The sequence below is a fragment of the Odocoileus virginianus genome, chromosome 5 (genome assembly GCF_023699985.2).
Source record: "Odocoileus virginianus isolate 20LAN1187 ecotype Illinois chromosome 5, Ovbor_1.2, whole genome shotgun sequence".
NCBI lineage: Eukaryota > Metazoa > Chordata > Mammalia > Artiodactyla > Cervidae > Odocoileus > Odocoileus virginianus.
The window spans coordinates 41313004-41601361 of record NC_069678.1 but is presented as its reverse complement, the minus strand read 5'-3'; the positions used below and the strand labels follow the sequence as shown (position 1 = coordinate 41601361).

The following is a 288358-nucleotide window of genomic DNA, read 5'->3' as shown; positions in this document are numbered from 1 at the left end:
GGGAGGCCTTCCTATGCCCTGGTGCTTTGACTCTAAACTCAAGCCATAATTTGAAATGCTAGAGAAAAGCCAATGAAATTTGAAGCAAAATATGTGGTTTAAAGCTATCTATCTGGCTTTGCTAAAAAAAAAAGAAAAAAGAAAAAAGTAGACTTTGAAAAACAAGTGAAAAGCTAAAATGTATTTTTGGAGGAAGAGGTGTTTAATCTCAGCCCTATTACTTTAAGACTGTCAATTAAAAATACCCCAACTATGTGATAAGTGAGTGATGGTAGCTCAGATGGTAAAGAATCTGCCGCAATGCAGGAGACCAGGTTTGATCCTAGGGTGGTGAAGATCCCCTGGAGATGGGAATGGCAACCCACTCCAGTATTCATGCCTGGAGAATTCCATGGAGAGACCATGGCATTGCAGAGAGTCAGACACGGTTGAGCAACTTTTATTCATTCATGTGCTAAATAAGCTACCAAATTATTGAATTATGCATCAATCTTCCTAAAACATTCATGCACTGACTTTCCCTTTACATTTATCTAATCCATCTGAAAGATGTTTCTGGTGTATTGAGCAAATGCTGGGCTTCTGGTTAGTGAACTAGTTTCATTAATTTTCCAAGTATTTGTATTCTGAATGCCTTCTAGGGCTAAGACATTCTTTGACTCAAATATACACCAATCAATCTATTGACTCCAGTGCAGTGAGCAAGGGCCTGGAGCCAGACTGCCTGCCTTTCCCAGCTTTCCCACCTTGAGCAAATCACTTAACCTTTCTGTATGTCAGTTCTCTCCCCTGAAAAGTAGGGCTAGCAATAGCACTTACCTTCTCAAATTAGATGAGTTACTAATACATGGAAAACACTGGGAACAATACCTGGCACATAATAAATACTCAGTAAATGTTGGCTATTTGTTTAGTACTGAGCATGGGGAAAAACAACATACAGGTCCAGATACAGGGATAAATAGGAAAAGGTGAATAAAGGAGAGAATAATTGAACGGCTTCTTGGAGGGAAAGAGGGGGGTTTGCTAAGTAGATAGAGAAGGGCCAGGCCAAGCAGATGGTACAAGTGAAGGTACAGAATGATGAAGAGGGTGTCTGGGGGACTGTAAATGATTTAGTAGAGCTGGATTAAGAGAATGAGGGGAAAGAACCCTCAGTATTTGCTGACCAAATCCATGTGATGGGAAGTGACAGATTTATGGGTTGATGGTGATGCCATTAACCAAAAATGAATTATAGGAGGTGGTGTGGGTTTTGACTCAATGTGTTGCATTTTGGACGTACAGTATATGAGGGGCCTTTGAGACCCAAGCAGAAGTGTACAATTGCATGCATGAAACTGTTCAGGAAACCATTAGAGTGTTACTCATTTTGGGTAGCCATGAACTTGGCTGACATTGTCAAGAACCAGTGTAAAGAAGAGAAAAATGTAGGGTACACTGGTATCTGAGGGCAGCTGGAAGAAAGGGAGCCAGAGAGAAGAAATAAAGAGAACCAGGACAACATGAGCCCTTAGGAGAAATCAGAGGAGTAAAAAGAGTTTCACATCAATTAGGATGCTTTTGACTGAAAATGACACAAAACTTAAACTGGTTTAAATTCTCAAGATTTTTTGGCTCATACGACCAAAAACACAAGCCTCAAGAGGATCACCCCTAAAATTTGCTGTGTGATGCAGGGAGCTCAACCACGGTGCGCTGTGACAACCTAGAGGGGTGGGATGGGGTGGGAGGAGGGAGGAAGGTTCAGGAGGGAGGGGACATAGGTATACCTATGGCTGATTCCTGTTGATGTACGGCAGAAACCAACACTATACTGTAAAGCAATTATCCTCCCATTAAAAATAAATTTAAAAAAGAAAGGGTGCAGTTTCATCAAAAAAACTAAAAAGAGGATCACCCTTAAGCTTGAGTGAGGAATTCCTCTTCTTACCATCAACACTTTGAAGTTATATTAATATATTGAGTGCCTACTATGTACTGGTACAGTTCTAGTTAATGAACAAAACAGACAAAATTCCTCCTCTGCACATACAAATGCTTCTTGGTATCTCTTTTCTTTTTCTCTCATTAAAATTAAAATACAATGCCTTAAATTGGGAAAATTGTGTGGAGGGAGATGAAGAGAGAAAACTTTAGAATATAATGCAAAGTTCAAAACACTTGCTGGGAACGTAACACCCTATTGTAGGAGTGTCTGAACTTCTATATTAAGTGATAATGGAGGGGTGAATGCAGTTCACTATGGATATAAAACTCTAAAATCCAAAATATCACAAATGATACATTTTAAAGCCCAGTGTGGATTTAAATTAGTCAAAGCTTTTAACTTATCATAGTTGCTGAGTTAATTCAAGTACCTATGAAAATAATTACATTTTTCAAACATCTCAGTGGATCTTTGTTTCTAACTAAATTGTATGGCAACATGTTTTATATGTAGGTCATATCTAAACCTGCATTGCTACATTTACATTTAAATTAAAAGTATATAGTTTGCAATAAAAGGAAAACTCGGTCTTTATATCCAACTAAGTACTATAAGTTTCTCAAATTTCTCCAATGCCTTAGTTCACTCAGACACTTGTCACTATTTGAACTACAGCAACCAGCCTTTCTGACTTGACTTGCATCCTACGTATCTGTCCTCTCCATGGTCGAGAGGAGATTTCATCCAAAATGAAGATGAGTCCTTTATTCTTATAATGCCTTGAACCATAGTTACTCCATAAATTTTGCATGAAATGGGATGCAGTTCTTGCCTCAGCTCTGAAGCTAACTTCCGGTGCATTTATGGGTATATTGCTTTATCTTACTGAGCCTTTCATTCTCTAATTTGGAATTTATAAAACCTACTCCATTAGGTTTTTGGCAAATAAAATACTACTATATGATTGAATGCAAAAGTAGGAAGTCAAGAAACACCTGGAGTAACAGGGAAATTTGGCCTTGGAGTACGGAATGAAGCAGGGCAAAGGCTAATAGAGTTTTGCCAAGAGAACGCACTGCTCATAGCAAACACCCTCTTCCAACAACACAAGAGAAGACTCTACACATGGACATCACCAGATGGTCAACACCGAAATCAGACTGATTATATTTTTTGCAGCCAAAGATGGAGAAGCTCTATACAGTCAGCAAAAACAAGACCAGGAGCTGACCTTGGCTCAGATCATGAACTCCTTATTGCCAAATTCAGACTTAAACTGAAGGAAGTAGGGAAAACTACTAGACCATTCAGGTATGACCTAAATCAAATCCCTTATGACTATACAGTGGAAGTGAGAAATAGATGTAAGGGACTAGATCTGATAGTGAGCCTGATGAACTATGGACAGAGGTTCGTGACATTGTACAGGAGACAGGGATCAAGACCATCCCCGAGGAAAAGAAATGCAAAAAGGCAAAATGGTTGTCTGAGGAGGCCTTACAAATAGCTGTGAAAAGAAGAGAAGCAAAAAGCAAAGGAGAAAAGGAAAGATATTCCCATTTGAATGCAGAGTTCCAAAGAATAGGCAGGAGAGATAAGAAAGCCTTCCTCAGCAATCAATGCAAAGAAATAGAGGAAAACAACAGAAAGGGAAAGACTAGAGATCTCTTCAAGAAAATTAGAGATATCAAGGGAAAATTTCAGGTAAAGATGGGCTCAATAAAGGACAGAAATGGCATGGACCTAACAGAAGCAGAAGATATTAAGAAGAGGTGGCAAGAATACACAGAAAAACTGTACAAAAAAGATCTTCACAAGCCAGATAATCACAATGGTGTGATCACTCACCTAGAGCCAGACATCCTGGAATGTGAAGTCAAGTGGGCCTTAGGAAGCATCACCAGGAACAAAGCTAGTGGATGTGATGGAATTCCAGTTGAGCTATTCCAAATCCTGAAAGATGATGCTATGAAAATGCTGCACTCAATATGCCAGCAAATTTGGAAAACTCAGCAGTGGCCACAGGACTGGAAAAGGTCAGTTTTCATTCCAATCCCTAAGAAAGGCAATCCCCAAAAATGCTCAAACTACCGCACAATTGCACTCATCTCACATGCTAGTAAAGTAACGCTCAAAATTCTCCAAGCCAGGCTTCAGCAATATGTGAACCGTGAACTTCCAGATGTTCAAGCTGGTTTTAGAAAGGGCAGAGGAATCAAAGATCAAATTGCCAACATCTGCTGGATCACTGAAAAAGCAAGAGAGTTCCAGAAAAACATCTATTTCTGCTTTATTGACTATGCTAAAGCCTTTGACTGTGTGGATCACAATAAACTGGAAAATTCTGAAAGAGATGGGAATACCAGACCACCTGACCTGCCTCTTGAGAAACCTGTATGCAGGTCAGGAAGCAACAGAACTGGGCATGGAACAGCAGACTGGTTCCAAATAGGGAAAGGAGTAGGTCAAGGCTGTATATTGTCACCCTGATTATTTAACTTATATGCAGAGTATATCACGAGAAATACTGGTCTGGAAGAAGCACAAGCTGGAATCAAGATTGCTGGAAGAAATATCAATAACCTCAGATATGCAGATGACACCACCCTTATGGCAGAGAGTGAAGAGGAACTAAAAAGCCTCTTGATGAAAGTGAAAGAGGAGAGTGAAAAAGTTGGCTTAAAGCTTAACGTTCAGAAAGCTAAGATAAAGCAGCTGGTCCCATCACTTCATGGGAAATAGATGGGGAAACAGTGGAAACAGTGGCTGACTTTATTTTTGGGGGCTCCAAAATCACTGCAGATGGTGACTGCAGCCATGAAATTAAAAGACGCTTACTCCTTAGAAGGAAAGCTATGGCCAACCTAGACAGCATATTAAAAAGCAGAGACAATACTTTGCCAAGAAAGGTACGTCTAGTCAAGGCTATGGTTTTTCCAGTGGTCATGTATGGATGTGAGAGTTAGACTGTGAAGAAAGCTGAGCTCCGAAAAATTGATGCTTTTGAACTGTGGTGTTGGAGAAGACTCTTGAGAGTCCCTTGGACTGCAAGGAGATCCAACCAGTCCATCCTAAAGATCAGTCCTGGGTGTTCATTGGAAGGACTGATGCTGAAGCTGAAACTCCCAATACTTTGGCCACCTTATTCGAAGAGTTGACTCATTGGAAAAGACCCTGATGCTGGGAGGGATTGAAGGCAGGAGGAGAAGGGGACGACAGAGGATGAGATGGCTGGATGGCATCACCGACTTGATGGGCATGAGTTTGGGTAGACTCCGGGAGCTGGTGATGGACAGGGAGGCTGGCGTGCTGCGATTCATGGGGTCGCAAAGAGTCGGACACGACTGAGCGACTCAACTGAACTGAACTGATATGATTGAACTTTGTGAATTCGAAAGCACTACATAGCATTAAGGGTTAAGATTAGAAGTATGAAATATGTTAGTATTTCAATGGCTAAAAAGTTAGTATTTTAATGGCTAAAAAGGATTATTTTCCTCAGTAATCTTTGATTCCAGTTAGAATGTTTTTCATAAAACTCTATAAAATTATTTATACTTTGAATTTTAAAATATGGCCCACAAAAGCTTAGTTCTTTTCTCAAAATTCCTTCTTTGCCCAAAAGAAGTCCATGCCTGATGTAACTTAACTTATTCATCTTAAAGATGAGGAAACAATCCAGAAACATCAAGTGACTTTATTTCTAAAATGGAAGCAACTTGAATAAAGGATTTTCCTGATCTTCGTGGATTTTTAGATCCTTCTCCACTGGGTGTTCACTACCTGAAGTAAACAGCTTCTTGTCTACATTACCCACATGGACTCTTAAACATATTCCCAGGGCATTTCTGAAGGGGAAAAAAAAGGAAAAAAAAAATCTACTCTCTGGTGTGGTGCTAGATTTCGAGAGGGAAGTGAAAAGTCAATTTTCCAACCGTGGATTTTTTCTAGAGGTGAAGCAATCCATAAGCAAGTTCCTTTCTCCTTCAGTTACTTGGCCGTATTTTGAAAAGAAACCTGAGATACCATAAATTGCTGAGTCAGATTGCTCTAAAATATCAATATTTAGCCCCCTTCTTCCTAACTTCTTCCCCATTCCTAAAACTGGTTTGTCTTTATGGTTGATATTCCATTATATATACGTACTACTTCTTTATCCATTCATCTGTAAGAACATCTAGGTTGCTTCCATGTCCTGGCTATTATAAATAGTGCTGTGATGAACACTGAGGTTCATGTGTCATTTTGAATTATGGTTTTCTCAGGATATATGCCCAGTAGTGGGATTGCTAGGTCATATGGTAGTTTAATTCCTAGCTTTTTTAAAAAAGAAATCTCCATAATATATACATTACCATGTGTAAAATAGCTAATGGGAAGCTGCTGAATAACACAAGGAGCTCAGCCTGGTGCTCTATGATGCCCTAGAGGGTGAGATGGGGGGTGGTGGGAGGGAGGCGATATATGCATACTTAGAGCTGATTCATGTTGCACACAGCTGATTCATGTAGGGCAGAAACCAACACAACGTTGCAAAGCAATTATCCTCCAATTAAAAAAATACTAAAAAAACCTTTTTATTAAAAAAACAAAAACTGGTTTGACCTGTACTCACATAGGTGCACCCTCGTGGCTCAAATGGTAAAGAATCAGCCTGCACTGCAGGCTGGGTCAGGAAGATGCCCTGGAGAAGGGAATGGCTACCTGCCCCAGTATTCTTGCCTGGAGAATCCCATGGACAGAGGAGCCTGGTAGGCTCCAGTCCACGGGGTCCCAAACGGTCGGACTCGACAGAGCAACTAACACTTTCATGTTTTTCACTTTCACATAGGTGCACATCTGCCATTAGTTGCTTAATAATCTCACAAGTGTGGTAACTACTTGTCCTGTAGATAAAATATTAGAACACTCACCTCCTCCAAGAAAAAGTTGTGTTTCTCACCTCCCCCATTCTGCTACCTTCTGGAAAGGAAGCTCAAAGAACCACTAGGGACTGATCTAGTGATCCTTTGTTCTCCATCAAAAACTGACTGAAGGAAGTTAGGAGTTGAAACAATAAACGATAAAAAGAGGTTAAAAAGATTTTCAGAAAAAAAAAAAGATTTTCAGACACTGGCTTGGTGGGCATTTTTCTGTAGTTTGTGTTCATGTTTTTTAATTGTTTTATTTCAATACTTTCTGAGATATCTGTTCCATTAATACATGAATTCTGACTATAGATTTTTCCAGACTTGGGAATCACAACCTTGTAATTCCCATTTGTCATATGGGACTCATGTTTTACCAGTTGATGCCACTCTCTGGTATGTGTTACCATTGCCCCTCCTAATTATTCACGCAGAAAGACTTCAACTTTAAGCAAAAGGTTTCATGCTGTATCAATTACTTCAACTTTGGAATTCAGATAGTTATAAACCAGGAGAATAAGCAGCCATAGAATTAGATTTTTAAGATACTCTGGAAGCTATCACACTCATGTCCCTTCCTAAGTTCACAAAACACTATGACCAGCATCCTTTTAACAACTTTTACAAACTTTAATCTACTTGATCTATGCTCTCAACAAATTTTATGGTTTTTTGAATGTTGGGTTTTCAGTATGGGGGAAAATATTCAGATTGGGGATTTTAAAAAACTCTTAAAGTCCTATAACTCCTATCTCTTAAAGGCATAAGAATCATGGAAAGACTGATGGAGTACACAACTTTTCATGTTTCAAAACGTTATAAACAACTGCACTGTATTTTGGACTGTGTAAGTCAAATCTAAGATTATCATCTCCCTAAATACCCCTTGTTGATTTTATTATCATATGCAAAGTATTAAAATAGGAGCTGCATAAAGAAAACACATAGAAGTAGGGTTACCAGATAAAATAGAAGATGCTGTTATATTTGAATTTCAGATAAACAAATTTTTAGTATAATTATGTCCCAAATATCGCATATACTAGAACATCATTTGTTATTTAAAATTCAAATTCAACTGGTCCTATAATTTCATTTGCTACATCTAGCAACTTGTAGAAGATCCTTATCTCTGGCAAGCTTACTATTTAAGAGGCAAATTAACAAAAGATCATAAGATGTATGTGATAAGTGCAGTAATATAATCAGGAGAGATCTCCCCTGATTACCACAGAAGAGTACCTGGAAAATATGGCAACTGCAGTTCCTAAAAGATGACTAAATGCAGATTGCCAGATATGTGGTTTAGTGTGATTTTCAGAGTTCAAGTGTCCTGAGTTAAATCCCAAATCCACTGTTCACTAGCTATGTAACCTTGGATAAATTAATCTCTATTATAAAATGAGGCTACTAATACCTGCTTTATTAGGCTGCAGATCAGAGATAATACATGCACAAAGCACCTAGAACATGGGAGGCACTTCCAAAATGGAAATATCCACTATCAGAAGGTCACATGGCAAGAAGGGTACTTGTCACAGATATTCAAATGTTAATACTATGCAGTAAATTTATTTCCATGATCTATTTACACTGTACAAACACTGTTGAAAAGCACCCTACAAGTTCACAGTACATTACAATATATTTACTTTAAAAATATACTCCTTTATAAAAGGTTCATAGAACATTGGCATGTCAACTTGGGATGAAACTCAAAGCATGTCACCAATTCTGCGGTAGCAAGAATGCTTCCAAGCATTGTCAATTACACAATCACAAGTCACCATTTCAGTTTTAAATACATATTTTTAAATAAAAAATGAATTCTACAGTGGAAAGTTCCGGCAGGAATACTCATTAGTTAATTAACATATATTTCCATGGAGATGTTTCATAATAATTTACAGTATCAACTTAATTTGCCAAAAAGACCCATTTCAACAAGTTTTGCAGTCCAAAGATTCTTGTCATTCTTGTCTATTTTTTCTTCTTTGTTGGTTCTCCCACTTCTATTTTGCGCTTTTTAGAAGTATGCTCATCTTTTTCATCATCTTTAAATAGGAAAGGGAGAGTTTCAATCAGTAACTTTAAAAAAATATTAAGCATTAAAATTTCATTGACTCTATACCAAAAATCATCATCCTCAACTAATGTTTCTTTCAGTTTTCCAATAAAAAAACTTGAAGGCAGCTGACAATAAGAAAATCAAATTTGTTCTGATAAAGCTATTCTCAAATATTCTACAGTATATACATGGTGACTATTTAAATACATAATCTACATGTTAAGAATGGGATATTTTCTGTTCTTTTTTACAAAAGAAGATGTCAATTTAACCATGACATTATTTAAGTGACTATCTGGTAGTTTTTCCCTTCTAATCTGCCTTCTCTCCCCCACAAACAACTCCCCTCCCTATTTCATCTCCCCATCCCCACCCCCACACTTACTTTTTGAAGTTAAAAAAGCACTCACAGGTAGATGTTTCACTGAAACTGTATTTTCAATTTTGTCCTATGTAGGTAGTTCTACTTTCTCCCCCATTCCCAGGAGGGTCAGAATATTCCAATGGCAAGACAAAAACAGGCTTCTTCCCCCCCTTCATATTATGGAGAATTGGGAGAGGGGAGGGGAGAAGAACCTCATATTAAAACCATGTCCTTTACACTTTTCGAAATGTTATTAGTATCTGTAGTCACAGAAAATTTTTAACTAATAAATAAAAATATTGTAAAATCTCGAACAGTGGGCCCTTTTATTCAATTAAAACAATCCAGCTACACATTTCAACAAAATACAGGGTAGCACAGAGCAGCTGTTAATTCCCATCCCTGAACAAACGTGTGGCATTATTTTAAGAACTCCACACAGATGGAATAAATTACACGTAGGAGATGTTATGATTTATAAAGTACAAATTTAAGCACATCACTGAATTCTTTGTACTTTACTTCTCAATCAAGAGATACTCAAAGTTCAATAACTACCCATGTGGTAGCCTATAAAAAATGTTTTGATGCTGAAAGGGGACTTGATATTAAAAAATCTGGGAAGCCAACTGATATAGAACACAGACTTTTTTTTTCAACTTCCCTTTTATTATTAACAGTCAAGAGAACAATGCCAATGTCATTGTTATTACTCAACACTTCACATTTACAAAATGACTTCAGTCATTTTTACATGTTATTTTTTGATATTCTTCTGATAGTGACTGAGGAGTTCTGTCACTACTCTTTTTTTTAAATTGGATTATAATCGACACTAACATTAGTTTCAGGTGTACAACATAGTGATTTGATATTTTTATATATTATGAAATGATCACCACAATAAGTCTAGTTTAATCACCTGTCACTGTACAGAGTTATGACAATATTATTGACTATATTCCCTATGCTGTACATTATACCGCTGTGCTTTACTTTATAGCTGGAAGCCTGTACCTCTTAATCCCACTCACATATTTCACCTGTCCCCTTAACTCCTTCCCTCTGGCAACTACCAGTTTGTTCTCTTTATCAAGGAGTCTGCTTCTGTTTTGTTTGTTCATTTGTTTTTCGGATCACAAATTCATTATGGGAAAAATAAACTTACGACTTTAAGCCGGGACTTTTCCTGGTGGTCCAGTGGTTAAGAATCTGCCTTGCAGTACAGGGATGTGGATCAGGAAACTAAGATCCCACCTGCCTTTGAGCAGCTAAGCCCTCGCATGGCAACTACTGGGCCCACGCGCCACAACTAGAGTCCGAGTGCCACAACAAAAGATTCTGCATGAGGCAACTAAGACCAACTCAGCCAAACATAAATAAATTAAAACACACAAAAAACAAACCCTAAGCCTTCAATTCCCTTCTGATAACTACCATATTCAGAATATTTCCTTTGTTGATATGGACAATAATTAGTATCAAAGCAGGCAATGCATCTTCAAAACCAGCCAAAGTCTTTGTTTTTTAATTGGATTTTCATTATCACCATTGGATTTTCATTATCACCATGACTGACTTTTGAGATTCTTTTCATTCGTAATATAAAAATTGAAATTACTGTTAAAACTCTACTAGAAAATGCACTGCTAACATATACTAAAAAGGCGATCCTGAGACAGTTCTGCTTTTAGTCTGTCACTTACTACAAGTGCACTTACTGAATAACAAGGAAAACAAACTGAGGCTAGAAAAATAACTTCCCCCCAGTCGCTGAACAGACAATGCCATCTAGTGATCTAACAAGGCACTGCCTTAGTAAAAAAAGAAGAAAAAAACTTAGTGTCTCATCAACTTCACTGAGTTTCTTACCTTGTGCTATATACTACAGATAGCACTAGTAAGGAAGCAGTTGTTTTACATGGAAGTCACGTCACTTGAAGCAAACAAGTTTAAATTATTAACAGAAACTAACTTTATATATTCTTTAAGCAAGTGCTGGTAAGTAGTAAGGCTCTATAATGAGTTCTGAATTTTTCCCAGCTTCTTCTATTTAGAAGGAGATAACTGGAAAAAGAGGCCAAAGGGCAGAAAATGAGAAGAAAAGTAAAATCAAAGTTATCTGATAATCTAGCAAATGAGATAATTTAAGAGTGTGGAACATCTAATACAAGATATTTTATGAATTTCAAAAAAAGCTAAAAAAAAATAAGATGGGAAGTAGACTTGTTAACATGGTACAGGAGGCTGACATGGCAAAAATCACTTCTAAGAAGGAAGGTATTTATTATAAAAAAAGGACAGTTATACTCAACAACCAACATTAAAGTCAGAACTGAGATTTCAGTATTATCTTTCAATCTCATAACCCAGCTGTAAGCTGGCTGAGCACTGGAAGCCTTTTGTTTTTTGACACTGCCAACATCCACTTCCTAGTAGAGGGCCATCGTATGATCAAAAGGTCAGAAATTATCATGGGACTAGCAGCATTATCTGACACATATTTTCTTCTGAATTTAAAAGGCAAACTGGAAAAAAAGATTATTCTTTCTACTTGTTAGTCCTGGTATATAAGCCTAGGCTTTTCCACACAGGAACAAAGATAGAAGAGCACCAGCCTATTGACACCTGGATTGAACATCAACTCTAATGGCCTCACTGCCAATTCTTCCCACAGGACAGCTACTCCTCAAGCACCCTGGCTTGGAAAACATCAAGAGACTAAACCCCAGTTTAATAAGGCATCATTTCCATTTAAAAATCTGATTCCTATTCTGTCTCTTCCTACTTGTGTGAAGCTAGGCAAATTCTTTAAGGTGCAACTGTCTTCTTGTCTACAAACAGTAATAACAAATGTGCTAACTCTGTACTAGGTTGCTAAGAGTAATAAACTAGAAAACTTATGTAAAAGTATTATTTTAGAGCTTGGCATTGTCTAGTTTTGTGACCTTGGACAAGTCACATAAGCTCTCGTTATGACATTTCCCTAATGGTTTCACAAGGAGTTGTAAGGATTAAAGGTAATTTATGCAAAAGTGCTTTTTATTAACTATATAAAACTTATAAAATATGAGGCATTTAAAATTTCCACTTCATTTGGCATCTCCAAAAAGATGCCATTTACTGAAAATATGCCTTCACTAGTGATTTCTAATTCACACCAGAAGTCACGAAAGAAATGGAAAAGTCAGGTAGAATCAAAACTGGAGAGTAATATCCTTTATAGTGAAAAAAAAAAAAGGAAAATGAAAGAGAGTATACACTTCAGAGTGTATACTGCATTTAACTGTCCCATCTCTTTAGGGTCCTTTAGTCAAAAATGTTTCTTTAATCTTTCTTTGACTTTCATGATCTTGATACTTTTGAAGACTCAGCTCATTACTTTGTGGAATATCCTTCAATTTGGATATGTTTGTGCTTGACAGGAATATCACCAACGTGATGTTGTGTTCGAGTGACACTCAGTTTTGATTTGTCCTATTACTTACGATGTTCCGTTTCATCACTTGATTAAAATCGTGTCTTCCAGGCTTCTTTCTCTACAATGAAGTAACTCCAAAATGAAGTTACTATTTTTTTCCATTTGGAATTAACAAGTATTAATTTTGTGAGAAGATACTTTAGATCTGAATAAATATCCTATTCCTTAAAAAACGCAAACAAACAAAAACTGGAGAAAGACTGTCTACCAGTTTGTTACCCTTTCTCTCACAAGAAAATTCTCTACAGCTGTAAAAGGAGCTAAGTAGCACTTGTATTATGGGAAGATCAGAAATTTGTTTAAGAGTGTGATTAGCACACTCTTCTATAAAAATGGCAGTCAAAACTATTTAGTCCAATAATCCATTAAATACTTAAAATGTAATACAAATAGTAATAAAAACATAAATAACCCCTGGATCCTGGTATTTAAGAAACTCATTTTTATAAAGGAGACAGACTTAAGAACAAACAGCACATAAAAAGTGGTAAGCGCCATCCATGGAATCCCAGGTGGGTCAGTGGGTAAAGAATCCACCTACCAATGCAGGAGACACAGGAGACTCAGGTTGGTTCCCTGGGCGGGGAAGATTCCCTGGAGAAGGGAATGGCAACTCACTCCAGGATTCCTGCCTGAGAAATCCCATGGACAGAGGAGCCTGGCAGGCTACAGTCCATGAGGTTACAAAGAGTTGGACACGAAAAAGAGTCGAAAAGTAATGACGGAGTGACTGAGCATGCACATGCATGTGACACAGGGTACAGAGGAACAGATATTTAACCACAGACTAAGGTGAAACATATATGGAACCATTAAAGGTATGGGACCATTAAATAGCTTGGTCTATTCAGTGCTGAATTTTAAGATCTTAGGAGATGGCAACCCGCTCTAGTAATTTTACCTGGAAAATGCCATAGACAGAGGGGCCTGGCAGGCTACAGTGCATGGGGCTGCAAAGAGTCGGACACAAGTGAGCACATAAAGTACTACAAGGGGGCCATGTGAAATGAGGGCAGAGGAAAAGGTAGTCTATCATAGAGGGCTGACTCTGCTGCTGGTGAAGGGTTTTAAGCAAGAGAGGCCAGAAAGTGGAGTGGGTAAAAGTATGGAAGCAGAGATTACTGTGATTACTTATGACTCCTTTTTCCTATTCTAACTACCTAACACTTAAAATCCAAGCAAGAGATGGAATTACAATATTATGAACTATGGCAAGACAACTAAGTCATTATCTTACTACTATTTTTAATCATTATGTATTAATGGTAAGAAATTCATTTTGTGACACTAATTTTAGCTCTAAAGCACAACTGCTTTAATATAAAGTAAAACCTTCACCTCTTCACAACTGTGATCACAACAAAGAGTTTATGAAGTAACTCATGTTGCTCTAATAGGCATCATAAATCACACATAATACTGGTTGAGATATCAAAGATTTCACTTTAAATCTTGAATATTTTATGACCTTTCTCAAAAACAGAGCAAAAGATATCCAAAGACCATCATAATCAGTTTAACTCAATAGATTTAAGTTTCATTCATTAAATATCTCGTTATTTTGAAACTCATCACAGGGATCAAAAGGTTTACCACTGGAGTCTGACTTTCCTTACCTGATTCCACTGTCTCCTCCCCTTCTGGCAGAAGCCTAGCTTTCTTAGCATTCTGTGGGGCATCATCACCATTGTCCTCATATATGTTAGACCATTTTATTGCCATATCCAGCTCTGGAGGGGGAGGTTTCTTCTCTGTAGAGTAGGTCTCCGGAGGTGGTACATAGTTTGACTTCCATATTTTGAATTCCTTTGGAGGCTGTTAAGCAAACACATTAAGAAGCACTGTGACGAACCGAGGTTTCTATAATCGATGTGGGCACATGCACCTCCCTGCCGTTCGCTTACTGTTCAGGCTGACTTTTTTTTTTAAGGTTTAAAGACACATTTTTCAATCAAAATCACAATACTGTTAAGAGAAAAGCCAAAGGGTTCCCTGTACGAATAAAGCTAATAACTTTTAGTTACCAAAGAAGAATCCAGTCTCAGATACTACGCCAAGGCTGACCCCTTCAGGAGGCTGCAGCAGACACTGTCTTGGAGGCAGCACCGCAGGCACTTCGGCGTCAAAGGGAAGGGGTCTCGGGGAGAAGCTGCAGCAGGGGGCGGGGGAGTCACCACCGTTAGTCCTCGCCGCGCGGGGTCAGGGCACCGAGTGTGGAGGTTTGGGTCTCCTCACAAGGGGGCGGGGGCTGCGGGTCCAGTATGACACCCACCAGGCTGGGGGAAAGGGGCCCGGGCTCCCCAGGGCTGGAGGTGGGAGAGGGTGGTGCGGCATCCCGCAGGGCGTGACTGCGTGTGAGGGGCGGACAGCTGGTCCCCAAGATGGGGCTCAGGAGGAAGGGGGCGGAGGCTGGGACCAAGATCGAGAAACGGGGTCGGGGACCTCACCTCCTCTGGAGCTTTGACGACGTGCCTCTCCCAGTCTATCTGTTTGTTGAGCGGATTGTAAAGAAAGGCCGGGCGAGTCACGCTCCGGAACAGCTCGTCTGGTCCAGGCAGCCGCTTCTCCGCCTTGTTCCCATAGCCGCCGGCCGACTTCGCTGGATCTTGGGCCTTACGACTTGTCTCCTCCGGCTCGCTGTTATCCTCCTCGTCCGAGGAGCCTGAGCTGCTGCTCCCGTAAGCCGCGAAATAGCTCAGAGGATCCTTCTCCTCCGCTGCCATGACTGCTGCACCAGTGCGCCCAGGGCTCCGCCGGAAACCGGAAGTCACTCCAGTGCCCGCCCCGCAGTTGACCCCGCCCCAAGTCTCGCTGATGGGCCCGAGGTCTGCGCCCCCTGGCGGTTGCGTCGCGCTTTTGCGCCCAGGTTGGGGGACTGAAGCGGAAGGTTGGCCGCGCACGTCCCTAAACCCGGAATTCTAATGCTCATTACTGAGAGGCCTTGAAAAGAGACAGATCCTGAAACGGTAGTCGCAACCAAACTTTCAGATATAGTAAGAGTTTGTTAAAGGCAGAGAAGAGCTGAAAAAATTTCTTTTCACTGCTCCTTAAAGCCTTTGCCCATTGAGACCGGGATTTTTTGCCTGTTTGCGCAGCATCTCTTCAAAATAAAATGACTCGTCCCCTCTGTCGTCTTGGAAGACCTCTGTGGGTAAGTGGTCAAGCGGAATTCTCTCCTGCTTCACCTCATTCCAGAGCACTCTGAACAGCCTTCTTTGTTGGAACTTCTCTTGTATTGCATCACACCACTCTGAAGGATCCTCCAAACTCTATGGCTTCTTATTGTCAGCCTCCTTCGGTGATGGCTTTGCTCCGTATGGCCCCTAAGTGTTGATGGTGTTATAGCCACACTCTCCGGGAAACAAACTCACTCAGAAGGACAGTGCAGATAGTGGAGTGCAGTTTATTACACTGGCGGGCCCAAGGCAGAGTCTCCTCTTAGCCAAGGACCCCGATCAGCATTTGTGAAAATCTTTTATACCCCATGTGTACGTGTCCAAACCCACCACCCCAATTTCCTTGAGACTTACATAAACAAAGGAAGGGTAAATACAACTACAATAACCCCATCATTCACGTGTTATGTGTTCAAACAGTTAATAATCAATAAGCCTGCAGTTACATTCCAAACAGTTAACAATCAATAAGCCTGTGGTCATGTTCCAACCAGTTAATAAGCGATAAGCCTGTGATTACATCCTGATAGATACGGAAAAAAATTTATGACCTGTCCCGAGATAGGGGTGATTATGGTGTTTCCCCTGAGGCAATGAGTAACCTGGATGTGATCTTCTAGATTCCCCTGCCCAGAGGGGGTCTTATCCTTCCATTGTCCTTCCCATAGGCACTAAGCACAGAGTTCAGAGTCCACTGGAGAGGTGGCCGCGCACGACCAGCACGGACGGCCTGAGATGGAGTCCAGGCCTTATTAATTCCTTCTTCAGTGGCTCCCAACATACTATACCGTCCAGGCCTTATTAATTCCTTCTTCAGTGGCTCCCAACATACTATACCTTCGTTCAGCAACACTTCCTAACCAGGTATTACAGAGTTGCAAGTCAGCCAACCCTTCCCAGAGTGTTAACCTCCTTAATGCTTGTGACTTCAACAGCCAGCTCTCAAAATCCAGTCTCTGCAAGGCAAGCTCTGAACTACACCTCTGCTTGGCTCTTAAACTTTCCCTATGGCCAGGTCTCAAACACCCACTTAATCAGTAAATTGTTTTTCCATATTACTTGCTTCTACATTTGTGTCCCTCCCTTTTAGCAAATAACATAACCACCTGCTTAGACACCAGGGAAACTCGAACTCTTTGACTTTTGGGGAACTCAAAAGAATGATACACACATGAAGGCAATAAAGTTGGTATCAGTGTAAAGTTGGTATCAGTGGTATGCATTCACAGACCGCACCTAAGGATGCCTATGTCAGACATGATTTAGCAATTAAACAACAATGGTTTATTGTAGGCAAAGAATGCAGATTAAAATTAACTAAGGGAAGAGATGTAGGGGACAGAATGGGGAGCCTTCCACATGCAGAGCTTCTGGTTGTCTTCTCCCAGGGGAGGTGTAGACAGTGCTCACTTCTGCAGCAGTGTGTGACAGCCTGCATGGGGCCATCAGGGGAGCCTCACCAGAGCCTTAGTCTCCAGAGGATTTATTGGGGATTGGTCATCCGGTCATAGCCCCCAGCCCCTCCAGAAAAGTGAAAAGTGAAAGTCGCTCAGTCGTGTCTGACTTTTTGTGACCCCATGGACTGTACAGTCCATGAATTCTCTAGGCCAGAATACTGGAGTGGGTAGCCTTTCCCTTCTCCAGGGGATCTTCCCAACCCAGGGATCAAACCCAGGTCTCCTGCATTGCAGGCAGATTCTTTACCAGCTGAGCCACAAGGGAAGCCCAAGAATACTTGAGTGGGTTGCCATGCCCTTCTTCAGGGCATCTTCCCAACCCAGGGATCGAACCCAAATCTCCCACATTGCAGGCGGATTCTTTACCAGCTAAATCACCAGGGAAACCCAAGGATACTGGAGTGGGTAGCCTATCCCTTCTCCAGGGGATCTTCCTGTAGTGTAAGGGAGTTAGAGACGGTGACGTTCAGAAAAAGAAGGAGACCGGCACTTTACAGGGACAGATCACCTTTAATGAGGGGAGAAGGGGCAGCAGTCAGATTAGTGAGCTGCAGCACTAACCCAAGAAAAGAGTAAGTATATAGAGGCATATATGTGGAAATCTACTGTCTTAAGGGGGGCCTGTTCTTCTCCAAGGTTGTTCGGAGTAGTTATCTCTTAAACGGCTGGGGCAGGGGATTCTGGAGATTAGCCAGCGGCTGGACTGGCTAGGAGCTGGGTGTAATCAACCTTAAGGTCCATTTTTTTTCTTCGGGTGAGAGAGTTCTTTATTTTGCATAGGATGGTGGGGAAGGCCCGGAGGGGAGTTTTAACTCCAGGCTATTTTGAGCCCTGTAACTTTCCTTCACTTCCCAACCCAGGAATCGAACTGGGGTTCCCTGCATTGCAGGCGGATTCTTTATCAGCTAAGCTACCTGGGAAGCCTATACTAGTCTCTAATACACCTTTTATTGGTTCCAAATAGGAAAAGGAGTAAGTCAAGGCTATATATTGTCACCCTGCTTATTTAACTTATATGCAGAGTACATCATGAGAAACGCTGGGCTGGAAGAAGCACAAGCTAGAATCAAGATTGCCAAGAGAAATATCAATAACCTCAGATATCCAGATGGCACCACCCTTATGGCAGAAAGTGAACATGAACTAAAAAGCCTCTTGATGAAAGTGAAAGAGGAGAGTGGAAAAGTTGGCTTAAAGCTCAACGTTCAGAAAACTAAGATCATGGCATCTGGTCCCATCACTTCATGGCAAATAGGTGGGGAAACAGTGGAAACAGTGTCAGACTTTATTTTGAGGGGCTCCAAAATCACTGCAGATGGTGATTGCAGACATGAAATTAAAAGACACTCCTTGGAAGTAAAGTTATGACCAATCTAGATAGCATATTAAAAAGCAGAGCCATTACTTTTCCAACAAAGGTCCGTCTGGTCAAGGCTATGGTTTTTCCAGTGGTCATGTATGGATGTGAGAGTTGGACTGTGAGGAAAGCTGAGCACTGAAAAATGGATGCTCTTGAACTGTGGTGTTGGAGAAGACTCTTGAAAGTCCCTTGGACTGCAAGGAGATCCACCCAGTCCATCTTAAAGATCAGCCCTGGGTGTTCATTGAAAGGACTGATGTTGAAGCTGAAACTCCAATACTTTGGCCACCTCATGTGAAGAGTTGACTGATTGGAAAAGACCCTGATTCTGGGAGGGATTGGGGGCAGGAGGAGAAGGGGACAACAGAGGATGAGATGGCTGGATGGCATCACCGTCTCAATGGACATGAGTTTGGGTAAACTCCAGGAGTTGGTGATGGACAGGGAGGCCTGGCGGGCTGCAATTCATGGGGTCGCAAAGAGTCGGACACGACTGAGCAACTGAACTGAAAAAGAAGAAAATTCAAACTTCTCACAATGGTTTATAAATCTTACTTTTCAATCCAGGCTCCTGAATTCCCTAGTCATCCCTCTTATGTTCCTGCCTGTATTGTCCTCACTAGCTTATTCTTGCCTCAGGACTTCTGCACTCGATGTTCAGTCCAGTTCAGTTGCTCAGTCATATCCAACTCTTGGCGACCCCATGAACTGCAGTACACCACGCCTCCCTGTCCATCACCAATTCCCAGAGTTTACCTAAACTCATGTCCATTGAGTCAGTGATGCCATCCAACCATCTCATCCTCTGTCATCCCCTTCTGCTCCTGCCCTCAATCTCTCCCAGCATCAGGGTCTTTTCAAATGAGTCAGCTCTTCATACCAGGTGGCCAAAGTATTGGAGTTTCAACTTCAGCATCAATCCTTCCAATGAACACCCAGGACTGATCTCCTTTAGGATGGACTGGGTGGATCTCCTTGCAGTCCAAGGGACTCTCAAGAGTCTTCTCCAACACCACAGTTCAAAAGCATCAATTCTTCAGCACTAAGCTTTCTTTTTAGTCCAACTCTCACATCCATACATGACTACTGGAAAAGCCATAGACTTGATCTTTGTTGACAAAGTAATGTCTCTGGTTTTTAATATGCTGTCTAGGTTGGTCATAACTTTCCTTCCAAGGAGTAAGCATCTTTTAATTTCATGGCTGCAGTCACCATCTGCAGTGATTTTGGAGCCCAGAAAAATAAAGTCAGCCACTGTTTCCCCATCTATTTGCCATGAAGTGATGGGACCAGATGCCATGATCTTAGCTTTCTGAATATTGAGCTTTAAGTCAACTTTTCCACTCTCCTCTTTCACTTTTATCAAGAGGTTCTTTAGTTCTTCTTCACTTTCTGCCATAAGGGTGGTGTCACCTGCACATCTGCAGTTATTGATATTTCTCCTGGCAATCTTGATTCCAGCTTGTGCTTCTTTCAGCCCAGTGTTTCTCATGATGTACTCTGCATACAAGTTAAATAAGCAGGGTGACAGCCTTGATGTATTCCTTTTCCAATTTGGAACCAGTCTGCTGTTCCATGTCAAGTTCTAACTGTTGCTTCCTGACCTGCATACAGGTTTCTCAAGAGGCAGGTCAGGTGGTCTGGTATTCCCATCTCTTTCAGCATTTTCCACAGTTTATTGTGGTCCAGTTTGCCTAAACTTGTCCCTAGAACTTCATACAGCTGTCCCCTTCCTTCTCATGATTTAGGCTCAGCTCAAATGTTGCCTGCTTTGAGAGGGGTTCCCTCATGCTGTTATACTCTCGTCCAAGTTACTTTTTAGCTCATACATGCCCCATTTTGTATCTGTGGCAGCTAGAATTATCTGGGTTTCCTTATTTATTTTCTATGTCCTCCAACTAGAATATGAGTTCTTTATGAGAACACAGACATGGTCTGTTTTGTTTATTGCTGTTATGTGCAGCACTTAGAATAATAGGTACCAATAAATACTGAATTAATGAGTGAAAAAATAGTGTCCACTCTTACCTGCCATCTGAGAAATGTTAACAAGAGAACTACAGCAAAAACTTAACAAACAAAATTATGCAAAGCTATTCCAATGAAAACATAGCAAATAAAAATAGAAAAAAAAAATTTTTTTAAAAGAGCATGGAGTTATAGAAAGAACACTGACGTTTAAGTCAAACAGGCCTAGATTTCAATTCTAGAGATTGTTTCTCTGTTCAAAACAAAGTAACAATAAAACCTTCCTTGCAGTGTTGGTATTAGCAGTAACACACATGTGGAAACACCATCCCCAGTATTTGGCTCCCAGTAAGACTGTGGTTTCCAAACATTGTTGCACATTGGAAAATTTTGACACATTTCTGATGACTGTCTTTCACAATCCAAACATTTTGACATTCCCATTTAATTGGTAATGGGGTGTAGCTGGGCACTGGGATCTTTAAAAGCTCTTTAGGTGATTCTAAAATGGGCAGCAAAGTTTGAAAACCACCACAGGACAACTGTCTGATAATTAAGTAGAATGTCAACTTCGGAGTAAGGACTTCAGGAGCAGCGCTAAAATTACTCACAAATTGTGCTTATATTTAACTCTCCTTTCAGAAAAGCCTCCTAAGAGTACATTTAACAATTAAAGATCGATTTGCTCCTTCGTTAGCTACTTTTTTCCCCAAGTCAATAATCATTGTATAAACTGTTGATCGTACTACTACATGATTCATCAAACAATATTTTATGCAATTGTTAAGTACATATATTTTAAAACATTTTTAATATTTAAAGGAAAGCTATGAGAAACCTAGAGAATGTATTAAAAAGTAGAGACATCGCTTACAAAGGTCCATATAGTCAAAGCAGGGGTTTTTCCAGTAGTCATGTACAGATGTGAGACTTGGACCATAAAGAAAGCTAAGCACCAAAGAACTGATGTTTTCAAATTGTGGTGCTGGAGAAGACTCTTTTTAAGAGTCCCTTGGACGGCAGGGAGATCAAACCAGTCAAAGCTGAAGGAAATCAACCCTGAATATTCACTGGAAGGACTGATGCTAAAGCTGAAGCTCCAGTACTTTGGCCACCTGATGTGAAGAGCCAATTCACTGGAAAAATTCCTGATGCTGGAAAAGATTGAAGGCAAAAGGAGAAGGGGGCAGCAGAGGATGAGATGGTTAGATATCATCACTGACTCAGTGGGCATTAATGTGAGGAAACTCTAAGAGGTAGTGAAGGACAGAGGAGCCTGGTGTGGGTCTCAAACAGTCAGACATGACTTAGGGACTGAACATAACAATATAGCAAACAGGGGACAGGGGCGGGTGTATGGGAACTCTACTTTCTGCTCAAGTTTTGCATAAACCTAGGACTGCTCTAGAAAATAAATTCTCAAATTTTAAAACAATTTAAAAAAGTGAACTCAAAGGTGTTTTTTATATTACGTGATAATGTATCTGTGAATTTTTTCACTGCTGCATTAATCAACCCAATAACCAGTTGCACTCATGTTAGACTATCATTCAAATTTACACATTTTTGGCAACGGCTGGTTTTCAGTGTTTAAAGGAAAAAAACTGACTTCATAGGATTCAGAAAACCCAAAAGCCTAACCTTGAAAACCCTTGAAAAACCTTAATTTTATTGCCTACATAGTCAACAGTTTGAAATAAAAGTATTAATATAAATATAGGTGCTACAGCATATCTAAATTAAGATCTTTGATTCCAAGTAAATCTTAAACTTAAAAAAAAAAGTATCTGCATATCAAATTTTATTTTAATAAATGAAAAGCCTGCTTCTGCTTTTTAAAAAGATTTATTCAAACATAATGTCACTATTTTTTTTTTCCAACTGCCAATATCTTATTATGCTATCCTGGAGGTGAAACATGCTTCTCCAAAATCCTTGGAAAATGTTTATACTATAAAAATCACCCAGTCTTTAAAAAAATTTACAAGCCAGTATGCCAGTCTTCTTCGTGATTCATAATTTCATCAGTCTATCCAGAAATGAAATTCATCTCACAACTTGAAGTAATATTTCCTATAAAAATTGGTACATATAAAAATAGTTCTAGGTATTTCCTACTGAAAAAATTGAAACTTCCAAAACACAGCACTACAACTTAAAAATGTTTATTTTCAATAGCATATTTCCATCTCTGCTTTTTGCAAGTAATGGAAATATATAGGAGACAGGTATCTGAAAATGGATAATTATAATTTAATGAAAACAATGAAAGAAGATTTATAAATTTGTAAAATAAGTCATACTTTGTCATAGAACAATGATCTGCTTGTTCCAAATGGTATTAAAAATAGAATGTAATACACACACACAAAAACCATCTTGTCCTAATTATTTCAGTTGTACAGTGGTCCTCATTAAAAGGGAACAAAAAAATACAGAAAAAAGTTTTTAAAAATCTCATCAAATTATATGTAATAACTGAAGTTTATGCAAAGATTTTTCTTTAGGAATAAAAATGATAAAGCAAAGAATGTCACAATTTTAAGGAAGTAGTATTTATTAGTAAAATTAGTAAGACATGTATTTTGGCAAACTGATACCTTAGCTGGCTCAAACTCCATTAGATATCCATCTAAATCAAAAGGGGACTTTGTAAGTGTCTGGAAGCCAAGTGGGGAAAAGACTTTTTTTCTGTCTACTGGCAGTTTTCCCAGTAGTGATAGGTTTTATTATCGCATGGGAACAGCTTAATTCTGAAAATTTACTGGTGAATTGTTGGAAAGGACTATTAGACTGTGAAACTTATTAGCACAAACTCACAAGGAAGAAACATTATTCACAGTCTAACATTGTATTCTCAAATAGAGAAATGTTGCCTATTAAAGTTAGTCTTAACACATGATGAGAGTGAAAACACTAAATCTCAAAACTTTTGAAATTTGAAAATACTGAAAAGTACATGATCAACACTGAATATGATCAACACTTACTTTAACTCTCTAAAAATACGCTTTTATTCTAGAAAATTCTATTTACAAAGTATGTTTATGTTGCATTTTATAAAACATGTATCAATATTACTAAGTCATGGTAGCAATTTTATGATTCATATCCTTTCCAATATTTTTTGTCATCATTAAAAAAAATTAAAAGGCAGTAAACTGTCATTGCCGCAAAACAGCACGTGATCGTAAGGGAAGAAACATCTCACTAGAGTTTCCTTCTTCTTCTAACTGCAGCTCTGGAGGCAAAGGAGGAGCGCCAGGGTCCCCAGGTCTTGGAAGTGTAGTTGAAGAGAAGGTGGGATTTTCAGTTCTGCCTACTTCTAGAACAGGCAAATTCAGAGAAGAATCGGTAGAAAAAAAGGGGGCTGTGCTGGATTCTCCTTCTGGGTGATACATGATGGTGGATGCTCTCAGTTTCTCAGAGAAATTACTCTCATCCGAATTTGATCTAGAGAGGTTATTTGTGGCTCCATCAGGAAAAGGCTCACAGCTGCTACATTTCAGTCCTACAATACAATTATTCAGATATAAATAAGAAGTAACTAGGAAATGTGAATCCACACCCATCTTGGAACTTTTTAAAGATTATACAAATTTAAACAGCAGTTTATAAACTGTCATAATCCATTTCACATTTTATCTGCTCCTGACAATCATGAAGTATACTGCTATTTACTTTTTTGAGACAAGTGAATAATCTCAAGGAAGATAAATGACATGCTAAAATTCACATTTAATTTCTGTACTTATACTTAACCATTGAAGGACCTGAAAAAGTAGCTCCTAAAATTATTCATAGAATAAGAAATAGCTTTTACAACTAAAAAATATTTTTAAGCATTCTAGTATACACACACACACAAACCATTACCCAATGAAAACAAAATTAAAACTGGATACATCCTAAAATTCTATGTTAAGTACTTTCAATTTCTGAATCATGGAGAATTAGAAGTGGAAGGGATTCTGGAGGGCATCTGGGATAGCCTCTCACTGTGAGAGACACTATGAGAAGACTGAGGCCCAGAACACTGAAGTCATGCCCAACATTCCAGGATTACTTCATGCTAAGGTGACACCTGGAACCCAAGTCTCCTCTTCACACTACACAAAAAATGTTCTGATTCTTAACCTACCATTTTACTTAAATAGCAGTGGTTGTTCTGAACAAAAAATTCTGTCATATCCAAAGGATATAGTCAACAATGAGCCTCATGGTGGAAATAAATACAAATGCATTTATCTTTCTGTTAGGCTTAGCAAATATTCAACCCAACTGTGTACAGGCACAGAGAAGTTCCTGAGCTGACAGATTTTGTATAACACCTGCAAAGTCTGTAAAGCACATCTGTATGTCATTTTTTTTCCACTTGTTTTTCAACTTCACAATACAGTCAGCATTTCTGTCCCATGGACAAGAAACTATTTTCTTAAATATGTTTCAAGGGGAAACTTCACATGTGTTCCAGCCTTAGACTTATAGACTGAGTTCTGTAAGGTAAAGTCCTAAATTACTCATTTCTGTTTCCCGAGTGCTTAAAAGAGCTGGAATAGAGCTGTTATCACATTCACATTTATCTTAAGTGCTATGTAGAGACAGACAGGGAAAAAAATGGGGGGCTGGGGGGAGAGGGGAATTTAAATTGTGCAGACAATTCTATATAGCATTCCAATCAGTGAGTGTGTGCTCCATGGTGAGGGTGAAACAGAAGGGGTAAATTTGCTCCTCCCTTAATCAATACATTTCATGCCTCTCTCATCTCACCAGACTGAGTGTGATTCTAGTGTTTAAAGTCACGTATGATTTATACAACATGATTCTTATAAACATAGGCCAACTATTTTATTGTGTGATCAACTGGTAGAAGAAAAACCACCAGAATTTATCAAAGGTAAAGTACTTTACCTATATACTGTTATTTGTGATCTGCATTTTCAGGGGTTACTTTTTAACAGATCAATCTTGCATTCTACTAACTTTAGAAACAAACTCCTGTGTTTCTATGAAATACTGCGATTTCATTATGGTTGTTTTCTATAAATATAATGTTGCTGCTGCTAAGTCTCTTGAGTCATGTCCAACTCTGTGCGACCCCATAGCCGGGAGCCCATCAGGCTCCCCCATCCCTGGGATTCTCCGGGCAAGAACACTGGAGTGGGTTGCCATTGCATTCTCTGAAATGTAGTGTCGCTGCTGCTGCTAAGTCATTTCACTCGTGTCTGACTCTGTGCGACCCCATAGACGGCAGCCCACCAGGCTCCCGTCCCTGGAATTCCCCAGGCAAGAATACTGGAGTGGGTTGCCATTTCCTTCTCCAATGCATGAAAGTGAAAAGTGAAAGTGAAGTCGCTCAGTCGTGTCTGACTCTTAGCAACCCCATGGACTATAGCCTACCAGGCTCCTCCGTCCATGGGATTTCCCACGCAAGAGTACTGGAGTGGGGTGCCATTGCCTTCTCCGGAAATGTAGTGTTACTGAACAGAAATACAGAACACTGAGTGATACTTCACTTTTGCAATGTAATGAAATCAAATAAGGCAAAAAAATGCAAATCAAATGTAATGCTGAAGCTTGAACTTTTTAAATAAAAGCAAAAATGGTCATTTCTGGGCTTTCTGTTCTGTATTCTATTTTACAAAAGCATTGTTACATTTAAATAACTCTTGGATACCTAAGGTATCTTACCTTTGAGATGCTCTAGTTTTATATTCCTAAGTTTCAGCACTTCATCTGTAATCTTCTGTATTAGGAAGTTCTGTGTTTTTTCTCGTCGAATAGATTCGACTAGGGTATCCAGTCCTTTGGGGTTTTCTTGTAAGTAGTCTAACAGTTTTCCAGCCCTTTTTCTACTTGACGTTCGGCAAGAAATTTCTTCAGTGTCTTCTCTACTGAGTATTTTTTTTGCTCGTAGATGATCAAAATGTCTCTCAGCTATGATTTTTTCACACAGGTATACACGCAAATTTTCTAAAGCCTGAAAGAAATAAAATATGGCTTAATGTAACACAGGTGACTGATGGTAAGTTAGGAATCTGACTGGTAAGAGAAAACATCCTGAAATCAGGAACCTCAGCCCTACTTAAGGCATGCTATTAAGATGAGTGAGCAGGGTTTCCCTGGTGGCTCAGTGGTAAAGAATCTGCCTGCTAATGCAGAAGACACAGGTTCGATCCCTGGTCCAGGAAGATTCCACAAGCTGTGGAGCAACTAAGTCCGTGCATCACAACCCTTGAGCCTGTGCTCCAGAGCCTGGGAGTCACAACTACTGAGCCCATGTGCTGCAACTACTGAAGTCCACGTGCTCCAGGGCCTGTGCTCCCCAACAAGAGAAGCCACCACAATGAGAAGTCTGTGCACCACAACTAGAGAGGAGCCCCCACTTGGGGCAACATGAGAAAAGCCTGTGCAATAATGAAGACCCAGCACAAAAATAAATACATAAAAAATTATATGCATTTAAAAAAAAAGATGAAGGAGCAAGGAGATAGAAGTAGGTCTCCGACCAGATATTCCTCACTGCTTCCGTCCTGCTCTGATCTTTTTCACAACTATAGGCCAAGATCAAACTACTGTGAGGAGGGGGCCAGTCTCTTCTAGGGAGCTTGGGTCTGTGGAAATAAAGAGAGGTATGCTGAGGGCCGTCAGAGGTAAAGATGAGAGCAGTGGTTACTGGGCATTTTAGTTTCCATTTAGTAAGGAATCTATGATTGGTCAGGACCAGAGACGATAACTTAGGCAGAGGTCTCATGGTTTATAACTTTCTCGTTATTAATTTTGCATCTTTCTAGAGTAAAACCCCAAAAGAGAGACGGAGAAAGAAAAAGAAAGAGCCTAAACTAAAGGGGACCATGATGTGTCTGTCTTTGCAGTCAGCTGGCAAGATGATAATCTAACTCAGTCTTGGGAGGTAGAAAGGTATGGGGGGAAAGAAACATAAAGGAACAGTGGATGTTGAAAAAAAAAAACTAAACAAAGAAAAAGAAATCATATAAACAGGCCTACACCTGACAAGGGCTTCCCAGGTGGTGCTTGTAGTAAAGAACCCGCCTGCCTAAGAGACAGGGGTTTGATCCCTGGGTTTGGGAAGATCTCCTGGAGGAGGGCATGGCAACTCACTCCAGTCTTCTTGCCTGGAGAATCCCATGGACAGAGGAGCCTGGAGGGCTACAGTCCATAGGGTCTCAAAGAGTCAGAGAAGACTAAAGCAACGTAGCACACACACACACCTGACAAGTTCCTAGTGAGGCTTAATTAGCCAAAAATTGATGTGGGTCTCCATAAATGGCATTAATAATTTGATGTGAGCAGCTGTATTACATAGCTCCTTTATTTACTAGATATGTGATCTGGGGTAAATTCACTCCTTTGGGCCTCAGTTTCCTCATCTGAGTGTAATGAGATATGTAAAACTTAACATATGTAAAGTACTTGGAAAAGTGCTTGGTACATATAAGTGATAAGGAAATGTTAGTGATGATGCCAATGATGACTAATTTGATTCACACTGACAAAGATGAACTAAAGGTAATGGAAAATCTTCAAAATATTCCAGTATATGGTAGCAGAAAAGTAGCTTAGGTGAAGGGGTTCCTAGAGTTCTCAGTCCACTAAATTCCCTCATTTATTTATTCACACAAGACACATTTCGCATATCTAAATGCCTAATATGCCAACTGCTGACAGTGGATATTGCAAAGATGAAGAAGACTTAAATTCTGCATGCAAAGGGCATATAGTCCAATTGAAGAATACATTATTAACTGAAGTTAGTAATTGTGAGATAATGGAATATGACCCATTAAAAAAAAAGATATAGGTCAAGTAGTGGGGAAGCATAGAAGAGGCAACTTACTCTGCCTCTAGGACCTGGGAAATTTACAGAGGCCACACCTGAGAGAGAGGCATGAAGGGCATGTAGTAGGGGAAATTACATTTCCCTATAGCCAAAACCTCATCAAAGGCTTATAAATAAGAAGCCATAAGAAAAGTTTTACAGAGGGCTGGGGGAAGCAAAAATTGGGGTCAAAGGGGACTAGTTAGACGACTGCTGCCATATCTTACATATATTATGCTGAGTGCATGAATTTCAGCTGACAGGATGAGGAGAGAGAAAAATAGATTTAAAAGATGAACTTCTTGGAAAACCTCATGTGTTTCATTTCTACCATATGTTGTTGATCCCTAAATTTTGCAATGTGATCGAGACTTTCTCCCTAGAGATCCCAATGGTACTTGAAATTCAACATGTCCAAAACCAAATTTATCTTCTCCTATCCTTTTCCTCTGACATTGTAAACTCACTTGGGAGTACCACCATCTATTCAACAAGCTATAAACCTTCAACCCACCCTTGACTTTTCCATTTCCACCCACCTGATACATTCGATCACCCACCCACCAAATCTTGCTGATATTTATCTTCCTCAGCACCTACATTCAAATCATCACCAAGTCCTATCACTACTATTTAAAAAAATGTCTGGAATTCTCTTGTTCTATCCATCTCCACTACCTGTACCCTGATCCAAATCACCATCATCTCTCACCTCTATAAAGTCCAAGAATCTCCTCACTAGTTGCCCTCTTCTCACTTTTGCTCACCCCAGTCCATACATTAGGCAGAGGAAATTCTTCAATAGGTCTCTATTACACTTGGGAAGAAAATCCCACTTTACTAGCATCTATAAGACCCTTTATGATCTGGCCCTAGCCTACCATTCTAACTTCACCTCAAGGCACTCAACAGCTTGCCTGCATTAGATCCTTTGCAAATTCTGTCTAGAATGTTCTTCCCCAGTTCTGTCATATCCTTCAGGAATCCGTTTAAATATAACCTTCCCTGAACATCCTATCTCAAGTAATTTCTCCTCTTATCTTGTTATTGTCTCAACACCTGTTCATCTCCTTCACAGTACTTATCATAATTTGAAATTATACATTTGTTTTCAACCCTAAGAACTCACATGTTAAAAGCAGGCAAGAACCAGGTACATTTTGTTCAACTCTGTATATCCTACACTTAACAGAATGCCAAGTAGATAATGTTTTGGATGAATGTAAAATTCATTGTTATTTTGTGATTCGCAATTATCATTTTACATGTCTCCTCCTGCCCCAAGAAGTTGAGCTGTTCTCAAACTAGAATTTTATCTTTGTTTTTAATTTTTAAACTGTTATAATCAATGGCAGTATCAGCCTCACAGTAGTGTGTAGTCTATATTTATGAAACTGAACTAAATTAAAAGATGAGAGAAACAACTAGATGAAGTACACAGGGGGAAGCGATATAGTAAAGCAGTAGTAGCCTGAAAAAAAAAAAAAAAAAGAAAGAAATGGGAGTTGCCATGTGGATAAGCCCTCTATATCTGCAGATTCTGTACCCTCAGATTCAACCAAGAATAGATCAAAAATATTTGGGGGAAAAAAAATTTTCCAGAAGTTTCAAAAAGCAAAACTTGAATTTGTTGTGTGGGTCAACTGTTTACATAGCATTTACATTGTACTAAGTATTAAAAGTAATCTAAAGATGATTCAGAGTATATGGGCAGATGTGTGTACGTTACATGCAAATATACCATTTTATAAAAGGGACTTGAGTATCCATGAATTTGGTATCAGCAGTCAATCCCCCATAGATACAGAAGGAGAACTGTACACTAATCACCAAGACAGAGAATACAGTAGAAACAGCAAGTGGCTTTGGGGGAGGGATGATAAAAATTCAATTTTAGACAAAGTGAGAAGTCTGAAGGATATAAAAGTGGATTTCCAGTAGACATTTGGAAATAAGCACTTAGAGATGAGAAAGAAGGAAGTCCAAATATGTGAATGATAATTTCAAAACTTCTAAGTTCACAAACCATTTTGAAAATATCATGAACAAAATTTCTAAGAAAAAAATGTGCACAAAGTGTTTTTCATAGATGTCCTGAAACCTGTTCATGATTCCCTAAGGTTATGAATTTCAGATATAGCTGTAAATTGAAGTCATGGAGACGGAAAGTATCAATGAACAGATGGGAAAAAATAAAGGCCTGGAAGCCTCCCTTCACATCTGTACAGGTTTTATATTATGTACATGTTTTGTATCTTTTCACTTGAACCTCTCACTACCTGGCTTATCAACTACAAAATGGGAAAGACAATCATCTGCCTTAGAGGTTGTTGGGAACATTGTCAACTGTGTGACACAGCGTCTGGAACACAGCAGGCCTAGCTCTTGAAGTTCATGTTTTTACTCGCACAAATCTTGAATAACACAACACTCATTTGTTCTTTAGTAGTTATCAATATCCCAGTCTTAACTAGAATATAAAGCAGGGGTGACTTTTTGTTGTTGTTGTTATCTTCCTAGGCCTAAGAACAATACTTTCCATAAAATAAGTGCTCCACAACTATCTATTGAAGGAGGAAACTAAGGCACACATCCCAGTCATAACCAGTTTCCTTCTGCTAATTCATTATCAGAATTGCTCACAGTAATTCTGTTATTACTCACTGTAATTATGAGTACAGCATAATAAATCTTACAGGTGAGGGGAAAGCAAACAAACATTTAAAACGCTGTTCTGTCTAGTTCACAAAGATGATTCTGTGCAAGTAGTGCAGTGGTAAAGCCAGAACACAGTTCATGTTCATGTTATTTTTAATTTTAATATAAAGTATTTTGATGGTTCTCAGAGAAGTCTCATGTGGCAAAACAAGTTACTAAAAGCAAAGGAAAAGAGAAACAGGTCAGACCTAAATAAAGTCATTCTCTATGAATAAACACCAAGATCTGTGCACTTCACCATCCAAGCAGAAGAGCATCATTTAGCTACTGACTATTTCCAACGTTCACCTGTACATTAATTCTCCACTTCTTGTATTCTCCCCCCACCCCCACCCCGCCCCTTCAATTTAAATACGTGGGTGTTTCCTTAGTAGGGGAATTCCAGGTAGTGCTTTCAGCTGTAGAGCTTCCCCCAACCCCTTTTGCAAAAGTTTCACGTATTTGCTCCGCTGCTTGGGATGCTTTATCTGGTCCAGCTTTTGCTCCAGGTCGAGCCAGCAGCCAAGGCAGTCTGACTCAAGGATGAACTTGAGTCGTCGATCCCTAGCAACGCAGCTCCAAGGCGCACCTGGGGTGAAATCACCAGGGGATGAGTGAAGAGTGGGCAAGAAGCTGACTGTTAAGAAACGCTCCACTGAACAAGGTTTCAGAAACCCAAGCCCTGCTTCTATTAATTTAAAAAGCGGATTAACAGGTCAGCGGGGGGCAGGTCACTTCCACCAAGTTTCCTCGCATGCAGGGCTCGTCGCTGTCCTGCGGTTCTCGGACGTTCCGCTTCTCCGACCCCAGACTCCTCCTCCAATTCCGACTCGGACTAGGACGCTGGGTTTCCGCTTCCCTCGGCCGCAGAACTGCAGCCCGCCCCCGCCCACCCCTAGCCCGCGACGGCGCCTGGACAAGGTTGTGCTACTCACGTCCTTCTTCACTTCAGTCAGGTCCTCCTCGGTGAGGGACGGCGCGGTGGGCTCCATGGCGGAGGCGGGAGATGGCGCTTCTTCCGGGTCCAGGAGCTCCGGCTGCGCCGCCCCGCCCAGGCTGCGGGCTTCGGCCTTCGAATGAAGGGGAAGAAGGGAGGCGGAGAGGGTCGGGAGGGAGAGGGCTGCCCCTTCGAGGGCCGATGGACCAGCAAGTCAAACTGTGGCGCTTCCGGCAGAGCCGAGGGCGCAGTAGACCTACTTGTCCACAAGCGGAGCTCAGAGCCCCGGCTCCTTCTCTCTCCGGGAGGCCCAGGAGCAGGCACCACCCCTCGGGGGGCCACCGGGAGAGCCCGCCCAGTCTCTACAGCAGCCAATCAGAGCCATCCTGCGGGACGCCCTAGTCCCCGCCCCCTGCCGGAGCCTTTCAGGAGCGGCTCCGCCCACAGCCTCCTGAGCGTCAGCGTGTGGCAGCCGGGTGGCCTCCCCGAAGGGAATCGTTTCCGTGGGTGGGGTGCGTAGCTGCTCTGCCTGCCTGCGGTCGCCGCCTGCGCAGACAGTTCACAGGTGGGGTCGGGTCTCTGCTTGTCTGTACTTTGGGGTTCCTCCCCTTTTCCCAGACCCTACCCAACGATTTTCTGTTGCTGCTTGCTCACTCGTTTTAAAACTATTTGGTCAGACACTGACATGCTTGCGTACACATACACGAGACGCATGTACACAGCCTATCAACAGTATTAAATTTATGAAAGAGAAAAGCCGCCTACAGTCCCAACACTTTAACACTTAATTTAACGTCTGCGCTCTTGTTGGTGACTTTATTATCAACTTGTTTCCTCATTTATTCATCCGTATAATGAAGATTTGTCTACTTCATACCTCTCAGAGGGCCTCTCTGAAAATTAAATGACGTGGTATCTGTAAGGTTCTTAAAGGTACGGGGCACACAGCACGCACCCAATTTATCATTATCTTACAGTACTAACACATTTATTGAGTCCTTACTAGTATGTTCTAGGTATCTTATTCTGTAACCATTCTGCCGTTATACTGGGGAGCCTGATGAACAAATCACTATTCTCAGAATGGTATTCCAGCTACTGACAGAGGTGTATACCCAGTAAAAATCTGGGTGGATGAAAAGCTCAAAACAGAGTCCTGTGCCCAAGACGGTGGTTTGGACAACATGCTAAGTAAACTAGAAATAAAGTAGATGGTACTTGAAGCTAGAGGGTAGGTAAAAAGGATGAGGACCAAAAACAAACTTTGAACTCCAACAATTAAGGGAAGAGAAAGCAAAGGAATCAGAAAAGAACAACGTTGTCAAAGCCACACCAAGCTGTATTTGATCACAACACAGGGGTTCTATTTTTAACATTAACATTATGTCATATGTCTTTTTCCATATTGATACATAGTATTTTTTCTGATTGCTTAATCTTCCATCTGCTTGATATAATCCAATTTACTAAACCATTTGTTCTTTCATTTCTCATTTACTGAATATCAACTATGTGCCAAAGACTGCTCTAGGTGCTGGGGAAACAGCTGTGAATGACATAGATAACAATTCCCAACTCCTGGAGTTTAAATTCTAGTGTGTGTGTGTGTGTGTGTGTGTGTGTGTGTGTGTGTGTGTGTGTGTTTGGGGCAAGGCAGACAGATATTTGAAAAACACTGTGTAAATTATTTATTATGTTCAGTCCAGTTCAGTTGCTCAGTCATGTCCTTTTTGTGACCCCATGAATCACAGCACGCCAGGCCTCCCTGTCCATCACCAACTCCTGGAGTTTACTCAAACTCATGTCCATCGAGTTGGTGATGCCATCCAGCCATCTCATCCTCTGTTGTCCCCTTCTCCTCCTGCCCCCAATCCCTCCCAGCATCAGGGTCTTTTCCAATGAGTCAACTCTTCCCATGAGGTGGCCAAAGTATTGGAGTTTCGGCTTCAGCATCAGTCCTTCCAATGAACACCCAGGACTGATCTTTAGGATGGACTGGTTGGATTTCCTTGCAGTCCAAGGGACTTTCAAGAGTCTTCTCCAACGCCACAGTTCAAAAGCATCAATTCTTCGGCACTCAGCTTTCTTCACAGTCCAACTCTCACATCCATACATGACCACTGGAAAAACCATAGCCTTGACTAGAAGGACCTTTGCTGGCAAAGTAATGTCTCTGCTTTTTAATATGCTATCTAGGTTGGTCATAACTTTCCTTCCAAGGAGTAAGCGTCTTTTAATTTCATGGCTGCGATCACCATCTGCAGTGATTTTGGAGCCCCCAAAAATAAAGTCAGCCACTGTTTCCACTGTTTCCCCATTTATTTGCCATAAAGTGATGGGACCAGATGCCATGATCTTAGTTTTCTGAATGTTGAGCTTTAAGCCAACTTTTCCACTCTCCTCTTTCACTTTCATCAAGAGGCTTTTTAGTTCCCCTTCACTTTCTGCCATAAGGGTGGTGTCATCTGCATATCTGAGGTTATTGATATTTCTTCCAGCAATCTTGATTCCAGCTTGTGCTTCTTCCAGCCCAGCGTTTCTCATGATGTACTCTGCATATAAGTTAAATAAGCAGGGTGACAATATATAGCCTTGACGTACTCCTTTTCCTATTTGGAACCAGTCTGTTGTATGTCCAGTTCTAAAGCTGCTTCCTGACCTGCATATAGGTTCTTCAACAGACAGGTGAGGTGGTCTGGTATTCCCATCTCTTTCAGAATTTTCCACAGTTTATTGTGATCCACACAGTCAAAGGCTTTGGCATAGTCAATAAATCAGAAATAGATGTTTTTCTGGAACTCTCTTGCTTTTTCAGTGATCCAGTGGATGTTGGCAATTTGATCTTTGGTTCCTCTGCCTTTTCTAAGACCAGCTTGAACATCTGGAAGTTCACGGTTCACATGTTGCTGAAGCCTGGCTTGGAGAATTTTGAACATTACTTTACTACTGTGTGAGATGAGTGCAATTGTGCATTGGTTTGAGCATTCTTTGGGATTGCCTTTCTTTGGGATTGGATTGAAAACTGACCTTTCCCAGTCCTGTAGCCACTGCTGAGTTTTCCAAATTTGCTGGCATATTGAGTGCAGCACTTTTACAGCATCATCTTTTAGAATTTGAAATAGCTCAACTGGAATTCCATCACCTCCACTAGCTTTGTTCATAGTGATGCTTCCTAAGGCCCACTTGACTTCACATTCCAGGATGTCTGGCTCTAGGTGAGTGACCACACCATCGTGATTATCTGAGTCATGAAGATCTTTTTTGTACAGTTCTTCTGTGTATCCTTGCCACCTTGTCTTAGTATCTTCTGCTTCTGTTAGGTCCATACCATTTCTGTCCTTTATTGAGCCCATCTTTGCATGAAATGTTCCCTTGGTATCTCTAATTTTCTTGAAGAGATCTCTAGTCTTTCCCATTTTGTCGTTTTCCTCTATTTTTTTGCAGTGATCTGCTGAGGAAGGCTTTCTTATCTCTTCTTGTTATTCTTTGGAACTCTGCATTCGAATGGGTATATCTTTCCTTTTCTCCTTTGTTTTTTGCTTCTCTTCTTTTCACAGCTATTTGTAAGGCCTCCTTAGACAATCATTTTGCTTTTTGCATTTCTTTTCCATGGGGATGGTCTTGATCCCTGTCTCCTGTACAATGTCACAAACCTCAGTCCATAGTTCATCAGGCACTCTGTCTCTCAGATCTAGTCCCTTGAATCTATTTCTCACTTCCACTGTATAATCATAAGGAATTTGATTTAGGTCATACCTGAATGGTCTAGTGGTTTTCCCTACTTTCTTCAGTTTAAGTCTAGAAGATAATAAATACTTAGAGAAAATGTAAGACAGGGCAATAGGATGAGGGTGTCTGGAGTAGTATAATTTTAAATCGGCTGGTTAATGAAGACCTTATTGAGAAACGGAGATTGGAATTACTCCTTCAAGGAATTGAGGGAATGAGCCATGTAGACATATGGAAAAAGAATACAATGAGAAGAGGAAACAGCCGATGAAGAGGATCCAGTGTGACTGGAAGGGGATAAGGTCCTTGTGTACCACTGTAAAAGTTTACTTTGACTTTGCTCTGAGTCATATGGGCATGCTCTGAGTCAGACGGGAAGCCACTGGAGGGTTCTGCACAGAGGAGTGACATGATCCGATTTATGATTTGAAAAAGGAACACTTTCACTGTTGCCTTGAGGGGCAGGAAGATGGGAGAGGGGAGACCAGATAGGGAGCTATCACCGTCATCTGGCCCGGAAGGTGGTGGCTCTGAATGGGGTTGGTAACAGTGAAGGTGGTGAGAACATTTTGAAGTGGGGAAGTGATTTCATTTCCTTTTCAAAGAATCACTCTGGTGGCTGAGTAGAGAATAAATTATACATATATAGGGTGGAAGCAGAAAGATCAGTGGAAGCTACCAGAATGATCCCAGCAACGATGAGAGTGGTGTCACCAGGCTGGGAGCAGTGGTGAGCTCTTCCCCATGGTGACCTCAAGTGAGTGAAGTTTCTTAGTCATGTCCAACTCTTTGCGACCTCATGGACTGTAGCCTACCAGCCTATTCTGTCCATGGGATTTTCCAGGCAAGAGTACTGGAGTGGGTTGCTATTTCCTTCTTCAGGGGATCTTCCCGACTCAGGGATCGAACCTGGGTCTCCCACATTGTAGGCAGGCACTTTTACCATCTGAGCCGCCAGGGAATTCCTAATATGTGAACAATACGTGAATTGTGAACTTCCAGATGTTCAAGCTGGTTTTAGAAAAGGCAGAGGAATCAAAGATCAAATTGCCAGCATCCGCTGGATCATCAAAAAAGCAAGAGAGTTCCAGAAAAACATCTATTTCTGCTTTATTGACTATGCCAAAGCCTTTGACTGTGTGGATCACAGTAAACTGTGGAAAATTCTGAAAGAGATGGGAATACCAGGCCACCTGACCCTCCTCTTGAGAAATCTGTATGTAGGTCCTCAAGTTATTCCTAATTTTTCATGATTATAACAAATTTGTCCCTAAATTTTTATCCACATATTCCCCAGATCTTTTTTCTTTTGAATTATTCTTTTGCATAAGTTCTTAGGAGCAGGAGTACAGAGCCTAGTGAAATGACTATTTTCCGTCTTTTCATGCATATTTCCACAGGTTCTCTCCAAGGGATTGGTCCATCTGTGTATGGCAGTAAACCATAACTGCCTTGCTGATGAAAGAGGGGACTCAGAAGCTATCAAAGCAAAGGGATTTGAACAAGGCCAATTTGTTACATGCATTTTGATAGGGTATTATCATTATGAGGTTGCTGTTCTTTTAAGATTTATTTATTTATTTAGGATTTTTGGCTGTAGACTTTTTTTTTTTTTTTGACTGTGTCTTTGTTGCTGCACACGGGCTTTCTCTAGATGTGGTGAGCAGTGGCTACTCTCTAGTTGTGGTCCTCAGGCTTCTTATTGCAGTGGCTTCTCTTGTGGAGCATGGGCTTCAGTACTTGTGGCAAAGAGGCTTAGTTGCCCTGTGGTATGTGGAATCTTCCAGGACCAGGGATTGAACTCACATCCTCTGCCTTGACAAGTGGATTCTAAACCACTGAACCACCAGGGAAATTTGAAGTTCCTGTTCTATTGTTCTTTTTTAAACCAAATACTTCAAACATATCAAATTATAAAAAATAGCATTACAAACACCCTACATTCATTACCAAGATTTGATAAGTAGTGATATTTTGTGGCATTTGCTTCCTTTATGGTTTTTTATTGCCAAATATTGGTGGCAGACTAATATTTGGTTAGTTGCTGATTCTTGAGCCTTCTTTATGACCCTTACTATGCATCTGACTCTTGCCTTGTTGTTGGCTACCATTTCACTTCTGACACCTCCAGACTTCTTCCTTATTTATTCCCTTTTTCATTTATTCAACTAAAACATTGTCAGAATGGAAGTTATAAAATGAGGATAAGGGGTTGGGTGGGAGTGAATGAGGAAGCCAAAAGGTTGATATTTTGTTTTTAAGGCCATATTGCAATGTTCCCAAGTCACATAGTCTATGTCAGAGCAGCCACATCTGAGTGTCATGTGCCTGGTCACAGAGCTAGTTCACATCAGGCCTTGCAATTCCCATGCCTGTTTGCCTTCAAGTGCATCGTCCTTCTTTCATAAGCAAATTACTTCCCCTTTCTGTGCTATATTACAGGAAGAGACATAATGAGGATAGGGCACAGATTCAAGAAAATCACCCCATCCATTCTCAACTTTGCAATACTTCTGCCTCTTCCCCACTCCCTCCATCCCCACCTTGACGTCTAGACTCACCATCTGCCTAGTTCTATGAAATACAAGGCATCTGATAAATGGACTATGAAGGATACAGTTTGGGCATGACAAACATGTGACAGTATATCAGAGTGGTTAAAAAGGAAGATGTTTGGCATCTGGCGGACTTAGGGCACTAGTTTCTTAGGGCTGCCTTGATACATGGGGTATAAAACAAAAGAAATGTCTTCTCTGGCAGCTAGAGGTTAGAAATCCAAAACTGGCAGGGCCACCACAGCTCCCTCTGAAGGCCCTAGGGAAGATGAACTTTGTATGTCTCCTAGTATCTGGAGGCTGCTCTGCCAATCCTTGGCATGACTTCAGTCTCTGCCTCCATCTTGACATGGCCTTCCCTGTTTTCTCCCTATGTCTGTTTCCAAATGTCCTTTTTCTAAAGGACACTAATCATTGGGTTTAGGGCCCACTCTAATCCAGGATGAAATTATCTTAACTTGGTTACATCTGGAAAGACACTTTTCAAATAAGGTCACATTCAGAGATTCCAGTGAACACTGGAAGAGATGCCATTCAAATCTGTACAGCTGAATTCTAAATTTGCCAGTTATTAGCTGTGTGACCTGGGAACAATCAATAAGCATTCCATAAACATAGCTGTTATAAGAATGCAGGGGGAGAGAAGAGGAAAACCATTTCTCACTGAAAAGACAACATGAAAGAGGTGCATTTAAACTGGGCCGGTGAAGCTTTAACTGCTGTTTAATGATTTATTCCAACACTTCTTGCCAGATACCAGGTGCCGTGAATTCTATTTCACGGTGACTTGAATTCTATTTCAAGTAATCTGTATTATAAATTTCCTGGAAATCATTGGAGGAGAAAAGTGGCCACTTCTGAGCTAGACACCGCTGATCTGAATGGCAAGGAGATATGTGGAAGAGTTTAGATGTCTTAGCTTAGGGACTTTGGGAAGATTCCAGGTGGTCCTGCCCCCAGGGGTGGCTTGCAGCCTAGGAAAGAAGGACCAGGAGGGTATGGAGCGGGGAGCATGGGCCTGAGCAGGTCCTCTGAAGACAGTTACAAGTGCATCCCAAGACTGAGATATTGTCAGGGCTGATGAGGAAATCAGAGAAAAGGGATCATTCGCTCTGCCTTCCCTCTAGAAGACGTGTTGGTTTAGAGGATAAGGACAGGCGTTTGGTACTAGAGGCCTGCATGTTTATGGGATAGGCTGCCTTGGATCTAGTTGAGGGGAGGCAATGTCCCATATACCAGCAGGGAAATTTTGAAAAAGGGCTAGGTCTCCTAGGAATACAACCGCCTGGGAAGAAACAATTACTAGCAATTTATTTCATACCCACTCTGAGCCAAGCACACCACTTCTGTTGTTACAGTTTTTTTTTTAATTACTTATTTTTTTATTGAAGGATAATTGCTTTACAGAATTTTGTTGTTTTCTGTCAAACCTCAACATAAATCAGCCGTAGTTATATACATACCCCTCCCTTTTGAACCTCCCTCCCACCTCCTTCCCCATCCCACCCCTCTAGGTTGATACAGAGCCCCTATTTGAGTTTGCTGAGCCACACAGCAAATGCCCATTGGCTATCTATTTTACATATGGCTGCTGTTACAATTTAATCTCTATGACAGTCCTTCCAGGTAGGCTTTATTACCCTCAATTTATAGGTGAGGACTCTGAAGCTTAGAAAATATGTTTTGCCCAAGGCCATTCCTCTAACAAGTAGCAGAATCAGGATTACAACTCAGCTCTATCTGATAAGAAGGCCACTGTTCTCAATTACTAGCTATCAGTTCAGTTCAGTTCAGTTGCTCAGTCATGTCCAACTCTTTGCAACCCCATGGATTGTAGCCTGCCAGGCCTCCCTATCCATCACCAACTCCCGAAGTCTACCCAAACTCATGTCCTTTGAGTCAGTGATGCCATCCAACCATCTCATCTTCTGTCATCCCCTTTTCCTGCTGCCTTCAATCTTTCCCAGCATCAGGGTCTTTTCAAATGAGTCAGCTCTTCATATCAGGTGGCCAAAGTATTGGAGTTTCAGCTTCAACATCAGTTCTTCCAATGAATATTCAGGACTGATTTCCTTTAGGATGGACTGGTTGGATGTCCTTGCCGTCCAAGAGACTCTCAAGAGTCTTCTCCAATACCACACTTCAAAAGCATCAGTTCTGTGGTGCTCAGCTTTCTTTATAATTTAACTCTCACATCCACACATAACTACTCAAAAAACCATAGCCTTGACTAGACAGAACTTTGTTGGCAAAGTTATGTCTCTACTTTTTAATATGCTCTCTAGGTTGATCATAACTTTCCTTCCAAGGAATAAGTGTCTTTTAATTTCATGACTGCAGTCACCATCTGCAGTGATTTTGTAGCCCTCCAAAATAGTCTCTCACTGTTTCCACTGTTTCCCCATCTATTTGCCATGAAGTGATGGGACCAGATACCATGATCTTAGTTTTCTGAATGTTGAGCTTAAAGCCAACTTTTTCACTCTCCTCTTTCACTTTCATCAAGAGGCTTTTTAGTTCCCCTTCACTTTCTGCCATAAGGGTGGTGTCATCTGCGTATCTGAGGTTATTGATATTTCTCCCGGCAATCTTGATTCCAGCCTGTGCTTCCTCCAGCCCAACATTTCTCATGATGCACTCTGCATATAAGTTAAATAAGCAGGGTGACAATATATAGCCTTGACGTAATGCTTTTCCTATTTGGAACCAGTCTGTTGTTCCATGCCCAGTTCTGTTGCTTCCTGACCTGCATACAGGTTTCTCAAGAGGCAGGTCAGGTGGTCTGGTATTCCCATCTCTTTCAGAATTTTCCACAGTTTATTGTGATCCACACAGTCAATGGCTTTGGCATAGTCAATAAAGCAGAAATAGATGTTTTTCTGGAACTCTCTTGCTTTTTCGATGGTCCAACGGATGTTGGCAATTTGATCTCTGCTTCCTCTGCCTTTTCTAAAACCAGCTCGAACATCTGGAAGTTCACGGTTTGTGTACTGTTGAAGCCTGGCGTGGAGAATTTTGAGCATTACTTTACTAGCATATGAGATGAGTGCAATAGTGTGGTAGTTTGAGCATTCTTTGGCATTGCCTTTCTTTCGGATTGGAATGAAAACTGACCTTTTCCAGTCCTGTGGCCCTACTGAGTTTTCCAAATTTGCTGGCATATTGAGTGTAGCACTTTCCCAGCATCATCTTTTAGAATTTGAAATAGCTCAACTGGAATTCCATCACCTCCACTAGCTTTGTTCATAGTGATGCTTCCTAAGGCCCACTTGACTTCACATTCCAGGATGTGTGGCTCTAGGTGAGTGATCAAACCATTGTTGATCTGGATCGTGAAGATCTTTTTTGTGCAGTTCTTATTAGCTATAGACTGAGCTTGAATATAGTGATTCTGTGGAGCTGTAAGATACACAAACGTTTCCTGGGGCAAAAGGAGAACATTCAGGTCTGTTCTCTGTGTCTGATGTAGGAAAAAGAAAAGCCAGCAAACTTATCATGGGATTTTAAGCTCCCTAAATGCAAAGAACACCCAGAGATTGGCTGGAAGAAAGCTCTCAGGTTCTTGATGGACCCTGAACTGCAGCCTTACAGGAGCATCCTGCCACTGTGAAGGCCAAGGAATGCACCCAGTGCTCCAGGTCTGCTGCTGCTAAGTCGCTTCAGTCTTGTCCAACTCTGTGCGGCCCCATAGACGGCAGCCCACCAGGCTCCGCCATCCCTGGGATTCTCCAGCCAAGAACACAGGAGTGGGTTGCCACTTCCTTCTCCAATGCATGAAAGTGAAAGTAAAGTCGCTCAGTCATGTCTGACTCTTTGCGACCCCATGGACTACAGCCTTCCAGGCTCCTCCATCCACCTCCGTCCACGGGATTTTCCAGGCAAGAGTACTGGAGTGGGTTGCCATTGCCTTCTCCAGTTCCAGGTCTAGGGATGTAATTGATGGAGCAGGATTCTGAAAGGCAGCATTAATATAACTAAGGATGGCCAAAGCTCAGGAATGCAGCAAGAGGACTTCACAGTCTGTGGTGAGTTTCTGCAAACGTACAGTCCTTTGGTGAATGTAGAGATGGTAACTGAACAGCTTCACATGAGTTCAGAGCTTCATAGTTGTGTCAGTTGGTACCTCAAGGTATAGAAGGAAACTTGAGCATGAGAATTCCTGGTCCTACTGAAGATGCATGAGGCATTGTGCACATGGCAGCATGCTGGAGACCAGGCATGGGTCAGTAATACGAGTTGCAGAAGGAGGAAGAAGGTGGTACTTGCAAACTGTTGGTTGGATTCAAATGCAGGCATAATTCTGGGAAGGAACGTTAAAGGAGTAGCTGATGTGTGTCTAGAGTGAAGGTTGGGGTGACCGTTGAGAGGTAGCATGGCCTCCCTCAAAATCAGTCAGTTCCTCCTGAGCCATGGTTAGAATCAATGGTTTTTGGTCGGGGATCATGTGGGAGCTAAAGAATCATGTGGGAGCTAACGTCCCACTGCAGACCAGTTTTAAAGCCTGAGTAGTGGGATGGCTTTTTCCCCGCTTCTAACAGTTTCACTGTATATAACTCACATACTACATAATTCACCTAATGTATAAAATTCAGAGCTTTTTAGTATAGTCACAGAATTGTGTTACCATCACTCAATCAATTTTAGACTATTTCTTCACTCTTAAAAAGAAGTCTGTGATCTTTAGCCTTCATTCCTACTCCTCCCATCTTTCCTAGCCCTAGGCATCTATTCATTGATTTTCTGTCTCTATAGATTTGCCTATTCTGGACATTTAATATAAATGGAATGATATAATATATGACCTTTTATGTCTGGCTTCTTTCACTTTGCATAATGTTTTCAAGGTTCATCTATGTTGTAGCAGGAATTGGTGGTTTGTTCCTTTCTATGGCTGGATAAATATTCTACTGTATGAATATGCCATATTTTATTCATGCATTCATAAATTGGTGAACATTTGGATTATTTCTACTTTTTGGCAACTGTGAATAACACTATTATTTTGAACATTTGTGTACAAGGTGTTGTGTGAATGTATGCTTTAATTTCTCCTGGGTATAGATCTAGGAGTGAAATTGCTGGGTTAGATGATAACACTGTGTTTTACTTTTTGGAGGAGCAGTGGCAGCTTTGAAAATTTCCTAGTTGATTGTAATGAGACCATTAGACTCACAGGTGGGATGAGAACCAGTGATGCTGACAGAATGGTGAATCACAGAGCACAGGCTGACAGTTTCAGGGAGACACTTGCAGCTTTAGGGAGACATTTCATAATTCCTGAGGATCTTGTAGAACACTGGTGTTGGTTCATAAGTGGCTTCCGAGCTCTACCCAAAATGTTAGTGATTGCTGTTGACATTCAGGGATGTATGTCTTAGCACCCTGTTCTCAGCTCTGTTCAATTCTACATTTATACTAATGACTTCAGGGGATGAATATCTGGAGAAAGAGTTTTCAAACTTTTTTCTAACTGTACAACCCTTTCTTCCAATGAAATCCTCTGTAGAAACTTAAGAGAGAAAAAAAAAAACCAACAGGTAAAAGAGGAGCTCTTCTTGGGACCACCAGGTGTGATTGTTAGGGTGCAGTCTAGTGACCTTGTAGAAGCCTTCACTCTCACCAGCTCACCCAGGGCTTTGCAGAACATCATTTGAACACCAGTGATTCAGAAGGTAGTTTTTCCTTAAATGTGGGTAACCCAAAACTGAGATCATAAAATACTTTTAATAACAAATCCAGGATCAAGATGAACTCTTACAGAGATCAATATAAAGGGTAAACAAAACTAAAACTAAACTTCTCTGAAGTGGGTTGTATTGGGAAGTAAAAAGTTTTATTTCCTGCAAGATATTCAAACATATCCCAGACAACTTTTTCTACGAGGGGATTAAAAACCAGAAGGTGAGGAGGTTGGCCTAAGTGATTTTCTCAGTGCTCCCAACTCTAAACTTCTAGAAGACTGTGTTCATCCTGGCAGAGTTACTCATACCAGGTCTCTGCTAGGCAGGGGAAGGGGCTTGGCCTGCAGGATTAAAAGTTGTTGTTTTTCTCTTTTATCTTTCTCCTAATTTTCCTAATCTGGCTCCATTGGGGTTTTGCTTTGAAAAGAGCTGACTGTGATAGCAGGGCATATTAGATCTACTGTTTTTATTGTATAATAATATTTGATCTATTATTATTCAGTTAGCTTGTAACTTCAATAAAGCCAGCACATTAGTTACTTTTTCAATGCTGCTCCTGGAACGATGACTGGCCCATAGTAAGTGCTATGGATTGAATGTGTCTCCTCCAAAATCCATATGTTGAAATCCCAACACTCAGTGTGATGGTATTAGGTGGGGCCTTTGGGAGGTGATTAGGTCATGAGGGTGGAGCCCTATGAATGGGATGAGAGCTCTTATAAAACAGACTGCAGAGAGCTCTCTTGCTTTTTCAGCCAGGGGAAGATATAATGAAGAGTCAGCTGTCTGCCACCTGGAAGGGGACTGTCTCCATAGATCTAGACCATGCCAGCACCCTTAGAGATCACAGACTTACAGCTGTGGAACCATGAGAAATAAAGCTCTGTTGTTTACAAGCCACCCGGTCTATGGCAACTTGTTGTATCAGCCCAAATGGACTAAGACACTAAGTGTACAATAAACTCATGTTGAATGACTGATGAAACAAAAAGCTATTCAACAGGTATAAAGGTTTGGTTATGCAAAATGAATATGTTCTAGGGATCTGCTGTAGAATATTGTGCCGATGGCTAACACTACTGTATTTTACGCTAAAACATTTATTAAGAGGGTAGATTTCATGTTAAGCATTCTTATCACAGTAAAGTAAAAAACAATATTCTTAACGTCTTTATATCAGCATACTTTTTCCTTTACACCCCTCAGTTCTGCACCCTCCCCTCAGCACCACCCTCCCTTCAGTAGCACTCCAGGATGCAGCTCAAGGAGACATCAGTGCTCTGTAACTCTCCTTGGCCTTAGCACCACCCACTTGCCTCAACCTAGCCCTTTCCCTCCTCCATCCTGACCTCCATCCTTGTACTTTTTGGCTGACACCTCATTCTCTGAGTTTCAGCCTTACTTTCCTTTTGCTTGCATCATTTCTTTACCACTTACTTTTTAAGTTCAGGCAAGTTTCCTAATTGCCCTGTCCCCCAAGTTGCTCATCCACTCAGGAAAAAAAAAAGCTTAAATATGTGAAGGGAAGAGAAATAAAGATGAAATGTTGGGAATTACTACCATAAAAAGAATAAGAAATAGCGACATCTGATCTTAGATTGGTTGAATGCACATAAAGTGCTAAGTTTTTTACGTACACCACACAGGCAGTAAATATTAGCATCCTCATTCTATTATTCTGGGCACGTGCTATCATTATTAGCTCATCCTTCGGGTCTGATGCGTGTTGGCACCTCCTTCTTGATGATGATCTTGCATCCCCTGGGCCACAGGCAACTTCTCCCCTCCACTGTGCTGCCCTGAGGAAACTCAGGCCCAGGGCCACCACCTTAGGTGCTGGTTCCCTCTGAGCTGCACCCACATATTATTGGCCTATGTTTTGAGCAGAAACACACCTCGCTATTGCTAAAGACTAGTCACTGACTCTGTGTTTCTTATCAGGGGCATTGCCAGGCATGTCAAACTGCTGAATTGAGGATTCAACATCACAGCAGTGCTGTGCCTTAAACTCAAAAATTCCCAGACCCACCACTTGTCTGTCAAATTCTGTTTAGCTCTGTCAGCCACCTGAAATTTCTTAGAGTTGCTGCTGTTTATTTCAACTCTGAGTGGTTCCTACAGTAGTGAAAAGCATGTCAAACCTTTCAAAATAGGAAGAACATTTTGCTCTTCTTTCAAGAGAGAAAAAGTGATTCCATTGTATGTTTTCTAAGTATGATTCTGTTCATTCTGACAAATGAACCTGCATCTCTCAGTGTATATATTATCAGGGTAATATAATGCTTTGGTAAGCATATGATCAAGTTCAGCTCTACTTTAGGAAAAAGACAGTGACAGTTGTATTTTAGGGAGTGACCCCTTGGGCAGCAGGGATTCCCAGGTAGCGCTAGTAGTAAAGAATCCACCTGCAATGCAGGGGATACAGGGTCAGGAGGCTCCTGATCCCTGAGTCGGGAGGCTCCCCTGGAGAAGGAAATGGCAACCTGCTCCAGTATTCTTGCCTGGGAAATCCCATGGACTGAGGAGCCTGGCGGGTTACAGTCCATAGGGTTGCAAAAGAGTCAGACGCTGCTGAGGGGCTGAGCATGCAGGCACCCTCGGGCCTCCGTCTGGGGAGTGGGATAGAGAAGTCTTAGACGGAAGCTTGAGAGAAGAGAAGCTTGAAGGCTGAGGCCCTGAGCTCATGAGGAGGGGTAGGTTTGAGACCGACCCTTGGTGGACCTTCTCAGACCCAGATGTGGAGCAGCACCCCAACTCTATTTTCCATAAGAATCCCGATTGTACTTGGCAGCTTGTGATACTTAGGAATTTACTGACTGTGGTTACGTTAGGTGAAAATCACACACCACCACACAGTCTCCAGCCTCCAAACCCCAAGTCCTTTTCTTCTTTTCTTGCTGCTCTGAAAGGGCAGTTTGGTCTCCACTGTTCTAACATACTCTGTCATTTACTGAGGTGAATGATTTATGATTTATGACATCTCCTCTGTTCTAATGTGAGCTCCAAAGGGCAGAGGTCTTTGTTTTATTTCCTGATGTATTCAAGGTGCTTATAATAGTGTTTGGTTTATAGTAGATACCGAGTAAATAATAGTTGAACTGGAATGAACAAAGAACAAAGAAAAGGCTGTTCAATATATTAAATGCTGCGGAAATTTCAGGTAGAAGTTTTCAGAGGAAAGCCCTGGTTTTAGAACAGAAGGTTACTGGGACCCGAGAGTAATTTCAGTAGAATGTGTTGTGGAAGCTAAGATGAAATGTTGCCATTTTGTCCATAGATTCACTTTTTAGAAAAAAGTGCTTTGGGGAGGTAAGAAACTAAGGCCGTGAGGTTAGTCTTCTGGCATGATATTTTGTTCATTTATTATGTTTGGCTCAAAAGTTAAAATATATTGGCCTATATTTGGTGAGGATGATTTGAGAGAAAAATACACCTGGAAATATACAGCTAGTTTCTCAAAGGACTGTTTCATGTGGCTTGAGAGAATTGGAGACCAAGTACAAACAAGCAGAAAGGAACGTTTCATTTTCATTTGATAAATAAACAACAAAAAGTCTTGTTAATCTAAGTGGACATTTTAGGTTCAGATTTCTTCTAAGGATATTTTAGTGCTCGCTGACATAAATTTCTCTCTGATCTTTGCTCCACCTCCTGACAGAGCTGTGTTATGTGCCGTGTTGTTTGACAACATTTTAAGTCATGCTCTGATTCCTAGAAGGAAGCACCTCTTCTAGGGGACTTTATGAACACTGTCAGAGTTGATCTGCAGCTTAGCAGGCCATTGTTTTTCTTAGTTGCTCTCAGAGGCATAGATGGAGGATTCTGTGGAGTCATCCTGACTGAGATGGCTGGTGGAGACTTAATTCATATGCCACTCATCTGTCATGACTTTACCACCAATGCCTACACAAATTTAAATTTCTTTTTAAATATAGATTTATGGTATCTGTACCTCCGCCCTTGGTTTGGTGGTAGAAACTGTCTTCTGGCCAGTCCGAAGGTTCCCGGAGTCATCTTGTTGGAAAGTAGGTAGGGCCCTCGTGTTCCTCTGCCCTTGCCCCCTGATCCCCCGGCCACACTGCTTCTGGTGGTCCTGGGAAATTGCTGCCCCAGTGGGCACAGCTATCTCCACGGGTGCTGCTCCTGCCATCACCACTCTGGCCTCAGGGGAGGGGACACTCTCCTGTCCTTTGATATTCAGGCTCAAAAATGAACAGCCCCTTCCCTGAGGTTGTCACAGCATAGAACACACCTTGCTGGAACTTTCAGTATGGGTGTACTCCATGCAAAAATAACAGGAGGAAAGGTAAAAACTGAGAATAACTTAAGAAATATGAGATGTGGCTACCCTTAGAGCTTGCAGGCTGAGAGCCACCGTGTCTTAGTTTACGCTCCCCAGAAGCTGAGTCAGAGGCACACCTCTGAGTGTAAATAGTTCACTTGGCAGATGATTTGTGCGTAGGAAGTGTTGGTGAAAGTAGAGAAGTCATTCGGGGGAGGGAAGGAAGTCTAGATCGGGGTATCAGTAAGAAGGTTGCTTCTGTGGGCAGCGGGGGCGCCATGCCTGCGGGACCTTTGAAAGACAGCATGGAACTGCCTGGTCAACGCTGTGGTCACTAGGTGCACGAAACTGCTGAGCATCTGAAATGTGGCTAATCACGATGGAGATCGACTCTGAATGTAAACACCATTGAGTTTCTCACACTTAGCACGCAAAAAATGTAAAACATCTCATTGATGACTTTTATACTGATCACACTTGGACATGGTAAATTTTAGATATATGATTTCAACAAAATATATTATTAGAATTAATTTCACCTGTTTCATTTTACTTTGAAAAGTGTAACTACTAGGAAATGTAGAATTCCACCTGTCATTTGCATTATATTTGAATTGAACAGTACTGGTGCAGGTCATGCCTCAGAATTCTCTGACTTGAAAATTGAAGAAACTGAGTATATTTATCTGCTTGCTCCAATTCATCACTGGCTGAATACTGCCCTGGAGAGTGTGTGTATGTGGGGTGGGGGGGAATTAATTCCCTGGGACTTTTGCTGCCATCTGCAGAGCAGTGTCCTTCTGAGCTGGACAGAGTCCCAGGGAGGTAGTCAGTAAAAAGCAGTGGGTGCCAAGACATTTGGGAGGGCACCAACTGTGCCTGGCACACTCTCTCCTTCCTATATCCCAAAGCAAAGCCCATCTTAACCAATGAATTCTATCTCCCCAAACAGGAGGGCTCCACTCATTTTCATCCTCAGAGGCCAGAGCTGACTTACTCCAGGGAAAAGAAGAAAGTATTGGTCACTTTTTCCCCTTCACTCAGCTCTAGGTCAGCTCATCCAAGAAATGATTGACAGGGGAGCTGTCATTGTTGGCAGCAAGGTCTAGTATTAAGGTCTTCCAAAGACAAAGAATGCATGGCCTAATATCAGAACATTTCTCAAGATCTGGGTTCCTCAGCCAACTCTGCAGCAAGACATCTATAGGTAAGCCTCAAATGTGCTGGACAAAGCTACTTTTCCTGCTTTGTCCTCCATGGAAGGTCCACATGTCTGTCCTGCAGCCTTCAAGAAGCATGGGAACAAGAACACACAACTCGACAATAACAAGTTTCATATTCTAGAACAACGCCTGATTCATTCAGAGTGGGATAATATTTTAAAGAATTATTTCTGTGTTCTCACACCTGTTTCCCAATTGTCACAACCTTCCCAATTCTGGGCTGTCTGATTTTCTTCACTTGCACCTTGAGGATCTTTCTCCTAGCCCAGAAAACTAGATATGTCATCCACTGCTTTAGGAAGGTTGTCATTCTTAAACCAGAGAATGCATGCATGTGTGCTCGGTTATGCCCAACTCGTTGTGACCCTAAGGACTGTAGCTCGCCAGGCTCCTCTGTCCGTGAGGTTCTCCAAGCAAGAATACTGGAGTGGGTTGCCATGCCCTAAACCAGAGAATAAAGGAGGCAAATTTGTGGTGTTTAAGTTCAGAAGTCACTGGTGCAGGTATAAGAAAGAGCCAGATGAGTAGCTGCATAATTACAAAGAGGGGTCTATCCCCCCAGACTAAAGATTGCACAGACTGGGGGATGGGGAGAGAAGAACTCAAGGAGAGAGAGAGAGAAAGTGCTACCTGTGCTCCACTGACATGGCCCATGGCCCATGGCCCATCAGCTCACATCCTAAGGACCTAGATCAGATGTCCTGTTTATCTGGGTTGCAGTCACAGTGGTGATTAATTAGATCCAAAGACAGGTACCTGTGCTCCAAGATTTTGTTCAGCTCTCTGCCCCACCCATACCATGTGGGAAGCTCCTTTCCAGCAGCCTAGGACACTTAAAAGCCCTGAGATCAAAGTCTTTGTCACCTAGAGGTCTTCCTGGAGTGGTACCTGGGCAAGTGGTACCATGGGACCAGGTAGAAATGGCCCCAAACCTCTCAGCAAGCCAGGACAATGGTAGACACACACCTGCACTACATTTATTAGAGTAGGAATATTTATCCAAAGGAAACATCATCTTAGGAACTATGTCTCTGTCCACAGTTATGGCAACTACTTACATTAATGTGCAGAGCAACTTCTCTTCTTGAAGTCACCGTGTTATTGACTGCACCCCCCCTCCCCAGGGTATTGAACAGGCTTCCCACAACAGAGGAGGCGTTTGCTCAAAGGTCAATCAATTGAAAAATACGAGGCGTTCAAAAAAACCCAAGGTGTGATCTCACCTGGTGTCATCTTTTATCATATACACCTGGTCTAAAGAGCCAGAAAAGTTTCTGGATGAGTCAGAAGTAATCAGTGAGAAAAGCAGAAAGTTGTGTAAGCTGCCTTACTCACGGAAAGGTGTGTCTTGGGTACATCCAGGATACACTGTCTTCTTTGGTTGAGGTGATTGGATTCAGTGGGTACATTCCAGGAATTGTTTTCTCAGGCTTCAAGATCGATCGAAAAAGAGGTAAGTAGAAATTTGCCCGAAGGACTTTTGCAGCATCTGGCTTCTTTAGGCCAATTTAGGGCAGTAAACTTTTGTCAATGACTCTTGATTACTGCTTTAGATCCACTAACATTAGAAACAAGTATTTAATGCCCTAGTGACCCAGCGAATATTTCCAGGAGCCGCCTCTTCTATTTTATGCTTCCGGGGCTAGGTGATTGTGGGCTAATGATGGAGAAGACAAATGGAAAGTATCTGGACAATTGAAAGGAAATGACAGTAAACTGCTTTGCAGATATTGTTGGAGCCTGGACTGTGTCATTTGTTGCCTAAGGTAAATGTCTCTTAGGGCTGTGGTCCCCAAACTTTCTGGCACTGGGGACTACTTTCGTGGGACACAGTTTTTCCATGGACCAGAGAGGAGAGTGGTTTCATGATAATTGAAGCACATTACATTTATTGTGCACTTTATTTCTAATATTATTACATCTTCACCTCCAATCATCAGGTATTAGATCCTGGAGGTTGGGGTTCACATCTTAGGGTGATCGCCAACCACAAACCCCCTCCTCTGAGCCCTGAACCAACTGCCACCTCCGTACACTGTGACCCCTTCACCCTTAGCTGACTGGAAGGGGTTTGCACACTTGGCTCAAGTGGTACCCCTCAGACTCTTGGTCGTGCAAACTGGGAAATGGGCCCGAGAGCCTCCTGGGCAGCAGCATTTGGCGCCTGTGCCCAGGCTGCGGTGAGAGAGGAAAAGGAAGCAGATGTGCAGAGTGAAGAGGAAAGGATGACAGTTCAGAGAGCAGAGCAGCATCACTGCAGCCCTGGGGCCCTCCCCGGCCAGGTCTGGCTTCAGGCCTCATTATGCCGCCGACTCATGGACACCATGATGTATCTAAAGTGATCCTCCCTTGGGAGGGGAGCTTGGGGGAGAGAGGATACATGTATGTGTATGGTTGAGTCGCTCTGCTCTGCTCCTGAAATTATCACAACATTGTTAAATGGCTATATTCCAGTATAAAAGAAAAAGCTTTAAAAGATACATCAAAAGGATCAGACAACATAAAAAAATAAAACAATAAAATAAAATAACCCCCACCTCTGCTTAAATGCTTGTGAAATCCATTTTCGAGTTCCCCCATCGGAAGCGCAGCCTGTCCGTTGCTGAGCACAGGCAGTGTGGCTGGAACAGTCTCAGGAGCCACAGTACTCACAGCAGTCTTCTGGATGAGACATTGCTCGCTTCCCTCACCTGTCTTTCCCACCCAAGATGCCTTCTGGCCCCTGAACTCTATGATGGAGTGCGAGGGGCAGGTCAGCAAAGGGCAGGAGAAGAGCATCCCTTTTCTCTGCGGAGGTTCCCACCACTCCACACTTTAAAGTTTATCAAACAGGGAAACAGCTCAGGGAAGACACTCCCTTCCTTCCTGTCTCTCCTCTGTTTATTCATTCCACGGGAAGCGTTTTAGGCACTTACTCACGCCAGGCATTATATAAGAAACTAAGGCTGTAGTGCCTCCTGGAGCCTGCGTTATAGTGCAGAGGGGCAGGCAATAAATAAACATGCAGCTAAATGATTTCAGAGCACGGAGAGCCATGAAGTAGATAACATAGAGTGACTGTGCCCACGTGATGGCTCCTTTAAGAAGGATGTCAGGGCAGAGCACTCTGAGCGGGGCATGTAGATGGACCTGGGAATGACAGGCAGGGAAGGAGCTGGCCACAAGGGTTGTGTGCGAACAGCTTTCTAGATGAGTTCAGCATATTCGAGGGGACAGGGCCCCCTCGGTCCTTTCCTGACCTCCCACAATCCTTTCCTTTCTTTTCCTTTGCTTTCCCTTCCCTCAAATATTAACTGAGCTCCCACTAGGAGAGAGGAGTTAGCTGGAACAGATCAAAAGACTAGGACAGAATATTTGCCCTGGGGAAATCCACAGGACAGGTAATGAGAAAGAGAAGCAAGTCATTAAAGCTCTGCTGGTATGTATACTGTAGAAGGAAGTACAGCGTGTTATTGGGAAGATATTGGAAGTGCCGAGGAGGCTGCAAATACCAGCCAGGAGGTTCTCTTAAACATTTGCTCAACAGCTGGCTCCTTCAAGGAGGAGGTTGAGCTTCTGAAGGATCAGAAAGTTCAGTTTCTTTCCAATGTAATGCTCTTTATCTTGGATGCCTTTGAAACAAAGTGGGAAGCTTATTGGAAAAGTCCAGCAAAGTACATGTACCAAACAATAACAGGGAAACCCAGTAGAAGGTTGGAATTGATCCAAGTTGCTGGAAAAACAGGAAAGGTGACTTTTATTTGTAGGACTAGGATGCTGACATTAACACACGCACACACACAATGCTCAGAGAACTGAAGGCAAAGTGATGAATTGGCAGCTGTCCCTAAAAATGTGTAATCCAAGAACAAAAACTTTACAGAACAAGGGAGAAATCTTAACATCACGCAGGGTCAGGGCGAACTCTCTGGTACTTATGTAACTGATGAAAGGTTTAAAGAAAGCTGTGTATTTACTTAATGGTATGACTCATTTAAATGGAACAAACTTAAAATAACACACACACACAATGACTGGATTTTCCATTTATTGTTGTTGTGGGTCCATGTGACACTTAACGACGTTGAAGTCCAAAAATATGGAAACCGCCAACAGAACATGTCTATGTAAGGATAAAAGAGGAACAGGCCGTATCATGTAAAGCAGTTTAAGAGGAAATGTGCACTCCAGCCACTGTGTCCTGCGTGCCCTCAGACGACAGCTGGGGTGAGTAGGTGTAGGGTGTAAGATAAACGGAAGAAGTGACTGCAGTGGTGGGAGGTGTGAATGCCAGACTGTAACTTGGGTTTGCGGTAAACACCAGAAAGAGCGTGGAATGGAGGAGTTTTAATCACTACATCAGGTTAGAGTTGATCACAGGGGAACCAGATGTCCCTCTTGAAGGATACTGTCATTTTATAAACATTTGCACCAAGATGACTTTGAAGGAAAAGAATAGTCCTTAGTCAGGACTGGTCTATGGCAACATTTCTTTTACTTGGTGAATTTGGGAAGGAACACTGGGAGTTTGGCTCAGTGCCTGACTTTTTACTCTCAGGAGCAGGCTCATCAGCTGGGAGCATGTGTTTCCTTTCACTCAGCATCCCCAGGGCAGGCTCTGCCCCTGCATCAGGAGGCTTGCTCTGGCCCAGCACTGCCTTGAAATGGTGGCTCCTAAGGCTGTTTCCATTGGTCCATAGATACAATTGAGACCATAGATAGAGGAAAGCTTGGCATGCTGCAGTCCGTGGGATGGCAAAGAATCAGACATGACTTAGTGACTGAACAACAATAGCAACGAATGAGCTCAGGCTTTCCAGGTGGCGTGAGTGGTAAAGAACCCGCCTGCCAATGCAGGACACGTAAGAGACGGTGCTTCCCTCCCTGGGTTGGGAAGATGCCCTGGAGGAGGGCCCATCAACTCACTCCTGGAGAGCTCTTGCCTGGAGAATACCATGGGCAGAGGAACCTGGCGGGCTATAGTCCATGGGGTCGCAAAGAGTTGGACATGACTGAAATGACTTAGCACGCTTGCACAAATGAGCTCTTCCAGTCTCACCTTTCTCAGTAATAAATGTGATATTTGGATATCTAACTAAATACTTGGTATTTTCTCTTATTTCTCAATACAATCAGAACTCAAGCTGGGAAACAAAGCATCATTACCGAGAGACTCTTACAGGGTCCTGAGGGGAAATACCTCAAAGAGCAGCCAGAGTTCTTGAATTTGAGATCACTCAGAGGGCCTCACACCTGCCAATCTAGAGAGGCAAGTATTACACATTCAGACAAAGGAAACACACTGTGATTTCTAAGGTGACCCTCAGATTAAAAGTCACAAGAATAGACACTCCGAGTGCCAGGGGTGAACTTGTAATGGAGCCACTTCTCACATGGGCAAGTCTACGTAACAAGCTTCAGGGTGAGCATTCTCTCTCCGAGAATCATGTTTCTATCTCAGCCATGCCAGGAGGTCTGCTAGGTTTTAAAAATTCCGCTAATTCCGTTATGGACCAGAAATCAGAACAACAACCAAAACAACAAAAAGCCCCTCAAAACCAAAAATGGGCTTCCCAGGCAGCTCAGTGGTAAAGAATCTGCCTGCCAAGCAGGAGAAGTGAGTTCGATCCCTGGGTCAGGAAGATCCCCTGGAGAAGGAAATGGCAACACTCCAGTACTCTTGCCTAGATAATGCCATGAACAGAGGAGCCTGGTGGGCTACAGTCCATGAGGTTGCAAAAGAGTCAGACATAAGTTAGTGACTAAACAACAAGAAAACTAAAAAAACCTACTCCAAATGAATAAAACAGCACTTCAACAAATGGTATGTGACACATATAGGGTAGTTACTATACGAAAACAGAACAATAAAATCTGAGTTCTACTGAGCACTTCTAAACACATCTACTGTGATCTACTTAAACATCTCATAGTATTACTGTGACTTCCAACTTCATGAAAGGATAAAAGGAGGAATGGGAAGGAATAGAGGGGCCCAGAGAGTGGGAAGCAGGCATCCAGATTGACTGGGCCATTTGAGAGAGATGCTGAGGGCGACCAAGTGCAGCTGTGCTAGGCTGTACAGTCACACATGATGACCTCAGAGCTATCTGCCATCTTAGAAACATCATAGAAGTGTGGGATTATGGTGTTTTATATCTCTAACCACATCAGATTCCAAATATAACTTACTCTACAGAGTGAGGCATCGATTCTCCTTCTCAGCAAGTTGCATTGCCTGGGTCTCATGTACGGGGCCCTGAAGTCCTGCTGTGCCAGCATGGAGGCCTTTCCTCTTAGCTGCACCTGCTCACCACAGCTAGATGTTTTCCACGTAGGTCCACACGGGGCTCTCTGGGGCCAGCCCGGAGAGGGTGGAAACCTTCCATTAACTGAGCGTCTCTAGAGTCCCACAATGCACAGAATATGAACATGCATATCATTCTCTGCAATCCTCTTCATGACCTCAGTGGTAGGTGTCTGCTGTCCTCATCCTATAAGTGAAATCTTTAAACCTCAAAGATTCCCCTACCCAATTCAGTGCTGGCATCCGATGGCATCTGAGCTCTCCATGAGGAACTGGACAAGCATAAAGATTAATGAAAGCAGTTGGCAAATGGAAAAGAGAATTTGTGCTGAAGACAAGGATGAAATAGGTACAGAGAAAGGTGCAGACACACGGAGGAGGCTGTTATACTTTGATGTTCCAGGAACAAAATTATGTGAATACGCGCCAACAATGGAATGAGTTTGCAGCAATTCAGTGAAGAGCCTGCCTGAGAAGAAAGCTGGCCAAGAGGGAAAAAATGAAAAAGTCTGTCTGAGAAAAGGCTGTTGATAGGGGTGCATCACCCGGATTGGGGAACAAGGTCAGTGACCACCCAGGAACTGAGCATGGGATAAGTCTGCTCTTGACGTCATGGTTTGGAAGGGACCAGTTTTCACAGAATGCAGATGAAATTATAGAACTATGGGAAGGAGGTATTTTTAGGAGGCTGACTAACTGAGATAACTAAATAGCTTTTAAAAAATGACTTTTATTTTTTTATTTGGGAAATAAAAAATATATAGAATTAGAAAAGTATGATGGAACCCTATGTGCCCATTGCCTGCTTCAATAATGATAACATTTGCCATTCTGGTGCCATCTATCCTGCCAGACTTTTTTTCTTCAATATTTTAAATGCATTCTTGCCATCATATTACTTTACATGTAAATACTTCTGAATGAATTTCTATGAGGAAAAAATGCTTTTAATATAATCATAATGCCATTATCACATCTAACAAGAAAATAATTTCTTATTGTCATTCAGTAGTCAGCCTATGTTAAATTTTAATGAATTGTCTTAAAACTCTCCTTTTATAATTGATTTGTTTGAATAAAATCCAAACAAGATTCACATGTTGCATTTCATGGTCATGTATCATTGTGGAACTTTCCTCCTATATCCATTGATTACTTTTTGAGCACCACTAAAATCAGTAATGCCAAGGCAATCTGAGGTCAGGGTGCTTAACCTACTCAAGTTAACCATAATACTGCACTAGGAAATCAGGCACATAAAGAGGCTAAGGATTGTAATCAATTTAGAATGATAGATATTAAAAGAAATAAGTCTAAGTATTTCACCCAAACTACTTAACTACAAATAAAGACAGGAGTGTTGCAATAGAGAAACTCAGCAAACAGCAACTTAACCAAGGATCACTACAAACCTCTCCAGTGATAAGACATATCAACATCGGTGGTGCTGGTTTAGTCACTAAGTTGTGTTTGACTCTAGAGACCTCATGGACTGTAGCCCACCAGGCTCCTCTGTCCATGGAATTTTCCAGGCAAGAATTTTGGAGTGGGTTGCCATCTCCTTCTCCAGGGAATCTTCCTGACCCAGGGATCAAACCTGAGTCTCCTGCATTGGCAGGTGAATTTTCTTCCGCTGGGCCACCAGGGAAACCCATATCAGATATCAGCATTATTGACCTCTTGATATGATGAGAAGACAGTATCCATTTTGTGGTATTTTGCTAAAAGCACATTACATGATTCCAGTCATGAGAAAACTTTTGACAAACTCAATTTTGCAAAATAACTAAAAGTGTCAAGTTCACCAAAGACTGAGAAATTTCCTCCTGCAGATTGCAAGAGATGAGACCTGACTAAACTAAATACAATATAGGATCCTGGATTCCTGGAACAGAAAGAGAACATTGATGGGAAAAATGATGAAATTTAAATAAGGTCTGTAGTTTAGTTAATGAGATTGTACCAAAGTTAACTTTCTATTCTTGATAATTATATTGTGTTCATGTAAGATGTGAACATTAGGGAAGTGGGGTAAGGGATATAAAAAAATTTTTGTGCCCTTTTGGCAACTTTTCTTCAAGTTTAAAACTAGTTCAAAATGAAAAGTTAAAAAAAGAAGTTTGATGCATCTATTTTTTTTTGGCTTGAGGAAAATTTATGTAAATACTATTTTTTAGAAACTTAAATATGAGAGTTTCAAAAGTAGCATATTATGTCATAAATATATATCACTCTAAAAGTAATGTTGAAAGCATAAAGCATTTCTCTGTGGAATAAGCAATATTTAATAAAAATAAGAAACATTTGCAAAGTATCTTGATTGCTAAGTGTTTATATCAGCTACACTGTTTCACTAAAAAATGAACATAGATATTTCAGTGGAGAGGAAAAGTAATGTATGCTTTTTCTTCAACATATCTTAAGAATTTGATATTTCAAAGATAGAAATCATTTTAAGAGGTTAAAAATAAGACCTACAAAGTTGAACGATAGAGTATATTTTTAAGACATTTATAGCCATAGTTTCTTTTCACTAGCTCTGCAATTGATCTTAGTTTTGCAATTGTGGGCTTACAGTCTTACAACACAGAGAACAGAAACCATGGACAGAAGCATGTTTTTTCAACCATGGAGTCTTAGGGAATTGCATACCCACTAATGTCTGACCTAAATCAAATCCCTTATGACTATACAGTAGAAGTAAGAAATAGATTTAAGGGACTAGATCTGATAGACAGAGTGCCTGATGAACTATGGACAGAGGTTCATGACATTGTACAGGAGACAGGAATCAAGACCACCCGCAAGAAAAAGAAATGCAAAAAAGCAAAATGGCTGTCTGAGGCTGCCTTACAAATAGCTGTGAAGAGAAGCAAAAAGCAAAGGAGAAAAGGAAAGATATTCCCATTTGAATGCAAAGTTCCAAAGAATAGCAAGGAGAGATAAGAAAGCCTTCCTCAGTGATCAGTACAAAGAAATAGAGGAAAACAATAGAATGGGAAAGACTAGAGATCTCTTCAAGAAAATTAGAGATACCAAGGGAACATTTCATGCAAAGATGGGCTCAATAAAGGACAGAAATGGTAGGGACCTAACAGAAGCAGAAGATATTAAGAAGAGGTGGCAAGAATACACAGAAGAACTGTACAAAAAAGATCTTCAAGCCCAGATAATCATGATGGTGTGATCACTCACATTCACTTAGAGCCAGACATCCTGGAATGTGAAGTCAAATGGGCCTTAGGAAGCATCACTACGAATACCCCCATCGCTAGTGGAGGTGATGGAATTCCAGTTGAGCTATTTCACATCCTGAAAGATGATGCTGTGAAAATGCTGCACTCAATATGCCAGCAAATTTGGAAAACTCAGCAGTGGTCACAGGACTGGGAAAGGTCAGTTTTCATTCCAATCCCTAAGAAAGGCAATCCCAAAGAATGCTCAAACTACACAATGAATGCACAATTGCACTCATCTCACATGCTAGTAAAGTAACGCTCAAAATTCTCCAAGCCAGGCTTCAGCAATACGTGAACAGTGAACTTCCAGATGTTCAAGCTGGTTTTAGAAAAGGCAGAGGAACCAGAGATCAAATTGCCAACATCCACTGGATCACTGAAAAAGTGAGAGTTCCAGAAAAACATCTATTTCTGCTTTATTGACTATGCTAAAGCCTTCGACTGTGTGCATCACAATAAACTGGAAAATTCTGAAAGAGATGGGAATACCAGACCACTTGACCTGCCTCTTGAGAAACCTGTATGCAGGTCAGGAAGCAACAGAACTGGGCATGGAACAACAGACTGGTTCCAAATAGGAAAAGGATTATGTCAAGGCTGTATATTGTCACCCTGCTTATTTAACTTATATGCAGAGTGCATCATGAGGAACGCTGGGCTGGAGGAAGCACAAGCTGGAATCAAGATTGCTGGGAGAAATAGCAATAACCTCAGATATACAGATGACATCACCCTTATGGCAGAAAGTGAAGAACTAAAGAGCCTCTTGATGAAAGTGAAAGAGGAGAGTGAAAAAGTTGGCTTTAAGCTTAACATTCAGAAAACTAAGATAATGGCATCTGGTCCCATCATTTCATGGGAAATAGATGGGGAAACAGTGGAAATAGTGGCTAAATTTATTTTTCTGGGCTCCAAAATCACTGCAGATGGTGATTGCAGCCATGAAATTAAAAGACGCTTACTCCTTGGAAGGAAAGTTATGACCAACCTAGACAGCATATCAAAAAACAGAGACATTACTTTGCCAACAAAGGTCCATCTAGTCAAGGCTATGATTTTTCCAGTGGTCATGTATGGATGTGAGAGTTGGACCATAAAGAAAGCTGAGCACCAAAGAATCGATGTTTTTGAAGTGTGGTGTTGGAGAAGTCTCTTGAGAGTCCCTTGGACTGCAAGGAGATCCAACCAGTCCATGCTAAAGGAGATCATTCCTGGGTGTTCTTTGGAAGGACTGATGTTAAAGCTGAAACTCCAATACTTTGGCCACCTGATGCAAAGAACTGACTCATTTGAAAAGACCCTGATGCTGGGAAAGATTGAAGGCAGGAGGAGAAGGGGACGACAGAGGATGAGATGGTTGGATGGGATCACTGACTCAATGGACATGGGTTTGGGTGAACTCTGGGAATTGGTGATGGGCAGGGAGGCCTGGCAGGCTGTGGTTCATGGGGTCACAAAAATTGGACATGACTGAGCAACTGAACTGAACTGAACTGAATGCTAAGAACTTGAGATCTACTTCATAAAAATAAATAATATTGCGAGTGTTTACTACATGCCAAGTATTAAGAAGGATGGTTTCATTTATTCAAAAAATGTAATCCTTCCGAAACCCAATGAGAGTTACAATTTTTACCCCCATGTTACATGTGAAGAAACAAAGATATAGTGTGATGGATGTTAACCTGCCCAAGGTTGAGCAACTAGAAAAATGGCTGAATAGGATGAAACTTAGAAAGCTACACCTTTAGGGACTTGCCTGGCAGTCCAGTGGTTAAGACTCTGTGCTTCTAATGTAGGGGGCATGAGTTTGATCTCTGGTCATGGAACTGGGATCCTATAAGCCATGTGGCATGGCCAGAGAGGGGGAAAAGTGATAAAGCTATGCCTTTAACCACTGCTCTGAACAGTCACCCATATCAAACCAGACTATAACCGATTTTCTCTTTCAAAGTTAGAGGACCATAAAATAACCTGCCCAAAGTTATCAGATTAAGTGACACTTTCTTTTTAATGTACATGTTGGTTTCCGCAACTATGAAATCAATGATAAGTGGTCAGCAGTTCCTCCAGAGGGAAGTCAGTGTTTTGTTTAAATGGTCCAGTGTGTCCTTGCTCAATGCTGGCTCTCCTGATATGTAGGCAGCATGATCACTTTCTCTGGACATCATGTACTTTCCTGATATCACAGTGCTCGTGGTCACCATCACCAGCACACAGGCTTCCTGATAAAAAGCTTTCTGACCCAGTTCTCTAACAGTGTTCTATGTATTCTGCTTCTCCTCCTACCCATTCTATGCCTCCCTCCCCAGCCCCCAGGCCCAGGGCTGGTACCTTGCAGTCTTCCTCCTTTCAAGCTAGCCAGGGTACTCCCCACTTCCAACCTGGTCAAGGTCAGGAGGTTCTGGGAGAGATGAGCATCACCCTTCAAATGTCAGTGGGCGGTGTGAGCACCCCTGTCTGGGCTGCGACAAGAAAAACCAGCAATCTGATTTGTGTATCCGCCTCCTAGCCGCAGTGTGTGCAGGTGTCCCAGCTAGAAAGACTCTGCAGTGCATTATGGTGCAGTGATGGGAGCCCTACCACTCTGAGCAGATGAGAAGAAGGGGAATGGAGGTGTGAAAGGCAAGGCTGGCTTATGGACAGAACAGTTCTGGCAATGCCGTTCTTCTCTTGCACAGTAGTTTTGCTGATTCTCTGCTTCTATCCTCAAGTCTCTCATAAGCAGGGTGGCTGTGCTCCCCACAGTCTGCCCTCTGAGCTGGAGGCAAACAGGGGCTGAGGTCATGAGAAGAGTGTGGGGCAGTACATAAGTTTATTGAGGGCACAGACCGTGTTGACATCTATAATCTCTATAACACCCACACTAAGTTGAGTGCTTGGCATGTGTGTGTGTGTGTGTGCGTGAAAGTTGCTTCAGTTGTGTCTGACTCTTTGTGATGCTATGGACTGTAGCCTGGCAGGCTCCTCTGTCCATGATAGATCATCTCAGCCCAGGAATCGAATCAGGGTCTTCTGCATTGCAGGCAAATTCTTTACTGTCTGAGCTGCAAGGGAAGCCTGGCCTATAGTGAGCTTCAGAACAATTTTGCTGAATGAGTGAATAGTGAAGGAAGACAATTTTATTTAGTGTTGTTTCTTTAGCAATATTTTTCAGTTCAGTTCTTTGGGAGACCCAGTGTCAGTCTCCCGAAATCCTCCAACTTCCTATCTCCTAAAGTTTGGGAAGTAGCCCAGGGATGCCCAAAGAGGGGCATTCTGTAAAGAGACTTTGAGGTACTTTGATTTTCAGAGGGGCAGCCAATGAGGAAATTGGCAGAGCACAAATAACTTGCCTTTCCCTTGTGGTGCCCAAATTTTGGTATTTGCTGCCAGAACTGTTCCTAGTTTGGAGAGTTCAAATCTATCAGTCTTACTATTCATTCAATAATATTCAAGTCAATATTTATTGAACTCCTCCCACATGCCAGGCAAAGGACCAGGGTTACAGTGTGAGCTAAGCCAGGTCCTGTTTCCCCAGGAATGAGCTATGGTCTGGATCATAGCTACTCTATGACCTTTGGCAAACATCATCTGTGTCAGCTTCAACTTGGTTCTAGATGTCTCTCTTTCAGCTCTGTGTGGATTCAGCTTGCACAAATAAAATATGTAAATAAATGGGAACACATTTCAGGCCTGGTACTCAGGAGAGAAAGCAACTGAAATGCATACTTGAGGGAGGGTTCAAGTACAAGCTAGAAGCCTCGCCCATCAGAAGCCAAGATTTTATCTTCCTCCTCCCCTCCCCTCCCCACTCTCTAGCATCATTGTAACCATTATGACCTTCATTTATTGAGTACCATCAGTGCCACATATTCTACACACATCATCTCTTTTCTGTGTTTACTCCAAGAGATAGGCTTCATTATCTCTATCTTACAGCTTCAGAAACTGAGGCTCAGAGGGATAAGGATGGTTGTTAAAAGGGTTAAATGAGATAATTCACATAAAAACATCTAGCTGAGTGCCTGGAAAACAGGAAATACTCAATAACTATATTAGTTTTCATTGTTTTCACAGAGGAGGAAGCAGGCTTATAGAAGACAAGTGATTTGCCAGTGTTGACTCCAGAATTTACATATTGGAGGCGCTTAGGGTGGTGATCTGGTTTGGCTGTTGGGTAGACTGTTCTGGTTGAAGTTGTGCTTGCACCAAAAGTATACTGGGTTCACTTAGCTTGTTAATAACAAAGAAAACACAAAATTTCAAGTAAGGCTCTATTCTTATTTTGCATAAGATCAAGAATATTTCCACTTTGTTTTTTTTAACAATGATGATTATGATCATCGTTTGGAACAGCTTGAGGTCTGAGAGAATCATGGATGGCTAAATCCTTTCTAAGTTATCTTTTGGCTCCACCACTGTGGTGCTGGTAAAGACTCTTGAGAGTCCTTTGGAATGCAAGGAGATCAAACCAGTCAATCCTAAAGGAAATCAACCCTGAATATTCATTAGAAGGACTGATGCTGAAGCTGAAGCTCCAAAACTTTGGCCATCTGATATGAAGAGCTGACTTATTGGAAAAGACCCTGATGCTGGGGAAGATTTAGGGCGGGAGGAGAAGGGGACGACAGAGGAGGAGATGGTTGGCGAGCATCACCGACTCAATGGACATGAGTTTGAGCAAGCTCCGGGAGACAGTGAAGGACAGGGAAGACTGCTGTGCTGCAGTCAGTGGGGTCACAAAGAGTTGGACACGACTGAGCGACTGAAAAACAACTGTAATGGCCCAAGCTAGTCTGGAAGCAGTTCCGATTCTAGGGCCCACGTCTCCACCGTTACCCTGTACCCTCTGTAAGTTGGCAAAAGATGTGACTTATGGAGGGTTTGATTTTCCCTGAACTGGGCCTCCTGCCAGAGGAGTTGGGGACTGCTGAGCTCGTGGGACTCTCTTCTGGGACCACCACCCCTGCTTTTCACCAGTAAAGCGGAAAGGTAGATTTCCCTTCCTCTCATTTTCTGAATAGCAGAGACTTCTAGCACTTAAGATGAACCTGGACTGGGTCTTTTCACCCTTCTCCAAATTGTTTTGGAAGCCTGTCTCACAGCATTACAGCAAATCTCCCTCCAGCTCAGCAGGCTTGCTGGCTGTGACAGTCTCCATTTAATCAGAGTTTTCATTCCTCACTGAAAATGCCTAAGGTGCTGTCTTGGGCTCCTCACAGACAGCAGTAATTGTAGAGACTTCCTGACTTTACTTCCGAGGCGGTCCAATAGGATTTTGAGAGTTTCTTGGTAACCACGATGATAACACAGTGATAACAAGCAAGGCTGGAATTTTACAAGCAAAGGCTTCTCAGCTCTGAAGAGAATGTCAAAGATACCAGTTTGTAAAGACTTGTTTCAGATTCTGACCAGAGGTTAAGAGTGGTGTTTGGTCAGCTCCAGCTGAAAAGCAAAGTCAGTCCTGCAGCTCAGGAGATGGACGGCTGGCTCCATTCTTTCATGGCTTGATGGATCCATTCCTGCCTGGGTCACCACACATCTACTGAGCTCCTACTATGTGTCAAGGGGCTTCCCAGGTGGCTTAGTGGTAAAGAATCTACCTGCCAATGCAGGAGATGCAGCTTTGATCCCTGGGTTGGGAAGAGCCCCTGGAGGAAGAAATGGCAAACTGCTCTAGTACTCTTGCCTGAGAAATCCCATGGACAGAAAACTGGTGGGCTACAGTCCACGGGGTCACAAAAGTTGGACACAACTGAACAATTGAGCACGCTCATCCTATGTGTCAAACACCATACTAAGTACCGGAAATGTGACGACCTGCACGGCCTCTGCCTCAGGGATCACTGTCCTCTTAGAAGACACAGCTGCGTAATCAGACAAATATTATGTTTTCGTTATATTGGACCCAAATCTGTGAGTTTGTCTATTTTTATATTTTCAAACATCCTGAGGACTGACTGTGTTGGAGGCTGGGTGTATGAGGTTGAGAAAGGCTGTTTCAGCCTTCAGTATCTACTAAGGTAAGAATAGCCTGGGCACAAACAACCAAAAAGCAGAGAGCTGCCTGACCAGAGTTGTGGCCAAGAGACATGGTTGGTTTCAGGTGCCAACTTGACTAGGCCACAGGGTACCCAGATAATCGGTTGAACATTATTTCTGGGTATGTCTGTGGGAGGATTTCTGGATGAGGTTCCCATTTGAATTGGTGGAAGAGTTAGTGGTTTGCCCTCCCCAACGTGGATGGGCCTCATCCAGTCTGCTGAGGGTCTGCATAGAGTAAAAGGCCGTGTAAGAAAGAATTCTCTCCTCTGCCTGTTGTCTCTGAGCTGGGACATTGGTTTTTTCCTCCCTTCAGACTTGGCCACCATCAGTTCTCCTGGTTCTGACGCCCTTGGACAGACTGGAATGGCACCATTGACTTCTCTGAGCCTCTAGCTTGTCAACTGCAGATCACGGACTTCTCAGCCTCCATCACTGTATGAGACAATTCCTTATAGTAAATCTACCTATCTAGTATGCATCTGTCTGTATATCTATTTTCTATCTAGTATCTCTCTATCTATCTAGATAGCTATCTTCTCTCTATCCATAGCAATAATGCGAGTACAGCCATTGAAACATCTGTTGCATTGAACCAAAATGCCCTTGTGGGTTTTCCACACTTTTGAAGGCTGAGGCAATGAGGGCTGAGTCAGACTGCACATGGGCCTGGACCAACTTCCTTCCTGCCCTCCCTTCCATGTCTCTGCTGCCATCCTATCCCCTTCTCTCCTCTCCTTGTCTCTTCTCTCTTTGATTCTCCTGCTGTTCTCAATTTCTTGTCGTCCCCACCTACTATTGGATCTCATTATCTTAAGGTTTTTTCCTTTCTCTTAAAACACCTGTTACCAGGTAGGTGTCGGATGGACATATTTCACATGCAGATGTGAATAATTAGTAAGAAGTAAAGTATTGCCACCTCCACCTCTACCCCCGAGTTGATGATTTTATTTTTCAGCAAAGGAACAGATCATTAGCTGAAGAGCTGGTGCTCCATGTCAGGAAATGTGGAAATGCAGACAGAGTCGTGGGTCAAGGGATGGTAGGAAGCTGGGGTGGGAGCAGTTAGTTTCCTGGTCGGGATGGCTCAGACCCTCCCAGATTCCTGTGTGTAAGGACCTCAAACACCTCAGGAAGGGACTCTGACTCCATTTCTGATTTCAGCCAATGTCGGAGAGTCCAGGCCACCGAATCTGCCCAGGCCAGGTCCACGGCCAGGTCCTAAGAAGGCTCAGCTTCCCAGGGGTCACGGGTTTGATGGAGGCTGCCAGGTCAGAAGCCCCACATTCTCAGCCTGACTTGCTGTATTCCAGGGGGTCGCAAAGAATCCGACACGATTTAGTGACTAAACAACCGCCAAAAGGCCTCATGAGAAAATTCAAATGACCACCTGAGGGCGCTGTGACTCCACAATTTTCCTGCAAAAACTACTGTCCACAAACAGGGATGTCCTCTGTTTTTGAGACTCAGGAGATGCCTCTGGGAAAGAGGATGACACACACTTAGGGGTCTACATTAATATGAAAAGGCAGAGGTAAGAACTTTCTACGTTATGAAAATGCCTAATATGTGATCACTTTGAAATGTTAATAGGGCACCTGTTTTCATTGATCAGTGAAGAATAGTGTTGAAGAGCTAGGACTGGGCTGATTGTGTGAGTTCCAGAGCCACACCCACTAGCCCAGTGATTGATTCGCTCTGGGCTTCAGTTTTCTCATCTGCCTCTTCAGGTACTTGTTTAGCGAAAGTTTAGGGGAAGAAGAACATAACGCTTCTTGGCACTGTGCCAGGTACACACAACTTTAGAAAAAGAGGGAAGCCATTCTCATTAAACACTAGTTAAAAGTTTTTTAAAAAGATAACATGAGGGCATCAGCTGCTTGCTAGACAAATAGGATGGTCTGGGGTCCAAGCCTGTACAGTTGGATTTTAAAAAGGAATGAGTATTTAGACAGCAAGATGGGACAGGCCAGGTGAAGCAAAACAAATGCCACCAGAAAGGGGAACTTGATCTTGCCCTCTTTTTCTCATAAAAATGCTGTGTTGGTACAATGCTCATAAACTCACCTGGCCAAGAACTGGCTTCTTTCAGTGTTACTTTCAAACTTGCCACTTTGAGCAAATTTCATCTCATCTCCTTTTGCTTATTCAGACTGCTGTTTATTCCAGCTCAAAGAGCACAGTGGTGGCCAAAATGTAATGTGGGATTTGGGAACTTGTGAGGAGAGGAAGGGATTTGGGAACTTGTGAGGAGAGGAAGGCTCGCCAGTTAGCCAAACTATTATACAACCTATGTGGACTCCTGGGTTGACTAACGAGGACCTTGGTATGTGCGGTAATTACACACACTTGAGTTTTGTGAAAACATATAAAAGAAACATTATTTCCTCTTTTAAAAAGGCTGTGATGGTAAGAAGCATTTCATAAGCAATCATTATGTGGCACTCTTTCAAGCATTGGGCTCTGTCAATGAATTTTAACCACGAAAGAAAAGGAAATCTAATTGGGGGCAAAGGTAGTTTTCAGGAATGGCAGCTTATGAGTTTTGTACCGACAGGTGCTAGTGAAAAGCTGATTAATCCCATTCAAGAATATAATAGGCTACATTTGTACAGCACTGCATAGGATACCAAGTACTTTTATATAAATTCTCTCATTCGATAATCCCAACCACCCTGTGAGATACAAAGATGACAGTATTATTACTGTCATTAAAAGAACAGCTTTATTGAGATTTAATTCATATACAAGCAATCCAGCCATTTAAATTGTACAATTCAGTGGTTTTAAGCATTTTCACAGATATACACAGCCATCACCACAAATGATTTTAGAACATTTTCATTATGTCAAAAAGAAACCTCCTGTCTTTTAGTATCAGTCCCTCTTCTTCTCCCTCTCTGCCTCCCCCATCTTCCCAGCCCTAAGCAACCACTAATCTACTTTCTATGTCTAAAGATTTGCTATTCTGGAATTTCATATACATTAAATCATACTACATGGTCTTTTGTGACTGACTTCTTTCACTTAGCGTGTTTTCAAGGTTCATTCATGTTGCAGCATGTATCTGTGCTCCTTTCTCTTTTGTGGCGGAATAATATTCTGTTGTGTGGAGATGACACATTTTATTTATCCATTTGTCAATTGGAATACATTTGGGTTGTTGCTACCCTTTGGTTACTTTGAATAACCCTGCTATAACCATTCATGTACAAGTTTTTGTATGGACATATGCTTTCATTTCTCTTGGGTATATATTCCTAGGAGTGGAATTACTGGTTCAAATGGTAGTTCAATGTTTAAGCCCTGAAAAACTGCCAGATTGTTTTCCAAAGTGTCTGCATTTTATACTCCCATCAGCAATGTATGAAGGTTCTGATTCTCCACATCCTTGTTAATACTTGTGATTATATGACTTCTTGCTTCTTGCCATTCTAATGGGTGTGAAGTGGTTATCTCATTGTGGTTGGATTTGCACATCCCTGATGATAAATGATGTCAAACATTTTTTTTTAATGTGTTTATCAGCCGTTTGTATACCTTCTCTGGAAATATGTCTTTTTAGATCCTTTGCTTATTTTAAAATTGGGTTATTTGTATTTTTTATCATTAAATAGTAAGAGTTCTTTAGATAGTCTAGATAAAGTACCTCATCAGATATATGATATATTGTCTCTCATTTGATTAGTTGACTTTTAATTTCTTGATAGTGTCCTTTGAAATGCAAGTTTTCAATTTTGATAAATCTAGTTTTTTCTTTTGTTGCTTGTGTTTTTGGTGTCATGTCTAAGAATCCGTTGTCAAAGCCAAGGTCATGAAAATTTACTCCCATGTTTTCATCCAAAAGTTATATATTTTTGTTCTTAGGTATAAGAATTTATATTTTGAATTAATTTTCATGTATGGTATAAGGGAAGGGTCTAACTTTATTTTTGTCTGTGTGGATATATAGTTGTTTCAGGAGTATTTGTTGAGATGTCTATCCCCCCCACTGAATAATTTCAACCTTCTTGTTAAAAAAGTTGAGCATAGACACATGGGTTTATTTCTTGACTCTCAGTTCTATCCCATTGATCTATGTGTCTGTCTTTATTCTAGTACCACATTGTTTTGATTACTCTTAGTTTTGAACTTTGAAGGAGGTCTGAGTCCTACAAATTTATTTTTCTTTTTCAGTATTGTTTTCTTCAGTTGTTTGGGGTTCCTTGAAATCCCATATGAATTTTAGAATCAGCTTGCCAACTTCTACAATGAAGTCAGTTAGGATTCTGACAGATATTTCATTGAATCTGTAGATAAGGGGTTGACATCTTAACAATATTGTGAGTGAGTGACAGTTGTTCAGTCATGTCCAACTCTGCGACCCCATGGACTGTAGCCCCCCAAGCTCCTCTGTCCATGGAATTCTCCAGGCAAGAATACTGGAGTGGGTTGTCATTCCTTTCTGTAGGGGATCTTCCCGACCCAGGAATCAAACTCTGGTCTCCGATATTGCAGGCCTATTCTTTACCACTTGAGCCACCAAGGAAGCCCTTAACAATATTAAGTAGTCTAACAAATAAACATGAGAGGTTTTTCCATTTACTTAGCTCTTCTTTGATTTCTTTTAACAATGTTTTTTAATTTTTGGAGTATAAGGTCTTATACTTATTCCTAAGTAATTTATTCTTTCTGATGCTATTATAAATGTAATTATTTTTCTTAGCTTTATTTTTGGATTGTTTATCACATGTATATAAATGCAACTGACTTTTAAAATATTGATCTTGTATCCTACACACCTTGATGAACTTCTGTATTACTTCTAACCATTTTTTAGTGGGTCCCTTAGGATTTTCTGTGTATAAAATCACATCATCATGTCAATCTCTCCGAAGAGAGAGGGTTTTCCTTCTTCCTTTCCAATCTGGATGCCTACAGTTTAGCCTACACCTCCAAGGAATCTACCAATTGCTTTTCACTACAACCGCCACTGTTTTTTAACACATCTTTGGACAACTTCTTCATACTGTGTTGCAAAAGAAGTCTGTTCTTTGATGAGACCTTGGAACTCTGTTCTCCAGCATGCTTCTTTTCCTGGACGAAGTCTCTGAGGCAACGTTCTGCAGCTGGAGTGGAGACAATGGTATGCTCCTCTGAGTGACCTCTTTGCTTTAGTTGCTGTGTGCTAGGTGGAGGGGGCAAGCAGCCTAGAGTCTTTTTGACTTGCCTCTCCTTTCTGGCACCCCGACTCTGGAAGTGGAGGCAAGGGTGTTTAAGGCCCCAGTGTTCTCGCTGGTGCAAGGCTCAGGGTAGAGCCTCTGTCTCATGAGTGGGGCTAGAAGAAAGAGAGGAGCCCTCACCTTCTGGCCACACTCGTCTAGAAATCAGTGTCCACAACAGGTAGTTGAGGGCAAGATGAGCAATGCTAATCTTTCACCTTTCTGGGTGCTGCAGCTCCCGGGGGCCCTGTGTTCTTGGTTCCCAGTCTGGAGTGGAGGACTATCCCACTGAGCTGGGATGGGAGAAGGAGGAGGTGCAGATTCAAATACCACGGAGTGTCCTTGATCTTGCCAAGTTTCATAGATTTTCTTGACTAAAAGTCTTCATTTGATGTATACACTTATGACCATTTCCAGAGACTTTAAATATTTCTTTAAAAACTTTTTTTTTTCTTTTCCAGTTTTGGAAGGGAGCCAGCCATCTATATCTATCCTGATGCTGTCATACTGGAAGTGGAATCCTTATTACTATTATTTAATAGATGAGGACAGTGTTCACAGATAGTGAGACTGGGGAAGTGAGGGTTAGAGGGGAAAGGAGAGTCACTGAGGATCTGAACAGTACAAACACCTAATCATAGACTTCCAGGGTGATGAAGGACGCTGGATGCTACACATCAGATTTAACTGGACAGAGCAGTCCCTGCAACCTCTCTTGGATGTGGTACTTTAGTTTCTACTTGAACACCCCCCCAAGAATGGGGAACTCACTACTATTAGTTTAGACTGAATATTATCCCCGTGAGCAACATAACCATGTAAAATCAAAACAGCTTGTGCCTAGCAAGGCTGACTATATGTAGAAACAAAAGGGGGAAATGCAGAAAATAGGTTCTTTGGAATTCTAAGCAACTTTATGTCACCAGCGGGTCATGGGCACACAGTGAAAAGGCAACTAGCTGTTTCTGGACACCAGGTGCCCAAGCAACTGCACTAATTTTAGAACTGACATCGTGCTTACTAAAGAGGTCCAGGACTCATGGGTCTGGAATGCGCCGTTCCCTCACCCTCAGGCTGTGCAGACTCCTGTTCTACCGTTGACTCTGCTCCAACCATTTTCTGATACTGAGAGAGAGAACCACAGAACTGTCATGTGCCTGAGGAATTTGCTAAGAAATAGGATTTAAATGCCAACCTTGAGGGACACAGATGGTGATGACTATTCTCTGAAGGGCCGAGAGCTCATTTTCATCATGGCATTGTGCTGATCATCTTTTACTCTCCCCGGATCCTTTCTCTACCCTCCTCTGCCAGTTCTGTGCTGGCCCCTGCAAGGGGTATCACCTTGGACCCCCACTAGCTATCTTGCCATTGTGTCTAGTTAATGGGGAGCACCAGCAGGTCGGAAAGTGAGAAAGGAGAAACCTGGTCTCTGACCGAACTGTGGCCCTTCATCCTCTCTTTGGGATCCAGCGGCGTGATTTCCTGTCCTCGTCCTGCTGGGTTTAGGGGTGCTGCTCACAGCTAGTTTCTGGGCATCTCACCCACACTCCCTTATTTGTATGTTGAACATTCACATCTTTGAAACAGACCTTTGTTAAAATCTCTTCACTTGATACAAATGGGGGTGAATTCTATTTCCTATCAGATAGATCCCTTGTTACCACCTTTGTTGCTGTTCGTTGTTCAGTCACTAAGTCCCATCTAACTCCTTGCAAGCCCATGGATTGCAGCACGCCAGGCTTCCCTGTCCTTCACCATCTCCCGGAGATGTGCCCAACATGTGCTCAAACTCATGTTCATTGAGTCAATGATGCCATCCAACCATCTCATCCTCTGTCATTCCTTGCCATGGCAATAATGTTCCATCTGTCTCCCTTAATTATTATGAAGCCTAGAAAGAAAGCAAGTCCCCGTATTGCTGTCCTAACATTAACTCTAGGGGAATCTCATATGCTCATCTGAGTCCCATGTAAACAAAATAGATGACTTTGTTCATATCCTGTCCTGGAATTTTAAGCCTCTGTTGGATCCTTGGCCATGACTCTGTTTATTCCAAAGCTCTTTCCAGAGGTAGAAGAGCTAACATTTTTACACAGCTCAACTGTTGCTTGGAATCAGAACTTGTTTGGTTCCTGAACTTTTCCTGCAGTGGTGTGAAATATGCAAAGTTTGAAATATGCACTCTTGTACCTTGATGGGAGAGTGGGAAATTTCAACACATAGCACATGGTTTCTTGTTTAATTTTGAGCAGTTGTCCTCTGAGCTCTGGCCCAAAGCCCTGTCTAATCAATAGGCATCCTTGTCTGTGGGCAGGAACTTAAAAAAAAAATTATTAAAAAAAAGTTTAAGCATAGGAAAAGCAAACCACCTTCAGAAGTCTGTGTTAATTCACCCAAACTCTTTCTTTGTATTCATAGCCAAATGACTAAACTTTCTATTTATAAATAGAGGGGGCTTCCCAAGACCTAGGGACCCATCTCTGCTTGTAGGCATTCATGTCACAAGCCAGCCCAGGCTATATTTTACCAAGTGGTTAAGGGGCAAACTGGTTTGAATCTTTTATTTATTTATAGTGACTAACATAGTTGGCACTTACACGTTCTCCCAAAAGCCTGATAACCCCCCTTATCTTGTGCTCTAAGTGGTTCAGCTTTCAATGAGTTAGAAACGAGTGTTTGGAGGGAGAAGGGAGATGAGGACCATTCCGATTTGCCAAAAGTTCCCTAAGGCAGGTGTATCTTTGGAGCAGCCTTGTCGGGGACCAAGGAAACCTGCAAATTCACCACAGAAGCCATCAGGCCAGCTTACAGGCATCAGTGATGAAAATTCTGAGTTATTTCTGGAGTAGGTGATTGATGTGTCAAATAGAAGATGACATTTTGATGGGCTCCAGACTTGTTGTGATAGGAGTTAATGAGGATAATGATGATGATAATGATATTTACATTGTACCTTTCTTCCAAGGAGCCCTCTAGTCCTTTTATCTCATTCGCCTTGAAAATATCCCCTTGAAGTTGGGAGAGGAAGGTGTTATTAATCTGTTTTTCAGGAGAGAAAATAGAAAGTTAATTGCCCAGCTCTCATTTTGGTGATGAGAAGAGGTATTTCAATGATGAATTATATTTGGGGAGATTAAGTTTAGAAGAACACCAGACTCAGTTCCCGTTCACTGTATACAATGCTACCATATCATATTCCATTTGTACAACTCCTTGTCCCCAAAGTCTTCAGCGGACACTCCCAGACTGCTGAAGTGAGTGAAAGTGAAAATCGTTCAGTCGTGTCTGACTCTTTGTGACCCCCTGGACTATACAGTCCATGGATTTCTCCAGGCCAGAATACTGGAGTGGGTAGCCGTTTCCTTCTCCAGGGGCTCTTCCCAACCCATGAATCGAATCCATCTTTCTCACATTGCAGGCAGATTCTTTACCAGCTGAGCCACAAGAGAAGCCCAAGAATACAGGAGTGGGTAGACTATCCCTTCTCCAGCGGATCTTCCTGACCCAGGAATCAAACTGGGGTTTCCTGCATTGCAGGTGGATTCTTTACCAACCGAGCTATCAGGGAAGTCCAAATTCTGCCCAATATCCAAAGCCCTTGACATTCCAACATCCATTGTCTCACTGTGCTCTTGTATTTGTTGTCTCATGTTTCAGCCAAACAAATCCGTTTGCTGGGCTCTACCTGTGCTCTGAGAAGCCCATTCTCCTTTCATGTTTACTATGCTTTCTGTAACTTGTTTACTGTCTGTCTTCCTACTTGGATGTAAATTCTAGGAAAGCAGGGGTAGTTACCACTGTATCCCCAGGGCCGAGCAGAGTTACTGGGCACACAGTAGGTGCCTCTGAAGTGCACACCGTGCTCTCCTACCTCCCAGCCTTTGCCCTTGCTATTTCCCAGGCCTGCATCCTGGCTTACTGAAGCCAGAGCTGACTTTTCAAGGCCAGATTAAGCCCTCCGTCTGTTCTCCCCTACTCAGGAACCACCGTGGCACCATGCTTTTTGGTGGTCCCCTTCCCTTCTGTTGCGTCACCATCTTCTGGGTACGTGCGTGGTCTTCCTTTCCTGCCCCTCTCAGACTGTCAGCTCTTGAAAGACAGAAGCTGCACCCAGGAGCCTGGCATAGTGTGTGCGCATGCGTGTTCAGTCGCTTAGTCATGTCCAACTCTGCGACCCCATGGACTGTAGCCCACCAGGCTCCTCTGTCCATAGGATTCTCCAGGCAGGAACACTGGAGTGGGTTGGCAGAGTGTGGGCACTTGCTAAACAAGTGCTCACGTGTTTGCTGTTGTTGTTGTCCATTCACTAAGTTGTGTGTGACTCTTTGCCACCCCATGGACTGCAGCATGCCAGGCCACCCTGTCCCTCAGTCTCTCCCAGAGTTTTCCTATGAACATGTCCTTTGAATCGGTGATGTCATCCAACTGTCTCATCCTCTGCCACCCTCTTCTTTTTTGGCTCATGTGTCTAAAATGATTGTTGATCAGAATTCTTCATCCAGCAAATTTTCATTTTCAGAATCTGAAGCTTGTCATGAGAGGGGATTTTTATCTTCATTCTTCTGGAAGCTTGGGAGGAAGACCAGTCAGGGAAGCTCTGCTAATTCTTGCCTTAAAAAGTGCCTCCCTGGGACTTCCCTGGTGGTCCAGTGGTTAGGTCTCTGAGCTTTCAATGCGGGGGGCATGGGTTTGACCCTTGGTTGGGGGACTAAGATCCCATGTACAGCACAGTACAGCCCCAAATTAAAAGAAAATAATAATAAAAAACTGTCTTCCTTTCTCCTCTGAGAGTAGCCCAGAATCCTGGCACTTGGGTGGAGGGTTCCATTTCCTGTGGGGGCCCAGAGCAGTTTTTCAGGGGGTGGCAGTTGGCAGTTTTTAGCTTCATCACCCATATTAATACTCACCTAAATAATGGAGAACTAACCAATGCATCATCAACTGAGAGATGTGACTAAATCAATGAACTCTCCAAGGAATTTTAGTATTGGTCTGTGCTTCCGGTGGGCTTTTGCATTCACCCTTCGGTTACAGTAAGAGGACTACAGATTTGAGCTCACCCTGCGTGTGTGTGAAAGCTTGTATGCAGAACATTTTTGATAGCCTGAAGACCCCAGCTACTAGGAATGTGGGTATGATGAACATCTGTTATATAACATTCCATATAAATTAGAAAGAGCTGCTGTACAACCATATCATGAAATATTCAGGGCTGTTAAAATTGCTGATATAGATCTATATTTATTGACACGGAGAGGTGGCCACCATATATTGCCAAGTGAAGGAAGCAGGTTATGAAACAGTGTAATTATGTAAAATTATCCCATATTTATATCTGTATCTGTGAGGATATTCTCCAAAAATTTTTAAAAAATATTTATGTATTTGGCTGTGCCAGTTCTTAGCTGCAGCATGCAGGATCTTCATTGTGGCATGCAGGCTCTTAGTTAGAGCATATGGGATCTAGTTCCCTGACCAGGGTTTGAACCTGAGCACCCTGCTTTGGAACTTGAGTCTTAGTCCCTGGACCACTAGGGAAGTCCTTTTCCAAAATGTTAATAGTAGCTATCTGTAGATGATAAAATTTGGGGTATTTTTTCCTATGTTTTATGTTTTTTGGGGGGGATGGTGTGATTTTTATTTTTGCGACGAGCAGTTATTATCTTTACAATCAAAAAAGAGAACAATGAAGCTACTTTCAGTTTGCAAAAAATTGTTGGAAATAAAAAGCCTCATTAAAAATCCTTCAAATTTCCTTAAAAAAAAATGCTTACTGTAAAATAAACAAAACAAAAAACCAAGCTCTTATATGAGCATAGGAAAAAAACTGTTTAACTGTCCCCATAACTGAGCCATATTATAATGTGCTGACGACAGTTAGGAGTAAAAGAAACCAGGGAAGCTGTTTCGAGGAGGAACACGTGTGAAACAAGGTCTCCTGACCAGGCATGGATAATATGCATACTTTTTAAGCACCAGAAGGATGAAGTATCCCTCAATTATCATTTTAATCCAAGCTTTGGATGGCAGCTGATTTACAGATATAGTATGTCTAATCCCATGTCTTATAGGAAAAAAACAAAACAAAACCTTCCCATCTCTGATAGCAAGGAAATGGTGATTTCATTCACCATAGAAGTTTCTGTTGCAAAAAAGAGACACAGGCTGTCAAGCACAGTACAACTCACACTTTATTCCATCGTGATTGGTATACTTGTAGGATCAGGACAGCAAGAGACTAAAATCAGTGCAGAACTTCTCTGGACTAAAGGGCCGTGAAAGGCATTACTGGTTTTGGCACACATAGTGGATAATCATACATGGCCTGCAACAGGATGGTCAGTAAGATAAAATGCACAATAAATCTAACACCATGTGGAAATCATTTCTGAGTTCTGTAGGATGTTAAGGAGTAAATAATTACAAAGATTAACATGCAACTCTAAATAAGTCACATTGTTCATCTGCAGACTATTTCCCCCCTTCAGGATGAAGAGATAGCCTTAGGAATCTGTTCACAGTAGCTTGAAAGAGCAATCAATACACAGGAGAGAGATCTGCCTGCTGATTTCTATAGCAATCTGTCACAGTTGAGAAATAATGCCGCATCATGTACTTTCTCTATATTGTCCTTAGTAAGTTGAATCTTATTGATCACGAGATTCTGACTCAACTGTTATTTACTTACATACAATTTCTAATGTCCTTATAATGTCAAAAAGCAGTTTTTATTAGTTTATCCTTGTAAATCACACGGGACAAAAGAGGAACCTATATAATGGGCTAGTGGGTTATATTTCCTCTTCAAAGATAATATTATGCCGATGAGTACACCAAAGAAAGAATATTAGTATTCTGCAAGTATATTAGGTTTTCACATCATCATATCACAGAGAGGGTCCAAAGAAGCCAGTCTTGTAGGTGACTGAACAGTGCAGAATAAGATTCTGTAGAAGAGGCACATAAATTCTAAGTGATTTCTTAAGACAAAGAGAAGGAAAGATGGAAAGACACAAAGAAAAAGAAAAGTGAAAACAACCCTCTGTTAGAACCAACTGTTCAAAAGAAAAATTGATCCACTTTCAATTTACTAAACATAATAGAGAACAGTTCTTTAATTTGGAATGATAGAAATAGAGATATTGAGAATCATAAGCCAGTTAGCTTTACTAGTAAGCCTGAAGTGGTTCATTGCATTCGTTTTCCCGTGGTTGTTTTTGAGATGTTGATCTCTCCCAGGGAGGATTTCTGTTTTTGCCAGCATAGGGCCAGATTTAACCCAAAAGGGCAGCTATAACTGCTGAGGACAATTTTTATTTATTAACTTGAACATGTGGGTGACATTAATTCTCTCTGTGGCAAAAACATATTGTCCACCCATGATGAGACAGTTGGAAATATGACAGTGATCAAGATATGTTTTAGTCATAGGATGCATGAAATTAGATATTTGTACATGATATGAATATTAAAGTTAAGCATAAAGAAAAAAGAAGGAGGAGAAGGAATTTCTTCAAAGTCTGACATAAAATCATCAAGTAAAAAAAAATAGTGGTTAAGGATGTCTTGTAGGCTCAGAAGTTTCTTACTTCCATTCGCTCAGGAGGAGATAGAATAAATGAAGGTATTCTCTGTTGGTCACCAAACATAAGGAATGTCTGATTACAAACCTGTAGGTGAGCAGAGCAAGGCTTGAAGTAGCATTTCTTAAACTCACTGAATCTTAAGAAGCCATAGGCAATCTAGGAAAGGTGGAGATGATTGGGCAGTTTGATAACATGCCTGGATCAGTCACCATTCCTTGGAAAGTACCATTTCCCCGGGTTGCTAAAAGGCTGATTCTTTCAGGTTTAAGTAAAAGACAACTATCTCTCCCTTTGCTGCAGCATTGTTCTTTGTTAAGAGATTTGTATCAGTTTAAGCTTGTGTAACAGGAAGGCCAGTCAGGAAATAAATTTTAATTGAATTCCACAGTAAATGTTCATGGATATTTCAAAGTAGAACTGTCTGTTGTCTATGGTTGGTTTCAAGCACCAAGTCTATCACTTCCTGAACATGCTCCAATTGGCTTGCACTAGCCCATCCATAATCATTTTTAGATGTAATGTCTCTCTTGAAAGGAATAACTCAGTAGATCAGGAAAAGTGTAGGGGTAGAAGGGTGGAAACAGGGTGAGTTACAACCGGGGGAAATGAAAGTGAGTTAAATGAAAAAAATTCAGTCTATTCCTCAAGGTCTGGAAATGGCCAGTAATAAAGCAAAAATTCATGGAATGTGGAATGTGACTTAAAGACTTCCTGAAGTGTTGTACCCATGGACTGTTTCCAAGCTTCTTGATCTGCAGCCCCCTAGCAACCATCTGATGCTAAATTCACCTTCCTAGGTGTGGTGCCCCACTTCTGGAATTTAGATCTCTGGGGCAAACTCCATCGGGGATTGCCTCTGTGTAGTTAAGTCTCCCCTCAACAGCTGCTCTGATTTTGGTCGCAGTTCTGCTAAGGTGCCTCTTGGACCCTTTTGGGGGTGAGTGGTGTGATGGCAGAAGATGCAACAGTGAGGCAGAGAAGACTAGTGAGAGACAGAGTCCACTTGCAGGAAGGTGTGCAGAAGGCGAGACCCCGGATTCTACCCCAGGCCAAGGTGACGGTGACAGAAGTAGGAAAAGAGGAAAAAAGAGGGAAAAGGAGAGGATCCCTGGACCAGGGAATTTCACAGGAGCCAGAGATGATTATTGACATACAGAAAGAAAACCCAGTTTATCTGACTGATCAAGAAGACATTCTTCAGCATATATTGGCAACTAAATGATTTTCACACAGATAATACAAACACTAAAACAAGTGTTTCCTTACTAGTATTATTCACATTTCAATGGTTCATTAGCTCTATATTTTCTAGATTGCTTAACTCGTTGAGCAAACCCACAGTTTTAGGTACCACTGTGAGGGAGGGGGTGGGGGAGGTGCAGAAGGAAGGAATGAAACAGAATTGTAAACCAGGGTTAGTGGCGCGGCGGCACAGGAGATTGTCAACCAAAACGACAGGAGTGGGTACAGTTACCGCCTTAGGAGGGCAGTACTGCCCACGCAAGGGAGGGACTGCGACTCAGGAGTCTACTTTCTTGTTAATGAAAACCGAGGAGCAGGTCAGCAGCCCGTCCACCTTTTCAAGTTCAGAATTGCTCACGGGGATCAGCATATGGTCCTTCAGCTTTTCATAAACCTGCAGGAGGAATCAAGGAAAAGTAGAGAAGGTTCAGCTTCTGCCTCTGTTTTCCCTGCCCCCCCGCCCCCACCCCCTCCGCCTGGGACAGATCATTCATTTAGCTTGTGAGTTTAGGCTTTCCATACAGGGAACCCCAAGGTATGCATGACATTGAGACCACACCCATGCCCACAGCGAAACCCATAAAGCGAGCAGCACTGGTTAACCACTAGCTCTCTGCTCTAACCTCAAAGCCAAAGATGTGTCAGAAATGTGGTTGTTACTAGAAAGGCCTTTATTCTGCCCTTGTCAGTGCTGGATTAAGTGATATATGAGGCTGTGGCCTTGATTTCAGTCTGAGTATGACTCTCTCTCCACACTTTAAAACCCTCTCAACTATAATGTTTCTTTCCTTAACAAGCCAACTAGAAACACTTGCCAAGATATGATTTAAGTGAAGGGTTTCAGGTCAAAGTGCTTTTAAATGATAGGTGTGAATTTTAGAGCATCTTTTGACATGAATAGAAAGAAAGCATGTGTCAAGCCTTCAAATAAACAGTAAACAGATTTTTCTCTGATGATAAATCAAATCAAAGTTAAAAAAAAAATCACTTGAAAATATACTGTCTAAAACCAATCCACCATGCTTCTGTAGAGTGTACGTGTTTCCTTAAAATTCGGTACCGTGGTTAATTAAGAGTGCTGGAATTAGAGCTGCGCTCCAGCCCCAATTCTGTCAACTCATGGTTTCAAGTGTGATTTCAGTTAATTAGCATCCCCATGGGATTATTTCTCTGTAAGACTGGAATAATATTAGTGCCTGCATGGGCTGCTGTAATGGATGAATAAGACAATGCATACATCACGCCAGGCACAGTGCCTGGCACAGAGAAAGCCCTCTATAAACATGAATAGTGTTACTGTTTTTGGTGATAGGCCCAGGGCTGAATTCAGAAGCAGTTAATGATAATTCCACGATCACATGGTTGATGTGGCTGAAGAGGTAGGTTTGAACAATCCAGAGCTCCATTTCCCCAAGTAAGTTCAGTGACCAGGGTGCTTACTGATACTGCAGATTCCAGGGTGGGAGCCCAGGAACCTGTATTTTTAACAACTTTGATGTACATTAAGGTATGAGATCCAGTATTCATCTGAGAGCTGGTTAAGACACAGTCTGGGGGGGGGGTGGTCAGAGGTCCTCTATTTTCCTCAGATTCACACTTTTGGCCACGAAAAAAAAAATCTGTTTATCCTCCTCCCCTTCTCCCTTTTTAATCTGCTGAGGGAAGATCCTGATTATGAGAATCAGTCTAGTAATTACATAGTGCCGAATTTTTAAAAGGTAGCAAAACTGTTTTATAAACAGTTTATAAAAACCTAAGATACATGCATATAAAAAAGAAAGATCAATGGCTATTAAGGTTCTTCTGTAATGCTTTGTATAGATATCTTGTTCCTTTGGGCAGAGATGATGCTGAAATGCCTAAAACGGATATGAACCCTTGAAGGATCTATGGATGAGCACCCTTGGATCTGTGTGGTGTGATTAAATTGAAATTACTAAAGTATACAGGTAAGACTGGCAGAGTGCTCAGAAAGGCTGGGAAAACCAGTCTTTCTCTCAGACCAGGAAAGAATTCCATACTGAGGAGGCAATTCCCTGTTTAGAACACAAATGAAGAGATACTTGTAGGGCTGGTTCTGAGTGTGCAATATTTTATATTTCTTCCTGCTCTCTCCTTTCTAGACTTTGCTGCCTAGGATGGTAGCCCCTGCTTTTCTGCAGCCCTGACAACGAGCAGTCTTCTCTTGGGTCATTCCTACTTCTCTGCCTTAAGGAATAAATGACCCTCTGATGAGCGGTAGCTTAGATTTGTCAGAAATAATAACACAGTTGACCTGTGTAGGTCTCTATGCTTGATGGGCATGTGAGTGTCAGGAAGTACATTTAATCAGAGCTGGAGCACAGACTCGGGAGATCCAATACTCATTTGAAGGCTCTGAATACCAGGCATGATCATCTCAATTACTCTGCATGCATTACTGACCAATGACACTAATGAGAAGAGCGAGCTAAATAAACTTTCCTTTGGCCCTAAATTATGTTATCCTTTTGGCTTTCCTAATGATGTGTATAGGGGGAAAGGAAGCCCCTGTTATTTATCACTCGATCATCAAAAAAATCCTTAGGCAGGAAGGCTTCGAGGAGGTCTCCCCAGCTACTGTGGCAGGAAGGACGTTTTATTACCTTTGCACTTTCTGGGTACTCTTCTGGGGTTCGGTGCAGCAAGACGTGGCCTTTGCTGGGGATATTCAGGTACAGGCAGTTTGCGGCTGTGTCATCAGGCACCGTGAGTTTGTCGTAGCGATGATCACTCATCTGTTGCATGATCTATAGAAAGATACAAAGCGGGCCTAAGCAGACTGTCTCCCACATCGGCCAACAGGCGGGCAATGTGGCAGGATAAAAACTTGCAACCTACACCTAAGCATTCTCCTTTGTGTTGAAGTTCGTCCATTACCTCCTGTCACTTAAAACCAGAAAAGGAAAACCAGATGTAACTATGGTTCTCTGGAAGAATTGTAAGGGTTCTTTTAAAAGTGTTTTTAAGGGTTCTAAAATGATTATTTTTTTCTAGTTTTTGTTCATAGATCTATCAGAAAGACACAGAGACAAAAGGCCGCACTGGGGTTTTGATGATACCCTTGGCTGAGTTAGCAGGACTGCCTGGTCTATAGGGCAAAGGACTATAGCAACAATCAGAATGGTCAATTAATTGATTTAGCAATAACTGCACACATACACGCACAAACATGATTTCTTCTTCTAGGTGCATTTATTAATAAACTGAATTCACTTGTCTGTTAGCAGGTGCTGTCCTAAATAAAATGAGCATAAAAATCCCCTGGGGGAGGTGAATGTTAAAATCATATTCCAAGGTCCCACCCCTAGGGATTCTGGTTTGACAGATTTGAGATGAGGAACAGAAATTTGTATTCTGAGGTCCTTCCGGGTAATTCTGAGGGAGATGGTCCCTGGACCACACTTGGAGAAAAACCGACTTAGTAAGTCTATTAATCAAGTGAAGGGTTTATTAGTACCCTAGTATGCTGCTGCTGCTGCTTCTAAGTCGCTTCAGTCGTGTCCGACTCTGTGCGACCCCATAGACAGCAGCCCACCAGGCTCCCCCGTCCCTGGGATTCTCCAGGCAAGAATACTGGAGTGGGTTGCCATTTCCTTCTCGAAGGCATGAAAGTGAAAAGTGAAAAGTGAAAGTGAAGTTGCTCAGTCATGTCCGACTCTTAGCAACGCCATGGACTGCAGCCCATCAGGCTCCTCCGTCCGTGGGATTTCCCAGGCAAGAGTATGGGAGTGGGGTGCCATTGCCTTCTCCGAGTACCCTAGTATAAAACAACTTAAAAATAAGACAGATGAATTCTACAAAGAATTAAAAATATTGGTATCTCATCTTTAGCCCCTCAACAAATTAAAACAAAAATGCAAATAACAACCTCCCCCACCCCCTACTCCCACCCCATAACATCAAAAATGAAAACAAGTATTATTTTGGGCTTACTCTTGTATCTTCTTTTCATTCTTTATCATTTTCTGTATGTCTGAAAGAATCTGCCAAAATGTCATGCCATGAAGGTACAACAAGATCTTTTCATTGTCTGGTTCTAACCTACATTTCCAGCTAGGTCTTTTACCCCTCGATATCTGTGTGGAAATGGGCCTCATGTTACTGCCGCCCAGAGTTAAGTCTCTTGCACATTAAGTCACAGAGCCACTGGACAGTAAGATTTATGTTGGGAAAGAGCAGAAGAGACAGGATGTGAAGAGTATAGATGGTAAGGTCTTCATGACTCACCATCAGGTAAACCATTCTCTTTTCCTAGTGGGAGCTATGTCAAGGGCAGACAGAAACCAGAAGTAATGTGGAATATCCTTCATAGAGAAGGAAACATCGGGAGTGGGGATGAGCTTAAGCACTGTATCAAAGACTCAAAGATGCGAAGATAAACAGGAAAATATCCAGTTTTTGAAGAGGTCACAGCCTACTGGAGGAGACTGTCAGACAAATAGACAATTGTATTACAGTAAGAACAAGCAGGGCACCATGCTAACAATTTTATGTGTATTATTGAATCCCCAAATTCCTATTTTCCAGATCAAGAAAATGAACTGAGAGAGGTCAAAAAACTTGACCAAGCTCATGCAGGTAGATTTAAATCTAGATTTGTGCAACTCAAAACTTAATTTATTAATCATCTCACTTTGCTCTTTTTCTTAACCTCCAGAGCTGCAGCAAAATCTTTGTCCTACAAAGTACCATGTTGTTTATTTTTCACTTATTTGCTACTTTTAATGTATGATAAAAACTGACCATGGTACCATTAATCATGGCACTATTTATTCTCTTTTCATGTGCAATCCTACTATGGCATGGTACAGTTTGGACTTGACTGGACATCTCTCTTGTGCTTTTTAATTTAAATTGTTCCCTGAGGGGATAGACCCATAGGATGAATCACCCACCAGTAGGGTGGGCTCTTCTTTAACACCTAGACTGAGAAACCTTAGACCTATTCAATACATATGGGCTTCCAAGGTGGCTCAGTGGTAGAGAATCTGCCTGCCAATGCAGGAGATGAAAGAGAATCAGGTTCAATCCCTGAGTTGGGAAGATCCCCTGAAGGAGGAAATGGCAACCCACTTCAGTATTCTTGCCTGGAAAATCTTATGGACAGAGGATCCTGGCAGGTTACAATCCATGGGGTTGCAAAGAGTCAGACATGACTGAGAACAGCATAGCAGCAGCAGCCATTCAATATATGGACAATTAAGAACTAGTCTAAGCAAATTATCAATATATTCAACTTAGCTCTCTTTTAGACATGGATATGCTGCAAAATAATATGAAAAGGCATGTTTAAGAGAAAAAAATCCAAACCCAAGTAACTCTCTTCTCTTAGGAATTGCTATTTAATTATATCTTATGCAGACTTTCTTTTGGTTGCTTTCAAAACACAGTAATAGTAGCTTCCCTTTATCATTGTGTGGGAAGGGACACATTAAGACCATGAACTCGAGTAAGACCCGGGTTTGAGTCTCAGTTCTTTCCTTTGTGAGCTATAGAAATTCAAGCTCTTTTTTTTTTCACTTCTTCGTTTCCTCATCTATTGTTGTTCAGTTGCTCAGTTGTGTCTGACTCTTTGAGACCACATGTACTGCAGACTCCTCATCTATAAAACTGGGATGATAATGGTCTTTCACACATTTATTATGAAAGATAAATGAAGATAATGAACATAATTAGGCACTGTATTAATCCCTTAATTAGCTACTAGTATTTTACCGCAGCATGATCAGACAAACGGGGTTCATGTGTCCAGCCTGCAGTCCCATCTACTGTTCTAGCAAACTTTGCCTTGAACCTCACACTTAAGATAGTCTGTTTTGAGGTAAAGAAAGCTCCTATGGCTCTTAGTACAAGATGAGCTGAAAGAGAAAGAAGCATAGCAAGTTCATACCTCACAGGCCTGACTATAACTTCAATGGTCCCATGAGCAGCCTGGCAAATTCCCCACCTTTCAGTCTGACTCATGCTTGTCCGGGGGTGACTATGAAGCAGAAACATGGAATGCTGTGCATTCCAGAGGAAGTGTTATCAAGGATGTTATCAGTGCTGACTTCTTGTTTAACCATGAAGGGACAAACCAGAATCTCCAAGGCTATGCCTACCTCAGAAAGTTCCCAGTTTCTCTGGAATAACGGAGACTGAACACTTCATTTCCTGCTGTGCTTTGCTTAGCCGGCCTTCAGCTCGCATCATGCTCCCTCCTATGCACCCCCTTCGCCCCCCCAAGCTTCTAGTTTGAACAATACCACCCCACTTCCTATGTGCTTGATTTGTTGTTCTTCAGTTAACGGTGTTTATGTGAAATTCTAATAGCTGTTTTTCCTGACTCTTTAATGTTTCTCTCCCTTCCGGGTCTTATATGTATGATTTATAACTTCTGGTGGGGACATTCCTAAAATTACTGACATAAGGGTCAGGACCCAACCTAACATTGTTTGAGGATAGTTTCACTTTTTTTCCACCACTATGAGGAAAGGAATTATAATATTCTTAGTGGGTAAATACTTTAATGCTGGGAATACATAAAGTAATTCACTGATAAATTCTATTGAGAGATACTCTTAAAATAAATGTCTAAATGAAACCAACAAGGCCACCTTAGGAGAAGCTTTGCAATTAATTTATCAAGGCCCCATGGTTATCATTTTAAGACAGGTTTAAAAATATGCCAAAAGAAATGACATTTAATAATAGAACAGACCCCGTTTGGAGCAGTGAGTAGTCCTGCTTAACTATGGAAGAAAAATTACAAAAGCTCTGTCAAGCGTAGTCTTTCTAAATTAAAAGGATTTAGGAAATGGTAACTATAGATAATAAACAAAAAATTACATTTTTTCCATGAAAAAGCTAAAGGCACTTATTCTAAACACAAAGGATTTCCATCTTTTGGGACAAAGAACAGGTTTTTCTTTTCCTGTTAGTCATTATTGTCTTTTTTCTTATGTGCTGTTATTGTCTGAATAAGACAGCTTGCGTTTATTTATAGCTGGGTTCAGGAGATGTATGTATATACAGAACGCAGGGCGCTTGCCATCCAGAGGGGAATGCACAGAAAAAGATCCAGGAGATTGTGAGTCTATCTCGCATCTTTCCCCTGTTGTGCTGGAATGGCACTGTGAGGATATAAGAAGGTGCTTGTAGCCCTCCTGGCAGGGCATCACCTCAATGATGGAGCCACCATGAGGCGGAGAAACAGGCTTTGTGGATGCTCGGCAGCCTTTGTTAAAAGATGAGCATCATTTCAAATATCCCGAGAATGTGGCTGTTGGGCTGTTTAGTTCTATGTCCCAACATTTTTTCCTAAAAAGGGGTGGAGGAGGTGTATTGCTCCAAAGCTGTGTGTAAAGTGTACTTTTAACCCCAGGGACTGTACTTCCTGCTTCTCACTGTCCTGGGAGCCAGAATGAAAAGGAGAAAGCCCCTAAACCGACAAGGTCCCCAGAGGCCCCGGATTCCGGGTAACACACAGGATTTCCACAGGGCTTCGGGAGAAGATCTGAAGGCTAAATCGCTGTTCTGAACTTCTTTTCTGACTTTTGCCATTTTCCAAAGGAGTTATTCCACTCACTATGTGTGCTGTGCTGTGCCTAGTTGCTCAGTCGTGTCTGACTCTTTGCTACCCCATGGACTGTAGCCCGCCAAGTTCTTCTGTCCATGGGATTCTCCAGGCAAGAATACTGGAGTGGGTTGCCATGACCTCCTCCAGGGGATCTTCCCAACCCAGGAATCAAACCCAGGTCTCCTGCATTGCAGGCAGATGCTTTACCAGCTGAGCCACCAGGGAAGCCCAGGAATACTGGAGTGGGTAGCATATCACTTTTCCAGGGGAACTTCCCGACCCAGGAATCGCAACCGGGTCTCCTGCACCACAGGTGTAGTTTTTACCAACTGAACTACTCAGGACAGGATACAACTGGCGTTCTGTCCAATTCCACTGTCTTCCTGGAGCTCCCCCTTCAGGCCTGGCACGATGGCAGTGGAAGGTTGGGAACCTAGACAAGATGCCAAGTTAACCTGGGCATGGATTAGGCCTTCAGAAGATGATAATCTATAATTTAAGCTAGGTCAAGGGTAAACTAGCTGTAAAATGAAAGTCAGCGTCACTTCTGACACAGGCATCTCCTTAACTAAGAAGGCACGCAGCCCTGGGAGGAAATGGCTCTGAGAATCATCTTGGCCACGTCCTGGTGGTCTGTTACACAGCTGCTCATCCAAAGGAACCCACATTGCTCCCCAGAGGGGAGCTGTCACAAAACAGAGTGGGAAACGTCTGGCTTCCAGCCCAAGATAATTTGCATGGCTAGTTGCATTAACAACCAGGCATTTCCGGCAGTTCCCAACATTTCTGGGAATTTTCTCATCCAAAGGGTCTGGAAGGCAATTTCATTCTCTCACTTGTTACTTACTCATGGTTTCTTTGTACTACATCACTTATTTTGAAAAACTTCCCAGGCTATGTTGTTTCACAGAACAATGTAGGACGCATTGGTCAAATACCAAGGCAAAGTTGTATAGAAGGTGATTAAAGATGTTTAGGAAACAAAGCACATTTTTGGCTGGCTCATACCGGATCTTCCTATGAAGCATACATATGTATTCATCTTAACATATCAAAGTGGAACCAACTCAATAAAACAACTCATTATAGATTCTATTGAGATATACAGTATATGATGTCAAGCACACTTTTCATTGCTCCTGGACATCTAAAATCATTCATACATTTATTTATCTACCCATCAATCAAGAGTTTATTGAGAATTTGACAATATACCAGGCATCAAGTCCTGGCAGTGCTTTTAAGGCTCAGTCAAATAGCTATGAATGACATTCTAGAATTGATATCATGCTTTCATTTTTTAATAGTGTTTCCATGGATCAGCTCAAAATGAACACAACCCGAGTGAGGCTGCCTTTTAAACAACCTCTCTGAATTGATGGGTTGTATAGATCCTAAGAATGAAGTTGCATGGTTCTTTCTAGTTAAATCTGGGCAAACTTTCAATGCCAAATATTTCCTTCCAAGCTAGCTGACATTTCCTCCATAAATTATCTCATGTTTGGAGCTGCTGCTTTTACTCAGATCATATGGGCCACATGAAAATGTGGAGGAAAGATTTCTTCTGTTATTCAAACTACAACCACAAGTCACAAAAACTATTTCCGGAAGGAATCCTCAAACACAATGATTTCTGTGGAAGGCTGGGACCCGCACCCCCGCCCCTCCCAACTCTATAAGACCACTCTGAGCTCTGTGGAGGGCTGAGGAACAGAGTAGGGGCAGAAGGAACAAGTATCAATTCTCTGGGTGAGTTACAGCCCTGATTTAAATTTTTGACTCAAGGAATGGAGAGGAAAAAAATCAGACCAAAGCACCCCTCCCCAAATGCAAAGTCTAGCATTCTTCCCTCCCTTCTTCCCCCGTCATGCTTCTCTATGACTAGCTGTGTAGCAGATGCAAATCCCCCACAGTCTTATCCTTATGTCTTGAATAAGTACAGTAGACAGCTGCCTACTTGACTACTGAGGTCATGCTCTGGCTTTGCTTCTCCAGATACCTACACCCTAAATTCAGCTCCTAAAATCTCATCATCAAAAATTAACTTCCCTGGGTATTGGGAACTGGAAGATCTTTCAGTTTCCCTTGGGTCATTCGATAACAAGAAAGAATTGAAGTGTTTATTGAGCTATCTTCTAATTATTGATGGTTCATCTGTTTTCACTCCTTTCTTCAACAATTCATTTTACAGATAAGAAAGCCAAGGTTCAGACAAATTCAGTAATTTGTCCAAGGTCACACATGCAGACAGAAATCCAGGATCCAGGTCCAGGTGAGTCAGCCTCCAAATGCCCACCATTTTGTGGTCACATCAATCTGCCACCTTTGCAAATAGCCCTTGAAAGATTAGACTCAGAGCTCACTAATTGAGTCTGTGGGCTAATTTTTCCTGTAGATACAGTTTATTTGACATGCACATATTTTTAAAAGTTTGCATTAAGTGCATTTTGGACAGAGAAGCTCTGACCCCTGAAGTTGTCTGAGTTTGCTATTAGACTACAAAGGTTGGTTTCCTCAGAGATAGCTACTCTATTTTTTAAGTAGATGAAGGAAGAGAAAAGCCTTCAGGAATAGAAAAGGACAGTGGGTGAAGAGGCATTATCACGTCTAGAGCAGCAGAGGGGCAAGCTCAAGGGTGAGAGATGAGAAACGGCCAAACATGCACACTTTGTAATGATGCCCATGTCCAGCTCTGCTGACTCGGACCCCACCACTGGTGGATTAAGGCTTAGTCTATGTATGAGCACATGATTCCTTGGTTATCTCATCAGGTACCCATTTAAACTTTTTTTTTGCAATAACTGTGATTGTTTTGCTTTGAGACAATCAAAATCCTAGACCTGGTGTGCTTGGCCACTTGTGAAACAGTCGCTTGGGGGTTAGAGGAGAGCACACGAAAGAGCATTCGTTTTTGTTTCTTTTCTGGAACAGTGTGAAGAAAATCACCATCGGGACTTCTAATTGCTCTACAAAACTGTACTCATAGCCTGAGTACAGGCTAAAGAAAAAAGTCTTTAGCATGTGTTCAGTGCCCTGAGATCTTCAGCTCCAGGCGGTAGTATGCTGGTAAATGCGGGGAAAAATATATGCCTGATATACCCATAGAAGTTTATTATAAATTTTACTGTATTATCAAGGATGGGTAGCATATAATCTATAAATAATAATAAAGACTTCAGCGCTCCTGACTGTAATTTTCATATTGCCAATTGATTCTCACAGAATGCTTCTGTTGATTTCTGTGGTTTTTGCATTTGAGGCCAAACCAACAGTTGCAACTGACAAATCAGCAATTAGTCAGTTCCCAAATGGCTGCTGGGTGATATTTTGTTAACAATAGTAAGATAGATGAAACCATGTTTGGCAATGATGAAAGTGACTTCATTGGTAAAGTGCAGAGTAGCTTTTGAATACTGGAAGAATATTTCCTCATTTTCCCTCAATGTAAAGGTTACACACATGATACATTTTTAAGTTTAATCTGCATCATTAAAATTTTTCCCATCAGAATTTGGGATGGACATGTACACACTACTATATTTAAAATGGATAACCAACAAGGACCTACTGTAGCACAGGGAAATCTGCTCAGTGTTATGTGGCAGCCTGGGTGGGAGGGGGGTTTAGGGGTGAAAGGATACATGTGTATGTATGGCTGAGTCCCTTCCCTGTTCTCTTGAAACTATCACATTGTTAATTGGCTACACCCCAATACTGGAGAAGGAAACAGCAGCCTGCTCCAGTATTCTTGCTTGGGAATTCCATGGGCAGAGGAACCTGGAGGGCTATAGGCCGTGGGGTCACAAAGAGTTGGACTTGACTTAGTGACTGAGCACACATACCCCAATACAAAATTAAAAGTTTAAAAAATTTCTCCATCACTTTCTTATGTCTAGAAAATCAGTAAAATCTTAAATGAAGCCCTGTTTTGTAGCTTTGCTGATTTCTGTGGTGCAAACATTCTCACCGAAGCCAATTTCAAGTTACCACTGTGATATTATTGAATATGGCATTGGGAAGGGATGTGCATGGGCACTGTTACATGACACTACCATATACACAAACAGATGGAAACATAAGGGCATGGCTAATGGTAAAATGTAGTAATATCATTAGGAAGTTACTACCTTTTTTAAAACAAAATTTACTTAGTTATAAGTTTATACAATTTGATTTTTAATAATAGATGTGTTTAATAAGCACCTGTCAAAATTCCCCCAAATGTAACAGTTGGCCTGGGTAAGCTGGCTGTAGCAAACCACTGCCCTATACAGGGGGTTTCATGGTTTTATAAGACTTGGTTCTTGAATTTCAGCATAAGGTGACTTTTCATAGAAAGTTACTTTAAGTCACCCTCCACTTTCTTTGTTAGTACCACGGATAACTTTAGTTTTAAAATTTGGCTCATGTAGCTCTTGTTTTCTCATGGCAGACAATATTTGAGGATTAGCTTTCAATGAGCTTTTGAAATACACTAATGGTATAAGGTATCATGAATACTTAAAAGGAAGGATAGCCAATTGGATTTGCTAAACAGGAGCCTAAACTCAATGAAGCTTTCAAACATACAAGAGAAGATGACTGATTGGAAACTTAAAGTCTAATTGTCCTACGTGTAAAGAGGAAATGAGAATTCACAGTTTACATTATTAAACTTGGCTCCAATTTAAATTATTGTTCCCCTTTTATACCATCTTTCCCTTTCATTTCCAGTTAGGTTATTTTGCTATACTCCTTCCATCTTTGTAAGCTACTTAAGAAATGAGGTGATGTATGATTACATAATTTCAAACAGTTCTTCTAAAGACATGTTTTTAAATTATAAATTAAAATACAAGTTATAAAAATACATAACACAAGTTTTTTGTATGAGTCAAATATGAAAAAAGTTCTATTGGACTTAATGCAACTGTACACATTTGTCAAAGCCCATTGAACTGTACATTTAAAGCTTGTGAATTTTATTGTATGGAAATTATGTTTCACAAAAGCTGAATTTAAAAAGTCGAAGCCCTCTTTCTCCCTCTCTAATCCATTGTTGGCTTTTCTCTTCTCCCTTTCCTTATGGGAAATTACTATTAAGTTTGACGTAGGTCCTTCAGACTATTTTTTAACACATGTACATACTCAAAACAGAACCTGTTTATTTCCCACTGAATTTGTCAGTGAAGGAGCCTGAACATCTGTTTCTAGGGGCCCCAAAGTCCACTTCTCTCAAAGGCCGGTAACAAAAACCTCTTCAGATTTCCTACTTGTGAAGGCAATTTCTGTGATTGTCTTACAGTTACTAATTTTTGCCCATAAATAGTTCTAACGTCTGTATATAATGTTACACAAAAATTGAATAAAATTGGGATTGTATGCATGCGTGCGCGCTAGGTCGCTGCAGTCGTGTCCAACTTTTTTGTGACCCCATGGACTGTAGCCACCGGGCTCCTCTGTCCGTGGGATTTCCCAGGTGAACGTACCCGAGTGGGTTGCCATGCCCTCCTCCAGGAGGTCTTCCCCACCCAGGTATTGAACCTATGTCTCCTGCTTTGGCAGAGGGGTTCTTTACCACTAGTGCCTCCTGGGAAGCCCACTGGGATTGCATATAGCTATTTAATTCCCTACTTCTGAAGGACTCTCTTGTTGTCATGAGCTAGTTGATCTTCAGGAGTCACTGCAGTTGCTAAATGCATCAGGAATAAAAGCCCCTCAACTATGAAATGCTCAGAAATGGAAATTTCTGTGAAACAAGGTTCACAGATCTCACTCCTGTTTTAGGATGGGTTTGTTTAACCTCAGCACTGTCGACATTTTGGGCTGGATAATTATTTGTTTTGGGGGCTGTCCTGTGTATTATAGGAGGTTGAGCATCCTTGGCCTCTACACACTATGTATCAGTAGCATCCACCCTCTTTACCCCCCACATAGTAACAAAAATATCTCCAGATACTGTTGGATGTTTCCTTGAGGGGAAGGGAGGACAAAATTGCCTCTGGTTGAAAACCACTGTTTTAAGAAGAAAGCTATCGAATCTATTAACATTTTAAAAGAAGAGCAGATACTTATGGGAGATAGAAGGAAAAATAACCAGAAAAAGAGAAATCAAACTTCCAAAGAAGTATACCATTTGCTCTTCTATTCTTCCTCTGAATTAATAGGATCCCTGAAAATAAATGGATTGGTATTGAAGAAAACAGCTGTCATCCACACATATCTTATACAAGAAACTCAAATCCTGTAAATGACAACCAAACCATGGCAGATGAAGAAAGCAGCCACCCCACGTCACCTACTTATGTGGGGTGTTTCCTGGACTCTGTTTTACATTTTCGAAATGGGGAGGAGAAACTGTGGTTTCCTCCTGGATTTGGCCTTTGCTAGTGTCAGACAGTGAATGTTGAGAAGGTACTTTGAACACTTCATCAAGCCCACTTCTCTTTTATGGAGTTTAAGAGAGATAAGAAATTAAGTGACTTACCTAAAATCACACAAAGATAGTGAACTGAACTGCAAAGCTAGGACTATACCCTAGTTCTCATGACTCAGTCCAGGCCTTTTCTAGTGATCTTGGTTTGGTGGAGAGAATTTAAGTGGGACAAAGAGGAACAATATCAACCCCTCCCCAGCCTCCTCCTCCACTCCCAAGTTAAGGAGTCTCTCTTCCCTTTCAAGATCTAAAGTAGATTGTCCAGTACAACCTAATTGCATTCCGTGATTTGTGGAATGTCCTAGGCCAGCAGTTCTTGACTTGGGCCACACATTAGAATCATCTGGGGAACTTTAAAAAAATGTGTAGGTTTCTGGGCCCCAATCATAGAGATTCTTTTTTGATTTGGTCTAGAGTAGGGAAAAATGTCACTGTTTCTTTTTAAATGCTCCCTCCTGATGACTATAATATACAGACAGGATTGAGAACCAGTAGTCTGTGCACTCTCTATAACTTTGACCAATTTGGGGAGAGGGGTTGAGAAGGGAAAGGAGGTAGCTGATATTCACATGTTACCTCTGGCCCCACTGAATTAGATCCCTTTAGAAACATAATTGTTTTACAGGCGCTGTCCCTCTTTTAAACGATGTCAACATAAGCTGGGACCCCAGTCTCTCTTTGACTGCCTGGAAAAAAAAGCCCTATTCACCTACAGTAATAGATTGTTCTCAAGTTTGGCAGATTGGAGTACTGCAGTAACAGAGACACTTAAAATAGAATATGAAATGCCAGTGTTCTTCAAAGATTCGACAACTCTGCTTTGTAGTTCAGATCTCTCCTCATTCCCTTTTCTCTGCTCTTTCCCTATCTCCACATTCCTGTTGCTTCTCACAAAGGACGTTTTTGCTTTCTCTTTTGCTGTATTGTCTCCTGCTGATCCCAAGTCTTCAAGGGTCTCACCTTTTACCCCAAAGGCCTTATTGTATTTTCCTAGACAAAGGCAGTTCTCTAAGAATGCAGGGTTTAGCTCTTCTAAGGGCCTGTGGACATTGCGGTTGCTTCCCACACATCCGTTCTCTGCTTTCTTAGTAGTTACCTGAGTTTTCACTTGTATATCCACACCTCCCTGTGAAGCCCACATTATCTGGGGGAAGCTAATTCCACCTCTGACTGCAGGATTGAGACTCTAGGCCAAAGGTTCCTCTATCCGTTCCTCTCTTCCTCTCTTGGTACCCATAAGTGTCCCAGTAATATGTTCATGGGGCCCTCAGGCCAAGAAAAAAGAGTGAAACTCAAACCAAAACAAAAAAATAAACTCTAGCAAATCTAATGCTTTTATTTATTAAGTAGTTAGGTCCAAACAACTTAATAGTAGAAAGGTGTGTGATGTCTGACAGGTATATCTGTATTCTTTTTAAAAATTTTATGTTTCTGCCATTGTACCCCTGTGAATTTGTCTGTGGTGCTCCATTGTGCCTGGATGCAGTCAGGAAACTGTAGCTCCAGAGAAATTCACCCCCGGTTCTATTAGTGGTTCAGGGATGAACAGATGACCAATTTGAGCCAATAAGAATGGACAAGATCAGAAAGAAACTTCCTTACTTTTCTGAGAGAGCTGATGTTCCTCTCCCTGAATGGGGGTGAGGAGGCAAGTAGCCAGGAGCTACTGGCAACCACTGTGCTCCCCTGAAGAGGAGCTAGCTTTATAGTGAAGCTCATCTGTAGAAGGGAAGACAGAGTCTGGTTCTTTGTCAGCACCACTGAGCAGACCCATCAAATCTACTCTTAAGTCTACATTACTTCAGAACTACAGGGACCACAATTCTCCTTCACGGTTTTAGCCAGTTTGACCTGAGTTTTCTGTTCACGGCTAGTGAAGACAAGCAGCTTTTATCATTGAGAACTAAATTTGGCTATGACAGAAAGTACCTGCCCCCTCTAAACAACTTTTAAAAGTTTCTTTCTCTGTCATGTGAAAGGAGTTTTGAGGTTGTAGTGCAGTGTATGGACTTGACAGTCATCACAGGCTGAGGTTCTTCTAGCTTTTTGCTCTGTTATGTAGCCCTTGTCCTTATGGTATGAAGTAGATGTTTGTGCTCCAGCCATCACATCTTTTTTCAAGGTTCAGGGTAGGGAGAAGGCACAACTCCTCTCTTTCAAATCCAGGTTTCCTGGATCTCATACCCAGCACCACTAATCTCATATCATTGGACAATACTTAGTCTCATTGTTATACCTAGGACAAAGAAAGCCGAGAGCTGTGAACTTTGTTCCAGGTGGCAATATGTTCATTTAAAACTCAAGGTTCAATTAATAAGAAGGAAGAGTGGCATAGAAGTTGGAGAAGGCAACTAGCTGACTATCATCAATTGGTTCAGAGGGCAATACATTTTTGCATCTCTACTGTATGTATTTTGACCTCTGCCCCTTTAGGCAATCGACATACTGCTTGGATTGAATTGAGTTAAGGCAACCAAATCATCATAGGAGAGTGGATGAAGCTTCCAGAGAGGCACAGACACATCACTGGCTCTCTGTGCAGGGCCTGGCATGGGGTAGGCGCTCAACACATTTGTTAAATGTTGAACAAATGGATGAATAATCTTTCAGCATTTCAGAAACTCTTAAAATCTTCCTAAAATCTCCTGATGCAATTTCCTGTAAGACACACTCACTCAGAGCTCAACCTTCTGGAAGCAAAGAAGAGCTTCCAAAAGTCAGTGCTTGTGCTGCATCCTTCTGTGCAATTGATACTTGTCACTGGAACTCTGGCTTTAATCAGTGTGGGTGCTGTCTCCAGGGGCACCTTTTCAAATTCTTCCTAACAAGCTCAGGGATGGGAGCACACAATACTTCTCACCCAAGTTTCCTTCCTCTTTCCACTATTCTTACTTGAAGAATTTAGTATCCTGTTTCTCAAGCCACAGGACTTCAGACCTTCAGACTTTTATGTTCAAGTCTAAGAGCCTTATGTGGCCAAAGAGAATTAGAGTAATAAGCACTTATTGCAGATATGTTGTATTTTAATATGCAAACATTATTGACAGAGAGAAAGGAACTAGATGGAACACATGATATTGTTTATTCTGTAAGCATTTCCCCTACAAAGCCACAGTATTTTAAAGAAATTAGTTTTTCATACGTATTTGTACTTCAATAATCGAGTGAAGCTCTGCATGTTTTTTTTTTTTGGTTCTTAAAATGGAAACATAAACTTTATGTTTTGAAATTTGCTACCACGATTTTTAAAAACTTTTTAAAAATCTACTTTATTTATTTCAATTGGAAGCTAATTACAATATTGTGGTGGTTTTTGCCATACATTGACATGAGTCAGTCATGGGTGCACGTGTTCCCCCATCCTGAACCCCTTCCCACTTCTCTCCCCACTCCATCCCTCTGAGTTGTCATGGAGGACTAGCTTTGAGTGCCCTGCTTCATGCATTGAACTTGCACTGGTCATCTATTTTACATATGGTAATACGTGTTTCAATGCTGTTCTCTCAAATCACTCCACCTTTGCCTTCACATAGTCCAAAAGTCTGTTCTTTACATCTGTGTCTTTTTTAATGTCTTGCAAATAGGGTCATCAGTACCATTTCTAAGTTCCATATATATGTGTTAACATTAGGTATTGGTGTTTCTCTTTCTGACTTACTTCACTCTATATAATAGGCTCCAGTTTCATCCGCCTCATTAGAACTGATTCAAATGCACTCATTTTTATAGCTGAGTAATATTCCACTGTGTGTATGTACCATAACTTCCTTATCCATTCGTCTGCTATTGGATATCTAGGTTGCTTTCATGTCCTAGCTACTGTAAACAGTGCTGCAATGAACATTGGGGTACATGTGTCTTTTTCAATTCTGGTTTCCTCAGTGTGTATGCCCAGCAGTGGGATTGCTGGGTCATATAGTAATTCTATTTCCAGTTTTAAAGGAATCTCCACACTGTTCTCGATAGTGGCTGTACTAGTTTCTGCATAGTTTTTTTTTTTTTTTATCACATGAGTGTTACTTCTCTGAAGTGCTATGTGAGTTGTTTTATTTTATAAGATACTATTCTGAATGATATTTAGGGGGCATTTTCTGTCCAACAACACAGTGATTTACTTTTGGCGTGAATCGTCTCCCCCTGCCCTCAATTGCTGATATAGGATGTCTGGTGAACTCCAGACAGAGGATTGCTTCTCACAGTGCGGTCTACAGATTACCTGCATCCAAGTCATGCAGGGGTTCCTAGGCTCCAGGCCAGCGTTGCTGCTGAATTTCTTGTGGTCAACCCCAGAAATGTGATGTGCATGTCATTATTTTAACTGGAGGATAATTGCTTTACAATTTGTGTTGGTTTCTGCTGTACATCAGTGTGAATCAGCTGTAAGTAAATATAGATTCCCTCCCTCTTGAACCCCCCCAACCCTACCCGTCTAGGTTGTCACAGAGCCCCCAGCTGAGACCCCTGTGTTATACTGAAGTTTCCCACCAGCTATCTATTGAACACACGCTAGTGTGGATATGTCCATGCTACTCTCGCAGTTCGTCCCACCCTCTCCTTCCTCCGCTGAGTCTACAAGTCTCTTCTCTATGTCTGTGTCTCTATTTCTGCCCTGCAAATAGGTTCAACAGAACCATTTATCTGGATTCTATATATATGTGTTAGCTTTTTCTATTGGCCACACCATGCAGGATCTTAGTTCCCCAACCAGGGATCAAACTCAGGCCCACAGCAATGAAGGCCCAAGTGATAATACTAGACTGCCAGGGAGTTCCTGTGATACACATTTCAAATGTGCATTCTGTGTGATTCTTGGGTATGTTAACGTGGAAAGGTCATTAACTTAGGCTTTTCAAATTAAATTAAAGTGAACATCACACTTAAATGTATTATTACCACTATTGATATTACAACTACTGGTAGCTAATCTATATTAAACTCTTATCACTTTCCAGGGTGTAGATTTTTTGTTTTTGAAACTCTGTATCCAGAATCACCTCTGGATATGTGGTTACACCTTTGAATTTGGTCCCCTTCCAGAAAAAGATAAAAGGGAATGGCTTTGTTGTAAGCTACCTCCAAAGTTTTTACATCTGAAGGCAGATAGTATTTGAGAAATACTGGGTCTCCCAGTGACCATAAATGAAAAACAAATTAAAATAGGAGAAATAGTACACGATTATTAAGGATAGAGTACTACTGGAGTGGTTTCATTATTCAGTAGGTCCTTGTTGGTTATCTGTTTTACATATAGTAGTGTGCATATTTTAATCCCAAACTCCTAATTTATCCCTCTCCCCCAGAATATTTACTTTTAATTTGCTTCTCTTGCATGTCACTGTTTCTAAGGATGGGCTAAATCCCAGTATTGAATCCATCTGTGTGCATGTTTTCTCTAGAAGTTGGAGAATGATTTAGGGTTAAAATGTCATTTCTAATTTAGTGCCTAGGTTTAACCATATGCTTTATTAACCTTCAGCCAAGCAATAGGACACTCATCAACACCTTAAGGCATTTAATACACGTGATGTTCATGGAGGAACAGTAACCCAAAACTCAACCATCCTCCCTCCAGCTCAACTGACACATTTCCTAATCTGTTCCACATCAAGGGTACTGGTGTTGGCTTGGTGAGAGTGTCACATAGGCCATTCTGCGATGTACAATTTCAGCCCATGAGGCACAAATTGTTCTGGGTAATTTGTGTGTGTGTGTGTGTGTGTGGTCTTTTGCCAACTCAATTCAGCCAAGAAACAAGGAGACCCTGCTGGGGTCTCATTGTGAGACAGAGGGCACACAAATGTTAAAGTGGTTTTTTTCCACGAGCTTTGAGAGTGAGTAGATAAAGATAATAAAAAATAAATGGAAAAGGGTAAAGGACAGAGACTCTAAATTCAGATGAGCCACTGACTGCTGCCAATGGAAACTGAAATGGGAGCCAGCCCCGTTAGTGTCTTACGAGCTTAGACGTCGGCCATCTACCAGAGCTGCCGTCAGCTGGATGTGTCTGAGTACAGCTCAGCTCTCAAAATGTGAATCGAGGTCAGAGGAATCCAGCAACACGTTCTGTCCACCAATTTTCTATGATTTGTTCCTGTGTTGATGGAGAGAACTGAATTCATCATGCCAGGGAGAATTTGAACTCTTCTGAAAGTTCCATCAAAGGCATCCCATTTGGTAGTCTTTTCTGATGTGATTTCATTGATCATTGTCCCCTAGGGCCTGGTATAGTGCCTGGTACAGAACAGGAGTTCTATAAGTATCTGTCCAAGTGCTGACCTGGGCCTTTTTCCTCCCCTGCCCTTTCAACTCCATCAGTTATGATGTTCTGCTACTTCTGTAAATAGAACTCACCCCCTGCAGGGTCCTCTCTGTGGTCATGGCCGCTTCTCCAGTCCAGACCCTCCTTTCCTTTATTTCTGGACCGTGTGATGCTTCCTAACTAGTTTTATTACTCCTGATCTTCCTGTTAAATCATTCTAGGCATAACATCAGACAGATCTCTCTGAAATACCACCTTTTACACCTTTGCTAAAAAATCGAGTGGCTTCCCACAGCCTGCAGATAAGAAGACTCTAATTCCTTTGCTTCTGGACTAGCCCCAACTTATTTCTTAGACCTCAATTCTCTTCCTATCCCTGCACATCATCTGTTGATTATAAAATAGACACTCCCCCGTTGTCCGTCTATAGCAAACACTCATCCTCTGCCTGTCCGTCTCTGTCTTGCTGTTTGCTCAGGTCTACTCAGACTTTGGCTCCCTCCTCCTGTGACCACTCTATATCCTTGGAACTCCCACTACCTCTACTAGGACCCTGCACCGTTTAGGAGGCATTTGCCTCATCTTACACGGACACTGTCCTGTTTCTCCAGTCCAGCTGGAGAGGCCTTGAGGGCATCCTCCTCCACGTTCCCTGTGTGTGAGACTATCTTTCATACAGTTGCTGCTCAATAAATTGCTGTCTGATGCTCAAGAACCCCTAACTTCAAACTCAACTGTAATCTCTTTTTAGAGGCTTCCCAGGGGACTGAAGCGACGCAGCAGCAGCAGCAGCAGGGGGCACTAGTGGCAAAGAACCCGCCTACCAATGCAGGAGACAAGAGACATGGGTGTGATCCCTGGGCTGAAAGATACCCTGGAGGAGGGCTTGGCAACCCCCTGCAGTATTCTTACCTCCAGAATCCCATGGACAGAGGAGCCTGGCAGGCTATAGCCCATAGGGTTGCACAGAGTTGGACATGACTGAAGCGACTTAGCACACATGCAAGCTTTTTTCAATTGCCTTTTCTTCCATCTGCCTTTTGAAAAGTCTTTTTGCAGAAGAGACAACAATAAAGGCTTTGGAAACCTTACCTTTTTTTTTTTTCTATCATATCTTTATGTATGAATTACGAAATGATGATGTTTGTTAGATATCCAGTTTAATAGCTACATAGTCAGTTGACGCCTCCTCAAAGAGAGATGGAACTAGGATGGAGTCTTCTGCAGTTTTCTATCCTCAAGCCGGCATCAACACGTTCAGCTAAGCATAAGTCTTCTATCACTTACAGCCACTGAAAGGACGATGTCACAATGGTCAAGAGTCTATAGTGAACGCACTTGGGAACTATCTATATCACTGAGTGCTTTCTAATGAAATGCTTGTTACTTTTTGCCAAGCTTGAGACATAGTCCTTCATCTTGACTGCCTGTCATGAAATTTCCAGCGTGGAGGAATGAAGCTCTCATTCCTTGGAGAGGCTGGTTGAACTTTGTTTTTTCAGGATGAGATTGCCTACTGGAGACGGGGTCACACGGGGAGAGCTAGAAGCAGAGCCAGAAGGACAACCTGTGAATGTGGCCTCTAAGTTCTCTGCTTTGCCCTCAAATCCACTGTGGCCCTTTAGACAACTGTGCTTCTTCAGTGGAATCAACATATGATTTTGTTTGTAAAGTAAGTTTTTTTCTCTAATATCAGTAATAATATGAAGTTTAGCCTTTTTTTCTCTTTGGCATAAATCTCTGTACATAAAGATAAGGTACTATTGTTAGATTTTTCTTTGTGTGTGTGTGTGTGTGTATGTGTGTGTTGGGGAGGGGTTTGGGAATCATGAGTCAAATGCAAATTTTCTATTCTCAGAAAATGATAACATTTGTGATTTTTGATAACTCAGAATATTTTAATAAAGAAGTTTAACATGTCAAATAGATTGAATGATGGCATTCAAGTTATTACCTAATTAGGTATTATATTAATATTTTAAGTTGTACAATGTTGAACTCTTGGCATGGAAAGAGTAAGGAGTTTCTGACTTTTAATGGTTTTTGATTTGGATACTTTCTCTAACTTTTAACGCTACATGGAGGATGTTCTTTTGTACCTCTATCATAAAGATAGTGATTGGCTTCTTCAGGTGCATATTATTCAGGATCGTTAAGTTAGGTGCTTTTGTAAGTTGTAGAAATTCTTGAAGGCAGTGGCTTTCAACTTAGTCTGTGTACCAGAATCACCTGTGGAACTTTTGAAAATACAGATGCCTGGTAGAGGACAGACTTGTGGTTGCCAAGAGGGAGGGGGGCTGCGTGGGGAAGTTTGAGAGTTGGGGATTAGCAGATGCAAACTATTACATAGTGAATGGATGAACAGTAAGGTACTACTGTATGGCATAGGGAACTATGTTCAATATCCTGTGATAAACCATAATGGAAGAGAATACGAAAAGAAATGTATTTATACATACATACATATATATATATATATATAACTGGATCATTTTGCCGTATAGCACCAACTAGCACAACACTGTAAATCAACTATACCTCAATAATAAATTTTAAAAAAATGCAGAGGGCCAGACTGAATCCCAGACCTAGAACGTCAGAATTTTCTGAGATAGGGCTAGGACAGTGTGTTTTCAGAAAGTTTTAAACCACACTTTTTATCAGGAACCACTAATTCAAGGTCACTCAGAGGCTTTTTCTTTCATGAGCAGGGGTCTTGGATTGAAAGAACTCTTAAAAGGCCATTTGCTCAACCTCCAAACAAGATGCTTGAGTTCCCCCAACGACATCCCATAGAGTTTCAGTACTTTTTGATGTCCATTATATAATGGATAGAATGAACAGCCTTTTAAATATTATTTCTTCCTTTTTTTCCTCTTTGACATTTTCTTGAAAGCTCAAGAGAAAAAAACACATCATTGTTCCCTTTCTCCTACTTGGCCAATTTTGCTTTCTTCCTGCCTCGCTTGGGACTAGTGCTGATATACAGCAAGGTTGTTTGGTCTCCGAGCTTCAGATTATTTATTGCCCTCTCATGCCAAAGCATTTTATTTGGCCACCCCAGCCTTGTTGGCACACAGCTCTGGGAATACTGTCAGATAAGCCAACTGCTGCCAGGAAAAGCAGCATAAACAGTTGTTACAAACTCAGAGTCTATTTGGTTTTGTGTTTTAATTTCTTAATTCAGGCACGGTTGATTATTTTTTAAAAGACCATTTTCTTGTGAATCTGGTGAATACAATTGGAACAGAAAACCTGACAATGAGACTAAATTAAACCTAAGAGGGATGGTCAATTTGTCCTTCACAGTAGAGATACAAAGTGGGAAATCTTGTAGCTATAGACTTTAATTCCCTGTAACAGCAACTGAAAATGCAAAGTCTTTATTTTTCCATTTCAATCATGCTGTTGATACTGGTTAGCTCTCCTTCTGTCTTTTGGTTTTTGCTATTGCTGTTCCAGTTGTCATTAAAGGAAATTCCAGGCGATTAAAAAAACATACAAAATCCAAAAACATTAAGGACTTTTTCCATTTTCATTTTTTAAATGACCACCTATAAAATAACATGGACATTTTTGGACATAAAATCAATGCTGAAGCTGAGTCAAACGAGAGGAAATACTGAGTGACCTCTATTATATAGTTAGTCATGCAAAAGAAAAACACAATGTATCCTATGCAATTTAAATTAGCTCAGAGCAGGCAGCCCCTGTCCTCATTCAAGGAATCTTACAAATGCAATTTGTTATTTCAGGAAACATAAAAAACTTAAAGACATTTCCGTCCCGATGCATTATGATCTTTTTAATTTAAAATTACAAGTCTACTGGAATTCCATGTACTATATTTCAGCTCCATTTATATGACAAAGGCACAAAAAATGGAGTGGTGATCTCATAATTCTTTTCTTACCACATCCTTTTAGTATTTCTATTAAAAATCTTAAACAGTAATTCATTGTGATACAAAAGAATAAAATTAGTAATGAAAGAAAGGTCACTAAACAAAACTGCAGATGCCTAAAGGAGAAAAAATACCTGGTCTCCTGTGCGGGGTTAAGTTAGGAAGATGCCTCTTGCCTCCTGGCCAGCTTATGGCACACCCCTCAACATGTCAGTACCACAAGTCCCTGGAGCTCTGCCTTTGGGGAGGGCAGAAGCTTCCTCATCCGATTGTTTTGGCTAAGTGTCACTCTTTCCCACCTCCTTTCCCTCTCTTCTTCACTCCCTCTTTGTCTTTCCTTCCTTCCTGTCTCTTTGTCTTTCCTTCCTTCCTGTCTCTTACTCCCAGTTGGCTGGAAGACTAAATGCTACCAAGAAGATTGGGTTAAAAATTATTACTGAGAGCCCCTCCTGATGGTGAGAATTACAATCTGTCCTCCTGTGACAGAGAGCATGTAATTAATCCAGGTTCCTGGAAAGCAAGTCGATTTTGGCATGGATATAGAAAAAGAACGGGTGAGATGTAGTGCAATCTACTCTTTATTATGTTTTTCTTCCTTCCCAGCTTTACTGACATATAAAGGACTATATATATATATATATATATATATATTAAGGTTTACAGAGACTGGCAGGCGAGGGGAAATGGCAAGATATTAGTCAAGGGGTATATAAAGTTTGCCTTTTTTTTCCTTATTAAAAGATATCACATGGAAGGTAAAGCAAGGATTTGAGACTTAGACTCAGCTACTGAAGAATTATTTCTGTAAGTTAGTCACAGCCCACTTCCAACAATATATGCATTTTTACTAATCTTTAAAAATTAAAGTATAACGTACAAGACGGCCCTGCACACCATGACTCCCTCCCTCCTGAATTAACTACTATCCTGACTGCTAATAGCATAGAGTGGTTTGATCTCTGGGCTTCCCTGGTGGCTCAGAAGGTAAAGAATCTGCCTGTAATGTTGGAGATTTGATTCCCTGGGTTGGAAAGATCCCCTGGAGAAGGGAATGGCTACCCACTCCAGTCTTATCTCTTGTTTAACTTTAAATGAATGAGATAAGAGAATATGTGTTATCTGGAGGTTGGCTTCTGTTGCTCAAATTACGTTTGTGACTCGAAGCTCCAGCTGTGTAGCAACTGGAGCTCTCATCATCTTTGAGAAGACAAACATTCCTCCTGGAAGAGTACTAGTGGATCTACTTCCTGAACATAAATTAATTACTCTTATATTATTTTCTTTTATAGCTGGAGGAGCAGGATGAAGGTAGTGATTGCCCAGGGGCACGAAGGGAATGATGAAAAGTGTAGGAGAAAAAGTGTAGCAAGGGCAGATTGCGCTAAAGGCTAATTTTGCTTAGATAATAGTGTTTCTAGGGTAAGACCTGGTATCTAATATCTTTAGTAATGTCAAATCAACCTAATTGCCAGTACTTTGGCCACATGAATGGTAAAATATGGTAATGATAGGTCCTCCTTTCTTTCTTTCCTATATTAGATAAACTATATTAAAAGTGTTTTAAATATACCCTGCATTAAATACATTCTGAGCTTTTTAGCAGAGAGTTGCTAAAGTCATCTCAGATGGATTATTTCATTTAAATAGACAATGCATACACTATTAAATCTCCTACAGCCTAGACAGGTATGATGACTATCTCCATAAGAACCCACTTCATTAACCAAGAAGGGACTGCAACCCATTACAAAGTGTTTCAAATTCAGTAAGACTACCCGGAAGCCCTTGGGCTCTCAGCTCTGCATGAATATGCAAGAAGTAGTTTTAAAGACTCTGAAGGAAGCAAGTACTCAGAGAGCAGTGACAGATGTGGGAAGCAATCAGGTTTTGAGTGTGTAGCACAGAAAGGCACAATTCACTCCTGTTTAAATGCTACGCCCTTCAAAGTGATGCCCGAGTGGCCAGGGGCTTCTCTATGGAGACAAGACTGAGACATCAAGATTTACACAGGAAAAACAGACATCTGGGACCAAACTCACATCTCCCCTGATACAGATCAGATACTGATAACCAGCAATAAATGGAAGAGGGGAATAGTTGGAGAGAGAGGAGAAAGAGGGAGCTTAGCTAGAACCAAGCCATGGCAAAATAATTAGAAAAGGCTTTCCAATAAAAAGAATGGTTCTGGAGAGGGCTGGGCAAGTGGGGCCAGCAGAAGTTGGGTCCAGGAAATCTGATTCTGAAACCATGAGATCCTATTCAAAATGCCTTATTTCATCTGTTCTCAGTATTTTCACTTGTGAAGTGGAAAAAAAAACACAACTTCATTGCTTGTAAATGACGTATTTGTCTCTGTCCATTTGTCTTCCTGCCTGTCTATATCAGGATTTATATGTTCAAATCAGCAGTAGGACTTACCCACTATCAATTTTATTCATTGATTTAATACAGGTGCCCAAACTGTTCTCAAATAACCAGTTCAGTTCACTAAATCTGAATTTCACCAGCCCACTTATTTCTGACCCTCATGGAGATCTCATTAATTTTCAGTTTACTTTGCACTCCTACTTTGGCTACCAGGGAAGAGGACTTTTTGATGCTAGGAACATGGCAGGTGGGCATTGGCCAACTCCACAGGCCCATGGTTTATGAAGCACATTTTCTGATGGAAAATTCAGTCTCCAAAGAATGTCTTTCTAGTCAGAATTATTTATAGTTTCTGACATAGAAGTCAAGTATAGAGTGAACATCATTATTAACACTGACTCAAATGAACTCTAAAGGAAGGAGGACTAAAAAACCCTCACGGGATGCTCTTAAAAGGTGGTCTTAGAGGACTTGACAATGGAAAAGAAATGATTTTAATGGGGAAATGTGAGTCAGTGGCCAAAGCATAGAATGGAACTTGAGGCTTGGCTTTCTTTATCCAGGTCATCAGTTGCCATTTTTTGACCACAGGGCCTTCCCCCTCCATTTAATTTTTTGTAAAAGGAGGGATGATCCAACAGCTTTGCAGCAATACAGCCTCTTCTTCATGGAGATAAACTCATTCTTTTGCTCACTTTTATGTCTCTACCTCTATAGACATCATCTGCCCCATCCAGCTGTGTCCCCTGGAACCCACAAGAAAACTATTAGTTGGGCTAGTTTGGTTATATCTCATGAATATATTGTGCTTAGTCTTTGCTTATTTCCTGTCCCCACCTGGAACTCTCTCTCACTGAATCCCACTCTGACAAACCTTTCAAGACCCACATCAAGCCACATTTTCTTCATAAAGTTTTCTCTGAATATCTAGACCTCAAGGAGTTTCTTCCTCTCTTCTGAATAACAATTAAGGCTATTTCATATAACTGAGTGCTAGTTAACAATATTGTGTTATCTCTTAGTTTATTACATGTTAGTTTCTCCAAACTAAGTTAGGGACCAATTTGCATTATAGACCTACTGAGTTAGATACCAATTTATTTGAGTTACGGACCTAGTTTACCCAGAATGGGAGATGAGACTACTTTTTCTTGTTTCTCTACTCAGAGGAGGTTCTTTCTGCTAGTTTACACAAAGGCACAGCATGGACAACTTCAGCCTTCTCCTTCCCTTGTAATCAATTTCAGACACGTGTAGGCCAACCCAGCTGCCGTGGGAAGACATCATAGTTAGTCCCTGAGGAGAGAAATAATCTTCCTAGATCTTCTGAATGACATCATTATCAAATATTTTCTTTCAAGGCATCATTTCTTTTTTTATATGCAGAAAGTTGACACAGGCCTCCAGATGAAACAGAACAAAAGACATTCTCTAAAGGAAACATAGAACAAGCCACTAAATTCACAATCCGAAGTAGATTATTCAACAACAATTGTTAAAGGTCCTAGAAATATAATCAGAGACACAGTCTGGGAAAGGGAAGAAAGAAAGGCCAAGTGAGCTGACTGAAAGAAGTTGCAGGTAATACAAAGCAGAAAGTCAGCAATTGGGAGGCAGAGGTTGCTTCCCATACAAACCATACCAAGCCCAGCCCTGAAGTAGAAGAGTCAAGACCAGATAGGGCAAACAAATAAACTGTGTACCTTGGAGCACACAGATTTCCTCTCTTTGCCTAAGAGAAATTTCTGTCTTGGTCCTTTACTTTCATTTTTTTGCCGATCTGTGCTGCATGAAGTATCTTAGTTTTCTGCATGTGTGAGTGCTAAATTTCTTCAACCATGTTCTTCGCAACCCCATGGAATGTAGTCTGCCAGGCTCCTCAGTCCATGGGATTATCCCAGCAAGAATACTGGAATGGGTTGCCATTTCCATCTAAAGTGGATCTTCCTTGACCCAGGGGTTGAATCCTCATCTCCCGTGGCTCCTGCATTGGGAGGCAGATTCTTTTACCACTGAGTCACCTGGGAAGCCCATCTTAGTTTCCTGAACAGGAATCAAACTTGTGCCCTCTGCACTGGGAACACAGAGTCTTAACCACTAGACAGTCAGGGAAATCCCTGTTTTGGTCCTTTAATAAGTCACATATCATGCAGGACCACTTGAGAGGAAGGGGCAAAAAGTAGTCCCAGCCCACCTTTTAGTATTAGCTTTGCGATCTGGGATGAGCCACTTAATCTAGTTCTTAACTGCAAAATGGAGATAAAGTCACTTCCCTCATTCATTTATTCATTGTGCGCCAGATACTTATTTAGGGACCACCTTGGGCCAAGCATAAAGGGGCACATGGTGACCAAAACGGACAAGGTCTTTGCCCTTATGAAGTGTCCAGATCATCTCCCAGGGTTATTAGCTACAGAGAAGGAAGGTGCCTTTGAACTGTAAAGCACTGTAACGATAGAAAGTCTTTACTATCAATGACGTCTACTCTCCATCTAGCTGTGTGACCCAGAGCAAGTGGTAATTTTTCTGGACTTTCCGATTCCTATCTGTGAAATGAGAAAAATGACTTTCCTAAAATGTAAGTACTCCACTGCAAATGCAGAAGTTAAAATTTTTAGGTACTTCTGAATCATGGGGTTATAAAAGATTATTATGAAATAGTTCAGAAGAACAAAAGGATAAGAATAATGTAACGACTCTGTGTATACCAATTACCTGAGTTAAGAGATAAAACATTATAAAGAGCTCTGCTGGTGGAATGCCCTCCTTTTCCTCAGAAGAAATAACTGTGATGAGTTATTTCTTTCCAGGAAACCTGGTGTGTGAGGAAGAAGGTTTCATTAGTAAAGAATTCTTCTGATAGGTGTATTTTCCAGGAAAAGTACTTACTAAGTACTTGCTTGGAGAAGGACATGGCAATCCACTCTAGTATTCTTGCCCGGAAATTCCCATGGACAGAGGTGCCTGGTGGGCTACAGCTTAGAGTCAGACAGCAAAGAGTCAGACATGACTTAGCAACTAAACAAGTACTTACTTACTCAGAGTAACAGTATGTACTAAGTGCTCCTTGTTCCTAATAAATGTGAGGTCAGGACAGTGTAAATCAGAGAAAGCTCAAGCACCAGCCTGTTCTCGCCCTGCTACCCTTGGTTGCTGTCTGTCCAGTAGACAGTATTAGAAGAACCATGTGGAAGGCAGTGCCTATTGCATTTCAAAAGAGCAAAGTTTTACATTTACCTTGAGGGCCTTCTGTGCAGATTCACTGGATCCAATAGCGATTAGGTTTGGCCCAGCCATGCTGCAGAAACTCTTCAAGTGCAAAGCATCCACCACGGGGACCGTGGAGACTGCATAGTCCTATGCATATGAGAGAAAGTAGTTTGTCACAGCAGAATAACTCTAAAACCCGTTCAAACCTGCTCAAAACATTCTAGCTCCCCAGGAGGCTGCTGGGGTCCCTGAACATCTGGAAGGAAAACTGGGGCCCATAGGTTTGGGTATTGCCAGTTAAATGAAGACTGCTTCTAAGAAGGAAGTGCAGAGCCTCCTACCTGACCTGTGACTGCCTTAACAGCTTCGCTGGCTGACCTGCAGAGGGGCTACTCTAGAGGGATGTGTCTGAATATCCTGTGCAAACGAGAGCCTCACATCGTCCTGGGGAACAGCTTCTTGGGGATTACATCTCTTCCTTAGCAGTCTGGTGAGCCAATCTGCTCAAAATCAATAGAGTAAATGGAACTTAGGAGGATGTATGTGCAAGGCCCAGCACACAGTAGGTGGCCAAGTGTGGGTGATCTTTAATTCTGATCTGAAAAATTCCATATTTCATTTTAGAGACAACTGGGACCCCAGATATATTTTTTTAAGTCATCAATTGCACCAGGAATATCCGCCAAGTGGTTGTATGATTGATCATACCCTGGGAGAAAGCAGAAAGTCCATGATAACTTTATCTGTTGCCACTGTGGGAGACCCATGAAGCCTATTTATTAAGTCCTAGCTTCTAAAACTTCTAGAAAACATAAAAATATTAGGAGCTATTTTGCAAAGCCCATGACACAAAAATATCATTATTCATGACATATTGATTCAATAGGTCTATGACTATTTATTAGGTAGTTACTCTGTACTGGGCATAAATTATCCTTTACCTACCTTAAAAGTATCAGCCAAGATTTCCGCACCTCGTTGATTTGTCCTTTTGGAAAGACCCACAAAAAATTCTCTGCCTATAATAAATGTCATGGAACACAGTGAGTGGGTAGCATCAGTGATGGCATGCTATTTTTCTATCTATAAATAAAGACTTTAAAGCATCACACAGTTCTTTCCTACCGTAGAGATAGCTCCACTTGTACTCTGACTCCTGCTCTCTTTACATAAGTGATTTCAAACTATTGCCATTAGAAATAAACTTTCAAATTGATAGAGGCAGAAAGTATCAATAGAATGGTGGTTGTCATGGGCTGATGTTGGGGAGGGGACTGAGCAGGAGCTAGAGAGTAAGTGTTTAATGGGTATGATGTTTCATTCTGGGAAGGCAAAACAGTGCTGGAGATGAGTGATGGTGATGGTTGCAAAACATGAATGCAGTTAACTGAACTGTACATTTTAAAATAGTTAAACAGCAAATTTTATGCTATGTATATTTTACCACAATAAGATAATATGGTTTTTATTTAGAAAATAACATAATTAAACATATTAATAACCTGTAATCAGAAATTAAGTAATAGCAATAAGTTAGCAGAACTTCCTTTTTTCCCCCCAAAAGAACTATACTATACAGTCTTGATGAGTCAGATACCTTTTTATTTTTTTGTTTTAAAAACATAGTGTTGATGTAAGGGGCTGACGAAACCATCTCAGTAAAATGAGTTTAGTGCTGACTGGTCTTCAGCTCTAAGAGCTGTCTTTAAAGCAACACACCTATTTATTTCAAATTAACCCCCAAATACATCTATCTACAAAGCATTGAAGTTTCAGAGAAAGAAACTTTCTAGTTATTTGGCTTTTCTGAAATTCTACAATTTTTTTCTCAGAAAGCAAAGCATTAAGTAAAAATGCTCTTCTAGTTATAGGCAACGGAGAAGGCAATGGCACCCCAGTCCAGTACTCTTGCCTGGAAAATCCCATGGACAAGGAGCCTGGTGGGCTGCGGTCCACGGGGTCGCTAAGAGTCAGACAGGACTGAAGCGACTTAGCAGCAGCAGCAGCAGTTATAGGCAAAAAACCAACGATAGTAGAAAGAGTTAGGCAATACATAAATGTAGGGGTTCTTATCCTTCCTTAATTCTTTGGAAAGGAATTCTACATGAAATATGGAAAATATCTTCCAAGAGAAATCAGTATATATTTTGCCCGAGAACAAATGTAAACAGTAGTCATGTACACTTGTAGCCATGTAGAAAGAATTGCTTGATAGACTTCACACCTGTTACAACTTTAATATTCATGGTGTCCTTATAACAGGGGTAAAAGGCATAGGTCAAATGATGTTACGATAAATTCCAATGGCTTATGCTGTTGGCAGACACAAGAATCGTTGGTGGCAAACTGACAGTGTTTTGGGTAATGGCCTGATTGTGCTGTCACTTAAGAAAACTCACTACAGACAAATCAAAACTTAAGTAAGGGAAAGGCCCTTTACTTGACAAAAAGTATTAATCTCTTTATTAAAATAGTCAGTTGAAATAAAGAAGACAAATTTCCTTAATTCTCTTATGATAAATGTAGATTTATAAATTAGATTTACACACAATTTAAAAAACAAAACAAAACACTTAGGGACTTTCCTGGCAATTCAGTGGTTAAGACTCCATGCTCCCAATGCAGGGAACATGGGTTTGATCGCTGGTTGGGGAACTAAGATCCTGATGCTGCATGACACAGCCAAAAAACAAACAAACAAACAAAAGTTACTTAAAAGAAGAAGTGAAGCAACTTAAAGTTTTTTAAAAAATTACTTCATTACACCAATTTAAACACACTATATGCAAATATAAACACTTTACACACTTTTTCCATTTAAAAGTACAAAGAAAAGCAAACTGCTTACGTCTTTAAAAAGTAAGCCAGACTTCTGTTTCTAGCAGGATGGCAGGCTACACCCCTTAAATGGCCTTTCTGATAAAAACAACTAAAGTTCTGGAATCAAAATAGTAAAAAGTATTTGGGTGGTTATATGTCTCATGTCATTTTCTTCTATAACCACTCACCCTCTTTTTCTTTTCCTTCCTCACCTTATTCTTTCATAGAAGAAATCAGGTCATTTATCCTACTGACTTTCCTACATTTTGGATTTGGTTGATTGTTTCCTTGTGTGTGTGTGTGTGCATGTGCAAAGTTGCTTCAGCCTTGTCCCTCTCTTTGGACCCCATGGACTATAGCCCACCAGGCTCCTCTGTCTATGGGATTCTCCAGGCAAGAATACTGGAGTGGGTTGCCATGCCCTCCTCCAGGGGATCTTCCCAACCCAGGGATTGAACCAACCTCTTTGCATCTCCTGCATGGCAGGCAGATTCTTTACTGTCTGAACCACCAGGGAAGCCCCTCCTTGCATACTAACATTAAATTGTTCCTTTATCCTTTGTATTGTTGGCAAATTGATAGTCTATGTAGATACTTGATTAGATTCTTGCTCAATTTTTTTTTTTTTTTTTGGATAGAACTACTTCAGTGGTGGGGCTATCTGTTCAGTTGCTCAGCTGTGTCCAACTCTTTGTGAGTCCATGGACTGCAGCACACCAGGCTTCCCTGTCCATCACTAACTCCCAGAGCTTGCTCAAACTCATGTCTATCGAGTCGGTGATGCCATCCAATCATCTCATCCTCTGTCGTCCCCTCCTGCTCCTGCCCTCAATCTTTCCCTGCATCAGGGTCTTTTCCAATGAGACAGTTATTTGCATTAGGTGGCCAAAGTATTGGAGTTTCAGCTTCAGCATCAGTCCCTCCAATGAATATTCAGGACTGATCCCTCGTTGGAAAACTAAGTTCCCACAAGCATCAAGGCAGGGGGAAAAAACAGATGAAGGAAAGAAACAACAATAACAACAGCAACACCTTTACGTGAAAGCTTGATGGGGAGCTTTATGGTGGAGTAATCGGGCTGATACTACATGAACACTTATGACTCTAGTATCACTGAAAATGGGACAGTCAGGATATGATGTGCTTTAGGATTGTGCTAAAGGATGTGCTTTCCTTTAGGATGGACTGGTTTGATCTCCTTGCAGTTCAAGGGGCTCTCAAGAGTCTTCTCCAACACCACAGTTCAAAAGCATCAGAGGTGGGGGTACACATCTATTGTACCACATCCCGAAGCACATCATATCCTGACTGTCTCATTTTCAGTGATACTAGAGTCGTAAGAGTGTTCACGTAGTATCAGCCCGATTCCTCCATCATGAAGCTCCCATCAAGCTGTCACGTAAAGGTGTTGTTGTTGTTGTTTCACTCTTTTATCTGTTTTTTCCCCTGTCTTGACGCTTGTGGGAACTTAGTTTTCTGACCAGGGATCAAATCCATACCCTCTGCATTGGGAGCTTGGAGTCCTAACCACTGGACCACCGGAAAAGTCCCTCATATAAGTTTTACATGCTTTGATGATCACTGCACAGGTCCTTTGTTTTATTAAGGATCTACATTTACTGGGTGGAATTCAAAAAAACTTTTCTCAATCAAGTATTGGTCTATTTGAAGCAGAGTTCACAAAGAAAAGATGGGCTATATGCTTTATATTTGTTAGTTATCACAGTAATGAATTGTTATCCCAGCAACTTATAATAATGATCAATATGTTTTTTTAAAAAAAGTCATTATCCACTAATAAGCCAAAGAATAAATCATAATGGAAATGGGAAAACATTTTGAGTTAATAACACAAATATTCATATCAAAACACAAAGGATTCAGCTAAAGCACTACTTAGAAGGTAGTACCTAAATGCTTACATTAAGAAGAGGAAAGTTTCAAAATAAAGACACAAGATTTCACTTTACAATGAAAGGAAAAAAGAACAATAAAAACAAAGAAATTTGAAAGAAGGAAATAAAAGATAAAAGGAAACATACAAGAGAGGGTTCAAAAAGCCAAAAGTTAGTTCTTCCAAAAGGTTAATGAAATTGACAGATCTCTGGCAAGAAAATGAAGGTCCAAATATGAATGAAAGGAGACATAGCTGTAATTGTTGCAGAACTTAAAACAGATATTAAGAAAATATGAATAACTTTATACCCAACATTTAAAAAACTTAGATGAAATAAATAAAATCTCAGAAAACAGAACTCAGCAAAATTGGCTCAGAAAAAAAATCTCAGTAGTCACATAATTATTACAAAAACAAAATCAGTTGAAAATCTTCCCACAAAGAAATCACAAGGCCCACAGGGCCTGAATAGGTAAATTCTACCAAAGTTCAAGTAATGCACAATTAAAGTTTTACTGATTGTAGAGGATAGAAACACAGGAAAATATTCTCGAATACATTTTATATGAGGTTAACATAATTTCAACCAAAGCCAGACAAGGATAACAAGAAAGAAAAGTAGTAGGCCACAGAAACAAATCTTAAACAATGATCAGGAAACTAAATACAGTGAAGTGAAATGAAAGTTGCTCAGTCATGTGACTCTTTGTGACCCCACGGACTATACAGTCTATGGAATTCTCCAGGCAAGAATACTGGAGTGAGTAGCCTTTCCCTTTTCCAGGGGATCTTCCCGACCCAGGAACTGAACTGGGGTCTCCTGCATTGCAGGTGGATTCTTTGTTAACTGAGCTAATAGAGGAGCCCTAAAAAAGTTAAACACAACACTGTAATAAAAAGAGGATATATCTTGATTAAGTTTGATTTCATCCCAGGGATATAAACTTTGATCATTGATATCAGGAAATCAGTTGATATAATTAACCACATAAATAGATAAAAGAAGAAAATCATATAATCATTGAAGTAGGATGACAGTTTATCACCTGAAATTCTATTTCTAGCTCTTTACTTTAAAGAAATTTATATATGTACTCAGGAGATACAACAAGACTGTACATAGCAGCATTGAGGAGAGTAGAGAAAAACTGAAAAGTACTCAAATATATATCAGCAGTAAAATGAATAAATACACCATGGTGCATTTTTACTATGAAATTCCACGCAGCTGTGAAAATGAACTCCAGCTACATGGATCAAGTTAGATCAAAGGCAGAAAAACCACATAAGAGTTCATATAATATCACCTTAATTATATAAAGTCATAAGGAAAGCAAAACTAAACAATATATAATTTAGGAGTGCACATATTGAGGCAAAATTAAACAAAGACAAGGCAGTGATTAACACAAAATTCAGGACAGGGTACACCTCAAGCTGGCAGGAAAGTTTGGGACTGGGGCTTCTATGGTGCTGGCAATGTCTTGTTTCATAAGCCAGGTGTTAGGTACTCAGGTGTTCACTATATCATTGGTCCTTAAACAGGACATAAACATTTTATAAGTTTTCTTCATATGCCCCATATTTCACAAAAATAATTAAATGAAAGTAGAGGTAAGTTGATGTTGTCTAAGAGAAAAAGGATTGAAACACTTTCTACTGGTAGCTGCTTGCCTGACTGACAGATTTCCCAGTGGAACTAGAGTTGGAAGTTGCTTTCCTTCTGTCCATTTCCTGATCAATTATTAACGAAGCTCTGAGTCACAGAAGGAAGGGGACACAGAGCACATGGGAAGTGCTCCAGATTTTGTCTCTTAATCAGCTCTGCACAATCGAAAAACTGAGTGGTGATGGTTCTACAATGTTGTGAATGTAATTAATGCCACTTGAATTATACACTGAAAAATGGTCAGAATAGCACATTTTAGGTTAAATATATTTTACTACAATTTTAAGGAAGCAAAAAAGTTGAGAGGTAGGAATAGAAGGTAGGACCACACATTAGGTATGAATGAGAGGCCAAGCAGATAAAGATCTTAATATTACAACACTATCTCTGTTTTCAATAACATAACTTTTAAGATATTAAGCACTGAATATTATCAAAACAAAGCTTACAGATAGTGTCCAAGGCAAGCCTCATTGCTCAGGACTTAATTAGAAGTTGTGGGAAAAACAACAGGCTTGAGATGCTTTGACAAGTGGAAGAGGCTCCTAAGCCTTGTTGTAACAATGAGAAGATTTTAGGGAATCTGTTCAGCTCAGCTGTTGAGGTAACTAAATGGCTGTGAACACAGCTTGTTTTAAATCATTCTTCAAATAGTATCTGTACCTGCTTACAACAAGTTATTTATTCTATGGCTATGTTCTGGTAAAAAAGAGTTTTATTGTAACGAAGTGTGATTTACACATCTAGCTTATCACAAAAGCCCGTTTTCTAAGAGAAATGGGCTGTTGTTCTGAGCTGCTAAAAAGAATGAAAAGTGCCATCAATGGGAGACACAAAGAATATTCTAAGTGGAACTTACTAGGCAGATTCAAAGAATGCCTGAGTCGGCTTGGATGCAACTGGAGCTGAGAATGCAGCGTAGGCCTCTCTGACCCCTTGCTCTGTGTTCTTAGAGCTCAATGAGTATGCCCAACAAACCCCGGAGACAGGGCCATTGCCTCTGACAGTGGTAGCACAGGTCGTGCAGGCCACAACTTCTGGGGAGGGCTCTTCACAAACCTGTGAGAAAAATGCACCCCCTGAGGCTCAGTGACAGGGGCCCCACCCGCAGGTATGCGACACCAAGCAGGGAACTGCGCAAGGCTTCTGGTGAAACTCCTCCTCCTCCAGGAACATTAACTACATCAAAATGTAAGTTATAGGAAACATTATTGTTATATTAAAATGAAAATGACTATAGTGTTTTCTATACACATGGGACTTGATATAAAATCCACATCAGCTAAAATTTTAGACTTCCAAGAATCTCCAGGCTTCCAGGGGGCCACATGGGACCACATCCCCAGATCTCTGGGGACCAGCTTCTGCTGTTAGGGCTACATCTGTGAAACAGATATTTATTCTTTGAAAAGTAGGGGAAAACAAACTCTCATTATCAATGAAAAATTATTATTGATGTCTTGTTGATCAATATAGCTAGCATGACTCTGGGGACTCAGATTTTAGCACATGACTTTTACAAAAACAATAATAATATGATCATAAAGAGCATAAATGCTAAAATTACCATTTCTGTAGTAGCTATGTTATACCCATTATAAAAGCTGATTCCAGTTAGATCAATAATAATATCAGCTATTTATATTTTGTTGAGTTCTGCTATTATTCATCTGGCATTAAGTCAAGCCAGTTTACACTGAAAATTATTTAAGTTTATCTTGCCATCTGGCAAGAAAATTATTTTTAAATGACAGACCTTGAATTAAGAATCTTTCAAATACAGACTGGATATACTGTCACACAATGCAAAACTATGCAACTCTTAAGCTAAAGTTATGGAAGAACATGGTAGATACAACCTATAAAATGATTTATATACACTGATAACATGTAAAATAAGCAACTATGTGCATACAAAAGTACTAAAGGTACTTTAATATTCAATAAAAAAGTATTCAATAACCTAGATATTGAAATGATTATCTTTGAATGAAAGGTCATTTCTTGTTTTCTTTCTTTTGTGCTTCTCTGTATTTTCCAAATTACTTTTACTTTGGTTATTAATAAAAACATATAATTAAGCAAGGGGATATAGAAAAGGTATTAGAAATATTTTTAAATAAGAAAAAGTAAATACAACTCTACCTGTGAATAAGACATCTCCACCATCTAAAGTTGCATTTTCATCTTTCATCTCTACTATGTTGAGCTGAAGTTTTTCTAGTGCTTCTTTCATCATGTCAACCTGTTGAAAATAAAATGATTCAGATTAATATTCTTACCATTTTCTAATAAGAAAACCAGTCATCTAAAACTTCAGATCACTGAATTATGCTCCCACATGCACACAAAGACATACACACAAGCATATTCTCATGAATATATAAAGTGAAAGTGAAGTTGCTCAGTCGTGTCAGACTCTTTGCGACCCCATGGACTGTAGCCTACCAGGCTCCTCCATCCATGGAATTTTCCAGGCAGAGTACTGGAGTGGGTTGCCATTTTCTTCTCCAGGGATCTCCCTGACCCAGGGATCAAACCCGGGTCTCCCACATTGCAGCCAGACACCTTAGCAGCTGAGCCACCAGGGAAGCTCTTGAGTATGTAAGTGTTGTATATGTTGAACCAGCCATGATCATTTGCAAGAGAAGAAATTATCTGTTAGAAACTGTCTATTTCGTCCCCTTCTAGTCTCAAATCAAGTCAATATTAGGATCTCTCTCTTTTTTGTCTACTGGAATTGATTGCTTAGAGGACATTGTTGTAAGTGTGACTACTTAGGGTACAGGAGTTGAAAAATGTGGGAGACAGAATACTTAACCCAGCTACACTTGCCAGAAAAGTACAAGATTTAATTTTAAATCTTAAGTCAGTCAGGAAGAATTGCACACACAGAATAATATGTGGAAGGAATATCAATGACAATAACAAATAACTTGAAATCTCAGCCCACTGGACTGTTACTGTTTTCTATTCAAATATTTGCTAAAATATCAGAACATCTAAGGCTTCTCTGTAAATCTGAACTGTTATTTAAATTTTAACCTAGGTCTCTATAGGTGATTAATAAATACAATAATTGTAATCAAACCAAAGAATATCAGAAAATGAATTTCAGAGACTTCCTATGACTTCAGGGATCAGTCTAAAGCACAGAGATATTCCGGGCTGGACTAGGGAGCACTTATAGTAAGGTTTACTTTAATACAAGAGTAAAATATAAGGCATAACAAATGCCCTTTGAAGCTCACAATTTAAGTCCTTCCAACAGTTCAACAAAACAATTTAAATATTTTGAAGTCTGTCTAACTTTTAACATGGTAAAGACATACATTAAGAAGACATGAATAGGGACCAAGGGGAAAACAGGACATCACGTGACACTGGGAAAAGCAAAAGTTCTCCCAAAATACAGCATGCCCAGTACACGTCGTGAATCGTCAATGAAGAGTTTAGGACACATAAATACAGCAGAGTAACTTCTAAAGTAATAAAAACATGGACATACTTTAACAGAAAGCCTGACATTCATGCAGTCAGAAAAAAATTAAAGAAAATACAAAATAAAATAAATATATCACTCATCTTTGTCCTGGAACTCATGTAAAAATTCCACAAACTATAGAGTGACTCAGAACAATAAAAAATTATTTCCATGGATGAAATGGTCTTCGTGTAACAAATATATCTAGTGATTTCTTTTAACACCAGGCTTTCCTATGTAACAGGAAGTAGAATCATTGCTATAGCATAAGAAAGAAGCAAACTAATATTTACCATGACTTGTTGGGCTACAGTGAACCCAGGAAAACACACAACTGTTTTCTTCCGGCATCTGCCTCTGTGTCCATGGAAAATTCACTGAGTTTGAAGAAATCATGAGAATTGAGCTACTGTTACCTCTGGTTTCTATTACGAATGCCACTGCTTCCCTTATAAGCTGACCTTTCAAAGACTACTAGGAATTCAGCAATAACAAGTATTTTTGATCTGAAAAGTAATATGTAATATTTCAATTCAGGAACTTTATTCAATTCTTAAATAAGAGTTTAAAGAGACAGAAGTAGGGAGGCTAATAGATACCAGTTTCAGGAATACTGCACTTTTAAGTCCTATATCTTTCAAATTAAAGTTTTTAGAGGATAAAATGCATGTGGTTTCTTAAAAGTTAAACAGTTGCACCAACACAAAAAAAGTTTTGTGTAAGGACTTAAAAAAAAATTCAGTCATATCTATACACACAAAGTCATTAAGATAGGTCCATACCATAAACACAACTGATACTATTACTTTCAGAGTTAAGGGTGTGGACAAGTTAAGCAATGTTTTAAACATTAAGTAAACAGTTTGAGAATTGCAGGACAGTACAGCATCGGATGGGCAATGCTAACCCCAGTGAAATTTCTGGAGAAGAAAACCAGAGGCTCAACTCCATTTAGGACTGCACACTCTTGGCACAGGGGTTCCATGAAGCAGACAAATTTGACTGCAAACAAAACCCAGAGTTGCCCTGACACATGGCTCATAGCAAGCCAGTTATTCAGGTAGTTAGAACACTAAATATAATTATAGAAGTGGGATTTTTTGTGGAAAAGGTCCAAACCATGAGCCTTCAAGAAACGGCCCAGTCTATGGTTTCATGACTGTGTTTAATGTTGACATAATTAAATTTCAAGAGGAAAAAAAAAAAAGACCAAGCAACACCGCCTTTCACTGAGACAGTAAACTTTCAGAGTGGAAATTAGCATTACTCAGGATGGAGAGAAACTGTCAGAACAAACAGTATCAGTTCCAAAGGTTGAGTTGAATGGGTCACTTTAGCCCATGAAATTAGGAATAAAAATGGAAAATTAGAGAAACAACCTTAATTTAAACTTAACTAGCTTATTTTCATACTTGATCCTAAAAAATTTATAAGAACTTCTTCCCCTTTCATTCTACATGCATTCTACATACAATGTTGTGTCGGTCTCTGCCATACAGCACAAACCAGCCATAATTATACATATATCAACTCCCTCTTGAGTCACCCCCCAACTCCCCCATCTTTTTTTTTTTTTAAGTTTATATTCTCGTTTCTTTTTGCCCCATCTTTTCTCCTCCCACCCTTTGTGACAGATTTCTTTCCTGGCCACAGGGGGTTCAGGCCACACTTGCTACTTCCGATCATACAAACCACATGTCTTTCAAGAGCAGGTACTATTTGAGGTGGGGCTTCCCAGGTAGCTCAGTGGGAAACAATCTGCCTACCAGTGCAGAAGACACATGAGACATGGATTTGATCCCTGGGTGGGGAAGATCCACTGGAAGAGGAAATGTCAACTCACTCCAGTATTCTTGCCTAGGAAATCCCATGGACGGAGGAGCCTGGTGTGCTGCATGTAGCCCATGGGGTCACAAAGAGTCAGACACGACTGAACATGCACTATTTGAGGTAATTCTCTTTCCTTTCTTCTTCCCTCACTCCCTTTCTTTTCTGGAGTATAAATGTTAAAAAATGTAGAGTTCTTGGGTTACACATTCACAATCACTCCTCACTCCTGGGTTATGATCCAGGGCATAGGGTTAAAATCCCAGTTCTGCAACTTACTAGCCAGGTGACCTTAAGTTGTTTAACTTTTGAGCCTCAGTTTTCTCATCTTTAAAATGGGTGGCTAGTCATAATAGTGGCAACTTCCTAGGCTCTTCCTCAACATTAAATACATGCAAACAGCATGTGATAATTGCTCAATAATACTAGATATGACTTTCGCTATTTTGATGAAAACCAGCCTGCGTGGACCCAGTGACAAACACTTGTACTATGAAACTGATCTCCAAGAGAAAAGCTGTTGCTTTCTCTTACATTTGGATGAGTTTCTTGTGTTTTACCACCCTATGACAGATCCCATCTGCTTTCTAGTGAATTAAAATTAGTCTTTTCTGCAAAGCCAATGTAAAGTCAGGGCACAAACATTGAGGACACATTTAAATTTAAATCAATCCAGTTTGATTTCATTCCAGCTTCTGGAAGTTGCCAGGCTATGTGGTAGATTTCTTATATAATCTCTGCTTTGAAATAGCCCTCTGGAGGTACACGAGGCGGGAAGTGGGCTTGTCCTGTAAGATGTTCCACAGCACTCAAAAGAGTGTCAGCCACGATGGTACAGAATGATTACAGTTATTGAAGCCATTACACTCAAAAGGGCTTGTCTAAAGAATTTCATCTCCTTTCTAACGCCTGGTCTCCTTTTCTTACCTTTTCTGTTCTACTCTCTTCTGACTTTCTTTAATGGCTCTCATTTCTGTTCCCTCATTTGTCCTGTCATGTTCACATCATCATCCTGCCTTCTCATTGCATTCCTTTTGGGTTCTCACGGTGATGGCAAGAAGTGAGGATTTGAATACAGGCTGTATCATATACTGAGCTAACCTGATGGCTCCGTGGGTAAACAATCCCCCTGTAGTGCAGGAGACACAGGAGATGTGGGTTCGATTCCTGGGTCAGGAATATCTCCTGGAGAAGAAATGGCAACCCATTCCAGTATTCTCACCTGGAACATCCCATGGACAGAGGAGCTTTGTGGGCTACAACCCAAAGGGTTGAAAAGAGTCGGCCACGACTGATGACAAAGCACAGTACTCTTTCACTTATTAGCAATATGACTTGGGATGAGTTAACGTCTCTGACCCCAAGTTTTTAATTGACTAGTGGGATAATGTGTTCTCTCTAATGGTGATTATGTGAGTAACAAACTAGTATACAGCCAGTGCCAAGTTCAGCACCTGACACATTGTGCACAAAACCAGTAGTTGGTATCATTATTATTTTGCCCTAAATTAACTTAGTACTTTGGATTCTGGCTCTCTTCCAAAAAAAATAAAAATAAAACATACAATTTTCATTATGAAATAAAACATTCTGATCCTAACTCTCCTTTTCTTCTTGCGAAATTCACCCAAACACAAAATACCAAAACAAAAAAAAGAACTTTACACATTTTTATTAGCAAGTTGTATTCTAGAATAGTTTGCAACACACCATAGTTAGTTGCAATACTCTTTATTTAGAGGCCAATGTTTTGGATAGTTAGCCCTATCCAACGTTGTCTTTGATGCATATTTTCAACAACGTTCACTGTGAATGTTTCCTACCTTCCCTTCGGATGCTGTGACTGTGCTCATGAGGCCTGATAACCATTCTGTGCTGCGCTCCATTAAGAACTGCACCGCTGTTTGCCAAGCCACTTTCCTTTAGCTGCTTCTGCTCAATGGGCTGCCAGATGTTCTGACTACAAATGAGGCCCTTGGCATTGGCCTGTCTGCAGCTGACAGGTCTCAGTCACCTACAGTTCTGCCCTGTGATGGGAGCAGAGCTGTCAACACCATTACTACTAGGTTTTCAGTGCCCATCCATTTAAATGTTCTGAATCCCTTTGAACTCATCATATTATGGGAACTTTAAAATTATCCTGCCATCCTGGTCTAGCTCTGAAGAACCGAATAGCAGCAACATAATTTTGTTAGTAGTGAAATGGTTTCATTTTCTCAGCTTGTCACTGACTTTGTTTTGCTGTTCAATGTTAAGTGTGACTGCTGAGGAAGTCACTCAAGAAGCAGATGTGATGTCTTCGGCTCGTCATGACACAGCTGGCTTGGAACTTGCATCAAAGCTATACTGTGTTGTCCTTGGTCACACAAAAACCTTCATTTGTTTACGCCACCTTCATGTTCTTTGTTAATCAGTACATCTTCAGCCACTGTGGCCACCTGAACTAGCATATTTGGGTGATTTTGTAACAATACTTAACGTCCGTATCATGCTTTCACATGTATTTTCTCATTTGATCAACATTTCAAGTTCAATAAACACTTAGCGGATGTCAACTTAAAAAAAAAAAAAAACAGCTTGCAAAGATTAAAAAACCTCACAAAACTATAGTTTTTGTCCCTAGGAAATTAGCTATCCAGTGGGGAAGATGTACCTTATGAATGTATAATGACAGTAAGATGGAATATTTGTTGTGATGTTCAGAATAACTCCAAAGGTAGGAAGGTTACACAATGATATACCCATTTTACATACGAGTAAACCGAGGCTAAGGGAGGCTGACTGACTTGAGTCAAGCTTCCTGAGCCCATGCCCATATTCATGGTCATCTGCACTGCACTGTGTGATCACGATTCTACTGAGGTCTTATCATAGAGTGCAGCTCACACTGGAACTGGAGCTCATGTCTTCTCTTTTCCAACTCTGTACATTTAAGTCTACTCTGGATTCCATGATCTCTTCACATCAGAGATGGATGACATTTCTGTATGTTAGGGCCCTAGGATGCTAAGGTGTGAGGTAATAAATAACATGAATAGGATTATAAACCATGGCAGGAATGTTCACCAAGGATGCAAGGATGGCCAGCATTTTAATTGCCACCCTTCAACTTTGGGATGCCTTAGGTTTATTCAGTGGTTTATCCCTCAACTTTTCCACATGTACTAATGAAATTACTAAAGTTAACCAAAACCACCACCACCAACAACAAAAAAAGATCAAAAAGGAGTTTAATATACTAAATGATTCAAACTTAAAAATTTCTAAATAAAAACATATTGAAATTCTCTTCTACATTCTAATTTTAGGGCAAAGATCTTAGGAAGAATTTAGTTAGCAATAATAATAGCAAACATCCACACAGTCTTCCCATGTGCCACACACTCTACTAAGAACTCATACTGAATTTACAGAGTTGACTCATTGGAAAAGACCCTGATGCTGGGAGGGATTGGGGGCAGGAGGAGAAGGGGACGACAGAGGATGAGACACCTGGATGACATCATCGACTCCATGGACATGAGTTTGAATAAACTCAGGGAGTTGGTGAGGGACAGGGAGGCCTGGCGTGCTGCGATTCATGGGGTCGCAAAGAGTCAGACAAGACTGAGTGACTGAACTGAACTGAACTGAACCTTTCTAATCCAGTGAAACAGAGTAGTAACAGTGTTTCTGTTTTACAGATGAGAAAGCCAAGGCAAAGTTGTGACTTGCCCAGGGTCTTAGAGCAGCGGAGCTGAAATCTGACCTTAGAGAGCTTTACACTGAAGTTTGTGTTCTTTCCTATATGATTCGTCATTAACAAAAAGACAGTTTAGCTAACCACTGTGCATTTAAATAAAAACTAATGTTAGAAGTGACTGTGAGAATCTATAATATTCATAAAAACATATTGTGCTGTGTATGCTTATTTACTCAGTAATGTCCAACTCTTTGTGACCCCATGGACTGTACCCTGCCAGGCTTCTCTGTCCATGGGAATTCTTCAGGCAAGAATACTGGGTGCCATTTCCTCCTCTAGGGGATCCTCCTAACCCAGGGATCAAACCTCGGTCTCCTGCATTGCAGGCAGAACATATATTCACTTAAATCTATTTTTTAAAAAAAAAATTGTGGACGAAGATATTCTGGAGGAAGGCAGGGACAGAGGTACAACTTTCTAGCAATGTGAACTTTGGTTTTGATTTCTAAAGATCCTGAATTTTGCTTTCCTAAGTGTATAACAACTAAGGCTAATGAATTTGAGGAGTCATTACTTCATCCTTCCAATTTCTAGATTAGATTATGAGAAATTAGTTGCAGAAAAATCTTTAAATAGTCAGCAATATCTTTTAACTACAGTGAGATTACAAGAGCATATGGACATGTGGATACACTGCAAACCAATTCAATCCATTTGGAGAGCTTCTGAGAAGGGTTTCTGCCACACTGGGAAGTATGGTAGGCTTCCCATAAAGAATTCCAAGATGGTACCCAAGACAGCCACCTCCTGATGTGTATGCCATGTGTAAACCTCTCCCTTTGAGTTTCGAAAGGACTTGCAGATATGGTGAGTTATCACTCCTGTGACTAAGTTACATTTCACAGCGCAGGTAAAGATATTTTGCAGATGTAGTCAAGGTCCTTAACCAGTTGACCTGAGTTCCTCAAAACAGAGATTATCTTGGATGGGCCAGGCCTAACCAGGTGAACCCTTAAAAGAGGGTTTAAAGGTCAGAGATGGAGGAAGTCAGAAATACGTTCTCTTACTGTTCTGAAGGAAAGCAAACAGCCGTGTTGGGAACTGCCTATGCAGGGGGCCTACAGGCGGCCTCTAGCAACTGACAGCAACTCCCAGTTGCTAACCAGCAAAAAGTCAGGGACCTTAGTCCTGCAATCCTGAGGAATTGAATTCTGTCAACAACAGAATTCTGAATTAGCCTAGAAGAAGACCTAAGCTCCAGGTGAGAATACAGTCCAGCTGACAACCAGGCACACTGTCCACAGACCTCCAACTTATAAATACTGTGAGATAATAAATGGTGTTCTTTTAATGCTATGTTTATGATAGCAATAGAAAACTACAGTGAGAATCCCAAATTTTTAAAAAATGTATTTAAAAAGGCTTAGATCTGAAGCAAAATGTTGAACTAAATGTTCATTTACAAGTTGTTCAGAATATGGTGTACTAGTTCTTAAAAGGGCTTTCCTCATAGCTCTGTCAGTAAAGAATCTGCCAGCAATGCAGGAAACCTGGGTTCAATTCCTGGGTCAGGAAGATCCCCTGGAGAAGGAAATGGCAATCCACTCCAGTATTCTTGCAATGTTCGGAAGAAATTCCCAAGAAAATGATTTAAATAAATTTAGGATTCCAGACCCATTAGTTTCCTTAATCCATTATTTTTTTAAAAAGATTCATTTATTTATTTATTTTTGGTTGTGCTGGGTCTTCACTTCCTTGTGGGGTTTTCTCTAGCAGGTGAGTGGGTGCTACTCTCTGGTTGTGGTCTGCAGGCTTCTCATTGTGGTGGCTTCTCTTGTTACGGGGCTTGAACACAAGCTTCAGTAGTTGCGGTTTGTGGGCTCAGTAGTTGGTGCTCCCCAGCTCTAGAGCACAGGCTCAGCAGTTGTGGCACATGGACTTAATTTCTCTGCGACATGTGGGATCTTCCCGGATCAGGGATTGAACCTATGTCTCCTGCATTGGCAGGTAAATTCGTTACCACTGTGCCACCAGGGAAGCTCTCCTTAATCTATCATTTACTGAAATCTTACACAATTAAATTTTTAAATGAAGAAACAAGTTGCAATTCCATTACAAATCTAATACATGCTCATAAAAATTAAAATGGTAAAAGTAAATATGTAAATAGCAATACAAAGCAAAACTGTGCCTTGGGCTATTCCAATCTTATTTTGTTTCATTTGTTCAGTAAATATTGAGTGTGTTTTGTGAGCTAGGCACCATGAGAGACAGTGGTCAGTGGCCATCAAAAACAGGACATGATCCTTGCTATCTAGTGCCCTTAGGGTAATACATGTTAAAGAGTTACACATTATGATAAGGGATATTGGAGGAAACAATTGTGTGCTTTGAGAAATAAGGGGGGGTACATGATTCAGTAGGTCAAGAAAGGTCACTCTGAGGAAGTAACATTTAAGCTAAGAAATCAAAATCGTAACAGCAATCTGTTACTGCTGGAGGGTCATCTGGAATTCTTTAGAAACAGAAAGGTTTCTGGATGATCCTTAGATTATAAACAGCTCAACTTTGTCTATGAAAAATTAAGGAAAGGCTTACTGTGTTAGGAAAATGGTCAGTAGAACTGAAAATTACTTAATACATTAAGATCTTCAAAACTTATCAGTCAAATAAATGTCATTAGTCCTGTGATTATTCTGGGAACTCATAATATTTATAAGATGTATGTGTGTGAAAGTTTTATAACCACCTAGTTCATGTCTCTCTTACTGAACCTTTGTAATAATATTATTAAATATCCACTGGCATTTTCCCCCCATTGATTTCTTAGATTTCTAAACTTACTGTTTATTTCCAGTGACAAATTCTAAAAATAACCAGGATATTTAACATCTTGGTTTCCATATTTGTAAGATGAGAGGGCAGAGCTTAAGAATGAGATCATTTCCAGCTCGAGATTTCTAACAGTTGTAGTCTCAAAACAATTTTTGGCATTCATAAATGTGACTCTAACTGTAATTCCATTTACCCCCTAGAGAGTTTACTGAAAACACCCCAGATGGTTATTTATGAGTAAAGTATTCTAGTATTTAATCAAATTCAATCAGAAGCAAGAGTCTGGGGACTTCCCTGGTGGTCCAATATTCAGGAGTCCAAGTTCCCACTGCAGGGGCAAGGTTCCATCCTGGTTGGGGAACTAAGAGCTCATAAGCTGCACAGCCAAGAAGAAGAAAGGCAAGAAGCTGGGTATATGGATACAGGGGAAAGATAAGACTGAACTAAAAGTGGATTGAAAGATCCTAGGATAGGAACCTCAGAGGTGAATGGAAGGATTCTGCTGCGGTGGGGAAAAACTATTCCTAGAAAATAAGATGTGTGTGTCTTAATGCTAACTTTTGATACTTATATTTTATTATTATTATTTTTAGTAACCCAAAGTACTGTTTTTTACCTGCCAACAGGGAGAATAATTATACTATGTAGAATAATGCCTTTCCTGTATAAAGACAGATGTCAGGCCTTGCTTTGATGTTAACTTCTGAGTGCTTGCTCATATCCATATAAAGTATAGGAGATTTCATCAACTTTGGGTTCATTCCTACCCAGTCCCCTGGATCAATCATGACCTGAAAAAGGAGGATTTAACAAGCTCCAGGTAAATGCTCTGGGATGTAATATTAACTCTTTCTTTATGCTTTGTGCCATTTAAGACTATATACCTAGGTACTGCTTTTTGATTCTTTTCCCTGGAGTCCTGTTCTAATAACTTATCCACGTCTCTTCCTATGAATAGGGTCTTTCTATATGTTCTTTCTAAAAATCTGAGGTTTGGTCCCACAAGCCAGCACTGTAGATGGGCCTTCCAGGTGCTCACTACATGCAAGTGATCCTTGTCATCTCTCTCCAAAACACAGAATAAGTATCATCAGGTCTGAGAAATCTATCTCTTAACTACTCATAACTCTGGCACTCTTACAAGTTAAATGCCACAGACCTAACTTTCATCATTAAGTAAAATTTATTAAGCTCTTTCTAAGTCCCAGGCATTGTGGTAAATGGTTTTACATAGATTATCTCAGTTAATTATGCCACATCCCTTCAGGTATCTCCTAGTCTCAGTCATGGCAGTTCCATCCCTCTTAGCAGGGACTGGTGCAAATGACCTACTTTTAGCCATGGCAGAGAAGTCTGTTGAGTTTCTGGAGACATAGAAAGAAACATAATCCCACTTCTTTCTGTATTGTACATTGTCCTGTATGGTACCTGGAACTGGACTGGTCTGACAACAGGATATCACCTAGCATGACAGGACAGAGAGACAGAAAGAGCCTGGATCCTTGATGACATTGTGAGCTGATGAATGGACCTGAAACTCCTGGAGTTCTGAAACATTCGATTCTTCATTTCCTTAATTTGATTTGAGTTTTCTTTTAGCTGCAGCTAAAAGAAACTCATTTGCTTATATAACAAAATTGATAAGCAGTAGCTAAAGAGTCCATAACAAGACAAAACTACAAAACTCATTAAATTCTGACATAGAAACTACTAATGGAAGAGTTTTCTCTCTCTAGGACTATGCCATGACTTGCCATTCAACAAATGACACAATATATAGATGCTATTGTAACCGATAGTACCCACTGTCTTGGCTGATAAGCATGTTGATCAAATGTCACTTATTACATGAAGACCACTCTGCTTATAGAAAACAGAAGATTATAAATAAGTTGTAAAGTGAAAAGTACCCCAGGAAGTATTACATTGCCTTAATCTGCAGAAAAAGCATAATTGTTATAGTTCCATATGTCAGAGTTGGAAGTTAATGGTCAGCACTCTCATCTCTGAACCAGGACTTAGGTCTGGAGGAATGTGAATAGGAAGGTTAGATAGAAATACAGAAAGAAACCCAGTGGGGTCAGAGTACACAGGACAAACAAAAATAACTCTGAAGAAAACTGGGCAAGATCCCTGTCATTATCTGGAGAGAACATGAAGACATAAGAGCAAAGTTCTAGATTTTCAAAGGCCCATGCATTAAGATATCACAGCAAGACAGTTTTTGGGAAGAAGGCTGGACACAACATGTAGTTTTTAAATGAAAAGCAAAGTAGGAGCTCTTGCTGGTCTTGTCTCTCTCTGATATAATGTACTCATTCAAGTGGTCCATTTCCCTGTTGATGATAATGACACAGTACATGTACTGAGTTTCTAAGAGTCACTGACACTCTGTCTGCAGAGAACAAATAAAAATATGATTTATCACCAAATACCAAAGGGAAATAAGTGTCAGCTACCAAAGGGCCTGCAAGATTTAGTATGTTAAAAACTAGAAAACTGACAAGTTTCTAAAATTTTAAACTAATTTTCCTGAAAGTTGAGAAGCATAAAAATTTTCTGTGCACACCATCCAAAATAAGCACCAGACATCAAGCTTGAAGTGCCCATAATTTTCTATGAATTCAGAGAAGTTGCATGTTGCCATTTATAAAGGCAAACAGACTGAAAGTATGAGAAATATTTTGTATGTCCAGTACACAATTCATACATTGTAGGTACTAAGCTGCCTCAGAAGCCTGCCAGCAGACCCCTGCTCCTGCCCCAGCTGCAAGCCCTGGCTGCATTAGATATGCCTTCGGTATGCTCCCATGCTCCTCGGGGCATTCTACTAACAAAAGATCTGGCCCCAGTAGACTTTCTATATCTTCACTGAAAGAACAGCTGAACAACTTTGAAAGTTACAGTAGACATGACTTCTAGAAATGTTATAACAAATTTACGCATAAGTTTAAAATATTCATTTTGTTTAACCAAGGCACAGTTGCAAGGTGGGGTAACTTCTTCTAGACAACTCTCACTCTTTCAAAGGTAAGCAGATTCACCTTTATTTCTAAAGACCCCAGAGTGAGGAGACTACCCCCTTGGTCTATTTGTCACAGTAATCATTAACTCTTCTCTTTACCTTCTCCAGTAAATTGATTCATTTATCAGTTGATTCAACAAGTACCTATTCAACATTTTAAAACACATCTGGCACTATTCTACGCCTTGAAAAATACATCAGTGAAAAGATAAAATCCTTGTGTGTATTCTGGCAGGGATATGGGGGGATCGACAAGAAATAACAAACAGAAAAATATTAGGTAGAGGTAGATACTATGCAAAGATTTAATTCTCTGGACATGATACATAAAATAAGTGGTAGTTACTATAGATTGGGAGGCTAAAAATACCTTTCTAAAAATGTGACATGCATACTGACATCTAAATGACCTAAAGGACCAACAATGAGAAGAATGTTCCAACAAAAAGCAATGCAAAGGCCCTTAGGTGGGAGCACGTGTGACTTATTCAAGAAACAGAACAGAACAGAAAGATAGTCAGTGTGGGACTATGAATAGGACAAGTATTATGAGCTGAAGTGGCTCCCTCCCAAATTCATGTGTTGAAGTCCTAATATCAGAATATGACTCTTTGAACACAGGGCCTTTAAAGAGGTAATTAAGTTAAACTGATTGGGGCTTACTAGGGCGAGCCCTAATCCAATATGACTGGTGTCCTTACATGGAGAGGAAACTAGAGCACAGATAGATACAGAGGGAGGATGCGATGAAGACACAGGGAAAAGGTGGCCACTTGCTTGTCAAGGAGAAGTCAACCCTGCTCATACCATAATCTCAGACTTCTAGCCTGCAAGCTTGTGAGAAAACGTGGTGGTGGCGGCTTAGTCACTAAGTCGTGTCTGACCCTTGCGACCCCAGGGACTGTAGCCCACCAGGCTCCTCTGTCCATGGGATTTCCCAGGCAAGAATACTGGAGGGGGTTGCCATTTCTTCCCGCAGGGGATCTTCCTGACCTAGGAATTGAACCTGTGTCTCCTGTAGTGCAAGCAGAGTCTTTGCCAATAAAGTTCTGTTATTTATACCATCTGGTCTATGGTACTTTGCTATTGTATTTCTAGAAAATGAATGCAGGAAGGTATTAGATATGCAGCAAGGGGGTATAGAATGGGACAGATCACATAGAACTTAGTAAACCAGCAAAAAGGATTGGAATTTTAAGTGTTATCAGAAGCCACTGGAAATTTGAGGAAGGGGGGTGACATGACTTCATTTACAAAGGTAATTCTGGCTAGCTGCTTTGTGGAAACTGGACTGCAAGGCAAGATGATACAGGGAAATTAGTTAAGAGACCGTTGTAGTAGACCAAGTGAAAGATAATGGTGGTTTGAACAAGGGTGATGATAGTGAAGAAAAAGAATAGTGGCTGGATTAGAGATAGTGTTTTTAAGGAGAGCTTACAAGACTTGCTGGTGGATTAGATGTAGGGGTGAAGGAAAGGAAAGAGTCAAGATCGACTCAGATTTTGGTCTTGATCAACTGGGTAAATGGTGGTAGGAATTTTTATATAGAGGAAACTGTAGAGAACAAGGGCAAGTTTGGGAGAAAATTCAAGTTTTCTTTTGGCCATGTTGAAATTGAAATGCCTTCTAGATATTCTAGATAGAGAGGACAACACAGTTGAATATATTAATCTAGACTTCTGCAGAGTAGTTGGAACTGGAAATAAGACTTGAAGTCAGTGACATAAAATCTAAAACTAAGGAACATGAGAACTACATCTCAAACTCCATCCTGCAGGAAATGAGGTGACAATTCCTCCTAACAACAGTATTCCAAGAAAGAGACTCCAAGAGATATTTAGATCCATTGCTGTTACAAGGTATGGTAGCTATTTGCTGCAATAGTTAAAAAAACCTCCCTCTGGCAGTAAAGCCCTGCTTTATGCATATTCATTATGATTACACAGAACCAGGATTAAAGGTCTGGAAACACATAAATGGATTGCAATGAACTTTCCAGATGTAGTAGGTATGTAAAGTCTTCAAGTGTTACTTTTTCTCAATTGCCTGTCCATTTTCTTGTTAAATTCAATTTTGTGGAAGCTACACAACATAGTAGTAGTATATGACTTTATTCATGCAGAAACCTTCAATTTTGAAATTATGATAACTTGAACAGACAAGGCAAAGTTCATTAAGCAAATAAATAGAGTATATAAGGCTATAAGAAGAACAACTTTCAAACATGGTTTAGATGAGTTAGTCTACACTGTATTTGCACTATAGCACCACGGACTGAATAAATGCTACTGTGCCAATTAAAATACATGTTTATTCCCTTATTCAACTAGATTTACTAAAATTCTTTCTTGATTGAGAGAAACCCTTCATTAGTAGATATGCAATGATTGCTGTATGTGCTAAAAACCAGTAAGGCTGCATTTTCTTTAAAAAATACTGTACTTACTAATTTTTTTAACCAATTGAAACAAGCTTTCTTCACAATTGGTGCAAGTTGGTGCTTTTTTGACTGCAGCACATTGCCCAGTGTTTGAACACACTATTCAGGATGGTTTTTGGAATGCTAGTTTTTTTTTTCCTTCTGAGTCTTGATTTTTGTGTGTGTGTGTTGTGATTTCAGCCTTCATTAAAGATGGCTGTGACAGGTTCCAGCAAGGATAACAGAGGAGATACTAATTCTTTGGATTCTGGGCTATAGTGTGGCAAATATTCACCCTTTATCATATGTTAAACATTTGCTTCTTTTGGAACCTATTTAAATCACATAAGTGAAAAGCCATCAGCTGAGTATCTGTATGCTTATGGACACTGAGTAAAGGCTTATTTCCCACAGTAGTTGTATGAAATTGCTAGCTTCAAGAAATTGTTCTTGTTTTTGATGGTTGTCCACATTCTAACATGATGGTAATAAAAATAGTGAGTAATTTCTCTTCTCCGTTATCAAATCTGGGCATCCTTAGCTGGACTGAGACTGGAACAGTCTGATAATATTTTCCTAACAGAAACATTCCAGTCAATGTTTTACCAAGGAAAACTAATTATTGTCTAGCTAATGAGTTTTGCCTTTTCCAAATTGCTTTAGAAAAATATGGTAATCTTCTTGCCCTTACAGTTTTTCTCCCTTTCCCCCTCAAAGGTTTATTTCTGCTTCTAATTTGTCACTAAGTATTAACTAAAATAAAACATTCATTTGAGGACTAGCTACTAGTTCCTTCCATAACACAGAAGGGACTTGGTTTTGAGTAATTCTCAAAGTACAATAACCTTAATACCATCAGATTCTCTTTTTATGAGGCAAAGCATGATGAAATTATATTCTCAGAAATGTCATTGTCCCTATTTATTGTTTTTTTCCTTGAATTGGAGCTGAACTGGCAAGGTTCCATTGTCTCTCAACCAGATTTATTATGGATCAGATGCATTCCATTTCACAACAGGAATGTGCTCATTATAAAATGTACAAAGCTTATAGTCTAACAAAGCATACACTTTGTTAGCCAAAAACCACTCTAACAGTGGGAATAGTTTGTCAAGTGTTCAGATGTATCTGAACTAAATTTAATATCATAGAAGCTGATGCTCAAATCTTGAAATCAATCTCTGTAAACACAGTAATGTTTATGCTTTCAAAACTAAACTGAATGCATTTTAGAATTATGCAAATATACTCCCTTAGTATTTCTTACCGACATTATATAGTTAGCCAGGTTTTCTTGTTGCTTCAGTTTCTTCCTGATAGTACCTCAGAGCCTCGAAAAGTAGATTAACTCTTTCAGGTCTTCAGAGCACAGTTTAACTTATCGCCTCATCAGTGATCAATGTTATTGAGTATTTGTGCAATGAATTGAAGAGCATCCTTATAAATAACCAAGGAAAAACTAAAAGATTCATTAAGAACAAGAAGAATGTGGATAAATTTAGCAGTTAAAAGACCAGTGAAAACTAGATTAAAACAAGTTTTAGAAGTATGATTGTCAATAAAGACTTAAAAATGTACAAAAATGAAAGAGCTATGATTGGTGAATAATGGTTGTTGTGTCACTAGTAGAAGAAGCTGAGGAATACTTAAACATTTAAAACTTCATCTACTACCAACAACTATAGTAATCATTGTCCATTCTGGCTCCCAAAGCAAATAGATTCAGATGTACATTTTCTATTATTCTAAACACCTCAAATTAATGTGACTCTAGGTAAGGAAGAGTGGGATGGTAGTAGCTATCTTGCAGGAGTCTTTTTGGCTTGGGTTATCAGCCCCGGGTTCATCTGTAGCTCACTCCAGCCAGGCTCTCACTTCTGGGGTCTTCTTGCTTCCTTGGGATATCCCTCCATATAGAACCTGAGGAAGACCCAGCACAGCTTTCGCTCCTGCATGACCCATTTCTAACCCATGCAAACACTTCTACAAGCTCTGGCAGTGAAATTATGACCAATGCAGTAGCACTCTTTGGGTTCCATATCTAAACAATTTGTTGCTCAGTTGCTGGCTCTCAAGATCACCTAGACTCCAGTCCATGGCATTTTCCTACCTGTGGGGAATATATATTAACTCTCTGAGGTGTCTCTGTAAAGCCTAATCTCTACAGACAAAGTGAAAAAGGTAGCACATCCAATCCCACACATTCATTGTAGAAAAATTAGAAAGTACAGATTCAGTTCAGTTCAGTTCAGTTGCTCAGTCATGTCCGACTCTCTGCGACCCCATGAACTGCAGAACGCCAGGCCTCCCTGTCCATCACCAACTCCCGGAATTTACTCAAACTCATGTCCATTGAGTTGGTGATGCCATCCAACCATCTCATCCTCTGTCATCCCCTTCTCCTCCTGCCCTCAATCTTAACAAGCATCAGGGTCTTTTCCAATGAGTCAGCTCTTCACATCAGGTGGCCAAAGTATTGGAGTTTCAACTTCAACATCAGTCCTTCCAATGAACACCCAGGACTGATCTCCTTTTGGATGGACTGGTTGGATCTCCTTGCAGTCCAAGGGACTCTTAAGAGTCTTCTCCAACACCACAGTTCAAAAGCATCAATTTTTCTGTACTCAGCATTCTTTATAGTCCAACTCTCACATCCATACATGACAACTGGAAAAACCATAGCTTTGACTAGACGGACCTTTCCTGACAAAGTAATGTCTCTGCTTTTTAGTATGCTGTCTAGATTGGTCATAATTTCCCTTTAGAAAGTACAAATAAGTAAAAATAAAACCATTAAAAATCTTTGTAACCCTCAAACCATGCATAGACATCACTGTTAATAATTTGGCACATAAACTCCCAGAATTTTCTACTAAATATGTTTATAAGAATATATTTTTGCTCATCTATAAAATTATACTATAATCACACACATCCCACATTTAAGAAAAATATGGGGCATTATTATAAGGTAATTTAAAAATACATTCACACTTTAAATTGAGATTGCTTTAAAGTGGACTTACTGAAAAACTCTCTTCTAAAAAGTCTTTTGTTCTTAGGTAATTCCAAATATAATAAATAAAGCTCCTTGCATTGAATTTCAGACTAATTCAAAACTTAACCCTAATCAAAGATTAAGATTTTTATGGTGGTAAGAAAATTTGCCTTTTTATACAGTTCATGGTTCTCTCACGGCAACAGGCGACTCATTGGAAAAGACCCTGAGACTGGGAAATATTCAAGGCAGAAGGAGAAGAGGGTGCCAGAGGATGAGATGGTAAGATGGCATCACCGAGTCAAAGGATATGAACTTGGGCAAACTCCGGGAGATGGTGAGGGACAGGGAGGCCTGCCGCATGTACTGCAGTCCATGGGGTTGCAAAGAGTCGGACACAACTTGGTAACTGAACAACACCAACAAAAGATAATTTGAGAGCAACTTTATAAAACATTTAAAGAAATGCTTCAGGATCAATTAGGATATGTGCTACAATTTGAGGATACAAAGTTATGTCAAAATTTGCAGTGTAGTTCTTTGAATTAATCTGATTAATCAGATAAGAGAAATTAAAAAATAGAAATATTTATTTGCCAAAAAATAATTTGTTCTGAGACATCAGTAAAGATTTTCTTCTGTGAAGATACAAAGTTTTAAGTTTTTGAACCACATGCTGGTTCAAGAATTCCAGACTCACAAGGATTGATTATTAACTGTTGGACAAAGAGAGATCCTCTGTTCCTTGTGGGTACATAGAACAGACCCAGAATGCACTTGGTGAATCCAATTCCTCATTATCTTGAAGACACCTGATATCCTATGATATCTGATGAAGCTGCCAACTCCTTGTCCATTCCAACTACATGCCATGTATCCCATCTTATGACTAAACAGGATTTAAAATTCATGAAGGTTGTTGAAAGCGCAACTGTCACATTCAACTCATTCCAAAGTGTATGGGAAAAAGAGCATAGCAGACATTTCAATTGAAGCCATTATTGTGCCTGAATAAACATATTCTATTAAATTGCTAATAAACCTACTAGATGTTGATCACATCAGCCATACAGTTGCATTCTTTTCCTTTATAACAACTCACCCAATTTCTTCTGTGCAGCATTACTCTTTCTGTGTCCTTTATTCCAAGGTTGCTGTGCATTAAAGCACTTATTCAGTAAGTTTGTAATCCAGTTTAGTATGCTGTTAACAGAATTCTTTAAAGAAGATCATGGAAAAGGAAAATCAAACTTATTTTTGGATCAGTGACCAATTTTAAAGGAAACACATACTAAACTAGTTTAAAGGAAAAGGTCAGGATCCATGAGGTATTAAGGAAAAAGAAAAGAAAAAACAGTCATTTCCACAATTTTCCAACATTCCTTAAAAATAAAAACAAGCTTAAGTACGGAATGGCAGGGTCCTACTTCCCCTATGCTAATGGTGGTGAACAGTACTGCCTTTCATAGGAAACTAGAAAGCAAAGGTTTTTCCTCAACACCAGGGAAGTTTTGGCATCTCTTCCCTTCATTTATTCTGGGGTGCAAATTAAACCCTATAAATCTTGAGTTAGTCTCTCAAAACAAATAATAATACACAATGGATTAAGTGCTCTAAAGTTTGCTTTTTATTAGCATAACTAATTAACTGTCTCTCAATTACAAATGATATATTAAGCCACTGCGGTATTAGTATTAAATACTGAAAATATGTGAGGCTGACTATATAACCCATAGAATTAGGCATTTTTTTAAAAAGAACTAATACACTATCTATACTGTCTACCTGATGACTGACTTAGTTAAATAGTTTATTTTCTATTTAAAGATCAATTGAAAATGTATGATGGTAAAAACTAATGTTAAGGGAACAAATGCTTTAATTTTAAAATTCTTTAATCAAATAGGAAGCAATTGTTTTTGTGTGTTTTTTTAATTTGGTATATCCAAGTAAAAGCCTTAGAAGAAAGTACAGGTCTCCCCACACTTTGGTACCAAAATGTTGTCTCTAACCAGTCAGGTTTTCAATGGATAGAGTTGAGGCAGTATTTCTTTCCATAGAGCAACTAGTTTAAAATAACCTGCCAATGTAATCAAAATGCATTTTTTTCCCCTATCAGCAAAGTCAAGCTGAATAAAAGTAAAATCCACTTTCTGGATTATTTTATGATCATCAAAATATTTGTGTCTATCTTTTTAGAGTGACTAAGATTAGGTGTAGTGAAAGAATTTTTCCTGCAGCTTCCCTGTGACACACCTTAGTGAGAACAGATAAAAATCAATTCGAAATCATGCATAAGCCATAGTAGAGAAGAAATAAATGTTAAAACAACAATAATATCACTCAACAAAAATAAAAATGAATAATAGCCCAATATAAAAAGCTGTGAAATTACAGTAATTTCACAATCCATCAGAAATAGCAAAACACAGTTACCTATAACAAATATTTTTTGATCATTCTATAGATGTCAAAGCTAGGTGCAGATAAACATGTTGGCAAATTTCTGGACTGGATAATTTAATGAAAAGAAGCTAGAAAGGATATATAACTCACAGAATCAAGGGATATTAAGATCAGAAGAGATCTTAGCAGTCACATGGATCAGGGGACCAAATCCTACTAGGTTTAGGTAACTTAACCCATTTACAGAGACAAAAGCATGACTAGAACCCAAGGGCCCTTATTTATAGCATAGTGAAATGCCTGACTCAGTAGAAATGTTTTCAAGACAAAGTCAATGATAAGGCTACTAATAAAAATTGTTTCTTAGTTTAAAATTAATAAATATCTTATTGATTACATATATAGAGACATTTAAATTGTCTTAGACTCAAGTACAGATAACCAGATTTTATCTAAAGTTTTCACATTGTCTAGGATTTCACTTTTCATGGCATCAAATGAGGAAGTATTTGCTATCTGATGAAACCAAAGACCACAGAATAAATGTGGCTTGGTGCTGGAAGACAAGTGTGAGGACTATAGTCCTATGTAACATTATGCAGGCAGTAACATTTTTCAAGGTTTTCACATAATGTAGAGTTAATGGTCCAGGTATTTTTCAATTTTTTGAACTGATAAAAAATTGAAAATCAAAGATATTCATAGTGTCTGTCAAATTTCCCTAAAAGGTTCTTTAATAAAGTACAATCTCTCTCTCTCTGCCCCTGTCTGCCTCTCTCTTTCATGCATACACACATACACACACTCACACACAAACACACACGTGTGCATACATTTAAGCAGGATTTTTGAGTAGTCTGTTTGAAGACTGGATATTTGGCTTCCAGAGTTGATAACTTCTCTTCCTCTTCATTAATATATTTAAAGATTGCATACATAAAAAAACTGGAAAATACAAAATATAAACTGACACAGTTTTTGTATTTGATTTCTAACTTCTGATAGCTGAATATTTTGAAAATATATCTAAAGGAATACAAAACATGTGGCATAAGAAGAAGGCATTCAGCATGAATATGAGGTAGTAAAGTAGTTGGACTGATTTTTACAGGTAACTTATTGGACTCCATCCTATCATTTCAAAAATAGCCTGCATATTGCAATTTATAAAAAACATAAGTTAAAAATGATTTTGTTCAGTACATATGGGTGGGTGTCAGATTCTGGAAACCACAAAGGGGTAAAAGAAGTTAATGAGGGAGAATGATTTCTCCCTTGTTAAAGGCAAAGTGTTACAACACTTTGTAAACTTTTAAGAAAGAGTACTTTGGTATCTTCTCTTCTTCTTAAAGGCTGCTTTCTCATAACCTTTTCTCCAAATATGACAAATGCAAACCTTAGCTTTATGTATTTAGCATGTCCGCTTTAATAAAACTTTCTAGTAGCCTAATGGGAAGAGGATTGTATCTGTTCTAGATGGATTACCAAAAAACAATAAATTAGTACTCTGTCTATGGAGCCTGTGATTTTTTTTAACAAGTAAAAACTCTGGCAAATGAAACACCCTATTCTTGTAAATGAAGTAAACATTCAGACAGCTAGTCTGTGACTTCACTAAGCCAAACATAAGAGGAAAAGAACCATACAGTTATCTGAGACTGAAGAAAATTTATAGTGACAAGTAAACAGAAAAAAGCCACTAGAATAATCCACAATTAAAATTCTAAATAAAAAAGTTTTTTTTTTACCTTTACCACATTTAAATTTCCTAATGTACTTTAAATACAAAACCTGCTTTAGGCAGGACACACAGGTATGTGTTAAATGTCATTGGCTGCTCCATTGTCTGTAAATAAATTATTTCCATTATGGTTTATCTGCAATAAATTTTGCTTTCTACCTCAACACAATCATACAATGGTATTAATAACAGCTATAATGAAACTTATAAAGAATTATCCAATCCCACGTTTTCACAGATGGACAGACTGAGGTCCAGTTGAATTCCCAAAGTCACAAGCTGGTTATCAGAGCTGTACCTTCTGTCTCCCAGAGCAGTGGGCAGGGCATCATGTTGTTGGCACTGTATGCCCATCAACAACAGTGGCTGCAATAGCAGGATTCAATGATGGTGCCCTTCTGAGTACTCCTCCTAGATGACTTTATACTCAAACATCATAAAAATCCATGAGTATATGCTATTTTCACCACCATTCTACAGAAAAGGAAATGGAGGCACTGAGAGCTTAAGTAACTTTTGCAAGAGTCTTCCTCCAGAGTCACAGCAGACTCTTGCTCTTAACTATTACACTACTGTTGAATCTTGTTTTTTCTCGTTCCCTTTATTCAGCACACTCTAACGGAACTCATCTTTCCTTTAACTGCTGCTGCTAAGTCGCTTCAGTCGTGTCCGACTCTGTGCGATCCCATAGACAGCAGCCCACCAGGCTCCCCCATCCCTGGGATTCCCCAGGCAAGAACACTGGAGTGGGTTGCCACTTCCTTCTCCAATGCATGAAAGTGAAAAGTGAAAGAGAAGTCGTTCAGTCGTATCCAACTCTTAGTGACCCCATGGACCGCAGCCTACCAGGCTCCTCCGTCCATGGGATTGTCCAGGCAAGAGTGCTGGAGTGGGGTGCCATTGCCTTCTCCGTCTTTCCCCTAAACTGGCTGATATTCTTACTCTCCAAGTCAGTGCCATCACTGTCCTCTTAGTCACCAAGCTTGGAACCCTAAGAGCCATCTTTGACTCCTCCCTAATTCCTCACCCTTCTCCACATTTCTGTCACTGGAAAGGCTCATGAATCCATGCGCACTGAAATATGGCCTCATTCTTCAGGTTCCACGGCCTGAACAATCACTCAGTCTCCTAACTGATCTCATCATGGCCTTCTCTTCTCCAATTCATCACACACACTCTAACCAGAGTAATTTTCCTAAAACAATGGAAATCTCATCAATTAAAAAACCTAAGCTTACCTAACATTCACATTTGAAACTTTCTTTTAAAAAAGCTTTTTTAAAATTACTCTTTGAAATCTTATACAATTGTGTGAAGTTGGTATCATTTTCCTTGGTTTTGACCAAAGATGATGAACCAGGCCCCATGACGGTAATATGGAGTACATAATTTTTAAAATGACAAGCTCTGTTATATAAAAATGTCACTTTTTTCTTAAAATTGCACATATATTTTAGAGACAGAAAACAATCCAAATAAATACAGTCAAATCCAATAACTTCTGAATCATTTCAAATTTAAATGCAGTTAAATTCATATCTTTCCCTTTTTTCTCCACCTCTTTTTTTCTCGGTAGTATTAACACAGAGCGTTTACACAGAATCCTGTGCTGATTCTTTTAGGATTTACAATCATCCCACCACAGTCCTAGATTCTTGGTCACTGGCACAACTGCAGCTGAAATGGTCATACTTGCTCTGGTCTCTAGTTACATTGTTCATGCTGTCTTCTGCAACCATATAATCTGATCCAAACTGTAAGATCCCTTTCACTAGTGCCTTCCTCCTTTATCTCTCTCTTTCTCCCTCTCTGCTTCTGTGTCTCTCCTTCAGCCTCTGTCACACACACACACACACACACACACACACACACACATCTTTCTTCTCTGCTATTCATGGTGAAGGGACAGTTAACTAGGGATGACTGTATGAAAATCAAAGCCACAGGAGTACATGGGTCACACCACTGCAGCCCAGAATCCAGGATAAGATATTAGCTATTTCTATTCTACTCAAGATTTTCCATGTTAACCCTTGGATGCCATGAAGTTTGAAGTATCTCTGGGGTTTGTCAGATGGAGCCTTTAGTTAACAATGGCAGCAAATGGGGTCTTTGATAGAACCTAGAGGACCCCTCCTCTTGATTTCCTCAATCACATCCAAGAATGGACATGCCTTCTTGCTTGGGAGTAACTCCATCACTTACTTAATCTCATTTTTTCCTCTGATTGCTTCTAAGATTTTCTCTTCATCACTGGTTTTCAGCAATTTGATTATAATGTATCTTGGTTTGGCTTTCTTTATTTCTTCTGCTTTGTATTTGTTCAGCATTTTAAGTCTCTGGGCTAATAGTTTTCATCAAACTTGAAAAGTGTTCAGCTATTATTCCTTCAAGTATTTTTTCTGTCCTCTCCTCACCTCCAAATATTCTTTATTTTTTTAAAGCATTTTTTTTTTTCTCTCTTTGCTTCATTTTGGCAAGTTTCTATTGCAATATATTCAAATTCACTGTTAATCCCCATCCAGTGTGTTTTCCATTTAAGATTTTTTTTTCATTTCTTGAAATTTCATTCATGTCTTTAAAAAATATACATGTCTTTCATGTCTTGCTGAGTTTTCTTTACATCCTTAACCATTTTTATGAGATTTTTAATGATAATTGTTTTAAAGTCCCTTCCTATTATTTCTACTATATCATTTACATATCTTTCTATTAATTGACTTTTCTCACAAATATGGGTCATATTTTCCTGCTTCTTTGCATGGCTGTTAATTTTTTATTAGATTCTTGGCACCGTAGACTTTTACATTATTGGGTGCTAGATTTTACTGTATTTCTTTAAAGAATGTTGGACTATACAGTCCATGGAATTCTCCAGGCCAGAATACAGGAGTGGGTAGCCTTTCCCTTCTCCAGGGGATCTTCCCAACCCAGGGACCAAACCCAGGTTTCCCTCATTGCAGGCAGGTTCTTTACCAGCTGAGCCACAAGGGAAGCCCTTTACATGTAGTTAAATGACTTTGAGATCATTTTGATCTTTCTGAGTATAAGCTTTAGGCTTTGTTATGGTGATTTCAGGGCAGTGTTTATTCTGGGATTGATCTTTTCTCACTGTAAGTTATGGCACTTCTGAGTTTCTACCCCATTTTGATATCTCTCCATTCTGACTGGTGGGAATATGAACTTTTTCCATTTATGTGTGCATTCTGGGAACTGTTTGGCCTACTTTCTGCTGGTTCTTTCTCCAGCCTTATGTACATCCTCTTATGTTATGCACAGACAAATTCTTTACCAAAGACTAAAGGAACAGTTCTGCAGATCTCTGGAATGCTCTATGAAGCTCCCTCATCTCCAGTACTTTGTCCTGCAAATTCTACCCACTTGGCCTCCCAAACTCTGATCTTTGTCTTCTCAACTCAGTGAGATCACTGAGCTCTGTTCCATTCCCCCTCCCTATTCTGTGGCCTGGAAACTGCCTCCAGACAGTAAGCTGGGGCAACTGTAGCTCTTACTTCATTTGTTTCCCTTCCCTCAAGGATCACAGTCCTACACTTCCTGTTGTGCACTGTTTAAAAGCCATTGTTTCATATAATTGGTCATTTTCTAGTTGTTTATATAAAAAAAGGAAATTCTTGTAGGTTTTCCTGGATAGATGTAGAAAGCTCAAGCCTGTAAACTTAAACATTGTTACTCTGCTTCCCTGACAACCTCCATAACAACATTATATAATATCTTGTAACTGAAGTAACTCTTTTTTCTCATTAAAACAATGAAGACCCACATTTCCCCTTTTAACAAATAAATGTATGATCTAGAAATTACTTCTCTAGGAATAAGTATGCTGATTATTGATGATTTCAGTGATGTTGGTGTGAGAGACAGTAGACAGTGACTGTGATAAATCTCCTTTAGTGTTTATTTAAATTTTACTTAAAATGCCATGCTCTAATATAGCTGTTAACTTTAACAGAGGTTGGAAGTTAATTAAGGAGGCCATTTGGAACTATACAGCAGTCTGTATCCGGACTGTGTTTGGGAAACGGATCTGTAGCAAAGTGATTAATATGCAAATTTAATCATTATATTAAAATTAACAGAGACTGGGTAACATAATTAATAACTGCTGCTGGTTCCTTTTTTCTTCTTTTTTTTCTTCTCTGCAATATCTATTTAAGCCCCTGAAAAGACAGACTTAGCATGCCAGAATACTCTTGGTGGAGTCAGAGCCCTTCACACAGAGCAAAGCAGCTGGAAACAGAACCACAGCTACACCCAGGGAACTTTTCTAACTTGAAGCAAAAACAAATTCAGAATGGCTTCAGAAGAAAACATTCCATTTAGGTCTGGTGAGGAAAACAAGGAACATCTTAGAAGGAAATAAGAAAGTCATAAAATAGGTACTAAATTTTATCTTATAATGGCCCTGTTCTTTAATAACTTGTTTTTAGGAGAGCTGTCTCATTTAAAAACACACTTTAAAAGAATATTATCAAGTTGGAAAATGTACCAGCCTCCCCCTCAAATCATTTTGTTACTGGGAATATTCGTTTCAGCTGCAAGGAAGGCCTAACCTAGAGTCAGTTTTCTCAGCCTTGCAAGGAGGCCATCTATAAGAATAACTGAATTCATAGACAGTGGAATCAGCCAGACCTCATTTTGAATAGAAGATCAACTAGTTACTGGTTGTGTGACCCTGAAATATCACTCAGTCTCTCCAACTTTTGGGTCCTTATTGTTAAAGTGTAGATTACAATAATAACTGTCTCATAGGGTTGCTGTGATGATTATGTAAGATAATCATCAGTTTCCTAACTGATGGATGGCTTCTTTATTAAGGTCCCACTGGCCCAGGATTCACTAAAAGGAATTCAAACAGACAATCCCTGACAGACTGTACAGTGAACTGTTTAAGTTCACAAGATTGGAGATTGAACAACTTGGTTCCAATTCTTGTTCTGATAGTTGCAAGTTGATTGGGCAAATTACTTATACTCTGAGCCTCAGTTTCCTCAGCTATAAATGTTTTTCTCTTGTGATGAATAAAATTATGTATATGTGTGTGTGTATATATATATATATATATATATATGTTTCCCAGGTGGCACTAGTGGTAAAGAACCCACCTGCCAATGCAGGAGACATAAGAGACTTGGGTTTGATCCCTGGGTCGGGAAGGTCCCCTGGAGGAGGGAATGGCAACCCACTCCAGTATTCTTGCCTGGAGAATCCCTATGAACAGAGGAGCCTGGTAGGCTACAGTCTATGGGGTCACAAAGAGTAGGACACGAGTGAAGCAACTTAGTATATATATATATATAAAGCATTCAGCAAGGCACTCTATCCACAGTAAATAATTAATGAGTATTATTTACTTACAATCTATTAAATTCTAATATGAGTCCAGATAATCCATACAAAAAACTTAAAACACCGGCGGTGCCACTTTCATCAGTACAGACTCATTATCCACTAAACAGACATGTGTAGAATGGCTGAAGCTGTGTCAGGTCTGTGATCAATGCTTTAGTTACTTGGCTGATGTCTTTTAGTCATGAGGATCTGCACCAGAGACTTGAGTTCTCGGGAGGGCAGTAGCTCTATAGTCCTGTCAATGGCTATTTCACTACCAAGGTGCCTAGCAGATAAAAGAGGCTGATGAGGTTTTTATGTTTTTGACCAATGAGTAAGGAATGAATTAATGTTTATGATACATGGATAATTAAGATGAACTCCTTGACCTCAAGAAACTCATATTCTAGCTAGAGTTGGAATTAAATCACAGAAGGGGGAATGGACGCCTGGAGGATGAGGGAGGGAATCTCAGGCAGTGGGCGAACCACGAGTTAAATACCAAAGATTTCTGTTACAGTTGTGTTAACACAGTTTACTGATACTGGCAAGAAAAAAAAAATCAAACTTGACATTTTTAAAAGACTTCTCAATTTCTAACAAAAACAGAAGAATCTTTATTACTTATGATAGAAAAAAGAAATTAGTCCATTTTATATCTGAAGTCAAAGGAGAGAAAGGAACATACTGTTTCATAGTCTTCTTTGTCAGGTCAAACCCAATCCTACCCGTGTCCTTGCCCTATTTGCCAGTGATTAGGAGTGTTAATCACTATCCACTCCTCTCTCCCATCCTGTAGCTAGTCAGGAAGAGACATGGGATAAATGGGGATTAGACAGCAGCTTCATCCAATGGCCAAATTGAAGAAGTGGCAAGGTTCCCTACCTTCCAGTCAGAACTGAACACAGCCTGCAAGCAGGGTGAATCTAGTTAAAAAACCCACTCCACCCACCTGTCTCAAGACATTCCACAAGAAAATAGGAAACAGAGGGGAGGGTGTGCTCTGCTGAGCAAAGAGAAAAAGGTGGAACCTGTTCCGTAATTTTGAAGCAAAGTGATCTGCCAATCCACTCAAAAATGTGGCTGACCAACAGGATTAGCTATTTCCTGTTATGGATCAAAGGACCAGAATGGTTCACTGCAATGGTTTCCTTTAAGGAAACATCAGGAAAAGAAATAAAGGGCCCCTGCCTCCCATATTCCAAGTGTAACTTTTAATTTAGGAGAGAGAGGATGCTGTATTGTTTTTAGATAAAATAGATGCTTGTTCTTCTGCTATAGATAGCAGAAAGCCAAGTGTTCTGATTTATTTCTAACTAAGAATGGCCCAATAAGATAAACTTACTAGCTGATGAAAACCAAAACAAGGGACTACAATTCAAATATCCTATAACCAAAGTTATTTTACTGTTTATTTGTCTTTTATATAATAATTTGGAGGAAATTAAATCATTTAGTTGCCTGGGTGTGTAGTTCTCAAATAGTTCATCTTGGAGACAAGGCAAGGAAACAGTATTGCTCAAATTTAATACATGTTTTATTGAGATTTTATTTTGGCCATGAGGAGTCCAGATTTAGGACCTTACATATTTTTTAGATTGCGTTTATGTCAGCGTTTTTAAAGGAACAGAACTGTGGGGTTTATAAAAGTGTTTTTGTTTTTGTTTTTTTTCTTGGTCTATATGCCTGAGTAGACCCAAAGATTTTTTTTCCTTTGGAAAAACTTGGCCTTGTTTTGCTGTATCCGAGCCACTTTTTCATAATAAAATCTTGGGCTCACTGGCACTGTTCATCAAAAACAATCAAGGAGGGCTGCCAGAAGCATAGTCTACTCTTCCAGAAATTCTAAAATGCACATCTGAATTAAGAGAGTTCCCCCTCTCTGTATTACTGAATCCAATGAGATGTAGCTACTCTAGAAGTGCAGCAGGTGTAGTAGAAGTGTAAATGCTATTCACACCATCACACACTGCATACATGGAGTCTGTGAGGGGAAACTCCTCTTTGAGCTTAGTAAGAACACTTTTACTTATTTTCAGATCACTAACTGATTTGCCTGCATCTTCCATCCTCAGGATTGAAACACCTGCAAGGTTCACTTCTTAACCCTAGCAGTTAGAAAGCTTAGACTGCAATCCATGACCTGGACCAGCGGGTAGATCATGCACATCATTAACTGTGCTCCCTGCTCTGCTGCTGCTGCGGCTGCTAGGTCGCTTCAGTCGTGTCCAACTCTGTGCGACCCCATAGACAGGCAGCCCACCAGGCTCCCCCATCCCTGGGATTCTCCAGGCAAGAACACTGGAATGGGTTGCCATTTCCTTCTCCAATGCATGAAAGTGAAAAGGGAAAGTGAAGTCGCTCAGTTGTATCCAACTCTTAGCGACCCCATGGACTGCAGCCCACCAGGCTCCTCCGTCCATGGCATCTTCCAGGCAAGAGTACTGGAGTGGGGTGCCACTGCCTTCTCCCCTCCCTGCTCTACCCAATGGTTAACTACTCGTTTTCTCCCTTTATCCATATTTCCATTGATTTTACCTGGTATTTTATACATCCTTCTAGGCTACCTTGTATCCCTTCTGCAGAAAATATGAAAAACGTAACAAGCAGAGATACAATCCATGCCCAAAATGTAATTAGAACAAACGGACTTGGGACAGTGTAGGTAAATGTCTGAAGTTTCTGACAGTTTTATTTATACAATGCCAGAACATTGGGCTGCAAAGCAAACACTGCAAGTACACTGGACTGACACTCTCTTTGATCAGAAAAGTTTGGTGCTGTGTAGAAAATGCCTTCCAGTACTTAAAAGCAGCTATGATAATATACTATGTTGACACAGTCTAACAACAGAATGACAAAAATGTTCTAGTTTTCCTAGAGTCTAGAGCTCTGAAGAGAGAAGGGAGACAACTATGAAAACTAGAAATTCATTAAAAGTGAAATCTGCCATTATTGACCTTCTTTTTACCCAGATTCATTCACTTTCTGGGAGCACAAGAGAAGAACTAAAAAATTCAGAACTACTAAAGATAGTTCTAACAGCATATATAGATTAGCACAGTTAATATTTACCTTAATGAAAAAGGTTGCAATAAGGGTGAGATATAATTTTATTTTGAATTTTAAGATAAGCATTGTTTGAGATATTTTAGAATTTCTCATGCAATCATAGAATCAGATATTGCTCTGTATGCATTAAAAAAAAGAAGCACTATTACCATCTTATTTGAAAGAAGACAATTTCATAAACTGTTTTGGATATAGTTCTTTTTTAATGTGTTCTGAAAGTGTAGTCTTAAAAATTCACTTATTTCTCTCTTCCAGCCAGAGTCTAAGTGTGAAATGTTTTCCTCGATCAATCTTTCACTTAATACCAAATAAGATTACTTTCTAAATTTTTATAGACAAACTATTTTAAAAAGATGGTATGTGTGAATTTCCCACACTGTTTTAGACTTGGGTTTATTTGATAATTTCTTCTGAACTTCATACTTTCAGTTACAAATACTAAAGATATAAAAGTGTTTTCTGAATTTGCTGGTAAATAAAGCTGACTTAAAGTTTCATTTCTAGAAAACACAATTAGCTAATGAAATTCTTCTCAGAACTCTTGTTTCTGCTCCAAAAATATTAGTTTAGCCTCAATAGATACCTGGTCTCTTAAAGAAACTATGTACATGCCCACAGAGGAGTGTCTGTTCCCAGTGATAAGAAGGAATCTGTGTCTTTTGGCAGAGGGATGGGACCTTCCCTCATGGCCTCCTACAGTTTGAGCTGGAGACTAATGATAGCAAATTTGAGGGAATTTTTTCCTTGGACATGTAAACTCTCAGATTTATCTCAGAATTATAGAAGAGAAGTAAAACAAAATAGAACAGTTACATCCAAGAAAAACCTGAGACCAACCATTCAAAATGTTCAATACACACTGTCCTTAAAATGTACTTGAAGGTCCACTTCTACAAGGGCTGCCTAAATATCCCTAGGCTCTACAATTCAGGAATCTTATTTCCAGGCACAGTGTCCCAGAGCACTTGCAATTTTCAGTTGAAATTATCAGCCCTTTACTTTAAAGATAGTCTAAAGTCAGAAACCGAAAATACTGATCTATTTTTTCAACCCCCAAGTTGCTCCTCATCAATATAACATTGACCATTTCTGAACAAACATTCTCAAGGCTGGCTGTGGTTCAAGCTAGTCCTAAACCTATCAAGGGGAAAATAAGGTCTTCAGAAAAGAAAAAAGTATGACTATGCTCAGTTGGAAAAAGATCTATTTTTCCCCGATGCTCAATTGTGTATTAAATCAGTTTTGATTTTATTTCAGACCATTAATCTATAATTAAACACAGTTCTTAAAATAAATGGATGTTTCGGTCTATTTTATGTCAAATTGTTTACTAGAAAAATCATTCAATGGGTAGAACCACAAAATATAGTTTCCCTTGTGTGATTGCTTACAAACAGATATAAGTTGTAGTCTTGGCAACATTACATTTTAACAACGCAATTGCTGACAATAAAACACCAGTTAATACAAAACAATTTTTATACCTTAAATCATAACTATATTTCTCTAGCTGCTTTTAATAGGATAAGAAATCTTTCTGAAATTAGTTTTTAACAGTAAATTTCCTAAATATCTTAAAGCCCACACAAAAGACTAAAAGGTTTATGGAATTTTCCTTTAAGAACTGTATAACTGCATTTCACAAACAAAGTTAATCAGAAAAATTCAGAGCAATGTTACAATTCACAAGTATTTAAATTCAATGGCCTTCCTTTCTAGGGTCCACTCCTTAGAGGATGCCACCAGGTCACAATGACCCATCACACCCAGAACTTCTCCCTCTAGGACTGCAGGTGACAAAGCCTGTGAGACCCTTCTGGAAGGCCCTGCTGAGCTTCATCTGTCCTTACCAGAGCTGACTGCCGTCAAACTGCTTTAGGGAAGCAGTTCCTCCGCAATCTTTTCAACAGATTCTCTGTTTTAACATCCACCTGTGTTCCTGCAGAACAGTCTGACCCGGATTGAGCCATGGAGCAAATAATAACACTAACTGCAACTCCAGACAGAAAAAAATAGAAGTTAATTTTCCAGACTCTTGTGGGAATACAGAGCATGTCTGTTGAAACTCAATCCAAGAGTTCAATGATATTGTAGACTCAAGTATTTCTTTATATTCCACGTAATGGCTTTTCCGTTCTTGGTGTTTTATAACACATGACTGAGCCATGATTTAGAAAGTGAGGGACATTCTCTCTCTGTCTCTCTCACCCTCCCTCTCAAGTTGAATTATACAAAAACTATAATTGCAAAGTGAAACAGGAAGAGAAAGCCCCAAGAGTTGTTCCATTTAGAGCTCTTATTGAATGTCATCACAGCACTTTAAGTTAATCTATGCTGATTCTGTTTGGGAGGAACATCATTTCTTAAGGCATGAGGCCTAAGCTTCTTTTCTTTGAGTTTTGTTTTGCTTCATTTTTGCCAGGGAATGACTGACTCCACAGTCTGCCCCTGCAGAGCCTGCATATTACGTCCTCTGTCACTTTCAGCTCTGTCTTATCTTCTCTTGGCAAGGACAGACATGTATTTTTGCTGATACCACTGTGAAGCTACATGAGGCCTTCTATTTTTTAGGCAGGGGACACTAGATTCTCTATCAGTTCTACACAGCTGCCACTTCATATTATTCTGAGAGCAGAGATGCTAGGAGTTCTCTTCAGCTTAATTCAACAGATAGGCCAAGTGGGTTCGATTTCATTTGATCAACACTCTAGCATAACAAAGATTACCTAAAAGAAATAAGGGTTAAGCCATATCAAAGAATACAGAGGGAAATACTCAAACACCTAAGGAAAAAATATGGCTTTTCCCTGACATTAAAAAATTTACTGTAAAAATAATACACTTGGTTCTATAAAGGGTGGGTGTCATCAAATGTTAGTACAGACCTGGATATATTTCCTCCAAACAAACACAGGTGTTAGGAAGCTTAAGCATATAAATAGGTCATTCCTTATTTTTCAGTAAGTTTGTTTTAAAGTATTAAAAAGTAACGTTCTGAATCAACAGAATAAGGCCGTACTAAGGTGTGGCTTATCCCTTGCTCTACACTGGGCTGGAGGAACAGTTGGCTGTTGTCTAGAATCAGAGCGCCCTGAATGAAATCCTGCTTTACAGCAGTGAACAGGTAACTGAAGATGGCACGTTGAACAGAGGTTTTAAAAGGAAGTTAGGGTCCATAAGGAGAAGGAGAGAACCTCATTGAACGAGGGGATGCAAGAAGCCAAGAATCACAAATGTTTTGCTTCTCCACAAGAAAGAAGGCTGAGGTACAAGACTCTTCCATGTGCTCTTATCCCAAACCCCCTAACATGAGATGATCTCCCCAACTCATCTGAAGACAGCTCTGTTGAAATCAGAAGTAAAACAAGCACTAATGTTGCCAGCTTAAAACAAACGTGGTTTGGTTCTGAGCATTAAGAGCATATTGTTATCAGCCTCCAAGAGTTCTAGAGAAGCTGAGGATGGATATTTATCCAGACCCACTATGTGCCAGGGCTAGGATGTTTTTTCATTTGAATCCACCAGGAACCTGGTGTGACATGCATTATTACATTAAGAGACGTGGGAGGTTGAGGCCCAAAAAACTTGCTCAAAGTCACACCATTTAGAACCTGGGGCAGCCAGAAATAGAACTGAGGCCTGTTCAACTTTAAAGCCCACATTCTATCTCAAAAGTGTCATCCTTAGGAGAAAGTTATGGAATAGAATTTTATCCTGAGAAACTAAGGAACACACTCAAATCCAATAACTTTCTAAAAATCTTGATTTTAGGTTAAGATTCATTATGCTCTCTTTCTTCTTTAAAAATCTTTGTTCAAATTATCCCTTTCCTCTCATCAAAATGAAACATTAACCTCTGTGACAAATTATGGGATTCCGTATTTTACAACTTGAAATATTCAGGAAGGAGATGTACAGAACCTGACATACTTTACACATTCATAAATAGCAAGCTGAAAAAATGACATTCTATTTTTATGGTAGTTTTTAATTTTTACATTAAAAGCCATTATATCAAAACCTTAAAATAACATGCTAAATTACAAAGACAGTCTTTATGACTCACAGAGAAGTGATAAAAATTAGAGTACATTTAATAAAAATGAAAGACAACCTTCTTCTTGAAAAACATAAGAACAAGTGTGTATTTCTTTAAAAGAGTTTAGACTTTTTTAGTTGAGTTTTTGTTTTTGGTGTCTGTGTCCACTTCTTAAATGTTTCCATTTCCTCCACACACATATTTCTAAAGAGTTATGAACAGGAAGTTTTCTCTTGTATTTTCCCAAGTAGAAGCTCCTCCAGCTGCACGTTGACTTTCCCACTGCCCCAGTATTAAAGTTCTGGACAAAGTTTTAATTACTAATTTAGGAACAATGACACATTTTAAAATTTAATACATTTTGCCCTTTTTATAGACCATGTAGAATGAAACCTCAGTGTGCTTGAAAAATCTCTTAGCAACTGAGAGCGGGGCTGGCCAACAATGGATGATTCATTGATTTAGCTTGAGTGTGCAGGAATGACTGCCAAAAGGTCTGAATAAACTCACATTGCTAGACACTATGGTAAAATGTACTCTGACCTCTTTTAAAACTCTATCAGAGCGGAAAGTTAAACTTGTAGCTTTCCAGCAATTCACTGGCTCTGGAAATATGCTTGAATTATTATATCTTCCTTTTATAATGAATGATAGACTTTCCAAGATGATCAATTTCACCTAATTAGACAATAGCTGCTACTAATTGGAGATTTCCAAGGGGACGGTACTGTGTTTTTAAGCACTAAAAATGATGGTTGCCCATTCAATTTAAATCTGAAAGGAGGCTTTTTGAAATCTGAAACTGAAAGAACTGATTGTTAGTTTTCTTTTTTTTGTAATATTGGCCCAAGGATTATGCAAGATTACCCTAAACAATAACTTGCACATTCAAACTTGGTTATGAAACAGATATTGGCATCTGTCTGAATATGCATACATATAGAGATCATACCAGAACTTCCTATCTGATGTTTACATAAAATTCAAAAAGAGCTCAGTTGTTTTGTTCACATCTGTCATTTGTCTCCTCCAATATCCTTTTTAGGGGTAAGAATTATTTTCTTGCTTTAGAACTGGGAGACGATGGACATGGAATTTAAATTGCTTGCTTGAGGTCTAGCTATTCAAAGGCAGGTCCAGGTTTACAATACAGATTTGATAGTTAGGTATTAGATCCATTGCACTACTTCACCAACTACAAATTTGTCAGCAGTAATAAAAATAATTCATGAAACTAAATCTCTTTCATTTTCTTTTTGAATAAAGGCGTATTTCCCAATTTCTTTTGCTCTTGACAAACAGAAACAATGAACAGGAAACTTTCTGCCTGGAAAGAGCTCTACTTTTGGCTCTTTACTTCCTTCTTTTTCTCCCTTTCTTTTCCTTCTTCCTATTTTTCTCTTGCATCATTTTTTTTGGTAAAAGATTCAAACAATAAAGATCAACTGAAAGATCCTCCCTCTACTCTGGTCTTTCTCTCAGAAGTAACCACTGTTATCAATTTGGAGTATTTTTTTTTCATACTACTTTTTGGATATTTACATAATTATATCAAAGCATATGAAACATATAAATAATTTTGATTTTTTTCTCCATTTCATACATTGTCATGTGTTATACAAATTGCTTTGTTTAAAAAGCACTTCCTGGAAATCTTTCCATATCTGTATATAGACATCTATTCAAGTGATTGCAAAAAATCATTTCAGGCTTTCCTGGTGGCTCAGTGGTAAAGAATATATCTGCCAAGCCAGGAGGCGTGGGCTTGATACTGGGTTGGGAAGATCCCCTGGGGAAGGAAATGGCAACCCACTCCAGTATTCTTTCCTAGGAAGTCCCATGGCCAGAAGAGCCTGGTGGGCAACTGTCCATAGGGTCACAAAGAGTCAGACATGACTTAGCAACTAAATAACAAAACAATAACAAAACAACAACAAAAATAATTTCATAACATATACTTCACTTTTTGAAATGGGGCAACTTATATACATCCACTAAAAGTGTTGCTGTTCTTCCAGCATAAGTTAGATGGACAAATGGAATGAAATAAAGTGTACAAAAAAGTACAGATGAATGAAGATATTTAGTGTAATTTTTACTTAATTTCCTGGATGACAGTTCTGTATCTGTATCTGATAATGGCAGGAGCAATAACGGGTTTGTTACATTGGAAAACGTAGACCAATCAGCAAAAACAGGTAGCAAAGTGGAAAAGATAGGAATTTTGCAAGGGGCCATACCAACTTAGGGATCACAACAGGTGTGGAGAACTTTATGGGGGCAAAACTGAATAAAATACACATAGTCCCTGATCTCACAGAGCTAAGAGCCCAATTCTAAATAACCTCCAATTTTATTTCCTCCTCTCTATTCCCATAGTCACTATTACTACAGACTCAGTTTCTGGCATAAACTGCTGCAGGAGGTCCTAAGTAATTTCTCTGAGTTCAGTGTTTTGATCTATTCTGCAGCAGTGTTGAGTTGTGTTGTGTTAGTCACTTCAGTCGTGTCTGATTCTTTGTGACCCCATGGACTGTGGCCCACCAGACTTCTCTGTCCCTGGGATTTCCCAGCCAAGAATACTGGAGTGAGTTGCCATTTACTTCTCCAGGGGATCTTCCTAACCCAGGGATTGAACCTGGGTTGCCTGCATTGCAGGCAGATTCTTTACCATCTAAGTCGCCAGGGAAGCCCTATTCTACAGCAGAGGCATCCCCATCACCGAGGTCTAAACACATTACTGCCTGTTGCTGTTTAGTCACTAAGTTGTGTCCAACTCTTTCGTGACTCATGGACTGTAGCCCACCAGGCTCCTCTGTCCATGGGACTTCCCAGGCAAGAATACTGGAGTGGGTTGCCATTTCTTTCTGCAGGGGATCTTCCTAACCCAGGGATGGAACCTTGCCTCCTGCATTGGCAGGCGGATTCTTTACAACTGAGCCACCAGGGAAGCCCCACATTACTGCCTAGTGAAACACCTTCATCATTTTCACTAAACTACAATGTGGGACAAAGCATAATCATCTGATCTTGGCATTCACAGTCCTTTCCCATTTTTTCCTGTTACTTTAAGTTCTAGTCGCATTAAACTTTCTTCTGTTCTTTAGAGATTCTCTGTCAGATCTCTATGCTGTTTCACATACAGTCTAAAATATTGTTCACGTTTCCCCATCTGGAACTTCTACTTAACATTCTAGACCCAGATCAAACATTGCCTCTTTTGTGAAGGGCTACCTGATTCCTACACAGCAGGTATGTACTTCTGTGCTCCCAAAGCAGTTTGCATTCACGTCTAAAATGGCATTTCATGCTGTTTCAGCATTATTTGTAATGCATATGAGAGCTTTTTCAACTCTTTTTATAGGAAATGCTATTTATCAGCTAAAAACCAATTTTGAGGGTATGATGCTAAAGTATTAAATTTACGCTATCAGCCATGACTCATTGCTTCACCAGTCTTCATCCCTACTTGAGTTGTTGAGGTAAAAGTTAACTTGGCAGATCCAATGTCTATTACTGTTGTTGTTCAGTTGCTCACTCGTTTTGGACTCTCTGCAACCCCGTGGACTGCAGCATACCAGGCTTCCCTGTCCATTACTATCTTCCACGGTTTGCTCAAACTTGTGTCCACTGAGTTGATGATGCCATCCAACCATCTCATCCTCTGTTGCCCCCTTCTGCTCCTGCCCTCAATCTTTTCCAGCATCAGGGTTTTTCCCAATGAGCCAGCTCTTCGCATCAGGTGGCCAAAGTATTGGAACTTCAGCTTCAGCATCAGTCCCTCCAATGGATATTCAGGGTTGATTTCCTTTAGGATTGATTGGCTTGATTTCCGTGCTAAGGGACTTTTGATTATAATGTCTATTATAATCATAACAATTTGCTTTATATTCATACCAACATAGATTATAGAAAGATATATCTAAGGAAATCCCCATCAAATTGAATGTTTATCTCCTTTAGAGAAAAGGAAAAATGAAATTAATATTCAAATATTTTTAGGTTTGGATACTATGATTTAGTTTAGAATGCATAATCTGAATATATTCTTAAAGATAATATTGCAGTGGTTGGCATGACCTAGTCTCAATAATATTTTGATTTGCAATTTCACTTACCTTTATCTCATAAATAATTAAATCTTGGCTTCTTTGGTGGATCATCAAAGCCAATAAAGCAATGAAAAAATAACCTTTTGCTTCAGGTGCAACAGTCTTGGGGAATATGGACCAATAAGGAGAAGGCATTCTGATGAAGCAGGAAGATGCCATAAAAGCATAGAGTCAGTATAGACAGTACTGTTCATCCATGGGTCTGAGATAATGCATTGAGATCCAACTCTATCCAATTATATTCTTCATAGGTTCCCCTACTGAGTGCCTGGCAGGGACCCAGACCAGCCAATCTTGGTCTAGCCCATAACTTAAGACACGGTCTTCCAAACTACTGCAGGGCATGTGAAAATATTCAGGCATTATCCATGAAACAGACCAACAACAGTTTGGCAGAGAAGGAGTAGTCCAAAAAATAGTAATAAATTGTGATGAATTGTTTGAATTAAATATTCACACAGTTTCATAGAATTATTGCCTAAAGAAAGGTAGGCTTGAGTTTTTTCTTTTGGTTTTTTAGGGCATGGTTTTTAGAACAGTTATCTTCACAAAGTTGGTAGAGGAGCTAGAAGAATTTGAAATTAAACATCTGGAACAATTCCAATAAGTAGCTTAGAATAAAATTTTAAAAAACCAACAAGTAAGGTTGAGGTTAAGTAGGATAAAGAAAAGACTTCATATAGCTGGAGAAATAACTAGAACAAGAAAAGATCTGCAGAAAGTAAGAGGCTCCTTCTCCTGACATATGAAATGCTGACCCCGATGGGGGACTGATGCTGTGTTGCTTACCACCATGTGCTGTCACTGTGTCTTTCAATTCTGGATTCCAGCCCTTAGCAAAACGACTGCTCAGTACATCTGTCTAGATCCAGATGCCAGGACAGCAGACAATTAATTCTACTGAGTCCAAATAAAAAGACTGTGAAAGAGACATCTGCAGTTCTGAGAGTTGCCATGATGACAACTACTAAGCCATTTGAGGGTAGATGTTATATTTCACGGTCATTCTGAGGCTCCCCGTGGAGACTGCTGCTGAGGATTTCTTGGAAGTATTTTGGTCATGCTGGCTTCCGCCCTTAGAGAACAAATCTTAAGAAACTGAGAAAGATTAGCTGAGACCTCTGCCTCAGCACCATAGAGGCTAATCAACAACTAGAAAAGAAATTAGAAATGGATCAAAGCAGGACTTCTACTCCACCCAGGCCTGGAGGAATTTTCTGCACTGATATCATCATGGCTTCTTCTAAATGACCCTGCCAATGTAGGATGTACTTGTAGATTTTAAGTGGGAGAGGCATTAGACTGATTTTAAATTCCTACATGTACCTATATGCAGGTCAAGAAGCAACAGTTAGAACTGGAAATGGAACAACAGATTGGTTCCAAATAGGGAAGGGAGTACGTCAAGGCTGTATATTGTCACCCTGCTTATTTAACTTACATGCAGAGTATATCAGGCAAAATGCTGGACTGGATGAAGCACAAGCTGGAATCAAGATTTCCAGGAGAAATATCAATAACCTCAGACATGCAGATGACACCACCCTTATGGCAGAAAGTGATGAAGAACTAAAGAGCCTCTTGATGAAAGTGAAAGAGGAGAGTGAAAAAGTTGGCTTAAAGCTCAACATTCAGAAAACTAAGATCATGGCATCTGGTCCCATCTCTTCATGGCAAATAGCTGGGAAAACAATGGAAACAGTGACAGACTTTATTTTGGGGGGCTCCAAAAATCTCTGCAGATGGTAACTGCAGCCATGAAATTAAAATAGATGCTTACTTCTTGGAAGGAAAGTTATGACCAACCTAGATAGCATATTAAAAAGCAGATACATTACTTTGCCAAAAAAGGTCTGTCTAGTTAAAGCTATGGTTTTTCCAGTAGTCATGTATGGATGTGAGAGTTGGACTATAAAGAAAGCTGAGCACCAAAGAATTAATGCTTGTGAACTGTGGTGTTGGAGAAGACTCTTGAGAGTCCCTTGGACTGCAAAGAGATCCAACTAGGTCATCCTAAAGGAAATCAGTTCTGAGTATTCATTGGAAGGACTGATGCTGAAGCTGAAACCAATATTTTGGCCACTTGATGTGAAGAACCGACTCATTTGAAAAGACCCTGATGCTGGGAAAGATTGATGGTAGGAGGAGAAGGGGATGGCAGAGGATGAAATTGTTGGATGGCATCATCAATTAAATGGACATGAGTTTGAGTAAACTCTGTGAGTTCATGATGGACAGGGAAGCCTGAAGTTCTGCAGTCCATGGAGTCGCAAAGAGTCGGACACAACTGAGCAACTGAACTGAACTGAACATGTCCCAAATTCCAGGCATAATGCCAGTGGTAGGAAATAGAATATACTTTAAAAAAATTAATTTTAAACATTTCATTTTAAGGCCTGGGATAGTCTCTCGTTTACCATAAATTGTCTTTATAATTCAACTCTATCTGACATCAAGAATTTATTGAGTGTAGAGTCTACTATACCATGATAGATGCTTTCATGCTATTTGTCAAATAATAGAGTAAAAATAACCAATAAATGACCAGTAAAAATAACCAAAAAATAACCAATCAGGTCTCGGAACACACTGAATTTTTACCTTTTAAGATCTTCTACCAATTGTCTCTCCCCTTAACAAACCATAGTATCCCCTTCATTCAAGGCATGACTACTCTACTATGACTACAGACTCTTGGTCACTATGACCTCTGTGTATTTGCTTAGTCATTTCTCCCATCTAAAAAGTCTTCCTTTCTTCTTTACTATCAATTGGTGGGTTATAGCTCAAAAGTACCTCTTTGGTTCTTTCCTAATCCTACATCTTCTTGCCCTCATTTGTCCAGGAAATCTGTTGATGAGCCCTGTGCCATCAGCTAGAAGGAGATGAGGTGGATTGAAAGCAGGAAGTTGGTCCCATAGGGAAGGACAAAGCCTCTCAAGAAGAAAACCAAACAGTGACTATGTATAAAATAATTTGAGGAAAATTTACTTTGTTAATGGATTCTGGAAGGTACAGTTTGAGTAAAATGTAAAATAAGTTCATTATTGTGAATACTTTGGTAGAATAATTCATAGCTATTTTAAAAAATATATAATGTTATATAATAAAACCTACAGGTCATCTTGCTACATGATTATTACCATTACTGAGCTACAAATTTTTGTTGGACCCAAGGAAATTCAGCGCCCTTTAAGAAACTGGTCTGAATCTCTGACAACCAGGAAATAAAGGAAATTTACTTATAGTCTGACCATATAAGGACACTGGATCCAAGTCCTGTGAACCTGTGCTTTTGCACATATTTTTTGCAGCTGCTGTTACAGTTCAGAGCCAAAGCTGAGCTTTGAAAGTTTGGATTCCTGTGTGTTGTGATAATCAGCTGGGGGTTGGAAATGCCTTAAAAAAAATCTAATGCTCTGGCACTTTAACAAGGCTTCTGAAAAAACAATTTAACATCTGGAATCAAGTATTCTGTGGAAGTCCAAGACCAACAGAGTAAAGAACATTTCTTTCAGTAATAGTTAAAATGTGGCACTTTCCTCTCCATCAAATGAATGGGTTTATTTTATAATGATTGTGAGATGGTTTATAATAAAAATGGAATAGAAGCAAGGTGTAGAAAACTGGATGTTCTAGATATTTACAGGTGAAAATCTCTCCCAAATATGCTTCTTTACTCTTTCATATCATTTTCTCTTTCAAAACTGAATTCTGGAAAAGAAATAATTATCCAAATCAGGCCTCCTTCATTTAGCCCTTCTGAGTGACTGCTGAATGAGGATGAGTAAAGAGTCTATAGACTTCATCTTTCACATTTCCCACATGTTTTAGAAGAAGGCAAAGGCAACGATAGCACATGTGCATGTCACAAGTCTCTGCACAGCCAGGTAGCTCAGATCAAATGCAAGTAGAAGTGGCTATGTCTTCTGAATGTTCACTAACTCTCTACAGAGTTTAGACATTGTTTAAAACAACATATTAAAATGTGTTCTCTACTAAAATGATAGTAGATGATATCTAGTGAGTGTTAGGCACTGTGCATTTAACTTCCAAAATAATTTTTATCCTGTTTTTTATGATGAGTGGTACAGTGGAACTGACACAGAAAGAGACAACTGGAACAATGAAACAGAAGGGAGAACCCAGAAAGAGACCCACACATATACACAGGATCATGACTCATGACCAAGAGGGCACTGTAGGTTAGCAGGTAAAGGAGACACCATTCAATAATGATGCCAGAAGAGTTAGCTCTCCATATGGGGAATAAAATAAAAAGAAAGAAATTGGATCTTTTCCTCTTATAATATACAAGAATATATTTCAAATAGAAGTAAAATCTTAATTAGAAACATTAAAGCTTTAAAAAGACAATACAAAAAGGAGACATGACCCCATTAAAATTAAGAGGTTTCCTTCATCAAAAAATACTGTAGAGTACAAGCCACAAATTTGGAAGCTATATTTGTAAAACATATAGCCAACAAAAGATATTTCTGGAACTTATAAAGAACTCCTTTGAAAAGGGAAAACAACTCAATAGAAAAATGGCCAAAGGTTAGGTATAGACATTTCAAAGAAGTGGAAGAGACCCAAACAGTGCCTAGCAAATGGGAGGTACTCAAGCAGTATTCACTGAGTGAATGAAAACACAAATGGCTCATAAATATATAAAAAGACATCCAACCTCACTGGTAATCAGGGAAACAAAAATCACAATGGGATAGCATTTCATATTCACTATACTGGAAAGAACTAAAATCAAATATCAAGTATTGGAGGGAATGTGATACAATGGGCACTTTGTTCAACTCCTGTGGGAACATAAACAGGAACAACCACTTTGGAAAACATTTTGGCATTATTTGGCACAGATGAAAATATATATACCTTATGACCCAAATCTATTCTGAGGTATCTACCCTAGAGGATTTCTTGCACCTGCAATCTAGAAGACATGTTTAAGACTATTAATTGCAAGATTTTCTCATAACAGCAAGAAACTAAAACTGACTTAAATGTAAATCAGCAGAAAAATGGATTAACAAATTGAAAATACTTATTTTTCCTCTGGAATACAACACACAGTAATGTTAAGCTAAGAAGTCACACAAAAATATAAAGTATGATTCTATTTATAAGAAGATGTGGTACATATATACAATGGAATATTACTTAGCCATAAAAAGGAATGAAACTGGGTCATTCGTAGAGATGCAGATGAACCTAGAATCTGTCATACAGAGTGAAGAAAGTCAGAAAGAGAAAAACAAATATTAACACACATATTGAAATCTGCAAAAACGGTACTGATGAACCTATTGGCAGGGCAGAAATGGAGAATGGACTTTTGGACATGGTGGGGGTGGGAGGGGAGGGTGGGGTGAATTGAGAGAATAGCACTGGCATAGTGACATACACTGCCATCAATAAAGCAGAGAGCTAGTGGGAAGCTGCTGGATAGCACAGGGAATTCAGCCCGGGGCTCTGTAATGAGCTAGAGGGGTGGGGTCGGGGTAGGGAGTGAGAGGGAGGTTCAAACGGGAGGGGATGCATGTATACACAGCTGATTCACTTCGAAACCAGCACCACATTGTAGAGCAAGGATACTCCAGTAAAAGAGATAAAATAATGTAGTTTAAAATGAAGACAAGATTAATTGAAAGGAAAAAAAAAGATGCATTTTTGCACAAAAAATAAAGCTAGAAACCAGACAAACCTACACATTGCATTATTTTGGAGGAAAAAAAAAATATATAGATGATTAAATTATGGGGGAAAAAAACAAGGAAACAAGTTAACATCAAATTGAGATGAGTAGTTACCCCTATGGGGAAGACTATGAGTGAGGAAGGGTATTCATGCTTAATCTGTGTAATAAATACACAAGTGTTCATTTTATTATTTTTCTTTAAGCTGTTTAGTTATATTTTATAACACTTCTGAATGTATAATAAATTTTTCAGTAATTAAAAAATATCATATGTGAGCTGCATTTTTAAATAAATCGAATTCTACCTGCATCCTACTATAGCTATTATCTACTTATATAAATTATATCATGAAAACCTTAGTAAAGCAACTAAAATAATTCCCTAATTTATCTATGTTGATATTCATACTTTTGAGTTTGCTTATATCAGAACATATTAGCATAAAATTTCCTTCAAGGTAAGGAGAAACAATAGATCTTTTCTGAAATTTTTACTTTAATGAAGTCACTCATGGTAGTCTTTTGTGACTATAATCTTGGTTTCCTTTTGCAAATAGTATCTGATTAGTTTGATTATCCACAGAGAAATGCTCATGAAGTTAAAAACACATTCCCAAATTATATTTATTTCCAAAACAAGTATTTCTAGTTTCTATAAAAGAAAGAGTTTAGAATGGTGCAGTCAGATCTGGAGTGAATCCGACTACTGGCCTGGTATTTTGAATCATGGTTCTCTGTGTAGCTTTTACTGGGTAGTGCTCCTACTGTATTTTATCTTCTAGAAGACAATCTTTGTGGATGAAACCCACCAACTGCGAAGTTATAGAATTGCCAGGTGAAAGAGAAAAAAATCTGATTTTCGTGAAGGGACTCTTGGCACTTGGAGATGAAATCCAAGGCCTCAAAGCCAAGCTGGTTGGACTGGACAGTGGTGTGGAGCACAGAGGGTCTGCAGCCAGGAGCTGGCTCCAGCCAAGGACAGCTGTCTCCTGGTGGGGCTGTCTCCTCTGCTGGGTGAGTGAGAGGGAAGAGAGGGAAGCCAGCCTGTGGGTTGAGCCCCATTCACAGAGAGGCAAGTGGGCTCAATATGCTTGCATTCTAGGAATTTTGGGCCCCACCCCTACCATCTAGGAGTCTCATTTTCAGCATCACCTCCCCCAGAACTTCCAAACATCGGCAGGTCCCCTTCTCAGTGCTGGGCTCCTATACACTCCCACAACTTGGTTGACCAAGGACTCCGATCATATTTTCTGGGAATTTAAGCAAACAGGGTCTTCTTAAGAAAAACAAACTTAGACTGTGAATCCCACCCATTTCATTCCAGGAAAATCTTAAAGCCTTAAAGTATTCCCCTTTACCAACCTTCATATACATAACCTCCCTATGATCAGCGTGTTATTCCTGTAGAATTATTCAACACAAAAAGAGTGAAACCATCTCAGGCTATCATCTATACCCCCAAATGGCATCGATTCAACTTATTTGCACTATAAAAGCCTTATCTCCCATGAACTGAAGAACAAATTTAGGAAGTCAGCTGCAATGTGTGCAAAATAATTGCAAAAGACTCCAATTTGAAAACTAAAGCCAAAAATTCATTAGATTCTTTAAAAGATGGTCTTAAAAAATGTCTTAGAAATTTGCCTATTAAGTATATTTACACACCGCATACCATTCTACTAATAATTACTAATAGTGGCTGCTTTGCGGAAAGACTGTAGGAAATGGTGGCAGAAGATAAGCTTTCAAAGTGTTTGATTAGGATGGGCATAATAACCAAATCTACTGAGCTCTTTGAAAACACTAGCAGAAGAGGCTGAAACAGCAGCTTCATCTGTTTGTACCTCCTTTGTTATTAAACTTGCTGCTGCTGCAGACAGATAAGATCCAAGACCAAACACAAAAACATACATTTGATTCAGCAAGAGGCTTATCTCAGCAATTGGGCAGTCTGTTCAAGAAACTGGCCCAAGTTAAGCATTTTCCCCTGTTGCCCTAACAATTCAGTCTCCCTTCAGTGTGGAAAAAAAAAGTACAGACATGAAAGGTTAATTTCTCTTCTGTACCATTAAAACAAGACCAATAAACCTCAGTAAAATAAGAAATTTATGAAGTTCCTAAAAAATTTCTTTTATATGGTTTTCATAACATAATTTGACACATCTGGGGGTTATAACTTATAGGAACAGAAAGAGATCACTAATTTGGTCTGAAATGGAGAAACTTTATGATCTCAAATCTGGTGGAATACAATTTATGGACCAAATCCCAGAAAAGATCTCACATTTCATGGAGATTTAATATTTCATTTACATATTTCAGTTAAATATGCTTCAGAGCGGTCAACGAAAGTTTTCACCTTTCACATTCTCATTTGAGCAAGCTGAAAAAATACAGAACTTCTTCAGCTGGTGGAAAAACTCTTCTTAATGTTCAGAAATGTGTCACTGAAACTTTCAACACAGTTCCCACTTTCTCTGGCTTTCCTAGCCCGTTTGGGCTGTTTTCTAGTTCAGGAGGTTGAAATGCTAAGACCGCCATTCGGGCCAGGCTGTGGTTCCTACCCAACGACCAAGGTCAAAGGTGGTCAAGTGTAGAGTGTGGACTGGCCAGGACAGGAGAAGTAGTCAGGTCTCCCCAGCTTGGCTCCACACCCTCTCCACTCATATGTGGTTGGGTTGATGCCTGCTTAACAAGAAAGTGTCTTTCATATGTTGATCTAAAAAACGTTTGTTACTGATTCAGTCCAACTTTTCCTTCCTGAGAAAACCAGTCAAGTAGAATTTGTAATAAACTGATGGCAAATTTCGCAAGGAAAACATAAGTTGATGTGTGGCAAATCTTTTTTCTCAGGAAAAAGCCACTTATGTTGGAGAAGTATTTGCAGCCTTGCACAACTCCTGGGGAGATCACTCACACTGAGTTTTATACCAGTGCTGTTTTCTGGAGTTGTGCAACGTACTGACCCTTAGGATAGCAGTGGTGAGAAAGTCTGAGTAATCTCTTTAAAAAATAAACTTTGTTTTTAGATCAATTTTAGGTTTACAGAAAAATTGTGAAGTTAATCCAGGCAGCCTCCATCAGTCAGTCAGTTCAGTCGCTCAGTCGTGACCGACTGTTTGCGACCCCATGAATTGCAGCATGCCAGGCCTCCCTGTCCATCACAAACTCCCGGAGTTTACTCAAACTCATGCCCATCGATTCAGTGATGCCATCCGGCCATCTCATCCTCTGTCGTCCCCTTCTCCTCCTGCCCCCAATCCCTCCCAGCATCAGGGTCTTTTCCAACAAGTCAACTCTTCGCATGAGGTGGCCAAAGTATTGGAGTTTCAGCTTCAGCACCAGTCCTTTCAATGAACACCCAGGACTTATCTCCTTCAGGATGGACTGGTTGGATCTCCTTGCAGTCCAAGGGACTCTCAAGAGTCTTCTCCAACACCATAGTTCAAAAGCATCCATTTTTCGGTGCTCAGCTTTCTTCACAGTCCAACTCTCACATCCATACATGACCACTGGAAAAACCATAGCCTTGACTAGACGGACCTTTGTTGGCAAAGTAATGTCTCTGCTTTTTAATATGCTATCTAGGTTGGTCATAACTTTCCTTCCAAGGAGTAAGAGTCTTTTAATTTCATGGCTGCAGTCACCAGGCAGCCTCCATAGAGCCCCACAATTAGTTTCCTGTATAATTGACATTGGTATGGTACCTTTGCTCCAATACTTTGGTACCTTGTTAAGGAACCTATACCGATATAGTTTTATCAACTAAAGTCCATACTTTATTCAAACTGCCTTAGTTTCAGCCGAATATCCTTTTTCTGTTCAGGATATTACACTGCATTTAGTTATCACATCATCCTAGCCTTCTCTTGGCTGTAGCAAGTTTTTAGATTTTCCTTGTTTGTGATGACTTTGAGAGTTTTGAGGACTCCTGGTCAGGTATTTCATAGAATGTCCTCTGGTTTGAATTTGCCCAATATTTTCCTCATGATTAGACTGGGGGAGGATGATTTTGGGGGAGGAGAACCACAGAGGTAAAGTACCCTTTTTGTCACATTGTATCAAGAGCACATACTATCAACATGACTTATCACTGTTGACAGTGATCTTGATCACCTCGCTGAGACAGTTTTTGGCGGGTTTTTTAGCAGGTTTCTCTCATGTAAAGTTACTTTTTTCTCCCCTTTTCTACCTTTGGGATGAAGTCACCATGTGCAGTCCACACTTAAGATGTAGGGAGTTTTGCTCCATATCCTAGAGGGAAGAGTATCCACATACATTACTTGGAATTCTTCTGCATAGAAGATTTGCTTTTTCTCCCATGAGTATTTATTTATTCACTCATTTATTTGTATCAGTATGAACTCAAGTATATTTATTTTATACTTTGGATTATAATCCAATAATATTTTATTCACTTTGTTGTTCCATCTTTAGCTCAAATTGGCTCCTATATCCCTTTGCCATGCTCCACCATTGTATGTGTGTTTTTATTTTTATATTTTTGTTGCACTGGGTCTTCACTGCAGTGTGTGGGCATCTCTAGTTGTGTCACATGGGACTTTAGTTCTCTGACTGGGGATTGAACCCCGTGTCCCCTGCATTGGACGGCAGATTCTTAACCACTGGACCATCAGGGAAGTCCAGTATGTGTGTTTTCAAGTATTTCCTAACTTTCGGGCACTACAAGATGATCCAGGTTCACAAAATGTGTAGATTTCTTGATCTAGTCCTAAAATCAGCTATTTCTATAAGGAGTTCTGGCTCTTTTTATTAGAGGATGATATTAGAAACCAAGATCTGGGTGCTAGGAAGGATCATTGATGCTGGGGTGTTGTTACTGTAGGCCCTCTCAGTTGACAGAGCAAGAACTGTATTTCCATATATCCAACCATACACACATATCTACAAACATTTCTATATGTAACCATCTGTATTTATATTAAGTTAAACATGGATTCATACCAGTGTCTCCAACTCTAATCTGTTACTGTAGGGATCATTCTAGCTTTTCTTATCTGCAAACTCTGCTCCAACAGTGAGAAACTTAGCTTCTACCATCTGCCATCCAATTACTTAATCGTTCAATTCCAGCGTATGTGTACCGCAATAATCCTGGTATCTCCAAAGGAAAAAAATGTCAGCTGTTGTACAGTGCTTATATACTTTTCTTTTGCTTTTAATCTTAAAGATTCCACTCATCCCCAAAGTTACTTATTAGGCCAGCAGCTCTTTCCCCACCCCCTTTGGTGAGGTTGTTTCATACCTTATGATATGGATAAATTGGTTTTAAAAATCATATTCTGCTTTTCATCCTGGTTTCCCAACCTCCCAAATGTTTATTTTTTCTTTTCTTAAGTCTGAATACACTGAAGTTTAGGATTCTCAGGTGGCACAGTGGTAAAGAATCCACCTGCCAATGCAGGAGATGCAAGAAATGTGGGTTCAATCCCTGGGTCAGGAAGATCCCCTGGAGTAGGAAAAGGCAATCCACGCTAGTATTCTTGCCTGGAAAATTCCGTGAACAGAGGAGCTTGGTGGGCTAGTCTACGGGGTTTCAAGGAGTTAGACACAGCTGAGCACACAGGCATGCATGCGTGTACACTGAGGTTCACTCTTTGTGTTGTAACGTTCTATGGGTTTTGACAAATGTATAGTGTCACGTATTCAAAATAACTATCAAACAGAATGGATTCACTGCCCCACAAAATCCCGTGCTTTACATATTTAACTCTCCTCCTTTTTCCCTGAATCCCTGGCAATCACTGATCTTTTCACCAGCACTATGGTTTTGCCTTTTCCAGAGCATCATATAATTGGAATAATACAGTACGTAGCTTTTTTAGTCTGGCTTCTTTCACTTACCAGTATGCATTAAGATTTATCCATGTCTTAATACAGCAATGTAAAGCAACTATATGCCAACAACAAAAAAAGATTCATCCATGTCTTTTCATGGCTTTATTCCTCATTTCTTATTGATGATTAATGTTCCTTTTTATGGATGTACCACGTACAGATCCATTAACCTATATTTGCTTCCAGTGTACTTCCTTCTTTCCTTTTTTTTTTTTTCTCTCCTTTTTTGGTGCTGTTGTAAATGATATATATATTTTTTAATTTCAAATTGTTTGTTATTGGTATATAGGCAAGCAATTAACTTTTGTGTATTAACATTGTGTCCTGAGAACTTTTTATGCTCTTCTAATTCCCAGAATATTTTTGTTTTTTTTCTTGGTCAATTCTTTTGGATTTTTTTTTTGTGTTTAGACAATTATGTCACCTGCAACTAAAGGACACTTTCGTTTTAGTCTTCCGAATCTTTATATATTTATTTCCTTTTCTTGTCTTACTGCACTATCTAGGACTTTCAGTACAATGTTGAGAGCAATGGTTAGAGGGAACATCTTTGTTATCAAGTGTTCCTGATCTCAGTGGGAAACTATTCAGGTTGTTCCTATCAAGAATGTGTTAGCTGAGGGCTTTTTGTTTACTTTTTTGTAGATGTTCTTTATTAAATTTAGGAAGTTCTTTTCTATTCCTAGTTTTTGTTGATTTTTTTTTAATCATGAATGAGTGTTGGATTTTGTCAAATGTTTATCTTCATTATTAATATTTTCTTCTTTAGCCTTTACATGTGGTAGATTACACTGAACAACTTTCAAATGCTGAATCAGCCTTGCAAACCTGACATAAGCACCATTCAGTCATGGCATACAATTATTTTTATACACAGTTGGATTCAGTTTGTTAATATTTTATTGAGAATGTTTATATCTATATTAATAAGAGATATTGGCCATATGTAGTTTTCCTTTCTTGTAAAGTCTTTATCTGATTTTGGTATTAGGGTAATACTAGCCTTAGAGAATGAGTTAAGAAGTACTTCTACTTCTATTTTCTGGAAGAGCTTATGGAGAATGTGTCATTTCTTCCTTAAATGTTGAAGAGAATTCACCAATGAAACCAATCAAGCTTGGTGTTTTGGGGGGATTTGTTTTGGAAGGTTATTAATTACATTGGGACAAGATGGGAAAGAGATGGGAGGACTAGGGAGACTAGGGTATAATGTGGATGGTACAACCTGACATAGTTATGCTTTTCTGTACAAACATGAACTAAGAAGATATCTTTCAATACATGATATAAGAACAGATTTAAGCACGAAAAAGAAGACCTTGGTAGATTCAGATACAGTCTAGTGAGCATGACTTTTTAAAAATCCATGTCTTTTTTTTCCTTTCCTTATCCAGTATCTCTGCTTTCTCAAATGTGAAAATAGGTACCATTATCTCCCTCCTCTTTAATTCACATGGGTATAAAATAACAAAACACCAATATTTTGAGTTCCTAAAGGGCTTAACATAGGCATATATATATCACCTCTTTAAAGGAAAATTTTCAACTCTGAGATGCTAAATTTAAATTCTTTAAATTATTTTCCCAATTTTCTCCAGTGAATATGTATTAATTAGATTTATAATAGAAAAAAATTGCAAAGTAAAGAGGAATCCACCTTGGCTTTCCTTTTTAGTTTATCAGTGTAAAAGAAGCAAGTGTAAACACACAGCATATAGGTAAGAATTGCATTAGCTATATACACAATAAAGAAAATTATCACAGTCATCCAGTCTATTGTCACAAGCTACTTGCAGGAGAGAGTGTACTTTTCACTGAAATATTTACTTATGCTCTGCTAAGCAGCTTTTAACATTTCGCTTACTGAGATCATACAATATTGTTTTTAAATTAAACATTGCTTTACAGTTCATTTCCAGGTGAGCTGTCATGTCATATTAACTGCTGGATGAAGTCAGGCTTTATAGTTCACACTGCAATTCTTTCATGTTGAAACCAAAAATCTCACTTCAAGACTGTATGTTTTAGATTTTTACTTTTCAAAGGCAAGCCATTGTTTCTTTTCTTATCTTACTTTTCTTCCTAGATTTTCAGTGGTTCATCTTCACAAGCCAACACATTTCTGATAACCCAATTTTTCTTAAATATTTTATTTTGACTGACATGAATTTGCATCCCTCCCCACTGCACCCTCTACATCAAGTTTCTATAAATATTCACTCCATCTCTCAGACAGTTTTATTTCTGTGATGAGTAAATTAGAGCTGGGCTTTTCTAGTTTGTAACGAGTGCCTCGGTCAACACAAACATAAAACATTACCATTTGATTAGAGAATGCATTCTCAAGTAGAAGTAGCAGAATGCTCAGATAAACAACTGTTTTTCAATCTTGATCATCTCAATACATAAAGCTTATATATTAATATCAAGTCTGGGATTCCATATCAATTAAATGTTTCTTTGCAAGAACTTAAATCCAAGGACAAGAAAAGTTATTATGTTTTTCCAAAGTAGTTTAAAACTTCCCTTCAAAGCATAAGGCTACTTTGGTTGGTGGACTGTTTTAATACAAGGATAGCTTGTCGCTTTAAAGAATTCTGGATTAGGCTATCTAAATTTAAATCCTGCATTCATCTTGAATTATCTGACTGATCTTGTTTAAGGGAAGTTACTTAATTATCCTGTCCCTCAGTTTTTCTATCTGAAATACAGAGATTCATTCATTTAAAACATTTAGAAACTCTCAGTCATTCAAAAAATAAAAAATATTTATTGTGTTAGACTCTATTTTAACTGCTGGGATATGTTATGTGTGTGCTCAGTTGCTCAGTCGTGTCCAACTCTTTGTGACCACATGGACTATAGCCTGCTAGGCAGGGGATATAGCAGTGAAGAAAAGACATAAAAATCCTGTCCTAGTGGATCTTACAATATATTAAACACTAGTAGGGATAATTTTAGTACCTCCTTCATAGGATTGTTATGTGAATTAAATTAATTACACATGAGACTTAGTGTCAGGCACACAGTGAGAACTCATTAAATGTTAGCCACATCAACATCCAACATTTAATTTTCACAAAAAGCTTTCCTTTTATATTTTCCCCATTCCTTGGAACCCAGAAACAATAGATTTAAATTTAGCATTCTATGTGACATCACTGAGCTTCAATTTCCTAATCTGTAAAATGGTGATATTTGCCCTCTCCAGTCCATGCAGTGTTGGTAGAAAAATGAAATAATTCATATGAAAGTGATTTTTAAACCAAGTGCTTCAGGATTAAAAATGCCATTATGTGGCATCTGTTGTAAGTCCTTGCACTCAGAAGTCCCTTAAGGCATGTTTACTGAATTAAATATTAATTTACTGCATAAGCAATTGTGTAGCCACTGTTCAAGCAGTCTTGAAAATGCTTGAGACTCAAGACACAAGCTTTATAAGTCGGGTAACCAGCTACTAGCTTACTCAAACAACTAATTTATTACTGACATTCAGTAAATTATCTGAACTCTCACAGGTGTCAAGAAACATTACATTTTCTTTGCACACCCACTTGAATTAAAACTTCTAAATATCCTTATTATCTTGTGGGTGATCTTAATTCAAGGTGTTTATTTTACAGGTGAAGCATGTAAGGCTCAGAGAAGTTAAGTAACTTCCTCAGGATCAGAGCCAGTTAGCATTAGCTCCACTTTCCATTTCATAATTTAACCAAAGACAGTGTTGGTGCTGACATATAAAATATAACACAGGTCTCTGATTCTCACTTAAACCCTGCTTGATTCCACAGTCTGTAAGGGGTTCATCATTCTAGTAGTTCTGTTTTTGTTTCTTGGTTTTCTTTCTTCCAATGTAAGAGACAAGGAAGAACAAGTTTAGAGAAGGGAGCATCCTGTATTATGGCATGTCAGCAAATCTGTTTGTTTTCTGGAACTTTTATGTGAAGTTTCAGATTTCTAGCCATCAAAGAGCCTGCTCAGAAGAAACAAGCTAGTTTTGGAACTTTTATTTGGGGTTTTATTCCAGCTGGTTTGTATGGTAACTTGGATTTAAGCAAGGCTTTTGCAGCTGTGAGATCTCTATATAGAAATGGCATGTGCAAAATGCTTGTGTTTTGCCAGTCCTTGCAGGGCCAGCTTAGAGGACAGGCCAGAATAGTCATCTATCTTCTTACACGATCGTTAAAGTGGGTGTGCTCACATGACTGTTGTAAACTGCTCTTGAAAAACAAACAAATAAACATAGTGAAAATATCTTGTTTCTCTCTTAAGGATGTGACACTTGGAAGAGTAGAAAAAGCGGAAGAGTTAGAAGAGGTCACAACAGGAGTTAACGATATTTGAGTATATTTTCTTTTTTTTTACATCCTTCCCACCTCATAAACATTAATGTGTTTCCTAACGAACTGTCCTCCCAAATTTGCTAGGCAAAGGAGTGAGTAGAAAGACTCTGGTCTTTCAGGTGTCAAATATCTCTTCCAATACTGAGATCTGAACGTGAGGGAGAGAATAATCCAAGCTACTGAGCCCAACCCTTAAATTTCGTGGCACCATTCCATATCATGGTCTCACTAGTTTTGGAAAGTAATAGATTGCTGTGGCAGTCAGGTGTTAACTAGCCGTGTTTCAGTTAACTGCCACTAAATTGTCTATCCATATTCAGAACCCAAGTGGTGTCACCCAAGATCCTTCCAGTTACCCATCTGCCTTTCTAGACTTCTCAGAATCAGGGCTCGGGAGAAGGATATGATTGCATGTGCCGAGGCTTGCTTGGAGACAAATGCTACTCAAGAAGGGGAAGGTTGTTGCCAGGTCAGTGAACAGATATCTGAGAAGGCAGTGGGAATGGCCTGTTCCCTACCGACTTCCTGCAGTAGACTCAAGACAAATTAACTCCAGACAACATCAACATCCAGCAGCTTGCTGTTTAATCCTGCCTGCCTGGATAGAAAAGAAAGCAGTGCTTTATGCAGGATGGTCAAGCATTTTAGCTCTGCTGGGCTACAATTTTCTAGTAAAGGCTTCTTCTATTGAGTATGTATGATAACATCCAAGAATTTATGGCCATGTGGCTAGAGAGAGCAACACAGGAAAGCGAAATGGGCAAAGAGTGCTACCGCGGAAGTCCAAAGCTATCGACAAGAAGACTGGGAACCTGGGGAGGGCTGTGGGCACAGGAGACTTTTGAATCCTGATGCAATGGCTAAGACAGGTCTCTAGGACCTGGGGAAGTGCCTTACCTTCGCTGTCAGATAGCAAGAAGATGCAAGTTCCAGGGCCTGAAGTGAACTACGTAACGCTGTTCCTTAAGCTAGAATCCTCCTTGTGCATCTGTCAACCAGGAAACATTTTCTCTCCCTCCTTCTCATTTTTCTTTTAAAGATGAAACTTTATGATAGTGTTTAAAAATACTTAGACATATCCTCCCCTGTGCAGTAGCACATTCGATCCTCTTGGGCACCTCTTGATCTGATACTGGGTGAGCAGCACCTACAGCCTGACAAAGCTGATGCTTGGAGGCATAAGCAACCTTCCTTACATACACTTATTTACAGCCTCATAAATTGAGAAGAGTCCAGCTAGGTGAGGTGGGTGGACTCAAGGTGCCTCTCCATTTTTCTCACACAAAGTTGCTCTTGGAATCAATCCAAGAGGCAGGATCCTCAAAGGATGATATACTTTCCCCCAACCTCAGGCATTGAACCTGTGCTAACATCCCCAGCGGGTGTTACCTACATTAATGAAAACATGATAAGCTTTATAGTTAAAAATGTTGCTCATCCCTAGGCATATAATAATACATGGCATTCTGAAAGATCCTCAGGAAATGAGTGGTGACTTTGCAGTTAGAAAGTTTTAAGAGGACTGTGTGAGCTCTTTCTCCATTTTTTAAGGTTCATCTCCTACATCCTTTCCTCGAATGTGAACTCCTTGAGGGCAGTGGTCTTGTCCTGTTTGGTGGTCCTGGAGCATGAGTGGGTGAACAAAGGTTCGAAATGGCAAGATGGAGCATCACCACCCAGGAAACTTTTTGAGGGTATTGCCTCTTCATCTCCCATTTTTTGATCTACATGGACTAATACAGTGCATGGTATAAAGAAGGCTCTCAGCTAAACCTTTGCTAAATTAACAAGAAGACTCCCCCATATCTCTCCAAAGTTATGAAACTAAGACATCTAATCAACATTAGAACTCAGAGATAATGCAAAATCTGATGTTATATATGCTTCTAAATATAGTCATTTCCGTGGATTATTCACGGCCAATTTTTATTCCCAGTGGATTCCACACTGCCTGGAATGATGAAAGAATACTACATCCCTTAATGGCACAATTGAATTGTACTCAGGAAATGTAGTTATTTTAATATTATTGTAAACCAAACATAATTAAGAATGTGAATCTTCCCAGGAAAATATCATATGACATACTCCAGAAACAAATATAAATGAATTTCAGTTTACTTGATTATTTGGTTTTTCTATTCCACCTTCCTTTAGTTAATTCAAATGTTTAGTAACTAAGGCTTCTAAAAAACCAACAGAATTTTTCCCTTTTTGCTCTGTTATTTTAGCATCTTGAAGGCATAGTGTGGTGAAAACAAATTAGGGGCATGAACTGATCAGGACTTGGACTGACTCCCCAAAACCAAAACCAATAAAACAAAACAACACTCCAGACCTTATAATTCTCCATTTAGATTTGGCTTAAACTTACAGGTTGGGAGAAGATCACTTCAAACCATGGAATCCACTCTATGACATTCTATATTGTATGATACCAATCCATGTGAAAAACTTGTTTGGAGCCAAGCTGTGTGAAAGTCGCTCAGTTGTGTCCGACTCTTTGTGATCTCATGGACTGTAGCTCGCCAAGCTCCTCTGTCCATGGAATTCTCCAGGCCAGAATACTGGAGTGTGTGGACATTCCCTCCTCCAGGGTATCTTCCCAACCCAGGATCGAACCCAGGTCACCCTCATTGCAGGCAGATTCTTTACGCCATCAGGGCCAGGCTGTACACACACACACACACACACACACACACACACACACACAAATACACAGTACTCATTTTTTTTTTTTGTATTTTTGTTTTTAAGGTCCTTTATGTGCCTGGAGAATCTCTTGGACAGAGGAACCTGGCGGGCTACAATTTATAGGGTTGCAAAAGTCGGACAGAACTGAAAGCAACTTAGCATGCATGCTGTTTTGAGAATTTTTGTGGAAAGTCTGATATGCCAAGAAGAACTGTAATTAGGAGGTAAAACATCAAGGACCTGGCAAGGGACCTAAGCTGGCAGACTCAGAAGAAGAGAGTGGCAGGGCAGCAGTGTAGGGTTTGAGCTTGTCTGGCGGGGAGGGAGAGGGTTTTCCTATTCACCTCTGCATATGAAATCTATCTCCCCTCAGTGATTTCTGGAAAATGCATCAAGTATTGGGTTGACAGGTATAGAGATTTCCATCCTCAACACTAAACAACAATGACAACTGTAACAATGCAAAAAAAATCTAGCATGCAATCTGAGAACATCATTAGAATTTTCTAAAGAAGGCTAGTTAATACACAAACTTGTAAGGAATTTCACAGGTATTATTGTTAATTCAAATAATAGTACTGAATAATATATGTAACAACAAAGAAATATACACATACAAATATTCAACAATATACATAAAACTTGTTTCAAATTATTTTTTATTTAGAAATAATTGATATATTAGTTTCATGATGATTTCATATTTGTATATTGTGAAATGATCACCACAATAAATTAATTAACATTCATCACTAAATGTTATAAAAAATTTTCTTGTGATGATAACTTTTAGGATTCACTTTCTTCATACTAAAATCTTAAGCTGGAAAAAAAATGAGCATATTGAAAAAAAAACTCAAAGCTTCCATATTTGTACCATTCTTTCATAAGAAAATCTTTAAAATCATCCATATTCTTTCATAAAAACAATGTCAACAAGCTAATAACTATGTAATGCAACATAGATGTATTATTTATAACCCAAGCTATGTTAATTATAAAGAGAAATGCTAAGAAAGCTTTAAATTTGAGGGAAAAATTAATATTTTGTAATTTCTGATTAATTTAAAATCCATGTGTAATATATTCAATGCTTTTGATACTTGATTAAAAAACACATATAAACCTCAGATAATTATTTACTTCACTTATTTAGCTCAAATGTAGGATTCAAAGAAAACAATTCAGCATTTTTGTATGCTGTATTTTTTATTAATTAAAGATCAATGGATGATATTAACATGTAAAAAATAGTGAAAGTGATTTATTTTTCCCATTGTTATTCCTTTTCCTGTTTTACAGTTACACTGCTCCCCTTGTCCCCATCCTAAAAACTCACAAAAATCACTTGTTTCTCGTTTTCTTTATGGTTCATTACTTTTTAGTTTTTATACTTAACATTTTGATCCATCTACCATTTATTTTGATATGTCACATGAGACTTAATTTTTTTTTGCTATTTTTTACTGAAATATAGGGGTTTCCCTGGTGGTTCAGTGGTAAAGAATCTGCCTGGAATGCAGGAGATGCAGGAGAGGTGGGTTTGAACCCTGGGTCGGGAAGATCCCCTGGAGGAGGGCATGGCATCCCACTCCAGTATTCTTGCCTGGAGAATCGCATGGACAGAGAAGCCTGGTGGGCTACAGTCCACGGGGTTGCAAAGAGTGGGACATGACTGAAGCGACTGACCACACATGCACTCACTGAAACCTAACTGCTTTAATGTTGTGTTAGTTTCTGCTGTACGTTGTTGCGAACCAGTCATGTGTATACGTATATCCCCTCCCTCTTGAGCTTCTTCCCCACCCCCATCCCAGACCACTAGGTCATCACAGAGCACCACGCTGAGCTTCCTGTGCTACGCAGCAGCTTCCCACGAGCCATCTATTTGGACCTATTTGCAGAGCAGGAGTGGAGGCGGAGACATAGAGAACAGACTTGTGGACACAATGGGAGAAGAGGGGGGCATGAATTGAGACAGTGGCACTGACGCCTTCATTTTTAAAAATGATTAATCAATTGCCCAGCTCCACTGCTTTGTGATGCCTCCTAACACATTTGCTAATTCTTACGTATAATCAAGTCTAGATCCTAGACTACCTATGTTTCGTTAATTTTTATGTCTACTCTTTGCAACAATACCATCTGCATTATTGTTGTATAATGCTATGTTTCAACACCTTATAATGAAGGAAATTCTCCAACCAAATATAATCTCCACTTCTTCAAAAGTATTTTCGATTACTTTTGCTCACATTCTTGGATCTATATGAGCTCTCACTCATTTGTCAAAGCAAAAAAATCCTGCTGGCATTTGACTGGATATATTATATTAAAAAAACCTTGTAATATATTGTGATATTTAATAATTAGTCAGAAACACATCATTTTACTTTTTGTTGTTATTTTATATCTCAGTAAAGTTTTATAATTTTCCTTATATGGGTCCTGAGATTTTTTAATAAAAGTTTTTCTCAGGCATTTTAGGTTTGCATAAGATTTTTAAAATATTTACTAATAGGTTATTGACATTATATGAAATAACAATTGATATTTCTTCCTGATTTGCCTATTAGTTCTAATAGTTCTCTGTTTGATTGCCTTGGGATTTCTAATTAGACAGTTTAAGAAGGCAAATAATCATGATTTTAGTCTCTTCCTTTTCAATAATTATTCACTCATTCAATGCATATCTAATGAGCATCTCCTACACAAGGAACAATAATAGACAAAAGGAAAACAAATATGAATAATACACACAAAAATTCCCACTTTGGTGGAGCTTACATTCTAGTGGGGGATAAAAACAACAAATAAACATAATAAATATAGCATGTGAAAAGGTGACAAATCCAATGGAAAAGCAGAGTAGAATAAGGAAGACAAGGAAGGCAAGAAGTAGAAGGTTTCACAATTTTAAATAAGGTGGTCTGTGTAGACCTCTCTGAGGAAAGGCTTGATGAAAGCAAGGAAATGAGCCGTGCATGTCTGAGACAGGAGTGTTCAAGGCAAACGGAACATGCAGTGCAAAGCCTTGAGGAGGAGTGTTTTGGTTCATGGTTAGATGGAAGTGAGCATAGCACGTATGATGGTGCTAGGCCACTTATTTATGTTTCATATTTTATTGAATTCACCAGGAATTGAAGAACAATATTAAATAAAGTTGAAAATGGGCCTCCTTAATCTGTGACAGTTTTTAATAAGAATACCTTTATACTTTAATTTGATCATTGATTTAAAGAGCTATTATTATATTTAAAAAATTATGTCAATTCACCATTTAACAGAATAGCAAATCATATGATTATCTCAAAGCTGAAGAAAAGTCATATGAAAATATGTAATACCCTTCATGAAATTCAGAAAAAATTTCAGGAAACTAGGAGTAGAAAGAAACTTTCTCAATCTAAGCATCTATTAAAAACTTACAACTTATGTCACATTTAATGACAAAACAGTAAATGCTTTCCCCCTAAAGATTAAAGATTATAAATAGGCTAGGATGTTCTCTCATAACCTCTTTCAATGTTGCATTAAAGGTTTTAGAGCAATAAGTCCAAATAGAAAAACAAAGGAAGGAAGGAAGAAACATACTGTTCAGAGAAGAAGTAAAATTATGGGTTTTTTTTTTTTAGATGACCTGAGCATGTGCATAGAAAACCCAATAAAATCCACAAAATATTAATAGAACTAATGAGTAAACTTAGCAAGTTTGCAGATATACACTCACTATACACAATTTAAAAAATTGTTTATCTATATACTAACAATAAATAATTGGAAAATAAATTTTAAGAAACAATACCATTTATAATAGCACCAAAAAGATCAACTAGTTAAGGAAACTACAAATTTACAAAACATTTCAGGGGGACAGTAAAGAAGAGTAAATACATAGTGGTCTTTTTCATATAATTCAATACTGTTAAGATGTCATTTCTCCAAAAATTGATCTACAGATTTAACATAATAGATAAACACAATGGGTAAAGGAATTCTACAAGGTTATACTGAACAAAAGAGGCCAAATATATATACTGAAGCAATGCCGTTCTCTTTCCCTTGCCAGAGCAGTGTCAGAGGAAGCTAGTTAAAAGGTTTAAATAAAACCCACAGTCTGTAACACTTAAAATGTTCAGATTTCAATTGAAAAGTCATACATTATCCCAAGGACAAGGAAAACCACAATTTGAATTTTAAAAAGAATCAACAGATACCAATACTAATTGACAGAGATATTAGAGTTATATGACAAAAATTTTAAAACAGTCATCATAAAAATATTTTGATGTGAAATTACAAAATGCTGGAAACAAATGGAAAAGAGATGTTTGTACCAAGGAAATAGAGATATGAAGAGGAACCAAATGAACCTATGAGATTACAACAAAATTCTAACATTCATGTCATCAGAATCCAGATAGAGAGGAGAAAGAGGGTAAGGCTGATAATGTACTCAAAGAAATAATGGCTGAAACTTTCCCAAGTTGGCAAAAGATGTAAACCTACAGAGTCAAGAAGCCAAACAAATTCTGAAAATAAACTCAAAGAAATCCATACCAAGACACATGATGGTCAAATTTCTGAAAATCAAAAACAAACAAAAATCACAGAAGCAGCAAGAAAACAACTTGTATACGGAAGGAAAACAATTCAAAGAGTGGATTTTCATGACACTATGAAGGCTAGATCACGGGGTCACAAACAGATGGACATGACTGAGTGACTGAACTGAACTGATGAGGGCTAGAAGGATGTTGCACATTTTTCAAATAACACTTCCCCTCCAAAAAAAAAAGAATCATCAATCCAACATCCTATATCAATGAAAATATTCTTCATAAATGAAGGGATATTTAAGACATTCTCAGATTAATGAAAACTATGAGAGTTTGACACTGGTAGGCTTACCTTTAAATATGGCTAAAGAAAGTTCTCTTAACAGACAGGAAAAATAAAAGAAGAAAGCTTAGAACATTAGGAAAGAAGAGCAACAGACATTTAAAAATATAAATAATTCAATGCCAGTTTCCTCTTGAGTTTTCTAAATAATGCTTCACATTTGAAGCAAGAATTATAAGAGTGTCTGATGTGATTCCAAATGTAGGTGTAGGAAATATTCAAGACAATTAGAAATGAAAAAGGGTAAAGGGAAGTAAAGAAAGGTAAGGTTTTGATACTTCACTCAAACTGATAAAATGTCTCAAACTTATAAGTTATGTATATGCAGTACACCGAGAACAATCACTAAATAAGCTGTACAAAGAGATATACTCTTAAAATTCTAAAAACTGTTCAAATAATCCACAGGAAGGTTAGAAGAATAAAGCAGAGATACAAAAAATAGAACATACAAAAAGCAAAAATGGTTGACTTAGCTCTTTGATGTTCAGTTGCTCAGTTGTGTCCGACTCTTTGTGACCCCATGGACTGCAACACACCAGGCTTCCCTGTCCTTCATCATCTCCCGGAACTTGCTCAAACTCATGTCCATCGAGTCAGTGATGCCATCCATCCATCTCATCCTCTGTCATCCCCTTCTCCTGCCTTCAATCTTTCCCGGCATCAGGGTCTTTTCCAATGAGTCAGTTCTTCGCATCAGGTGGCCAAAGTATTGGAGTTTCAGCTTCAGCATCAGTCCTTCCAATGAATATTCAGGACTGATTTCCTTTAGGATGGACTGCTTTGATTTCATTGTGTTTCAAGGGACTCTCAAGAGTCTTCTCCAACACTACAGTTCAAAATCATCAATTCTTTGGGGCTCAGCCTTCTTTACGGTTCAACTCTCACATCCACACACGACCACTGGAAAAACCATAGCTTTGACTGTATGGATCTTTGCTGGCAAAGTAATGTCTCTCCTTTTTAATATGCTGTCTGGGTTTGTCATAGCTTTTCTTCCAAGGAGCAAGCGTCTTTTAATTTCATGGCTACAGTCACCATCTGCAGTGATTTTGGACTTAGCGCTAAAACATCAATAAATACATTAACCACAAGTGATCTAAATACATCAGTTAAAATTCAGAGATTGAAGTGGTTAAAAAATCTAACAGAATTTTATATTTTCAACAAAAAACTCACGTCAAACATAATGACATAGGTAGACTGGAAATAGATGATAGAAAATGTAGCATGGAAACCCTAGTCAAAACAAAACAAGTAGTTATATTAATGTCAGATAGACTTCAGAGCAATGATAGCTACCAGAGGGCACGAGAGACGTTACAAAATGCTAAAAGGGGCAATCCACCCAGAAGACCTAGCAATCCTAAAGAATTAAGCACCAACCCACAGAGCTGTAAAATACGTGAAGAAAAATGATAAAGGGAAAGCGACCTGGGGGAAATGAACAAGATGGCGCCATTCAGGGCCCTGCCTCAAGCTCTGGCTGCCCTCTTGCCCCATGTTCTGGAAACAATGACTGCATAGTTAGGTAGCAGCTGAGATCACTTACAGCAGTGCACATGCGCGTCTGGCGGTACTTGCTTGGTCACGGGCTGCTTTGTGAGGTACGCCCGTATGAGCCTCACCGTGAAAGCCCTGGCTGCTGCTGCACTGGGGCTGCATTGGAGTGGCCTCATCATGATGTTATATGAGGTTATGTTATGGTTATGTTATGGCTACTGCGTCAGCCAAGAGAGAGGCTCTATTACGGCTGCTGTGCCAGCCTGTGCCTGTGAAGTCGCTCAGTCGTGTCCGACTCTTTGCGACCCCATGGACTGTAGCCTACCAGGCTCCTCAGTCCATGGAATTTTCCAGACAAGAGTCCATTTCCTTCCAGGAGGGAATAAAGGTGTCTGCAGTTCCTAAGGCTCCTCCCATCTTCTTCCAGCTTCTTAGCTTGCGCCTTGTCTACCCTGGGTTCAGCAAACAGTGTGAACAAGATAATCAGCGCTGTGAGCAGGATCAGAAATACAACGGGCATAGTCAGCAGGATGAACAGCAATGCGCTTAGAAATCAACAAATATGATTCGAGATTTAAACTCCCTTCTTTTCAGTGACTGGTAGAACAAGTACATATAAAATCAGGATGGACACAAAAGAACTCAACAATACCATCAACCAACAGCATTTGATCGATATTTATAGAACATTCAACAACAGCAAAATACACATTCTTTTCAAGTGCCCACATAACATATACAAAAACACGTTTAACTCAGTATGTCCTGGGCCATAAAACAAACCTCATCAATTGAAAAGAAACCTTGAAATTATACAGTGTGTCCTCTGACCACAATGGAATTAAACCTGAAATTAAGAATAGAACGGTAACAGGAAAAGCTTCAAATACCTGGACACCAAACAACATACTTCTAAGTAGTCACTGAGTTAAAGGGGCGTCTCAGGGAAATGGAAAAATACAGATAACTGAATGAAAATAAAAATATCAAAAATTTTAGAACACAGCTAAAGTAGTGCTAAGAAGGAAAATTATAGCATTAAAAAGCTTAGATTGAAAAAGAGGAAAAGTCACAAATAATCTAAGCTTTCACCTCAAGAACACAGAATAAGAGCAAAAGCCCCATGAGATCAAAGCAAGTAGAAGGAAGAAAATGATAAAAACAGAAATCAATGACATTGAAACAGAAAAAGCAACAGAGAATACGAACGCTACAAGAAGCTGGATCTTTGAAAAGATCAGTAAAATTGACAATCCTCTAGTAAGACTGACCAAAAAAGAGAAAAGACACAGATTACCAATATCAAGAATGAAATGGGGGATACTACTACAGACCCTGAAGACATATAAGGAAGAATAAGGGAATACTACAAACAACTGTACACTCATAAATTTAACAGCTTAGATTGAAACAGTCAGTCCCTTGGAGAACACAAACTACCACAACTCATACAAGATGAAATTGATTATCTGAGTAGTCCTATAACTATTAAGAAAATTCAACTGATAATTTTTAAACTTCAGTAAAAAACAAAACAAAACTCTGCTGACTCAGATGGTTTCCCTGGAAAGTTCTGCCAAAATTTAGAAGATTTAACACCAATTTTATACAATCTCTTCCAGAAAAGAAGATGGTGGAACATTTTTCAATTCATTTTATTTATTTTTTTCAATTCATTTTATTAAGCTAGGATTATCCTAGTACCAAAATCAGACAGACAGCACACATACACTTGCACGCACACACGTACACACAGAAAACCACAGACCTATATCCCTCATAAAGAGAGACACAAACATCCATAACTGATATTACCAAATAGAATTCAGAAACAGATGAAAAGAATTGTATACTATAATCAAGTTGGCTGGTTCAATATGTTAAGAATAAATAACACAATCTACCATATAACATGTTTAAAAAGAAAAAATCACACTACCATATCAATAGATTCAGAAAAGCATTAAAAAATCAACACTCATGATAAAAAAACACTCAAAAACATAAGAATAGAGGAGAACTTTTTCAACTTGGTAAACATTATCTATAAAAATCTTACAGATAATTTTAAACATTAAAGATAAATTTTAGTGGTAACAGACTAAACTCTTAGATCAGGAACAAAGCAAGGATATTTACTGTCACCACTTACTCTTATTCACCATAGTACTATATAAGTTTTCAAAGTTTTCATTTTTCTGGACAAATGTATATAAGCACGTACATATCTGAAAGTAATAAAAATGTCTTTAAAAATAAATGAATGCTCGTCTCAAATGACAGCATCTATGGTAAGTCCTCCTAGACCTACCTACTTTAGACAAGTGTGCTGTTTCTCTCAGTTACAGCTCTTATCACTGTTACAGCTGTCTGTTTATTCTTCTTCCCACTTTCAATCCTAGTAGACTATGGTGCACTGCCTAGCACATTGACCTCATATAGAGCTTTTATCATAAGAGTTGGCTAGGTGACAACACAAGCTGAAGTTAAAAAGGGAATTGTCATCAGACCCTCACTATCATGAACTTTTGTAGGGCAAACCCATCTCACTGCCACTGACTTTAGAGTCAGTTGATGAGGCTCTGAATCCTGGTTTTCACTGTTTCAATGTGGGTACCAATCTGGGAGTCTCTACTCCATCATTTCTTTCTTCAGCCACTTCTGTGAGAGTTGGAAGAAGCACAATGTACCCTCCAGATTCCCAATTTTTAAAGGTACTTCTTGCTTAGCATTATTTCTTTTACTAGAGTTACTTTCAGTTTCTTATAGCTTATCATCTCATTGACATCTGCACAAGTCTCCTCCAGGCTTGCTCATCTAATAGACCAATTAACACAGTGCAGTGGGAAGCAGACTGGGTCCTTCCTTGCTTCACAGTCTGAATCCAAGGCTGACTATCAATTCAGATGCTTCCCATGAGTTCAATTCAATTATAAAAAGATATATATTATGTGGCAACACAATGTTGCTGAATCCTATGAGGCTTATTTGTCTCTCAGGCAAATAGAAACTCTGCAAACTCTCAGAATTTTATTTGGATTCTCTTCTTACTATACATGTTATCTCACAGTGCATGAGAAAAAGGATTTATTTATAGCAGTATCACTGGAAAGAAAGAGCATCCTTTAGCAACTGGGAGCTGTCTGCATCATGATTAGGTAGTGGGAGGTGGTAAAAGAATGGAGAATTAGTAATTATTAATAGTTGTAGTAGAGTACACTAGGCTAACAGCAAGGGTTGGGGAGTCAGAAAGTCCAGTTTAGAATCGGGTTTTCAACATGTATTAGTAGGTAATCTTGGGCAAATTATTTAATCTCTTGGGGGCTTAGTTTTGCTGTTTGTCAAATGTGGACATTAACATCTACCTCAGAGGATTTCATGAGATAAAAACAACTCAAGATCCTGTCACACAGTAAATACTAAATGGCCATAGTGATAATGACAGTTACTTGTTTCTGAACTCAGCCTTATAGTAATCGAGCATTGCAGTAACATACCAGGATCCCTGGTACAAAGTATTGCATCCTCCTGAAGAGCAGATTGGAGACAGCCACCTTTGGAACTAGAATTCAATAGCCTAAGACCGACTGCTCACATATGATGAAATGATTAAGAATCAAGAGTTAAGTCAAAGCCCGAAGGGCCATGTCACCCCTCCTCAAATCAAGTGCCATATTTTAAAATCAGAAAATGGACTTGAGTAGTGTCTTCACAGACCACTATATAATTCGTAAGATGATTAAAAACAAGGTACAGAGTCACTGGCCATCACAACATAAACCCTACAGGTTATTTCAGCTTTGAGAACACAATGAAAATGTGTTTGGGAAATATAACAGAAATTTCTGACAGAACTATAGCTGCCCCTCTGTATTGGTGGGTTCTGCATTTGCAGATTCAATTAACTGAGAATAAAAAAAAATTCTTTAAGTTCCAGAAAGCTTCAAAAAGCAAAACCTGAATTTGTTGTGAACCAGCACTTATTTATATACCAGAGTGGGTAGCCATTCCCCTCTCCAGGGCATCTTCCTGACCTAGGGATCAAACCTGGGTCACCTGCATTGTAGGCAGATTCTTTGCCATCTGAGTCACTAGGGAAGCCCATTTATATAACACTTACATTGTATTTACAACTATTTTCATAGCATTTACATTGTATTAGGTATTATAAGTAATCTAGAGATGATGAGAAGTACAAGGGAGGATGCACATAAGTAGGTTATATACAAATTCTATTCCATTTTATATAAGGAGCTTAGAGCACTCATGGATTTTAGTATCTCAAGGGATCCCTCAAGGATACCAAGGGACAACTGTACAATAATTTCTTTTACTATTAAAAAAAAAAGAAAAGGTCATCCCTATTATTCCCCAAAGCTCTAAGAAGTTTTTAGTACTTTTATTTCCTAAAAATGAATTTTCACAAACTTGAGAAAAATATGCAGCAAGATTTATGAAAATCCTGAGGTACTATATTTTATTTTCTAGCATATCAAAATCATCAAAGGAGCCAAAGAAGAAAAATACTGCTCTGTCCCTGTAACTACTATTTTCTTCCTATAAAAGCAAACTCACCTCTTTTTTGTGCCATCAAAGAAATGGCTTGCCATCTGAAAGCTAATAGCTTCCATTTATGCCACTCATCTTGATTTAATATTTCAGAGAACACAAGAGTGTGATATACTAAAGTGGACCATGAAGGTTTTGGTAGAAATATCCTGAGAAAGCTATGGGTTATCATTAATGCAAAAGATGAGAAAGCAATAATGTATATCTCATGAAAATGTGTGCTGTGGCAACACTGGTGCGCTGTGAGCCTTGGTCAGAGTTGGCTCAGCGACTAGGTGTGCTGAAGCTGCAAGAACTCTGCGGGCTGCATAGGTAATGGCACCTAGCATCTCTAGACTTCACCGTCCTGGGTGAATTAATCGTCTAGATGAGTATTAATGGTGGAGGTAAGGAGGGGTGTAGAGCAGGGGAGGTGGAAATTTCTGAGTTTGGGAAAGCAGAGAAGTTCCACAGACACACATGGCCATTACCAGTGAGAAGAGAGGCCCTGGAAGAGGTGAGGGCCACAACTGGGAAGTGATGGATGTTGCTGATAACTCATACTTCTTTCGCATTTCTGCCCAGGGCCAGCCCTATTGCCTCATGTTGAGACAGCAGAAGAGCAACTCATGGTAGAGTCATGGTACCATGGTGTTTTAAAACAAATTCACATAATCTTTGACATTCTTCCAACAAATGGTAAAAACTAATTCCTCTTCCTTTGAATATGTGTATGCTTTATTGGCTTGCTTTTAGGAAAAAAAACTGTGATGATGCAAGATTTCTGAGACTAGGTCGAAAGGGCAATGGGGTATCCACCTGGTATGTAGGTGCTGTCTTGCTCCCTCAGTCTCTCCTGACCCCCTCTCCCTCTCTTACTATGCCTCTGTCTCCTGACTACTCTGAGCTAACATGTAGGAAGCCTGACAACTCTGATGACACCATACTGGAGAAAAGTGAAAGTGAAAGTCGTTGAGTCGTGTCCGACTTTTTGCAACCCCATGGACTGTACAGTCCGTGGAATTCTTCAGGCCAGAATACTGGAGTGGGTAGCTGTTCCCTTTTCCAGGGGATCTTCCCAACCCAGGGACTGAACCCAGGTCTCCAACATTCCATGGAATTCTCCAGGCCAGAATACTGGAGTGGGTAGCTGTTCCCTTTTCCAGGGGATCTTCCCAACCCAGAGACTGAACCCAGTTCTCCCACATTGCAGGCGGATTCTTTACCAGCTGAGCCACCCAGGAAGTCCACCATACTGGAAAGACCACTGGCAAATCCACATAAAGTGGGAGAGAGAGGCCTGTGAAGCCTTAGCTGAACCCCCAGTTGTTTCTTTCCCACACCACTTACCAGAAATGTAAATATTCTGTTCATCTTTGAGTCACCCCAGCTGACACCAAGCGAAGCAGAGATGAACTAACTCCACTAAGTCCTGCCCAAACTGCAAATTCATAAGCAAATTAAATTCTGTCACTGCTTTAAGCCACTAAGTTTTGGGAAATTTGTTAGGCAGCATTAAATAACCAGAACAAAAATCACAATGATAATAGGGAAGATCTATTTTCAAAGGCTCCTTAGTTTTCAAGGTATGATATGGATACCCAGAGAGCTCTGTTTAGCAGACTAGGGTATGTCAAAATAAAACTTCTTAGGAGAAACTAGTGGTGAAGGTATAATAAAAACTCTCTAACATGATGATAATTAATACGATGTGCTTTGCGGTCCCCCATCCCCAGGGCCTTGCCAACAGCCATGTGAGGATCCAGGCTCAAGCCTTCTTGGCCCATGCAGACAGGCATGCAGGGACTCAACCCCACTCACCAGCATAGCAACAGCAGCCCCACGCACCCATGGGTCACACAGCCAACCACACAGGAAGGCTACATTGTCCTGCGATGGGCCTGCCACCACCATATGAGGCGTGGCTTCACAGCCCACCCAGCCAGGGCCAGCCCCCCTACCAGCATGCCCTCAGGAGTCTGCCCTACCACAACAGAAGGCTGCACACAGTCCAAATAGGGAGCACTCCTAGAGCATATAGCTCTGGTGATCAGAGGGGAGTGTGCTGCTGGGATCCACAGGATGTTTCCTATGTAAGGTTACTTCTCCAAGACTGGAAAACCCAACTGACCCTTCTAAAACATAGAAATAAAGAGAATTCAGCAAAAATGTTCCAAATGAAGGAACAAGACAAAAACCTCAGAAGAAGAATTAAACAAAGTAGCAATAGCAATCTAACTGATAAAGAGTTCAAAGTAATGATCATAAGGATGCTCAACAAACTTGAGAGAAGAATGGGTGAACACAGTGAGAATTTGAATAAAGAGTTAGAAAATATAAACAATAAATGCTGGAGAGGGTGTGGAGAAAAGGGAACCCTCTTGTATTGTTGGTGGGAATGTAAATTGATACAGCCACTATGGAGAACAGTTATGGAGATTCCTTAAAAAACTAGGAATAAAACTATCATATGACCCAACAATCACACTACTGGGCATATACCCTGAGGAAACCATAATTGAAAAAGATACACATACCCCAATGTTAGGCTTTCCTGATAGCTCAGTTGGTAAAGAATCTGCCTGCAATGCAGGAGACCCCAGTTGGATTCCTGGATTGGGAAGATCCACTGGAGAAGGGATAGGCTACCCACTCCAGTATTCTTGGGCTTCCCTTGTGGCTAAGCTGGTAAAGAATCCGCCTGCAATGAGGGAGACCTGGGTTTAGTCCCTGGGTTGGGAAGATCCCCTGGAGAAGGGAAAGGCTACCCACTTCAGTATTCTGGCCTGGAGAATTCGGTGAACTGTATAATCCTTGGAGTCACAAAAAGTCAAATACAACTGAGTGACTTTCACTTTCACCCCAATATTCACTGCAGCACTATTTACATCTTTCTTTTACTCCACTAACAGAAACTTCTTTGTTTTTTAAAGAGTTCGTTAGAAAATTAATAGAGAATCTCTGGTCCTGCTTATAGAACGGGTTAGTCCACCCTGATGAACCCTTTCTGGGTCTGGACTCGGTGTTAAGCACAAGTGTATATTATAAATAATGTAGACCTTCCTATAAACCTTGAAGTTCACCATTAACCCTAGCATAGAGCCTGTAGACCCAAGGGCTGCCTCAGGCCAAACAACTACCAGAGAGGAAGTGCAACCCCACCCACCAGCAGATAATTGGATTAAAGTTTTACTGAGAGGCAGACAGAAGAAGCAAGAAGAAGCACAGTCTCAGAGAGGCTAAAACAAAAACCATGTTACAGAAAGTTAATCACCATGGAAAAGCAGAAAGTTATGTCCCAGATGAAGGGACAAGATAAAACCCCAGAAAAACAACTAAATAGAAATACACAACCTACTAGAAAAAGAATTCAGAATAACAATGGTGAAGATGATACTGGATCTCAGGAAAAGAATGGAGGTAAAGATTGAGAAGATGCAAGAAATGTTTACCAAAGACCTAGAAGAAAGAACAAACAGAGATGAATAATACACTAGAAGGAATTCATAGCAAAATTACTGAGGCAACTATTAACAAACATAAAGGGAGAAATTTGCAGTAATACAGTAATAGAAGGGGATTTTAACAACCCAGCCACATCAAAAGCTTTTACACAGTGAAGGAGACTATCAACAAAATGAAAACAGCCTCCTGAATGGGAGAAGATTATATATTGCAATTGATATATCTGATAAAGGGTTAATATCCAAAATATACAAAGAACCCATACAATTCAATACCAAAACAAACGATCTGATTAAAAAACAGGCAGAAGACCTGAACAGACATTTTTCCAAAAAAGAAACAGCCAACAGGCCCATGAAAAGATGCTCAACATTACTCACTAATCATCAAGAAAATGAAATCAAAACCACAATGAGATAGTAACTCACACCTGTCAGAATGGCTATCATCAAAAGACAAAAAAATAACAAGTGTTGTTGACAGTGTGGAGAAAAGGGAACTCTGAGCACTCTTAGTGAGGTTGCTAGTGGTACTATATAAAAGAGTATAGATTTCTCTCAAAAAATTAAAAATACAACTGTCATGTGACCAGCAATTTCACTTCTAGGTATTTACCTGAATAAAACAAAAATACTAATAAAAAAAGTCATATGCTCACCAACATTCACTGAAATATTATTTATAATAGCCAGGATATAGAAGCAACTTAAATGTCCATTGACAGATGAATGTATAAAGAAGATATGATACATATACATAAATATATAATCATAATGGATTAGACATATAAGAAAGAAATCTTGCCATATGCAATAACATGGATAGATTTAGAAAGTATTATACTAAGTGAAATAAGTCAGATAAAGACAAATACCATATGATCCTGCTTGTATGGGGAATCTAAAAACAAACAAACAAAACAAAATGAATACTAGTTCATAGATACAGAGAACAAATGGATGGTTGCCAGCGGGGAGGGGTATGTGTGGTACAGCTGAAATAGGTGAATGAAATTAAGAGGTACAAACATCTAGTTATAAAATAAGTCACAAGGATATAATATGTAGCATAAGGAACATGGTCAATAGTATTGCAATAACTTTGTGTAGGGACAGATGGTTACTACACTTATTGTTGTGATCATTTCATAATATATGCAAATGTCAAATCACTATGCAGGACACCTGAAACTAACCTGATACTATATGTCAACTATATTTCAATTAAAAATGAGGATGGTTTAGGACTCAGGATAGTCTAAATATGAATCTTAAAACTCTGGTATTTACTAGGTCTGTGATCCTAGTCAAATTACTTCACTTACCTGAATTTAAATTTGCCCATCTGGAAGACTGTGGTAATACCATCACTGTGACAAGATTGTGATAATTCATACAGCTGTTGGAAAAATTAACTGAGCTTACAGTAAGTGCTTAATGGTGATTATTATTATCATTAATTAATGGTGACCATTATTATTGTTATTTTTTCAGTTTTCCCATTGTTGCATTCTACCATAGCTAGCAGTGGAGAAATACTGTTTCAGCTTATGTTAGTTACCAAAGCATTCTTCTATACAGACAATTTCCCAATTAATTAAGAATTTCTCAGTATATCCTTTACTTTCCCAGCATTGTGCTAAACCTGTGGCAACTATAGAGGGATGGAGACTATCATCCTGGGAAATCAACAATCTAAACATCCCAAACTGGGATGACATGTTGAACAAGTATCTTCAGCTTCCCAGGCATGTAATGAAATTCTGATCTCCAGGTCTTTCTGTGAAAGGGATATAGTGCTGTGGAAAAGGATTTTTCACCATCTCTGGCTGCTATAAAAGAGTTCTGCATGTTATACACATCATGAGTATATAGCAGTCAATAGTCCTCTGTCCATGGAATTCTCCAGGCAAGAACACTGGAGTGGGTAGCGATTCCCTTCTCCAGGAAATTTCCTGACCCAGGGATGGAACCTGAGTCTCCTGCATTGCAAGCAGATTCTTTATCATCTGAGCCTCCAGGGAAGCCCCTCCATGTTCACTGGCTGCTACAAAGAGTTCTGAATGTTATACATATCATGAATATTTAGCAATCAATGCATTATATTGGGTTGGCCAAAAAGTTCATTTAGGTTCTCCCATAACATCTTCCAGAAAAACCCAAATGAACATTTTGGCCAATCCAATACATTAACTCTTCTCTATTTTCTAATATCTAATATTAATATCATATAATGAGTGTTTCTGAAGCTATCTTCCCTTTAAAGTAATTTTAATTGTTTAGCTACTATATACTAAAAAGTGCTTTCCATGTAAGATTTAGAAACAGCTCAACATACAGTTCAACCAGATTTGTTGAGTGCCTTATTACGACATAGGTATAATCTAGTGAAAACTATTGAACTGAAATTAAACCTAGTTGAGCATCCTACGATTTGAAGAGGATATAAAATAATTCCTTGGTAATGAATGAAGTTTGATGACTAATTTTCCTATTTTAAGAGCTATTAATAACTTTTCAAAGAATGATTAGAAACAGTTTGCCATAAACTAATGACTACAGCATTTTAAATGCATGTATTCTAAAACAGTTCAGAGAGCAGTCTTTGATATAATGTCTCATAGCTCTCCACAGAGGCATTTACACTTTTCTGAAAGAAAGGTAGAGCTTTAATTGAAGCCCTGGGTGATTATCCAAATCAAAGTAAGCCAAAAGTTATAAATTTGCCTAGCTTATTAAGATTCTGTCTTTCTAGTATTTTCCACAGTAATGAATACTGAATATCTGATGTTTACGAGCATTAGTGAAAGTGCAAGTCGCTCAGTCGTGTCCGACTCTTTGCGACCCCAAGGACTCATCCCTGGAATTCTCCAGGCCAGAAGACTGGAGTGGGTAGCCCTTTCCTTCTCCAGGGGATCTTCCCAATCCAGGGAACGAACCCAGGTCTCCCACACTGCAGGCGGATTCTTTACCAACTGAGCTATCAGGGAAGCCCAAGCAACCTAAAAAGAAACACAAGATACTGTGGTATGATTGAGGCATTTAAAAATTTGTACTATAACTTTTTCATAACTAAGAGCAGGCTTTTTCTTTAAGGCAAAGTCCAATTTTTTTTTTTATCCCTGAATCAGACTGTCAATCCTCTCTATAGTCCCAATCAACTCTATCCTCTTTTGCTATTAGACATACTCCTCTCCAACTTCCCAATATACCTCTGAAACTGGTGTGCAATAATCAAACTACATTGTGAGCTTACAGGGGTCTAACCAGAGGTGAGTAGCGGGAAAGATCACTATATTTGATTCTATGAATTGTGCCCTGAAACTTGGAAGTCTATTCTCATGTAACACTCTCAAAAATTCTTGTCTTTAAAGGAGTTGTCTTTAAGGATGTTATGAAAAACTATGCAAGCTGTAACTTTTCATAGGTCAGAAATACCCAGAAGCTTTGGTTTTTAATGTAACTTCCTTAGATAAAAACTAGTTTTCCTTTTCCAATCCGGGAAGTGAATGTCTGTAATACAACATAAATTACACAGTTTCTGATTTTACTGTCTAGACACCATCAGCCCCCTTAACACTACCTTCTCTGTCAAAAGTCTGGGCAGGGCCCAAAAACAACTGATGTCCAACTAAGCTTGGAAATATATATTCCTTCCAACCAAGCTGGCAGGACTCTTGTGAGCATATTTGAAGCCAACAAAAAGCAGGATTGGAAAATAAAGAATGGTTAAAAAGGTGGGGGGGGGGGGGGTGGCGAATACAAAACCCTTTCACAAATTAACAAGGCTCAATGGCATCAACTTGAATGGTTTGTCTCCACCTTAACTTCCAAATAAGGTGGTGTATCAGCCTTGCAGATAAATGCAGATATTTTTATAGCCTCATCATCCTTAGTAGAGGCTCCACTGTCTGACAGATACAGATAATAAGAGAATTGAGTACGTGCTCAAGAGGACAGCAACACCCACCTGGGTTTTTACAGCTCCCCTTCTCTGAGCTCAGAGTAATCCTCCAGCACAAGAGGAGAGCACAGAGAAAAGAGACAAGCCATCAGCGGCTTGTGAAGCATGGAGGGTTACGGAACCATGTGAAGATTGGAGATCCACTGCCTTTCTCCTTTCTCAGATCACTCAGCTGCTTTCCTTTGAGCCAGCTGAGGAAATGCTACATTAACCTAATAACAGCAGTAGAAATAAAAGTAATGGCAGCTTTCATTTTTTGAGGGATGACTGTATGCTAGGCATTATATGAGATGTTTCCTGTTTCTTATTCTCATAACAGCATAGCTTTCAACGCTATGGTATGTTTGCTGCGGAGCCACAGAAGAAAGATCTATCTTGGAGCATGCACATCTAAGGAAGATTATTTAATGAATTTCCAAAACAGGGATTTTGAGGAAATCTTGCTTATGTATAGCAAAGGAAATGGCAACCCACTGCAGTATTCTTGCTTGGAGAATCCCAGGGACAGAGGGGCCTGGCGGGCTACAGTCCACGGGGTCCCAAAGAGTCGGACACAACTGAGCAACTTCACTTTCACTTTAACATTACAAAGACTTTCCACATTTGTTTTTCATTTCATTTTCACAAAAGCCTTGAGTAGCAAGAATCCTTTTTTCTATTTTGCATAGGAGGAAACCAAAGCTCAGGGAGACAGTGACTAGATCTGTGACTTGAACTGAAGTGTCCTAACTCCAACTCTTCCTGCTTCACCAAAATTGCACCCTACAAGAGTGGGCCCTGATAATATTGTGAATGCTAAACCATATTAGACACAGTTGACTCCATTCAATTGACATTCACTAGTTCCAGAAAAACATCTATTTCTGCTTTATTGACTATGCCAAAGCATTTGCTGTGTGGATCACAATAAACTGTGGAAAATTCTGAAAGAGATGGGAATACCAGGTCACCTGATCTGCCTCCTGAGAAACCTGTATGCTTGTCAGGAAGCAACAGTTAGAACTGGACATGGAACAACAGACTGGTTCCAAATAGGAAAAGGAGTACGTCAAGGCTGTATATTGTCACCCTGCTTCTTAAACTTATATGCAGAGTACATCATGAGAAACACTGGGCTGGAAGAAGCACAAAAAGGAAGCAAGATTGCCAGGAGAAGTATCAGTAACCTCAGATATGCAGATGACACCACCCTTATGGAAGAAAGTGAAGAGGAACTAAAGAGCCTCTTGATGAAAGTGAAAGACGAGAGTGAAAAAGTTGACTTAAAGCTCAGCATTCAGAAAACTAAGATCATGGCATCTGGTCCCATCACTTCATGGCAAATAGATAGGGAAACAGTGGCTGACTTTATTTTTCTGGGCTCCAAAATCACTGCAGATGGTGATTGCAGCCATGAAATTAAAAAACGCTTACTCCTTGGAAGGAGAGTTATGACCAATCTAGATAGCATATTAAAAAGCAGAGACATTACTTTGCCAACAAAGGTCCATCTAGTCAAGGCTATGGTTTTTCCAGTGGTCATGTATGGATGTGAGTGTTGAACTATAAAGAAAGCTGAGCACAGAAGAATTGATGCTTTTGAACTGTGGTGTTGGAGAAGACGCTTGAGAGTCCCTTGGACTGCAAGGAGATCCAACCAGTCCATCCTGAAGGAGATCAGTCCTGGGTGTTCATTGGAAGGACTGATGCTGAAGCTGAAACTCCAATACTTTGGCCACCTGACGCGAAGAGCTGACTCATTGGAAAAGACCCTGATGCTGGGAAAGATTGAAGGCAGGAGAAGAAGGGAACGACAGAGAATGAGATGGTTGGATGGCATCACCAACTCAATGGACATGGGTTTGGGTGGACTCCAGGAGTTGGTGATGGACAGGGAGGCCTGGTGTGCTGAGGTTCATGGGGCTGCAAACAGTCGGACACAACTGAGCGACTGAACTGAACTGAACTGAACACTGAACACAGTGCATCATTCACTGTGCTCAGTACTGGAAGCTCAGAAGTGAAACAGCCACAGGTGATGCAGGAAAGGAGTTCACAGATTAGTAAGGGAGACCTTCATATAATTAAGTAATTGCAATACAGAGCAGTTTGTACTAACCAAACAGGAGACACATAACTCTAGCATTGCTTCAAGGAAGAGGGGCATCTGAGATAGTGTTAATAGGATGAATTCAAGAGTTCAACAGGCAGGCCCTTCTTTAATTTTCAATGAAGAAGGGTAACAGACTAATTTGTGCAATGGAAGAACTGTGCCTAAGACCAAATATTAGGAAGACTGACATAGGTTGCTTTTGTAGGCCAGATCATAGGACAACAAATTAGGAGGGATGGTTAATGTTAGAAGCAAATGAAGATACATAAAAAACAAAGAGGTCCTTCTCTTTTCCCTAAAGGTTATGTGCTCAATGAAAATGACACATTATGTTTTAAAACCAGATGAATTTATCCCAACAGTTAAATGTCATCTGCAACTCTGACCATTTGCTAGAATGGTAAACTAAAATATTTCAGCCCAATAAAAATATCTGCAACATGCTTATGTTTGCTTTCTGGAGCATCTCTAATTGGGGCTGGTTAGAAGTTGGAATACTCCTGGTGAGCTGTACTGCCCAGGAGATTGCTCATGAACTTGTGTACTGGAGTGCTTTCGGGAAGACAGGAGCTAAATGTCAGCCTGACTCAGCAGTTCATCTCCATCCCAAGTTCACTTTTGACCTACCCTTTGGCAATATCACTTCAAAGACATCAGGGTGGAATTCCCATCTTCTGAGGCCCAATATCCCAAATCCTCTCTTTCATGCTCTTGTGTCCCTTATTGTAACCCCAACTCCCTCTCTCTCTTCCTCCTCCTCAAACTTCCCTTCACCACCCCTAATCATCTGGAGAGGCAGCACATTTCTAGGTGGAAACTGAGGATCTCATTTCCAGCCAGTATTTTCCCCATTCTTCTCCTTGTCTCTTCCCATTTGCCCATTTTCTTCTCAGAATCCATTCTCCTATAGGTTTTTATGTCAATTTTTATGTGTGGGCAGGAGAGAAACATTCTCACTGAATGGACGTAGTAGGGGGCCACCTTCAACAGAAGAGAAGAGAAGGTCATCATCATAGAATTTCAAAACTCAAACAGAAAAAAAGCCAAGATGGTGGTGTCACCCAGAACATTTTTTTTCCCCTCAACAGTTCAGTGTTCAGATTCACCTCTTGGCAGGAGGAAACTAGCTCTACATGAGACACCATCGATGCCCGTCGATATGCAGGACTCTGCCCTGTCCACAGACTCTGCTGCTTTGTAGAAACCTGCTCTGGCCTTTGACCCTGAGGCACAGCTGACAGAACCAACATTAGGCACCCGGCATAAACCCAGTCCATCCTTAGGCTGGAGAAGGAACTGGCAACCCACTCGAGTGTTCTTGCCTGGAGAATCGAATGGAGAAAGAAGCCCGGCAGGCTGTAGTCCATGGGGTCGCAAAGAATCGGATGTAACTGAGCATCCCTAGGCTAGCATCCCTAGTCATATACCTATGACTTGGCTGCCTGGCTCAAAAAATTAGTATGAGAATCCCCATGTGGGAATTTAAAACTGAGAAACTGCTCAGTCCAACTGATAGGAGGTAAACACTGAACCACAGGGAAATGAAGCTGTGAGAAAATAACAGAATGAAGTAGATCCATAGAGACATGAGTGAGCTTGAGGGAAAAGAGTGACTCCCTGTTCTGAGTGATTTTGTGGTTTCAATTTGAGTAAGTACAACACACCAATTTTCCTCCTCCTGTTTCTTGCAGTAGCCATGGATAGGTCTCTGTTGTTTGCAAAAGCCCTAAAACAACTAGAATACAATGCAAAAATCATTGACCCAGTAACTGATTGCTAGTTTTAGCCTGGAGACAGATTTGATAACTCCCCATCAACACTTGCCAAAGATTCAAATTGAGTTACCAGAAACTGTAAGATTAGTCAGTCTGAATTATGCAAAATGTTAACCAAAAGTTACAGTGGCCTTTACTCTCCGAGTTTCCTCATCCACAGGCTAATCCTCAATGAAAACACAGGAAAGATCTCTCCTCTGTGAAACTATCCTCTTTGCTTCACATTCAATTATCCAGAAAAGCCAGCTGTGCCTCTGTGTCCATCACTTATTCTAATTAACCCAAGAAAGCCATGGAGGCCTTGCACAGTGCTGTGTGTGCAACAGTAAATATCAGCCAATCATGATCAGGAGTCGGCATCTTCATCATCATTTCTGGTGAGAACATCAAGGTCTATTAGTTTCAAGTTGTGATTCTGGATTACCAGTCAGAATTCATGTTTTTATCACTGCTAATTCTGTTCTTTAATTCTCCCAATCACTTCTGTTCTAAACGATAAAGAATGGCAGGAGCTTTTAAGAGTGCAAGATCCTGAGAAGCTGGTTTATTTTCTACAAGGGTTTCCTTCCCCTCTTCCCATCACCCGTCTTTGTTTACAAGTAAATGCCTCTCTATTGCTTTCCCTCAGTGCAAATATTCACATGAAAAACATCTACATAATAAGTGAGTGGTGTCAGAATCTGAAGAAATGTGCTGTGTATCAATAGCAGCTTTAAGTTCCCATTATGGTTCAGGACACTCCAGTGACTCAAATGACCTTTCTGTTCAAGGATTTGCATCACTTCCTTTGTTCTAGCTTTGCACTATATGGAATTACAATAATGTGAGTAATTTTTCTTCTCCAAAAAAGAAACAACACTACAAAACACAGGAAATCTATGAAAACATTTTTGACAATCACATTTTAATCTGTTCAATGAAATACAGTAACATTACTTTTCTACCAGAAAATGCCTGTTAACTAAATTGTAGTAAAGCTACTTTAGCGATAATTCAAAGGATAAATTTACTGATTAAACTGAGCCAGAAAAGTGGCATTTAATTGATAACTAATTACTATAGGAGGTGAGAAGGGAAAAGAAAAATTAAATATATGCTAACTTAGGGAAGTTATTTTACTCCAAAATTCTTCATGAGTGCTTAGTTATTTTAGTCGTGTCTGACTCTTTGCGACCCTATGAACGGTAGCCTGCCAAGCTCTTCTGTCCATGGGATTCTCCAGGCAAGAATACTGGAGGGTTGCCATGCCCTCCTCCAGGGGATATTTCCAACCCAGGAATTGAATCTGTGTCTCTTATGTTTCCTGCATTGGCAGGTGGTTCTTTACCAATAGTGCCATCTGGAAAGACCAAACTTCTTCTTAAGATGTGCCTAATAAATACTTTAAGGCATATAAGCATGTATTGGATCTGATGTCCAGTCAGCAAAATGGTCCACCAGGGCAAGACCAGTAACCAGGGATAGTTCCAACTCCAGGCAGAAGGAAGAAGAATCACAGTGGGACCAGAGGCTCCAGCAAAAGGGATCAGGTTGATGGGTTCACCCCAGCATAAGACAGGCTGGTGTTTGCCCTGAAGGCTGGAACACCATGGTACCTAAGGTCTTGGCATGTTTCAAGGATTCTCTCACACAAGAGCTAGAGTTCAGTATTGAAGTCTTTAGTGGGGGATCCAGGCAGAAAATCAGCAAAAGGGGTCAAGATATAAATCAGTTAATGAAGCCAGGGCACAACCTCAGCATATGAAATGAGCAAAGGTCATGACAGAGGAGGCCAACAGCAGAAATGATGAGGCTAACCTACTAACCTATTGACCAAAGGGTCCTTAAATTTCCTCTGCTAATAGCCAGACTGCTCTAAGAGCTTGGAACAGGACCAAGATAGCTGGTGAGAATGATAGACTTAAATTTCTGACTCACAATAAATACATGATAAACCATTATTATTGCTGTTGTTTATTGTGAAAGGATTAACTGAGAGAAGGTGGGTCACACTGGAAAGAGTCTAAAAACCTGAAAACTAGACCTGTCACATGGAGAGACATGTTTGGTAGTAAAAGTTCAGGGAGGTGGGTGGAATCTTTGGGAAGCTGGTGGCAGGAACCAGTGGGAGATAAGGTTGAGAGGTATGAGGATGTGTGATGGGGTAGAGACAGACAGACCACAGGGTCCACAAGTCAGAACTGGTCAGAGGCAGGTCCCTAGGGGGCTGGATTACAGGGGCAGGACTCTAGTCCTCTACAGAGGGGACGGGGGATATCCAGAAGAGTACAATCAAGAGCTGTACAAAAAGGAGAATTGACATGGGTAGCAGTGGTCCCGAGAGCAAGACTGAAGAGGGAAGGAGGGCAAGGAGCCAAGAGTTTATTCAAGCCATCACAAAAGTTCAGCATCTTAGTTATGGGGTTAAGGGATGCTGAGACCCAAAGCCAAGCATGTCATCCTACCCTCCCTCCTCTAAAATACAGGGAGAACAATGTCTGGGCATAATTCTATGTGCATCCCTGCTCCCTCAATCAAAACGTTGGTGCATAGGAATTCAGCAAGTTGCAGTTCACTTGTACTGAAGCTTGTATTATTGTATTGTTGACCTGGGGTCTGTGTTACCAGCTGAGCCACACAGAGTTAGGGTAACAACTATTTCCAGAATAGTGATAATCTGTGTGCCTATCTTTCACATATTTTTCACACATTTTCCCCTTCGAATCAGCTCTGGGAGGACTGAACAAGTCTGTGAGTGAATAGATGGAATTAACCCTTGTTTGTTATTCCAAAGAGCCAGGGGGGTTCCTTCCTTGAGCTGGGCCATTCCCAGGATCCCTGTTCAGACTCTTACTAAGCATGCCTCTTGCACATACAAGTTAAGGGCAAAGTTCTCCAAGGGCTGCTTAATTATTTGGTGAGGAACTCTGCCAACAAATATCAAGCCCAGACTAAATGCGTGGCTGGAGACACTGGCCAGCTCATCTGTGATTCTGCTAGGTAGGGAACGTTTTTGGGTTAGCCTCAAAGATGAAGGATAGAGGGATGGGCAGCTGCTGAGTTGAAACTTGTCTTCAGAAAGGAAGCCTTTGTTTCTCATTCTTCTCGATGTCCTCACTAATGGATGGGGTACCAGCCTCTTGTAGCATCAAACCTGTGGCTGTGCTAGTTGTGTCAACAGAGTCTCACTAAGTTATGTCTCTTTGTGACCCCATGGACTATAGCACACCAGGCCTATCTGTCCCTCACCATCTCCTGGAGTTTGTCCAAGTTCATGTCCATTGAATCAGTGATGACACCCAAACATCTCATCCTCTGCTGCCCTCTTTTCTTTTTGCTTTCGATCTTTCCCAGCATCAGGGTTTTTCCAATGAGTTGTCAGCTCTTCACATCAGATTGCCAAAGTATTAGAGCTTCAGCTTCAGCATCAGTCCTTCCAATGAGTATTCAGGGTTGATTTTCTTTAGGATTGCCTGGTTTGATCCCCTTGCTGTCCAAGGGACTCTGGAGAGTCTTCTCTAGCACCACAGTTTGAAAGCATCAATTTTTCAGTGTTCAGCCTTCTTTATGGTCTGGCTCTCACATCCATACATGACTACTGGAAAAACCATAGCTTTGACTTTATGGACCTGTGTCAGCGAAGACATGTCTCTGCTTTTTAATATGCTGTCTAGGTTTGTCACAGCCTTCCTTCCAAGAAGTAAGCGTCTTCTAACATGGGGCAAAAAGCCAGATACACTCCATGCCACTACTGTAGATTCTGCTGTCTCAGGAAGACTGGGATCCAATGAGTTGGTCCTAAGGCTTCCGCAGAGGACTATGGGACCAGGGACCCATCTCCAGGTCAGGCAGGCTACGATCCCAGGTTCTGGAGTTAGAGTTCAGAGGTAGCCTCTACGTAATACCTACAGCCATGATCCTTTCAGAGTGTTTCCACTCATTTCATTTAAACTTCAGCACAACAGAGGGTGACTGACAGCAGCATAACCCCAGTTTACAGGGAGGGATCCTGCATCCACAGCAGTTGTCCTCTAACCCCAGCTATACAGCTTTTAAGCAGAGAGGTTTGAAGACTTCTAGCCTAGGTCCTGCTTAAAACCAACCTACCACTTTACTGCCTTGGGAAGGGTCTCTGGTAATACCATATTCGGCCAGTTATTTATCATTTGATCAACAAACATTTATTGTCTACCATTTAATAAGAGGTATTCTAAGAAATAATACTCAGGCCCTTTTCAGCTGAGGTCTCCTATGAACTTTTTACAACCTTATGAAGAAAGTCATCCTTTACCTTTGCACCTGTTTCCATTTTTTGGAAAACATTTTAATTTAAAATTTATTTTTTATTATCTTGATTGCAGTATAGTTGATTTATACATATACATTTTTTCAGATTCTTTTCCATTATAGGCTATTACAAGATATTGAATATGGTTTCCTGTGTTATACAGTAGGTGCTTACCACTGTTTATAGGTACACATATATTTGTGATTATTTATTTTACGTTTTTCTCCCCAGTTAGACTGCAGGTTCCATCAGGGTAGGTTTCATATTTGTTCACTTTATCTGTTTTATATATAGCAGGCACCTAACAGTAATTGCTTGTTGAACAAACAAAAGCCATGTTACACTTTACAGATGACAAAACTATACCCAAACTATATATACTTTACTTATATATATAACTATCTATCTATCTATCTATATATATATATATATAACTATACTTATGTGCCCAAGTTTACCTTGCTAACAAGGAGTAGATCTTTAAGTTGCCTGGAGCTTTCTAAGGGTAGCCTCTTTTTATCAAGGCCTCTCCCAAAGGGTTGTCAGAGCATTGTCATCAGGTGACAGAGGTCAAATCTATTTAGTCAGAGACATCATCAAGAATAAGCTGGTCATCTCTAGTTCCTAAATAATAATGTTACTACTACCATTCCCTGATAGTTCAGTTGGTAAAGGATCCACCTGCAACACAGGAGACCCTGGTTTGATTCCTGGGTTGGAAAGTCCTCTGGAGAAGGGATAGGCTACCCACTCCAGTATTCTTGGGCTTCCCTTGTGGCTCAGCTGGTAAAAAATCTGCCTGCAATGTGGGAGACCTGGGTTAGAGCCCTGGGTTGGGAAGATCCCCTGAAGAAGGGAAAGGCTACCCACTCCAGTATTCTGGCCTGGAGAATTCCATGGACTGTATAGTCCATGGAGGTCACAAAGAGTCTGACATGATTGAGTGACTTTCACTTTCACTACCATTATATACAGTCTATCCCTCATCATAACAATGTTACCAGTGGAATCACATATGTCAAGGTCATCACAGTGCTCAGCACACTTCAATCTTCAACAACCTTGGGCAGCAGCAAAAAGATATTTTACTGGAAATTGAAACTTGTGAATTGCCCAAGATGATGCAACTGCAAAGAGGAACCAAAACTCAACTCCAGGTGGAATTTCACCTTGCAACATAAGAATTTTAGAAGTTCTTAAAAATGGAAAAGATATTAAATGTATCAAGATGTTAGAAATGTGAATTCAGGAACTTCCCTGGCAGTCCAGTGGTCAAGACTTCAGTCTTCCAATGGAGGAGGTGTGGGTTTGATCCCTGGTTGGGAAGCTAAGATCTCACATGTCTCAGTGCAAAAATAAAAACATATAATAGAAGGAATATTATAAACAAGTTGAAAAAGACTTTAAAACAGTCTACTCCCACAGGTTTCCCGAGTGGTTCAGTGGTAAAGAATCTACCTGCCAATGCAAGAAACATGGATTAAATCCCTGATCTGGGAGGATCTCACATGCTTCAGAGCAACAAAGCCCACGTGCCACAACTATTGAGCCTGTGCTCTAGAGCCTGTGAGCCACAGCTACTGAAACCCTCCTGTCCTAGAGCCCAGTGCTCCACAAGAGAAGCCACTGCAATGAGAAGCCCATGTACCACAACTAGGGAGTAACCCCCGCTTGCCACAACTAAGAAAAGCCCCAGCAGCAATGAAGACCCAACAGCCAAAAACAAAAATAAATAAATAAAAATGTGAAAAAAGGACAGTGCTATGAAAAGGAAAAACAAAGTAAAGAGATGGGACTGCTTTAAAAGAAAAAAAAAAAAGAAAGGTCCACATCCAAAAAAAAAAAAAGGAAATGTGAATTCAAATCTAAACACCCATATGCAACCAGTTCAAATGGTAAGCTTAACGGTAGAGATTCTTGAAATACTCATTCAGAAGATCAGAAGGATGAAGAGGACTTATACAAAGAGTATTATTTTTTGTTTCAGTTGAATATGACAACTCACTCCAAAGTGAGGTAGAAAAAATGCTGTGGCCCATACTGTTGTTTAGTTACTAAGTTGTGTCCAACTCTTTGCAACCCTATTGACAGGAGTCCACCAGCCTCTTCTATCCATGGCATTTTCAGGCAAGAATACTGGAGTGAGTTGCCATCATACTTGCCTTTTTGGTAGCACAAGCTTTAGTGGACTGGCCCAGCCACAACTGAGGTTCAAGCTCAACAGATGTTTCTAATGTTACTTTCCCAACCTCCTGGCAGATTTCAGGCAGAGTCAGCACAGGGGACCAAAATACAAGAGCCCTGAATCCCAACCCCAGGCACAGTCTCAATGTCTGGGTAGGTCCCAGGTAGCAAGGCCACAGTCAAAGGGACAGAGGTCTCCAGTTTCCAGGGAGAGAAAGTAGCAAGACAAAAGTGCAGCCTCAATCCTTAGGGGCTTGAATGACTGCTCTCTAGAAAGATGGAAAGCAGACAACCACAGAGAGGAAAGGGACTGATCCATCACTGATAGAAGAGCGCCTCCTGAATGGTACTGCTAGGCACTTTAATATGTAAATAGATCAAATCAACATAACAAACTTGTAGTGTGATCAAAACTACTCCCGTTTTTTACAGATGATGAAATTGAAGGCTCAACTTGCTCAAGGCCACACAGCTAATAAGCAGGGGAACCACAATTTGAGTCCATAGCTGTCCTCTTCCACCCCTCAAGGCACTTGGAAAGGAGAAGGCACAGCTCAAGGAACGTCACAGGAGTTGGTCTGCTTCTTGAGTCAGTTTTAAGGCATGTGTCTCTACATGCCAGGCTCCGTGTGCCAGGTGATCATGCTGGGATGAAGATGACTGATATACCTAAAACAATTAGGCACCTCAAGTGATAATGGATTTGGGGAGTGGAGCAAGCTAAAGGTACAGTTGGGCAGATCAGTGGGGAGCAAGGGACAGTAGGATCAGCAGAAATGAAGCGGATGTCAAGAAAACATGAAAATGCACAGGGCTCTAATGTGGCCCTTTCAACAAGAAGTGTGTTTCCTGAATACCTGCCATCCTAGGCTATGATATACCATCATACTTTGGTTTACAAATGAACATATCATGTCTAAATGTATAGAAACAGTCTATAGCATTTATGTGAGGGAGTCCTTGATATCTGAAAATGCTTATTCACTGACAGAAGCCCAAGACTTTGCAACTATTTTTTCACTATATTTCCAATGTTTGCTTTTCTTCTCTTCCTCTCCATCTCATGCACTCTGCTACATTTAGATAAGTGGCCTTACCTTCCTGTTAGGTAATGAAAGGAGTGCCTGAGACCAAGCTGCCCGTTTGCTCAATGAGTCAAGTGCCTTTGACACAGGCCAAAATTCTATAGTTGCTGCAAACAGTGAAGAATGTCAAAAAAACCACAGTGATGGTATTTTTTTCATGTTGGTCTCCTAGATAAGTAGATTTCAATGACAATGATCCACAGTAAGAAATACACTTTACATTGGGATCTACAACACACAAGGGAACATGTGCATATGTGTGAAAAGAAGACAAAAGTTACATAAAACAATACCTGCCTGTCTTATGCACACACTCTGATATTTCTATCAGAAATATTAATTCTAGTTCATTGCAAAAAACAAAAGGGGTAATGATACACTAGGTTGACTTTATGATCCCCTTATGAGTTGAAACTTATAATTTGACATCACTATCGAGGTCCAGGAAATGAGGACAAATCCATGGTGTTACAGAAACTCCCCAACTAGAGAAGGGTAGGAAAGGTCCAGGAACTGCACAAGTTCTTTCTCTTCTGTTGACAGTTCCAGAGAACAGTAAAACCAAGAGGAAAGAAGGTGATCATAGACTTGGAAAAGCCCAGTGAAAAAGTAGAATTAAAAAAATATTTCTCCTGGCTAGTGGTCCACCAAAATAAAGTGACTCAAGGTTCCCTCTAATCATTTTTTTCTAAAGGGAACTGAATGGTCTTTTTTCTAAAAAAAAGTATTATTTATTTATATGTTTACTTGTTTATTTTTGGCTGCACTGGGTCATCGTTGCTGTCCATGGCTTTCTCTAGTTGTGGCAAGCAGTGTGTGGGCTTCTGACTGAGGTGGCTTCTCTTGTTGCAGAGCATGGGCTCAGGAGCATGGGCTCAGTAGTTGTGACCCACTGGTTTAGTCTCCTCTTGGCATGTGGGATCCTCCCAGATCCCAGGGATTGAACCCGTGTCCCCTGCACCGGCAGGCAGATTCTTAACCATTGGGCCACCAGAGAAGTCCTTTCCCCTAATCATTTTTCATGCCCCACATTACTACGAAGTATTATTTACAGAGAAGGCATTGTTAGAAAACTGATTTTAACCAAACCTGACTCAGAATGTGTTAATTTATCCAAACCTGATTCAGAATGGGTGTGGGGCTGTGTGTGTTTGCGTGTGTGTGTGTTTTAAACCGGCCAAGGGACAGTAGCTGTTACATTTTTGGAATTTCCAGTCATTAGGCTGACCTCAGGGCAGGCGAGGGTACGTGTTTCATTCAGGGAACGTGTATCGAATCATAATTGAGCCCTGAGCCAGCTGAGGCCAGTGGGCTGTATCTTGTATATTTTTCTGCTTTTACTTTCCAGAAAATGTTGTAACTTAAATCCCTATCATTTCTCCCTCTCACCAAGAAGCTTCTCTCTGGGGTCCAGTTTAGCAGCAATATTAATCCTCAGTTTCTTTCAAACCACTCAGAGGCTGCAGTTATCCAGTTGAGTGCTCACAAAGAAAAATGCAGACATGAACATGACAATCACACTATCCATTTTTCCTCATGTAATTATAGTTCCAAGATGCACATTTCTAAGCCCTTTCCCTACAAACACACAATTTCTCCAGTCACAGCCACAAACTGTTTGCCTCTATCATTAATGTCTCTTAGCAAAATATTCAAAGCACTCCTTTTCGGGGTGGGGTGGGGGGGGGGGGTGGAGGGGACAAAAGAGCACGTGTGAGGGAGCACACTTCACTCTGAGTACTAGGCTGCTCAGCTGTGAAAAGGGGGTTACCACGGGAAAAAAAAACCCTCACACTTTTTTCCCTGTAGTTACAGACTAACTCATTACTCACCAGTAAAATGCACTCTCTCAGAATGAACTACAACCTATATATTGGTCAAAGCGTCTCCTATTTAGTGGACACCATCAACAACAAATACTGCTGAAATGAATTACTTGAGGAAGAAAACTAAATTTCCTTTGGGCATTCTTTTATAAAAGCTGGATTTCTACCCATTTAGTATGGCAGAAGTGGGAAAAAATGATGAAAGCAGTGATTTTCAAGGTCCCTGTAGGCCTTTTGGCAGTGGTCTGAGAATGACTTGAACTAACATTATGATTGTTTTAGCACATTCTGGGGCTCTTTGAACAACAGCAACAAAATGCTGTTCTGAGTTTCAGTTTTCTTTCCAAGAGGACCCACAGCCAAATCCTGACCCAGGGCCCTGAGGTCTCCTGGGGTCCATGAAGATCTCAGCTTCCACCTGGGCGCCGCAGGTGGGAAGATGCAGGGGCACAACCTCTCCTAATGCAAGGGGCTAGTGATGCTGCCTGCTAACCAACTCTCCAAAAAGTGAAAAAAGATGCAAGTTCAGATGGAAACTATTCTTTCTCATCTTAGTCAATGTAACTATCCTTGGTTTAGAATGTCATCAAAGAAGGGGAGGTAGAATCAGCTCCCAGCAAAGAGTCAAGTAAACAGCTTTCTTTCTCCTGATGTTCCCCAATTATGATTTCTGTTGTTGATGTTGGATGGACAGGAAAACAAACAGCCAGGATACCATTCCGGTAAGGATTCAACCCAAGCAAGTGGAAATCAGCGTGCTTCGATATGTATAGAGAAGCGTTCGGGATTCTGGCCATGATTCCCAGAACCCAGGGACCAAAAGACATGACCCTCTAGAATTTCTATAAAAGGCTGACTGGTACAATCTGGTTGAAACGCCATATAGTGGGTTTTTATACTTTTTTCTTAGCATGACTCAGAGTAAGAAACACATTTTATGTTCCGAATTAATATACACATGAACGTGAATGTATAAAGGGAAAGGTTTCATGAAAAAATATTGACCCTAGGTTGCCATGTACTCTGACATTTTCTACTGATCCTATTATAAGAAAAATAAAAGAGCTGGACATGACCCACTAAATTGATTTCATGACCCCATGATAGTAGATGGATAGCAGCAATTTGAAGACACACACACACACACACACACACACACACACACACTGTACTAAGAGCCTTGTCTTGAAGCTGTGCTCTGTTCAGAGTTAAACTGCTTATATATTTGGAGAAGCTTGGGGAAGCCTGGAGACTAAGGGAAGCCTATAGCTTTAGAGATGCATAGTAACAGAGTAACAGAGAAAAGTGAAGAATTCAGTGCCCTTTTTAATTGTGGTCATTCCCTCTCCCAATAGTGCATTTTTTGGAGAAAGGGGGGCCAGAAAGCCAGAACCCTTGATAAAGGACTAAAATGGCACACAGAATATGAAAGCAAGAGCAAAAATGGTTCGAGTGCCTCAAAATAAAGAACTAGATTTAAACTTCTGCACATAAAACACTTGAATTGGAAAATACATCTATATGACAAATATGAGTCAAGCTTTAGTTACTCTCTTTCCCTGTAAAATGGAAGTTCCCTTTTGATTAAAAAAAAATTAAACTAGATGTATTTTTCTTCTATTTTTACCTTGTAACTGCACCAAGATTATTTAACTAACTTCAATTTTTTGGACTCATTTCAAGCTAAAAATGTCTAAGTTTATCACAAGCATATTTCCAAGTTAAAAAAATGTCAATATCTTACTTGTCAACAGTCTTAATTTTTACACAGCTTATTATAGAAGGGCTACATCTAAACGAGTATCTTGCTTTTTTGCTGTTTACTTAGAAAAATAACTCTGTATTTTTTGGAAGACAAAAGGTAAAATCTGGAAAACGAAACTGAAATTTCATCACCAAATGGAAATTAGTACATATACATGGGGGGTTTATAAGAAAGAAGCGCTATGGGCAAGTCAAGATGTTTAGTTATAAGAGACAACACACCTCACAGGACATACCTTGTATCCAATTCTCTCCATTTTTTTGGGCTACTGATTCACATTCACTACAGAAACATCAGCTGGTAGACACAGATGACAGTGATGTGTGATGAGAGAAATCATGTGGAATGATTTCTAGGAATCTTACGATCTTTCAGCGGCTTTTATTTGAAGTTTTCTGTGGGAAACATTTCTTATCGAATGTGCTATATAAAAGGTTAAATAAGTAGAGATTTTGACATAGAGTTAGAAAATTCAACTTCCTCTCTTAATGGGTTATCATTAGCAAGGCATGAGTTTAAATGATTGGTTAATGAAGTAGAACAAGTTAAATGTTTTCAGTTGAAAGAAATCCAGTAGTTTATTCATCAAAGCCCAATCCCATCTCACAAATATAAATTATTATAATCTCCCCCTCCCCCATCCCTTCTCCACCCTCTACTTTCCACTCTAATACACTCTGAGTTCCAAAAGGAAAGTGTAGCACCTCCAAGCTGGAAAGAATATTAGATTATCACTACAAAATCAAAACCAGCATGCCCCAACACCTAGGACAGTGTTGTATTCTGACTTCGCTGTTGTCTGCAGTTTCTGCAAAATTCAACCTATGATTATAAATGCATGTTCAGTTTTGGGTACACTTGATTTATATTAGTGTGAGATTCAATGGTGTCTACTGCCAAGATGGAAAGATTTGTGAATAAAAACACATTTCAACAGCAAACAGGAAAGAGTTCTCTCTTACCTGCCATTGACATGGGTAATATTATATACCTATATGTGGCAGATGCCAGGTTTGCTTTATATATCCTAATGTGCAAATTTTGGGCCAAAGGGGAAAAAGCGCAACTTAGCCAAATGACATTCTAGCAACCTCAAGAAATGAATCTCAGATTTGGAGTGGACTTTAGTCCATTTGAGAGTAAGACTATATAGTTCCCAAACTGTGCTATTCAGGAATCCTGGAAGGAATGCCAGACCCTGATGGAGAACAAGGTAGAAGAAAAGATGGGAGGAAAAGTTAGAAATGCAGTGTTTCAGACAGCCAAATCTCTCTGGGCCCCAAACAGGAAACATGATTAAGGAGTAGTTCTCCTGGTGAACTTAGAATTGGGAATCAAAATTTTCGATCTGAGGGGGCACAGGCAGGCTTTTCTCAATCCTGCATCCTTTTCAACATTAGTGAAACTAATTTCCACTGTGCCATCACCCTCATCCTATCCCACAGTGCTCTCTGCCTCTGAAGACTGCCTCTCTCTGCCTTGCTCTGGTTGGTGCTAACTCAATAATCACGTCTGAGAAGCCCTGGTATGGGTCAGACCCACCTCCTGGACGTTGCTTAGCACCAAAACCCTATTCTCCAAGTGTCTGCCACTGGTCTGCCTCCCTAGCTGGACTGTGAGGTCCTTGGAGGCAACAGTGGTATCTAATTCACCCACATCTCCACAGCATCAAACACTGAGTCTGGTGTGTAGTAGACAGTTGTTGAATGCACAAACATACACGAGTGATCCAACTATTATGCCTTCAGCTTCAAAATCACAGTCATTTTTAACACAGTCATGGCACTCATCATTACTGCTATAAATAAATAATAAAATTTCAATATTTCTTTTTTTTTTAAACTTTTTATTTTATACTGGAGTATAGTCACTTAACAATGTTGAGATAGCTTCGGATGCTCAGCAGAGTGACTCATACATACAGTATCCATTCTCCCCCAGTCTCCCCTCCCATCCAGGCTGCCAGATAACATTGAACAGAGTTCTCTGTGCCATTTAGAAACATTTTATCCATTTTAAATATAGCAGAGTATCTGTGTTTATCTCAAACTCCCTAACTATCCCTTCCCCGACTCTTCCTGGTAAACATAAGTTTGTTCTTTAAGTCTGTGAGTCTGTTTCTGAAGAAAACTTCTGAAAGTTTTCCATGGAAAACTTCAATATATCTTTTTTTTTTTTTTCATTTATTTTCATTAATTGGAGGCCAATTACTCTTCAACATTTCTTTTTTTTTTTCTTCAATATTTCTTAAACAAAATAAGGACAGAGAACTCAAGGCAAACACATTTTTAATGAAGTCAAAGATTTACTTACACATATTCAAGTCCAGCAAAATACTGATGCATTCACTCATCTCTATCAGAATGACAACTTATACCATAAGCCCATCTAGCTATGAAAGCAGGCTAAAAGTTGTATTCCCTTTAATTTGCTATGTTAAACTAATTCAGGTTTGTCCCCATTGATTTGGTGGGCAAAATTAAACCCACTCTGTACTAATTCATACTTCTGTCTTCATAGTCTGCTATGCTCATTTCTCTGGTCATATAAACATGATGAATCTAAAGTCCAGTGATTTATTCTTTCTATGTGATTCTACCCCTCCATCAGCACTCAGTTTTAGGAAGACAATGTACATTATTACATTGTTTGATGATGACATAGTAAACTAGGATGGTGTTACATGCACACATTTTAAAATGGGATTTGTTGTTTGAGATTACTCTGTCCATTTTGATGAGAAGTGCCTGTTTATGAAATGTGCCTGAGGACTCTGACAGATTTAATGCCTAATATTAGTTTAGGGAAAGCAGTGAAAGCCAACTTCAAAGGTCAGGGGAGCATTCTGATGGAACATCAGGGATTTTGTTACAGTAAATAAAGATTCATCTATTACATGGGGTGAACAATGCACTGCAGTCTGTATAAGGTATAAATGAAACCTTTTCTCATTAAGGTTTCAGCTATTTTACCTTTAATTATGGTACCTCTTGATTAGGAGAATGAACTCTATCACGTGTCCAGATATCCAGTCAGGAAGCTGGGCTTTCTGAAGTGGTTACAGATTTTAACAGCAAATGCTATCAAGTAAATAATAACCATCACTCATTTTCTAAACACACATCTCCAAATTTAGATTGAGTTTCATGAATCATTTATTTATGATGCAAAGATAGTAGAAGGTAAATCTGTTCAAAAGTCTTAAGTAGATTTTTCTGTGTTGTGGTTTACATTAATGGGCCAGATACCTAATTTTGAAGAAATTTGAGCTCAGTAAGAATTCAAAAACATGCAAAAGCAATTTCACAGCATATCTGAATTATAAGGGATCTATCTCTGCCTTCTTAGTTTTATGATTCTAAGGATCTCTGCAGAAAGCTCATTTTCAGCTAATAGTATCTAATAGATGTCACTCCCTACTCATCATTATGTTCTTTCTTCTCAAGGCTTTCAAGATCAACTGCACGGGAGTAGATTACATTATTAGATGCATCCAAGTTTCCAAGAAACAGTTCAATTTCCAAAAGCTTATTGCCAAGGCCACGTAAAAGAGTCTGAAAAGAAACACCCTGAAAGGGAGCAGTTGTTCTAACCAGTTTGAGGTGACAATTTATCAAGAACTGTTAATCTGTTGCCATGTGAGGCACCTCTAGCTCATTCACTTTCTAGCTTGGTAAGAGTCTGGGTAATTTCTAATTATGGCTTAGGGCAGTTTTCTCACCTGAAGTTAAACGGAAGTTTGAGGAAATGTGTGCATTTTAAAAAGCAATCAACCAGTCTGCTGGTAAATAAAGCACAACTATTCATGAACTGTGCCCAGGCAATTTGAGGGTTTCATATAAATGAATTATTTTTTTAACTAAAATGAAAAAAAATTTAGTTTTTTAGGAGGGAGAGAGGTAAAATGATTCACTTAGTTAATGTCCAAGTTATATTGTACATTGTTAGTGTATAAAATGAAACTCAGGTAGCAGTTTTATATTGATTTAATGATCCATTAAACTCGACAACTGGCCACAAGCCCTTCAAGCAAAAATGATCATACTTTCATGAGAAGTTCAATTCTGCCACTAATTAGCTCTGTGTGACTTTGGATCAGTTACTTAACCTTGGTCACCCAAGACTCAGTCCCCTTATCTTTTAAACAGAACTAATATTAATAATAATGCTGAGGCTTCCCTGTTGGCTCAGTGGTAGAGAATCTGCCTGCTGCTGCAGGAGACACAGGTTCGATCCGTGGGTCGGAAAGAACCCCTGGAGAAGGAAATAGCAACCCACTCCAGTACTCTGGCCTGGGAAATCCCATAGACAGAGGAGCCTGGTGAGCTATAGTCTATGGGGTTGCAAAGAGTTGGACACAACTTATCAACCAAACAACAAAATAATAACATTATTTTTTGCTATTAACACACACACACACACACACACACACACACACACACACAACTTGGTTGGTTGTTAGACACGATCTTAATGCTCACCTTGCCTTTGGAAATAATATAATTATGCTTTTTCCTAACCAAATAAGAAGCCAGGACCAAAATGCTGCTGCTGCTAAGTCACTTCAGTTGTGTCTGACTCTGTGCGACCCCATAGACAGCAGCCCACCAGGCTCCCCCGTCCCTGGGATTCTCCAGGCAAGAACACTGGAATGGGTTGCCATTTCCTTCTCCAATGCATGAAAGTGAAATGTGAAAGTGAAGTCTTTCAGTCGTGTCCGACTCCTAGCGACCCCATGGACTGCAGCCCACCGGGCTCCTCCGTGCATGGGATTTTCCAGGCAAGAGTTCTGAAGTGGGTTGCCATTGCCTTCTCCCAGAACCAAAATATGTAGATGCAAAGAGCTAACTGCCCTAATTGAACAGAAATTACTATGCAAATATGTATTACTTACCTTTTCTGTTTATACCTTCCTGTCCGCCACCCCCACCCCCACCCCCTGGCCTTCATGTTTATTTCTACATTGGAGATCTATTACCTTGTGCTAAGCATTGCCTTCTTCCTAAAGAGGTCCCCAGTAATGCAAAGGCTCTAGTTAGGGATATCTAAAGCCATTATCACTTTGTGAGAATGAGTTTGTGTGGCTTTTCTCCTAGACAGAATATTTTATATATTAATATTTAGTACCTGGGAAAATATTAAACGGCTCTGAGAGAGGGGTGAAAGGGCACAGGATATATTTCACAATTTTTCTTGAATAAATTTTGTCAGTTAATCATTTATTAAGTACTAAAAACCTTCTGGAAAAAAAATTGCAGAAAATGGCATTAGTATTTGCCTCAGGAAGAGAAGTGGGTAGTAAGGTACAAGGGTGAGGTGAGGGGAAAAGACTTACCTTTACTGTGTTTCATTTTGTGCCTTTTGAATTTGGTACTGCAGGCAAGTATAATAGAAATTTTTATTTTTTAAAAAATCCAGTCATCACACTCTGTCACTTGCCTTATTTCAGCTTTTAGATATCTGTTTACTCAACTTCTGATATTTATAATTGACCTTTTTCCCCTCTAAAACGTAATCTGGCTTTTCAAGGCTAATTTATTTGTCTTCAAAGTATTCAACATATGAAGGCATTCATATTTCTGAAGACATGGAGTTATAAGGCAAGTAATATTATAAGCTGACTGTCTTTATATACAGTTTTCTTCACTAAAACTTACGCTTGCTGCAGACATGGTCTGTGTTTTACTAATATTTGGAGGCCCCTTTCTGGAAAATACTGAGCGTGCACAGAAGGGTTACTTTCTTGAGTTTGGGTCTCAGTCCTTTCTTCCAAGGAAGAAAAGTCATTAAATATAACATGATGTTTTGATTAAGAAGAAACTTCAGCATTTTAATAAAAACAAAACAACAACAAGAGACAAAAGCATTAAAAGAGAGAGGAAGAGAAAAACAGTTACAAATCACCTAGAGTTGCAATGAAACCTTTGGGACTCTACTGACTTGAAATGCTTAAAAAACACCATATGCCATAATGAGGGAGAGCAAAGGTTGACTTAAAATCATAGACACATTTTTTTTTCAACAAAATATTTGCCACATGACTATTGTGTACATGGTCCACAGGATAAAAAGTTGAACAATGCAGATATGATCTTTGCCCTCACAGCTTTCATAATAGTGAGGGGGCTATAGAAAGATACACAGACAATTATCATATGTTATGATAAATATAACAGGGCATACAGAGGTGTTCATAAAAGAAGAACCAATCCTATGTTGAGAAAGTGAGATCTAACATTCCAACACTTGGAACTAAAGCTTTAGAGTCTGGCAAATCTGAGTTCAAATCCTGGTTTCATTGGTTAACTTGGGTCCCAAAATAACTGCAGATGGTGACTGCAGTCACGGAATTAAAAGACACTTGCTCCTTGGAAGAAAGCTATGAGAAACGTAGATAGCATATTAAAAAGCAGAGACATTACTTTGTCAACAAAGGTCCATCTAGTCAAAGCTATGGTTTTTCAGGTAGTCATGTATGGATGTGAGAGGTGGACTGTGAAGAAGGCAGAGCATCAAAGAATAGATGCTTTTGAACTGTGGTGTTGGAGAAGACTATTGAGAGTCCCTTGGGCTGCAGGGAGATCAAACCAGTCCATCCTAAAGGATATCAGTCCTGAATATTCATTGGAAGGACTGATGCTAAAGCTTGAACCTCCAATACTTTGGCCACCTGATGCAAAGAGCCAACTTATTGGATAAGATCCTAATGCTAGGAAAGATTGAAGGCAGGAAGAGAAAAGGGTGACAGAGGATGAGATGGTTGGATGGCAACACTGACTAAATGGACATGAATTTGAGCAAGCACAGGAGATGGTGAAGGACAGAGAAGCCTGGTGTGCTGCAGTCCATAGGGTCACCAAGAAAGTCAGACACGACTGAGCGACTGAACAACAACAATAACTCTCTCAGTTCAGTTTAGTCGCTCAGTCATGTCTGACTCTTCACGACCCCATGAACCGCAGCACGCCAGGCCTCCCTGTCCATCACCAACTGCCAGAGTCCACCCAAACCCAGGTCCATTGAGTCGATGGTGCCATCTAACCATCTCATCCTCCGTCGTCCCCTTCTCCTCCTGCCCTCAATGTTTCCCAACATCAGGGTCTTTTCAAATGAGTCAGCTCTTCGCAACAGGTGGCCAAAGTACTGGAGTTTCAGCTTCAGCATCAGTCCTTCCAATGAACATCCAGGACTGATCTCCTTCAGGATGGACTGGTTGGATCTCCTTGCAGTCCAAGGGACTCTCAAGAGTCTTCTCCAACACCACAGCTCAAAAGCATCAATTTTTCGGTGCTCAGCTTTCTTCACAGTCCAACTCTCACATCCATACATGACCACTGGAAAAACCATAGCCTTGACCAGATGGACCTTTGTTGGCAAAGTAATGTCTCTGCTTTTTAATATGCTATCTAGGTTGGTCATGACTTTCCTTCCAAGGAGTAAGCGTCTTTTAATTTCACGGCTGCAGTCACCATCTGCAGTGATGTGGGAGCCCAAAAAAATAAAGTCTGACACTGTTTCCACTGTCTCCCCATCTATTTCCCATGAGGTGATGGGACCAGATGCCATGATCTTAGTTTTCTGAATGTTGAGCTTAAAGCCAACTTTTTCACTTTCCTCTTTCACTTTCATCAAGAAGGTCTTTAGTTCTTCTTCACTTTCTGCCATAAGGGTGGTGTCATCTGCATATCTGAGGTTGATATTTCTCCTGCCAATCTTGATTCCAGCTTGTACTCCTTCCAGCCTAGCCTTTCTCATGATGCAGTCTGCATAAAAGTTAAATAATCAGGGTGACAATATACAGCCTTGATGTACTCCTTTTCCTATTTGGAACCAGTCTGTCATTCCATGTCCAGTTCTAACTGTTGCTTCCTGATCTGCACACAGGTTTCTCAAGAGGCAGGTCAGGTGGCCTGGTATTCCCATCTGTTTCAGAATTTTCCACACTTTATTGTGATCCACACAGTTGAAGGCTTTGGCACAGTCAATAAAGCAGAAATAGATGTTTTTTCTGGAACTCTCTTGCTTTTTCGATGATCCATCAGATGTTGTAATATGATCTCTGGTTCCTCTGCCTTTTCTAAAATCAGCTTGAACATATGGAAGTTCACGGTTCATGTATTGCTGAAGCCTGGTTTGGAGAATTTTAAGCATCACTTTACTAGCATGTGAGATGAGTGCAACTGTGTGGTAGTTTGAACATTCTTTGGCATTGCCTTTCTTTGGGATTGGAATGAAAACGGACCTTTCCCAGTCCTGTGGCCACTGTTGAGTTTCCCAAATTTGCTGGCATGTTGAGTACAGCACTTTCACAGCATCATCTTTCAGGATTTGAAATAGGTCAACTGGAATTCCATCACCTCCACTAGCTTTGTTCACAGTGATGCTTCCTATGGCCCACTTGACTTCACATTCCAGGATGTCTGGCTCTAGGTCAGTGATCACACCTTCGTGATTACTGGGTCGTGAAAACCTTTTTTGTACAGTTCTTCTGTATATTCTTGCCACCTCTTCTTAATATCTTCTGCTTCTGTTAGGTCCCTATCATTTCTGTCCTTTATTGAGCCCATCTTTGCATGAAATGTTCCCTTGGTATCTCTAATTTTCTTGAAGAGATCTCTAGCCTTTCCCATTCTATTGTTTTCCTCTATTTCTTTGCATTGATCGTTGAGGAAGGCTTTCCTATCTCTCCTTGCTATTCTTTGGAACTCTGCGTTCAAATGGGAATATCTTTCCTTTTCTCCTTTGCTTTTTGCTTCCCTTCTTTTCACAGCTATTTGTAAGGCCTCCTCAGACAGCCATATTGCTTTTTTGCATTTCTTTTTCTTGGGGATGGTCTTGATTCCTATCTCCTGTACAATGTCACGAACCTCCATCCATAGTTCATCAGGCACTCTATCTATCAGATCTAGTCCCTTAAATTTATTTCTCACTTCCACTGTATAATCATAAGGGATTTGATTTAGGTCATATCTGAATGGTCTAGTGGTTTTCCCTACTTTCTTCTATTTCAGTCTGAATTTGGCAATAAGGAGTTCATGATCTGAGCCACAGTCAGCTCCCGGGCTTGTTTTTGTTGACTGTATAGAGCTTCTCCATGTTTGGCTGCAAAGAATATAATCAATTTGATTTTGGTGTTTACCATCTGGTGATGTCCATGTGTAGAGTCTTCTCTTATGTTGTTGGAAGAGGGTGTTTGCTATGACAAGTGTGATCTCTTGGCAGAACTCTATTAACCTTTGTCCTGCTTCTTTCTGTACTCCAAGGCAAATTTGCCTGTTACTCCAGGTGTTTCTTGACTTCCTACTTTTGCGTTCCAGTCCCCTATAATGAAAAGGACATCTTTTTTGGATGTTAGTTCTATAAGGTCTTGTAGGTCTTCATAGAACTCTTCAACTTCAGCTTCTTCAGCATTACTGGTCAGGTCATAGACTTGGATTACCGTGATATTGAATGGTTTGCCTTGGAAACGAACAGAGATCATTCTGTAGTTTTTGAGATTGCATCCAAGTACTGCATTTTGGACTCTTTTGTTGACTGTGATGGCTACTCCATTTCTTCTAAGGGATTGCTGCCCACAGTAGTAGGTATAATGGCCATCTGAGTTAAATTCACCCATTCCAGTCCATTTTAGTTCGCTGATTCCTATAATGTCGATGTTCACTATTTCCATCTCCTGTTTGATCACTTCCAATTTGCCTTGATTCATGAACCTAACATTCCAGGTTCCTATGCAATATTGCTCTTTACAGCATCGAACCTTGCTTCTATCACCAGTCCCATCCACAACTGGGTATTGTTTTTGCTTTGGCTGCATCCTTCACTCTTTCTGGAGTCATTTCTCCACTGATCTCCAGCAGCATATTGGGCACCTGCCTACCTGGGGAGTTCCTCTTTCAGTGTCCTATCTTTTCATACTGTTATGGGGTTCTCAAGTCAAGAATACTGAGTGGTTTGCCTTGGGCAATTTATTTAATCTCACTAAGACTCAGTGTCATAACTTTTAAACACAAATGATAACAATGAGCACAAGAGTTGATGTGAACATTCAATGAAATGCATGTTATAAATCCAGCACAATGTCTGGCAAATGGCAAGCACCCAGTAACAATTAGCTAACAATACTAATGGTAACAGTAAGCTGAGAACTGACACTTGAGTCGGAAAAGCCAGATAAAATGCAAGAGAGGAAGGAGGAAGAATGTCCTGGGTGAAGGAGGAATGTATGCCCCAAAAAGCAATAGCATGGTGAGTCAGAAAAAGAAGCTGGCTTGAGCCAAGGGTTGAGAGGCACGTGGGGTGTGGTCAGAAATGCAGCTAAAGCTGATAAGGCAAGGAGAGCCCAGATCAATGGGTTTATCAAGCTCAATGGAGGCCCTTCTAGAATTTTAATCAGAAGAGGAACAGGATCAGATTTGAGTTTTAGAAAGACCAACTTGGCTACAGTGCAGAAAATGGAATGAGTAGTAAGAGACAGGAAACAAGGAGATCAGTGTTAATAATTTTAAAATAATGCTTTGCTGTTGTGGAATTTCAGTTAGGGAGATTAGTGTTACATGAAATATTTATATATAATAATTCAAGAGGGCCTTGAAGTAATTATTATCAGCTTACTGATATTAGCTAATTGTTTAGGTGTTAGCTGCTTAGTTGCTAAGTCATATCCAACTCTTTTGTGACTCCATGGACTGTAGCCTCCTGTAGGGTCCTCTGTCCATGGAATTTTCCAGGCGATAATGCTGGAGTGGGTTACATGTTCCTTCTCAAGGGGATCTTCCTGACCCAGGGATCAAACCATGTCTCTTTGCTTGGCAGGTGGATTCTTTGACATTGAACCACCTGGGAAGCTAACTAGTATTTTATTAATTCATTTGTTCATTCACTCAGCAAGCATTTATTAACTTCAATGTAGGCAGCAAACTAATAGAGATTTCAAAGAGATCTCCGAAGCACCCCACCCAACGTGACTGCCTAAATTTCTTTCTCTGGTTGGAAGGTCTGTTACCCTGGGGATCTGATCAGAGGCAATGGCAAAGTTGATGTGGGGAGGGGCCACACACCAGCAGAAAACTCAACCTGGGAGGCAGTGCTACAGAGCAGATTAGGATGGAACCTAAAGCATGAAGACAACTCCCCTTCACCCTGGAATGGGGAAATGTCACTATAACTGCATCAGTGTACAGGAGACTTCTTATTGCTCAAGGAGCAAATCTTCCATGACCCACTGGGAAGTGAATAAAAACACTTCATGAAATATCCTGCCCTCTATATTTCAGATGGATTAATAAATTTATTACCACAATTCTATGAAATAGGTATGATTATGTCCACTTTACAGATGAGAAAACTGAGGCAAGAGATAGTCCCCAAGGTCACAGGATCACATTCAGTCTGATGTTCTTATCTATTACACTACGCGGCCTCTGGCAGTGGGCCACCAGCCTAATACAAGAGTGAGGTCTTTTTTAAATGTATGCCTCAAAATCTGATGGGGAGACAGATCACTGCCCACTTTAGCATCAGGAAGGCCAAAATTTGAAAGGTTTTATTACAGGAATAAAATGAAATGGATGATTAAATATACTCACAGTCTCTTAACAGGAAATTGGACCAGCCTCAACAAATGAGTGCCATTTTGAAAGGGTTTTTAAAATCTACCTTACTCTTTTAAACAAACCACAGTTTTGCCATATGGCCTAGGACACATTAGAAAGTGTTCAAATGTGGTTACATGCTTATCAGTTTAAAACAGAGCAAGTCATCTCACAGACTGAAAGATGGAGAGGCATGGCAAAGGAGATAAAAGAGCTAAGAGAATGAGACCTGTTACTCTCGGTTTTCTGCTAAGGCAGGGTGGGGAAGAAAAAAAAAAGCTGATAATCTCAGTGAGAAATAAACCAAATATGCTTTTTCTCTCAGGTCAAGCAAAGTTCTATCATCCACCCGTGCAGTGAAGCAGGTGGAGAATAAGCACATTTTAAACTATGAGCTCTGTGAGACACTTCCAATGTGAATCAAATAAAGATAAAATAGGGAGAAAAAAATCCCTAACCTCCATATAAGAAAGAAACCAGCAGCTTCTTGCAATGCCACTTGATGCCAATAGCAACCTAGAGTCTTGAGCCCCGGCTCTTAGCAGGCAGTGAGAAGAATCCCAGGCCAGATGGCATTTTAAAATCCAGTCTCACTCTATTTGTCTCTCCCCACTAACCTACCTTGTGTTTAAAGCAATCACTGCCATTTTCACAAACTGCAATATTTTAAAGCAGTCACCATCCTTTGAGAACACAAAAAGCTCCAATTACTATGAGTTTTAAAGTAGAGAGAATAAAAATTATGGAATTTGTGAAGCCATTTCCAATTAAACACACACACACATATACACACCCAACACCCTACCCTGAATACAGCTTTTCCAACCCAGACACCACAGCTCAGCAACAAGCCAGTCTTACATTCATTCACTTGTTAGTCCCCTTCTGCGGGACTCTCTCCACCACTGAAAAGTAACTTGGGACACTGTACATCTATGGGAACCGACACCCCGTTCCTTCGTCTGGACAGCCCTGCTCCCAGCTCCTGGCAGGACTTGGGGGTTCAGGGTCACCAACCCACCCTCAGAGCCCCTCTCCCAGCCTCCACCCGCCCGCCTGGAAGGGCACCTCTCCCAGCCCCCAGCTCCCTGGGAAACGGGCAGAGTTGCACTGTCTTTACTGCTTTTTAATCTTTACAAATAAAAATGCTGTGAGATGGATTCCCCACCCCACCCACCTGCCCGAGTCTGCACGACCACACTCAGTCGGGTCCTCTCCAAGGCATTCAAGCTGCGCCGGCAGCCGGGAGGCGTGAACAATGAACTTCTCTCTTTGCACACACACCCTGTCCCCTAAATGGGAAGTTCTGAACTAGCCCGGGGGCCAGTTCCGCGATTTCCCCGGCAAGTCGGTCGCGCTCGGCATGTGAGGGCCGGGCGAGCATCCCGGGCCGCACCCCTCGCTTCTCCGGGCGGGCAGTTACCTCCTTCCTCCGGCTCGGCGCCCCGGGGCGGGTGATCAGGGCCGTCTCCTCGCACACCACGGCCACGTCCTCCACGAACACGCAGTCTGGGAGGCTCTCGTCGGCGGGCAGCTGCACCACCTGCAGCCCCAGCTTACTGCCCAGCACGCCCACGTAGAGCTGATGCTGCCGCTCAGCGCGGGCGAAATCCACCTCGTCGCCCTTGGTGCGCCTCAGCGCCTGCTGGGCGAGGGACTCGGGCAGCGCCCGTACCACGACATGGGTGGCCCGGCCAAAGGCGGCTGGGTGGCCGAGGGATGCCATGGCTCGGGGTGGCGGCGGGGGGCGCGGCTGTAGGGTCTTGTGCGGGCAGCGCTCGCCGAGTCTGCGAGCGCCCGGCGGCTCCCCTTGGCAGCCGGCGAATGTGGTGCAGCGGGAGCCCGGCTCGCGCCCGGAGCCCTGCCCGCGCGACTGAGCATGCCCAGAGCCCCGGGCGCCTGCCCGCGCGCAGCCCGCGCGCCCACTCGGCGCTCTCGGGTTTGCAGGCGGCCCAGGCGGGAGTTGTAGTGGACCGTCGCGCGAAGACGGTCGCACGAAGTCGGGGTGAAGGCGGCGGCCGAAGAAGCGGGGAGCTCGAGAGGTGTGCGCTGGTGGCTGGCTGGGTGGGCGAACCTCGGCCAAAAGGCATGGTACCCGAACCTGAGGTTACCTGTATTTCGCCGCAGGTGCACCCCTCACATTTGGAGAGCGGCTGTGGTCTGCGCAGAGCGACTGGAAGGGGTTTCTTGGTGGTCGGGAAGCCAAGGATGGGATGATTCCGTTCTGGATAGATAACTTTGATTTCTCTCCCTACTCTGCTGTTCCTAGGTTCCCCAGCATGTGGTACTGCCCCCAACCCCAACCTCCCCCTCCAGTTCCCAGGATGAGAATCTGTCTTTGTACTCAAGTCCATCTTACCTTGGGGCTTGTCAGATGGCTCGGTGGTAAAGAATCCACCTGCCAATGCAGCAGACACGGGTTTGATCTCTAGGTCTGGACGATCCCCTGGATAATGGCAACCTACTCAAGTATTCTACACGCTCCGTTATTCTTGTCCTGATAATCCCATGGACAGAGGAGCCTGGTAGACCACAGTCCTTGGGGTCCCAAAGAGTTAGACACGACTGAGCACGCGTGCATGCCATGTTACCTTGACTTTCTCTGCAAATGACCCCCTCACCCCTCGCCAGACTCGAGGCTGTGAAAAGGATCTTATTCCTTCCTGTCTGTAGGGACGGGAAACGCAGAGAGAAATAGACATACAGAAACTCACAGTGTTTCAAGGACAATCGGTTCTTATGAACAGAGTGGGTGCGCGCCTGCTCAGTTCCATTAGTCCTGTCCAACTCTTTGGACCCCAAGAACTGTAGCCCACCAGACTCCTCTGTCCATGGAATTCTCCAGGCAAGAATACTGGAGTGGGTTGCCATGATCTCCTCCAGGTGATCTTCCCAACACAGAGATTGAATCAGTGTCTCCTAAGTCTCCTGCATTACAGGTGGATTCTTTACAGAGTCATGGGGAAAGTGCTATGAACACTGTGATTATGTGTGTCTGGAGTTTTTGCCTCCAGAAAGTGAAAGTTTGCCTCCAGAAAAGGGAGTAAAAGACCAAGTGTGTTTTCATCAGCCATAGATGAGTGCTCACCTTGAGCAGTTTCAGATGTGGAGCATCACAACTCTTTTGTCTTTGGGAAAGAGGGTTTCCAAATTCCTCCCTTGCCTTCCCCTCAGGCCTGTTCAGACTCTGAAGTTCTCATATTTATTAAATGTTTCTTTTCTCATGCCCCTTGGGAATTGCTTTTCCTTCATAATGGTACTAGGCTTCTATTTTTCCATCTCACACATTACAGATAAAATAATCCATGGGTTCTGCTCTTTTTGAGGGGAAGATCCACTTCAGCTTGTGACTCCAAAATCATCTCAGGTAATAATCTTCTTTCCTCAAATTCTGTAGCACATTTCTAATTTAAAGATTAATTAATCATAGAACATTAGATTTGAATGGGATCTTAGAATCACTTTCATTTAACTCCCTACCCAGTGTTCTGGAATTCCAGCTAAAACATCTATGATAGTCACCAGCTCTTTACTTGAACATTCTAAACTCACCTACAAAGTGTATTCTACTTTCAGAGTTATCACAAGTAAAAAATTTTCATTTGGGGCTTATATACCCTCGGTCCCAGTTCTGCTTTCTGCCATTACCTAACACGCTAGTGTTCTTTCACAAGGCAGCATTCACACATCCGAAGACAGTTCTGCTCTCCTTGCTACCTGACACCCCCTGCCACTCTCTGTCCTAACCCACTCCGGGCCTTGAGGCTAACCCACCAAAAAAGAACTAGTCATTGGTTTCTAAATCTCTTCAATATTCTAAATCTCTTCAATATTTTGGTTCATACCAGTTTGCCAGTATCCCTTTTAAATCATAGTATCTAGAATAGAAACAATTCTTCCTGTGTGGCCTGACTCTCACAGGCTATAGTAGGACCCTTATTCCAGGTGCTAGGCTACTATTAACACTGCCTAAGTCCCTGGAGGAAGCAACGGCAACCCACTCCAGTATTCTTGCCTGGGAAATCCCATGGACAGAGGACCCGGTGGGTCCATGGGGTTGCAGAGTCAGACACAACTTAGCAACTAAGCATGCAAACATGCAGTGTAGGTTTCAAGGAGAGATCTAGCTAAGGATTCTGGAACAGTTGTCTCAGTTAAGCACAGAGGAGATGTGATCTGCCTTCTCTCCTCTCTCTCTCTCAAGGATGACTTGAACTTACCCAGATGACATGGCATTTCTCAGCTCTGAAAGTGACTGGTTTTAAGTGAAGGACAGCTCCAACCCTGATGCTGGGAAGTGGGACCAAAAGTAACATAACAAACCTTTGAGATCTACTGGGCTCTACTTCTGAGGCAAAACTCTCAGGGGACCCATGCTGTTGGCACCAAATTAGTGTCCAGAAGTTACTTGATGGTGTCCTCAGCAGGGGATTCCCACCAGTGCTACTGGTGAAAGTTACCTCATGTGCCGAGCTTGCCCAGGCTAAAATATGGGACTTTGTTCCCCTCTTTACTTAACATTGAGGTTTCATCTACCTCCATTGGTCCCCACCTAGCAAGCTTAATTCATGCCCATGCCTTGGTAAAGCCTGAGTACTTGCCACCAAGTGCCTTGAGCCTAATTATAAACAAAGTCCCATGTATCCACTCTGGGCTCATGTCAACCCAGCAGCCAGTTAAAACCTGAAAGATTTTTCCTATAAATTGACATTAGCCACATGTTCCATACTGAAATTGGGCTTTTTTTAAAATCTAATTTTGCAGTTACCCCCAGTAAATGTTATCTGCTTCATTCCAACTTGCCTCATTTTGATTCTGTCATCCTGTGCATTATTTATTACCTCTAGTTTTGTGTCATCTGAAATTTGATAAGCATGCCTTCTGTCTCTTCTAAGCAGTTGTCAAAAAGTGTTAGAATGTGTATGTTGGTGAAAAGAATAATAAAGACAAACTCCAGTAAATTACATTTACATGCCTTCCTGCTTGAGTGATGAAAGACTGTTTTTGGGAACATAGACTTTATTGAGTCTAATACATATATAAATTCATTTTTCTCACAGATATTTATTGAGAATTCTCAAGGCACACCACCATGTTATGTACTTCAGAGACATACAGGAAGCTTTAAAACATGATCCTTGACCTTGAAGAGATTACTGGGAAAACAAGACATCCAAAATCAGAGCTATGCTAAGAGCACATGAGAGATACAATCAACAAAGTGGCATAGGAAGTTAAGCAAAAAAGAAAGCACTGTGGCTAGCAGGAGTGAAAGAGAGCTGCTTGAAGATGAGTGGACTTGGTTTAGGCCTCGAATAATTTTTAGGATGTGACTATTGGAAGAATAGAATAAGAATTCCAAGGAAAAGTATGTGCAAAAGCCAAATGCATGTTCAAGGAACAACAAATCAGCTCAAATCATGTATGCATTGGTTAAGATATCTCTAGCTGCTGTAACAAAATGACCCCAACACATATGGTGGAACCAAGTTGATGGTGTATCTCTTGTTCGCTTAAAAGCTAACACAGATGTTCTTGATTGGTTCCTGACTCTTCTCCAAGCAACATGCAGGGGTCTGGCCTTCTTCCATTTTGTGGCTCCAACACTTTCAAATATGGCATCCAAGTTCACCATGCTCACTTTCCTCAAGCTGAAAGAAAATTATAACATGCAGTATCAGAGGTAAGAGGCTTGATGGGCCAGGCCAGGAAGTGATACACATCACCTCTGCTCACTTTCCTCTGGCTGGAACTCAATCATACAGCTACAGTAACCAAAGGGAAGAGCTGGGGAATAGTCTTCTATGAGCCCAGAAAGGAGAGGAAACAGGTTGGGGAAACAGCTAGCTGGTTTGTGCCCCAGAGTACAATGGAGAAAATGGAGAATAAAGGTAGAAAGGTTTAAGCTTTCATCGCTTGAGCAGTGGAGAGACATATGGTGTGGAGACTGAGTGTAGCTTCTGAAGCCAAACTTTGTGGGCGGAAGCTTGGCTCTGCTATTTTCTTGTTGTATGCTCTTAGTTGTGTTACTTAAAAACTCTTTGCCTCCTTTTCTTCCTCATATATGAAACTGGAAACAATGAACCCATTATCATAGGATTATTAGGAAGGTTAAAATTAATAATACAAATGTCTTATTAAAGTGCCAGAAATGGTATCTAGCACCCAGTAGGTGTTCCTTAAATATTGTCCATTAACAGGTTTGGGGGAGTTTGTTATTGTTTTGGGTTTGTAAAATTTTATTGGATTCAAGTTGATTTACAATGTTGTGTTAGTTTTAGGAGTGTAGCGAAGTGATTCAGCTACACACATACATATATCCATCCTTTCTCAGATTCTTCTCTCATATAGGCTGTCATGGAATATTGAGCAGGGTTCTCTGTGCTGTCTGGTAACACTGACAGGTTTGGAACAGAAGGCTTTGAACACGATTTCCTACCAACGGCCAAACCACATACTCACATCCCTTGAATTATCAGAGTCATATAGCTATCCTAATGCTTTCCAGCAGAACCCTTGACCTTCCTAGATTGATAGACCAAATCTCACTCACAAGTGTAATCATAGATTCAATACACATTTTTGAATCTTTGCTACATATCAGGTACAGGAGATGTAATTGTGAATTACATTATGGAGCTTATGGTCAAACTGCCCCTTTTTCTCTTCCACAAATTTCAAGATCTTTGTAACTAATTCCCTGTTTAAATTCTATTTGGAATACCTAGAACTGTTTGTATGCTCCTGGCTGGGCACTGACTGATACAGAGGCAATTTTTCTTTTCCATTGATAATATATCAAATCTACATTTGAAGTCAAATTTAGATAACAGTTATTTCAGGATTAAAATAGACATTCATGCCTTACTCCTTTATTACTCCATTTTCAGCAGATATAATATTTGCTTTCATTGGGGAATGGGTGTTTGAGGATAGGGGTTGGAATCCTTAAAGAGAATGAAGGCTCAGTGGTGTCCTCATCTTCCCCAATACTGAAAATACTAGATCAAGTAAATACCATAAGTCTGCATTCTGACACTAAGTCCTGAGTGTTTCCAGATAAGAATCATTAAGTTTGACGCAAAGAGTTTTACTGTGGAGGAAACTGACTGCTGCAGATTTCCTTTGATGTACAATGTAAGTTATGTTTGTTCCAACGGCCAGGCAGCATTTTATAGACAAGGAGGTGGTTCCAAAGTTCTGGTTCCTAAAGTCAGGATTTGTAGCCCCTAATCTTGGCTTGTTCAACTTTCATCTGGGAATTCATTCTTTAAACAAATATTTACCAGACACCTACAATGTGTATGGAAGAGAAATAAAAGCAGTGAATAAGGCATAATAAATCTGACTTTGACTCCTGCCCCTCCTGCATCTTAGCTGTGTAATCTTGGTGTGCCCAAGACCCAGGCGTCACTATTTTCTGTCTTGCTCTAAACCAAGGGGACTGCCCTTCATGGATCACATCATCTGGTATCCCATTATTGTTGGCTTTGGCCAATGAGAAGCTCTTACAGTAGATGGGAGGACAAGAGGAAACAGAAATCAACATATTTATTCCTCTTACTCCCTTCCTGCTTTTCATGGTTCTAACAACAACCCATTTATAACCATAGCTTCTGTCTGGTGGTCCCTCATTTTGGTGATTCTAGCTCCTGGCTGGGTTCTTATAACATCATGTAACTACTTACATGAAAGTAGTAAACAGCACATTTTAAAGTTCTCTTTTAAGTACACAACATTATGAATATTAAAGAAAAAGAATGCGAAGAAAAGGCAATTTAGCATTTTCAGAAAGAGCATTTGGCAATATTCAATGCATGAGGCTGTGCTTGGGGCTATCCACCCTCTCCAATTTCTCAAAGTATTTTTTGGCACTGTAAATGTTGATCAGTGTAGTTGCAGAAGGGATCAAGGGACCAACATAGCCATGACATAATGTTTGATGTAAGAATATTGATGAAAGCAGCGAAGGGAAAATTCCTAATTTCTATGCTTTGGAAAGAAGTAGCCAGTTGACTCCAACTCAGCTTGAACCGGAGAAGGCAATGGCACCCTACTCCAGTACTCTTGCCTGGAAAATCCCATGGACGGAGGAGCCTGGTAGGCTGCAGTCCATGGGGTCACTAGGAGTCGGACATGACTGAGCAACTTCACTTTCACTTTTCACTTTCATGCATTGGAGAAGGAAATGGCAACCCACTCCAGTGTTCTTGCCTAGAGAATCCCAGGGATGGAGGAGCCTGATGGGCTGCTATCTATGGGGTCACACAGAGTTGGACACGACTGAAGTGATTTAGCTGCAGCAGCTTGAACCATTTTGTGATGTTTTTTGAATTATCTATATCTAAGGGTGGTAATGGCTTCCTGTTTTTGCTAGCCTCTGGGTGCCTCAACATTCCTTACTCATTCTCTTTTACTCTGCCTATACCTCTAAAAACATTTCCTTTTTAAAAGAAATCCTACTAAACATTCTCTTCAAAAATTGTCAGCTGAGCAGGCTGTTTGTTTTGACCAGGGACCTCATTTGGGCGAGTCACTTGAGTTTATCTATAAAGTGGCTGCTCTGAAGCTGAAATGTGAAAGAATTTACAAAAGGATCTTGCATTGTACCTGCACCAAGATATAATTAATGATAACCACTAGTATTAGTAGCTACTGCACTTTTGTGCCAGATGCAATAATGAATACCAAAGTTTCCATCTACCTCTGTGTAAAATGCCCATTTCTACCACTCAACATATCCAAGTTCTCCGAACAAGTTAACACAGTACCTATCTCAGCAACAGGGCACATGGTGAGCACTAAGTACTCTTGGCTCTTCAAAGCTCACCCCCTTCCACACGAGCAACATTTCCCTTTTCTGAACGTCCATAACTCTTTCTATATTCTTCTTTTTATGTTGCTTATTACTTTCTCTTAGCAGTGTAATAACCCACTGATGCCAGAATCATCTACTTCATTATAACCATTTCAAGGGCTAAGGAGATCAGCAAAGTATCCTGAAGTGTGCAAAGTACTACATAAATGTACTGAGTGTGAATCACAAGTTTCTCATATGTTATGATGATATGTATAGATTAGTGTGACCCTGCCACTTAATAATTTTTTCAGTTTATCAGAGTTTTTTGCAATATTATCTTTCCAGAAATATTTTTCATAATTATTCCATACTTAGATTTGTGGGGAAGAAAAAGATTTGGGGTTTCTCTGGTGGCTCAGACCATAAAGAATCTGCCCGCAATGCAAGAGACCCGGGTTTGATACCTGGATTGGGAAGATCCCCTAGAGAGGGGAATGGCAACCTACTCCATTATTTTTGCCTGGAGAACTCCATGGACAAAGAAACATGGTGGGCTATAGTCTATGGGGTCACAAAGAGTCAGACATGACTGAATGATTAACACTTTCACTTCATTTCTAAATACATGTTTGTGGAAAAGAAATAGATTAGGCTCTGATAAGCCCCCTTCATTTCCTTATGAAATCAAATTGCCTCATTTCCTTATGAAGAGCAATGTCCTGTGTGCTTTCTCCGTATCAACCTACAGGTGTTTGAATGTAGGATTAGAACACATATATCCTGGGAATTCTCCTTCCAGTTTTCCTCTTTTGCATCAGTGATACTGCTCTCTGCTGGCTTCTTTTCTCTACTGCTCTGTCTCTCTATCTCTGTCTCCATCTGCTTCTGTTTCATTGCTTTTAAATGTTGACTAAGTCTCTAGTTTCAGTCTCCTTTTCTCTTCTTCCAGGTTTAAATGCTCCCTTTTCTGGATAGACTAATCTAGGTCCATGACTTCAAATGTCCCCTCAATTTCATCAGTGCCTAAACTGTCACTGCTGGTTCCACACTCTCTCCTGAGCTTCAGAGCTGCCTGGAAGTCATCCCTGTTTTTCAGTTCAGTTCAGTACAGTTGCTAAGTCATGTCTGACTCTTTGGTACCTCATGGACTTCAACACGCCAGGCCTCCCTATCCATCAGCAACTCCTGGAGTTTACTCAAACTCATGTCCATTGAGTCGGTGATGCCATCCAACCATCTCATCCTCTGTTGTCCCCTTCTACTCCCACCTTCAATCTTTCCGAGCATCAGAGTCTTTTCTAATGAGTCAGTTCTTTGCATCAGGTGACCAAAGTATTGGAGTTTCGGCTTCAACATCAGTCCTTCCAATGAATGTTCAGGACTGATTTCCTTTAGGATGGACTGGTTGGATCTCCTTGCTGTCCGAGGGATCTCAAGAATCTTCTCCAACACCACAGTTCAAAAGCATTAATTCTTTGGAGCTCAGCTTTCTTTATAGTCCAACTCTCACATCGACACATGACTACTGGAAAAACCATAGCCTTGACCAGATGGACCTTTGTTGGCAAAGTAATGTCTCTGCTTTTTAATATGCTGTCAAGGTTGTTCATAACATTTCTTGAAAGCAGCAAGTGTCTTTTAATTTCATGGCTGCAGTCACCAACTGCAGAGATTTTGGAGCCCCCAAAATAAAGTCTCTCATTGTTCCCTTGTTTCCCCATCTATTTGCCCTGAAGTGATAGGACCAGATCTTAGGTTTTTATGATCTTAGGTTTCTGAATGTTGAGTTAAACCAACTTTTTCACTCTCCTCTTTCACTTTCATCAAAAATCTCTTTAGTTCTTCTTTGCTTTCTGCCATAAGGGTGGTGTCATCTGCATATCTGAGACTATTGATATTTCTCCTGGCAATCTTGATTACAGCTTGTGCTTCATCCAGTCCAGCATTTCTCATGAGGTACTCTGCATATAAGTTAAAGAAGCAGAGTGACAATATACAGCCTTGATATACTCCTTTCCGATTTGGAGCCAGTCTGTTGTTCCATGTCCAGTTGTAACTATTGCTTCTTGACCTGCATACAGATTTCTCAGGAGACAGGTCAGGTAGTCTGGTATTCACATCTCTTTCAGAATTTTTCACACTTTGTTGTGATCCACACAGTCAAAGGCTTTGGCATAGACAATAAAGCAGAAATAGATGTTTTTCTGGAACTCTCTTGCTTTTTTGATGATCCAAAGGATGTTGGCAATTTGATCTCTGGTTCCTCTGACTTTTCTAAATCAGCCTTGAACATCTGGAAGTTCACGGTTCATGTACTGTTGAAGCCTAGCTTGGAGAATCTTGAGCATTACTTTACTAGCGTGTGAGATGAGTGCAATTGTGCGGTAGTTTGAGCATTCTTTGGCATTGCCTTTCTTTGGTATTGAAATGAAAACTGACCTTTTCCAGTCCTCTGGCTACTGTTGAGTTTTCCAAATTTGCTGGCATATTGAGTGCAACACTTTCCCAGCATCATCTTTTAGGATTTGAAATAGCTCAACTGGAATTCCATCACCTCCACTAGCTTTGTTCATAGTGATGCTTTTTAAGGCCCACTTGACTTCACATTCCAGGATGTCTAGCTCTAGGTGAGTGATCACATCACGATGATTATCTGGGTTGTGAAGATCTTTTTTGTACAGTTCTTCTGTGTATTCTTGCCACCTCTTCTTAATATCTTCTGCTTCTGTTAGTTCCATACCATTTCTGTCCTTTATTGAGCCCATCTTTGCATGAAATGTTCCCTTGGTATCTCTAATTTTCTTGAAGCGATCTCTAGTCTTTCCCATTTTACTGTTTTCCTCTATTTCTTTGCACTGATCACTGAGGAAGGCTTTCTTATCTCTCCTTGCTATTCTTTGGAACTCTGCATTCAAATGGGTATATCTTTTGTTTACTCATTTGCCTTTCACTTCTCTTCTTTTCTCAACTATTTGTAAGGCTTCCTCAGACAGTCATTTTGCCTTTTTGCATTTCTTTTTCTTAGGGGTGGTCTTGACCCTGTCTCCTTACAACATCATGAACCTCTGTCCATAGTTCATCAGGCACTCTGTCTATCAGATCTAGTCCCTTAAATTTATTTCTCACTCCCACTGTATAATCATAAGGGATTTGATTTAGGTCATACCTGAAAAGGAAAGATATTCCCATTTGAATGCAGAGTTCCAAAGAATAGCCAGGAGAGATAAGAAAGCCTTCCTCAGTGATCAATGCAAAGAAATAGAGGAAAACAACAGAATGGGAAAGACAAGAGACTTCTTCAAGAAAATCAGAGATACCAAGGGAACATTTCAGGCAAAGATGGGTTTGATAAAGGACCGAAATTGTATGGACCTAACGGAAGCAGAAGATATTAAGAAGAGGTGGCAAGAAAACACAGAAGAACTATACAAAAAAGATCTTCATGACCCAGATAATCACAATGGTGTGATCACTGACCTAGAGCCAGACATCCTGGAATGTGAAGTCAAGTGGGCCTTAAAAAGCATCACTATGAACAAAACTAGTGGATGTGATGGAATTCTCATTGAGCTAGTTCAAATCCTGAAAGATGATGCTGTGAAAGTGCTGCACTCAATATGCCAGCAAATTTGGAAAACTCAGCAGTGGCCACAGGACTGGAAAAAGTCAGTTTTCATTCCAATCCCTAAGAAAGGCAGTGCCAAGGAATGATCAAACTACTGCACAATTGCACTCATCTCACACGCTAGTAAAGTAATGCTCAAAATTCTTCAAGCCAGGCTTCAGCAATATGTGAACCATGAACTTCCAGATGTTCAAACTGGTTGTAGAAAAGGCCGAGGAACCAGAGATCAAATTGCGAACATCCGCTGGATCGTCGAAAAAGCAAGAGAGTTCCAGAAAAACATCTATTTCTGCTTTATTGACTATGCCAAAGCCTTCGACTGTGTGGATCACAATAAACTGGAAAATTCTGAAAAAGATGGGAATACCAGACCACCTCACCTGCCTCTTGAGAAACCTGTATGTAGGTCAGGAAGCAACTGTTAGAACTGGACATGGAACAACAGACTGGTTCCAAATCGGAAAGGAGTATATCAAGGCTGTATATTGTCACCCTGCTTATTTTACTTACATGCAGAGTACATCATGAGAAATGAAAATGCTGAGCTGGATGAAGCACAAGTTGGAATCAAGATTGCTGGGAGAAATATCAATAACCTCAGATATGCAGATGACACCACCCTTATGGCACAGAGTGTAGAGGAACTAAAAAGCCTCTTGATGAAAATGAAAGAGGAGAGTGAAAAAGTTGGCTTAAAGCTTAACATTCAGAAAACTAAGATCATGGCATCTGGTCCCATCACCTCATGGGAAATAGATGGGGAGACAGTGGAAACAGTGTCAGACTTTATTTTTTTGGGCTCCCACATCACTGCAGATGGTGATTGCAGCCATGAAATTAAAAGACGCTTACTTCTTGGAAGGAAAGTCATGGCCAACCTAGACAGCATATTAAAAAGCAGAGACATTACTTAGCCAACAAAGGTCCATCTGGTCAAGGCTATGTTTTTTCTAGTGGTCATGTATGGATGTGAGAGTTGGATTGTGAAGAAAGCTGAGTGCCGAAAAATTGATGCTTTTGAACTGTGGTGTTGGAGAAGACTCTTGAGAGTCCCTTGGACTGCAAGGAGATCCATCCAGTCCATCCTGAAGGAGATCAGTCCTGGGTGTTCATTGGAAGGACTGATGCTGAAGCTGAAACTCCAGTACTTTGGCCACCTCATGGGAAGAGTTGACTCATTGGAAAAGACCCTGATGCTGGGAGGGATTGGGGGCAGGAGGAGAAGGGGGCAACAGAGGATGAGGTGGCTGGATGGCATCACCAACTCAATGGACATGAGTTTGAGTAAACTCCAGGAGTTGGTTTTGGACAGGGAGGCCTGGCATGCTTCGATTCATGAGGTCGCAAAGAGTTGGACACGACTGAGTGACTGAACTGAACTGAACTGAATGGTCTAGTGGTTTTCCCTACTTTTTTCAATTTAAGTCTGAATTTGGCAATAAGGAGTTCATGATCTGAGCTACAGTCAGCTCCCGGGCTTGTTTTTGCTGATTGTATAGAGCTTCTCCATCTTTGGCTGCAAAGAATATAATCAGTCTGATTTCGGTGTTGACCATCTGGTGATGTTCATGTGTAGAGTCTTCTCTTGTGTTGTTGGAAGAGGGTGTTTGTGCTTTGACCAGTGCATTCTCTTGGCAAAACTCTGTTAGCCTTTGCCCTGCTTCATTCTGTACTCCAAGGCCAAATTTGCCTATTATTCCAGGTATTTCTTGACTTCCTACTTTTGCATTCCAGTCCCCTATAATGAAAAGGACATCTTTTTGGGGTGTTAATTCTAGAAGGTCTTGTAGTTCTTCATTAGAACCATTCAACTTCAGCTTCTTCAGCATTATTGGTCAGGACATAGACTTGGATGACTGTAATATTGAATGGTTTGCCTTGGAAATTAACAGAGATCATTCTGTTGTTTTGGGGATCACATCCAAGTACCGCATTTCAGACTCTTTTGTTGACTATGATGGCTACTTCATTTCTTCTAAGGGATTCTTCCCCACGGTAGTAGATATAATGATCATCTGAGTTAAATTCACCCATTCCAATCCATTTTAGTTCATTGATTCCTAAAATGTCACTCTTGCCATCTCCTGTTTGACCACTTTCAATTTGCCTTGATTCATGGACCTAACATTCCAGGTTCCTATGCAGTATTGTTCTTTACAGCATCAGACTTTACTTCCATCACCAGTCACATCCACAACTGGATGTTATTTTTGTTTTGGCTTGTCTCTTCATTCTTTCTGGAGTTATTTCTCCACTGATCTCCAGTAGCATATTTGTAGTTCCACCTTTTTTAAGTCCCACCTTAACTCCAATGTTTTTAGTCCCACCTTAACTCCAACGTCAACATGCCCAGAACTGAGTTTATTGTGTTCTGTCCAGACTGCTCCTTTTCCCCTTCTATTCTCTTTTCCCTCCACACAAATTGTTGCTCAAGCCAGTAATCTGAAGTTCACTGTTCATGTACTGTTGAAGCCTGGCTTGGAGAACGTTGAGCATTATTTTGCTAGCATGTGAGATGAGTGCAATTGTACGGTAGTTTGAGCATTTTTTGGCATTGCCTTTCTTTGGGATTGCAATGAAAACTGACTTTTTCCAGGTCTGAGGCTTATCCTTAGCTTCACTTTATTCTTTGTCTCCAAATTGAATCAGTCAAGTCTGAGAGATCAGTCTCCTAAAGATGGCTCAAATCCATCCATGTCTCTCCATTCACTCTGCCACCACCAAGTCCAGAATATAATCATTGGTCTCCTGGATTCTCACACGGCCCTCCTATCCAGAGTGGTCTTTCTAAACTACAAATCTGACCATGCCACTCTCTTGCCTAAATCCTCCAGTGGCTCCCCAGTACCCTCAGAATGAAGTCCAAATGCCTTACCGTGGGCCACAAGACCCCATTCTCATTCTGGTCACTTTCTCATTTTTCTCTTATATGGGCCTCTGGACATCATATTGTATCCCCTGGAATGTGCTTGACCCCATTCCTGCTTGAGCAACTCTTAATCCTTCTTTAAGACTCAGCGAAGGCATCACCTTCCAAGAAGCCTTCTCCCCCTCCCCTGTACCAGCCCAGATGTGATCCACCTGTATTCTTGCTTTCACTCCTGTTATGCAATGCCATGTTACTTGCCAGTCTGAGGAGCTCTTGGCAGACACACACATCTTTTTTTATTGCTGAGTCTTCAATTCAGTGGCTTAATTAAAGCAATGAATGGCATTCACTTCTCCCTACTAGTATCAGTTCACCTTTATAATAATGGGTTTCTGTTCTTACAGAATAAGATTGTACCAGGACCCCTTTCAGTTTCAAGAGTCTCTGATTCTATCGCTCCAATGCCCATTAATTGCTGCAGGGTAGTAGAGAGTTCGCGGTCTGGGTTTGAATCCTGGCTCTGTCACAGCTGTGTGATCTTGCACATTTTGCTTAACCTTTCTGAGCCTCAGAGCCTCATATGTAAAACAGGAATAGTAATACCAATCCAGGATTGCTATGAAAAGAATTAAATAAAATTAACTTGAATGACATGTGAAATATGTTCTCCTCCTTCTTCCCCCTGGTTAAGACAGTCAGTATACAAATAGCCCTTTTAAAAATCCTGGCTCCACCCCTTGTGTGTGTGTGTGTGTGTGTGTGTGTGTGTGTGTGTTAGTCCCTCAGTCATGTCCGACTCTTTGTGATTCCATGGACTATAGCCCCACTAGGCTCCTCTGTCCATGGATTTCCCCAGGCAAGAATACTGGAATGGGTTGCCATTTCCTTCTCTGGCTCCACCCCCTTATTCCTGTACAATTCTGGTCAATCAATTTTATATACAGAGCTTTGATTTTTTTTCTTTTGAAAAAAGAAAATGACACTGACCTTATGGTGTTGTAGAGGTTAATGAGATGATCCATGTAAAGCTTTGTAGCATATAGATAGAATAAGCACTAAACAAATGTTATTGACTTTTCTGATGATGATGATTTAAAAAAAAAAAACCAACGAGGAGAAGAAGAAGAAATATGCAAAGCCTGACAACAACTGTCTTTCAGTGGAAGTTACTCCTTTTTCTCCTTCCCATTCGATTCATGGTTAGGTAAATCTTTGTTTTCTCATTCTAAGGTCAAATTGCGTTACAACCAAGTTGTTACCCAGCTTTCCCTGATGAATGGGAATCTTCTGGTATTGAATATTAGTGACAATTTAATACATTTTAAATAATTTAGGCCATTTATATTCTATTTGCTTGATAATGTACAGATACAACTCTTAGAAATATAGGCCAGGTAAAAAACAGTGTCAAATTATTTCCTATACATATGACTTGCATAAATGGAGAGTTTGTAAGCTTCTAGTGGTTTTACGGAGAGAGCCTCACCATCCCTGTTGTCTGAATTCTTACTTCTGAGGTGGTTGCTACATATGTCCTTATCTCACCCTTTACCTATTTTCTCCTCTGAATCATCTTGTCTCAGCTCCTCCGTGTCATGAATTTACTTTTCTCACTCTTCATTCCAGTTATCTAGTGCTGCATAACAAACCACCCCCAAACTTAGTGACTGGAAACAGTCTTTTTATTTTGCCAATGAGTTTTAGATAAGGGATTTGGGAAGGGCTTATGCAGGCGGTTCATCTTTGATCCTTGTGAATTTCATTGGGGTAGCCAGAGCTGGAGGGTCCAAGATGGCTCCCTCACTCACACCTCTGCTGCCCCCATGTTCCTTGGCTTCTCTCTCTCCATGGGATGAATTTCTTTCTCCAGGACTTCGCCATGTGGCTTGGGTTACTCACAGCATGGTGGTCTCAATGTGGTCTCACTTCTTAATTAGCTGTTGATTTTCTAGAGGTGGTAAGTGGATGCTGCCAGGCCATTTAAAGGCTACACACAGGACTAGTATAGCATCATGTCTGCCATCCTATATTGGTCAAAGCAAGTACAGACCTATCCAGATTCAGAAAGGAAATAGGCACTACTTCTCAATGGAAGGGAAAGCCCATCACTAATCAGCCACATTCTTATTCTCCAGCTCTGTTATTATTCAGGTATAGTATTTATATAACTTTTTCAGAGAATTTGCCTTCCATTTCATAAAGTTTCTAACTTTCCCTGAAATACAATCAGGGTCCATGTTATAGATTTATTTACACAGCTAGCTCTATTAAATGACTAGTGCTAGGCACTAGTACTGTCTATTGGGAAGATGGCTATTTATCAAACACCACATAATTAAATACAAACTAAGTGTTATAAAGGAAAAGGACTGGACACCTGGGGCATGTATAACATCAGAAGTCTCATCTGTCCAGGGTATCAAGGGAGGTTTCCTGAGGTGGTGACTTTTGAGCTGAGACTTTGAAGTCTGGGTAGGTGTTAATTAGGATTGGAGAGAACATTTCAAACTAAGGGAACCCATGAGCAAAGACAAAGTGAGAAGAAGCTCATCAATGAATTTGGTAAAATTGCAGGACACGAAATTAATACACAGAAATCTCTTACATTCCTATATGTTAATAACAAAAGACCCGAAAGAGAGATTAAAGAAACAATCCCATTTATCATCACATCAAAACAAAACAAAACACCTAGGAATAAACCTACCTCAGTCAGTTCAGTCGCTCAGTCATGTCCAACTCTTTGACCCCCATGAACCACAGAACGTCAGGCCTCCCTGTCCATCACCAACTCCCGGAGTTTACTCAAACCCATGTCCATTGAGTCAGTGATGCCATCCAACCATCTCATCCTCTGTTGTCCCCTTCTCCTCCTGCCTTCAATCTTTCCCAGCATCAGGGTCTTTTCAAATGAGTCAGCTCTTCACAACGGATGGCCAAAGTATTGGAGTTTCAGCTTCAACATCAGTCCTTCCAGTGAATATTCAGGACTGATTTCTTTTAGGATGGACTGGTTAGATCTCCTTGCTGTCCAAGGGACTCTCAACAGTCTTCTCCAACACCACAGTTCAAAAGCATCAATTCTTCTGTGCTCAGCTTTCTTTATACTCCAACTCTCACATCCATACATGACCACTGGAAAAACCATAGCCTTGACTAGACAGACCTTTGTTGACAAAGGAATATCTCTGCTTTTTAATATGCTATCTAGGTTGGTCATAACTTTCCTTCCAGGGAGTAAGCATCTTTTAATTTCATGGCTGCAATCACCATCTGCAGTGATTTTGCAGCCCAGAAAAATAAAGTCAGCCACTGTTTCCCCATCTATCTGCCATGAAGTGATGGAACTGGATCCCATGATCTTAGTTTTCTGAATGTTGAGCTTAAAGCCAACTTTTTCACTCTCACTTTCGTCAAGAGGCTCTTTAGTTCTTCTTCACTTTCTGCCATAAGGGTGGTGTCATCTGCATATCTGAGGTTATTGATATTTCTCCCGGCAGTCTTGATTCCAGCTTGTGCTTCCTCCAGCCCAGTGTTTCTCTTGATGTACTCTGCATATAAGTTAAATAAGCAGGGTGACAATATACAGCCTTGATGTACTCCTTTTCCTATTTGGAACCAGTCTGTTGTTCCATGTCCAGTTCTAACAGTTGCTTCCTGACCTGCATACAGGTTTCTCAAGAGGCAGGTCAGGTGGTCTGGTATTCCCATCTCTTTCAGAATTTTCCACAGTTTATTGTGATCCACACAGTCAAAGGCTTTGGCATAGTCAAACCTACCTAAGGAGGCAAAAAACCTGTACTCAGAAAACTATAAGATGAATTCGGAATTGCCATATGTATACTGTTGATACTATATATAAAATAGATAACTAATGAGAACCTACTATAGAGCACAGAAACTATACTCATTGCTCTCTGGTGACATAAATGGGAAGGAAATCCAAAAAAGAGGGGATGTATTAATACATATAGCTGATTCACTTTGCTATACAGTAGAAACAAACACAACATTGCAAAGCAATTGTATGCCAATAAAAACAAAATAAAATGGGCTATGAAAAAATTCCCATCTCACAAGAGTTGTTAGAGTATTAAGTAAAAGAATAGGTATGAATAGTTTCTTTTTCTAAATTATTAGACTGTGTTTCTATTTTTAGTTAATGTTTTGTATGTTAAAGTCATTCTGAATAATAGTGGGAAAAAAGACTAACTTATGCAAAGATTATCCAATTCTTTAGAAATAATATATGATTCATACTACTATCTCCATTAGTCTCATTATATAAAAATAATTCTATATATGTATACATACAACTTTTATGTGAAAGCTAGAAAAAAATGGTAATTTGTGTTCATACAGGCCACATATGTATCTACTTACTAAATTTTTCAGAGAATTTATTTAAACATCCTAGCAAATCAGTATATGCGTCAATATAAAATGATGTACAGATTATCTATAAGTTACTAGTCTAGCATATTTTATTTTTGGACCCCAGTACATGAGCTTCAATTTTCTGTTTAGTTCTTAAGTTTTTTTAGTGTATTTTTTATAATTGAAAAAATTAATTAACTATACCATCTGCCAATTCAAAAGTGAGGAAAAATGAGAAAAGTCTTTAAAGAAAGACCTTTTCAAAAATATAGGAAGAAGTAAAAAGCAAGAAGACTGACTCAGAAAGCAATTTTTCTTGTGAGAATGCTGTGATAATTATATCATCTTAGGAGGAAAGGGGACAAGAGTACTGCATAGAAAAATCAGAACTGTACTTTTATGAAAACCTCATGTGTTCCCACAAAATAAGACCATATCATGCATCTTGAAAAAGAAAGGAAAAAGATTTCAACTCTAATTTGCCTTTTGCCAAGAAATTTCTGACATTATAATTAACTTTAGGAATTATCATTTCAGTTAAACTTTTCCTTTTGTGACCTTGTTAATGTTTCTTGAGCTTTACGATATTGTCTGCCTCACTGCAACATCATTCTGATTCTCATTGGAAATGGTCATCACTGGTAAGGTGCAGATCAGGAGAAGAGGTTGGACACTGTCAGGAAAGACTGATGAATGTCAACTGAGGAAGAATGAACTGTTAACATTTTGGGGAATAGTCCTTAGGACTTCATATCATATCAGTCTACAATATCACATTCTATATAAGTTTATATTACTTTATAATATTTATTCTAAGGAATAAATAAAAGAGTGAGAAGAAAAGACTAACTCATGCAAAGATTATCTAACTCCTTAGAAATTATCTATGATTCATACTACTATCTCCAGGGTGAAAATAATTCACCCTTTAAAAGGAATTCTATTTTCATTGCCCTTTGAAAGTTTAAACATAATTTTTATTTTACTTTAATTTGTTTTGCTTTTAAAAGACTCATGTTTTGTTATAGCCCAAGAGGTAGTAACTGAAAAAGCTAAAAGACATTACTTTTCCTCTCTTGTTTTTCTTTTATAAAAAAAGAAAACTAAATGCTTAATTAAATCAAATGAATTAACTGAACACTGACCAGTGTTTGCACCACTAATTGCTTATTGAATATTACAACAGTGTTCAAACAGTCTGAACATGGAATAGGTCCAGCCATGAACCAAAATATGCAGTTTTAGTTGTACATGGTATGGGATTAGGCATTCTGGAGGTGGAGCCCACATGGGTATCATCAAAACAGCAGAGTGTTAAATATTGCTAGTTCAGTTTGCTAGGCTTTGTTTTCATCCCTTTGGGGTGAAAATGGTGCTTCCAGCTCCCATCTGCTTGGCCGTGCTTGGGAGAGAGTCCTGTGGGCTGCCCTTAATCACATTTCCTGGAAGAGTTCACAAAGATCTGATTTGGAAATTTCCAGAAATGACTATGTCCATCTTAACACATACTGGCATCTAAGAAGATAACATGTACTTGTCACATTGTTCTAAAGCAGATGTTCAATTACATTCAAAGAGCACATGTCAGCTCTTAGAGGGACAACTATGAGCAATTAACAGAGAAAACAGACTACATAACAAACTTCAAAATCTCTAATCAACACAGAAGTTCCTCAACTCTCCCCCTCTCTGCCTCTCACACAGTCAGCCGCCCCTCTTCCTATGCAGCATCTCCCAGCCTAGGTTTAAACTGCTCCCTCTACAACCCAGATGTGAGATCATTCTTCTAGATTCTCCCTAAGCATCTAATTAAACCTAATAAACCTATTTGTGTTACGATTTTAGTAGATGAAAATAACTTTAATCAATTCAGTACCTTTCACTGAGTGACTGTGTGCTAAGCACTGTGGTTAACAATATGCTTTAGAAATAGTGTCTCTATTCATTTAAAAAATTGGGAAAAATTGGGAAGCCCTGCAATAAGGGAGCAGTTAAATAAATCATGTTACATTCATACCTGTGGGGCACTCTGTAGCCCCTCAAAAGAATGCTTTCGATGGGTGTCAACCAAACTCACTGTGGTAATCATTTGACAATATATACATTTTAAACCTATACACTGTAGTATGTCAATTATATCAATAAAATTTAATAAAGGAAAACAATGCTTTGGTATGACCTCAGTTTTAGTTTTTAAATTTGTGTAGAAGGGACTTCCCTGGTGGTCCAGTAGTTGGGAGTCCACCAGTCAAGGCAGGGACGTGGGTTCAGTCCCTGGTCAGGGAACTAAGATCCCACATGCCACAGGGCAACAAAACCTGTGCACCTCAACTAGAGAAAAGCCCATATGCCACAAGGAAGATCCCATATGACGCAACTAAGACCCAATCCAGCCAAAAATTAATACTTTTTTTAAAATGTGCATAGGAAAGACAATAAAATATGATAGTAACTTTGTCTATCTTTAAGAAGAGGAATTATATATGACTTTTATTTTCTTCAAACTTCTCCATACTTTCCAATTTTCTTCAAGAAGCATATATCATGTTATAATCAGAAAATAAACAATAAACAGTTTAACCAGACAATAAATTACTGTCTGCAAGAGTTGTCAGTTTAGTCCAGATGATACTAGATCAAAAACTATTATATACGTTATGGGCTTCCCTGGTGGCTCAGCTGATAAAGAATCTGCCTGCAATGCGGGAGACCTGGGTTTGATCCCTGGGTTGGGAAGATCCCCTGGAGAAGGGAACAGCTACACACTCCAGCATTCTTGCCTGGAGAATTCCATGGACTGTATAGTCCATTGGTCTCAAAGAGTCAGACATGACTGAGTGACTTTCACTTTCACTTTCATATATGTTATGGTAAGTGTTTTAATTTTGTACAAGGTGTTATGAAAACATCTAACCACCCATATACGTGACAGAATATTTAATATGAAACTGCCCCCACTGATTTTATAAATGTATTTACTAGTAAGGAAATGTATAGTTCACAATGCCTTATCAGAAATCTTTGGTGCCAGATATATTTCAGAACTTAGACTTTTCTGAACTGTAGAAATCATGTGGTAAGTATATGTTTTTGCAAAGAACCTCTAATGGGCCTGGGGCAGCACCTTATGATCCAACACATTAACACTTCCATTTACTTAGAGGGGACCACTAGAATAAGGACTACATTGTTTCTCATCAGTTTAGGTCACCAAATTTGTACTGAAAACGAATTGCAGATAAAGGATTGTGGACCTGGATGAGAAAGGTGGGGATTCAGGACCACAGCCTGTGCAAGGTGTCATCATTATTTCTTTCTCAGCTCCTAAGCTCAAGTCTAACATGTATTCTGATCATAGGAGCTATAAACCTGATTTCTGTTCACGTTAGAGCATGTGATAGTATTTGATCATAGATGTAAACCCCAGGAGTGAAAATATTCTAATTCTGTGCCTTGAAGACACATGTGCTTAAAGGGCCTCAGTTGTTTTAAAGGAAAAAAAAAAATGTTATCATAAACACAGCTTATAAACATTTAAAAGCATTAAGAAATATGTAGGTCTTCTACATAGAAGTAATACTAGTAGAGCTAGCAAAAATGCATTTCTGAGTACTTTTTAAAGGTTGTTTCCAAGCCTAACATTTCCCAATCACTGTTGGGTGAATTCAGGCAGCTAAATGACCAAAAGGCTATGGTTTGAGCCCTCAAGTCTGAAACTGCTGAGTTACTAGACAGTTTTGAAGAAACTTCTTTATTATATAGACATACATAAGACATATATAAGACACATATTTAATATATAGATAAACATAATGGGGGAGTTTATTCAATATCTGTGGTATAACATGTGCAATGTCTGAGCTAATATTGCATGCAACTAAGGACAAGTAGCAATTTCCATGAAGTGACAGGTAAGTGGTTTTAGGGGGAAAAAGTGCCAAGGATGATTCCTTTGAAATCAACCTTGGCAGTTTTCCCGCTGACGAGGCTGACAGAAGGGAGGGCTAGAACTGAGGTTAAAGCCTTCAGTTCTAGGAAACTGCTCTGTCTTTAGGGCTTGCTCCCCCAAGCTCTGCTAGTTCAGCAAGACAAACCATTTAATTTTCTCCTGTGGATACAAAATCTTCCACAGTCAGACTAACCATACAGAACTTTTGACAGAAAGAGGAATTTTTCCTTAGTTCTACAAACCATGCAGTCAAATGAATGCTGATTTACTAATGCAAGTTGACCATCAAGCACTAAATTCCACAATAATCCCTCAAAATTATGATTTACATCATTACTACTTTCTCTTTGACTACCCTTATCACTGGAACTATTAGTATGTATAAAATTGATTGATTTGAGCTAGATGCCTTTTCAGACTCTGGCTGTAGACATAAGAGCAGAAACATGGCCCAAGGGCAAAAGCAGGTAAGCAACTTAAGAGACATATGTACTTTATGAGTCATTGGAAGTTGGCAATTTTGAACATTTTCATCACCACTTTCACATAATACTTAACTCTTCTCAGCAAATGATATAGTCTGCTGTGTGCTATGAATAGCACACCAGAGTTTCAATGAGCTTTTTTTTTTCATATTAAATTCACATTTATCAGCCTACTATAGATTCCCATCTTCATAATCATCACACTGAAAAATTATTAAATGTTTAATATCATATAATGCTAATGTAAGCACCATAAAGATAAATTAAGGACACTTGGGTCTTATTTTCTAGGACCTTACAATTTTGAACAGATGATGATGACAAAGAAAAACATATAAGCTATACAAACACAACTGCATGAATTAAATAGGTAAAACATTATACTGAGAACGAACAAGAAACAGCCTAGGGAGGTTTTTAGCTGATGAGTGAAGAGGCAATTATAGAAGCAACCCACAGGGAACTGATCCTTAAAAGGGCCTAATTATTTAATTAAGACACACTTTCCTGGAGGGGGGCAAATCTAGAGATTTTTCAGACTTGGTAACTGCAAAATAACTAAAGTTCTGGGAAGGGAGAAGTATTTCAAAACTTTTCTTTTTATCTCCAAAGCTTATAATAAATGGCATTAGAACTAAGATCCAGTAAATATTGTTGAAGTTTTGCCTTCAACCACATGTCACCAAGAGTCAGCAGGCTACTGATACTGAGAAAAGTGTCAGGATTATGCTCCATAGTATATCGAACTCAGGCTTATGACAGTGTCCCTTACCATAGAAAATGTTTTGTTTTGATATTTTTTAGGGGAATACAATTAACGCTTTTTAATGGAAAAAAAAAACCAACCTCCAAAGAATGTATCCATTATTACATGTATTATAGTGACATTATATTACATTTTTGCTAGAGGATAGTTGAATTCTCCTATCTCCTTCTGCATGCAATCTAATGCAAATCTAGTTTCTTAAAATAACAATTGTATATATTAAAGGAGCACAATATCATATTTTGATAATACATATACACAGTGAAATGATTACTACAATAAAGCTAATTAATGTATCCATCTCCTAACACATTTAGCACTTTTTTTGTGTTTGATGAAGGCACCTGAATTTGACTCTCTTAGCAAATTTCCAGTATACAATATAGTGTTACTAACTAAAGTCATCATGCTATGTATTAGGATCTCAAGATACTATAGAAAATGAATACTACCTATTAGATATGTCAATGGACACAGCATCAGTAGGACAATTAAAGTCAATGAACTCTGAGAACAAATTCTTATGAGGCCATATTTATACAAGCATGTCTTAATATGGAAAAGTTTAAGCATTTATCTTTATCTACTCTGTTTAGGGTAAACTGAATTAAGAAAAGATAATGAGCCTAATTCTAAAATGTGTCTCTGGTAGATTATTGACACAGCTGAAACTCCAAAATCAGCCTCTTTAGTTTGGAAAGTGAATTCTTTCAGCTAGAAAAAAATATTAATGACTTGTTTTCTGCAAATTTCACATTTTAAAAGGGTATCTTTGAGAAAGACATGTGAGAAAGATATCTAACTACAAAGCAGTGGCAATTACCCTGGTGCCACTCTGGCTCTGGCCAGCAAATGTGGATGGAGGTTCTACCTGAAGTCTCACTTCCACAAAGCGATGTCTGTAGATATGTAACTTACATTACCACAAAGCATAACAAATGTGGTTTTCTGGAGATAAGGATGAAAATCCACTGGATTGAGAGCTGTCATCTTGCTTTAAAATGTGAGAAATAAAAGGCACTTAAACAGAGGGGATCCTCATAGAAACGCCTTAGTTTGTAGATGCAGTTTTCAAACCACACACCAAAAAAATCTACAAAATTGAACGCACTTCAAAATATCAAAAGATTCATGGAGAATGGTCCTGACAGAATTCAGCTCTTACGAATCAATCAGGGCTCAATAACACACTTATGGCACAGAGTTAGAAACTTCCTGTGAAGCACTTCCCCTAAGCGTTGAATGGGAGAGTACTGTGATATTTTTGTCTTTTACATTTCAGCCAGGCTGTATATTTACTCATTCATTCAATCATCAAGTGCCTAATGGATATCAGCATTGAGGATACAAAATGAATATGCTATGGCTCCTGCTGAATGTCTTGAATCTAACAGGGAGGAATAATCATGTAGAAAATCGCAATGGGGTTCAATAAATATAGGATGATATCAGGAAAAACGCTCTCTCTATTTGGGGGAGCTTCATCATAAGTAACAAATAGAAGGTGGTCCAAGCAATGGAAATGGCATTTACAAAGGCATGGAGACAGAGAAAAAGCACTTTAGGGTCATGACACACAACTCAAAATGAGTCTATGGGTGTAGAGAATCAGGCGAAGGCTAGATGACCAACAAAGAAGAAATCTATGATTAGACATTAAACAGAAATTAAAAGACCTCTTTGGGGTGTGTGCGTGCTAAGTCGCTTCAGTCATGTGCAACCCTATGGGCTGAAGTCCACCAGGGTCCTCTGTCTGTGGGATTCTCCAGGCAAGAATACTGGAGTGGGTTGCCATGCCTTCTTCCAGGGGATCTTCCCATCCCAGGGATTGAAACCGGGTCTCCTGCAACTCCTGCATTGCAGGCAGATTCTTTACCACTGAGCCACCAGGGAAGCTCCTCTTTGGGGTGGTCTGCTATAATGTCTCTAGGACAATAATTGGCCAAAGTAAGCTGTGGGAAAATTTACATCTTTGTCCATGGAAGAGACTGGGTCCTCTTCTCAGTGGTTGTATGCTTGAATATGGATCAGCCACTGAGGGAAGTTGCAGGAGGAGGTATTACTCTCAGAGATGTTCTGGGCATTACTGAGAGAACACTTGAGAACCTGTTGCCGTCATCTTTCAACCAAATGGATGCGCGTGGTGTACTTCAAGCTCTATTGGCAGTAATCAATGCAGATCCAAGAAAGGGGCAGTAGATGATAAGAGCTATCTATATCATCATGAGGATTACTAAAGAACTGACTGAGAAAGCAATTTAATACAATTAATAGTTCAAATTCCTTCATGTTCTTCAAATTGTGCCTGCATCAAATGTCAACTTCTGCTATAACTATTCTGCTAATCAAAAATCTTTTCTATATGAACAGTATTTTCCTTATTTCAATATAATTTTGTTTTCCCAAATAAAATGTTTTTGTTATTATTTTTAATAAGTTGCATTTAGTTAATGTCTTGAAGTGGTAACACATTCACATACTTTGAACATCAAAAGTATAAAATGATATACACCCATGTCTCTTTTCCAGCCCTGTCTTCTATCTGCCAAATTCCTATCCCCCTAAAATAACTAACCAACATTATTAGTTTCTCATTTACTTCCCAGGATTTTTTAAATGTATATACAAGCCAACACAAGTATAGATTACTTTCCCTTCTTTTTTACCTCAAGAGTACACTATTTTGGCACCTCTTTCTCCCTACTTAAAAATAAATCTTGGCAACTAATTAGTCAGTTTAGGCTCTCATAACAAAATCCCATACACTGGATGGCTTAAATAGCGGATATATATTTTCTCACAGTTCTGAGGCCGCAAATAGATCGGGATGCCTGTATGGTCAGGTTCTGTGGCTAACTCTTTTCCTGTTTGCAGATAGCCGTCTTCTCATTGTGTCCTCACATGGCAAAGAAAGGCAGCAAGCTCTCTGGTATCTTACTTTAAGAGCTTAAGGGTAGCAATCCCACCATGAGGGCACCACCCGCACAGCCTCATCTAAACCTAATTACCCCCAAAAGGCCCTATACCCAAATACCATCACACTAGGTGGTCAACACGAACTTTAGGGAGACACAAATAATTCAGTCCATACAAAGACCTTTCCATACAAGACAGGGAGCTTTCCTATTCTTTTTACAGCTCCACAGTATGCTGTTAGTATGTCATACATCTTTAAGGTTGGAACTAGGAAAAGTGAAGCTGTCTTTAATCATTCTTAGTTAACAGGAATGGCAGAAATAAAGTTAGAGATTGATAGGTGATGTTTCTGATGAGGGTCCACATAGGCTGGAATAATTATATACTGATGATTGCTGGAAAGGTATCAAAACACAAGCAATATGTTTAATACACATTCATTAGTCCATCATTGGATCCTCAAAATCTCAGCTTTCTAAATCAAATATGTTACAAATGTTGTTCTAATAAGATGCTTATTTGAAGATGCAAATTATATTTTTTATTTTTTTTATTGAAGGATAATTGCTTTACAGAATTTTGTTGTTTTCTGTCAAACCTCAACGTGAATCAGCCATAGGTATACATATATCCCCGCCCTTTTGAACCTCCCTCCCCATCCCACCCCTCTAGGTTGATGCAGAGCCCTTGTTTGAGTTTCCTGAGCCATATGGCAATTTCCCGTTGGCCATCTATTTTACATATGCTAATGTAAGTTTCCACATTACTCTTTCCATACATCTCACCCTCTCCTCCCCTCTCCCCATCTCCATAAGTCTATTCTCTATGTCTGTTTCTCCACTGTTGCCCTGTAAGTAAATTCTTCAGTACCATTTTTCCAAATTCCATATATATGCACTAGAATATGATATTTATCTTTCTCTTTCTGACTTATTTCACTCTGTATAATAGGTTCTAAGTTCATCCACCTCATTAGGACTGACTCAAATGCATTCCTTTTTAAGACTGAATAACATTCCATTCTGTATATGTACCACAACCTCTTTATCCATTCATCTGCTGATGGACATCTAGGTTGCTTCCATGTTCTAGCTATTGTAAATAGTGCTGCAATGAACAATGGGATACATGTGTCTTTTTCAATTTTGGTTTCCTTAGGGTATATGCCTAGGCCTGGGATAGTTGGGTCATATAGTGGTTTCATTCCTAGTTTTTAAAGGAATATCCATACCGTCTTCCACAGTGGCTGTTATCAATTCGCATTCCCACCAACAGTGCAAGAGGGTTCCCTTTTTTCCACACCCTCTCCAGAATTTATTGTTTGTAGACTTTTTGATGATGGCCATTCTGACTAGTGTGAGGTGATATCTCATTGTGGTTTTGATTTGCATGTCTCTAATAATGAGCAATGTTGAGCATATTTTCATGTGTTTGTTAGCCATCTGTATGTCTTCTTTGGAGAAATGTCTATTTAGGTCTTTTCCCCACTTTTTGATTGGGTTGTTTGTTTTTCTGGCATTGAGTTGTATGAGTTCCTTATATATTTTGGAAATTAATCCTTTGTTAGTTGTTTCATTTTCCATTATTTTCTCCCATTCTGAGGGTTGTCTTTTTACTTTGCTTATAGTTTCCTTTGCTGTGCAAAAGCTTTTAAGTTTAATCAGGTCCCACTTGTTTACTTTTGTTTATATTTCCATTACTCTAGGAGGCGGGTCATAGAGGATCTTGCTTTGATTATGTAATCGAGTGTTCTGCCTGTTTCCCTCTAAGAGTTTTATAGTTTCTGGTCTTAACATTAGGTCTTTAATCCATTTTGTGTTTATCTTTGTGTATGGTGTTAGGAAGTGTTCTAACTTCATTCTTTTACATGTAGCTGTCCAGTTTTCCCAGCACCATTTATTGAAGAGGCTGTCTTTGCCTCATTGTATATTCTTGCCTTCTTTGGTAAAAATAAGGTACCCATCGGTGCACAGATTTATTTTGGGGCTTTCTATCTTGTCCCATTGGTCTATACTTCTGTTTTTGTGCCAGTGCTATACTATCTTGATGAATGTAGGTTTGTAGTGTAGTGTGAATTCAGGAAGGTTGATTCCTTGGCTTCATTTTTTATTCTTAAGATTACTTGGCTATTCAGGCTTGGCTATTTGTGTTTCCATATGAGTTGTGAAATTTTTTGTTCTAGTTCTGTGAAAAATGCCATTGGTAATTTTATAGGGATCGCACTGAATCTGTAGATCACATTTGATAGTATAGTCATTTTCACAATATTGATTCTTCCTACCCAGGAACATGGAATATCTCTCCATCTGTTTATGTTGTCTTTGATTTCTTTCATCAGTGTCTTATAATTTTCTGTATACAGTTCTTTTGTCTCTTTAAGTAAGTTTATTCCTAGATATTTAATTCTTTTTGTTGCAATGGTGAATGGGATTGATTTCTTAATTTCTCTTTCTGATTTTTCATTGTTAGTATATAGAAATGCAAGTGATTTCTGTGTATTGATTTTGTGTCCTGCAACTTTGCTAAATTAACTGATTAGCTCTAGTAGTTTTCTGATACTATCTTTAGGGTTTTCCATGTACAGTATCATGTCATCTGCAAACAGTGAGAGATTTATTTCTTCTTTTCCAATCTGGATTCCTTTTACTTCTTTTTCTTTTCTGATTGCTGTAGCTAGAACTTCCAGAACTATGTTGAATAACAGTGGTGAAAGCGGACACCCTTGTCTTGTTCCTGATCTTAGGGGAATGCTTTCAGTCTTTCCCCATTGAGAATAATGTTTGCCAGAGGCTTATAATATATGGCCTTTACTATGTTGAGGTTTCCCTGGTGCCTTAGATGGTAAAGCATCTGCCTGCAATGTGGGAGACCTGGGTTTAATCCCTCAGTCAGAAAGATCCCCTGGAGAAGGAAATGGCAACCCACTCCAGTACTCTTGCCTGGAAAATCTCATGGATAGAGGAGCCTGGTAGGTTACAGTCCCTGGGGTCACAAAGAGTTGGACACGACTGAGAGACTTCACTTTTCACTTTATGTCGAGGTAGATTCCTTCTATGCCCATTTTTTGAAGAGTTTTAATCATAAATGGGTGTTGAACTTTGCCAAAAGCTTTTTCTACATCTACTGAGATTATCATATGGTTTTTATCTTTTAATTTCTTAATATGGTATATCACATTTATTAATGTGCATATATTGAAGAATCCTTGCATCTTGATCATGGTATATGAGCTTTTTGATGTGTTGCTGAATTCTATTTGCTCAAATTTTGTTGAGGATTTTTGCACCTATGTTCATCAGTGATACTGGCCTGTGGTTTTCTTTTTTTGGGTTTTCTTTTTCTGGTTTTGGTAGCAGGGTGATGGTGGCCTCATCGAATGAGTTTGGAAATGTTTCTTCCTCTGCAATTTTTTGAAAGAGTTTTAGAAGGATAGGCATTAGCTATTCTCCAAATATTTGACAGAATTCTCCTGTGAAGCCATCTGGTCCTGGGCTTTTGTTTTATGGGAGATTTTTGATCACAGCTTCAATTTCAGTGCTTGTAATTGGGTTGTTCATAATTTCTATTTCTTGTTGGCTCAGTCTTGGAAGATGGAACTTTTCTAAGAATCTGTTCATTTCTTCCAGGTTCTTGCCATGTAGCTGTTTATAATAGTTTCTTATAATCCTTTGTATTTCTGCATTGTCTGTTGTAACCTCTCCTTTTTCATTTCTAATTTTGTTGATTTGATTCTTCTCTCTTTTTTTCTTGATGAGTCTGGCTAAAGGTTTGTCAATTTTGTTTATCTTCTCAAAGAACCAACTTTTAGTTTTATTAATCTTTACTATTTCTTTCATTTCTTTTTCATTTATTTCTGCTTGGATATTTATGATTTCTTTCTTTCTACTAATTTTGTGTTTGTTTTTTTTTTTTGTTGTTGTTGTTATTTTTCCAGTTGATTTAGGTGTAAAGTTAGGTTGTCTATTTGATGTTTTTCTTGCTTCTTGAGGTAGGATTGTATTGCTATAAACTTCCCTCTTCGAACTGCTTTTGCTGCATCCCATAGGTTTTGAGTTGTCATGTTTTCATTGTCATTTGTTTCTAAAATTTTTTGATTTCCCTTTTGATTTCTTCAGTAACCTGTTGATTATTTAGAAATGTGTTGTTTAATCTCCATGTGTTTGTGTTTCTTACCATTATTTTGTAATTGATATCCAGTCTCAGCATTGTGGTTGTGAGAAGAAGCTTGATATGATTTCAATTTTCTTAAATTTACTGAGGTTTGGTTTGTGACCCAAAATGTGGTCTATCCTGGAGAATGTTCCATGTGCACTTGAGAAGAAGGTGTATTCTTCTGGATTTGGATGGAATGTCCTGAAGATATCAGTGAGATCCATCTCATCTAATGTATCATTTTAGACTTGTGTTTCCTTATTAATTTTCTGTTTTGATGATCTGTCCATTGGTGTGAGTGAGGTGTTAAAGTCTCCTACTATTATTGTGTTACTGTCAATTTTTCCTTTTATGTCTGTTAGTGTTTGTCTTATGTACGAGGTGCTCCTACATTGGTTGCATAGATATTTACAATTGTTATGTCTTCTTCTTGGATTGATCCCTTGATAATTATGTAGTGTTCTTCCTTATCTCTTGTAATCTTCTTTATTTTAAGGTCTATATTGTCTGATATGAGGATTGCTACTCCAGCTCTCTTTTGCTTCCCATTTGCATGGAATGTATTTTTCCATCTTCTCACTTTCAATTTATATGTGTCTTTAGGTCTGAAGAGGGTTTCTAGTAGACATATACAGGGGTCTTATTTTCGTATCCATGCAGCCAGTCTGTGTCTTTTGGTTGGAGCATTTAATCTGTTTACATTTAAAGTAATTATTGATATATATGTTCCTATTGCCATTTTCTTAATTGTTTGGGGTTTATTTTGTATATCTTTTTCTTCTCTTGTATTTCTTGACTATATAAGACTCTTTAACATTTGTTGTAAAGCTGGTTTGGTTGTACTGAATTCTCTTAACTTCTGCTTATCTGAAAAGCTTTTGATTTCTCCATCAATTCTGAATGAGATCCTTGCTGGTACAGGAATCTTGGTTGTAGATTTCTCCCTTTCAGTAATTTAAGTACATTCTGCCATTCCCTTCTGGCCTGCAGAGTTTCTGCTGAAAGATCAGCTGTTAACTATATGGGGTTTCCCTTGTATGTTACTTGTTGCTTTTCCCTTGCTGCTTTTAATATTATTTCTTTGTGTTTAGTCTTCATTAGTTTGATTAGTGTGTGTCTTGGCATGTTTCTCCTTGGGTTTATCCTGTATGGAACTCGTTGTGCCTCTTGGACTTGATTGACTATTTCCTTTTCCATGTTGGGGAAATTTTCAACTATAATCTCTTCAAAAATTTTCTCATACCCTTTCTTCTTCTCTTCTTCTTCTGGGACCCCTATGATTTGAATGTTGGTGCATTTGATAGTGTCCCAGAGGTCTCTGAGACTATCCTCAGTTATTATCATTCTTTTTACTTTATTCTTTTCTTCAGAAGTTATTTCCACCAATTTATCTTCCAGCCCACTGATTTGTTCTTCTGCTTCAGATATTCTGCTATTAATTCCTTCCAGAGTGTTTTTAATTTCAGTAGCTGTGTTGTTTTCCTCTGCGTGTTTATTCTTTAATTCTTCTAGGTCTTTGTTAATTGGTTCTTGCATTTTTTTCCATTTTGTTTTCAAGATTTATTATCATCTTTACTATCATTATTCTGAATTCTTTTTCAGGTAGTTTGCCTATTTCCTCTTCATTTATTTGGATTTCTGTGTTTCTAGTTTGTTTTTTCATTTGTGTAGTATTTCTCTGCCTTTTCATTAATTTTTTTTTAACTTATTGTGTTTGAGGTCCCCCTTTCCTAGACTTCAAGGTTGAACTCTTTCTTCCTTTTGGTTTCTGACCTCCTAAGTTTGGTCCAGTGGTTTGTGTAAGCTTAGTATAGGGTGAGATTTGTGCTGAGTTGTTTTGTTTGTTTGCTTCTTTTTCCTCAGATGAGGCATCCTTCACAGGGTGCTACTGGTGATTGGGTGATGCTGGATCTTGTATTCAAGTGATTTCCTTTGTGTGAGTTCCCACTATTTGATACTCCCTAGGGTTAGTTCTCTGGTAGTCTAGTACTCCCACACTGAAGGCTCAGGGCTTGATCTCTGGTCAGGAATGAAGATTCCACAAGTAGTTTGTTATGGCATATGGTATGGCATATGGCATATGGTATTAAGTGGGATTAAAACAAATACCCCAAAATGAGGAACCAAAGAGGAACCCCAGACAAATGGAAGTTACAAAATCAGACAAATGATAATTAAAATAATGGAACATACACATATATATATACACCCATAAGCAAAGTCAAAACAGTCTAACAAAATAGAGTAGATTGACCTGATGAACAAAGGAAATAAAAAACTTTATTTGACAGTTAAGAACAAAACTAACTAAAGCACACATTGGAAAACAAAACTAAAGCAGAGTACTAAGTGGGAAATAAAGCAATGAAAACAAAACTAACAAATATGTTGAGAGGAAAGGAAAGAAAGAATAGATATGAAAAGTTAAATAAAGGTAGATGAAGAAGATTTATATACATTAAAGATTGACTGCAAGGGGAAAAGAACAGTAGGAAAGGCAAACAAAGGAATAAAAATATAATAGGTTTAAAAAATTAAAATTAAAAAAAGAGAAAATAAGAAGAAAAAAAAGAAAAACTCCACAGAACTGCAAAAGCCCAACATAGAGGCATAAGTTTATAACAATAATAAAAAATGTGACTGAGAAAAAACTTCCAAACCTTAATTAGATTTCACTGTGCCAATAAAACTGACAACTATAACAGTTCAATTCAGTTCAGTCACTCAGTTGTATCCGACTCTTTGCAACCCCATGAATCACAGCACGCCAGGCCTCCCTGTCCAAAACCAACTCCGGGAGTTTACTCAAACTCATGTCCATTGAGTCGGTGATGCCATCCAGCCATCCCATCTACTGTTGTCCCCTTCTCCTCCTGCCCCCAATCCCTCCCAGCATCAGGGTCTTTTCCAATGAGTCAACTCTTCGCATGAGGTGGCCAAAATATTGGAGTTTCAGCTTCAGCATCAGTCCTTCCAATGAACACCTAGGACCAATCTCCTTTAGGATAGACTGGTTGGATCTCCTTGCAGTCCAAGGGACTCTCAAGAGTCTTCTCCAATGCCACAGCTCAAAAGCATCAATTTTTCGGTGCTCAGCTTTCTTCACAGTCCAACTCTCACATCCATACATGACCACTGGAAAAACCATAGCCTTGACTAGACAGACCTTTGTTGACAAAGTAATGGCCCTGCTTTTTAATATGCTATATAGGTTGGTCATAACTTTCCTTCCAAGGAGTAAGTGTCTTTTAATTTCATGGCTGCAATCACCATCTGCAGTGATTTTGGAGCCCAGAAAAATAAAGTCTGACACTGCTTCCACTGTTTCCCCATCTGTGTCCCATGAAGTGATGGGACCAGATGCCATGATATTAGTTTTCTGAATGTTAAGCTTAAAGCCAACTTTTTCACTCTCCTCTTTTACTTTCATCAAGAGGCTCTTTAGTTCCTCTTCACTTTCTGCCATAAGGGTGGTGTCATCTGCATATCTGAGGTTATTGATATTTCTCCCAGCAATCTTGATTCCAGCTTGTGCTTCTTCTAGTCCAGCATTTCTCATGATGTACTCTGCATACACGTTAAATAAGCAGGGTGACAATATACAGCCTTGATGTACTCCTTTTCCTATTTGGAACCAGTCTGTTGTTCCATGTCCAGTTCTAACTGTTGCTTCCTGACCTACGTATAGGTTTCTCAAGAGGTGGGTCAGGTGGTCTGGTATTCCCATCTCTTTCAGAATTTTCCACAGTTTATTGTGATCCAAACAGTCAAAGGCTTTGGCATAGTCAATAAAGCAGAAATAGATGTTTTTCTGGAACTCTCTTGCTTTTTCGATCATCCATCAGATGTTGGCAATTTGATCTCTGGTTCCTCTGACTTTTCTAAAACCAGCTTGAACATCTGGAAGTTCACGGTTCACATATTGCTGATGCCTGGCTTGGAGAATTTTGAGCATTACCTTACTAGCGTGTGAGATGAGTGCAATTGTGAGGTAGTTTGAGCATTCTTTGGCATTGCCTTTCTTAGGGATTGGAATGAAAACTGACCTTTTCCAGTCCTGTGGCCACTGCTGAGTTTCCCAAATTTGCTGGCATATTGAGTGCAGCACTTTCACAGCATCATCTTTCAGGATTTGAACTAGCTCAATGAGAATTCCATCACCTCCAATAGCTTTGTTCGTAGTGATGCTTTCTAAGGCCCACCTGCCTTCATATTCCAAGATGTCTGGCTCTAGGTGAGTGATCACACCATCGTGATTATCTGGGTCATGAAGATCTTTTTTGTACAGTTCTTCTGTGTATTCTTGCCACCTCTTCTTAATATCTTCTGCTTCCATTAGGTCCACACCATTTCTGTCCTTTATTGTGCCCATCTTTGCATGAAATGTTCCCTTGGTATCTCTAATTATCTTGAAGAGATCTCTAGTCTTTCCCATTCTGTTGTTTTCCTCTATTTCTTTGCATTGATCACTGAGGAAGGCTTTCTTATCTCTCCTTGCTATTCTTTGGAACTCTGCATTCAAATGGGAATATCTTTCCTTTTCTCCTTTGCTTTTCATTTCTCTTCTCTTCACACTTATTTGTAAGGCCTCCTCAGAGAACCGTTTTGCCTTTTTGCATTTCTTCTCCATGGGGATGGTCTTGATCCCTGTCTCCTGTACAATGTCATGAACCTCCGTCCATAGTTCATCAGGCACTCTATCAGATCTAGTCCCTTACATCTATTTCTCACTTCCACTGTATAGTCATAAGGGATTTGATTTAGGTCATACCTGAATGGTCTAGTGGTTTTCCCTACTTTCTTCAATTTCAGTCTGAATTTGGCAATAAGGATTTCATGATCTGAGCCATAGTCAGCTCCCGGTCTTGTTTTTGCTGACTGTATAGAGCTTCTCCATCTTTTGCTGCAAAGAATATAATCAATATGATTTCGGTGTTGACCATCTGGTGATGTCCATGTGTAGAGTCTTCTCTTGTGTTGTTGGAAGAGGGTATTTGCTATGACCAGTGTGTTCTCTTGGCAAAACTCTATTAGTCTTTGCCCTGCTTCATTCCGTACTCCAAGGCCAAATTTGTCTGTTACTCCAGGTGTTTCTTGATTTCCTGCTTTTGCATTCCAGTCCCCTATAATGAAAAGGACGTCTTTTTTGGGTGTTAGTTCTAAAAGGTCTTGTAGGTCTTCATAGAACCGTTCAACCTCAGCTTCTTCAGTGTTACTGGTTGGGGCATAGGCTTAGATTACTGTGATATTGAGTGGTTTGCCTTGGAAATGAACATTCTGTTGTTTTTGAGACGACATTCAAGTATTGCATTTCAGACTCTTTTGTTGACTATGATGGCTACTCCATTTCTTCCATAGTAGTAGATATAATGGTTATCTGAGTTAAATTCGCCCATTTGTCCATCTTAGTTAGCTGATTCCTAGAATGTCGACATTCACTCTTGCCATCTCATGTTTGACCACTTCCAATTTGCCTTGATTCATGGACCTAAGATTCCAGGTTCAACAGAGGGGGAAAAAAGGACAGAAAAAAAAAATCTAAAAAAATCTACAGAACGAGTCAAAACATAAGAATAATAATGTTTTCCCTGAGTCACTGCTGTCTGAGTCCTTTCCCTTGCTGGGAGTCACAGTCCACCTCGCATCCCTAGGATGCCCTCTAACACTGTGCTCATCTCTGGACCTGCTGTGGGGGCCGCTCAGATTCTAATCTGGTCTTACGCCTGTGTGTTCTTGCCTCCAATGTCCACAGCTATCAGAACTAGTGCGTTTTCTTTTATGGGAGCTCTCAATGTCCTTTTATATATTCCATAGACACGGAGTCTGCCTAGTTGATCGTGTGGATTTCATCTGCAGCTTGTACAGCTGGTGGGAAGGTTCTGGGTCTTCTTCCTTAGCCAAAATTCCCCTGGGTTTCAATTGTGATTCTATTTCCACCTCTGCATGTGGGTCGTCCACTGGGGTTTGCTCCTGGCACTGCCCTGGAGGACTTGGGTTTGCCCCTGTGAGGGCCAGGTGAGGAGGTGGTGCAGCTGCTTGGGTCGCAGGGGTTCTGGCAGCACCAGGTACTCAGGGGGGTTGGCGGCTAGAGGGGCAGGAAATATAGTGCTCTAGAAGGGTATGGCAAACAATATTGGCCAATACGCTCCAGTATTCTTGCCTGGAGAACCCCCCTCCCTGACAGAGAAGCCTGGCAGGCCACAGTCTATAGGGTCGCAAAGAGTTGGACATGACCAAAGCAACCCTGCATGCATATATGCAAGACTTCTTTTGCCTGTGGCAGCTCGGCCCCAGTGAGAGTTGAGCATGAAAGTGGTATAGCTGCTTGGCTTGCAGGGACCCTGACGGCACCGTGTGCAGGGACAGACTGCCTCTGCCATAGGAGTTACAGCTCTATCTGAGTTTTTTTCGAGCCTCTTGTAGCTGGTGATCAGAAGGCCTCCTTGGCCAGTCTATCTCCATAGGTCTGCCCATTCAGGCACTTAGAGGGCTCCCTTGCTTGGGGTCCTTCTCTGTTGTTTGGTGCATCAGGCACATAGAGGGGCCCCCTGGCTGGGGTCCTATTCTGTAGTTCAGTGCATCAGGCGTTTGATGGGCCTGCCTTTCTATTGTTCAGCTGCCGATGCTGGTGTGTGGGAAGAGAGATACTATGGTGATGGCTCCACTCCTTACGTGTGACTCAGCAGTATCACCTTGCTTCCATGGCTGCCCAGCTTTCCTCCGCAGGCATTTCCCACCACAGTCTCCTCCTTCACATCCCCTCCATCCGTCTCTCTGCAGTCTACAGCAGCCCTTGCCCTGTGATTGCTCCGCAATCCCTAAACTTCAGCTCCCAGCCGATGTGCCTTCCAGGGGACCTGCATCCCTGCCCAGGGCATGTATGGCTGCAGCAAGGGCTGTCTGATTCTCAGTCCGTTTAGGCTGCCACAAGTCAGCTGTTTCACTCTCAGCCTTAAATGCTTCTCCTCTGACTCAGACAATTGCCCCGATGTGGGGATCAGACCCCTGCTTCAGTTCCCCCACCTGCCGAGGGCAGGTCCAGTCCTACTAACACTCTTGCTTTTTCCCTCTAGTTCCTTCATCCTACCGAGTTTTGTGTGGTTCTACATATTCTTTTCTGCTGGTCAGGTACTCCTGTCCACCCTCAGCTGGTGTTCTGCATGCACTTCTGTGTCTGACGGTGTATTCCTGACGTATCTGTGGAGAGAGATATAGTCCATGTCCACCTACTCCTCCACCTTCTTGTTCTCCCCCACTGAAGATGCAAATTATATTAATAAAACATACAGCTAGGAAATATTTTTTGCTATGTCATTGCTTACAAATAATAGTCAGCATACACCTGACTGTTGCTTATTAAACATGTTATACAGGCCATTCTTAGCACATTCATGTATATAGGGGTTAAGAGAAGGGTACGTGTGTAGAAGAAGATTTAGTGATCTTTAAAATAGAGTTCAAACAGTTATTCTTCTGAGAAATGGGAAAGAATTAAGAATGAGGAAGAGAGAAAAAGTATGGCCACAAAATACTTCTGGACAACCTCACCAAAAGCAAAATAATAGACCTTGTGTTACTCTATCAGCCTGAGCTATACTGCCCGAAGGAAGAGAAGGCAGAGGGGAGAGACAGAATGAAAGCAGGTGGATAGAACAATGTGTCCTTAAAATATGGCTAAAATCAGATTTGGGGATAACGGGGAGAGAGGAGCCAAAATCAAACCAAGGCTTTAAGTCCAAATGACTGGGTAGAAATGTAATACTGTTAGCTGAGATAGGATAGAAAATAACTTAGGATGGGCTAAGAGTTTATTTTAGTGTACATTATAGTTGGGGACTGATGAGATATATAGGTTAAAGTTATCAGCAGGCATCTAATAAAGAAGTTGAGGTGAAGAGAGAGATCTGGGTGCTCTTTTGAGAATCATTTATGAGAGAGAGGAGGCATAGGGGGAATGAGCAAGGACAGAATGGTGGAGACCACTCACATTCAGAGACACAAGGAAAAAGATGATCACTAAAATACGAGTGGTCAGAAAAAAGCAGATTAGTGGTTGTGTAAGGCTGGGAGGGATGGGTGATTGGAGAGGGTGGCTAAGGTATGTAGAGTTTCTTTTCAGAGGTGATGAAAATGTTTTAAAATTGACTGTGGTGATTATTGCACAATTCAGTGTATATTGAATATAAAAAGCCATTGAATTGTACACTTTGAATGAGTGAATTGCATATCCATAACGTTGTCAAAATTTTAGAAAATATATTATTGGTCAGAAAGAGAGAAAGTAAACCAAGATGGTGAGGTGGTAGAATCAAGAGGAGGGCATAGTCAACTGTGCCATGTGCTAGAAGAAAGATAATGCAATGATATGAACCCCAGGGTAGTATGTTAAGAGAATGAAGTCAGATTTTAAGATACTAAGTAATGAGCTGAATAATGGAAAATTAAAATTAAGAAATACTTTATACTGACTTTTTAGATGGTTGTGGAGTGAAGGAGAAAGATAGGATAACAATGATATTCCATCATATTTACATTCCACTTTAGGGCAACCGTATACTGCCACCTACATTATCCTTTTTGATGATATCTCAAGGAGATAGTCTTATAGGTAGATAAGTGGGGGAGCTGCATCAGAGAGGAATAACTGGAAATACAGATAGAAAATGAAGAAATGGATGGAGTTAGTTTTCTGTGGCAGTGAAAGAGAGAAGAATGTAGTGCTGGGAAAGGGTAGGTATTTTTTTAAATGAATTCTATTTCATTTTAATTTAATTATATCCCCATCCATACAGGTCACAAAACTAAATACCTAGGAGTCACCAAAGACTTTTTCTTTATTTCTGATCTCTTATGTCCAATGACTGTGCTGTGCTTAGTCACTCGGTTCTGTCTGACTCATGCCCTCCTCCAGGGGATCCTCCCAACCCAGGGATGGAACCCAGGTCTCCTGCACTGCAGGTGGATTATTTGCCAGCTGAGAAACCAGGGAAGCCTAAGAATGCTGGAGTGTATAGCCTATCCCTTCTCCAGGGCACCTTCCTGACCCAGGAATCAAACCGGGGTCTCCTGCAGTGCAGGCAGATTCGTTACTAGCTGAGCTACCAGGGAAGCCCCTAACTGGACTATAGTTGGTTTCAAATGTTGTGTTAGTTTCTTCTATACAGCAAAGTGAACAGTCACATGTATATGTATATCCTCTCTTCCTTGAATTTCCTTCCCAATGAGGTCACCACAGAGCATTGGGTAGAGTTCCCCATGCTAAACAGTGCGTTCTCATTAGTTACGGTGGCTCAGACAGTAAATAATCTGCCTGCCATGTGGGAGACCTGGGTTTGATCCCTGGCTCAGGAAGATTCCACTGGAGAAGGCAATGGCCACCTACTCCAGCATTCTTGCTGGGAAATCCCATGGACAGAGGAGCCTGGTGGGCTACAGACCATGGGGTCACAAAGAGTTGGATATGACAGAGTGACCAACATTTTATACATAGTATAAAATATAACACTTTATACATATACACATACATAGTGTATATATGCCAATCCCAATCTCCTAATCTCACCCCACTCACCCCCTTGGAGGACACCTTCAATTTTTAAAAGAAAGAAGATAAAGTGAGGTAAAAATAAGGGAGATTCATGACTCAAGACCTGAAAATAATCAAGGTAACCTTGAATCGAGGGCCCAGCTGATAAGAGAAATGTGAAACGAGTAGGGAAATGATGATGATGTTGGCATAAAGTCAAAACATGACTCTCTACTAAGTCACTAACTCTGCAGATCTCTTATATAACACAATAGTCCTCCCACTAATGCAGTGGTGAGTGGATATTGAAAGTACTGGAACCAACAGCAAACAGTCTTAAAACGACCTGGCAAAAGCATTAGGAGAAGCTCATCCACTATAAATTCAATTCATGAGTCTGCTTTCGGCTCCCACACCCAGTCCACTCTACAGGAAGCAAAATGTTAAGTAAATTGTTAGAATAATGCATTCCCATCGGACATGACATCCTAAAGTTTTTCAAACAACAGAAATGTCACATTCAACCACTCTCTTTAGAGGCTCTGCTCTTTCTAAGATAATACTCAAGTGTTTATAACTTTCTTCATTAAAAGGTACATATACTAAGAAATAAATTCAAGTTTTTACTCTATGAGCCAACATTCTGGGAGAGGAAAGTATGATAGGCTTTCTTTCTTGGCTACAAAGTTCACGTGACATCAGGCCCTGTGATATCTTAACCAGACATCCAGAGATTCTAGCATTTTGGTTCTTTGAACCAACTCTACCACTAAAATACTAACTATTCTATTACCTCTTATAGAAGGTAAAGGTTACTATCTCAGCATGCTTGATGCATCTCTTTCCATAGGAAACAAATTCTAATGAAATGGAATTTCATTTCATTAGAAATTCAGTTCAACCAATCATATTACTTCATCTTTCTGGTTGTCACGGTTTGAGGAGGAGTATGTGACTTAAGTTGATCCTGTGCAAATCATGCTTGAAATTGTTTTCAGATTGGAACCAAAAAGGAAGAAACCTACTTTGTTTGCTGATAGAAGAGCTGCTTAGATGAGAAGAGATCAAGGTTGCTAGGAGCCATCTTCCCCATGGCATGGAGAATGCAATCTGCAAAGAATACCAGACAAACTGGTTAGAAATAGAGAGGGAATCCTGAAAGTGTTCCTGCCACAGAATCCAGACATCACCAGAACCAGTTCCCTACATCCTGTGTTTGGGTTATACCAGCCTTTTGGAAGGGCAAGTTAGGATTCAGTCATTGGCAAACCAAAGTGGTCCAACTTGTGCAAAGGATATCTTATACTTACAGTGTGTTCAATAAATACACAGATTACCTGGTTGCTTTGATGTCAGTGTTCTTTCCGTCCTTCTTGCTTCTGCACTTTCTTTGTGTCCTATGACTTCATTCTCAATTTTGATCAAAAGCAAGCCTCCAATTTCCTAGTAATAAATGGGTACCATAGCCCCCAACCTTGACCAAAGTCATTTAATATGTCTGTGTTTCAGTTTCTTAATTTGTAAAGTATGGCAAATAATAACAGCAGCTACTTATTTAGCCATCTACCATATTCCAGGTACTGGCCTAATGTTTAACATATATTCTTCTAATTTTTACAGCAATTTTCTAACACATTCATAATGATCCCTATTTTATATAGATGAGGATGCTGGGATGCAATGAGTTTAAATGAGTTAAGGAAGGTCATATAGTTTGAGAGACATGATTCTGGTTCATACCCAGGTTTGTCTGAGCCTATGCTCTTTCCAGTATCCCATGATGCCCTGCTTATTCAAAAAGCTTGTGTGCGTAATAAGATAATGCAGGTAAAGTTGAAAATGGTAAAAAATCATTCTCCAATTGACAACAAAAACGTGGAAGTGGACCTAAATATTAACAAAGAAGATTTAGGTTAAGGAGAACATTCTAACTACCTCAATTGCGGCACAGAGAGAGTAATTGAAAAAGTGCTGTATCTTATATATATGAGAAATTTTATGAAGAGAGAAAGTGTAGCCAAGATTCTGTTCCATGTCTGAAGCCTCAATAAAACTCAGAATGATATAAGTAGGGAAGCTTTGCTAAGCATGGGAGAACTGAAGTTCTCATTTTTACCATTGAACCATTAATACCTAAGATCTGGCATTTCCTTCATGGTCCTGGTAATGCAGTATGCTCATAACATATGAAGATTTGACTTACAGATCCAAATGACAATATCAGCAGTGTTTGAAAGGAACAAACATATAGTAATGCTGTATATGTATCATTTAAATATATACAAATCCTATTTTGGTAAAATTTAACTAAAAGAAGGAAAAGACTCAGTCTATGCATTGAATGACATTTTGTAGTAAAACTCTGGTGCTCTTCAAGCTATAATGACTACTCCAAACAACTTCAAGGAAACCACATTATAAATACCTATTTAATGTCCATTTTCTTCATTAGCTGTGAGTACTTTGGGAACAGAAATTGTGTCCCACTCATCTTTTTATCTCTAGAATCTAACATAGCTTAAATATGGCATAGGTTATATTATCATTTTCATAGGTCCTGGGAACTTTAGTTTACATAGACTTCTTTCATTAAAAGACATGTTAAAAATTGTATTTTATTACCATGTTGGTATAAAGGTAAGTATATTAGTATTACATATTTTAATATTTTTTAACCTAAAAGTTAATTTTTCTTTTGGTTTTAAAAGAAATGAAAACATTTGCACAGCTCCCTAAAAGTACTGTGGCCTCCAGGCACTGTGCCTATCTTGCCTGTGGACTACTCAGTCCTGATACGTGTTAAATATAATTTTGTTAAATTAATGAACTGAATAAATAATTTTAAATTAACACCTACCTGATAGTACTTCTATAGAGTTTCTATAATGGAGTAACGCTCAGATTAAAATAGTTTTCAAAACAACTAATTAATAAAATCATCACAAAGTACTAACATTCATTTAATCTGAAGCCAACTATTGAAATTTACTACTGCAAACAAAATTAAAACCCAAAAGCAGTGCAGACTAAGCCTGTCAAAGTGGCAAAATAAATATTTTAAAATAAGAACAGAGGTTGCTGTAATTCTGAACAAATAGAGCCGACCTCTTAAACAGTGAAAAGTAAATAGTTTCTTTAAAATTCTGACATTCCAAGAGAGTCCGTTCATAAGGTGGATACTTTAAAAAATGTGGGCTTATACTTGGGGCCGCATAGTTATTGACTATAATTTAGTTAAACGTGTGCCCAGAACTCTGGCCCTGCTGCCTTTCACAACATTGCTTTTGGAACTCAGCACTTCTCCACTGTTGTTTCCAGAGACATCTTTTTTATATAGAAAATTGATTGATGAAATCTTAGGCATGAATAAATGCTAATGTACATAATAAATTAAAATGTTGTCATTGTATAAGAAAGGTTTATTGGCTAACTGTGCTATTTCTTCTAGTAATTCAAAGCCTAGTGTTTAATTTACAGAATGAAATGGGGAAATCAATTATTCAGTTCATAGTATGGCAAAACTGGTTTTCAAAATTACGTTTTGGGAGGCAACCAGGCTGATTTCTCCACAACTTAAAATGTAGGGTCAAATCTGAACAGTTTTTTCCCACTTCAAAATGTATTGAACAATGTTCAAACTATGAGGAAGCATTTTTGGATTGCCTGGACAGCGTTGTGTGCAAGTTAGTACCTGGATAATAATTCAGATTCACCCTTCCAAAAAGAATATCTTACATATAAAGTAGTGCTAATATTTATGGGATGGACATTTACCAGAATAGCTCTTAAAGGCTACATAATAAAAGTGCATTAAAGTTGCCTGAATTAATTAACCATTGAAACTGAAATGGATTCAGCTAATGGATTTTGCCTTCCCAGAAAGTGCCCTCTTTTAATAATAAAATGCAGAAAAACATGTTTTTCCTTCTCTTTTTCATAACACCTAGCCTCCTGAGTAACAGCGGGAGGAAGAAGGGGACTGCCCAGACACGGCCTGGGCCAGCAAGAGAGAGAGGTGGTCCAGGGATCAGACACTCTTGTATCTCCTCTCCAAGGGCAAATGGGCTGCCTCAGCGGCTGCCATCTGCTTCTGCCCTTCTAAACAGAAAACCCTGCTACAGTTTCAAACTTACCTCCTGAATCGCATTACCAAACTGGCAGCCTTGTCAGATCCCTGTCAATGCCTGATATATGTGAACATGGTGAAGGCTTTGAGGGGCTTGTGAACACAAAGGGCATCTGTGTTTGGGAGGGGGCACCACCTAGCTTAGCTCCCTGCCATCTGTTGGGTGATTCTGGAGATGAAACGAATACAGCAGAGGAGGAGGACACCCAAGATTACTTGGCCCCTCTCACGCTAGCAGGGATAATCCCTACGCATGGTTGAACTCATAAAGGGTCTTGTAATGAGTCTGCTAGTTATTCCAGTGCACATAATGCAGAGTTCTGAAGATCCAGGTTGTGGACTCAATGCACAGTTATTCAGGCAGCCTTTCAGCCAAACAAGCCCTGTATTTTCCCGTGTTCCCTGAACATCCTCCTCCTCTGGTCAGCTTACTGCTGGTGAGCCATTCCAGCAGAGGGCAGGCAGGGGAAAGGAGAGGAGCCATATGTTTATTACAGCCTATGTCTAGAGTGTTCTGAACAAGTTAAGACAAATTTTCTGGATTACTAAGAACAACAAAGGTCTTTCTGTCCAAATATTTTTTCTCCTGTCTATCTGTCTGTATAAGGTGTTGCAGTTTATGGGAGCCCCTCTCTCAAGGAATTCACAGTCTGGTTTGGGCAGGCAAAAGAAAGACACATGAAATAGTGAAAGATCCGGGCTCTAAAGTCATCCCAAGTAAATTCAGGAGTTTCAAGAGAAGGAAGAGAATCTTTGGGTACTGAAATCAGTGGCGGCATTTATAGATTAAAAGTATAAATATCAATAAACAATGAGTACAGAGTAGTGAGAGTCAGTGTTTGGGCAAATATAATTGTTGAAAAATATGCTGAACAGGTTTGGATGATAGTCTCACAGAGAAGATGTATACAGGCATCCTGTTAGAATTTGGTTTAGGTAGGATAGATCTCATTGGATCTCATCTTAGTACCAGGTCTTTGTGGTCATCAGCCAGCGTGAAGGGACTGGAAGAGTCAGGATTGGTTGGCATTCCAGGAGGAAAAAGAATGAGTATCTTTCCATATCATTCATTAATGTCTGTGTGACAATGTCATGGGCAACTCACTGTGGGGAGATCCTCATCAGATAAACAGGGCTGCAAAATTCATAGCCAAGGAATGTGGGCTGGAGAGGCACTCCCATCCCCAGCTGCTACCTGAACACCCAGGACTGGCTGGGAACCAAGCAGACATGCTAAAACCAGGAGCCTCAGCCACGAATGGCAATGTTACAGCCGCTTGATCCTAAATGAAAAGTAATTGCTTCTGGCTTCAAGAATAAAGGAAAAACAAGATCAGCCTTGGCTGAATCACATTTTTTCTTCCAAAATAACCAAGCTAGAGGTTCTAAAGCTTTCTTGGTATTTGAAAATGTGAGAAAATGCATGTTTTCTGTCAACATAATTTAAATCCAGCCAAGAGAACTCATATATATGAACGCTTGAATACAAATACATTTTTGATTAAAATGATTAAGTCAAATGTGCTTACTTTTAGCTGTAGAGGATGACATCTAAAATTTAATTTACCTGAATATAATTTTAGCAAGTTGGCCTTCAAAATAGCTGTCGCTTTTTTTGGGGAAGCTTTTCCTACTGAAAAGTCTCAGCAGAAGTTGCCAGAGCTTCTTTTCTGTACAGCCGAAACTGCAAATGGAGAAATACAGAAGAATGAGGAGGAGTAAGGCATTTGACTACTTCTAATACGTCCTCGTGATGACAATGTCTTCTCTATTAAAAAAATTGATAAAAATCATAAAGAGACAGTTGTGAGTTTAAACTAGTGTTAGAAAAATCTAAAGACAACTTTAACCCACACCTGAGCATGTAATATTTGTGCTTTTATTTGTTTACCTCTCAAGGGGCTACAGAAAGTCAAATACCAGGATATTTTTTTAGGCAGAGTCTCCATTTGCTTAAGAGCAAGGGGGCGATGACAGAGTAAAAACAGCAGGAATGAGAACAAACAAATCTTGTCTTTCATGTTCTAACTTTTAAGTTATATGCATTAATTTAAAATCTGTGTGACAAACTCACAATGATGTACAAGAACAATTAAAATGTGTCTTGTCTCCTGAAAGTATTAGTCACTCAGTTGTATCCAAGTGAGTGGACAACAATAGCCTCTGTCCATGGGATTCTCCAGGCAATAATACTGGAGTGGGTTGCCATACCCTTCGCTAGGAGATCTTCCCAACCCAGGGTTGGAACCTGGGTCTCCTGCATTGCTGGCAGATTCTTTACTATCAGAGCCTCTGGGGAAGGCCCTCTTGCCTCCTAAAGCCATGTAAAATTTTCTACACAAATAGCAATTTCATGTGATTGAACCTAACACTTCAAGCCTTCATAGGGATGGGAATACAACCTGATTTGTCTTCCTGCCATCATTCTGTACTAACACTAATATTATAAAACGAATATGACACATGCTATCTTCTTGCAGGTGCTAACATTGAAGATATTCCTCATAGAAGAACCAAGGCTATTTATAGACATTGCTCACAATTTGTATTTCTGCTTCATTAATTGAAAACATAAAAAAAAATAATTCTTATATCAGAAGGTTTTGGATATCACCAGTGTTTTGGATTTAACCTAAGAGAACAGCATTGTGACACTGAGAACTGTGACCGCTTTCTCATGAGCTCAGGCCGGTGAACAGCTGGAAGGCCAGCCACCAACCCAATAACCTGATGCACAATGATCATAAACTCAAGGGCTTATTTTAGTGAAAAGTGTCAGCCAGTCCATGAGGTAAAGAAACAGCAATGAACAACACTAAGAATGCAAAGAATGTCCACAGCTGATGAATCGTGCCCTCTATTGGTATATGACACACAACCAGTGACCTGGAAAGCCACAGTATTTCCAAAGACAAAGGACTTTGGTGCTTGGTAACACTTTGAATATTTTTTTTAAAAAGTGGTTCTTTTTACACCAATAATCTACCATTCTATGCCATGAAAGGATACTGAGTGTTCAGATGGTCCCAATTTTCTTTTTTACACTAAACATGATTCAGATGTCAGCAATGTTTCCATTTCCATTATAGAAGAAGCCCTAGGCAAGCTTTCTATTCTCATAAGATATGAGTATGTCCCAAGGAATTATAGATTTAAAGTATAATGTAAACATACATTTTAATGGAGCTACACAGTGACTGCAAACATTTAGATGATTTGGAAGTTTGTATATTAATATGTATGTTGTTAAATGAAATTTTAATTTAAATATGTCAGTTGCAAACTTAAGGCAATCTCAGTTTTACATTAAAAAAAAATTAAGACTATGGGAAACAGAGCTGATGGCATTAGGCCTAGTAGGGTCTTGGGGCTAGAGATGAGGTGAGGATCATCCATGGGTTAAGACTGCCTTTCCAGACAGTCCAACAACTGTGTCACTAGTTTCCAAGGGCATTTGCACCACCTACGGAAAATGTCGTATCTGTGCACACCAGACAGATCCTTCACAACCTATCCCACCACCCCACTGCACAAAAGTTGCTGCACCAGCAGACAAAGAAGGCTGTTTCTTTTCATTACCAAATAGATATACAATTCCTGTCAAAAAAAAAAGTGCACACAAAATGTCTCTTCATAATATCACGAACAATTGAGACCATGCTAAGAAAATCAGCTTGCCTAGATGAGGCCCCTTCTCTTCTTGGGTAGCCAGGACTTGAAGGAGAGACTCTGACCTGTGCCACTGGCCAGTGACTAATTTTACACATGAACTGGTCCTGAGGAACTGAACTGTCTTCTTTGTAAGTGAAGAACATTATCTTGTAGAACGGCACAGTGGTGTGAGTCAGGGGCACTCTGGGTGTGAAACAGACTGAGGAACAGCCAGATGAACCTATTAAAAGGATTTCTCCTCTTTGCTTCTATTTGCCTGTGTTAGGGTTTTACTGGCTTAGATTGCCACCTTTTTCTAGTAACTTTTCCCCCCTATCCTATCCTATCTTCTAATGGTTCCTAGAAATCCTTCTTCCAACTCCTTATCAGAATCAAAAAGTGAGGAAGAAGAAAATGCTAATTACCTCAGTGAGAGTTTTGACAGTGAGTGGGATTCCTTTGAAGAAGGGGACCCTATGGTACCCAACCTAACATCTCTTGATAGTCTTGTCTGGCAGGTTAAATACCATTTAAAAACATTCTACAACTTAGAAACCTTTATATCCTAAATTCTTAGTTACACCATGTTAAACTCTTGGATGCTAGCACACCAGTCCATATACTTGGAGAGATAGGTCTAAGACTCTTCCATTGATTCCGCTATGTGCCCAAACTGGAACCAATTTCTGAATGGCCTCCTCTAGCTTCTTGTGGAGTCCCACCTTTCGAAAACCCCTTATGAATCCCAGCCAGCTTCCACTCTAAATAGAGCACTGTGACTTGCCACCAAGCAGTTAACCTGAAAAAAAAACTGAGTGGAGCCACTCCCATACCTGAATTCCTTAAGCAAATTTCTAATTGGTGTCTTTCTGGTTGTGCTATAGCTGGATAACTATAACAGTTAAGGAGATAGTCCATGCTAAACCCATCAACACTGCTTACTCTTAAACTGACTTCCAAAATGCAGTTAACAAATTCCTAAGTGCATCACCATAAAGGTCCATCATTCCTTCTCATATCTCTCAGGTTGCCAGTTGCAAAAAGAATAGTTACACAGTCCATAGGTGACTATGTCTTCTCAACCAAACTATGCTCTGTCCTCAGAAGTCCAAGTATGATCAAGTACTGAAAATATGCCCAAGAGTCCTGCAACTCAACTGCAGAAGATGCACCTTGTGTGTATTCCTTTTGAGAGACCCTGTGGATAAAATGAGAAATTCAATAGAGAATTACTCAAAAGAGGCCTTATTACAAAAGATAAGTTTATTCTCCATGCTCAGTTCTCCCTACAATTTACTCTGCCTGCATAATGGATTTAACTATAAACTTAATTATTAATGGGATGGAGAAAGGAGCCATTACATTGTGGAAAGTGGTAAGTTAGCTACTCCCAACAACACATTTCTGAGTATACCTTTCTCTGATATTCATTTCCAGGAAGGTGGTTGAATTAAGTTGAGTAATTAGACAAAGAAAATGGTGAGAATATGGATTTGTCTCTTAGTTTTTATATTGCTAGGCCTCCATATCAGTTCAGTTCAGTTCAGTCTCTCTGTCGTGTCCAACTCTTTGCAACCCCATGGACCGCAGCACGCCAGGCCTCCCTATCCATCAGTAACTCCCGAAGTTTACCCAAACTCATGTCCATTGAGTCAGAGATGCCATTCAACCGTCTCATCCTCTGTTGTCCCCTTCTCCTCCCACCTTCAACCCTTCCCAGCATCAGGGACTGTTCAAATGAGTCAATTTTTCACATCAGGTGGCCAAAGGATTGGAGTTTCAGCTTCAGCATCAGTCCTTCCAATGAATATTCAGGACTGATCTTCTTTAGGATGGACTGGTTGGATCTCCTTGCAGTCCAAGGGACTCTCAAGAGTCTTCTCCAACACCATAGTTCAAAAGCATCAATTCTTCAGCACTCAGCTTTCTTCATGGTCCAACTCTCACATCCATACATGATTACTGGAAAAACCATAGTTTTGACTAGACAGACTTTTGTTGGCAAAGTAATGTCTCCGCTTTTTAATATGCTGTCTAAGTTGGTCATAACTTTTCTTCCAAGGAGTAAGCATCTTTTAATTTCATGGCTGCAGCCACCATCTGTAGAGATTTTAGAGTCCAAAAAAATAAAGTCTGCCACACCACTGTTTCCACTGTTTCCTCATCTATTTGCCATGAAGTGATGGGACCGAATGCCATGATCTTAGTTTTCTGAATGCTGAGCTTTAAGCCAACTTTTCACTCTCCTCTTTCACCTTCATCAAGAGGGTCTTTAGTTTTTCTTCACTTTATACCACAAGGGTGGTGTCATCTGCATATCTGAGGTTATTGATATTTCTCTCGGCAATCTTGATTCCAGCTTGTGCTTCATTCAGACCAGCATTTCCCAAGATGCACTCTGCATATAAGTTAAATAAGCAGGGTGACAATATACAGCCTTGACATACTCCTTTGCCTATTTGGAACCAGTCTGTTGTTCCATGTCCAGTTCTAACTGTTGCTTCCTAACCTGCATACAGATTTCTCAGGAGGCAGGTCAGGTAGTCTGGTATTTCCATCTCTTTCAGAATTTTCCACAGCTTGTTGTGATCCACAGTCAAAGGCTTTGGCATAGTCAATGAAGCAGAAATAGGTGTTTTTCTGGAACTCTTACTTTTTTGATGATCCAACAGAGGTTGGCAATTTGATCTCTGGTTCCTCTGCCTTTTCTATTTTTGTTTTCTTTTTCCCATTTATTTTTATTAGTTGGAGGCTAATTACAATATTGTAGTGGTTTTTGCCATACATTGACATGAATCAGTCATGGATTTACATGTGTTCCCCATCCCGATCCCCCCTCCCACCTCCCTCCCCACTCCATCCCTCTGGGTCTTCCCAGTGCACCAGCCCTGAGCACTTGTCTCATGCATCCAACCTGGGCTGGTGATCTGTATCACCCTTGATAGTATACTTGTTTCAGTGCTATTCTCTCAGAACGTCCCACCCTCACCTTCTCCCACAGAGTCCCAAAGTCTGTTCTGTACATCTGTGTCTCTTTTTCTGTTTTGCATATAGGGTTATCATTACCATCTTTTAAAATTCCATATATATGCATTAGTATACTGTATTGGTCTTTATCTTTCTGGCTTACTTCACTCTGTATAATGGGCTCCAGTTTCATCCATCTCATTAGAACTGATTCAAATTTATTCTTTTTAATGGCTGAGTAATATTCTATTGTGTATATGTACCATAGCTCCCTTATCCATTCGTCTGCTGATGAGCATCTAGGTTGCTTCCATGTCCTGGCTATTATAAACAGTGCTGCGATGAACATTGGGGTACATACGTCTCTTTCAGATCTGGTTTCCTCAGTGTGTATGCCCAGGAGTGGGATTGCTGGGTCATATGGCAGTTCTATTTCCAGTTTTTAAAGGAATCTCCACACTGTTCTACATAGTGGCTGTACTAGTTTGCATTCCCAACAACAGTGTAAGAGGGTTCCCTTTTCTCCACACCCTCTCCAGCATTTATTGCTTGTAGACTTTTGGATAGCAGCCATCCTGACTGGGGTTTAATGGTACCTCATTGTGGTTTTGATTTGCATTTCTCTGGTAATGAGTGATGTTGAGCATCTTTTCATGTGTTTGTTAGCCATCCGTATATCTTCTTTGGAGAAATGTCTGTTTAGTTCTTTGGCCCATTTTTTGAATGGGTCATTTATTTTTCTGGAATTGAGCTGCAGGAGTTGCTTATATACTTTTGAGATTAATCCTTTGTCTGTTGTTTCATTTGCTATTATTTTCTCCCATTCTGAGGGCTGTCTTTTCACCTTGCTTATAGTTTCCTTTGTTGTGCAAAAGCTTTTAAGTTTCATTAAGTCCCATTTGTTTATTTTTGCTTTTATTTCCAATATTCTGGGAGGTGGGTCACAGAGGATCCTGCTGTGATTTATGTAGGAGAGTGTTTTGCCTATGTTGTCCTCTAGGAGTTTTATAGTTTCTGGTCTTACATTTAGATCTTTCATTTTGAGTTTCTTTGTTTATTTTTGTGTATGGTGTTAGAAGGTGTTCTGGTTTCATTCTTTTACAAGTGGTTGACCAGTTTTCCCAGCACTACTTGTTAAAGAGGTTGTCTTTTTTCCATTGTATATCCTTGCCTCCTTTGTCAAAGATAAGATGTCCATAGGTTCGTGGATTTATCTCTGGGCTTTCTATTCTGTTCCATTGATCTATATTTCTGTCTTTGTGCCAGTACCATACTGTCTTCATGACTGTGACTTTGTAGTAGAGCCTGAAGTCAGGCAGGTTGATTCCTCCAGTTCCATTCTTCTTTCTCAAGATTGCTTTGGCTATTCGAGGTTTTTTGTATTTCCGTACAAATTGTGAAATTATTTGTTCTAGTTCTGTGAAAAATACCGTTGCTAGCTTGATGGGGATTGCATTGAATCTATAGATTGCTTTGGGTAGTATAGCCATTTTCATAATATTGATTCTTCCAATCCATGAACACAGTATATTTCTCCATCTATTTGTGTCCTCTTTGATTTCTTACATCAGTGTTTTATATATATATATATATACACACATATATATATTATATATAATATAAATAGAAATGTATTATTATATATTTATAGATATAAATATATATATATAGTTTTCTATATATAGGTCTTTCATTTATTTAAAATACTTTAAAATACTCCTAAGTATTTTATTCTTTTTGTTGCAATGGTGAATGGTATTGTTTCCTTAATTTCTCTGTTTTCTCATTGTTAGCGTATAGGAATGCAAGGGATTTCTGTGTGTTAATTTTATATCCTGCAACATTACTGTATTCATTGATTAGCTGTAGTAATTTTCTGGTAGAGTCTTTAGGGTTTTCTATGTAGAGGATCATGTCGTCTGCAAACAGTGAGAGTTTTACTTCTTTTCCTATCTGGATTCCTTTTATTTCTTTTTCTGCTCTGATTGCTGTGGCCAACACTTCCAAAACTATGTTGAATAGTAGTGGTGAGAGTGGACACCCTTGTCTTGTTCCTGACTTTAAGGGAAATGCTTTCAATTTTTCACCATTGAGAATAATGTTTGCTGTGGGTCTCTGACTTTTCTAAAACCAGCTTGAACATCTGGAAGTTCATAGTTCACATATTGTTGAAGTCTGACTTGGGGAATTTTGAGCATTATTTTCCTAGCATGTGAGATGAGTGCAATTGTGTGGTAGTTTGTGCATTCCTCGGCATTGCCTTTCTTTGGGACTGACCTTTTCCAGTCCTGTGGCCACTGCTGAGGTTTCCAAATTTGCTTGCATATTGAGTGCAGCACTTTCACCACATCAACTTTTAGGATTTGAATTAGCTCAATGGGAATTCCATCACCTCCACTAGCTTTATTCATAGTGGTGCTTCCTGAGGCCCACTTGACTTCACATTCCAGGATATCTGGCTCTAGGTGAGTGAGCACACCATTGTGATTATCTGGGTCATGAAGATCTGTTTTGTATAGTTCTTCTGTGTATTCTTGCCACCTCTTCTTAATATCTTCTGCTTCTGTTAGTTCCATACCATTTCTGTCCTTTATTGTGCCCATCTTTGCATGAAATGTTCCCTTGGTATCTCTAATTTTCTTGACGAGATTTCTAGTCTTTCCAATTCTATTGTTTTCTTCTATCTCTTTGCACTGATCACTGAGGAAGCTTTCTTATCTCTCCTGGCTATTCTTTGGAACTCAGCATTCAAATGGGTATATCTTTCCTTTTCTCCTTTGCCTTTTGCTTTTCTTCTTTTCACAGCTATTTGTAAGGCCAAGCCAGACAGCCATTTTGCTTTTTTTGCATTTCTTTTTCTTGGGGATGGTCTTGATTCCTGTCTCCTATACAGTGTCACGAACTTCCATTCATTGTTCATCAGGCACTCTGTCTATCAGTTCTAGTACCTTAAATCTATTTATCACTTTCACTGTATAATCTTAAGGGATTTGATTTAGGTCATATCTGAATGGTCTAGTGATTTTCCCTTCTTTCTTCAATTTAAGCCTGAATTTAGCAATAAGGAGTTCATGATCTGAGCAACGGTCAGCTCCCAGTCTTGTTTTTGCTGACTGTACAGAGCTCCTCCATATTTGGCTGCAAAGAATATAATCAGCCTGATTTCAGTGTTTACCATCTGGTGATGTCCATGTGTAGAGTCTTCTCTTATGTTGTTGGAAGAGGGTGTTTGCTATGGCCAGTGTATTCTCTTGGCAAAGCTCTATTAGCCTTTGCCCTGCTTCATTCCGTACTCCAAGGCCAAATGTGCCTGTTACTCCAGGTGTTTCTTGGCTTCCTACTTTTGCATTCCAGTCCCCTATAATGAAAAGGACATCTTTTTGGGGTGTTAATTCTAGAAGGTCTTGTTGGTCTTCATAGAACCGTTCAATGTCAGCTTCTTCAGCATTACTGTTTGGGGCATAGACTTGAATTACTGTGATATTGAATGATTTGCCTTGGAAACGAACAGAGATCATTCTGTCATTTTTGGGATTGCATCCAAGTACTGCATTTCAGACTCTTTTGTTGACTATGATGGCTACTCCATTTCTTCTAAGGGATTCTTGCCCACAGTAGTAGATATAATGGTCATCTGAGTTAAATTCACCCATTCCAGTCCATTTTAGTTCACTGATTCCTAAAATGTCGATGTTCATTCTTGCCATCTCCTGTTTGACCACTTCCAACTTTTCTTAATTCATGGACCTAACATTCCAGGTTCCTATGCAATATTGCTCTTTACAGCATTGGACTTTACTTCCATCACCAGTCACATCCACAACTGCGTGTTGTTTTTGCTTTGGCTCCTTCTCTTCATTCTTTCTGGAGTTATTTCTCCACTGATCTCCAGTAGCATATTGGGCACCTATTGACCTGGGGAGTTCATCTCTCAGTGTCATACCTTTTTGCCTTTTCATACTGTTCATGGGGATCTCAAGGCAAGAATACTGAAGTGGTTTTCCATTCCCTTCTCCAGTGGACCACATTTTGTCAGAACTCTCCACCATGATCCATCTGTCTTGGGTGGCCCTACATGGCATGGTTCATAGTTTCATTGAGTTAGACAAGGCTGTGGTCCATGTGATTAGATTGGTTGGTTTTCTGTGATTGTGGTTTTCAGTCTATCTCCCCTCTGATGGAGAAGGGTAAGAGGCTTATGGAAGTTTCCTGATGGGAGAAACTGACTGAAGGGGAAACTGGGTCTTGTTCTGGTGGGAAGGGCCATGCTCAGTAAATTTAATCCAATTTTCTGTTGAAGGATGGAGCTGTGTTCCTGTCCTGCTATTTACCTGAGGCCAAACTATGGTGAGGTAATGAAGATAATGGTGACCTCCTTCAAAAGATCACATGCATGTACTGCTACACTCACTGCCCCCAACCCTGCAGCAGGCCACCACTGACCCATGCCTCTGCTGGAGACTCCTGGACACTCACAGGTAAGTCTCGGTCAGTCTCTTGTGGGGTCACTGCTCCTTTCTCCTGGGTCCTGGTGCACACAGGGTTCTGTTTGTGCCCTCCAAGAGTCTGTTTCCCCAGTTCTGTGTAAGGTCTGGAAGCTCTATGGTGGGGTTAACAGAGACCTCCTCCAAGAGGGCTTATGCCATACCCAAGTCTGCTGCACCCAGAGCCTCTGTCCCTGTGGCAGGCCACTGCTGGCCCATACCTTCACAGGAGATACTCAGACACAGTTCTGTCTCAGTCTCTGTGGGGTCCCTGGGTCCTGGTGCACACAAAGTTTGTTTGAGCCTCTGAGTGTCTCTGGCAGAAATGGGGTTTGATTCTAAACATGAATTCACCCCTCCTACCATCTTGCTGGGCCTTCTCCTTTGCCCTTGGGAGTGGGGTATCTCCTCACAACCATTCTAGCGGGTTTCTTATTGGCCTACACATGGCACCCCTTGAAAGTGAAAGTGAATGTCACACAGTCTTGTCCAACTCTGTGATCCCATGGACTGTAGCTTGCCCGGCTCCTCTGTCCATGAAATTCCCCATGCAAAGTACTGGAGTGGGTTGCTATTTTCTTTTCCAGGGGACCTTCCCGGCCCAGGGATCAAACCCAGGCCTCCTGAATTGCAGACAGACTCTTTACCAACTGAGCCACTAGTGAAGCCCCTTTAGGAATTCTTGTTTTGGGGGGACGGAGTAGTGTAGCAGCAACCTAACTACTCTAGACCTATTATGGGACCTGCAGTTACAGTATATACATTTTATAGGCTCCCACCAGGCCATCGCTAGCTAAGCTAGCTTATAAGATCATACCTGGGGATTAAACAGACACCTGCTCTGTAAGGAATATATTTCCTGCATCTTGGCATCCAGACTTTAGTCAAGAGCAAATAAAACACATTCCAAAATACCACTGGGAAAGAATTAAGAAAGCATTTAGCTAGTAGATTAAAGCATTTCATCTATATAATGTTTCCTGGAGCAGTACTTAATGCTCTTTCCACATCCACAGCAAACTTTTCAGGAACCCTTCTAACTTTAAAGAACTTTACTTCAGAAAATCTCAGCCTAATACAATGTGAAGTTAGAGTTTATTTTAACATCATTGTTTTTCTACATCTAGCTATGGATTTTCTTCTGGTTGAATAGAAGCATATGTACCCTTATAAATGAGTCTTGCTGTGTTTATTTAGAGGAGTCAAAACCCAGGAATCAACAACATATATATAAAATGCACGAGACCAGTTAAGTCTTTTTGCACACCTACAGTAAAGAGCGAAACCTGTGTGAGATCTGGGTTGACTGGTATCCACAGGGAATCAGAAAATAGATTGTTAAAGATATCATATATCTTTCCTTATTTGTGCTTTGCTTTTCCTTTTGTCCATAATCGGGTGCTGTATATAAAGTGGCATAAAAAATGGAAGTATTAAAGGAATCAATAAATTCTATAAATGCATAGCAACTTTAAGGAGAAAGAAGAATAGTTACAACCTAATGAGTAATTTCTGCGAAGCCCTCTTTGTCTCATCTGAAGGAAAACGGAGGGCATTGGAGTAGGTAGAAAAAATATTTGTTAATGGAAAATTACTGAATTGAAACCATATAATGTTAGTGTAACTGAATGTATCAGTAACTGTTCCTATGTAGATGTTTTATAACATTGGTTTTTAAAAAGTTTTTAAAAAGTAAGATTATAAAAGCATAATCTCTCAGTCGTTGCCTCCTTCCCAAGCCCTTTACGGCCTGCCCCTCATGAAGGCTACATCCCAGGTCCCCACCTCCCTGAGGTAGTGTTCCTGTGGTACCACCGTTGCTGCCATCCCTTCTGCAGCGCTGCAGTCACTGGCCCAGGGTTGCTCCAGGCCAGGCTGCCTCTCACTGTAGCCCTGGAAGGCATTAATGAGCCCGCTCTCCCTGACTCTCCTCTGAGTGCTTCAGTGACGACCCTGTGTCTTCTGCTTCCTACCGCTCTCTCCAGAGCAGTAGGGAACTCCAGAGGAGCTGCGCTCAGCATCTCTCACCTGCCCTTGTCCCCTGGGGTCAGCTCTGCTTCTCCTCCAGCCGGATTTTCCCTGTCCACAGCTACTGGTCAGAAGATGGAGTTCCCCCTGGTGGTAGTTTTTGTTGAACAAGGATTCTTTAAATTGCCAAGTATTTGCTAATAACTTTCTATGTGTATAGAGTCTTATTAATCATCAAGAAATGAGTGAAAAGAACTGGACAAACATACAAATTAATTATTTAAAGCCAGATATTTTCTTTGACGTGAAAGTAAAGCCGCTCAGTAATGTCCGACTCTTTGTGACCCCATGGACTGTAATCTGCCAGGCTCCTCTGTCCATGGGATTCTCCAGGCAAGAATACTGGAGTGGGTTGCCATTTCCTCCTCCAGGGGATCTTCCCGACCCAGGGACTGAACTCAGGTCTCCTGAATTGAAGGCAGATTCTTTACTGTCTGAGCCACCAGGGAAGACTTTTTAGAATCTTCCACTTTAGAAAAGTGTTGAAATCTACTAGATTCTATAGATGTTCTTTACTCTATCTGTAACACTCATTTATCAGGTTGACAAATATATGCACAGTACATGCAGTGGGTCATGTTCTATCCCCAGTGCTTGGATACAAGATGGGCAAGATGCCTGCTCTCATGGAGCTTCCAATAAACAAGCAAGCTAACATCAGTGACTGGTAAGTACAATATCAGACAATGGGTAAAGGATTTGAGTTAAATAAAGCAGGCTAATGGGATAGAAACTGATGGGAGGAAAACTTTGAACAGGGAGGGGAAGAAAGGTCTTTGAGAAGATGACATCTGGGCTTAATGATGGGAAGATCTAGGGGGGAAAAAACCCAGGCAGGAGAAACAGCAAAGTTACGGGAATGTAATGATCCAGGAAGTGAATGACAGGAGATGAGGTCAGACAGACCCAGCCCAGATCAGGTAGGGCTTACAAAATTATGGTAAGTTTTTATTTTATTTTAAATGCCAGGGGGAGAATTCGGAGATTTCAAAAGAAAATGACAGTCTCTGATTATATATATATATTTTTCCTAACAGAAAACATTTATTTCAGCCAAAGTAATGTTTCAATTATCACTTCCAACCCAATGAAATACAAAGCTATCTATCTAGTCTTTTTCTTTTCCATTTATTTTTATTAGTTGGAGGCTAATTACTTTACAATATTGTAGTGGTTTTTGTCACACATTGACATGAATCAGCCATGGATTTACATGTATTCCCCATCCCAATCCCACCTCCCACCTCCCTCTCTACCCGATCCCTCTGGGTCTTCCCAGTGCACCAGACCCAAGCACTTGTCTCATGCATCCAACCTGGGCTGGTGATCTGTTTCACCCTAGATAATATACATGTTTCAATGCTGTTCTCTCGAAACATCCCACCCTCGCCTTCTCCCACGATTATATTTTTAAAAGATCACACTGGCTGCTGTGTAGAGACTGGACTGTAGGCGAGCAAGAGTGTAAGACTCCAAGATTCATTAGGAGCTGTTGTAACTTAAACAAGAAATGATGGTTCTATAGCTGTATGAAATAAATGTGTGTTCAATTAGATAATGCCCTCTGCTGATAGCCCACTACACAAGGTACTGGATCTATGTGTAACAAAGTGTACAACTGGGTCACTGACTTCAAAGATCTTTTTATAATTTAATGGAGGTGACAGATAAAATTAAGAAGGACAAAAAATGGGGGGGGGGATATCTTTTTGAGGCAAGAAAAATTTTCCAGAGGTTAACAGGTTCTCAACATAGCTAGGGTAAAATCTTATGGGTCACTCTACCCTGAATCAGCAGTGTTACAGAAAATCCAAAGAAACCCACCACCCAAACCTTGAATCGCAGTAACGTGATCAAGAAAGTGACAAGCAAATGTAAACATAATTTTCAACATTTACTGAGAACTTAGACTGTATTAATGCTCCAGTGAATCATTTAATTCCCTAGAAAAACCCTATGATAGTATTTACCTAGATTTAAAAATCCACATCTGTGAAACACAGTAACTTGTCTAATGCTTCACACAGCTAACAACCTCTAGAGCCCAGCCTCAATTCTAATCAGTCTAATCCCAAATCCAAGCTTCCCAAGTGGCACCAGTGGTAAAGAATCCTCCTGCCAATGCAGAAGACATAAGAAACATGGGCTCAACCCCTGGGTTGGAGAGATTCCCTGGTAGAAGGCATGGCAACCCACTCCAGTATTCTTGCCTGGAGAATCCCATGGACAGAGGAGCCTGGCAGGCTACAGTCCATGGGGTCGCAAACAGTTGGACACAACCGAAGCAACTTAGCAGGCATAAGGATAAGACCAGTGTTTCCTAGTTGCCTGATGGTAGGAATTAGTTTGTAGGAATTTCCTGATGGCCTCATGGTTAAGATTCTGGGGTTTCAATCCCTGGCCAGGGAACTGAGATCCAGCAAGCTACAGGATCCCTCCAAATGAGTCTTACTATCTTATTCTTAATAACACAATCATCCTAATTATATAGCCTACAGAGGAATAGACCATGCCTAGCAAAAAAAAAAAAAAAAAAAAAACCACACAGATTAATGGAGAAGACAGTATAGAGGAACAGTCAAGGTGTGTGGCATTTATCAGAGACTCCTTGGGAGAATTTAGATTTCAGCTGAATTTTGAAAGGAATGAAGAAAGAAAGGAAGGAAGGAAGCATTGCAGAAAAGAAATGCATGGAAATGACGAGGAGAGAGTTGCTTATAGGTACTGATGTGCCAAAAGGAGGAAGGTGACTTGAGTGAGCACACACTCCACCATTCAGTTCTTATTTATAGGTTCAAGTAGGTTTAGAGCATTTGCAGGTTATGAAGCCTAAATCCTTGGCCTGATCTTGGCCAAGATTGTCCTAGAAAATCCATCCTTGAAACAATTCTCTATTAATCATTCTCTTGCATTAAAAGGTCAGAAATAATCCTATTGAGATAATTCTTTTCTTTTTAAAACTAAACTTGTTTACCTGACTTCCTATAATAGACAAATGAGCCCAAAACACAACCTTGCTTGGAATATAATAATAGGAAATTTTCTTTTACTTATTCTTAGACATTCTTAAGTACATTGCCAACTGGATGCCACAGAAGTCATATCCTAAATTTTTCTGTAGCACTACTTTTAACAGGCTGCAACTCAATCAACAGATGCCCATCAAGTGTTAACTTTATACCAGATGGTGTGAGCAGCATGGGGGAGACCACAATGAGTAAACTATGGCTCTTAGTCCTGAGGGTTCAGAACTAAGTGGAAGGAGACAGACAACCAAATATGTCATTCCATTACAAATCCTGGATGAAGGTTTGTATAAACAGCCAGACACAGCAGAGAGAGAGTGCTAGCTCTGCCTACGGGAGTTTGCAAAGGTGAATGGTCTTGCTTGTTAGGTTTTGAAAGACCCACAGGATTTCAACAGGAAAAGGATGGAAAAAGTATTCTAGAACAAGAAGAGAGAAGAAAGAATGACACAGAGGTCAGTACGAAAGAGTGAACACTGTAGCCCAGTTTTTTTCAGCCTGCAGTGTTTTAAAGAAACTTACCGGTCAGTTTTTAAAATGAGAATTTGTATATAAACTTTTATTTTTGACTTACAGTCAAACACAAAGATTTAGCAACACTGGGCCTTCATTCAACTGACCCTAAGTAATACTGCCCCCTTGAGTGAGGGATCTTGGTCCCCAGTCACCCAAATACACATCTCCTAAAAATAAGAATTTTCTTCTATTACTATATCACCACATTCATTATCACACCTAAAAAAAGTTAATATTAGTATCTTAATATCATATGTCATATTTAATACATAGAAAATCAAAGTGTTAGTTGTTCAGTTGCGTCTGACTCTTTGCAGCCCTATGAGCTATAGCCCACCCAGATCTTCTGTCCATGGAATTCTCCAGGCAAGAGTACTGGAGTGGGTTGCCATTCCCTTCTCCAGGGGATCTTCCTGAGCCAGGAATGTAACCTGGGTCTCCTGCATTGCAGGGCAGATTCTTTACCATCTGAGCCACCAACAGAGCTTTTAACATATAGCTCACATTCAAATTTTCTCCAGTTGTTCTCAAAGTGGTTTTTTAGCTTTTTAAAATCAAGTCAAGGGTCAACCAAGTTTTGTATATTGTATTTGGTTGTCATATCTCTTTAGTCTCTTTTAATCTAGATCAGTTCTTGCCTACTCTTTCTCCACTGATGATAGTGACTTTTGAAAGAATCTAAAAAAGTCATCCATAAAATATTTCACATTTGGGATTCCTCTGTATGTTTCCTTGGATTAATAATTTTATTGTTCTTTGATTCTCTGTAACTCCTATATACTTGAAGCTAAGTCTAAAGGCTTAATTAGATTTAGGTTGAACATCTTTGGCAAGAACAGTTCATAAACAACTCTGTGAATTTCATCTGCATCACATCAACAGGAACATAATGTAAGAGTGTCCCATATTATTAATGCTTTTGTATCATCCCTTGGTCAAAGTAAGGACTATCATCAGGTCTCTTCCCTTTGCTCTTCACAGTTAGTAAGTAATCTGTGTGGGGATGTTTTGTCACTGTGTGACTATCCCATTCCACAATAATCTTTCATCACTGATGATCCTTGCCTGAATCAAGTACTTCATTGGGGGTTGCAAAATAGTGACTTTAAAATAGCTTCACTCCTATTTTTGTCATTTTTTTCTGAATATGAATTTTCCCTCATCAACTATTAATAGTATGATATACAACTCCCCATAAAAAGGCAACGTAAATGTTTAGTTCTTTCCTTTTTTATTATCAGTTTCAGAATAAGGATTTATTGAGTAGTCATCTCTAATGATCTAAATGAGTTTTTCCTCCTTTCCATCACTTTTTTGAGTATGACTGTGAACTAATAGACTTTTATGTATTCAATGTTTTACAATCAATTATACTTCAAATTGTTCAAAATTTTTCTAGTGGGAACCCTTTCAAACTAATTCCTGGGTCCTTCTAACATGCCCTATAAATCACTGAGCACTTCTTTGGTTTCTGACACAAGATATCCTAAACTTACCTCATGGTTTCCTGCTCAACACCTAGAATCAGCTATTTCTCCAAAGACCACTTTTCTTTTAGTAGGTAATGATGAATTGAAACCAAACTCTGGATTCTGGATGTGCTTATTGGGAAGGGGATATCATAGCTTTTATGTTCTTTCAGTGGATGAAGCCAGAATAGATAGGTAGATATGTTTAATATATTAGTCCATATTGATATTTTTAAGTCATTAGTCCAAATTGATATTTGTAATTCAAATTTAATATTATAGATTAATATTGCAAGTCTTTTTCTATTAGATAATTGTATTAAAAGGAGAATGAACAGAACTGAGTAATGAGATGGATATATGAGACAAGAAAAAGGTCAAGAATGACTTCCTATGTTTTTAGCTTGAAAACATGAACCTGGATGAGAGGGACTGCTGTGGCCATGTTATCAAGATAGGAAGGAAGAAAAAGAAGAAAAATTCATAATGTATTGGTAAGGGATGAGACATCAATGTTATATGGCTCAGTGTTTTATTTTATTAGCTATAAAATTAAATTATTTAAGAACTTACACCCACAGATGAGGCAGTGACAAAACTAGGATTTTTCATAGACACAGAAATGTAAGCTATATTCAAAGCACCAGTCAAGATTCACTAACACTGGGTGTTCTTCAAACACTGTTACAGTGCATGGATGAAGCTTGACACCACAGTATGACTTATTAGGGCAAGAAAATTTAGCTCAAAGGAAGAAAGAAAATTAAAAATGGAGGTAAAGATCTTCTGAGAAGTAATAAAAAAAAAAAAAAAAACCAAAAAACTAAAAACAACCCTGTATTTAAAACATGGTGTATTAATTTTTGAGGGCTGCCATAACAAAGGACCAAAGATTTGTTGGCTTATGCAACAGAAATTTATTTTCTCACAGTCCTGGAGTCTAGAAGTCCAAGATCTAGCAGGTTTGTTTTCTCTTGAGATCTCTCTTCTTGGTTGCTTCTCCCTGTGTCCTCACATAGACATCTTTCCATCTGTGTTTCTGTTTCCTAATTTCTCTTATAAGGACACCAGTCATATTGGGTTAGGACTCACCAACATGACCTCGTTTTATCTTAATTACCTCTTTAAAGGACCCATCTCCAAATACAGTCACGTTTCCGACTGGACAAAGACAATTTGGTAGCATTATTGCTACATAATGGCTTGAGCAAATTTGAGATGATGATTAAATGATGAGCCATACATTCATTCAGATTTCTATGGTCAAAGATGAATATACACAGAGAAAATTAGAGACACCCCATTTCCGCCAAGATTTTCTAGGCTTTGAACTTGAGTCATTATGCTTAGCTTGCTCTCTGCCGGGGGAGGAGGTGGTGGCAGTTAATCATTGCTTTTTTCTTCCTTTTTCAGGACAAGTAGCCCTGTGCCAACTGACTCATTTGATACCAGCCTTAACTGTCACAAATGATATAGGAGTGGCAGATTTCAACTATCTTAGTATAGGAAAAATTAAAGAAGAGGAAATCAAGTTTTTTTTTTTTTAAAGAATGCTAGAAGATTGGCATTTTTACAGATGGGGGAATAAAGGCTAAGGGAGGGGCTGGTGAACCGATTTGCCTGGGAACTTGCTCAGCTAGTTAAGGACACAGTTGAGACTCCCTCTCTGGAGAAGGAAATGGCAGCCCACTCCAGTACTCTTGCCAGGAAAATCCCATGGACGGTGGAGCCTGGTAGGCGACCTTCCACGGGGTCGCAAGGAGTCGGACACGACTGAGCGAGACGTCCTTTGACTCCTATCCCAGTGTTCTTTCTACTTCACCACAACTAAGTAACTCTGTGTTTAATTTTTTCTGTTAAAAATGTTCTTGGAAGTATTGCTTACAAGATTTTGAAATGCCAAAGAACATTCTGGTATAGTGGTTAAGGGTACAGACTGGTTAAACAAGCTTGTGTTTCAACCACAGCTTTATCATTTACTATTACACAGACTGGATCAGACTGTCTAACTTCTTAAAGCCTTGATTTCCTCAACAGTGGAATGGGGATAACAGTAGCGCTTACCTCACAAAGGCCCTTAAGAGTTTAAGGTAAAGCATTTAAAAAAAAAAAAATGAATAGTATCAGGTATAGGATAAATGTTCCCAACCCAGGGATCGAACCCAATCTCCTCCATTGCAGGCAGATTCTTTACCATCTGAGCTATTAGGGGAGCCTATTCAATAAATAGGAGGTGCTATTATTCATTATAATACCTGAAATTTAATAAAAATTTCCAGCCTGTTTTCCTAAGCAAAATGAAGCAAAAATAAATAAAAAAGTAAACAAACATCATTAGTGAGACATCTTTCCATGTCACAGCCATGAAGATGTTTATTACAATGTCCCAGGATTTAGCAGTTGAGCAAAAAAGAGAAAATAAGAACAGTTGAGTCAAAGGTTTCATAACTCTAAATAAGAAAAATCACAGCATAAGGAGAAAGCCAAAATCTCCAAAGCAGTAGAAATAAAGTTCTAGAACAAAGAAAGAGTCTGGGAAATAAAGAGGATGCTATCATATCTACAAGCACAACAAAAGCATTAGTGCAAGCTGGAAGTGAAGGACACCACTTTCCAGACAAAAAAGTGGAGTTAAGATGCCCAAGGAAAGTAAAAGTTGTTTTCAGCAAGAAAGATTCCTTGTCTTTCGGAGCCTGGGATTCCTTAATGTGAAGAGGTTGTTTTGATGTAGGGTCATGTGAGGAATTGGCCGTTAAATCTTATGGGGCCTGCTTTGGTGACCCCAATAAAATGCCAGCTAGTCACAGAGCCTGTGCACTTGAGCTGGCTGTGATGTTAATTCTCTTTAACCAATGATTTCTTCCATAAGTTGAGTTCCAGGGGCCTGCTGGAAAGACTATCATTCAAAATTAATGAAATGCTATTAGTATTTTAAAGTACCTATTGTGCACATGGGAAAAATCTAGCTTCAGTTGAAGTAATAGAGAATTTTAGAATGGATGTGTTAGCACAAGAGATCCTTACTGAAAAGGCTATTTATTTTGTCAGTCACTATTGCCTCAAAGGCCAAAAAGCAAGACTCAGAAGTAAAAGCACAAAATGAATCTGTCCACAATGCATAGAGAAAAGTTAAAGCCAGAGGAAATCTCCTAGAACAGATGTCTGCAAGGCCTCCAGTTAAAACGAAGGAGAAAGGCACTTGCAGTTACATGGTCATTTCAGTTCTTTGCTTTGCTGAAATTGTCACCAATGAGCCATATCCATCCATACTTTTTCTTAATTCTTTTCCTGCTGATTTCAGTTCTAGTCTAAGAGCTTCATTGGGAACATTTTGCAAGGCAGTTTGGCAGTATTTATAAAAAATACTTGATATGATTCTCCTCTGACCCAATTACTTCACTTCTAGGAAATTTTCCTGTAAAAATTCTAACTAAAGCATATAAAGATAAAGACATAAGGAAAGCTACTGTCCCATTGTCTGAAATACCATACACTGAAAGCAGTCTAAATGCCCATCAACATGAGCTGGCTAAGAAAAGGTGACTTAGCTGTACAGATATCCTGGAGTTGGATCACCTGAGTTGGGGTTCCCATTCCACTACAACTTTCTTGTTGCGTTGCTTATACTTGTTTTCTATTGCTGCCATGATAACAGATTACCGCAATTTTAGAGGTATAAAACAACTCAAATTTATTATCTCATAGTTTGATAGGTCTGGTATGGGTCTCACTGGACCAAAACCAATGCATCGGCAATGCTGGGGTCCTTCTTTCAGACTGCAGGAAGGCATCTCTTTCCTTGCTCCTTAAGTTCCGCGTGGTTTAAGACTGAGATCTCTGTTCCCTTGCTGGATGTTAGTTGATGGATCCCTTAGCTCCTAGAGTCCCCTTGCTGGTCCTGCATATAGGCCCAAAATATGTATATTAAAATGTTTAAGAAGGCTGAAACAGAAATTCGGATGCAAGTTTAATAATTCATAAACACTGTCAAAAAACAAAGAAGCAACTGCAGTAGGGATTAAACTGATCAGAGAGATTTAGTTTTGAGCCAGATTCTGAAGGAGGAAAGGAAATTCATGGATTTCTAAGAGGAAACAATTCAGATAGCAAAATGGACTGTCATGGCACAAAGAGACCTTATCAATAGAACACAGCGGACAGTAGTAGATGAGGGTGGTTGAAGCAGGATTTCCTTTCTGAAATTCTAAAGAGCTATGGAAACAGACTTAAGTACTTAGATGGATGTAAGCACAGAAAAATGCCAATAGATAATTAAATAGAAAATTTAGGCTACTGGAAGAATAGACCTGACATCACAGATTTATATTAAGTATAACAATCACTTTCTTCTTTATATTTTTGCTGTCTTCAATTTTTACTTTAGATAAAGAATAAGGAAGGTATTTATGTACTGCTTTTCAAGAAAAAGGGGAAATGCTAATGGAGAACCATGAAGGAGCCTCAGTTGGTTCTCTATTGGAAGTGTTGGAATTATTTGAAATTAAGTGAAGTCACTCAGTCGTGTCTGACTCTTTGCGACCCAGTGGCGCCTATGAGGCTCCTCTGTCCATAGGATTTTCCAGGCAAGAGTACTGGAATGGGTTGCCATTTCTCCAGGGTTAAATACCATTATTTAATAGATTAACACACACAAATATCCTCTCCCCCCAAAAAACCCTATTTTGAAAATATCCCACCTAATG

General features: G+C 39.9%; 3 protein-coding genes, 1 long non-coding RNA gene and 1 pseudogene across 7 annotated transcripts; 2 read left to right on the top strand and 3 right to left on the bottom strand.

Moving 5' to 3' along the window:
• Positions 1 to 8239: 8239 nt before the first annotated feature.
• Positions 8240 to 15530, bottom strand: C5H1orf52 (chromosome 5 C1orf52 homolog). 3 transcript variants are annotated; one of them, XR_002310686.2, is made up of 4 exons: positions 15198 to 15530; positions 14367 to 14565; positions 9291 to 9439; positions 8803 to 8891 (listed from the first exon to the last, which is right to left on the bottom strand). XR_002310686.2 is itself a non-coding variant. In XM_020877259.2 (3 exons), the coding sequence occupies exons 1-3, from the start codon at positions 15471 to 15473 to the stop codon at positions 8818 to 8820; spliced, it is 549 nt and encodes a 182-aa protein (XP_020732918.1). In that variant the 5' UTR covers positions 15474 to 15528; the 3' UTR covers positions 8240 to 8817. The 3 variants fall into 3 exon arrangements, 1 of the variants encoding a protein (XP_020732918.1); XR_002310688.2 differs by having other exon boundaries at positions 8805 to 8891; positions 9316 to 9439; XM_020877259.2 differs by lacking the exon at positions 9291 to 9439 and having other exon boundaries at positions 8240 to 8891; positions 15198 to 15528.
• Positions 15531 to 22860: 7330 nt separating this feature from the next.
• BCL10 (BCL10 immune signaling adaptor) lies at positions 22861 to 32527 on the bottom strand. The gene is made up of 3 exons (XM_020877247.2): positions 32184 to 32527; positions 26403 to 26691; positions 22861 to 24222 (listed from the first exon to the last, which is right to left on the bottom strand). Exons 1-3 carry the CDS (start codon positions 32238 to 32240, stop codon positions 23876 to 23878), a joined length of 693 nt encoding a protein of 230 aa, XP_020732906.1. The 5' UTR covers positions 32241 to 32527; the 3' UTR covers positions 22861 to 23875.
• Positions 31649 to 33068, top strand: LOC139035202 (uncharacterized). Its single transcript, XR_011487808.1, has 2 exons — positions 31649 to 31912; positions 32009 to 33068. It is a non-coding gene; the product is annotated as an uncharacterized lncRNA (long non-coding RNA).
• A 43513-nt stretch (positions 33069 to 76581) lies between these two features.
• DDAH1 (dimethylarginine dimethylaminohydrolase 1) lies at positions 76582 to 221800 on the bottom strand. Of its 2 annotated transcripts, none has more exons than XM_020877224.2 (6): positions 221347 to 221800; positions 117502 to 117601; positions 109916 to 109989; positions 108998 to 109117; positions 81861 to 82004; positions 76582 to 79630 (listed from the first exon to the last, which is right to left on the bottom strand). In XM_020877224.2, the coding sequence occupies exons 1-6, from the start codon at positions 221647 to 221649 to the stop codon at positions 79514 to 79516; spliced, it is 858 nt and encodes a 285-aa protein (XP_020732883.1). In that variant the 5' UTR covers positions 221650 to 221800; the 3' UTR covers positions 76582 to 79513. The 2 variants fall into 2 exon arrangements, with proteins under 2 accessions (XP_020732883.1, XP_070323916.1); XM_070467815.1 differs by lacking the exon at positions 221347 to 221800 and adding an exon at positions 221101 to 221175.
• A 47718-nt stretch (positions 221801 to 269518) lies between these two features.
• LOC110127162 (DDB1- and CUL4-associated factor 16-like) lies at positions 269519 to 270161 on the top strand (annotated as a pseudogene).
• Positions 270162 to 288358: the final 18197 nt, after the last annotated feature.

Excerpts from the sequence above, each read along its gene's own strand:
- C5H1orf52 (XM_020877259.2), bottom strand. The coding sequence starts at position 15,473 with ATGGCAGCGGAGGAGAAGGATCCTCTGAGCTATTTCGCGGCTTACGGG. Across the intron at positions 14,566-15,197 it reads TCGTCAAAGCTCCAGAGGAG|CCTCCAAAGGAATTCAAAAT; the intron begins GTGAGGTCCCCG and ends TTTGCTTAACAG. Across the intron at positions 8,892-14,366 it reads GGAGGAGACAGTGGAATCAG|ATGATGAAAAAGATGAGCAT; the intron begins GTAAGGAAAGTC and ends TCCTATTTAAAG.
- BCL10 (XM_020877247.2), bottom strand. The coding sequence starts at position 32,240 with ATGGAGCCCACCGCGCCGTCCCTCACCGAGGAGGACCTGACTGAAGTG. Across the intron at positions 26,692-32,183 it reads TGACTGAAGTGAAGAAGGAC|GCTTTAGAAAATTTGCGTGT; the intron begins GTGAGTAGCACA and ends TATTTCTTTCAG. Across the intron at positions 24,223-26,402 it reads AAAACTAGAGCATCTCAAAG|GACTGAAATGTAGCAGCTGT; the intron begins GTAAGATACCTT and ends ATTGTATTGTAG.
- DDAH1 (XM_020877224.2), bottom strand. The coding sequence starts at position 221,649 with ATGGCATCCCTCGGCCACCCAGCCGCCTTTGGCCGGGCCACCCATGTC. Across the intron at positions 109,990-117,501 it reads TGGAGATGTCTTATTCACAG|GCAGAGAATTTTTTGTGGGT; the intron begins GTAGAGTTGTAT and ends CATTTATTATAG. Across the intron at positions 79,631-81,860 it reads AGTACCCAGAAAGTGCAAAG|GTTTATGAAAAGCTGAAGGA; the intron begins GTAATAAAACGT and ends TTCCTCCTGCAG.